The sequence below is a fragment of the Mustela erminea genome, chromosome 2, assembly GCF_009829155.1.
Source record: "Mustela erminea isolate mMusErm1 chromosome 2, mMusErm1.Pri, whole genome shotgun sequence".
In the NCBI taxonomy this organism is placed as follows: domain Eukaryota; kingdom Metazoa; phylum Chordata; class Mammalia; order Carnivora; family Mustelidae; genus Mustela; species Mustela erminea.
Window position 1 is genome coordinate 93,107,902 of NC_045615.1, and position 277,211 is coordinate 93,385,112.

The 277,211-nt window shown below is 40.0% G+C and overlaps 2 protein-coding genes and 1 long non-coding RNA gene across 15 annotated transcripts; 1 reads left to right on the forward strand and 2 right to left on the reverse strand.

Annotated features, from left to right (window-relative positions):
* Positions 1 to 104,740: 104,740 nt before the first annotated feature.
* NOCT (nocturnin) lies at positions 104,741 to 136,970 on the forward strand. 4 transcript variants are annotated; one of them, XM_032333430.1, is made up of 5 exons: positions 104,980 to 105,038; positions 127,525 to 127,662; positions 127,768 to 127,874; positions 128,983 to 129,252; positions 131,722 to 136,970. In XM_032333430.1, exons 4-5 carry the CDS (start codon positions 128,991 to 128,993, stop codon positions 132,555 to 132,557), a joined length of 1,098 nt encoding a protein of 365 aa, XP_032189321.1. In that variant the 5' UTR covers positions 104,980 to 105,038; positions 127,525 to 127,662; positions 127,768 to 127,874; positions 128,983 to 128,990; the 3' UTR covers positions 132,558 to 136,970. The 4 variants fall into 4 exon arrangements, with proteins under 4 accessions (XP_032189319.1, XP_032189320.1, XP_032189321.1 ...); XM_032333428.1 differs by lacking the exons at positions 127,525 to 127,662; positions 127,768 to 127,874 and adding an exon at positions 107,644 to 107,661 and having other exon boundaries at positions 104,741 to 105,038; XM_032333431.1 differs by lacking the exon at positions 127,768 to 127,874.
* Positions 136,971 to 141,834: 4,864 nt separating this feature from the next.
* On the reverse strand, positions 141,835 to 243,333 carry ELF2 (E74 like ETS transcription factor 2). 10 transcript variants are annotated; one of them, XM_032333433.1, is made up of 11 exons: positions 243,247 to 243,333; positions 214,741 to 214,828; positions 212,992 to 213,231; positions 195,633 to 195,798; positions 155,185 to 155,298; positions 153,353 to 153,490; positions 150,257 to 150,295; positions 149,806 to 149,892; positions 145,569 to 145,761; positions 144,371 to 144,718; positions 141,835 to 144,051 (listed from the first exon to the last, which is right to left on the reverse strand). In XM_032333433.1, exons 3-11 carry the CDS (start codon positions 213,061 to 213,063, stop codon positions 143,424 to 143,426), a joined length of 1,785 nt encoding a protein of 594 aa, XP_032189324.1. In that variant the 5' UTR covers positions 213,064 to 213,231; positions 214,741 to 214,828; positions 243,247 to 243,333; the 3' UTR covers positions 141,835 to 143,423. The 10 variants fall into 10 exon arrangements, with proteins under 10 accessions (XP_032189324.1, XP_032189323.1, XP_032189326.1 ...); XM_032333432.1 differs by having other exon boundaries at positions 153,353 to 153,526; XM_032333435.1 differs by lacking the exon at positions 150,257 to 150,295.
* A 31,323-nt stretch (positions 243,334 to 274,656) lies between these two features.
* LOC116584730 lies at positions 274,657 to 276,827 on the reverse strand. The gene is made up of 3 exons (XR_004283305.1): positions 276,690 to 276,827; positions 275,519 to 275,810; positions 274,657 to 274,841 (listed from the first exon to the last, which is right to left on the reverse strand). It is a non-coding gene; the product is annotated as an uncharacterized LOC116584730 (long non-coding RNA).
* Positions 276,828 to 277,211: the final 384 nt, after the last annotated feature.

Below are 277,211 nucleotides of genomic sequence, written 5' to 3' on the forward strand. Positions count from 1 at the left end.
TGAGTGCAGGAGCAGAGGGATGCGTTGTCATGAGAGAATTTTAATATGGTAATAAAACTGACTCAGTCACTCTACTTTTTATTATCACCCTGAGAAGGCAATCGGAAGCAATGTCTGTGCTAAAATGCTCTTTGTCAGCGCATTTTATTACACACACACACACACACACACATATACCCCTGTTTGCTTTGAGGACAGAGAGCCCTTAGTTGGCAGGAGGTCCATGGAAGAGCTTTCCAATGCACCCAATAATTACGAACGGTTAGGGCTACACTAACACTGAAACGTAACGCTGCGGAAAATGTGAGAGCAGTGGTGCTGTGGGCTGCAGGATGGCCGCAGAGACAGCAGGTCTTCGTGTGTGGAACCTGTCAATGTTACTTTCCTTGGCAAAAACCTTTGCAGATGTGATGAAGTTAAGGATCTTGGGGTAGAGAAATTATCCTGGATTATCTCAACGGGCCCTACATGCATCATAAGTGTCCTCATTAAACGAAGAGGCAAAGGGAGATTTGACACGGACAGAAAACAAGGCAATGTAGCTGCTCAATGAATCTAGAAGCTGTAAGTAACAGATTTCCCCCTAAGCCTCCAGAGGAAACACAGCCCTGCCCGACGCCTGGATTTCAGCCCAGGGAAACTGACCTCAGATTTTCAGCCTCCCAGAAAGGTGAGAGGATAAATTTCTGTTGTTTCAAACTACCAAGTTTGCAATTACTATGTTACAGTAGCCATGGGAAGCTAACTCAGGCAGGGAGGGGAAATCAACCAATGGAGAACATCTTCAAAGGGGAATTTTTGTCTCTAGGACTTTCTACACCTTCTCCCTGGGGCCCAACATTCCAGATCATCAGAAGAGGACATGATCTCCTGAGAGATGAAGGCTGGTGAACACAAAATTTTAAACCAGCTTGGACAGTTCCTATCCCCTCCCCCACCCCTCCCCGCCCCAGGTGACCTCTGGGAAACTCCGCCCCAAAGAAGGTGGTGGCCATCCACCACCATCAGTAGTGCCCTTGGGACATTAGTGTGACTCTGCCGCCAGTCCAGAGTTCCCGGTTCAGACACAGGGGCTGGCCAGGACAGTCATACTCAAGTGACATCCTGGACAGTTCCTGGGAAACCTTCCTCGGCTGGCTCAGCCTCTTGTTCTCCGTCAGGACTGCCCCTGTGGTAGACAGTCTTTGTGTGCCATTCAGATAGCAGATCACTTATCCATGGCAGGAAGCATTTCATCAGTGACCTACTTTCTCACTCCACACATTACAGAAACCCAAATCCCTGCCTAAAGTGAGAAGACAATGGAGCCAAGAAGCCCAAGAAATGAGTTGCATCTTAAGCCCCAGAGGGCAGAAGTAAAACAACCAGGCTCTCCTGGGCTTGACTCCCCACCCCGCCCACCCATAACAGAAGGAAACTTAAAAAGCAGCAAAATGCCCTGAGAAATAAGGACTAACGCTGGTTAATAAACGTACTGAAAATGTGAACTGCCTCTGTGGCTTATCCCAGGGGCGTCTCATGTCCTCAGTCCGTGTGCGGCTAGGAAAAGCCCTGTCCGTGCTGAATTCACGTGAATCAAAACAGAGCTTCAGAACACTGCACGAGAGTTGTTCACTAAAGAAATCTCCCTGTGAATTCTTTCATAATGTGAGGACTCTCTTTTTAATTTATTTTTGATGAAAATCTGGATTCTTTCCCTCGTATTTGTTTAAGGAGAGATGCAGATTTACAAGTACAAATTCAAGTGCGTTCTGCTTCACTGCCAAGGTTAATTGCTGTCCTTCTTTCAAGGAAAACTAGGCTTCTGAGCCTCAGCTGCACTGTTTTTGCAAGCATCAACCTGGCCGCCCTACAAGAATTCCCCCAGCTATGCCCACAACCCACTCCCAGACCGAGGAGCATTAGGGCCACGGAGTCAAGCAATCGTCGAGGTCCCACAGCAGTAAAAGGTACTGAACTGGAGGAGCAAATAACAGAAGGTTGAGCAAATAACGGAAAGGGATACTGATGTTTTTAAACAAGGGAATGAACTCAAAATACTCTAATTCTATTATATTATTAGGGGGGAAAGAGGGACGATAAGGACTGGGAGAGAAAGACAGAGGAGGAAGGGAGGAAAGAAGATCAAAATAAAAATAATAGATAAAGGAGGAAAATTCAATATTATGAAAACAAAATGCAGGCTATGCAGAGAAAGGTACAGTGGGTTCCAAAATTTGGAAAATCTCTTTAATCCCTGGGACTGGGACTTAAAAAGAGCCCTCTGGACTACTAATGCCTTACATTTGCACAGTGTTTTATAATTTTCAAACAACCTTCCTTTTGACCCTTAGGACAGCCTGAGGACATGCCCTTTTACACTCGAGTACACAGAGGCAGTTGGCATCCTGTCCAATACTCTACCCCGGGAGGGCAGCGCCTGACACTCGGGCCACATTCCCAACACAGTACCTTTCCCACTGGCCCCCTGAAACACCCTGGGGTGGACAGGAGCCCCAGAAGCCTTGCATGCTGCTTTCATCGTGTGGAAGCAAATGGGCAAACACCTCGAAGTCACCCCCATTTCATTTGTACTAAATTACGTTTACAACCTGAGTTTGCCGGGGCAGCTATAACCAATGACCATAGACTGGGTGGCTTAAACAACAGATAATTATTTCATGTACTCTGAAGGCTGAGGAGATCAAGCTCAAGGAGCCAACAGATGTGGTATCTGATGAGAGCTCACTCCCTAGCCTGTGGATGCCTCCTTCTCCAGGTGTGCTTGCCGGGTCTTCCTTCATGCATGCTTGTGGAGAGAGCTTTTGTGTCTCTCTCTCTCTATTAAGACACTAATCCCATTGTGGGGCTCCACCACCATGACCTAATTTAAACCTAATTCTCTCCCAAAGGCCTTACCTCCAAATACCAACATGTTGGGGATTAAGACTTCAACACATCACTTTTGGGGGACACAATCATTTAGTTCATGACACAACCTGAACCACAGAATCCAGGGTCTGTCAGAAGTTTCCAACAGTAGGTAATGGATCTAGGTATTGGTAAAGACCACTGACCAATGCTGACATGGGAAGCCAAGGGAGGGTGGAAAAAAGCAGAAGACAGGAGCTCCAGAAGGCCCCCTTCTACCTCGGTTTGCACCAGACAGAACTGCAAAGCATGGAGCATTTATCCAGGATCCTTCCAGCCCTCTCTCAGAAGCCTTCTATCCTTGGATAGCAACCCTCTCCGGGGAAGCCTGGGCTCTCCAGTAGCCTAGCTCACCTGCCTGCCCCCTGCTGGGAGTTTTTCTCCCTACTGTGGACCCACTGTTTGTGTCCTCCCAAAATTCATACTAATGAAGCCCTAATCCCCAATGTGATGGTATTTGGAGGTAGAGCCTTTGGGAGGTATAAGGTCATGAGGCTGGGGTCCTCATGGTGGGATCAGTGACCTTATAAGAAAAGACAGCAGAGTTCAAGATTGCTCTCTCTCTGCCCTACTCCCTACTTTCTCCCTCTTCTCTTCTCTCTCTCGCTGTCATCCCCACATGAGGAAAAGGAAGACATTCTCACCAGAACCCAACAATGCTGGCACCATGATCTCAGACTTCCCAGCCTCTAGAACCGTAACAAATAAATGTTTGCTGTTTAAGCCAATCTATGGTTTTCTTGAAATAGCAGCTGGAACTAAGATACTCCCCTAGCTTAACAATAAACATTTTTGTTTACCTAGTACACAAGGCCTTAAGCCACCACCACCCCAACCCCCAACTCATACACGCACATGTGCGTGCATGCGTGCACACACACACACACACACACATGTTGTGCTGGTAAGCGTTCATCAGCCTGTCTCTAAAAGACAAAATGCCCTGACTTGTAAGATTTGCCATTTCATTAGTGAGAATACTACCACCGTGGCTCATTTCAAATAACCAACGTGACATCCCTAAGTGGGGAGTCAGGAAGAGCTAACCCAGTTAGCTCGTCATACAGCATTTCTACCACACACGCAGCAGACACAGAGAGCTTTAAAGCATCAGTCATTGTAAAATAATCAGAAAACGATGAGTTTGTAGTATTTTTTACCTTTATTTCTAGTAGAATTTATTGAATTATAGTTCCTATCCTTGAATTCATAATAATGCTGGCTGTGTTTAAGAACCAGCCCACAGATTTGCAGAAACTGTTACCGTGAGCTCTATCCCACTCACAGGGGGAGCAAATAAAGGCAGCAAAAACTGCCCCACCCTGTCTCCATTCGGGCCTCATTTCCGGTCCGCCAAGGGGACTACTGATCGGTGACATTTATCCTGTGACTCCAACCACAAAGGTTGAACTTCTTGGCAGGTAACTTTGCAGGTCTAGGAAGCAGATGTTCCTTGGTGTCTTATCCAGCTAGAAGTGTTTTTCAGTAGATGCTCTACCACAGGACAGATACTAGCCTCGAGTCCTGTGCCCTCTGCTGGCTCCCTTCCCTGCACTTCCTGTCATCTGAAACACACCCAGGAACCAACGTGGCCCCCAAACACCGGAATAAAACATGACATTCCAGTCACACACGGGTTTGGGCTCAACAATGCCAAAATGTTGGAGCATATAAAGCGACCTCCCCTCTGACTTGACTTCCTGTGTTGATGTGTAAAGAAGGCCAGGCTGCCCCCAGCAACAACACACGGGGCACACCCAGGGGTGGGGGGGTGGTCTTTCTGAGAAAGTCTCACAGGGCCTTGAAACAGGGGTAGAAGCCAGCCGCCTGCTCTGCTCTGACGCCCTTGACTAGAGGTTGAACTTTCTCACTCACCTTCCCAAGCACATGATATTGGAAAAAAGGATGGCAGAGCCAGCAAATCCTCTCATCAAAGAGGCATTGACTTTTAATTTTACAAATGTGGCTCTTTTCCGTCAGGAACAGAGAGAATTCATTAGGAGTCGTACTCCAGAGACTTAGTCCACCACCATGTTTCTTTCTCCTGGCTAGCTTATAATTATACCCTAGATTTCTGATTACAGAAACTTCTCTCCTTAACCTTTGTACAGTTTGAGACTCTCCTTTGCCAGTGTGCCTTAAAAATGAGAGGATACAGGAAATTGACCAAGAAAGGGACCTTCCTTCCCAGCTCATGCTTCATCCACAGATAAAAGGAATGAGTGGGAACACCAAGCTAATGAGACCATCACCATCCCTAGAAAACAATTCCCACGTGTGTCCTTCTTGAGAGGGGGCAGAAGCAAACTCTGCCACTACCCTGTCCTACAAATAAAAGAGCCATTGAAAAGAAGCTCGTTTAAAGCATGCGACACTACACAGACCTGGTCAGTGCCACGTCTACCAGCCGGATAGATAAGTTCACGTGTCACAAGCTGTCCACGGCATTGTCTTACCATCTGTTGAACCACACAGAGGAGGAAATTACACAGATCAGCAGCCTTTACCACTCGCCTGCCCTGAATCCTCCTTCTGCTGCCGTGGAAGCAAGGCCATTTCCGAAGCCTCTGTAGGAGGAAGGGCCCCCGTAGGTGTGCACCTGCGAGCGGTTGTACAGCGAGAGGCACGGGTGGGAAAGGAGGAAAGAGGTGCTAATTTGAGAAGGAGGCAGCGATGGACGGGGCTCCTATCTGCCTGTGGCCAATGCATCGCTCTGCTAGTGTGGAGAACAACAGAACATCTGAGCAGTGGCGATGGCTCTCCCCGCCTCACACACTTATCATTTCTTCTTTTCAAAAAGAAAATTTCTCTCTAGCTTTGTGTTATTAGTCTCCAGTGATGAACAATAGGTTGGAAATTCTGAGAAAATAAACTGCTGAAATTATTATTCACTCCCTGCTCCAGATTGCTCTGTGAGCTACGGAATACATGTTCTGCATTCGGTGACTAAGGCCCCGTCCCATGTGTTTTCCCAGTTCAATCAACTGTGCTAAGAACTGTCACAATAGCCCTTGACGACAAGAAAATAAAATTTAGGGTAGAATGGAAAACCTGACTTGCATGGTAATTCTCGTTTGCACCTGTTCCCCCCCCTTACTCCCTTTCCCCCCACATTGGCAGGGTTTGCGAACCTCTCCATCCACCTTAATGACAAAGGAAAAGAAATGGGTTGTTTTTCCAGTTTGGATAATTGCTTCTGAAATGTTGTCACAATCTTGCAAATGACTATATTTCTTTCATGTCAGACCACTGTGATTTCTGCACAACACAGGTTACAGTTCTGTGAGGGTTCTGGTCTGCTGAGAGGCTTGAGTTTTGTTTCGGTTTGGGGGTTTTGTTTTTCGGGTTTTTTGTGGAGGTTTTTTGTTGTTTTTAAGAAAAAGACAAAGCAAAAACCAAATAAGTCACCGTGATAACTTATGACAGAAAAATCAACATCTGAATCGAATGATAATAGCAGGAGCCAGGCTGCAGGGAAAGGATGTGTCTTGTGCCAAGAAAAGAAAGGCACGGAAAGTTATTTAAAACTGATCGAACCCCACTAGGAGTCACAATCCCATCACGGTTTCCCTTTGGAAAAGCAGTTTTCAGAAGCCCCAATTAACCTTAATTGAATTCTGCCTTAGTAATATCTGGAATTTTAATTGACTGGGAAGGTGATCATAAATCTCCGTTCATAATGCGGCTTAGCCATTACTAAATCCCCGGATGGCACACAGCCTTGTCATGCAGGGGACTTACTATTCTGCGGGCGAGGCTGGTTTTTAGATCATAAAACAAACAGTCAAAAAAGAAAGCCCTTCACTGTCAGAGACAGCCTGAAAACGGCTCCAGTGCAGAAGTTCAGAGGAGAAATAAAGGATTCGGATGAACCAAAGGTTCACGTTTGTGCCGTAGGCTTCAATGCCTTCCCAAAATGTGACCTGAAGTGTCCATCCCGCTAAGCCTCCCCAAAAGAAATTATCCCCCAATCATTTAGGATAAGCATAGGATCGTTCGCGTTTTCTCTTTTAGAAAACCATCAGTTCACTCTTTTTTTTTTTTTTGATTAAAACTGCTGAGGACAGGGAACTATCTTAGGCCTTTCAAATTGCCTGAAAGTGGCTATTTAACTCAAAGACTCCCAATGAGGTACCTCTTCAAGAACCCCAACGGCATCCAAAACTGAGGGAAGCCTGAGCATGTGTGTTTTGAAGAAAAAAAGAAATCTTCCTAGTAGATTCAGATTTGGAATTCCCTACCACCCGCCCAAACACACCACCTCCGGTTGAAAAACCATGGCTTTAGCCAATGTGAGAGGTTCCCCCAATCAAAAAATCAGGTGGGTTGGTTCTTGTTTCACTAAATTGAATGTATGCTTAAAATCAAGTAACTTACTAGTTATTTTGAAATCATGTAGAAATAGTTCGGGGATGATTTGCCGTTGTAGGAGGCCCCACGTCTTAAGAGAAGTTACTCTCTTGTTTCTCCCATTTTCACCCACACATCTTGATCCCTCTACCATAGTCAAAGAAAAATCAGAGTATTTCCCCTATATAATGGTCTCCTTGCTTATGTTTCAGTCGAACGCTCACTACCACTGCCAGCAGAGACCAACAAAACCCTAAAAGATCACCAATGGGAGGGAAACAGTTCTGTATCCTAGCCAGGTGGGGGAAAGAGTGCAAAGGGGAATTTAAAAAGTCCTGGTTGGGCACAGGGGAAACCTGGCTCTCTTCTAAAGACTCCCAACTCTCTTCTCACTTCAACTGTCACCATTTTGCAGGAACCGTTGAGCTGTCCAGTGGAGAAATTGGTGGGAAAGGAACCATGCAAACTCAAACTGACACTATGTAAACTCAGAAAACAGGATCATTTTGTCAACTCTGCACAAGTTTTCCTGAAACTTGAAAACTTGAAAGGAAAGGAAATAACAGCTGTAAATAGCTCTAATAGTAATTAATAGTTTTATGCATTGTCTTTTTCTCACCTAATTCAGCTCGCTCTCTCTCCCTCTCTCCATTTCTCTCTCTCTGACCCACCATACACATTTTGAATACTTCTTATCTAAACCACACTTTTCAGGAATGACACTGAGAAAAAAGGACACAGAACTGTTAAGGAAATCTAGACACCAATTAATTTTGCCCCCTGCTTGCTATGTAACTTTTCAAGCCTCCTTCGTAAGTGGGAATAAGAATGTCAATGATGGATGAAAGTTAAAGAAGATGCCTGCAGAACAGGACCCTCATTATATTAATTCCCTCAATATACCTCATTTAGGATAAAAATATCAAAAGAGAACAGAGGGAATTACATGAGTAAATCTGGCATCTATACGGCGTAAGTATGGGAGATTGGCATTCTCAGCATACTGATATCTGTTTACCAGTTGGCCTGTTTCAGGAAATGTTTCCAATTACTTGTAATTAAGGGCAAATCACAGAGCAAGCCCAGAGAGGAGACATAGGCTATTTCAATCTTTAATATTCAGGCCGATATTTCCAAAGTGCGATCAGTGAGGTACCTGCATTATAAATATCCTGGGCCCGTCTCACCATTGCTGAGAATGGGGCCCAAGAAGACACACTCTACAAGCTATTCAGGTTAAATTCATGCTCATTAAAAACTAGAAATCACTGATGGAGGCAACAATGATTATACTTTATGAGAAATTTTCTTATCGAGATTAAGTCAAGGGATGTCTGGGTGGCTCAGTTGGTTAAGCATCTGCCTTTGGCTCGGGTCATGATCCTGGGGTCCTGGGATTGAGCCCTGCAAGCAGGGAGCCTGCCTCTCCCCCTACCCCTCCCTTGCTCAGGCGATCTCTCTCTCTCTCTCTCTCTCTCTCAAATAAATACATAAAAATCATAAAAAAAAAAAAAAAAAAAAAGGTTAAGTCCAGGTGATCTATTTGTTTAACAAACTCAGGTTTAACAAAATTTTCCCAGGTTTATCATTGAGTGGACAAACTAAGTCAGGTTTCTTATTTTGTTTTGCTTTTAAAATATAAAGAAATGAACATAAGCCCTCCAGGACTGGAAAATCCAGTACAGTGGGGTGACAGAATAACTCATGGAGACCTGTGGGTCTACAAAAGTCTGGGAAAGCTGCAAGTGCTGATATTGACCAGGAGTCCATCAAGTGACATAGTGAGTGTCGCGTTTGCTACATAATAAGCCACTGCAAAACATAGAGACTTGACATAACAATCACTTTTTTACTCAGGACTCCAAAGCTTGACTGAGTGGTGTTTTGATTTTGACCTGGCTCAGTTGGGGCCAGGTAAGTGAGGACGACCTCACTCACCTGTCTAGAGAGTCAGCTGGTGCTGACTTAGCTCTGCTCCCCAGGGTCCTCCTCGGTAGGCTCGCAGGGGCTTCCTTACACAGTGGCCACATTGAAGACAGCAAGTGGAATGTGCAGCCCATCTCACGGAGCAGGCTTAGAACTCACACAACATCATGTCAACACATTAATTATGGCCAAGGACAGACCAAATCCAAAGAATGGGGAAATAGACCGCACCTCTTTATGGAAGGAGGGGCAAAGCCATTGTGACCATGTGCATTTTTACTTCATAGTGTAGAGAGTCGGAGATTCTAGAAGACTCTGGAGCACATGTGGTGCTGAAAATCGGATCAAAGTGGACGCTGTGTCTGTGCCCCTCACCTAGCCTGCAACGTCCTGGCAGCATGGCCCCCTTTCATCTAGTAAGTCTCACTCCCTTCACATCCTGTTCAACCACTTGTCCCTCTCCCTTTTGTTTTCTACGCTCATTTTTCAAAAACAGCCAAGCCCGTATGAGACACTGACCTTATCAGGACTAGAAAACATAGTAATGGTTAACACTTTCCCGCAAGCTGTTGAGACTTGAGACTTTTTTTAAAATTATTATTATGTTTTTAATTAACATATAAAGTATTATTTGTTTCAGGGGTACAGGTCTGTGATTCATCAGTCTTACACAAAACCCAGTGCTCACCACAACATATACCCTCCCCAGTGTCCATCACCCACCCACCCCATCCACACCCCTACCCTCCACTCCGGAAACCCTCAGTTTGTTGCCTAAGATTAAGAGTCTCTTATGGTTTGTCTCCCTCTCTGGTTTCATATTGTTTCATTTTTTCCTCTCTTCCCCTATGATCCTCTGCCTTGTTTCTTAAATATCAGTGAGAGCATACGATAATTGTCTTTCTCTGACTGACTTATTTTGCATAGCATGATACCCTCTACTTCCATCCACATCGTTGCAAATGGCAAGATTTCAGTTTTTTGGATCAGCCTTGAGACTTCTGAATAACCTTTAGCTTGTCTCTCTCCTTGTCTGCTCCCAACTGGCCATTGTGGACACCATCTCTGCAATGCTGCCCTGACCCCAGAACACATCCCCTCCTGAGGACCCATGCCGCCATCACCTTCCTCAGCCTCTCAGTATTTCTCCAACATTTGCTAGCAGTAATGAGACCCTGGGCAACTCCCTTCAGGTTTCCATGCCTCTGTGTCCTCAGCTGTAGAATCAGAATGACAATGTACTTACTGATCAGAGCCGATATGAGGATGAAGTGGTCCAGTCCACATGGAGTATCTAGCCTAGCACAGCAGTACATGCTGACTGAACGTAACCTATTCTATTCCACCTATCGCAATTCATCCTTATTTCCCAGATTGTTTCTCCAGCTCAAAAAAAAACAGAAGGAGTCCCCTAAAGACTTTGAGAGCAAATACCTCAACTTGGCATGCAAGGCCCTTCACAATAGACCCTGTTGTATCTGCCATCTTTCTTGAGCTTCCCCTCAAAATTCCCTGCTCTTCCACTGAGAACCCTTACCCTTTTCTGCCTATCTAAGCCATATTCACCCCGCAAGACATGGGCCCACCAATGCTCTGTGACCACCTACCTGCCCAGGCACCAAAGCAGTGCCCTTAAATGCAGTCATAGTCCCCGTCCTGGGAAGCTCATTGCCCTCTTAAAAGACCTCCTTGATCGTACTCTTTCTCACTCTCTGTTATACAATTAGTCTCAAATGATCCTTTCTTCCTTGGGGCATCCAAAATAATGTATTTGTGCTTCCCTTATGGCACCTATTCTGTGCCTCGTATTGTAGTTCTGACTTGTCTCACATCCTGAACTTCAGTCTCTTAGAACCGTGTCATCATCTAACCTCCACAACTAGGCTTCATCGAGTGCTGTGCACGTAATAGACCCTCAGTAACCATTTTCTGAATTAAAAGAGAGAACTAAGCCCTGCTTTATCAGCACATTGGACCTTAGCAGGCTGCGATGTATTTTGAGCCATAATTTAGCTGAGCTGATATAATCATTCACCATAACATTACTATGTTCTGTTGTATCAACACACAAATGTGCACAATTCACTGCCTCAACCACTTCCTATATTATTATATATTTTTGAAAAATTTGTAGGAGCAAGAGGTTCTCAAAGCTCTCACTTACTCTTGATGTTTTTGCCTCTTTTCATAGGATCTCTGGGTGAACTATTATCTCTGGCTGACGGTATTTTAAATTTACCCAATGGTATTTAAATCTATCTGATGGCATTTTAAATTGATCTAATCTTTTTAATTTATTTAATCTAATTTAATTAAACTTCATTTCCACCTGATGTTATTTAAATTACCCAAATGATATTTTAAATTTATCACAGAGGTTAATCAGAATCAATAAAATTGGTTTAGGGCCGTGGTTCTCAAAGTGTAGTCCCCGGACCAGCAGCAGCATCAGCATCCCCAGAGGACTTGTTAGAAATGCAAATTCTCCGTCCCAACCCAAACCTACTGTATCAGAAATTCAAGGGTGGGGCCCAGCAGGCTCTGCGTTCACCAACTTCAGGTGACTCTGATGCTCCCCAACGTTCAAGAACCTGTAGCAAAGAGATGGAGTGAAGTCATTTCTGGGAAAATAAACTGCTAATGCAGAAACAAGATGGGAAACAAGGTTTTTAATGAAAATCAGCTACCCCTGGGTTACAGTTTGCATAGAATTGTGGAAGACCAGCAGAGATGGCAGATGAGCGCAGTGGCTGAGACCCAATTTCTGTGATTGGCCAAGGTACAAGATACGTATCTGTTGACTCTGGAACTAAGGGGATAAGGACTATGTTATAATGTGACACTGTCAGCACCCAGAATTCTTTTCAGAGCTGGATTTTTTTCCTTCACAAGTGCAAGGAAATGGTCCGAAAGATTCAGAATGCGCTCCGAAGAACACAGTGTACAGAATGTCTGAGAATTTGGGTTTTCTCTTCGCAGTGCGAGATTCGGAAACAAAAGGAAGGAGCAGAGCGATGGATTGCACGGTGGCTCGTGTCACAGCAGACCCCACCAGCCTCACCTGAAGGTACTCATGCATGCAAAGCAGTGGCTAAGTGGCCTAGGAGCCTTACCTGATCTCCCTGACAGCCGCTGGGGGCACACCCACTCTCACACCCGGGCAAGAACACCAGGATTCCCCTATTAACCTTTAGGACACCACAGGCCCCAGACTCAGAGCACATGTTGCTGTGTAACTACTTAACCTTCCTTAGATCTGGTGACAACCTTCCAACCAGCAGAAAAACAGGCCTTGCTCCGTTTGAGGTCTTACTGCTAGGCCAAGGGAAGCAAACTCCGTGACTTTTCTGAAAACTATAGAGTATGGGTATGTAAAAGTTTACAATTCACTCTCTGCAGATTGCTGTTGGCTAAGTTCCTTAATGGGAGGATTTTCAGTGATTTCTTAGAAAATCAAATTGGCAGCAGAGATTTAATGATCTATCGTAAAGATGTGCAGGGGATGTGAAAAGAAAAAGAATAAAGCATGACACAATGAAAGAAACTTCCATGGAGGTAAGAATCTGACACATAATTCCTAAGTTTTTAAAAATCAGGGGTGTCTGTGATGAAGGCTAACAGAATATGGCTGGAAGTCAAAGTGGAGCTCAAATCAGAAATGGCCACATAAAATTACGACAAGTTGTACAGGTAGCATGATCTCCTCTGGGAGATCACATAAAATTATGACTGTAAAGCAACAAGAAAATAAATTAAGATTCTGCATCCAACATAGGTTCCACCTGACTGTTTAATGGTACCCACCATTCACCATAGAAGGTGACATTCATTGACAAACAGCTTGACATGATTTTGGGTTTACTGAGATATAATCGACAGATAAAATTGTAATATGTTTAAAGTGTACCCCATGATAATTTTATATACGTGTACAGTCCCAGTAATTTCAGGAGCAATTGACTTTATAATGTCCCCTTCCCAGTCCCACCTCAATCAAAACCTAAGGACTTACTCACAAATACATTTGAAGAAAAAGAGGACTCTTCTTTCCTGGACAAAGCTGCAGAAGAACTCTGAGTACAGTTACGAACACTATGAAATTCTGCCACAGATTTGTTACCATCCTTTTTCTCACCTTTCAGATTCAACGTGATTTATTCAGTACACAAATATTCATTGAGCTCCTAATAAGTTCCAGATGCTGTGCTATAAACTGGGAATACATTCAAAGAATTTGCAATCAAATGCAGCAGACCGAAGTTTCATCAGTACCACCTGCGGTGCTTGTTAAAATACCGATTTCCAGGCCTTGCTCCAAACCTACATCAGGGTCTCTTGGAACGGAACCTTAGGTCTGTGGGCTTCAGAGACCACAGTATGAAAGCCCACTGGTACGTGTTAATGGGAAAAGTTTCTTCCCTCTTCTGCAGATTGTGGTTGGCTTTGTCCACACGCCAGTAACTGCTTCCTTAGAAGGAAGGCTGTGTACATGGCGGCCTACAGAAATGCTCCCTCCATTCTGGCCTCTCACAGACCCCAGATTCTGCCAAAGGCACATGAGCCGCTAGGGGAAGGTTTAGGCCATTTGGCCTTCAGCTAAGGCTCCCAGACGATGAGGGGGGTCTCAACGGAAGTGGTACAGGCTGCTACAACTTGACTTTGTTGTATTTGGCATATGTGCTGAGGCAAGGTAGGGGTTCCAGTGACTCAGCAGAATGAGAAAATGGAGGCAATGCTTTGGGGCCTTTTAACCTAAGAGTGTTTAACTGAAGGACAAAGGCAATTTTTTCTAATTTTATACCCTTTGGACTTTATAATATCTGGACTTGAAATTTCAAGGGCATTTAATTACTGAATCTTAATTTCTTCCTGGGAACTTGATAATGAGAAAGACCTTCTATCCAACTTTGAGGTATCTCTCTGTCGTTGGTATTTTATTCTTAGGCTACTTAATCTCCTTATGGATTCTCTTGATATGCAATGCTGAACAACAGGCCAGAGGAAAAAAGTGCTCTTTCTTGGGTTCTCTCTGTCCTCAACAGCCTTGGAATAATCAGTAGCTCTTAAAAGCAGAAATTTGCAGAGGGCCTGTCAGCTGCTTGTTCTGACTAGGTGCCCTGGAAATTAAATGTCTCTGCTTTAAATGATGCTACAAGACAGTGAGGGAGTGTGGAACTTGAAAATGTGGTGATACAGTGGTTCTGGGGAATCAGATAGACTCATACCTGAGTCCTACAAGGCCAGGCCCAAAAGCCCTCATAAGCGGCATTTGGGAAGTGAGGTATCAAAGGTTCTCAGACTCCTGTGGTCAGAGTAAGACCAAGAATGAAACAGGAACCCAGAGAGTCCATCAGTGGTTTTAAACTAGGGGTTCTCCAAACATGAGCCCAGAACAGCAACATCAGCACCACCTGGGAAGTTGTCAGTCATTTCAGTGTCTAGTCAAGTCATTCGTGGGATTCCAGAAAAACTCCTTCTATGCCAACGTGCTCAACACAGGGGTACAAGGCCAGAGGTCACATAGCACTGGGAATGTGTCTGAAGGCTAGGATGCTCACCTTTAAGTGAGCCAGCCTAAAGATCAGATTGTCAAATCAGTGGGCGCCTGGGTGGCTCAGTGGGTTAAGCCGCTGCCTTAGGCTCAGGTCATGATCTCAGGTTCCTGGGATCGAGTCCCGCATCGGGCTCTCTGCTCAGCAGGGAGCCTGCTTCCCTTCCTCTCTCTCTGCCTGCCTCTCCATCTACTTGTGATTTCTCTCTGTCAAATAAATAAATAAAATATTTAAAAAAAAAAAAAAAAAAAAGATTGTCAAATCAGACTCCCTCACATCAGAGACTTATCCCCAAATCAAGCTGTACGAGTAATTTTAAGGATATAAATAGATAGGAGACCTAGGCCAAACAGAGTGAGGTCTGCATGACTACCCAGGTCCTTCCCTCCCACATCTGATAAATGTCCTCTGGTCCAGGGTAATAATACATGGAGTCTCTGAATGAGGTTTCTGCCCTCCTCTCACAGCAGGGAGATTTTAGGTTATGAAATATCCCCACTTCATACCCAGATAGTCGTACAGGTAACATGACCTCCTCCAGGGATCAAACCTTATAAATGTATAACATTGAGGTTGATCGACCATAAGTAATCTTAAATCAGAAATATCCAGGTCATCGTGTGCCTGGGTGGCTCAGTTGTTTAAGCAACTGCCTTTGCTCAGGTCATGATCCCGGAATCCCGGGATCAGAGTCCTGCATCAGGCTCACAGCTCCATGGGGAGTCTGCTTCTCCGTCTGACCTTCTCCCCTCTCATGCTCTCTCTCACTGTCTCTCTCTCTCAAATAAATAAATAAAATCTTTTAAAAAAAGAAAAGAAGAAATACCCAAGTCAGAACATTTCATGGATAAAGACTCTCCTATCAAATGTCAGCGGTCTGTCAGGAGGTCCATTATCAGCATGTTTACAGGGACTTGGCACGGGGCCACCTCCTTCCTTTTTAAGGATTCCCCCAGAAATCACAGGAGAAATGGATCACAGGTGAGCTCCTTTGACTCCCTCCTCCTCCCACAGGACACTTCCAGGAGGGTACGGAAAGTCTCTATTAATAATTATGCCAAGACAACATCTGTGAACTGGTACTGGCCCAGAAAAACCAGCATCTCTGGTCACCCCATCTATGGCGTCCCACAGGGAGGTGGGTGCCTGCTGGAAGTTTGTAGGTAGTAGAAGAGAACCAAGATTTGAAATGCAGGGAACCAGAAGCCAGTATATGGAAAATTGTGTTAATCTTCAAACATGGAAAATTATAACTGGAGGATTCAATTCTCATAGAAGCCTAGTCAAAATAAAAGTTCTCTTCTGTCAGGAATGGACTCAATAATACATGAAATATATATACATGTATATATACATGTATATATATATATACATGAAATATATATATATTTACAATTATAAATGCACTCGGTATTTTTTCTTTTTTTATGAGAATCGTACAAAACAGAATTTACCATAACTCTTTTATCCCAGGCCAAAGTCCTACAGTTGTATTAAACAAGTTTATCTGTGTGTGACATCACAGGATTTATGTATTTCCACGCTAATAAAATAAAATTAAGAAGCTCCGATCAATCATGCCAAAGGAAGGGCTGAGTTATCTATGAGCACTATAGAAACTGAATATCACAAAATCATTGTCCTGTAAAGAGGCAACCAAACCGCACTGCCAAAACAAAAACAAAAACAAAAAACCATAAACATATCCTAGAGAATATATTAATAAAAATAGTATGCTATTTTCTGGATTTTGCGATGTCTGTTATATTTTTCAGCTTCTGGGGCAGCCACATGGTGCATAGGGAAAAAAGAGACTGGGGAGTCGGACAGAATTGGTTTGAATCCTGGTCCTCCCGTTCACGAATCACGTGACTTCGGATGCGTCTCGTTACCTCTGGCGCTTCTGTTTCATCTGTAAAATGGGGAGAATACAAATGGCCTACAGCATAGGAACATCGTGAAGATGAGATAGGCTGATAACTATAAAGCACCTAGAACATGATCTGGTACTGTGTTCCATTTGTGTTAACAATTAAGCGGGTCAGTTTTTTAACCTCTACTACAGTTCTACTCCTCCAAAATGAGGAAATAACACTCATTTTAAGAAACACAAGGAGTCAGGGTTACTAAAGTCACTCGTATTAACGGATATCAATACATGAGAATTACGGGTCTTCCAATAACAGGTGCTAGGGACCCACCAGTGCCTCCTCTCAGCTTCCTCGCGAAAGACTCCCATCCCTCGGGAGGAGGTGTGGGCGCTCCTGTCTGCACCCGCCCCGCCCCCGCCCCGCCCCCACCGCGGCCCACCCGCAGGTTGCCCCGCTCCTGCCCCGTCCCCTCCCCCCACTCCCCAACACACGCTCCTCCTCACCCTCTCAGATTCCCAGCTGCTCTAACAGCCCTCAGTTTCGACCTTCTCGACTGGATAACAGGGTTTCCTTATCCTTTGTTTTGAATAAATGCCCCCACATAGCCTTAAGGCAACAGAATTTCTGCCTTTTCCATTTTATTTCATGGTTTTTCTTTTTCCTCTCTTTTTCAAGTTTACAGTGTTTACTTTATTACACTCAGTATGAAAAAAAATGAGCTGTTAATTGGAATGCCTGGGTTCTCTCTATGCCTAGAAATTAAACAATACACTTGGGTCCCAAGAAGAAATGGGTATTGATTCCACTTTAACTGTCAGGGATGTTCTCTGACTTCTAACACTCCCTCTCTCCCCTTCCCCCTGCAGCTGGAAAACAGCCTATTTTAGGCCTATTTTAGGTAATGCAGCCTGACTTACCTCATGGAACGGTTTGAAGCCTTTATTTAAAAAGCAAAAACCCTAAACTAACACCTCAAATGAGGTCATTTCAATGTCGTACTTGGAGGAAACTATGAAAAACTGGGTACTTCACTGAACTTCAACCTCCGGGGTCAGTTTAATCCACTCATTGGTTTTTATTCATTTATAGACCAGTAAGGGCCAGCGTGTTACCTCTGATAGGCACTCCTCAGATGCAAGGCCAAAGAAGCCACAACTTGACTATTCGGTTTCTGAAGGCAAGAGCCTAGGTGCTGCAAAGACCAAGAAGGAACGTGGGAAGGGGCAACAGGGAACTGAGGCAGGGGAAGGAGGAAAGGACGTCAGCTCTGTGCTCTGTCCGCATCCACCTAGTGCCTGAAAAGAAAAATACTGCCAGCTCTGCACCCGTTTATAGGACTCCTGCCCAAGCCAAGTTTTGGGTTTTGGATTTTGTTTTGTTTTGTTTTTTAAGATTTTATTTCCTTACTTGTCAGAGAAAGAGATCACAAGCAGGGGGAGCAGCAGACGGAGGGAGAAGCAGGCTCCCCACCAAGCAAGGAGCCCGATGCGGGGTTCGATCCCAGGACCCTGGGAGCATGACCTGAGCCGAAGGCAGACATTTAACCGACTGAGCCACCCAGGAGCCCCAGTTTTGGGAGATTTTTTGTTTTTGTTTTTGTTTTTTAATGAGTTAGACCTAGATAGAACAACAGCTCTCGCACAGGAAGTATCACCAGTATTATCCCAGGTCATTCCAAGGCATCCTCCTGTTAAACTGTTTAATTACTGGGTTGCTCAGTCTGGGACTTGTCTCACTGTGGACCTGGATCTCAACTAGCCCATGAGGACGGGCGCTCAGGAGCCCCCAGCTCTAACACGTTCAAAAAGCAAACTCAAAAGCCTGCTATGCAAATAGTATTAGAGTTGAATGTCACATTCTTAAAAACACAGATACATTAGGGACTCCTGGGTGGCCCAGGAGGTTCAGCATCTGCCTTTGGTTCAGGTCATGATCTCAGGGTCCTGGGTTCGAGCCCTGCATCAGACTCCCTGCTCAGTGGGAAGCCTGCTTTTCCCTCTCCAGCTACCCCTGCTTGTGTTCCCTTGCTCTGTGTCAAGTAAATAAATTAAATCTTTAAAAAAAAAAAAATAGATACATTAAATGTGAGCGGTGTGTGTAAGTTTAAATACTAACTGAATCACGGTGTTTAGGCAATTCATATGTGCGTGTGTGGTATCCTGTTTCCTCCTTTTTTTCCTTATTTCTTTTTCTCATCTATTTTAGTCCCAAATCTCCAGGACTCCCTGTACTCTGAAAGAGTGATGTAAACTCCTGAACAGGATGGGCATCTGTCCCCATCGAAGCTCTCCCGGAATGGGAGGACATCTAGCTCTACAACAGTTCACAAAGCAGGACCTTTGATTCCAACCACAACCCAAGATTAATCGCAGATCTGCTGAAAATCCTGGCATAGAATCAGCAGATCCAAAAAGTCATGGCCAGAGACCCAATTACTAAGGATTCCCTGAGGAGGGTTAACTGCTAAAGAAAATGACAGTTATCCTTCATAAATGAATATAATGGAGTTGACCCATTGCTGTGGAGGAAAGTAGAGCCCTGGCATTAGAATCAGACTTGGGTTACAGTCTTGGCTCTGCCACTCAGCAGCTTGGTGACCTTAGGTTAAATAACCTCTGGGACTCTATTTTGTCACCTGTAAAATGGGAAGAAGTCCATCCAACCCATGAGGTTGTCACGAAGATTAACAAAAGGAGGTTGCAAAGCCATCTGGCCTGCGTAGTGCCACCAATGTAGGCTTTCAGGCGACCGTGCTAATCAATAGGAAAGGCTAGTGATAAGATATGGGCTCTGAGCTATTTTTACCATAAAGCACCACCCAAGCCATTAGCATCCCTCTTCCAAAGGTCGGCTTTCATCCTTAGGCATTAACAAAGCAAGGCTTCAGTTACACCCTGCCTGAGATCCAGGCTGGGAAATGCTCCCTCCTCCAGGGCTGGTCATCCCTCACCTCGGGGCTGCTCACTGTCTGGGACTCGAGACACAGTCTTTAGCTAGATGCCGCCACACCTCGAAGGGAGCCAGCAGAGAGAGGCGTGTGGAGGCAGCACCCTGCTTTCACTGTGCTGCCTAGTCTCTGCATCACACCACCTCAAGCCACACTGGGGTGTGTCATGGATTTCTGTAAAAGGCTGGGGGAATTAAAGGGAATGACAACATTGGAAGAGAACACAAAGTTCTTTTTTTTTTTTTTTTAAGATTTTATTTATTTATTTGACAAGGAGAAACACAGGGAGAGAGGGAACACAGCACGCAGAGCGGGAGAGGGAAAAGCAGGCTCCCCGGCAAACAGGGAGCCCGATGCGGGGTTTGATCCCAGGACCCTGGGATCATGACCTGAGCTGAAGGCAGACGCCCAACTGACTGTGCCACCCAGGTACCCAGAGAACACAAAGTTCAATGTTAAATGATGTTTTTCGTAGCCTGGGGGAAATGGATCCAGAAAACTAACCCCCCCTCCTGCACAAGCAGCCCACCCCACTTCCAAACACTGCTCTCCTATCTCGGATCTGCCCACCTCTCAAAATCATGCCTTTCCTTTATGCCCTGCACAGACAACGCTTAGGTGGTAGCACAGCTTGGCATTAGTTACCCATACAAATCCACCTAGACTAAGACTTCACTTACCACGCAAGACATCCATACCCTCAGCCTCTCCAGAATCTACCTCCTTCCTCTATCAAGTCTGAGCTAACCCTGCCAAATAATGCCCCGAAGAAAGAAATGAGACTTCAGCAGAGCGTTTAGTGATGACTTTGGCACTTTCAGTTCCAAAGAACAGTCCAGCGAGATAGTCTTGGACCAGGCAGGACTCACAGAGTAAAACGTCCGGAGCGGTCACACAGATCATGGCAATGCGTGAAGCAGGCCGGGTACAAAATCCCAGCAGGCTGAGTGAGGTGTGCCCTGTCTAAAGGAAACGGCTTCTACCAGTCTCCCCAACTCTTAGCATGCAGACCCTGGGTCAGTGTTGCCAGATCTTCCAGTGGCTTAAGATAGAAATCTGGGTTTCTATATAAAATCTCCGAAGTTTTATAATTGGCAGTCACTTGAAATTCAAAACAAACACTGCATGCCAGACAAAACTGAGCCATGATTTTGCTTCACCTCTTTCAAACCGGTAGGATTTCTTAACTCCCGCCCTATAGTTTGCAAGGTTGCCTCTCTCACAGTGAAGTTAATATCCTATAACTATGCAAAGCAATACCTTTCCTTCATCACCAATCCTCCCCCATCCTCAAATCCTCAAATTCAAATTGTACCTCTCTGGCTGGCGAGAGTCCAACCCATCGATAAGTACACATACACAGATTGACCGCAACCCTCTTAGTACACAAAGGCCTGCCCCAGGCTTTAAAAAATTACCATACACAAGGACTGCTTTAAATTCTTAGCCAAAGAGAGTCCTTTTTTCCAGAAAGAAGAAGGAGGAGGACCATTAGTGATTATGGTCTCACAATGACACACCTGTCTCATCCACATATCCCGGTGAGCAGCAACCTACAAGTGTGAAGTAACGGTCAGGAATTAGAACCATTGTGCGTGTGTGTGTGTGTGTGTGTGTGTGCCTGTACTACCGTTTTTCTGAGAACAAGGCTAGCTAGCCTTTAGAAGGATCAAATAGAATTTGAAAATCACCCTACTTTATATGGCAAGAGTTTTCAGAATATCAAATGTTTCTTACCAAAGAAGAGTATTTGCAAGCAAATGGGTCAGAAGATTTTTCCACGATTATCTCTTGCAGAACAGGGCAATCTGAAACCGGAGAAAATGGGTGTTGCTGTGGGGGAAGGGGCGGAGTGGAGGGGGGTGCTATTAAGGGTGTAAGGAAGCCAGTCCCTGAGAATCTCAGACCCAGAGATAGAATAACTTTCTCTTACTGGACATGTGAGCTTCAAGCACAAGAAAGGCTGCATTTCAAACCAAAAGCCCTTTTCAAAGCATAAATATTGGGAAAGTAGACCAAGACATCAGCACATTCTAAACACAGCTGTGTTTGTCCACACCTACTCCCTGCCAGGCTGTGTTTGATTTAACCGGGCAGCCCAGGGGTGAAAGGCTCTCGCATCCAATTATTCAATCTCCGAGACTCTGGTTCTCCCAGCATTATTATGGTTAATGTTGGATATAGTAAATTGACCTCTTTTTAAATGTTGCAGCCAACAGAGAAGTTTTAATAATCTTTGCAGGATGAAATGTGTGTTTAGAGGGCTGTGAATTGTATTCATTCTGGAAAGGAAAATGTCCAGCCACCTGTTCCGAGTATCGCGGGCTGCTCCCGCTGGGACAGGCATTACCGCCCGCCGCCCGCCCCGTCGTCATGCATCTGAGTCCCCGTCTCCAGGACAATGTATTTATTAGTATTGGGGGTGGGGGAGAAACGGACGTAAGATCTGCCAGTAGGCTGGTCTCAGCGAGTCAGAGGGTAGCAGACCGCCGTGAGAGCTCTGGGCCCCCTGAGAATGGAGAGACCGCAGAAGTTGTCCGGAAAGTACATAGCCCTCCGGTTGTCATCAGGATAATGAGCAGGCCCGGCTGTACGGCTATCTCCAGCCTGCATCACGAGGCAAAGGGAGTTTGCGAGGGAGCACTGATGGTGCAGTGTCAGCGTGTCCCTAGTTAGGGCCTGAGGGTACAAGCGACTGAGCATCAGCATCCAATAGATAACAACAAAAGCCATTATCTCTCTCCCGGCTGGGCTGCCAAGTGCAAGGGCCAGGATTGCCTGGTGTTTGCAGTTTCCATAGCAGCGCTGTTTTGTTCTAGCTGGCAAAGTACACAGAGAGGACCGCATAAACGATGCAGGAAATGACACGGCAACCCGGCGGTGCTGAGCCTGGGATCTCAGGGCACACTCTGCCCTCTGTGAGGCAGCCGTGGAGGTGAGGAAGGATGCTTTTCAAGAGTTGCCTGGAAACTAACAGCTCCTTCCAGCACGATGCCTGGCTGAGCACGGCTGTCCATCTGAGGCTAGAGCTCTGGGCCTCTCCCCTGCACTTCCCCCAGCGTGGGGAGAGCGTGCAGAGCCCTCAGAAGGCCACTAGCAGGCTGGCAGCCCCTGGGCAGGCAGAGGGAAGGTGGGAAGTGGGGTGCTCCCTTCTCTTACACCCACCACCTCTTAGAGCCTTTGCTCCTCTCCTACCTCAGTGCCACTCAGCCACCCACGGGGCTGCAAAGGGAGCACCGCAGAGGCCATGAATTCGGAGCCTCATCCCCCATGCCTGTGCATTCATGGCTGCAGGGGGAGCCAAACCCCCCAGCCCCTCACATTGGAGAACACTGGACTAATACACCGCTCGCGTCTATTATTTGGGGAAAGACAGCTACTGCTTGCTACAAAGGAAGGAAGGAAGGAAGGAAGGAGGAAAAATCCATTATGTATGAATCGTGCAGTATGTAATAGGTCCAAAATTTCCTTTTATTTCAGTTTTAATCTGCTGGCTAGAGACCGAACTAGCCGTCTCAGAAAAGGAAGCAGAGTTATCTCCGGCACTAAGGAAGTTCAGCGATTTCTTGGTATTACACATCAAAGCACCACGGCAGTATTTGGGGTGTTAAAGTCCTCTAATTTAGAAACCCTCCATTATTCTTGCGCCATCTTCTCCGTGTTATTACTATAGCCTCAACCTGACAGATGGGAGAGTCAGAAGTCCTGTCAAGTCCATGTTTGCAGAAGGTCCTAAGTGTCAGAGTAAGGGGGAGAGGTCAGGCGCTCTGAATCCTAGTCACAGACTCCTCTCACTAGTCTGGTGACACCTCCTCTTCCCGGCCCTGCACGCGCACACAGAGGGTTGAATGCAGCTACATTGAATGCCGTGTGCATCCTTCCTGCTCTAGGATGGAGCTGCTCGAATGTGACTTCTCCTCTGTGTGGATCCAGCTAAACATATCCCCGTGTAACCTAAACTTCCCCCGTATCTGAGTATCTGTGCATTTGGACCTTCAGGCTAATGGTCTTAAACGTTTCTCATTTAAGTAATCCAGAAAAGAGTATGGTCTCAGCGAACTCTAAAATGTCTACATTAAGGGATGCCTGGGTGGCTCAGTGGGTTGAGCCTCTCTCTGCCTTGAGCTCAGGTCATGATCCCAGGATCCTGGGATGGAGTCCCGAATCGGGCTCTTTGCTCAGCAGGGAGCCTGCTTCTCCCTCTCTCTCTGCCTGCCTCTCTGCCTACTTATGATCTCTCTGTGTGTCAAATAAATAAATAAAATCTTTTTTAAAAATGTCTACATTAAAAGGATAGGGAGATAGACCCAAGACGGAAGGACCTGGGGAAAATCCACATAATTCAAACTTCACAGTAAATAAAGGACACCTGTTGGAAGGATTGATTTTTACCTATGATCACAGACCAGATCTCATTTGTTTTTATTTCTCCAGATTCATAACCAGTTGCCAGGCCCATGCTAGGTGCTCCTAATTATTTGTTTAAAGTGATGATATTCCCCAGGTCCCAGCATCAGTGTGGGAAGAACGGTCTACAGAATGCTTACATGCACCCTGGGCTCACCCGCTGAGCCTCCCACCTGCTCCCCACTGGGAGCCAGCCCCCTGGGAGCTTCTGAGTTCACAGGAGTGGTCCTGTGGCGCTCCCCGTGATACCGGAAACCAGGGTGGGTCATGCCGCGAGGGGGAAAAGCAACAGCAGTGTCTGCCTTTGTGTTTCCACACTAGCGAAGAATTTATTCTTTTTAATTATGAATTTAAAATGAAAATACTTGTCTCAGTCCCTCAAGAAACAACAGCAAGCGTATCACCATTCACATCGTGTCATGTTCATGACCAGCCCTCTGAGTTTTGCACAAAACACTCTCAATTTGGAGAGATTTGGAAGGAGCAACTAACAAAATAAAAACACAAATCAAAAAGCCTCTGACGCGCGGAGCTTCCCATTTCATATTAGCCATCGTTTAGGGAGTGTTTATGAACTGCCCGCCCACTGCATTGAGTGTGATACTAACACCTGATTTCTTCCTCAAACACTTGGAAGTTGACATGCACCCCCCCTTCGTCCAAGCGACAAAACAGAGAGCAGAGAGACGGAGTAGTTTGCCTTGATCACACAGCTACTAAGCAATGGATACAAAACAGGAATCCAAGTTTGACCCCAAATTCCAGGCATGCTCTTTCCCACTATAAGCTGTCCCTCCTGCCTGCGGCAAGAGGCAGTAAACATGCTGTATAAATGATGAATGAGTCTACGGAAATGTCCCAACCACTGCTCCCCAGACAGGCGGGAGGAAAAAGCACTGGCAATGCTCAGAATTTTTTTTTTTTTTTCAAATTTTTTGAATAGGTAAAACAGTTACAGGTTTCAAAAATCAAACCATCTTCAGAGGTACAGAGTGAAACATCTTTATTCCCACCCCATCCCTGCTCAGCTCTCTAAATAGGTAACGCTTTATGGTATTCTGAGAATAGCCTTCAGAGTTCCTTCATGCAAATACAAGCACATATGAATACACATTCTTTTCCTCCTTGTTTTTCATAAAAGGTAATGCACTCTACGTCTTGTTCTGCACCTTGTTTTATTTTCCATTTAAGCAAGGACTTGTCAGTCCTTCCATGCCGGTACCCAGAGTCTTCCCTCTCCTTTTATACTGCAGCCTATTACTGCTTAGCATTCTGTTGTACTGACACATCACTGCTGATTTGGCCAGTTCCATAGTAATAGACAATTGAATGGTTTCCAACCTTTTGCCATTAAGAAAAATGCTACAGTGAATGATTTTGAACATACGCCATTTCATATGTGTGCCAGTATATCTATATGATAAATTCCCAAAAACGGATTGCTGGATCAAAGGACATATGTGTTTGCAATTTAGACAGGCCCTGGCACTGTGTCCAAAGGAGATACACTGGTAGTGCCGACAAGAGATGAGAGCACCCATTTTCCTGTTGGCCTTGACAAGAGCGGTATTGTCAAAGCTTTGAGCTCATCCAACCTGGGGGGTTAAAAACATAATATCTCCACGTAGCCATAATTTTATAAGGTTTAAGATCTTTTCATACATTTCAGGGACACCTATATTTTCTTTTCATATGCTTTGTCCATTTTTTAAAATTTCTATTGTTTTCTCCATTTTTTAAATAAGATTATTGAGATTTAGAGAAAATAAAACCTTGTTATAGGAAATAACACTATCATGAAGCGATAGGTCAGAATTTGAACCCAGGTCTGTCTGGCTCCAGATGCTGAAAGTTTAACTACCAACCATTCTGTCTTATGTTATTTTTCAAAGGAACTATTCATGGAGTTGTTTGTTCAGAAAAAGTGCAAAAATGAGATTTTGGTTATCTCTCGGTATCTTTTCATCAGTATGACATAAAAAAGCCAAGATGATCTTTGAGTTCCATCAGATCCATTTCCACAATGAAAATTCTTTTTTTTTTTTTAATTTATTTGACACAGAGAGAGAGAGACAGCAAGAGATGGAACACAAGCAGAGGGAGTGACAGAGGGAGAAGCAGACTCCCTGCCGAGCAGGGAACCAGATTTGGGACTCTATCCCAGGACCCTGGGATCATGATGCGAGCCGAAGGCAGACACCCAACAACCGAGCCACCCAGGCACCCCTGCACAATGAAAATTTCAAAGTGATAGTGGGAATAACTGATAGAAATGGATGAGGATGGTCTACAGTGCATCAATCCAACAATCAGCGTCCAATGGGGCAAGTCTTTGAGGAGTTCCGTGTAGTCCTTGTTTTCAACAGGCATATATACTCTAATTAGGAAGGTCTGCCAAGCACACATGAAATGTGGAAGAATCAAAATTGGAAACAAATATTCTAACTTTATTAGGGAATTAGGTAAGATAAGTAACAATACTAATCTGCCAAAAACATTAATTATTTGTTCATTCATTTAACATTCTTCTTAAATTTTACTTCCAAGGTTATAAGCAAGGACCGGCTAGAGTTGATAAAGGTTGGGTGGATCCTGGTTTTCTGTTTGGGAATTCCTGTGGCTCCAGGGAAGCTGACTTCCTCCCAGGAATAGAGCCTCATGCAGCGTCAGTGCCATCCAGCACTCAGCAACCCTGGGTCAAAATGGCGGGCTCTGAGGCAAGGACTGTCGACTAAGCATGTCCATCAGATTGATTATTAGTGCTTCGCTTGGAACTTTAGGATGAAAGTATTTTCTTTCCCTCTGAAAAGTGTGAAATAAAGTCATTTTTTGTTACCAAGAGGAGAGCCACAAGGAAACAGAACTCTGAAATTTATAAAAACAAGCAAACCCATAGCTAGTGTGCTGATTTCGTGATGATGATGATACCTTTGGTTAGCCTCACACAAAGCCTCGTTTGTGACATGAACCAATAACATTTCTTTATTACTTAAGAGAATGTGAGGGAGTTTCTGTAGTTTAAAATCAAGAATTTATGTGGAAGATTTCATGAGGGTATTAGCGTTTGACTGGGCCTGAAGGAACTGGGTAGTATATAGTACATGGCAAGATCACTCTGAGTGATCTGAGCCAAGGCAAGAATGCCTTTGTGGTACTTGACCCTGTTTTGTAGAATTGGCCTTTAAGGTGTGACAGTTAGTTCTCAGAGAGCCTCTGTGCTCCACTCCCAGTGACTAGGCTGACACTTAGTCATCTTGTTTTTACATTGTCTCAACTGACTGGAACCAACTACCATTTTTCTTTCTCTCCTCTATTGCTATGGATTCCCATCATTGGTATTCTTGCACCAGCAAATGATGGGCCACTGCATGTCCCTAGAGCATCAAGACTCTCGACTTTAAAAGATGTCCGTCACTTGACATAAAGTAGAGTCACAAAAAAGAGCCAAATGAAGGATGCCTGGATGGCGCAGTCGGCTGAGCATCTGACTCTTGGTGTCAGCTCAGGTTGTGATCTCAGGGTCATGATCTCAGAGTCATAAGATTGAGCCTTGCATCAGGCTCCATGCTTAGTGTGGAGTCTGCTTGAGATTCTCTCTCCCTCTCCCTCTGCCCTCCTGCTCATGCTCTCTCTCTCTCTCTCAAATAAATAAATCTTAAAAAAAAAGAAAAAAGAGCCAAATGCACTCAACCTGCATATTTCCCACTTTTGCCTGCTGTATGGGAACCTCTTGCTTTAACCAAAGTTATGTTTACACAATACTGTAGTCTTTTAAGTGTATAACAACATTATGTCTAAAAATATATACATACCCTAATTAAAATATATTTTTTAAATTTTGTGTTTATTTATTTATTTATAGTAGAGAGAAAGGGAGCACATATGCAAGTGGGGGGAGGGGGAAGTAGAGGGAAAGAGACAAACAGACTCTGTGCTGAGTGCAGAGCCCAACACCGGGCTTGATCCCACAACCCTGAGATCAGGACCTGAGCTGAGATCAGGACCTGAGCTGACATCAGGAGTAGGATGCTTAACTGACTGAGCTACCCAGGATCCCCTAATTAAAAATATTTTATTGCTTAAATATGCTAACCATCATCTGAACTTACCATGAATCATGAATCATAATCACTGATCACAGATCACTGTAACAGACACAACAGTAATGAACAAGCTTAAAATATTGCAGGAACTACCAACTGTGACACAGAAACATGAAGTGAGCAAATGCTGTTGCAAAAATAGCTCCAACAGACATGCTTGACACAGGGTTGCCACAAACCTTCAATTTGTTAAAAAAAAAAAAAACTCAATACCTGCAAAGTGCAACAAAGCAAAGTACAGTAAAGCAAGGTGTGCCTATATTGATTAAACAAGAAAATTCACTCAGCTCACTTCAGAAGTAGCTCAGTTTTTGACGGGCTGGTGGGACAGTGATGGGGTAAAAAGGGGCTATAGTTTTGAGTGTCATTATTATCGTGTAACAATGTTACCATCAATTTTATACAAAGTTAATAGATTTAAAAACACATATAGTTGTTATCTATATGATAACAACTGAGTCTGAGCACAGCTCTGCTGGGTCTTCTGCTTAGATCCTAGAAGGCCACAGTCAAGGTGCTGACTGGGCTGCAATCTCATCTGAGACTCAGCTGGGGACAGATCAGCTTTCAGTCTCACTCAGGTTGTTGACAAGATGCAGCTCCTGGTGATTGTAGGACTGTGGATATCAGTTTTTTGCTGAATATCAGCCAGAGGCAGCCCTCTGTCTCTATGGGCCAACTGCATTTCCTTGCCACATGAGGCTCCCCCTACATGGCTTCTTGCTTCTTTAAAGGGAGAGAGGGACACCTGGGTGGTACCATCCATTAAGCGGCAAGGCCACTTTAGCTCAGGCCATGATCTCAAGGTTGTGAGAGCCCATGAAGGGCTCTGTGCTCAGCACAGTCTACTTGAGATCCTCTCTCCCTCTCCCTCTGCCCCTCCTGCTCGCGAGAGAGAGTCCAGCAAGGTGGGAGCTATAATCCTATGTAACAGGATCCTATAATCATGTACACATAATCTCAAACATCTCATCATTTTTGCCATTATTCTGTTGGTCAGAAGCAAGTCACAGCTCCTTCCCTCACTCAAGGGAAGAGAGTCATAAGAGTGTGAACACCAGGAGGTGGGGAGGGGGGACGGGGACCTCCTTATCTTAAGTCAGTGTGCCACAAGGTGAGAAAAGACTTCATCTAAAATTGAAACAAAAAAGTCTCCTTTTAAATATCTTCATTTCTTTGTGGATTGAGACCTGCACTCTCTCACCAAGCTCCTGGTCGAAATCAAAGAAAACCAATGTTAGTTCAATGATGACCCACCTTCAGCAGATGCATCAATGTCTACCTCAGGTTGAGCCCAGCAACACTCTTTCACTTTGCCCGCCCTTTCCACATCCTAGGGCTTGCCCAGGGCAGTGGGAGAATAGGGGGTTTGTTCGTGGGCACATGGGAGATAATGGGTTCTTCCTGAGCGCCTACAGGGGTGTACATTTGTGTGTGTGTGTGTGGTACTGAGCTCCAAGGCCTTGTAGCAGAGATGATGGATCGCCACTGAAGAAAAATGACAGTCAGAATAAGAAGACGAAGCCAATTTGTCACTTAATGCAGAGCCTGATGGTGCTGTAACAGCAGCCCGGCACTGGGATTGATTACAAACAAGATGACACTTCCCCGTGGGCTGCCTCGCGCGTTATTATAAATAAATACCATTCGCTTTAGCATCTGCATTACTGCAGAGGACAGATTATACGTCAGCGCCTTGGGTATACAGTAAACATCCCGAGGAGTACAGTGGCCCTCCTCAACCTACAAGAGGAGTCTTGCCCCATGTGACACCGTTTCATAAATAACATAGGGCTACAGCACAGCCCCATGAGCACGGAGTTTCACTCATATTAGGGATTCATTTCCATGCAGGTCACACTTTAAAGCATGGTGGGTTTTCGTTGCAAATGGCCTAGGGCCCCCCCGGCAGCTGCGCGGTGTTTTTGACTGTTCACTGGCGGTGAAGCCCCTGGGAACCACCGGATTCCTGAGAGTATTTGCAGAAAATCAGAGTTCGGCTTTCAAGATGGAAATAAATATGTTGGATTTCTCAAATATCCCCTTGCCCTTGCCCTGACTGTTCCAAATCCGTCATTCTGTAGTTTTCAAATAAGTCATTTTAACCACGGAATAAAAAAAACAACTCTTTCCTATTTATTTGCTTATGCCTTGCTCCAGGACAGGGCTGGATTTGATCTACCTGTGGAAAATATCTTTTTTTTTTTTTCATTTCCATGCCCGTCCACTCGTTTTCTATCTTCCTCCGTGCCTCTTCTCGACATTTCCCGATCTCTTCCGTTCTCTTCTTCCTGAGTGCAGACCCGCGCGGGGAGGGGGCGGCCTCGCCTTTTCCTAGGTGTGACACGAGTGCCCTCTGCTGTCCAGAATGTGAACAGCTCTGCATCCCCGCGGGCTCCGAGCCGCCGAGCCGCTTGGAAGGAAGCGTGCCCACGTTCTCCCTTCTTTGGGCAAACGCTGGAAGTATTGTTAAAATGAATAATTTATTAAACCACAATTGTTTATTGACTGCCCTTTCATTATTTACTTTTCTGTTATTAAACACATTCGGCGGAGTGCCTGGGTGTCAGCCCGTAACCGACTTGCCGCTTCTTTCTGAGCCGATGATGCTCCCAGCCCCCTCGCTCCACTCCTCACGAGACATTTTCGATCTCTTTTGTCAGGTCAGGGTCAAACTACAGTTGTTCTGTGATGACTTTATCAATTCTCAGTTGATAGACTCTAAATGAAAAAATGCCTACTGCGACCTCGTCACTGCTTAAGAAGAAGAGTTATTTATGTAATGTTTTGTCAGTCCAGCAGGGTCTGTGACAGACGCAAGGAGCCAAGTGATACAAGGGGAAAGATGTTTTGAATGCCTTTTTTTAGTCTCCCTTCCTTACATCAAGGAGCAGATGATAGCCATTCTAGGCTGTCCTTCCAAACCCAAACAGGCATGGGAGGAAATGTCCGCCACCCCTCTCAGAAAGTAATAGCCAGACCTGTTTTAAGTAAGAATGCTAATTACTGCCCTTCCGCTTGAGGTGATTCAAAGTCAAGAACACTGGATAAACGTGGGAGGGGCCCCTTTCCTCAAGAAAATTCTCTTGACCCATATTTGAAGGGAAGCATCAGTCCACACCCAGAGTGGGTCTGGTTTTTAAAGAGCAAACATTTCCGTCACTCAGAATTACAGAAATATATGCTAGTACCCTTAAACAAATGAGTGAATGAATAAATAGGCTCAAAGCAAAGAAACAGAGACTTAGATTTTATTCTAAAATTCAATTTTTTAAAAAACTTGGTTGATACTGTACTTAATATGCTCGATACTATACTCAAGCACAAAAAGCTCTCATACCCCTCCCGGGCTTTCTCTGTCTCTATCCCCAGACATACCCTCTGTCCTCTAGAAACAAGGCAATTGTTTCATTTTCAAATAACTCATTAGGAATTTATGTTTTATGACTTTCCAGGAAGACCCACACCTTGATATTTTCTCTCCCAACACTAATATTTGTAGGCTCAGCATCCTGGGGGCTGGGGGCTGGGGGAGAGGTAGGGAACACAAAAAGATATGCCAGAGGGTAGTAGGAGGCAGATCGGGGAGGCACCCTACCAGCAGGTTTGCATAAACCAAAGAGTTGACACATGTAATAGTATCTGTAAGATACAGTCATTTTAATTTGACCTTCTGACCTGGGTTCCAGTGATGGTTTTGCAGGTAATCAGCTGTGTGACTTGAACATGTCTCATTAACTCACTAAGCTTCAATTTCCTTGTTTGTACAATGACACTGATGCCTCTTCCTTTGTGAAATTAAATATGAGCGTTCATACATGTCATGTATGCAAAGTACTTAGCACAACCAGGAGTTCAATAAATATGCAATATGTGTATGGGACCCTCACCTTTCTATTGCCATTCCCTTCTTTCCATCCCATACACCATAGTCAAGAAAAAGATTATCCTGGGGCTCCTGGGTGGCTCAGTCGTTAAGCGTCTGCCTGTGGCTCTGGTCATGATCCCAGGGTCTTTGGATCCAGGCCTGCCATGGGCTCCCTACTCAGAGGGGAGCCTGCTTCTCTCTTCCTCTTCCACTCCCCCCTGCTTGTGTTTCCTCTCTAGCTCTCTCTCTGTCAAATAAATAAATAAAATCTTAAAAAAAAAAAAAAAAAGGAAAAGGAAAAGAAAAGGATTATCCTCTTTTAAGCGCCTAGACAACTCTGCTTACCTTCATCTATTTAGACCAGCAAACGTTCTTCAAATCCCTACTATTCTAGGTACTATCCTAGGCTCTAGCTACTCAAATGCGAAAAACAGAATCCTCACCCTCTAGGAAGAGAACACATAAATTAATAATCTATATAATAAAATTAAATCTCTATTTGTCTCTTTGTTATTAGCACCAAAATAATTGGGGTCATACATGGCTATGTGGCATTGATGAAATCCACTTTGGGGAAGGGTATTTAGGAGTAGGAAGAAATAACAATTATTTCTCTGCATACAAAGTAATAACACACCATTTCATCCAGAGTAACACAGTACTCTAAAAGTTTAAATTTATAAATCTGCATATTTTGAATGTTGCTGTAATTTTACGGATGATAAAGAAGACTCAAAATATTTATGATATTTTTTTTGCAGTTGTCCATTCTAATATCTCTATTTTTTTCCCTGTGCATTTACATAAGAAATCATGCTAGGGAAAAACTGTCATCTTGAAGATAAATCTTAGCTCGCAAGGCCTATGAAAATACGAGAATTTTAAGAGTCCAAAACTCTAAAGCTTTTTCTCTATTGTATCCTCGATTTCTAGTTCAAAATATGGCATTAGGTAGGTGTTTAATGGATCTTTTATGACAGAAAGAGGTAACAACAGGAGGGCTGGTCAAGAGGGACAGGTTCTTCCAAGCAGTATCCCCTCTGGGCTACACAGGGGCCCCCACGGACAAGAGGCAAGAACCAGGTGCTCTCCTGAGCACCTGGAGATAGGCAGCAGCCTCCCAGACGCTGAAACCCTGAGCAAGGAGGATATCCAAGGGAGGAACCCAAGGGACACATCAGGAGACCACCTGAAGAGACATGCCACTCAGGCCACAGGGAGAAAACACAAATAGAATTTCAAACGAAGGAGCCCAAAATTGATTGTTCTGAATTTAATATTTGTTCAAGGTCTGAAATTCATCTCGATTGCCAAGCCCTAAAAATAGAAAGTCTAAAGGATTGGTTATTTCAATGATAAAGGCAGGACCTTATAGAATCTGGAACATTTAAAAAATAGCAAAAGAGCCACCACAGTACATTTTTTAAGGATGCAGACAAGAGAAATCAATAATTAGTCCCTGGACCCGTAATTCCCTCAGATCAGCCCCATTTGCTTCCCAGTGTCTGCAGTGAACAAGCGCATTCTCTCAAAACCACCAAGGCAGGCACTCAGATGTGCACTCGCTGATTTTTTATCAAACTGCATCCCACAAGCGGATCCCCCACCAATAATGATTTCTATGAGTTCCAACTAATAGAATAAAAAAAAAAAAGTGTAGTTTAAAAAAGCAGCTTTATTACTAAGCTGGAAATTATTATAACTCTGAATTGTTATAATTTTTTAAAATCGCTACAATTGAAATATTTATTTTTAGACTTCCCATTAAACTTTAACAATAATTGAACACTGTCCTCACAACACTAGGCAATACAGCTCAAAAAAGAAAAAGAAAAAAAGTTCAAAAAAGAAAAAAAGAAGTGGGGTTGCCTGGGTGGCTCGGTCAGTTAAGCGTCTGACTCTTTGATTTCTGCTCAGGTCAGGATCTCAGGGTCCTGAGACCGGAGCCCGGAGGAACTCAGCAGGGAGTCTGCCTGGGATTCTCTGTCTCCCTCTCCCTTAGCCCCTCCTCCTACTTTAAAAAAAAGAAAAGGAAGGAGTGCAATGACCAAGCTATGCACAGAGTTTCGTGCAAGCAGCAAAGAGCGTTCCTAACACAGCTGGAGAGGTGGAAGAGAAGAAGGGAACAGAGGCCAGCCTCCCGGGAGACTGGGAGACCACCTGTCTTTCCATTCGTATCTCAATACAAATACAAATCATCCTCAACTTAGGACCAACCCAATAAACCCATCATCAAGCTGAAAATGCATTCACTACGTCTAACCTACCAACCACCACTGCTTAGCCTTGCCTACCTTCAGTGTGCCCAAAACGCTTCCGTGAGCCTACAGCCGGCGAAATCCTCTAACACCAAGCCTATCTGATGATCAAGTGTGGAATACCTGGTATAACTGACTGAATACGGGGCTGAAAGTGAACACAGAACAGCCATGTGGGCGCACAGTCATCATAAGTGTACTGGTAATTCACTCTCGTGGGTAAATAACCCCACGGCTGCCGCTGCCGGGCATCATGAGAGTTTTGTAGGGCGTATCACCAGCCCAGAAGAGCATCAAAATTCGAAGTACAGTTTCCAACCAAATGCATATCACTTCCACACCATCATATAGTTGAAAGATCATCAGTCAATCCGTCAGAAGTCGGGGACCATCCGCATGCGTGGCCATAGTTGAAATGAATGACTAAACCTGGATACCGAGTATATCCAAACCCAAGCAAGGGAGTTCGTTATTGAAAACCTCCAAGCACTCTGAAGGCTACTCTATTGTCACATGGAAGCCAAGTGACTGACCTAATCCTCCATTTTCAAAATATCTTTATATTTTGAAATATCTCAAGATAGTTTCAAAGCAAAAGCAGAAAAGAGGAGGAAGAGAGGGAGGAAGGAGGAGGCTGAGTAAGTCCCCCAGCAGCAAAGAGCCGGAAATGTTCCTTTTGATGGAGAAACTTTCTTCCATAAATGTATCTGTCTACCCAGATCAGAATTTACAGAGAGCCTATCATCATAAACCCAAGCACTTTTCATTATATTTATTGGAGAGAGGGAGGACTCTTAACTCCGCGAAGTGCTTGGACATTTCCTGAGCGGTGATGCTAAGTGCAAGGAGGGGTTATATGTCCCCCGCCTTCGTCCCTGATCCATAAGACCCTCTCTTGGGAGCATCGTGGATGTTGGGATAGATTGGCACGCTGTGAGGTCAAGGAAAATGGTGATCGAATGTTGGCAAAGATATCTACAAATGACACCCATGTCATCGCTTCGAAAATACATTTCGCTCAAATGGCAGCAGAAGAATTTTTGATGAGCTTGGAGAGAGTGAAGTAATACCATTGTCTGACAATAGCCTGAGCTTTCCTGCACCGCCTCTACAGGGATCTATTAAAGACACAGGAAATGGAAAGAGAAGCTCTGTGTGTGATGAATGTCAGTTACTATTACTTTTTATGAAGCTCTTCTGGAAAGGCCCTGGGTATAGACTGGTAGGTAACAAGGTAAATACATAAATAAACAATCACCTGCCTTCTAGGGTTATTTGCCTCAGCCCTTTCTGTGAACTTGTTGAGACTTGAGGAGGTTACCAGAGAGATTTGAGACAGAGTGTAATTTGAATTTGTCACTGCAGCCATATGCTGAACAAAACAAAAAAGATTTGTGGCTTCCGTCTGGGAGATCTGATGGATTAGGGCATTAGATCCTTCACTTGTTGGTAGGGGGAAATAAAGAATACTCAAATCCCCCTCACCTCCGTGTGTGCCTCTTATCGCTTTATGGATGGTTTTGTTCTGATTCGGAAAGTCAGTGAGACTGAGACCCTCTACAGGCAAGTGATGGGAACATGAGAAACCACACATGGCCTTGCTTATAATAAGCCATGCTGATCTATATGTCACCAGGGGAGAATGTTCGGGAACAAAACAGACTTTCAAACAAGTGATAATAGTGCCTTATGCTTGCATGGTGTCTTTTTTTTTCTGAACGCTTTTTCCAGCGTTTTACAAACTTTTATAAAGCGTCCCTTGCCAGTCATCTGAATGCAGTCGTATCTAGGGTAGAATAAAGACAGCTGCTCTGCCAGAAGCAAGTATGGTTTCGGGAAGAAAGGTTATTTTATAAGTGCACTTACGAAATTCTCTAATTTTTCTTTATGTCAGGGCATTTCTGTATGAGAGTAGAGATGGGTATCGGGCTCAGGATGATTCCAATAGGACCAAGCTGGGGCATGTGATATGCTGCCCACACCCTTCACCCTCCCTACAGACATGGCTCGAATGAGCGAAAATGTGTGAAGTTAAGTGTCCCAGGAAGTGTGTGTGCATGTGGGGGTGGGGGGGCAGAGCTGAATGGCAGAGGGAGCCGTGTTCTTTGGCGATATGAGATTGTGTCATGGATTAATTCCAGCCATCTCGGGGCCTCTTTACCACCAGCTGGCAGATGAGAGTCCTTTTCTTCTCCCTAGCAGCCAGGGCCCAGCCAGCAGCAGGAATCACTATGGGGACCCCAAAAGGCCAGCTTTACGGGCAGCAACCTGTGCAATCACATGGGGCCCCCACTGGCAAGGACCCCACCCTTGATTTCATGCTCCCTTGCTGCCGTCTTAAAATTCCTAATAATTTTGTCTTTGAATCTGTGTCTTTTTTTTTTTTAAGATTATTTATCTATTTATGCAGAGGGGAAGCAAAGCAGGAAAGAGGAGTAGAGGGAGAGGGAGGAGCAGACTCCCCACTGAGCAGGGACCCGGACATGGGACTCAATTCCAGGACCTCAAGATCATGACCTGAGCCAAAGGCAGACACTTAACCAACTGAGCCTCCCAGACCCCTCTCAGTCTGTGTTTTAGAAGGGAAGTCCAATGGGACAATGGAGCACGAGTATGAGCAGAGGAGGGATGTGCGTTCACGTGGGGTCTCAGCATTCCTTACAACCCCGTCCCACATACCATTTGCAATGTTCACACACAGGATTCCAGCTTTCCCATGTTGCCTGGGAATCCAGCATGACTCTGTTACATCAGGACTGTGTGGTGCCCCCATAGCACCAGCCCCCATGAGAAGCCACATTTTCTCTTCAAACCAGAGAAAGAAATGTTCTTGGCCTACAAGGAGTCAACAGCACTGTTAGGAAGAAGGAGCAAGGAAGCCTGTCATATCCTTTTCCATTCGTGTTACCTCTGCATGACCAGCCACACTGCCAATGATGACGTCAGAGGAAAGGGAAAGACAGAACAGCCTATAGATCCTTTTCCCGTCTCGCTTTCCTTATTTAGAAAGCAGATGGGAGAGATTGGTAGAATGGGTCCTATCAAGTCAAAATTTTACATGGAGAGGGAAAAGCTGATTTGAGTTCCTGGTTACATCACAGTTTTTAAACCTTTGAATGATTTTTTCAGAGTGCCCAAAAACCTAAAGGCAGTTGGCAAACCAATTGAAAAATATTTACAACATACATGACAGAAAAATAACAAACTTCCTTAACATTTTAAAAAGCTCTTCCAAAACAGTAAGAGAAAGATGAACAAATCAAACATGGGATTGAACACATCACAAAACAACTTCATGGGACCAATGAGAAGCACCACAAAATGTTTAAAATTCACTAATAAATGAAATGCAAATAAACACAACAGTGATATATACATTTCCACCCAGGAAGTTAGAAAAGATAAAATGGGAACAGCAGCAGCTGGTATGGGCCTGAAGCAGAAGGTTACTGGAGGACACTTCAACTACATGATCAAAATACCAAACAAGGGTGGCTTTGATTCAGCTATAATGTTAGAAATCTACTAGAGAGATCATGGGACTTTTACAAAGACAAATACACGAGGTTGCTCACTATAGCATTGTTTAGAGTCTCTAACAATCATAATAACCCCAATAGCCACCTGTTGGGTACAGGCGTGATCAATTATAGTGAAAAAGAATTAGATAACTTTATACATAATAATCTGGAATATGTACACAGATTATTGTGAATTTTTTTTAAATTATAGAACACAAAATGACCCATTTGGGGGAAAAGGTGTCTATCAAAATTTATATGTTTTTATTTTTTATTTTTTAAGATTCTATTTATTTGAGAGAGACAGATAGTGACAGAGATAGTGAGAGAAAGTACAAAGGGGAGAGGAGAGGGAGAAGCAGGCTTTCCAATGTGCGGGGAGCCCGACATGGGGCTTGATCCCAGGACCCTGGGACCATGACCTGAGCCGAAGGCAGCTGCTTAGCCGACTAAGCCACCCAGGCGCCCTAAAAGTTTATATAGTCTTATAAATTTTTCAGGAGGAGATCGTATTTCAGGGTCACCTTTGGGAAGTGGAATTCATCGTAGCAGAGAGAAAATAAATAAATATAAATAAATAAACCCTTTATACATTTCTGCAATGTTCAGGAAAGAAAAAAAAGGACACATGACACAGCATGTATCTTTGCTATAAATTTTAAAAATTCAAATGTTGAGAGTGAATTAAAAATCATTTACTGCATATCTCTATAATAGAATATTAAGTAGCCATTAAAAATGAATTGTAGAGGCACCTGGGTGGCTCAGTGGGTTAAGCCTCTGCCTTCCGCTCAGGTCATGATCTCAGGGTCCTTGGATCAAGCCCCGCATCGGGCTCTCTGCTCAGCGGGGAGCCTGCTTCCCCCTCTCTCTCTGCCTGCCTCTCTGCCTGCTTGTAATCTCTGTCAAACAAATAAATAAAATCTTTTTAAAACAAATAAATAAAATATTTTTTTAAAAATGACACTGTACATCTATACATATTGACCCCAAAATATGGTCATGACATATATTTCTGTAAAAAGATAAGGAAGTCTGTGAAGTGTGTAAACCTGGAGATTCACAGACCTGTACCCCTGGGAATAAAAATACATGTTTATAAAAAATTAAAAATTTAAAAAAAATTTTTTTTAATTTTTTTGGCAATTATAAATAAAGCTGCTGCAAACATTAAAAAAAAAGATAAGGAAGTTATTGAGCAACACGTGTTGCACAATTACATTTGTATAAAATTTTGTGTCTTTTGAGAGAAGAGAGTCAACTCTCTGAAAAAATGTTCCCCAAATATTAACAGCAGTTACCTTTGAGTAGTGGTACTTTTAGTGATGTTTTCCTTTCTTCTTTATGTATTCTATGTTGTATAAGTATTTTTACAATGAGTGCATATCCATTTTATAAATCAGAAAAAACAAAAAGCTATTTCTCTTTTGAACGTTTTAACATGAGTAAGAAATTTCCACAGAATGAAGAAAAAGGAATGTCTTCCTGATTCCCAAGAGTATCCTTAAAAGCAGCACGAATAAAAATTAGAACCTCACTATTGTCTGACTTGAATATTTTTGCCACAGGTTTGCCAACTTTACCAAGAACAGTATGCCAACCCACACCCCCATGCAAACTCATCCCTGATCTATTTATCCAGCGATACATTTTCAAATGTAGCTGTTTGAACTAAAATGGTTTTATTTCCAAACTAACTTATTCTGAACTTCTCCATTTATCTCTTAATCACTTGGCTAAAGTTTAGATTTTTCTAAAAAAGTACTGACTTGAACTAATATTAGTGCTACATTAATGCGCAGGTATGTTTTCCCAATTTTGTCCTAATAGCAGTAATTATTTTAGAACCTTGCAAAGTCTCACTTTCTTATCAGTCTTCCCAATAATTCTCACTAGGAAAAATGGCAGTTTTATTCTTCTTTTCAACTGAAATTTAGAGGCCAAGAGCTAGAGTGAATTCTCACCTGATAAAAAGTTTATTGCTTTTTTCAAGACATACTGCACGACATTTATTAGTAGACTACGAGGTATTTATCACCAGTAATTAAAACTAAACTGTTTCTGTTGTAATAAATGCACAGAGTCAGAGATGCAATACCCTTACTTTTTATTGTTCATTTGCTCTCCCTTTAATCTAGCTAAAATTTCCTTTTTTAATGTGCTAGGGCGTTTATGTTAAGGTTGACATTAAACACACCTGTTTGGCTTTTACTAAGAAGTCACTATAAAAAGATTTCTAGAAGTACTTGTGTGGCTCAGTCGGTTAAGTGTCTGCCTTGGGCTCAGGTCATGATCTCAGCATCCTGGGACCAAGTCCAGCGTCAGACTCCCTGCTCAATGGGGAGTCTGCTTTTCCCTCAGCCCCTTCCCCTTGCTCATGTTCTCTCTTTCTCTCTCTCTCTCAAGTAAATAAATAAAATCTTTATTTAAAAAAAAAAAAAAAAGATGTCTGGACAACCCTCTCGGATCCCCTCCGTCTTTGGAAGTTTTGTACTATCACCTTACCATCACTCAATAAACCTTGCTTTGCTGCCCACCAAAAAAAAAAAAAAAAAAAAAAAAAAAAGTTTGGCAACAGCACAAAGATCCAGGAAAATTTGCATACTATTAATAGAAATAAATGTAAATCGACTTTTAAAAGATAAGGAGGTTATTTGCAACATGGAGAAGCCTTAAAAATATTCATGCCCGAGCGCCTGGGTGGCTCAGTGGGTTAAGGATTCTGCCTTCGGCTCAGGTCCTGGGATCAAGTCCCGCATCAGGCTCTCTGCTCAGCAGGGAGCCTGCTTCCTCCTCTCTCTCTCTGTGCCTGCCTCTATGCCTACTTATGATCTCTGTCAAATAAATAAATAAAATCTTTAAAAAAAAAAAAAAAAGAACAAAAAAAATATTCATGCCCTTGACCCAAAAACTTTCATTTATCCTAAAGAACTAATCACGAATATATTTGATGTGATTGGCTATGAGACTGTCCAACCATGTGGGATTGGTTTTTAAAATTGTCTAAATAACAGAACACTTTTATGCCTATAGAAATTATGGTATAGAAAAATAATTATAATGTAATCTATAGAGAGAAGTAGTTTATAAAACAGTATGCACAACATGATCATGTAGATAGATAGATGCAAAAGTGGAAATTTATCAACCAAATATTAGTAAATCACTAAGATATAAATATCAAAATCTCTGCATGGTAAAATTATGAATGGGGTGTATATTCTTCTGTGTGCCTACCTATATCTTCCAAATTCTTACAATGTACACGTACTACTTTTACAATGAGAAAAAGTTCTTTATTAAGAGATGGTAATTACTCTCTAAATACTTGAGGAATAAATGAATTCAGTTTATTTCTTTATATATTGCTTCTGCTTTGAAGATTTCCCACATATGTAAACTTGTCATTTGGGGAAGAAAACTGTACCTACGGTTTTCTAGTTCAAACCCAGTCTCATTGAAACCTGAACAAGAACACCAAAAATTATCTCAAAATATCATTGCACACAAACACGTACACTTGAAAATTGAGTGTGTCACATTCTAAGAACAGCCCAGCATGGAGTTTAGGAGTAATGGTTTGGAAATATCAGCCAGTGACCCAGCTTCCCCAAAGACTTCACCTATTTGAGAATTCTATTCAATTCAAAGCACATAAACATCTGAAATGTAATAGACCTGATTTTTTGTGAGACCTCACAATTTCTTGTGCATATGTGTGTACATATGCATGTATACAAAGCAGACCTCAAAGTTCTGGCAGAATGATGGCCCAGCAGTCAAACACGTGGCAGATCTTTGCCAGGTGAGTTCCAATTATAAGTTAATTGGCCACAGATTTCTAGAAAGTAGATAGCAAGTCAGTTCACACTTGAAATTTCAGGCTTATACTTTCAACTGTCACCTTTATTTTTACCACTTTTAGGATACTGTTGTTTGGGGAATGCTTGGGATGAGAGTCCCTTCAAACCAAAAATAGTTTCAGTTACTTAAAATGAAAAGCGGTCTGGGATCCATGGCCATTCGTATGCCTAGGATTGACCAAAGCCACGTGGACAAGTATGGACAGCAAACCCCCAAGATGCTCCCTATTTCCCTTGAAACTTTTGGAATTGTAAAGAAGTTTTGTAATTTAAGGGGCAACTGTGTTGTAAAGAATTTTACATGACGGAATTTAAACCAAGTAACGCCACACTAACTTGCCTGGCTCTTCAGTTCTAAGACAATCACGCTTTAGCCGGCCTTCTGAATAAAGGGGACTTGGCAATCGTGCCTGAAACACTGCTTATGTTTCAGCCTAAACGACCTGAAAGTAAAGAACTTCCTTTAGACAGCTCTATCACGGCATGGCCAATTCTTTAGGTTTCTCTCACCTCGGCAATCCAACAAAAAGGCTTACGCATATGAGTCATGACTGAAAATGCCAGGTAAATCAAGAATATGAAATTAAGTCAAGAATGCTTCCTGCGGGGGCACCTGGGAGGCTCAGTGGGTTAAAGCCTCTGCCTTCGGATCAGGTCATGATCCCGGGGTCCTGGGATCGAGCCCCGCATCGGGCTCTCTGCTGGACAGGGAGGATGCTTCCTTTCCTCTCTCTCTGCCTGCCTCTCTGCCTACTTGTGATCTCTGTCTGTCAATTAATTAATTAATTAATTAAAATTAAAAATTTTTTTAAAAAAGAACGCTTCCTTCCCACTCAGAGGGTCCTTTCTGAGGTGGTGTCGCGGGGAGGGGGAGCAGGAATCCCTGCATCCCTAGGAACAGAGTCAGTGCCGCTCTATAGCTCTGTCCTTGCTGAAGAGAGAATTTCAGACAAAAGCCGTATTTCACCCCAACTAATGCAGCTGTCTAACCTCCACAGGGTGGGAAGGGTAAAGACTGCCACTGACTTTACTCTTCTTCCCTTGAATGAGTTTTGAAGGGTTTCTTTTTACCAAAGAAATAATGAATGCCCCTTACAAACTGTGGGAGAAAAATGTCCTGTTTGGAAGTAATTGAAAATATGTTCTGCAGCCACTTAAAAACTCTTTTCCAAATCGCTTTCTTTCTAATTAACTTGCCCTAACACTTAGCTCTGGAATTCACTGGGCAGAGAGTGACATCTAGTGTGTAATAAAAGAACTTGGAAAAACAGAAATTTGGGCAAGGGCCTAAGATCCACGTTAATAACTATGACTTTTAAATACTTCCCTTTTAATATGATAATAATTGCCATATGGAAATTCAGGGCTGATATCGCAGAGCTTTCAAGATCTGAAATTATGAAAAAGGTTGTCTTCTCTTTAGGTAGGAAATTGGGGATGTTTTAAGGCACTTTTTATCTAAAGAAGCATGCTGATCCTAAAAGCAATTTGTATGGGGACAAGGTTGGGTCATAACACCTGAGAGATGAAATATGGCTTTTCCCTTAGGTCAGAAAAGTAATTTTCACTTAAAGTGAAAGGGATCGGTGATGACCAGCTGCCTCTGAACTCTAGGAGCTTGTCATCCCAGGAACGTTTCCAGGCTACCCCAGTAGAGTGCTCAAGCCTCCTGCAAGAGAAAAAGCCGTCACGGCCCCTCTCGCTGCTGGATGCAGACATTGACCACTCAGGTGTCTGTACCACAAAATCTGCAGGTGAAGCAACTTTGATTAAATGCCTTAATCGAAGAGTAAATACGGTGCTAATGTGGGGATACAAAAGAGGCCTACAAAGTGGGCGCCTGGGTGGCTCAGTTGGTTAAGCCCCTGCCTTCGGCTCAGGTCATAATCCTGGAGTTCCTGGATAGAGTCCCGCATTGGGCTCCCAGCTCAGCGGGGAGTCTGCTTCCCCCTCTGACCCTCTCCCTTCTCATGTTCTCTCTCTCCCTCTCTCTTTCTCAAATAAATAAATAAGATCTCTTTATTAAAAAAAAAAAAAAAGCGCTAGAAGGAACAGAAACCATTCAGTTGGGATGAATTATGAATAAAATTTGTGACATGTGAAAATGGGAAGAAGGGGCAGTCCTGGTCAAGGAAAGCCCCTGAGCAAAATCACAGACCATGAACGGTTCCAAGTGCCACTCTGCTTCTACTGAACAGCAGGTAGCACATTCTGACTCAGCGGTAGGGTAAATACGAGAGAGAAACAGAAGAGGACTTTGATCGGTACCATCTTGCACAGACTCTCCCTTGCCAATGGAGGGACATCTTCGTGCCTTGCACCACTGCTATTATCAGGGATGCGTGTCTGTGTTCTCTGATCCACAGAGCCCACAGAGGGAACGTGACGCACAGCAGAAAAGCCGGTGTACATACAGTCACCTATGATGATGAAGAGCGGCAAGGCCAGCTGCGTCCTGTCAAGGTCAGGGCAGAACCCAGGCACCCCCCATTAAAAGCCATTCCTGACAGTGAGCAATATTCCGTGAAGTTGTCCCCCCACCACGTCCACTTCCTGCGTCCAGATTTAAGAAAAAAGACATTCCATACTCCACAGGAGGAAGTTGAGCCCTTCTTCATGAAGGAGTAATTACCATCTTTGACCTTGTCTCTTCTGTCAGTGAGGCCAAGATGGTTACATTTCTTGGCTGTACTTCCCTTGCCTCTTCATATCATAAGATTTTATAAAATCACATTCTATAGAAAAAATAAAAAGATAATTCCACCCTTCCTCTGTTATGACTGAGCAAAATGTGTTTTTATTATTAATAGTTTAGAAAGGTTTCCTTTGGTTTCACAGTTCCACAATTCCTTATTGAAGCCATATAAAATGTTTAGAATTCTCAAATTTGAAAAGACCTCCAACAAGTTTCTTTTATAAGTGATATGTAAAACGTTAGGGCATTTCTGATTTTCTTGAACAGTAGCTAATCTTAAATGCTAATTGCCTGACATTTCATTAAATTAGTTTGTCATCAATATCCTCAACATAATGACATATTATCAATTTCATATTATCTTTATCAATACCAATATTTTATCAAGTAAGTCAAAAATGTAGATCTTTTCCTAATGTGTTTATATGATTCACTCCTCTTCATCAATTGTACTATCAAACAACCTAAGATCTTGTTCATTACTTCTATTCAAAATTCAGTTCTTCTCAATGGACTACCATCTGAGGCATGACCTGAAAAAAAATTTTATCATAATTCACTTTTTTTTTTAAAGATTTACTTACTTATTTTAGAGAGAGAGAGCGTAAGCAGGGGAAGGGGCAAAGGGAGAGAGAGAATCCTCAAACTCCCTGCTGAGCAGGGAACCCAACGCATGGCTCTATCTCAGGACCCTGAGGTCATGACCTGAGCCAAAATCAAGAGTCAGCTGCTCAACCAACTGAGCCACTCAGATGCCCCTATAATTTACTTTTTGATATAAAAAATTTTTCTATGGATTTGTCATTCTTCTTAATCATTTTTGTTTTATAGTCCATTTTTTTCTCTTGATTTTCTCCTTTATTAATAAAAATTTTAAAGGTGAGTAAAGACAATACCTTTCATGTAGATCCAAATCAAGTCTGTAATTTCTCAATAAGTATTAAAATGTTGTAAAATTTCTTTCCAAATTCACTTCTTACTAGACTGAACTTGGAGTAGACTTAGAACTCAAGAAAGAGTAAAAACATTAAAGCCCTAACTAGTTTTAGTGCACCAAACTATGCTGGCCAGGGTTCTAGCAAAGAAAGACAAAGATTTATTGCAAGGGCTTAGCGAAATCAATTGTGGGACTGGAGAGTTGGACTAAGCAAGTTGGAACGCCACAGAACAGGCCAGCTGACTGGAAACTAACTCCAGTCCTCATGGAAACTTCAGTTTTGTTCTTAAGGCCTTTCCTTTGAGGGGATCAGCTCCATCCTTTATAGTTAAATTATTATTTTTAATCATATCTACAAAATACCGTCACACCAACACCTAAACAATGTTTGATAGAATAACTGTTACCAATCAATAGCCTAGCCAAGCTAACACATAAAACTAACCATCACACATTTATTGACATCTACTAAATGTTGAAGACTGCACCAATAAGCAGGCTACAAAAATTAAAAACTATCTTTGATGGAAGCACAGAAGAGGAGATGAATTCTGCTGCCAGGGTAGGGTTATGATTGGGGAAACCATGGAACAGAGTGGTCAAAAGCTCAAGTCTGGACTCCATCTGCTTGGCTCAAATTCTGGCTCTGATACTCCCTTCCTTCTTGACGCCCTTCTTTCTTCAATCGTGAAATGAGGACAATGACAGTACCTCTCTCCTATCTGTTTGAAACTTAAAGATAAGCCATGTAAAGTGCTTAAAACAAGGCCAGGCAGATAACAAGTAGTAATTAATAGTTGTCATCATTATGATTACTTGTAACGAGCCTTGAAGGTTGAATAAGAGTAATCCAGGACAGGAAGGGCATTCCAGGCATATGAAACAGTAATAACAAAGGCACAGAGGTATGAAAAGGCCCTCACATCTGGAGGAGATAATTAATGCAATGCAGACAGCACGTGGAGGATGGTGAGGAAAGGTGTGAAGGGTTAGATGCAGTCAGCCCATGAGGAACCTTGAATATTACATAAAAGAGTTTGTACTTTATTTTGGCAGCAAGAAGAAATAATAAGGTTTTTTCTTATGCAAATTCATAAATAACATAATCAAGTCTATGAATACCTGAAATTCATAGATTGTAAATGAGGCCACATTTGAATAACTGCCCCAGGTCTTACTCTGAGTATTCACTGCTTGAGTAACAGGAAGTCCAATCTTTGCCCAGGGTTTCTCTTCCTGTATATTTCTAAAACTTCTCCAGGGTTGTTTACCTGAGTTTTCTGACCAGTCCTGGTGACAATGTACCGTCACCTTGCCTGGTGGTACAGGTCCCCTTGCATACCCCTCAAGGGAGCTCTCCACCACTATCAAGAGAGATCTGCTGTAACCACCACCATCACAATCCTGGATGATAGAACCAGGAGGTCCTTTTTGAAGAAAAAGAAAGCTCAATGCAAGGTTGTCCCATGATCAAAATTATCTGGATCTCAAAGCATCATAACCTTTTATATTCACATTGTCCCCCAAAATCCATTCTCTCCATCTGCTATAATAGAAGATTTATATCTGGGCACACAGCCACCTCGCTCAAGATTACATTGACCAACCCTCCTTGCAGGTAGAAGAGGTCATATGACTTCTCACAAACAGGACATGAGCACAAGTGGTATATGCCACTTCTAGTCCCAGGCTTCAGAATATTATACATGTATTCCTCCACATTACTTTCATCTGCCCTCAAACTAGAATATTGACTGATTGTGGTTCACTTCCAACCATGTAATTAGAACTCAGGATTTAAGAGATGGTAGAGAAAACTGGGTACCTAGATGACTTCATGGAGCAGAGTTCATATTGCAGTGTGACCAACAAAGAAATAAACTTCTATCTTCCATAAGCCACTCAATTATTGTGAGTTCTTTGTTACAATATTCTAGTTTTCCCCTACACTCAGCTCTCTCCCCCAAGATTCATACACATAGCCAAGTAAAGCTTTCAGGTAGAACCATCACCCCCATCAAAAGCTTAGACTTTGATCTCAGGTTGGCTCATCATGCCACAATTCCTATCATGAATTCTAAGTTAGTATGTGTGTGCGATCACTATCATCCCTCCTATAATCTGGTTTATGTCAGAACTTGACAAGGATGGACAGGGTCCAATCTGGCTTTTCTTGTGGGAATTTTTCCAGCTCTTGAGCAAAGCCAAGAATATAAACAAATACCTGGGGGGTAGGGAAAACATCAAATCCCTCTTAACAGAGGCCCCTATGTCCCTGCTCTGCTCAGTCACAACTCCCTAGACCCAGGGTTCTAAGCTGCCTGAGAGACCTCTGATCACTGCAAGGAGACTAGGCTGAAAAGGCAAGGACAAGGCCACATGCAAGGGGGGATGTTGCAATTACCTAGAAGAGAGACCAGCCAGAAAAATACCAGTGGGAACAGAAAGAATCAAACTCAAGAGCTATGTCAGAAATAAGAACAGTAAGACTTGATGACAGACGTTTACCACAGTAATCACATAGACACTTAAATACTTTGGGTGAGAATGTCACTACATGACAGGATAGTCATGCAGAATGACTTAAATCTGCTTGATTCCAGACTACATCATGGAAAACAGTTAACGGCAATAATAAAACATATACACAATGTTATGTAACAACTGCATCTTATAAAAGTTTCTTTTATGATTTAAAAAGGGAGGAAATGGGAGAAATTCAGGTCTAATAAGAGGTACGAGGTGAGAGAAAGAGAAAAATTTTGACCACCCTGGAAGTGAACATGTCAGTCATTGCAAAATATCCTATGTTTTTCTAGAAAGCTGATTCATACCTTTTTTTTTTTTTTTTTTTTTTTTAGAAAACCAGGTAGAATTTTCAAAAAATGACCTAGGATTCAGTTACTTTACATCTTAAAGTTACATCTTATCTTAAGTTCCTTTTCTGTTTATATTCTATATGGTTCAGAGTGCTCAGTTGCAAACAAGGATTTAAGCCATGCTATGGACCAAATGTTTGTGTCCCCACAAAATTCACATGTTGAAACTCCAACCCACCCCCCCCCCGGCAGTATGGCTGTATTTGGATATGGGACCTCTAAGGAATTAATTAAGGTTAAATGATGCCATCCGTGAGGAGCCCAGGTCCAACAGGGTTGGTGTCCTTGTAAAAAGAGACACCAGAGAGTGTTCAGGCTCTCTGTCTCGAGTCCTCTCTCCCACCCTCCCTTTCTCCCCCTTTGTGCACTCATTGAAGAAACACCATGGCCACGTGAGGGCACAGTGAAAAGGCAGCTGTCTGCAAGCTAGAAAGAAAACTCTCGCCAGAAACCAAAGCATCTGGAACCTTGATCTTGGACTTCCAGCCTCCAGAACTGAGAAAATAAACTTCTGTTGCTTAAGCCACCCAGTCTGTGGTATCTTGTGATGGCAGCCCAAGCTGACTAAGGCAGTAGTGAGGCGTTTATTCCTGTTTTCCATTAAAACTAAGATGCAGGGGCACCTGGGTAGCTCAGTGCATTAAGCGGCTGCCTTCGGCTCTGGTCACAATCCCAAGGTCTCAGTTAGAGCCCAGCATTGGGCTCCCTGCTCAGAGGAACGCCTGCTTTTCCCTCTCCTTTGCCCCTCCCCGCTGCTCATGTGTGCTCTTTCTCTCTCTCTCTCTACTCTCTCTGTCTCCCTTTCTCTCTGTCAAATAGATAAAAATCTACATAAATAAATCAAACTAAGATGGAACCATTTGTGAAGCACGTCATTATTTTATAAACAACTAAGAAAAACCTAACACTGCTCATTGAACTATAATATGTCATCGGCTGTAAGAAGCAGTCCAATTCTAAAGACCAAAAAAAAAAAAGAAAAAAAAAAGTGGGAATATGTGACTCTTAAAATTGAAGAAATAGATAATATATACTAGGAAACTTATAGACCTCCCCCCAGTAGACCAGGGTAATAGGTTGAGGTGCGATGCAGCCAGAAACAAAGCACCATGGGAAAATACCCAACCACCCCATGGGGCTAATCCAGCAGAAAGAGCAGTGCCCCCACTGAACAAACCAATAGCACCTCAGAAGCCACCACAGCTGCCCTAATGAAGTACTAATGCCTCCACCTGGGAATTGCCAAAACAGCCAACCATCATCACCACCAACTTTTAGTCCCAGAAAGTGACCCGGAGAGTGAAGGAGACAAAAACTCTAGAGAGTTTGTAGAAAAACTTATTCCAAAAAGGTGATCAAGTAAGTATTACAACAATTTTGTTGTAAGCAAAGAAAGAACCTCGGTGTAAAATAGAGACTGTTTGGGGCACCTCTGTTCTATGCTGTCTAGCACCCCAGCAGGAATGGGAAAGGTCTCATGAAGACAGCATTCCATCTGGGGAGTTCTCTCCCTTTATGCCCATCTGAGCTTCAGATCGTTGTTACTGAAACTTGCTCTGTCCAACTGCTTTGTATCTCAATACCTGAACGTCTCTTTTAAGTTGGAATTTTGTTAAGTTGACAAATAGATTTGTCTGTAATGAGGTGTAGTCAGTCAGGATGCTTGAATCCAATGGGTGGGAGATTCATTCTGCTTCTTCCTGTATCTTACTTTTCAGTATTTTAGATTGTCCTTGTCCCATACTTTTTGTCCTCTGTGAGATATCTAGTACTTACTCCAAAGCTCTTCTTCATGGATCACAGAGTTGAAGACTTCTGTCATGTAAATAAGTAATTATTTTGCAAATACTCTACCTCTTCATGTGATTTCTCTTCTTAAATTATACCTTCCAGAAGCCTCCAGTCCCAGGATACGTTACCGAGTCTTGGAGCTCCAGAGCAAGAGAGAAGAGTCTGGCCCCTAGCAAGACCCAGAACTTGGGAAACAAGTTTAAGCAATCCTGCTCAAGCTCTGAATGGGTCTCCATGGGCATTTCAAGCAGCACAGTTATTCTCCGTGGGGACCGTCAGGGGCATTTCCCCACCACGATACGTGCCAATAGCACACTGCACTTATAGTTTCAATAAAAAGAAATGCTCCCAATCTTTTCCAAATGCTCTTAGGGACATGGGGATTCTCCTAGTTCCCAAGGTTCCCCCTCACAAGGTTCACAAGGTTCCCCCTCAGTGTGTGTGGGATAAAAGCCGGGATACACAGACAGCTAGGCCTGGGGGACTACCTCATTCAGTTCCCCGGAGACTGCTCTGGGTTTAGCATAGAACCCCTCAGCCCCAGGCAAATGAGGAACGTTGATCCGCCTGACTCAGCCATGAGGCTGACCGGCCTGCTGAAGAGGATCGGACAAAAGAAATGCTTCTTCCAGTCAGGACGAGCTGTGGAGACAGGGAAGGGGGGCAGAGGGATGGATAGAAAAAAGTACTCCTAGGGGTCTCTCTATCCCTCCTACCCCAGGCACACACCAAACCTATCCTTGTGGCCTAGAAGGCCTCAGAAACATCAAGTTTGGTGTGAGGCACCCAAGGACAGAGGCTTCTTATCCTGTTTCCTCATGAGGAAGCAACACTCTCGCTGTGGGGAAATCACACCTGGTACTGTCACCTCATCTGTAAAATGCAGGAGGTGAAGATTTCCTCTTAGGGCACTATCTACACTCACACAGTAACTCCTTTAAAGTTCTATCCCATCATGATCCTAGCATTCTGGAATCAAGGCCCCCATGGAGCTCCTCGCTCAGTGGGGAGTCTGCTTCGCCCTCTGCCTGCAGCTCCCCCTGCTTGTGCTCTCTCTCTCTCTCTGACAAATGAATAAACAAAATCTTTAAAAATAAATAAATAAAGTCATGTCCCTTTAACTTTTCAGAACTTTTTTCTAATTCTGGGGAACTGACAACTCTTTGTGACAACAAAGAGTCACAGCCGCCAGAAAGGTTTTCAAGCCACCAAGGGTATGAAGTGTGTAAGGAGCAGAGCTGCTCCCCCACCTCCTCCGTGGCTCTCTGCAGGGGGTCAGAGGAACGCACTGTGTGTGTTCACTAGAGCTGCCATGACAAAGTCCCACAGACCGGAGGCTAGAATCCAAGATCAAGGGGCTGGTTTCTTCTGAGGGCCTCTCTCAGCTCGTAAATGGCGGATTCTCCCTGTGTCTTCACATGGTCTCCCCTCAGTACAAGTGTGTGTCTCAATGTCCTTTTCTTTCAGTCAGAGGGGTTTAGGGCCACCCCAGGGATCTTAACCACGTCTGTAATCGAAATCACCTGTCTCCTAGGTAGACTAAATGGGTGAAGGGGCTCAAAAGGGGCAAACTTCCAGTTATAAAATAAATAAGCCATGGGAAAGCACTGTACAGCACAGTGACTGTGGTTAGTAATACTGTACTGCATATTTGGAAGTTTCTAGGAGAGTATATTTTAAATGGGCTCAACACAAGAAAATAGATTTTGTAACGATGTATGGTGAGGGTGTCAACTAGATATACTTTGGTGATCCTTTCCTAACACATACCAACATCGAACCCTTATGTCGTACACCTGAAACTAATATAATTTTATATGTCAATCATACCTTACTTTAAAAAAAAAAAGAAAAATACTGCCAAACCAAAACCTTAAAAAAAAAAAGAAAGAAAGAAAGAAAAAGAAAGAGAAGAAATCACCTATCTCCCAACTAAAGTCACACTTTGGGGTACAAGGGGTGAGAACCCAACATGGGAATTTGGCAGAGACACAGTTCAGCCATAACACCTACCTGACTGGACTTGGCATTCGTTCCTCCACTCTGGGGTCCTTGAATCCATCTTCCCTGCAGATGACCGAGCCTGGAAGAGAGTCTTCGGGTAGAATCATTCACACACCATTCATGTGATGACTGTCTTCAGCGGCTGCGCTCAGCGGCTGGTGACCCTCAGTGTGGCTGAGGGAAACTCTCTTAAAGGAAAATGGCTCTCAAACTTTTGGGGAGAGGTAAGTAACATGGCAGTGTGATGAAAGTAATTTTGACATCATGGACTCTCCGAAAGGGCCTCAGAAAATCCTAGGTATCCCTGGACATACATTAAGAACAACTGCCTGAAAGGAGCGCTTGGGGGGCTCAGCAGGTAAGAGTCTGACTTTGGCTCACGTCATGATCTCAGGGTCCCGGGGTCCTGGGGTCCAGCCCCACATCCCTGCATCAGCTCATGTTGTACACCTGAACCTAATATAATGTTATATATCAATTATACCTCACTTTAAAGATTCTGTTTATTTATTTGACAGAAATCAAAAGTAGGCAGAGAAGCAGGCAGAGGGAGAGGGGGGAAGCGGGCTCCCCACTGAGCAGAGAGCCCGATGCGGGGCTCGATCCCAGGACCCTGAGATCATGACCTGAGCCGAAGGCAGAGGCTTTAACCCACTGAGCCACCCAGGCACCCCTATACCTCACTTTAAAAAAAGAAAAATACTGCTAAACCCAAACCGCTGAGCTGGGAGCCTGCTTTCCCTTTCCCTCTGCCCTGTCCCCCTTGCTCTGACACTTTCTTTCAAATAAATAAATAAATAATATTGTGGAAAAAAATAAAGAATGAAAAAGAACAACTATCTTAAAAAAACCCTCTGTGGGTGCCTTTATTCTTGACTGATACTGCTCCCTGGCACATACTGGTTTTCCTTGCGAGGCCAGAGGGACTTCTTGCCCCAGTGCACCCCAGAAACGCGGAGCAAGGCCCACCTTTTAAGAGGTATGCTTGCAGGTGGGTCCACAGGACCTAGGTCCCGGGAGACAGCACAAGGTAAGAATAGACATGAGTCAACATTGAACTAAGGTCAGAATGCCTCCTGGCTCGATCCTCCACAATGAGATCACTTAATCCTGGTTTTCCCACAGGTGTGTCAACAACTCCCCACATTAGGTAAATAATAGCAAACAAGCCCGTATTCATTAGGAGACATTTAGCTGAATATAAGAACCAAAATTTTTTTTTTTTTTGGCTTAAATATGACAGAAACATATGGCTCTTTCTTAGAAGAGAAATCTGGGGTAGGCAGCCAAGGCTGGTATGGTGGCCCCGTAAAATTGTCAGGAAACAGCACTTTTCAGCTCACAGTCAGCCTTCAGTGGCACTCACCCTCAAGGTCTAAGCTCGCTGCTGAACTCTGGCCACAGCAATCATATTCCACCCAGGAGAAATGAAAAAAGAATACTTCCCAGGAATTGTAGATTCTGCTCCTTGGCCAAAAATAAGTCACGTATTTACAAGGAAATTAGAAATGTTCTCTACTGGATCCACAACATCATGTCTAACCACTTTAGAAGGAGAGAATGTGTCCTGGGCGGTACTAAGCAGAGTTCACCACAAATTGTCACTTAGTTGCTCTCCCCCTATATAAAACAGCAAAGCCAAATTGAGATGGAACACTTGGCAGCCACTCTGTGACTCGTCAGCCCGTTGACTCACTCCTACCCACCAGCCTGTCAGCAAAACCGTGTTTCTACATGTCACCACCCTTCCAGATTGCTAAATATATTCAAAACTCTGAACGTTAAATCCTTGAATGCAAAGTCTACTATTTAGCATATTCTTTAGATTTTCAAATTGTTTATTTTATATAAAAGCTATTATCTATACCAACCATCGGAGGAACACATAGGTTAATATTAACCTGAAAGTTTGCAGGGATTATTTCTGAACAGTAGAATTACAAGACATGCTTCCTTTTTTATTATTATTATTTTCTATAGGTAAAAATGTTCCTCCAGCGCATATATATTGCTTCTATGGTTAGATAAAAGAGTCATTTCTTTTTAAGAACCCGGACTTCTAGCCTTGTCTTTCATTAGTTGAAGGATTTCTTCATCTACAACCCACGGTCGTGGAGATCAGAAGGTAATTAGGAAATCTGATTCTTATAGTACTTTACCTGTGATCCTCTCTATACCTCGTTTCATACCGTGCATCTTGGGTTAAATATAAAATTATATCATGACCTTTCTGATCATTTCAAAATAACAAATTTGCATCAACTCTGTCGTATGGTTTAAACAGACCCTGAAAATAAACGAAACCTGTGAACAACATTTCAGAAGAATAGTTCTGCTCGGCTGTTACAACGAAACATGAGTCAGAGGCAGGGGGAGTTCCACAGTTCAGACTTTGTAAGGAGAAAGAGATGCTTTTTCTCCCCCCCACCCCCCAAACTCTCCGGGAAGAATTCGCCATCTGCATTTTTAACGTTGTCATTTTCCAGGGAATTCTTTGCAACTGAAAACGAAGCCAGGAGATTGGAAACAGCTCAAGGTGCTGATCGGAGCCAACCATCTCCAGGCGGGGCTCCAGAAAGGACGGTGGCTGTAGCGGCAGCCCCCGAAGTTGCCCAGAACAAATCCCTGGCTCTCAGACAGAGCCTGTCCATGCCCCCACTCTCACGCCACGCGGCCTTCTTCTTCTCCCAAAAAGGTATTCACTGAAAAACTGAAAGGCAGTTCTTCCTGGTTTTTATGTTTGTACTTGTCCTTACCCCAGAGCCAAAAGACTGACAATCTACCAATTTAAACACACCGGCTTTGCTAGAAAGACACCCAAAGGCACATGTATAAAAGCATTAACTTGAAAAACACAAAGAATAGACCAGCTATATTTACTGAAGTCTTAGAACAGTCTGTGGGGATACGCAGATAAAACTGGTCTACACCGTACAAAAGGCTGAAACACTTCTTCCGGGAAAATGCAAAAATGAAGAGGAAGGGGATTCTAGTGTTGACTTGAATCTCATCCACGTCTAGCCACAGCCGGACAATCCACATTTGATGTACCGTAACCACTGTCCACCCCCCTCCCCACCCCAGCCCACAGCCACACCTCTCCTCTGTGCAAGCCACACGGGGAGGGGCAGCAGGATAAAGTGTAAAACTTCTGTGATCAGCAGAAACATTCTCCTCAAAGCTAAGGAAGGGTAGGCTTCAGGACCCCTCACTTAACACAATGCCTTCCCAGTCTCATTCTAAACAAATACTAGCTTTCTTATCTATTTTCTTTTGTGACTTTTTTCCATGAAAGAGTCTCCAAATTCTATAAGCCACAGACCATAAAACCTGGATTCTCGCCTCAGCAAGTAAAACAATGGGTCATGTGCTCTTATACTTTTTTATCTTTTTAATTGAGATTTAAAAAAGAAAAAACATATACCATCTTAACCATTTTTAAGCACACAGGTTAGTGGTAGTAAGTGCATTCATATTGGTTTTTATTTTAAAGATTTTATTTGTTTACATAATCTCTACACCCAACGTGGGGGCCCAAACTCGTAACCCCGAAATCAAGAGTTGCGTGCTCTACTGACTGAACCAGCCAGGCACCCCACTTTCATGCTGTGCAACCATCTCCACCATTTATCTCCAGAACTTTTCAATTTGTGAAAGAACACAGTACTCCCACTTTCCAGCACCCCCAGCCCCTGGCAGCCACCAGGTACTTTCTACCGCTATGGATTTGACTGCTCCTGGGTACCTCATGTAAGTGGAATCCTCTAGTATTTGTCTCCTCGTGACCGGCTTATTTCACTTAGCAGAGTGTCCTCAAGTTTCGTCCATGTTGTAACAGTGACAGGATTTCTTTCCTTTTTAAGGCTGACTAATATTTCACCGTCTGTATACACCATATTTTGTTTATCCATTCATCTGTCAGTCGACATTTGTACATGTTTTTTTTTTTTTAATTTTAAGATAAATGTGTGCAACCATTTGGAAAGCCATGCTCTTGCTTACAAAATCAGTTCCACTGAATGAGCAAAGCTGTCCCTTGTCAGTCACAGCGATGTGAGGATTCAGGGACTTTTCTCTTTCTGAGCTCCATGAGAAATCAGAAAGGGACAGTTTCCTTTTCCTTACAGCCTGTGACTAGCCCCCTAACAAACAACACAGTCTGCATTTCCTCACCTGGGCATTCCACGTTTCTTTCCATATCTCTTAACCTATTTTAGTGGGGTTTTTTAACCAACCAATACACATGTATTGAGAAAATAGTATTTCTTTTTTTTTTTCAACTATTATTTAGCACTTTCAATGTTCTGGGTGAAATACTCTACTGCAGAAAGCAAAATGAAAAAGAGAGAGAGAGAAAGAATAAAAATTACCCTGAATAAGTTCACATTCCAGAGGAGGGAATAGATTCACAGATTTTTATTAATGAATAAATTCATTAATAGAGGCATATAGAAGGTGCAAAGGGAGCACATTAAGGGAAGGATTTATTATTTTTAAGATTTTATTTATTTATTTGTCAGAGAGATAGAGAGCACACAAGCAAGGGAAGCGGCAGGCAGAGGGAGAAGCAGACTTCCTGCTGAGCAAGGAGCCCGATGCAGGCTCAACCCCAGAATTCTGGGATCGTGACCTGAGCCGAAGGCAGACGCTTAACTGACAGCCACTCGGGCATCCTGGGAAGGACTTTTTCAACATAAATGAGTCAAGCAAGATTACCCAGGAAAGATAACATTTAAACTGGGCAGTGAAAGGGATATTTGTTTGGTGAGGTAAGCTACAAAGAGTATTCCATGCAGAGGAAACAGAGTGAATAAAAGTCCTGAAGGTGTTTGGTCTGCTCAGGAAAAACCAAATCCTCTGGTGTCTAGAGGGCAGAAAGCATTCATAGGAGTAGCACGGGATGGGATGCAAAGGAGACTGGAGCTAAGCTGGGAAGGTTTTCTCAGGCTTGCTGAGGAATTAGGACTTCTGGTGGGCAACAGGAGCCACTGCAGATCTGAGTGGGATGAGGGAGCATCATGACGAAGTCTGTGTTCTGGAAACACCATCCTTTTTTTTTTTTTTTTTTTTTTTTTTTTTTATTTGACAGAGATCACAAGTAGGCAGAGAGGCGGGGGGGAGCGGGGGAGCAGGCTCCCTGCTGAGCAGAGAGCCCCATGGGGGGCTCCATCCCAGGACCCGAGATCAGGACCTGAGCTGAAGGCAGAGCCACGCAGACACCCCTGGAAACACCATCCTTTCACCAATCTAGCCACACACAGGATAGATTAATATGAAGAGACGCTGGCAGGGTAGGAGCCAGGGCAAGAGAAATGGACAAGAAGATCCCTGAATCTAAGTGAATATTTAGCCAGAAGACAATGTTTTTCCTCTCCAACAGCAGAAATGAGAGCTGACAAGCAGGTTGAATCCAATCATTTAAAAAAAATGGCGTTTCTGCCTCTTTGAATTTTAAATGGCTACACATGTGTATGTGTGTATATATGATGTTATAGAAGAAAATGCTAATGTCAGCTACCTCTGGGCAGGCAAATTAAGGAAGATTTTTATTTTCTTTCTCTATGCTCTCCTCTATTTCCCCATCTTCTATATGCAAATGTATTTTTCCTCTAGCAAAAGGAAAACGTTATTTTTAAAAGACCATTTTGTTTCTTGTCATCCTTAACAAGATAATGTGTTGGAAGATATCATTTGTGTGGTGAGTTGGGAAGGGGAGCAATAGTATTGGGGATCCTTCAAAACCCAGTCCACTCCTCCATTGCCCCCAAAATAAATGCATCTGAGTTGGGGAGAGGGAGAGAAAATATGCATACAACGACATGGGTGACACTTTTCTCTGCACCCTGGCAGTGTCTCTGTCATGAAAGAGAATGAGGCAGACAATGAGGAAGATGTGAGTTGGAGAGAGGAGCCCTTCAGGTAGTCGGCGCGCTCAGACAAGACGGTGGGATCTGTACTAGTTTATCTTGGAGGCAGAAGGAGTGAAGGCTGGGAGGATATATTTCTAGTCGGCAGAACAGTGGGAGTGACTAGGAATGCATACGAGGGTTTGAGGGAGACCAGGCAACTTGGAACAAAGGATTCACGTGGAATGTAAGGTTAGGAAGGTGGATTTGAGACCCAGAATCCGTTAGGTAGCGGGAAATCGATGTTCGTTCTGAGCAACAGTTCTGATGCAAGAAACACGGGACTTCAGGAAGATCGGTTGGAGGGTGGTAGGCAGGAGACATTGCCAGAAAGGAAATGGGGTTGAGGAAATGTGGCTTCCTGATTGCCACATGCACCTTAATGTCTGTTGCTAATGCTATATTTCTACAAGTTCCTTCTAAAAGTGCTGTTTCTTTCTCTAAAGATAAAAACAGCTTTGTTGGGGCGCCTGGGTGGCTCAGTGGGTTAAGCCTCTGCCTTCGGCTCAGGTCATGATCCCAGGGTCCTGGGATCGGACCCCGCATCGGGCTCTCTGCTCAGCAGGGAGCCTGCTTCCCCCTCCTCTCTCTCTCTCTCTGCCTGCCTCTCTGCCTACTTACGATCTCTCTGTCAAATAAATAAATAAAATCTTTAAAAAAAAAAAAAAAACAGCTTTGTTGAGATATAATTCATATACCATACAATTTACCCATTGAAAGTATAGAATTGTCTGGGGTATGTTCACTTGGTTGTACAAACATCTAATTTTAGAACATTTTTATAAAAGGAACCTCGTACCCATTAGCAGTCACTCCCCATCTTCCCCCAACTCCCCAGCCCTAAGCAACCACTAGCCCACTTTCTGTCTGTATGAATTTGCCTATTCTGGACATTTCATGTAAATGAAATCACACAATATGTGGCTTTCTGTGTCTGGCTTTTCTTTCACTTCCCATGCCTTCAAGTTTTGTCCACATTCATGTAGACTTCCTTCTCTTTTATTGTCAAATAGTATTCCATTACAAGGTGATACCACATTCTGTTTACCCATTCATCCATTGATGGTCATTTAGGTTATTTCCACTTCGAGGCTATCATAAACAATGTTCCTATGAATGTCCGCACACAAGTTTTTGCATAGACATAGGTTTTCATTTCCCATGGGTATCTCCCTAGAAGTGGAGCTTCTAGCTTATATGGTAACTGTGAAGCGGGAGAGCTAGGTTCTTGTCTCAACAGAGTCGAAGAATGAATCTCACAGACACAGAGTGAGTAAAGCAATAGGAACTTATTAAGATACAGAAAAAGCTCTCAAGAGCAAGAGGGGTCTGGACAATGTTGCCACTGAGGCCTTTAGGGTTGGGCTTTTATAGAAAGCTAACCAGGGAACTTAAACCCTTTTATCATCTCTACATATATCACCATTGAGCAAGGACTAGTGATAACACCTTCAATGACTTACTTCCTTTTTAAGGTCTAGTTATTCCATGTTGGTCACAGGTGATTATCATAAAAAAAAGAAAAAAACAACTACCCAACATGCCTAGGGTGGGGTGGTCTGGTTTGTTCCGTTAGCTTTGGTTTCCTTACACTTCAGCATTTGTGGGATTTCTGTGAGCATGATCACAGAACCCCCTATCTATCTCTCTCTCCCTACATAGCCCCCCCATACCTCACTCAACTACACTAGGTTTCTTTTTTTTCTTTTTTTTTTATGTTATGTTAGTCACCACAGAGTACTTCATTAGTTTTTGATGAAGTGTTCCATGATTCATTGTTTGTGCAGAACACCCGGTGCTCATTACAATCCATGCCCTCCTTAATACCCATGACCAGGCTCACCTACCCAACCCCCTTCCCTCTGAAACCCTCAGGTTGTTTCCTGGAATCCATAGTCTCTCATGGTTCATCTCCCCCTCTGTTTTCCCCCCCCTTATGTTTTCCCATCCTTCTCCTAATGACCTCCATATTATTCCTTATATTCCACATGTGAGGGAAACCATATAATTGTCTTTCTCTGCTTGACTTATTTTACTTAGCAGAATTCCCTCCAGTTCCATCCATGTTTATGCAACCTTTCTGATGACTAATATTTCACTGTGTATATGAACCACATCTTCTTTATCCATTTGTCTGTTGAGGGCATTTCGGCTCCTTCCACAGTTTGGCTATTGTGGACATTGCTGCTATGAACATTGGGGTGTATGTGCCCCTCCTTTTCACTACAACTGTATCTTTGGGGTAAATACTCAGTAGTGCATACACTCAGTTTCTGACTTATGCATGCTCTCTGATAAATCTTACTGTTTGTTTATCTGTCTGTGAAGCTGGCTTATGTCTCACCCAGTGCAACTCTGAATTCCACTAGTGGAGTGCCCACCCTAACTTAACTCAGCCTCACTTATAACTTTCAAAGCCAAGAAGGAAGTAGGTGGTGTGTCAGAGCCTTCTGCTGTGCTCAAGAAAGCAGATGTGATCACAGAGCAAGTCCGGACAGCCCACGTGTGGGCTGCCCTTGTGCCTCCTACACTTTCATGGTAAAGGAAACCAAACGTCAATCTCTCTCAGCCTCTCTCTCTCACTCTCTCTAAAGCCTGGGTAAATCAGAAGCATCCTCTATGGAAGCAGAGCTTTCAGTCAAGGACCTTCTGCTATAATTCTCTTCCCTGTTGCCTGAAACAAAGATTGCAGAAGGAGGGATCTCAAGATCTCGAACCTGGTAACAGTCAAAGCAAAAGTCAGAGCCCAGTGCTTTAGAAGTGTGTGTAAAATTAGAAATATCAAGAAGTGTTGGGGTTTTTAAGGTTTCAAGCAAGAACCCCTGAGAAATAAATGGTAATCAAAATGAAAGAAGAAAGAGCCACACTTTGGAGCTCTTGGCAAGGTCAGGGCATTGTCATTTGAAACAAAACAAACCAAAAAATACCGGCACAGGTGAGATAAGAGAGTTTTGAATAAACACCTTGTATCATCAGATTCCAGAACACCTTCTCTCCTAGGAGCCAATGCAGGTAACCAAAGTCCCATACAATAGCAAAAATGCTGGTTTGGATGAAACCAGCTAGCTGACCTATGGATCGATACAAAAAGCCATCGATGTGTGGTTAAGCAATAGCAAATGATTGACCTGTACTGAAGGCTTGACAATGGAGGGAGAAAGATTTATACTTCAATATTGTTCTAACAATATTTCAACATCCCTTCCAGCCCTGTGGGATTATAAATAGATTCTGGTAAGAGTAATACCCTTACTCTCAAAAATCCTGTATGTATAGGAAATAGGGTGCCAGGGGAACAGACATGCTGAGACAGAGGTGTTATAAAACTCAAGTTAGGGAAGGGATTAATGTTTCAGTGCTATAGAACAAAACATCCCCAGGAACACAAGATGATGGCCTGTCTCCCTGTTATTGGGAGCTTGTAACCTACAAAGAAACATAAGAAGTAACAAGGAACTTGACATTAGAAACAGTGAACTACCAGCCTTAAGAAAGTACAGATTTCACTCTCCGTGTACAAAAGTGTTGTACGAACTGGCTTGCTAATAATCAGGAAAGTGATCTGTTCAACGGGAAGAGACAGATATCCTCCTTCTCTGGTTTCTGAACTCTAATTCTGATTAGCCAGTAGCTCATCTGGAGAAAGAAGTCATAACGTCTCTTTTGAGATATTCTCAAAAAAGAATCTTCCTGGGGAATTACGTAAGCTTGGGAGTTCTGCCGCTCCTCTGCTTCCAGATATCATTTTGCTCAGCCTCCCACTGCCGTGTGTCAGCTCCATGTCACCTCCCCACTCTGAACCCTGGCATTCCGTCGGCTGGACACACCCCCCGCCCAACCGTGGCTGCTTTATTAGCTGGGCGCTTGCCCTGCCCCTAGTCCCAAATTCTTCCCTTCACCTCCTGTCTGGCTGCCTGGAGACTGACTGAGGTTATTAGAGTGCACCTAAGGGAATTCAAGGATATGTAGTACACTGTGAGATCAGCCTCTGACCTTGTACACGTGGATCTCATCACATAACTGCAGCTGACCTGCCCTCCATCTTTCCCTGCCTGCCCAAGACCAGAAGCACTGAAAAGAGATGGAGGAAGGAAGGGAGGGAGGAAGGGAGGCAGGAGAGGGTGGGGGAAGGGGAGGGTGGGCAGGAATCAACCTCTGGTGTTTTTAAAAATTCACAATAGCCCATCATATTCAACAAGAGACTTCAACTAGCAATACCTTTAAACGTTTTTCTCTCTAGATATTAACAACATAAGAAACCACCCCTCTTACACTGTCAGTGGGAATGCAAACTGGTGTAGCCCCTCTGGAAAACAGTATGGAGGTTCTTCAAAAAGTTAAAAATAGAGCTAAACCTATGACCCAGTGATTACTAGGTATTTACCCAAGGGATACAAAAACGGTGGTTCTAAGGGGCACATGTACCTGATGTTTATAGTAGTATTATCAACAATCGCCAAACTATGGGAAAAGTCCAAATGTCCATCAATTGGTGAACGGATAAAGAAGAAGTGGTATATATTTTCTATGGAGTATTACTCAACCATCAAAAAGAATGAAATCTTGCCATTTGCAACGATGTGGATAGAGCTAAAGAATTTTACACTAAGCAAAATAAGTCAGTCGGAGAAAGACAATTATATAATCTCTCATATGTGGAATTTAAGAAACAAAACAATGAACGTAGGAGAAGGAAAAAAAAAGAGGGAGGGAGACAAACCATAAAAGACTCTTTTAACTATCGAGTCTTAACTATTGACTCTTAACAAATTGCGGTTTGTTGGAAGGGAGGTGGGCAGGAGATGAGCAAGATGGGTGATGGGTATTAAGGAGGGCACTTGCTGTGATGAGTGCTGGGTATTGTGTATAAGTGATGAAATCACTAAATTCTACTCCTGAAACCAATATTATGCTATATGTCAATGAACTAGAGTTTAAATAAAAACTAAAAAAAAAAACTAATTAAAAAAACACATATTAACTAAATTGAATTTAAATAAAAGAAAAAATAAAAAATTAAATTTAGGGGCGCCTGGGTGGCTCAGTGGGTTAAGCCTCTGCTTTCGGCTCAGGTCATGATCCTAGGGTTCTGGGATCGAGCCCCGCATCGGGCTCTCTGTTCAGCAGGAGCCTGCTTTCCTTCCTCTCTCTCTGCCTGCCTCTCTGCCTACTTGTGAATCTCTGTCTGTCAAGTAAATTTAAATAAATAAATAAATAAATAAATAAATAAATAAATTTAAAAAACAAGCAAAGAATGTATAAATTAAAGTTTTTCTTTTACATTTTTTTCTTTTTCTTTTTCTTTTTTTTAAATTTTATTTATCTATCTGAGAGAGAGAGAATGCAAGCACCAGCAGGCGTTGGGAGGGTAGAAGGTGTGGGAGGGAGGGGCAGAGGGAAAGGGAGAAGCAGACTCCCGCCAAGCAAGGAGCCTAACTGGGAGCTCGATCCCGGGACCCTGAGATCATGACCTAAGCTGAAGGCTGATGCTTAACCCACTGAGCCACTCAGGCGCCCCTTTATGATTTTCTTTTAATACTAAATTCCCAGTAAGAAAAACCTTGCATCTAACTGAGCTCTGCTTATACTCAAATTTCCTCTTCAGCAGCCAGGTTGAAGGCTGAGCAGACACTTTTCCAAGGTGAGAAATAGCAAGTGATGGTAACTGACATTTAAAGAAAATAAAAATCCTCTGTCAAGGAGAAAAGAATTCCCCTGCCTATGATGAAAGCGATTTTTTTTAGAGTCCTACCGAATTTCATATACCTTGCTTGCATCCTAATATCTGCTTATGGAAAGCAACAACAACAATCTATACATTATATGCATTACATTTCTCTCTTTTTGTAATTAACCTTTTATACTACAAATATGCATTCGTGCTTAAAAATTCAAAAAATACAAAGGTGTACAGAGTAAAAAGAATCAAAATCTCTATTCATCTTTCCCTCAGCCCCATAGGGGTGCTATGTCATACATCCTACGTCATACATCCCCTGAGGTAGGGATGTTCAGCGTGTGTTCTTCCAGAATCTAGCTTAGGTGCATGGGTCTGTTAATACATACAGGTGCTGTGAATTTATTTTTTACACATAGTGGAGTGTACTACACATATTGTCCTGAAAGTTGCTTAATAACGAGTCAGAAGCAACTCCCATATCAGCGCATGTAACACAGCCTCACCCTCTTCAGCAAATGTAGTTGCCATTGTACCAGAAAGTATTCCACTGGTCCCCAGTTTGACTGCTTAATGCAAACAATGCCGCCGTAAATATACTCCACGCACAGGGACACGTATTGCTGAGTCAACCTCTAAGAGCATGACTGTTTCTTTAGGTGTTGCCAAATTGCTCTCCATAGAAGTTGACAACGACAAACACTTTTAAAAAATATTTCTGAGAGCAGGTGCAGCCATCTCTCCTTCATGGCTCTTAAGGCTTGACACTTCTTTGGAAGGCCATCTTCACCTCCAGGATAATTTTTTGGAAACAAAACACTATACTTTCTCCTAGTGCTTTCATGAAACTTTTTTTTTTTTTGAAGATTTTTATTTATTTATTTGACAGAGAGAGAGATCAGAAGTAGGCAGAGAGGGTGGGGGAAGCAGGCTCCCTGCTAAGAAGAGAGCCCGATGCGGAGCTCAATCAGAAGACCTGAGATCACAACCTAAGCCGAGGGCAGAGGCTTAATCCAGTAAGCCACCCAGGTGCCCCTATGAAATTTTTTTTATATTTGGATTTTTAATTCATTTAGAATGTGCTTCTGAGCATGGTGTGAAACAAAATCCAAAATAATATCATGGTGATGGTAGAATTTATATCCTATTCCCATCTTCAGTGGAAATCTGCTTATGTCTCATTATGATGATATTTGCAGTGGTGTATGACTTTATCAAAGCTTATTAATAGTTTCTTTTAAAATAAAGAATGCAGGGCTCCTGATCTTAGGGTCCTGGGATCAAGTCCTACATCAGGCTCTCTGCTCAGCAGGGAGCCTGCTTCCCCTCTCTCTCTGCCTATCTCTCAGCCTGCTTGTGATCTCTCTAATTCTGTCAAATAAATAAATAAAATATTTTAAAAAATAAATAAAATAAAATAAAGAATGCAGGGTGCCTGGGTGGCTCAGTCAGTTAAGAATCTGCCTTCAGCTCAGGTCATGATCCCAGGGTTCTGGGATCCAGCCCCATGTTGGGCTCCCTGCCCAGTGGGAAGCCTGCTTCTCCCCCTCCCTCTGCTGCTCCGCCTGCTTGTGCTCTCTCTGTCGAATAAGTAAATAAAATCTTTTTTAAAAAATAAGTAAATAAAATAAAGAATGCATATTGAATTTTGTCAGCTGTGTTTTTAGCATCTGATAAGAACATTATTTGATTATTCTTCTTTAACTGAGTAATAATTAATTAATTGCATTATTTGAACCCCTTATGCTGAAATTTCATTATTTTCCTGGGAGTTATATTTCTAAATTTTTCAATATGTTTCAAATTTCTGACACAAAAAGAAATGATATTTTTATCCCACATTATTTTAAAAGATTTGAAAATGAAAATCTAATTATTCTGCTTTTTCAATGTCCAAAGCCCTGTTAGTTACACAGAAGAATATATTTTTATTTTTGTTTCTTTCTAAAAAAGAATAAATGCTCAAGTTGCTATGGTAGCATGTGGTAGCATTCCACTTACTCTCCTGAGATTTTTTTTTTTTCTCAACACTTTCATTCACATTCAGTTGAAGGTCATCTTGTAATGCAGCAAGCATTTATTATGCAGCTTTCATGTGCCAGGTTCTGGGCTTGCTGTTATAAGGGATTCAAAATGCCTATGAACGAATCAGTCCTCAATCCACTGAAGCAACACCTAATTATCTGAGTCTCATCTCTTATCTATAAACTCAGAGGGAAACCAGGTTTATGCTACCTAATTCCTGAAAGGCACAATTTCAAAAAAATTTTCTAAGATTTTATTTATTTATTTGATGAGAGAGAGGCAGTGAGAGAGGGAACACAAGCAAGGGGAGTGGGAGAGGGAGAAGCAGGTTTCTCGCTGAGCAGGGAGCCTGATGAGGGGCTCTATTCCAGGACCCTAGGAACCTGACAGGAGCCAAAGGCAGACACGTAACTGACTGAGCCACCCAGGAGCCCCACAATATCAAATGTTAACAGCAGCCATGATCTCTGTTTATGTATGTGGACCTCTCTAAGTATAATCCATGTATACCATCATACTACAATTAGTTAGGTCACTTATAAATTCTTTTCAAATAAAGTTGATGATGATGAGAGTGTTAAAAAATAATAATAACTAGCAGCCACAAGAAGCATTATAGAAATCAATGTAGGACCATATACGTACAGAAAAGGTCATTTAAGCCATCTTTGTATTCTCACTACTGACGTATGAATGGTTTTGAAATATCTTTAGTGACCTCTTAACCTGAACTTAGTTCTTGTTTTTACTTGTCAGAATCTGTCAAGTATTCAAATAACATTAACTGATCTGTTTTGACCTGTCAATAATTGATGATGAAACTTCCTATACTTACTGAAAACAGATCTTATTAATTTATGTTAATACATAATTTACAAATCAAATATAATTTTTTCAGGTCCAATTATTTGTGAAAACTTTTGACATAGCCTTTCAATAAATATAAATCAAACAGGAATGGTCTCGCAGAAAGAACTTTTCTCTGAGTCAATAGGAAATTAAATGAACAATAACAAGAGAAAGATATTGAAAAAAAATAAGGAAATTAACATTTTTAAGTCATTTAATTTCCTAGGTACATCACTAACTTGCTAGTTTTTTTCAATAAGTATTTGTTAGAATGGTGAGAAGAGTGAAGTACAAGGATTTTCATCTTTTAAAACCTGTATGTACTGCTTTTTCAAAAGCAGACATTAAAAGTAACACATGATAAGGGTGCCTGGCTGGTTCAGTTGGTAGAGAGGAGACTCTTGATCTCTAGGTCATGAGTGCAAGGCCCACGTTGGGCCTAGAGCTTACTTTTTAAAAAAAAGAAAGAAAAGTGACACATGATATGTGATGCTGAGCTCTGCATTCTTTGAGAAGACGGAATTTATTGAACAGAACTGTAGGAAAAAAATAATTGAGGAACCATTACTACTATACCAAGGAGACTTGCAATCATTCTGCAGTTTTTACTGAGTATATACTTTCCAGAACTTTTTAAACTAAGGGTAATACTTGTCTAGAAAACTAAGAATATTTGCTTACAATGCAAAATCAGGTTTCAGCTGTAAAAGAAAGCCTATTAAAAAACATCAGCAAAAAAACAAAAACAAAAAACATCAGCAAACAACAAAAGCAAAAATCCCAAATATTTCTTCAGCAATTCTAATAGAAGAATATATTTATTTGTCAAAATTTTTTTAATTTTTTTCCAGTTCTTTTTTCTTTTTTTCTCTAAAAAGGATGACACTTAAAGAGACTCAGCTATATGAATGGACTGCTCTTTGGTTACAAAGAATTATAAACAGAGACAACAGTAAGAGCAATGAAGATTTTTGTATTTCTTATTTCAAGTTGTCTTTTCTCCACAACTATCTTTTCTAATTGGTAAATAAGTGATAGAAAGAAAATGGGTAAATTCAAATGTTAAATTCCTTTTGTTTCCAAATGATCACCTGCTTTTAAAATCAGTGTTTTTCTTTGTTTGTTTTGTTTTTAAGTAGGCTCTGCGCCCAAAGTGGGGCTCAGACTCATCACCTGAGACCAGAAGTCACGTGATTTACCCGCTCAGCCAGCCAGGTGTCCCTCTTTGTTTGTTTTGATTTGGCTTCATTAAAAATTAGGAAAAGTACATGCTTGTTGGGGAAAAAAAATTTTTTTAAGATTTATTTGTTTATTTTAGAGAGAGAGTGTGTGGAGTCAGGAGAAAGAGCAAAGGTAGAGGGAGATGGAGACAGAGAATCTCAAGCAGACTCTACGCAGAGTGTGAGCCAGATACGGGCTCCATCTCACGACCCTGATGTCATGACCTGAGCTGAAATCAAGAGTTAGATGCTTAACTGACTGAGTCACCCAGGTGCCCCCTGGAAAAAAATAAAAAATAAAAATTTGTCTTAAAGATTTTATTTATTTATTTGTCAGAGAGAGAGCGAGAGAGCGCACAAGCCAGGGGAACAGCAGTCAGAGAGAGAAGCAGGCTTCCAGCCAAGCATGGAGCCTGATGTGGGACTCGATCCAGGACCCTGGGATCATGACCTGAGCTGAAGGCAGATGCTTAACGGACTGAGCCACGCAGGCGACTCTGAAGAAAATATTTTTAATATAAATGTACACGTAGTAAAGTGTGAAGGTTCTGCTCTTCTAGCACCTCATTTCCATTCTCACTTCTCGAGGCTTTCCCTGCTTAATGGTTTTTATATTTATCTTTCCAGATTCTTTTCTGAGCAGATTAAAAAAAAAACCAGTTTTTCATATGAATAGAAATATAATCCATATATTCATATGAATAGAAATATATGCTTATTTTACATATTGTTCTATCACTTTTTTTTTAATATGCCAAGTTTACACAGCTGGAAAGGCTAGGGATTGAGACATGACTGTTGGTCTAACTCCAGAATTAACTTTCCAGTGCCCAGTTGCCAAGGACATGGCACCAATTTGGGAAGACTAGTCTAGCAGTATTGTAGAGTTATATGACATCAGTTGAACTCTTGATTCGATCAATTCAATCAAGACATTCTTTTTTTTTTTTTTTTTTTTAATTTAAGTAGGCTCCACACTGGGTGTGGGGTTTGAACTCACCACCTTGAGATCAAGACCTGAGCAGAGATGAAGAGTTGGATGCTTAATCGACTGACCCAGCCAGGTCCCTAAGACATTGTTAGAGACTTGTAAATATCCAACAAGCAGAGAATAAATTACGGTATATCAACTAGAGCACATATCAATTATGAAAAATATAAAAACTATGCACCAACATGGAAAAGTGATCGTCGTGAAATCTTAAAAGAAAAACCTTATCTTCTGGTGATTCTCAAATTCTCCCAAAACGGGAGAATTTTGCACCAAACCTAGGTCAATATCTTCACCTCCTATAACAAATCTGCCACTTAGATTTACTGGAAATTTCCCCCTTTACAAAAGTCCTGTCTCCCAGGGCAAATACAATAAAAGCCTTCTAGAAACTCTATAGTCATTAAACACTGATTATTACTTATCGTTTTCCTACAGATGCTGGGAACTCGGTATGGCTTGAATTGTGTCCTCTGAAACAGATGTTGATACTCTAATACTCTAATTCCTGATACCTGTGACCTAATTCAGAAAGAGGGTCTTTACAGATGTAATCCAGTTAAGATGAGGTTATTAAGATGGGCTCTAACTCTCTATGACTTACCTCCTAAAAGAGAGAAATCTGGGTGGGGTGCCTGAGTGAGACTCAGTTGTTCAGCGTCTGCCTTCGGCTCAGGTCATGATCCCAGGCTCCTGGGATCCAGCCCCACATGGGGCTCCTTCCCATCGAGGAGTCTGCCTCTCCCTCTGCCTCACTCCCTCTCTCTCTCTCTCAAATAAAACTTAAAAAAGAGAGAGAGAGAAATCTGGACACAGCCACACAGAAAGAGAACACAACGTGATGACACGAGCACGGAGGGAAGGCTGTGATGAGACACAGTCATGCTGCCGCAAGCCAAGGAACATGTGAGGTGAGCGGGAAGACAGGAAGGAGAAGGCTTCCGAGAGACCATGGCCTGGCCAACAACTTGATTTTGGACTTCTGGCCTCCAGAACTATAAAAATAAGTTTCTGCTGTTTTAAGCCACCGAATTTGTCATACTTTGTCATGGCAATCCTCGGAAACTGATACAGAAATCAATAAAGATTTTTAAGAGAGGGTGGAGGGCAAAAAACATTTACTGACAACCTATGATGTTGCCTCAGGCTCTGTGCTAGAGGTTTTACCTGTTCCTTTCATTCTAACAACTCTGAGACGAAGGCATTTTACAGATAAGGAAACGGAAGCTCAGAAGCTGATATGCTGAAGTCACCTCTGCTGGAAGGGGCTGAGGTTGAGCCCTTCCCTAAAGCCCCACAGTGTTTCCCACACACACCTGCCAAGGACACGGCATTGGTCTGAAAAGGCTGAATCAGCAAAATTGCGGACGCTGATGTGAAACATCAGTTCCAGTGCAACCTTTACCCAGCTGAACCAGACCTCCGTGTCTCCCTGGAAGATGGGTGAGTCAACAACCCCATCTGTTTGCTTATAGACCTTCTTACTAAATGGGAGAAGTAAAACACGGTATGTGTACAATAGCCTAGTATCTAGACAATATTCTAGTATCTCACTCCCTTTTTTGGTTTTAAAAGGATTTGCTTCAGCCTTCTCATTCTCCTAAGGCTTCAGTGATGGTAGCTGGTAAATGATAAAAGCTGGTTTCCAGGTACACTCTTAGTTCATAAAGTCCATCTGGTGTGTGGTTAAGAATTTAAATTCAAACTCTGGAGCCAGAGTGGCTGGGCTCTACTGTGCTGAGACACATGCTGAGTGGGTGGACGGGGGAGCCGGATTCAGACCCCACCCCACCCTTCAGCTGGCGTCCTTGTGCGGGACCCAGTCTGCCCAACCTTGCGTGGCAACCCTTCAGGTAAGTTTCCACCTCCCCTGACTATGGGTAGTAGTGTTCCCCACGTCCGTCACATTCTCCACCTGAAACATCACAGGATAAAAAGGAAGCAAAATCATCTGAGAGATCAAAGCCATTCAGTATAACTGACACTCGTGATATCACTAATGAAATCAGGCATCACCTCCATCCAAAAAAGGAAAGTAAAAACTAGGTATTACTCAGTCCCCATAGTTTTTGTCCTGTGGGATCACTTTGGTTTAGAAAAGAAAGAACCACAACGGCATGGTCCTGGGATCTAGTCAATGGAGCCCTTACACACTCATCTGATTCCGCTCAGCGAGCCTGATCAGAACGTGACACCCTGGATATGGTTCAGGATATGTGTCTCCAGGAGGACTAATTAGCAGCTCATAGAGAAGAAGCCATTCTCTGGTGCCCCATTAATCACAGTGCCTGGGGCAACGCAGCCGGGCCCACATGAATGCCTGTTACACAAAAAGGTCACATCCTGGTGTTGCTAGTCAGAGCTGTGCTAGATCTTATTGCTGTTCATGGTTATTTCCCTGATAATCACTCCCCAGAGGTTGGTCTGGCTACAACCTAGAATATTTGAGCATGGTAATTTGCAAGATTTATGGAAAACAATTTTTCAGAAATGTGCTCTCAATTTTCATTGGGCAAATTCCTCTTTCTCTGGTAAGTGCTGGAGCATATGGAGCAGGTAAATGTTTTAATGGACAGCATAAAAGTAACATTTTTCTTCTGAAGTTGATGATTTGCACTTAGGGCTTCCAGTCCCATTTTTTACTATAGCAAGTGTTCAGAGCAAATTAGAGGGCCAGGGGGAAAACCAATCTTTCAACCTTGCTATCTTCACAGCTCAGGAATGACTGCGCCGTTTCCCAGACTTGTGTTACCCCCTCTGGTGCTCTCATCCTTGGGGAGGAAACTTTTATTGAATTGCTCTCCCCCAGGTTTCTTCTACCTGCCTCTTGTGTTTTGTACATTGAACTCATTCCTTTCTAACACAGTTTAAACACAATAAGATGAAAATGGCCAGCGGCAGGTTCCTGGTCTCTGGGAGGAAAAATTCGTGGTAGAAACAATCACCTAATGAAAAGTGAGGGGAAAAAAATATAGCGCCGGTAAACATTACCCATGTGGACCTGCACAGCACCTGTACTCTTCCGAATCAGAACAATGGCAACCATTATTAATTTTTTCCTTTCCTTACATGAAAAAATAATAGGAGGTCTTAGAGTCAGCCCTCTAACCATGGAAGTTAAAATCACAGCGATACAAGTTATTTGTCTGTTCAGCCACGTCCACTCATTAAGAATCCACCTTTTTTGACATGCCCATTTTTTTATATCCCCAGTGTAACCACCTATATATTCTTACACGTACATTAGGTGGCCTTCCTCTAGTTTCCTTTAATGCCTTCTGTATATCTCTAGTAATGCATTTATCATTTAATATCGTAATTACCTAATAGTATGTTTGTCCTCCAAGTTGATAGCAGACAGCAGGGGTGGGGGGTAGCTGGCCGGGACAGTGACACATTCTATTCTCCTTTGAACACTTGGCACCTGCACCAGGTGTGAAGTAATGAATGACCACATGTGTTCAATAAAATAGCAAGACCTCACACGGCAGCAAAATAAGCTCTATTCTAAGGCCGACTTTGCGAGTCAATAGGGAAGACTGGACACCGCTGAGGAATTATGAAGTTAAAAGAATAAGTTCTTCCTCTAAAAGTTAAATGTCAAAGGGTTTTTAAAAAGCTGCTATTAGGTTTTGTGGGTTTTTTTTAACTCCCAGAAGGACTTGTAGAGATCACCCCATCTACTCCACTCCTTTTTCTCTGCCCTCCTCTATTTGTAGAAAAATAGAGGTTATAAAATCTGCTAAAACTCATACAACTTGTTGGCGATGAAGCATCTCTAGAGTGAGAGTTATTGGATTGTTGCCTCCCGCCCCCCTCCCCCACCGCCCTGTCTACGGGCCTTGAAAGGCAAAGCAGACCAAGTCATGATCTCAGGGTCCTGGGAGGGAAGGAGCCCTGTGTGGGTGCCCTCTGCCTCTACCCCCGCTCATGATCTCTATCAAATAATTAAATAAAATCTTCAGAAATAATGAAATAAATAAAATGCAGATCAGAAAAAAGAAAACAGCCCGTTAAGTCTTGTTCTGCTCCTCCTCTGGCCCTGTGTGATCTCCCTGACCTCTCACATCTGGGGCAGGATCTCCACACCCCTCCCCAGACGCGCATCCCTCGCCTTACTATTCTCTCATCCCCCAGGCCAATCAGATCCCCCTTCACACATCAGCAGGGCACCTTGTACTTCCCATTCATGGGACTTATCTCAGTGTGAGGTTACCTATTTGTGTGATTATTTAATTAACATCTGTGAGAGGTCTCCTCCAGATTAGATTCAGAGGTCCTAAATTACATCTCTGGGGATAAGAGGCATTCTAAAAGCATTTCCTAACCCACCTTTTCTTCAACATACCAACCTAGGAGTAGAAATGGGAACAATAGAGTAGTATCAAAACGATTTCTTTGAATCTACCTCACTTGCCAGTATGGAGCCTTCAGACTCAGTTCAAGGACACCTCCCCCACCCCGGCCAACCCACTCCAGGGCTCTAGGGTCCCGGGTGGTCTCCCGTGTGCTCACTCTGAAAGCTCCTCAGCTCTCCTTAGACATCCCCCTTCCTGTGGGGTGCTGGCTCTCTGCCGAATGTACCCTGAGACCTCCACCTTCTTCAGACCCACCTTTGTGCTGTCACTCATGACATGTGGGTCCCAATCAGAGAGATTTTAGTCAAACCATTCTCTCCATGTCTATTCCCAGCCCTTGCTCCCTAGGGCTCAAGACTGGAATCCTTTAGGGTTGGCACAAAAGACCAACATCTCTCCCTTCTAATCGGAAGCAAAGGTTCTAAACACAGACTCTAACCTTGGGACAAATTCTTTGCCAGAAGCCTCCTTCGTGGTTCATATACATAGTCCCCTGTACAACCTACCAGATGGGCCCTCCATTGACCCCAGACCTATGTGCATTTTAAGGGGAACAAAACTAAGTCTCAAGTTTGGACTCCTGCTAAATTAGAGGAAGCAGTAGGATGTCAGTGCCTGGGGTAGGAGAAGAGCAGGCAGAGACTTTGTCCTGGCTCAGAGGGGAAGAGCACCTCCCCCTGCAGCCAAGCATTGAGCAGCTGTCCTTGGGAGCAAGGCTTCCTGAAAATAACCGAGGCACAGGCACTGTGATTTCCAGCCAATGACACTTCCTGACTTGGAAATCTTTGCAGACTCGTGAGAAATATGGCCATGTGACCCCAAAGCTGAGGCAGGGAAGCCATCAGCTGAGGACTCAGACACCACTGGTTTGGGTCTTGGCTCTAAGCCTTGCCACCCTTGCTGGATGAGCTTGGGCAAGTTTCTTAGCCCCCATGAGCCAGCTTCCTCATTCATATACCGGGACAATCTCTATCTCTTGAGAATGTTCTGAAAATTAAACGAAACCAGGTTGGGAAATCACCCAGCAGAGGGCTTGGGATAAAATAGATACTGAGTAAATATTCCTTCCCTTTCCTGTGACTTTTTTATCTGGTTTGACTTTTATAGTCATTCCTCTCCATTGGCTTTGGCCTACATTTTTTCTGCAAAAATGTTAAAAATACATATTTCATTAAGTACTAGCTAAAATTCTACTGTGCTCCTAGAGTTTATTATCACATCATTAAACACACATGCACACAAAAAGTACACTTTGGGGGCACCTGGGTGGCGCAATGGGTTAAAGCCTCTGCCTTCGGCTCAGGTCATGGTCCCAGGGTCCTGGGATCAAGCCCCATGTCAGGCTCTCTGTTCAGCAATGAGCCTGTTTCTCCCTCTCCCTCTGCCTACTTGTGATCTCTGTCTATCAAATAAATAAATACAATCTTTAAAAAAATAAAATAAAATAAAAAATTTTTTAAATTATTTTAAAGTTACACTTTTATTAATTAGTTCTTAGATTCACTCCTTCTGATGGATGGGGGCAGGGGGCTGGACACCATGTTCCCCCGCTCTGAAAATGACTCCCAATTCAACAAGCTTATCTTTAGTGAAAGAATGAGAAACTAATATTTATTTATTACCCATTACATGCCAAGATGACAGTAAAGCTTGGCAGCTCATTGCTGAGGCTTTGGAAGCACAATGCCTGGGTTTAAATCCAGACTCTACCACTTAACTAGCTGTGTGATCTTGGGCAGGTAACATAAATTCTTAGTGCCCGAGTTTTTAATCCACAAAACGGTGGTGGTTGTACCTACCTCCCAGGATGTCTACCTACAATAACATGTAATAATTAGAACAATTTATGGCACATAATGAATGCTCAAGGAATATTAACTGCTGTTGCTTTTCTATTTTATATGTATCTTGACAGCAGCCTTTCGAAGGCTATGTTTTTCTCTCTAATCTCCCCTAAATGAGAAACTCTGACTGGGAAACACACCCCAGGGTCCACAGCTAGCACACAGCCCCCTAGCACTCTTGCCCAACATTTTATGGGCCCAAAGCTCTGAACTCCTTCTATAGTCTGCCACTTTCCAGGTGGTTGCAGCTGGTTCTCTTGAAGCACTAAAACAATAACCAACACATCACTTATGAGATGGATAGTGCATACGTACTGAAGCATGGTTGACATAAAACACATCCACCTATTTGGGGGGAGTTTTGGATTAAATTATGACCACAGTCATGGTGAATGAACCCTGCAGCCACCTGACAGCCGGGATAGAGCATGTCAAACCGAAAGCTACATAACTGTTTGAGTAAGCAAAAAGGGAAAAGGAACCCCCAGCAACTGAGGGCCACTATGTTGTGCTAAGCGTTTCTTTAATTCTCTCAACAAGGTAAGTACTCTTTTCCCTCGTTTTCTAGATGAGGTAATTAAAGCTCAGGAGGGTTATGTGACCTCTCCCAAGGTCAGAAAGCCGGGAAGTGTCAGAGGCAGCTTAATCACACAGGTCTGCCTGGGTCCAGTGCTACAGAACTAAGTCATCTCCTGGGTGGCTCAGTCGGTTAAGTGTCTGCTTCAGCTCAGGTCATGATCCTAGGGTCCTGGGATCAAGCCCCATGTCTGGCTCCCTGCTCGCGGGGAAGCCTGCCGTTCCCCCTGCTTATGCTCTCTCTCCTGCTCCCTCTCTCTGAAAGAAATAAGTAAAATCTTCTTTAAATTAAATAAATAATTAAATAAATCATCTCCGTAAGGACTGGTCATTTCTTTATGATCTCCTCGCAAACCCCTTGCTTAAATACGATACTATCTAAAGTTTATCAAGTGTCTGCTGCAGGCCAGGCTCTGTTCTAAGCACTTCCATGCAATATTTCGTCCAATTTTTACCACGGTCCTAGGAGGTGGGTACTGTTGTCATCACAGCTTACAGAAGAGGAAACAGACCTTAGGGTGTTAAGAGCTTGTTTCAGGTCCCATATCCTGGAGGTGGAGTCTGGTGATTTCCGAGTGTGTGATCTGAAGCACTAGCCTAGGCTTTCTCCCATACACAGAGGTTCTGAGCATGGAAGATAAACCGAGTATTCCTTCCATACCAACATACTAAACTAGAAAGAGCCCTGGTCTACAAACAGCTGATCTGAGCTCTGACTCTCACTGTGCAGAGCTGAGCACTCAGTTTCCTTCTCTGTAAATGAGAGAGGTCGCACCTCTGTTTCCTCTGGTGCTAGAATCTAGGATTTACAGCACAGCAGCATAAACACCAAAACAAATCGGTAGAGAAGATTTCAGTAGGCCAGAGATACTCCTCATCAAAGAGACCTCTTAAGACTTTACAGCAGTTTGGGGCGCTGGGTGGCTCAGTGGGTTAACCTGCTGCCTTCCACTCAGATCATGATCCCAGGGTCCTGGGATCGAGTCCTGCATCGGGCTCTCTGCTCAGCAGGGAGCCTGCTTCCCCCTCTCTCTCTGCCTGCCTCTCTGCCTACTGTGATCTCACGCTGTCAAATAAATAAATAAATAAAAGATTTTACAGCAGTTTGGTAACCTTTACCTGAGCTAGACACTTGCTTTAAAACTCTTATTTTGCCACCCTAGAGACTGCACTTAATACATTAATTTAGAATTAATATGCCACCCATGGGAAAGGGACAACAGGGGCGCCCGGGTGGCTTCAGTCAGTTGGGCGTCTGCCTTCGGCTCAGGTCATGATCTCGGGGCCCTGGGATACAGCCCCATGTCAGGCTTCCTGTTCTACAGCGAGTCTGCTTCTCCCTCTGCTGCTCTCGCGCTCTCCCTCACCCTCTTTTCCCCTAAACGAATAAATAAAATCTTAAAAAAAAAAAAAAACATTTATATATATTTTTTCATTTAAAAAAATTCATCTACTGATAGAAAAATAAGAAGAAGACAAGGACTACAAAGAAACAACCCATAAGTGAACTGAAAAGCTGGGTTTCTTAGAAATATCCATCTAAATTCAAATGTATACTCCAGTAAGGGCAGGGAAAGGGAAAGGGCAAAGAAGCCACAGTAAGGTTGCAAAATGCTGCAAATTCTTTTAGAGTTGTTTATTGACTTCTTCCCCACTGGCTTCCTCTCAAACTTTAGGGAACATAACAGAGAGCTCTAAACTCTTAATTTTTTTCTACATGGATTCTCCCATAGGAATTCATGTGGTAATCCACTAATGTCCCTGTTGCCAATTTTAACCACAGAAATCACAGAAATCTGCTAAGGAAATGTTTGTGCTACTTCCCCTACAAGCTGACAAACAGCGCTCCTCTCCGACATATTTGGAAGAGTCATCAGTAACACTTTCTGGTGAACTGACACAGTGCCCAGAGTAGGAAGACGATAAGAACAAGGCCTCCCTAATAGATCAAGGCAAATGCCAAGAAAGGGGGACCCAGAGAACAGAACAAGCTGATTTTTGTATTTTTTTTAATTAAGCTTTTTTGTTTTCTTTTTTTTTTTTTTTTTTTTTTTTTTGAGGAAACTGTAAATGTAAACAGACTTGTGGGAAATAATACAGAGAGATCTTAGGTAGCCTTTAGCCACTTTCCCCAGTGGAGACATCTTGCAAAACTATACTGCAACATCACAACCAGGACAGTGACCATAATGTGGTCAAGACAGAGCCCAGCTCGCCACCCCAAGCATCCTGCATGGTGGGTGGTACCAATCACATCCACCTGCCTCCCACCCTAACCCCTAGCAGCTGTTTATCTGTTATCTTCTAGAAGGCAAACAGAATGTGACATAAGTGGAATCACACAGTATATAATTATATATATTATAATATATTATAATCACAGTATATAATCTTTGGGGATTTAATGCTCCAGAGACTCATCCGGGTTGTTGTGACTCGATAGTTCTCGCTTGTTTGGCTAAATAGTATTCCATGGTGTGGGTATATCCCTGTGTGCTTAACCATTTACATGTTGGAGAACACCTGTGTTGTTTCCAGGTTTAGGCTATTACTAATAAAGCTGCTATAAACATTCATGGATCGATTTCCGTGCATAAGTCTTCCATAAGTCTTCAGTTCTCTAGAATAAATGCCAGGAGTACTACTGTTGGTTTGGATGGCCACTGCATGTTTAGTTTTAGAAAAAACTGTCAAACTCTTTTTCAGACTGGCTGTAATATTTGACATTCTCACCAATGATGTATGGGAGATCCAGTTTCTCCCCATCCTTGTCAACATTTGGTGTTGCCGCTTCTTATTTTAGCCATTCTTTTTTTTTTTTTAAGATTTTATTTATTTATTTGACAGAGAGAGATCACAAGTAGGCAGAGAGGCAGGCAGAGAGAGAAGGGGAAGCAGGCTCCCCGCTGAGCAGAGCCCGATGCAGGGCTCTATCCCAGGACTCTGGGATCATGACCTGAGCTGAAGGCAGAGGCTTTAACCCACTGAGCCACCCAGATTCCCCTCTTTCCATCCTGTTAACAGCATCTTTCATAGGGGCACCTGGGTGGCTCTGTCCGTTAAGTGCCTGCCTTTATTTAGCTCAGGTCATGACCTCAGGGTCCTGGGATTGAGCGCTGTATTGGGCTCCTTGCTCAGTGGGAAGCCTGCTTCTCCCTCTCTCACTCCCCCTGCTTGTGTTCCCTCCTTCACTGTGTCTCTTTCTGCTAAATAAATAAATAAAATCTTTTTAAAAAAATTAAAATGTTGTAATTGTATATTTTACACTTAAGCCTGTTATCTATTTTGATCTAATTTTTTTATAAGGTGTATGACAGGTTGAGGTTCCTTTTTTCCCTATGGATATCCAGATCCTCTAATATCATGTATTGAAAAAGCTACCTTGGGGGCACCTGGGTGGCTCAGTGGGTTAAGGCCCCTGCCTTCGGCTCAGGTTATGATCCCAGGGTCCTTGGATCGAGCCCCACATCAGGCTCTCTGCTCTGCAGGGAGCCTGCTTCCTCCTCTCTCTCTCTCTGCCTGCCTCTCTGCCTACTTGTGATCTCTGTCAAATAAATAAATAAAATCTTTAAAAAAAAAAAAAAAGAGTCTGTTTCTGAAAAAGCTACCTTGGGGTGCCTGAGTGGCTCCCTTTTTAAGTATCTGCTTTTGGCTCAGGACATGACTGCTGGGATCGAGCCCCACATCAGACTGCCCGCTCAGCCGGAAGCCTGCTTCACTCTCTCCCACTTGCCCTGTTTGTGTTCCCTCTCTCCCTGTCAAATAAATAAATAAAATCTTAAAAAAAAAAAAAAAAGAGAGAGAGAGAGAGTAAAGAAAAGCCTACCTTTCCTCTATTGACTTGCTTTGGCATCTTGTCAAAACTCCGTTGGCATATTTATGTGGATTTTATTCTGGGTTCCTTGTTTTGTTCCATTAATCAATTGTCTATATTTCTACCAGTACAGCACACTCTTGATTACTATAGCTACTTAATAAGTAGCCTGAAACTGGATAGACTGATTCCTCCCACTTTGTTTTTTTTTAAATGTTTCAGTTATTCTCATTTCTTTGCCTTTTCTCATAAATTATAATCTCATCTATATCTATAAAAGAAAATTTGAGATTTTGATAGGAATTGCATTAAACTTTTCTTTTGGTTTGGGGAGAATTGTCATCTTTGCTATGCTGAGTTCTCCAATCCGTGAACAGATGCCTCTCCATTTATTTTGGTTTGCTCTGATTTCTTTCATCAGCTTTGTGTAGTTTTCAGCATACAAACCCTGCACATGTTTTGTTAGAGTTACACTTGAGTACTACTTTTTTTTTTTTAAGCAACTCTAAGTGGTATTATATTTTTAACTTCAATGTCTGCATGTTCATTGCTAGCGTACAGAAACACAATTGATTTTTGATGTTTATACTGTATTACGTGAATGTGAGGAACTCATTATTAGTTCTAGAAGGTTTTTTTTTTTATAAATTTCTTAGGATTTCCTACCAAGAAAATCATGTTATCTGAAAATAGGGTCAATTTTATTTCTTCCTTTGCATCTGTATGCCTTTAATTCTTTTTCCTCTTGTATTGTTGTGGATGAAACTTCTAGCACTATAATTGAATAAGAATGCTGAATAAGATATCTTTGCCTTATCCCCAAAACTGGGGAGTATTATGGGCTGAAAATGTGCCCCCCACAATTCATATGCTAAAGTCTTAATCCAAGGAACCTCAGAATGTGACTTTATTTGGAGATAGGGTCTTTAAAATTGTGAATAAATTAAAAGGGGTCTTTAGGATGGGCCCTAATCCAATGACTGACATCCTTATGAGAAGAGATTAGGACTCAAACTCAGGACCCTCTTCCCCACAGAAGAGGGGCATCTGCAAGCCAAGGAGACAAGCCTTGTAAGAAACCACCCCTGTTCACACTTGGCTACAGCTTCTAGAATTTGAGAAAATAAGTTTCTATTGTTTAAGCCACTAAGCCATTACTTTGCTCTGGCAAACTAATACAGAGCTAAAGCATGCATGAACTTTTCCAGCACTAAGTGTAATGTTAGCTGTAGGTTTTTTGTAGATGCTCCTTACCAACTTGAGAAAGTTCCCATCTATTCCTATTTTTCAGAGAATTTTTATCATGAATGGGTGTTAAATTTTGTGAAATGCTCTTTCTGCATCAATTAATATAAATCATGTGATTTTCTTCTTTAGCCTGTTAACAGGGTGGATTATATTTGATTCGATTTCTCTCCGCATCCTAAAGACTGCTTATATTGCTGCAAATTTACTCCAGAGAAGGAAGTTATTTTATATTTAACTTCATTTATATATCAAAATTCTGGGGTGACAAGGCTTCTTAAGTTTCCTTTATGCTTCTTTTCTGGGTCAAAAGACTTAGAGGTCCTGTTCCTGCTCCTGGCTGATTGGGGTGGGGGGGGAGGGTAATTTCTTCTGGTATTTTGCTCATATTTCATTATTCACTGTCATTTTCATTATCATGAACTGATATTGCCCCAGTTCCTGTGACACAAGTCCTGTGGCCGGATCATTAAGTCATCACCCATGCAACTGGCACTTTCCATTAGTCCAGAGAACCATAGTCAAATTCTAGAAAAGTCTGGAAAGGGGGTTGAGAAAAGACCTCAAGACCTCTCCCAGCCCTTAGGGCCCTGAAGCGCAAGTCTCCCTGTCCCCTGTCTGCTCTCTTCACACACTCACAGGGCTTTTCCATAGTGCTGGGATCCAGGGAGAAAAAAATCCTGTGGTTAGGAAGAGGGGAATTGAAAGTAGGGAGCTTCCTGCTCCTGCTATTTGCATAGAACGCTGTCCTCAGCTCGTAAATCAGGGAGAGAGCAGAATCTATTCCTTGTTACTATGCCCCCTTTAAGCCCCTTCTCTACCCCACAGCCAAATGTTTTATGTTTTATATGCTACGTTTTAAATGTGTTTTCTTTTTAAGAGCATAAGTCAGATATTGTTTCTTTGTGGCTTAGCCTCCAATGGCTTTCCAGTGCTCTTAGAATAATATCCGAATTCTTCATAGGATGGTTGTGATCCAACTTCTATCACACTGGCTCCTTCTGTCCTTCCAAGTCATTAAAGGGATTTTCCCACCCCAAGGCCATTACCCTGGAAGTTCCTACCCCAGCTCATCCCACATGGGGGCTCATTCTCATCTTTCAGGCTCAATTCAAATGTTACTTTCTATCACTTCCCCTTAGCTTCTTCATAGCATTGACTACTCTGTATAATCGCTGGCTTATTATCTGTGTCTTTTCCCTGAACTAGAATGTGAACTCCATAAGGCACCGTTGTCTGTCTTGTTTACCGTTATACCACAGCACCTAGCACTGCCTGGACTAAGGTGGCTGCTCGATATAAGTGTTTGTGGATAAACCCTCTGCCCCAAATCATAGTAGCCACGAAACTGAGCTTCTCAATGCACACCACATTGCGGAACAAGTATCCCACAATCCAAAAATTGATAGTCTGAAGTTTGTTCTTAAAGAAAAAGGCAAATACTCAATGTGCTAAGAATTACTGTTAAGAAGATGTCTCTGTCCCACCCCCAAAACAGATAAAATTGGGGGAAAATTACCATTTGAAAAGAGAACACATAATGGCGAGAACCCACATCTTTCAGGTGTTGCTGAAAAGATGGCGTGCTTGCTAATCTCCATCTACCGTGTATCCTCAGGAAGACATGGCTGGAATACAGAGATGTTAGGAACCTTAAACTTCTTTCAGGTTATACACCAAGGGCCGTGGCTCAAATGGAGCCCAAGAAAAGGAGCTCCGGAAGGAGAAATCTGCCTATGTTTCTCAAACACTGTGTATTCTAGGGAAAAGCATATTTGTTTCTAAGTAGCCAGTCCTTCTTTAAACATAATTATCCCACCATAGTGAAAAACAATCCTTTCAAAGCTAGGAAGCTGAAGGAACAACGGAGAAAGAGACTCATTGCTCCAGTGCTATGTCCCTCAGGTACCTCCTCTCCCCTCTGCTCTACTGGCCCAGGCACTCCCAAGTGAGGTAAGAGTTACCTGGGAGGAAAGGAAGAGTCGGAAGTGAGGCTGTCCTTCTGTGGTTTGAATGATTAAATGTCTTAAAGTGAACCTGTTTTCATGTATTACTAATAATAAAAAGAGAAAATAATCTTACTTTAAAAACAAACCTCTAGGGACACCTAGGTGGCTCAGTCAGTGAAGCATCTGACTTGGGCTCAGGTCATGATCCCAAGGTCCTGGGATCAAGCACCGCCCTGGGCTCCCTGCTCGGTGGGGAGCCTGCTTCTCCCTTTCTCACTCCCCCAGTTTGTGTTCCCTCTCCAGCTGTCCCTCTCTCTGTCAAATAAATAAAATCTTAAAAACAAAGAAAAGAAAGGAACCAGAACTAAACCTGAAGCCATCAAGGAAATATAAAAGAGATTTTTAGATAAAATAGAAAGGCAAGGAAACCATTTAGGAGGTAATGAAATGTGCCACATATAAGCTAGTAAGTGCCTGAACTAGTGAAATGCAGTGAAGTAAGGGCAGTGGTGTGCTGCTAAATGTTTACCAAACAGCTGGAGTGGAGGTGGGGGAGCCCTCATTTTGTAGCATCTGCCCATTTCCCTGGTGCAAATATTCCCACCATGGCCATTTTCAAGCTACTAATGTGATGTTATTGAACAGGGTCTGAAGAGAAATGCTCTCAGTTGGCTCTCACCAACCAGTCCAAGCCAGCGCCAGCACACAACAGAGCAGAGGGCATTGTTAGATTTGAAGAAAACCAATTAAAATATGGGCATGAGCTAGGGTAAGGCAAACTGCACTAACAAACAGATTTTAAAATTTAGTCATTCAAAACCAAACTTCTTTCCTTTTCAAATAACATTCAGGGGCAGAGATTCCCAAGTTGGTGAGGGCTCTAGGTCACACAGTCATTCAGGGGCCTAGGCTGACTAAGTTTCCGCCATTTTTTTTTTTTTTAAAGATTTTATGTATTTATTTGTCAGAGAGTAAGAGAGAGCACACAAGCAGGGGGAGCGGCAGGCAGAGGGAGAAGCAGGCAGGGGGAGAAGCAGGCTCCCTGCCAAGCAAGGAGCCTGATGCGGACTCAATTGCAAGACCCCAAGATCATGACCTGAGCTGAAGGCAGACACCCCACCAACTAACGTTGGCCGGAGTTTCTGCCGTCTTTGATATGTTGCTTCCCAAGTCACTCTGGTCATCACTGGAAAGACCAATTCAGCTCCTGAGAGGAGGAGAGAAAGAATATGAAGGAAAACACATGGCAGGCTTAGAAATAGCACATATCTTGCCCTGCTTATATTCCTTTGGAAAACGTAGTCGCCTAGCTCTATCTAACTTCAAGGGAGGCTGAGGATTGTTGTAAAGCTGGGAAGCCAAATGGGAGATAGAGAGCTTTCTGAAGTTCAGACCGCAGTCGGTGTGCGCTCCTTTGGGAAATTCTGAGAAGTACGAGCTGTGTGATAAAATTAGAGGATGCCCAGTTAGATTTGCACTTCAGACCAAAGCCAATGAATAATTTTGTGGTATTGGTATTCCTAAATATTACACAGGACATACTTATACTAAAAAATTATTTTTAGGGGCGCCTGGGTGGCTCAGTGGGTTAAGCCTCTGCCTTCAGCTCAGATCATGATCTCAGGGTCCTGGGATCGAGCCCCAAACCGAGCTCTCTGCTCAGCAGGAAGCCTGCTTCCCCCTCTCTCTCTGCCTGCTTACCTGTGATGTCTGTCAAATAAATAAATAAATTATTTTTAAAATAAATAAGTAAATAATAAAAATAAATAAAAATAAAAATTTTTAGTTTATTCAAAATTCAGATTTAACTGAGCATTTGCATCTGATTTACTACATCCAGAAATGGTAAACATCAGGTTTCAGAATTGGAGGAAAGGCTAATTGGGAGTGCTATTATCTAGAGGAGAGCTGACAAGTTCAGGATAATCAAACACATGAGAGAGCCACTATAAGCCACATTGTCAGTCCACTAATTTAAAAATGGGACATGTATTTGTTAGTATCAACTAGTACTTGCCATTGGTACAGGTCATTCTGGGTATAGTCAAGAAACAATAATCATAGATGAAGAGAGTATGATGGGGAAAAAAAAGCATTAGAGTCAAGTACAACAAGATTTCCAAGATACATAAAGTAAAAAAGGCAAAGTGCAGAGTAACGTATACATACGTTTCTGCTTGCATACGTGTTTGTATGCACATGGCGTATCTGGAAAGAAATACTGAGAAACGTGATAGAGATGGTCTCTGTCAATGGACAGTGGAAGAAGAGAGGTTACTTTTTCCACTCTACCACCTTTGTAGGAGCCAGCAGCGGACCACTCTTAAGACAGAACACTTTGGCATCAAGAGTATTTTGAGTTAGGGGCACCTGGGTGGCTCAGTGGGTTAAGCCGCTGCCTTCAGCTCAGGTCATGATCTCAGGGTCCTGGGATCGAGTCCCGCATCGGGCTCTCTGCTCAGCAGGGAGCCTGCTTCCCTTCCTCTCTCTCTGCCTGCCTCTCCGTCTACTTGTGATTTCTCTCTGTCAAATAAATAAATAAAATCTTTAAAAAAAATAAAGAGTATTTTGAGTTAAAAAGCAATCAAAACCCATCAGATTCAGGAAAAGCTCTAGTTTCTCCACAAACTGCCTAAAGTAATTTAGATAGAGGACCTGCTCCAGGAAGAGAGCTATCACCATTGATAACTGTACTATCATATGAACTAGGTGTAGGGCCCAAGAACAAGCTAATAAGGCTTGTGTGATCAAAGTCCTCCCTTTGTTCCATTGTTTCTGTATGGTCCAGCAAACATTTATTTACCAAACATTTACCCTTTCTCATCTTCCTGAGGATTGCGTTCCTTTCCTTTGAAGTCCAAGATGTCTACCCCCTCTCCTTAGTTCAGGATGACATATATATATATATCTTCTTTTGCTTGACTATCTTTAGAATTTCCATGTCTGTATGGGTTCCCCATACATATACTATTATATTTTATTTTCTCCTGTTAATCTGCCTCACGTCAATTTGATTCTTAGTCCAGCTAGAAGAATCTTGAAGGGGACAGGACATTCGTGCTCCCTGACACCTTACATGCTTTGTTTGTTTGTTTGTTTGTTTGTTTTTTATCACATGAATATATTTGTCATTCAAAAAGTTAATCTTTTTTAAGGATTTTATTTATTTGTTTTAGAGAGAGAGGGGCAGAGAGTGAAGGAGAGAATCTAGAGAAGGCTCGGCTCCCCACTGAGCACAGAGCCTGACCCGGGCTCCATCCCAAGATCCCAGATCATGATCTGAGCCAAAATCAAGAGTCAGACACTTAACTGAATGAGCCACCCAGGCACCCTCCAAATATTAATCTTTTAAAAAGTAATAACACCACTTCCTACTGAAAAGAACCATGCCTCCTTAAAGAAGCGGAGGCTTTTGGCGTTGGGGCAGGGAACGTGCACAAGGAGCCTGCAACGTGTTGTTGTGCCAGAATATGAAGCTGAGCCCCCCAGATGGTAGGAATATGAGGAGGGAATCGCGAGCTAGCTTGAAGGGTCTGCTATGGGCAAAAGATGCTACCGTTTAATTATGAAAATAAATAAATACTTAAAATAATGACTTTTACCCTATTAGAGTAAACTGAGTATCCATGAGCTAATACTCACACATACGAACATGCATATTCACTTACATTCATACATTCCCTGGTGAGGGAAAAGGGAAAGCTCTTCTTTAAATTAGAATGCCAATTAATAAGTGTGGACCAAAAGATGGAGCCAAATTTCTTATTTTATAAAAATCACAGTCGTAGTTGACTTAGGACAAAATCGTCAACAGATGCTGCTTTGCAGAAGCTATTGAGTTCCAGATCTTGTGTGGATTAGATAATTTATCTCCTTTGACTAATACTATATATGTAATATACTAATATTATATGTTATATATGTATATGTGTACATATATATATATGGGGGGAGTTATCTGTTAGGATTAGGTTCAACTGAATATAAAGAACTTTCTCCCTCCTGTTGTATTTTTTGTTATTTGTTTTTGTGGTGGTGGTTTTTTGTTTTGCTTTGTTTTGTTTTGTTTTGTTTTGTTTTTTGAGAGAGAGACAGCATGAGCAGCGGGGTGAAGAGGCAAATGAGAGAGTACCTTAAGCAGACCCCACGCTCAGTGTGGAGCCTGATGTGTGGCTCGATCTCACGACCCTGAGATCATGACCCGAGCCGAAGTCAAAAGCTGGATGCTTAGTCAATTGAACCACACAGGTGCCCCCATATATTTTTTTAATAGCTCATTTTCTCTCATGTAAAACGTGACCTTATGTAAGCAGTTCTGAAGTAGTATGCCAGCTCCATAAAGTTGGTCCTTTTAGTGTCCTTTCAGTTTCTTTTCACTATTTGTCCAAGTGTTACCCTTGTCCTCATGGTTCAAAAGGACTTCCAGAGCTCCAGTCATCACACCTGCATTCCAGGAAATACATGGAGAATTTTCCACATAACCCGTCCTTCCACACCTTGTTAACCCATCTTCAGTCATATGGCCCTACCTTCATGCAAAGAAGGCTGGTAAATGTAGTCTTTGAGCCCGGGATATGGTCTCCTACTAAAACTCCAGGTGCTGTAACTCAAGGGGAAGGAGGAAATGAATAGCCATTCTAAGACAGACATCACTGAAACCATTTTATCGTTGAGGAAACTGAAGCTCAGACTGGTTAAATAACTTGCCCATGGTCACGTAGCTTGTAGGAGCTACTGCTGGAATTGCACCTCAGATCTCTCTCATTCCAAAGCCAGCAGCCTTCCCAACACCCACTCCTAGCCCGGCTCATCCTCAGCACAAGAGTTTGGAGCTGGGCACCATGCCAGCTCCTCTGAAGGTAATGAAGGAGAGTCAGAAGACAGGCAGGCAAGCAGGAACAAGGGGCCCCTGCCCTAAGAGGAAACCACCCTTAAAAGGCTTTTACACCAGCCTGGAAGAAGCCCGCCAGCCTGGAAGAAGCCCGCCAACCTTTCCCACATGACAGGTAGATGACAAAAACCTGATTGGGTGATAGGCACACAGAGATTTAATCAGATTAAAACAATCCACTAACAAGTCCATAAGCCCCCCACATCCCAACCCTTCCACTCCTGACTTAGAAATTCCAGTGGCAGCCCTCTTGGGTCCCTTCCATCTTCTGGAGCTTTATACTCTCCCTCAATAAACCTTGCTTTGCTGCCAGCACTCTGTTCTGCCTCTTCCTCCTTCAAAGCGTCATGACCAAGAACCACAGGCAGCAAAGGAAAAGAAATCCTGTAACAAAGCCATACAACGCAAGAAGCACACTCATGCGATACACAATTTACTGCAGGATTTAGGAATAAAATAAGTTTACTTGAAACAAACATAGACATGGTGTATGAGACCAAATTCATATCTATTTTTATGATGAAACAAGAGACTTGGAGAAATACTACAATGCATCAGTTGCTGTGGACTGCCCTGCACAGTTTCCACTATGCTCTCCTTCTTGTTACTACACGTCTAGTTAACAGCTTTCTGTTTTCTGACCTTATCAGCTGCAGAGTATACTCTGCATGGAACCTACAGCCTCTAGATCCCCGTAGTACTCACGTCTTATATAGTATTGATTTTTATGGGCTGCTGTTAAAAAGAAACCTACATACCCAAGATGGTGCCACATGGGCCAGGCTGAGGCACCAAACAGGCTTAATACCTACTTGCAGTTTCAACCTCTCCTAGAACTGTAAGTCTTAATGGATAATTTTCCCAGAAATACCAATAAGGTAATCTGCCCCTAGGGTATTCACCACCCCCCCCAACACACACACACACACACACACACACACAAAATGAGGTCTACTGAGGGAAGGTAGGTGATCTGGCCTGACACCAGCCTTTTCTTTTGCTAATATTCTTGCCCCACCCTCCTTCCTAGTAAAACCTTCAATTTTGTACAGCTCAGGAGCTGTCCTCTACTTGATAGATGGGATGCTGCCCAATTCATAAATCATTTGATAACGCCAATTAGCTCTTCAAATTAACTTGATTCAGTTTTGTTTTTTAACATGGCCAATTGATTTTTTTTAACTTAGATTTTTAATAGAAATGTTCTGATGCTTTTAAAAGTTGGAAAATGACCAGAGATCGCATTTGGAAACAATCCCTATATAATAATATTAGTATTGCTACAAAATATAAATTCCCAATCATTTCACATAGCCTTAAGAATATCTGCTGATTTGCAAGGAAGGGTCTCGATTCTGATAAATAATTCTATGTGACCCTGAAGGCATACAGTCTTAACTCATGATTACACTCACAGCCTAGCAGTTCCTTTGATGCTAAGTTTCCAGACAAAGTTTCCTGCAGATATATCTTTCATGGGTGGAACTTTTAATTGTAGAGCTTCATGTGGCCGATGAGATCCTATTATGATGTCTGCTTAAAGGCTGTGTTTCAATTTTAAATAAAGCCTTGGTAGAATACTACCAATTTTGGTGTTTGCTCCCTGCAATTATTATACAAGCTAATGAAAAGTTTAAGAATACAATTTGGAGGACTGCCAAATTGGTTCCAGACATCTGATGGAGAGGTATGCAAATGAGAAGATTGAGCTATACATAGAAAACATATTTTTTTAAAGCACAGATATGCAAGGGCTTATCAAAGTATACCAAAGTTTGATTATAATGAGATAAATGGATTATAATTTATATGGACAGCTCAGAGACTTTCCAATGTTAACAAAAATCAGCTTGGTCAGTTTGCCTTAGGACTAACACAGTTTTTCAAGGTGGTTGGGTAGGGAAAACGGAGAGGAGGGAACATGTAAAATATTAGACATGGGAAATTGCACTTTCTGATAGCTTGGGCTCTTATAAATAGATGATATTTAAGCCAAACAAAAAAGTAAGATTGGGGCCATTGCATTTGCTACACTGGAAGACAGAATATTTAGACACTGGGGAAAAAATGTCTAAGAACGTCCTGAAAGTCACGGAAGTTCTGTCTAAGAACGTCCTAAAAGTCACACCTCCAAGGAAGTGTGGAACCCACATGGTTATTAAACCAATTGGTATGTTATAGGGTTGATCCAAGATTCCAGATTCTAGGTTGACCCTGTCACTAACACAGTTTAGGTGCACTCAACCAGGATTTAGCATAAGGCAGGAAAACCATAAACTTGTAAGTCAGTATTAGGTGAACAAAACCAGATCTCAAAAAAGATCTAGGAAAAGGTTGGTTATAATTATATCTCTGATGAATGTAAATGCTGAATTTCATTGAACTTAAGAAATCATCTCAAAGTCTGAGGTATTGAAAGGTAAAGGGGAAAAAAAAAATCAAACCCATATCTTAGAATTGATGACACACAGTGTGGGAGACAAGGACTGGACTGAGGCACACATTTCCTTGACACACATTTCTTTGGGAAAGAAGCCAAAGAGAAATGTATGTAAAAACATAATGACAATTGTTTTAGGGAGCAGAAATGTTGTTGGGACAAGATTCAGAACTGGGTATGTGCTCAGAACAACTGTAGGCTAGGTTAATTAGGATCTTTGATAGGAGGACTATTATTATACTAGAATCCATTACAAAGAGGATCTGTGTCAGTCTGTAGGCCCTGGGAAGTCATTAATTTGTACAGAAATAGTCACACCTAGCTTTAAACCCACTGCATTAGTCTTAGAGATCCACAGAGAAACTTTTTCAACTGGTTTCTTATTTCCAAAAAACACCTCCAAGGAAGTGTGGAACCCACATGGTTATTAAACCAATTGGTATGTTATAGGGTTGATTTTTTGTTGTTTTTGTTTTTTGTTGTTACAGGTTACATTGTTCACTGATGGACACTGGGGATTTAAATAAGATTTGGTTGCCATGGTAGGCCTGGGATTCTCTCAGGTGGATACTGATAACTCTAGTCAAAAGGATTCTATCCTGGGGTGCCTGGGTGGCTCAGAGGGTTAAGCCTCTGCCTTCAGCTCAGGTCATGATCTCAGGGTCCTGGGATTGAGCCCCACATTGGGCTCTCTGCTCAGCGAGGAGCCTGTTTCCCCACTCTCTCTGCCTGCCTCTCTGCCTACTTGTGATCTCTGTCTGTCAAATAAATAAATAAAATCTTTTTAAAAAAAGGATTCTATCCTATCATGTTTATATTCATAATTACAGTGTAATATTTTCTCTGCTTATTTATATTTATATTTATCATATTTTGAATGACTGATTTGGACTATTGTTTTTAACATTCTAAATTTTCAATCTCATCAACTGTCTGTATAACTGAGACCTTCTCTATTTTGCTACTTTGCTATCAATAAAGAGGAGTTCTGCTTAATAATAGGGCCATGCAACCGGAAGCCTAGAAGATAGAATGCTCTTAATTGTCTAGCTGCCTGCTGCCTGCTGTCCGAACCTGGTTTGTTGGGCACATATCGTGGAGATGGAAGAACAGTTGTCTGTGGCAGAAAGCCCAAGATGGCATCCCAACTCTCTTTGCTTTCCTACACAGCATAATCTCTGGTCTAATTTCTCGAGAGAGAAAATTACCCTGACTATAATGCTGACAGGGTAGTGTGAGACTTGGGAAAGTTAAAGAAGTCTGGACTCTATAGAGAAAGTACAGGGCAAAACTGCAGGCTGCTCAACAGAATATAATATAATTGGAAACGCTATTGTAGGAATTGGTCTGGCTACCATTGTGCAGAAAATAGACAAGAGTAGACAGGGAACTTACAGTTTAAAAACGGGTCACACAAAAGCAAAACAATGACATCAATCAATCAGAAAGTACACCATGAGGGGAGCCTGGCTGGCTTAGTTGGTAGAACAGGGGATCCTTAATCTCAGGATTGTGGGTTCAAGCTCCATGTTGGTCAAGGAGACTGCTTTAAAAAAAGAAGGAAGGAAGGAAGGAAGAATTGAGATGTAATGCTGAGGAATTTCCCAATGAAATTAATATTGTTGAATATCTACTATGTGCTAGACTCTATTGCTGAGGATATTTTTCCTATCTCATCTAATCCTAACATTAACTGTGAAATAGGTATGGCTGCTCTCATTATTCAGATAAAGAATGTAGTTCCATGAAATTATGTAATTTTCCCAATGTCATTCGGTTTCTGGATGGTAAAACTGGGATCCAAATCCAGACAGACTGATTTCAAAGCTATTGCTCTTTCCACAAAACCAGATAATCCTTGTACTCTAAAAACTGCAATATATTGCTGAGAGAAATTAAAGGATACCTAAATAAATGGAAAGATATCCACATTCATGGATCAGAAGATTTAATATTGTTAAAATAGCAATACTACACAAATTGATATACAGATTTACACATTCCGTATCAAAATCCCAGCTAGCTTTTTTTGCAGAAATTGTTAAGTTGGTCCTAAAATACAGACAGAAATCCAAGGGACCAACAATAGTCAATACAATCTTGAAAAACAACAAAGCTTAAGGACTCATGCTTTCCAATTTCAAAACTTACCACAAAGTTACAGTAATCAAGACAGTCTGGGGGCAGTTGGTTGGCTCAGTTGGTTGAACCTCCAGCTGTTGATTTTAGCTTAGGTCATGCTCTTGGAGTCAGTAGACTGAACGCGGTATTGGGCCCCACACTGAGGGCAGGGCCAACTTAAGATTTTCTCTTTCCCTCTCTCTCTCTACTCCTCCCCTGCAAAAGTCCGGTACTGGCAAAAGGATAGAGATATATGAATCAATGGAATAGAACTGAAAATCCAGAAATAAACCCTTAGGTTCACGGCCAAATGATTTTTCAAGAAGAGTGCCAAAACAATTCGAAGTTGGACCCTTACCTAACACCATACACAAAAATGAACTAAAAATGGATCATAGAGAGGCACCTGGCTGGCTCAGTTGGAAGAGCATGTGACTCTTAATGCCAGGGTTGTGAGTGTTCAGGCTCTATGTTGAGTGTAGAGATTACTTAAAAACAAAACAAAACAAAACAAACAAACAAACAAAAAAGCTACAAAGCTCTTAGAAAAAATATAGGGGTAAGTCTATGTGACTTTGGATTAAGTAATGGTTTCTTAGATATTAAACCACTAGCATAAGTGATAAAACAAATACTTTCAAGTCCATCAAACTTTAAAAGTTTTGTGCTTTAAATAGTACCATCAAGAAACCAAAAAGCCCTAGAATAGAAAAATATATGTGAAAATTATATATCTGATAAAGGCCTTCTATAAGGAACATAAGAATAAAACTTACGACTTAGTAATGAAAAGACAAATCATCCAATTTTTTTCAGTTCAAAAATATGAAAAAACATACCCCCGATCACCACTAATCAAAAACAATAAAATATCAGTTCACACCCACTAGCTAAAGTGGTTATATACAAAAAACAGGAAGTAACAAGTCCTGCTAAGGACAGGGAAAACGGGAACTTTCCTACACTGCTGGTGGAATGTAAAATGGTACAGCTGCCTTGGAAAACAGTTTGACAGTCCCTCAAAAGGCTAAATATAGAGTTACCATATGGCTCAGCCATTCCATTCTTATGTATAAATACAAGAGAAAGGAAAACATATGTCCACACAAAAACTTGTGCACACTTGTTCACAACGGTATTATTCATAATAGCCAAAAAGCAGAAACAACTCAAATATAGCAACTGATGAATGGTAAACGACATGCAGTACAACTTTACAATAGAATATTTTTGGGGCATGACAAGGAATAAAGTACTTGAATCTTGAAAACATTATGCTAAGTGAAAGAAGCAGCCCCAAAAGACTACATATTGCATGGCTCTGCTTATATGAAATGTCTACAGTAGGGTAATCTATAGAGACAGAAAGCAGATTCATGGTTGCCTGGGAATGGGAGATTCATGGAGAAATGAAGAATAACTACTGTATCTATGGGATTTCTTTTTAGGGTTATCAAAATGCTTTAAAACTGATTGGCATGATGGTTGCACAGTTTTGCGAGTGTATTATACTTTAAATCGGTGAGCTGCATCGTATTTATCTCAATAAAGGTGTTAAAAAGAAAGCCCTAAATCGCCTCTTTGTTTACATTTTCAAGCAGAGGTCCAAATATTGAGTTGACAACTAGTCATTCCATTTCCCCTTACCATCAGTATTTTCAGATTATCTTTTCTTTTCTTTTTTAAATTATAGTCAGTACTGAGGAATTGAATCTTGAGGCTCTGGTTAGATTCTAAAGTTGGGGTTTTTTTTTTTTTTCCTTTCTTTTTTAAGATTTATTTATTTATTTTAGAGACAGAAAGCATGTGATTTGGGGATGGGGCAGAGGCAGAGGCAGAGAGAGAGAGAGAAAGAGAGAGAGAATAATCAAAGAGCCTCCCCACTGAGCGTGGAGCCCAATGGAGGGCTCAATTCCAGGACCCGGAGACCACGACCTGGGTGGAAATCAAGAGCTGGCCACTCAACTGACTGAGCCACCCCGGCAGTGGCTTGATTTTTTAGAAAGTCTGTAAACCTAACTCCCAATCCCTGTTGAGCTTTTATCAGCCTAACCCTATGGATCTCAGTTTTCTCATTTGTGAATAAAAAAGATTGTGCAGATGATCTCTGAAAGTTCTTCCTGTGACACTAGAAGAGCTTGGACTCTCTCAGTGGAAGTGCTGGTTTTCTTTTTCTCCTCAGAGCCAGTCAGGGACGCCTGGGTGATTCAGTCCCTTAAGCGTTCAGCTCAGGTCATGATCTCCAGGCCCTGGGATATAGCCCCGCGTGCCTCCGGCTCCCTACTCAGTGGGGAGTCTGCTTCTCCCTCTCCCTCCTGCTGCTACTCTCTCTCTCTTTCTCTCTCTCTCATAAATAAATAAAATCTTAAAAAAAAAAAAAAAAAGACCCAAACAGACAAAACCTGATATGATTTCAATTTACTTAGATGATTAGCAGGGTCAATTATGAAAAACCTCTAGCAGATGCATAACAATGTGAGTTTAACATTGTGGAGGTCAATTACCTAGGAGTCACACTAGAACAGTTCATCAAGTCTCCAGTAGTTGTATTCATTTCTTATTTCTACCCTGTTTATAAATGACCAATCAAGAAAATTAGAAAAACATATCCAAATAGGGGGAGGGGGAGCCCAACCTTCGAAGATAATCACTATTAATTTTTCCATGTGTTTTCTTCCAATAATTTTGCCCTGTAGTTTGTTGTTATTTTTTTTTCCACTTAACACTATAAGCATTTCTCCATGTCACTAAGTAGTTCTTATAAACATCATTTAATGCCAGTGGAGGTTTGTTTAACCATTGCCTTATCACTGGGCAGATAGAATGCTTCCAGTTTTCCCTATGTGGAGTAATGGTAAAAAGAGATTAATATCTTTACACAGAAAGCTTTTGGTATTTAGATTATTTCCTGGAATAGATTCTGGTTCCTAAGAATTAAAACTAATGAATCAAAGGACATGACCATTTCATAGCATTTTTCAAGAAGTTGTACCAATTCACATTTATCTTGAGACGTGATGTTATTAATGTAATTCATGTACCAGGACCCACAAACTGGAGCTTGTCCCAGGCCAAGTCACAAATCTAAACTTAAGTCAGCCTGCACAGGAACGCCTGTCAAGGAAACCCAGCATACACCAATCATAATCATCCAACTCAGCGTTAGCTAGCTTACCTTACCCTAGAAAACAGGACCTTCCAGCCTTATAAGGAAATCCCTGACATGGCTAATCATGCTGTCCGTCTATGGCTCTGAGAGACTCGCTCTTGTCCCAGATCCCTGAGGAAGAGCATTCTATCACTTGTGAAGCACTGCACTTCCCTAGACATACATAGATTGTTCTCCCTTGAATAAAGGACATCAAACTGATTACTAAATTATTGTAGTTTTGTCATTTGACAGGGATAATTAAGATAGATTTAGTGTGCTACAACGTATAATTTAAAACCTGAAATTTCTAAGTTAGGTTTTCATCATTGAAATATTTACTGGGGCATCTGTGTGGCTCCGTCAGTTAAGGATCTGACTCTTGATTTAGGCTCAGGTCAGGATCTCAGGTTGTGAAATCAGGCCCCGCATCGGGCTAACACTCAGCATGGAGTCACCTTGTCCCTCTCCTTCTGCTCCCCTTTCCACCTCTCCCGATGAGTACACATGTGCGCTCTCTCTCTCAAATAAATAAATAAAAAGCTTTAAAAAAGATAAATATTTACTTATTTATTGTTCATTGTCTATATATCCCCATTAGAATATAAGCTCTACAAGGGCAAGAATCTTGGTTTATCGATATATCTCAAACATCTAGAACAGTGCCTGACAGATGGAAGACATTTAAATATTTATTTCAAGAACAAATGAAATAAGGAAAAGTTTATTTTTTAATCATTATTATTATCAGTTCCAACACTCAAGCGGCAAGTTTCGATTGCTGGTTGTAATAGCACTGGAAAGTGAATACGTTCCTATATCCATCATTGTCTGGTATTATTTATCATACCACAATTGAAGTTTTAGTTGTTTATCACATGCTGACTTCAAATACAAAATTTGCATTCCTTAGTGCCCATATGTAGCAGAAGCTACTAGTTCCCAATCTAATTTCAGTTTCTCTTGCTTTTTTGAAGACAATGTGCTCAGCAAGAAGACCACATCTCGCTATGGACAGGTGTAGAAATGACTGGGGGGATATACATGGACATTTTTGGAAGTCCTTTTAGGAAAGCTCTTTAAAATGGGAACAAATAGCTGGTGTGATCCTTTATTTTTCTTCTGCTGCTTGCTGCCTACAATGTGTACATGATAGTTTCAACAGCCCTATTTTTTTTTTTTTTTAAGATTTTGTTTATTTGTCAGAGAGAGAGCACGCACACACAAGCAGGGGGAGCGGCAGGCAGAGGGAGAAGCAGGCTCCCTGCTGAACAGGGAGCCCGATGAGGGGCTCCATTCTAGAGTCCTGGGATCAAGCCCTGAGCCAAAGGCAGACGCTTAACTAACTGAGCCACCCAGGCGCCCCTCAACAGCCCTATCTTGTACAATGAGGTAAGCTGAAGGATGGAAATTCTGTTCAGTGGATGATAGGGCAGAAAAATATAAGGAATTTTTGCAGGATTCCTTTTTCTTCAGTGCCTGTGGTTCTTGTCACGCCACTTCAAGGATTGAAGGGGTAGACCAGACAGAGTGGTAGGTAGCAAAGCAAGGTTTAGAGAGTGATAATACAAAGCTCCTGAAGAGGAAGGGGACCCAAGAGTGCAGCCACTGATAGTTTCTAAGTCTAGCAGGTTATTATGGGCTTGTTAGTGGGTTGTTTTAATCTGATTAAACCTCTGCGTGCCTGTCACCCAATCAGGTCTTTGTCATCCACCTATGACGTAGGAAAGGGTGGAGGACTTCTTTCCAGGCTGGTGTAAAATCCTTTTAAGGGTGGTTTCCTTTTAGGGTAGGGGCCCCTTGTCCCTGCTTGCTTTCCTTCCGGTTATCCATCAGAATCAGAAGCTCTGGTGACATGGAGAGGTAAAAGGAGATTTCAAAACAGGTCGAGCAAGCCTACTAAGAGTTTCTTTTAATTCCGGTCAGGAGGCCATAAGGGAGGAATTTATGCACTTCCTCTTCAGAGAAACCATGAACTTTTTGCCAGCAGCAGGCCTTCTGCCTGGACTTAACTCCATTCTCACCAGGACACTTGAATTCTTCCTTTAGATTTCTCACTTCTAAAGGAGCCAGCACAATTTGGGGACCACTTACCATCTCTCTTTTGCATACTTACCCAATCAATCCCAGTTAACCTAGTTTGAATCCCCGTTTTGCTTCCAGATCCTAAATGAGAGCTGCATTCATGGCCTTTTATCTTAGTAACTCTGCCCCTTCCTAAAAGAAAATAAAAAAATAAAAAACTATATGTAGGGGCACCTGGGTGGCTCACTCTGTTAAGCAACTGCCTTCGGCTCAGGTCATGATCCCAGGGTCCTGGGATCAAGCCCTGCATCAGGCTTCCTCTACCTGCCATTCTGCCCACTTGTGCTCACTCTGTCAAGTAAATAAATTTTTTAAAATCTTAAAAATAAAAAAAAATTTTTTTAAGAAAAATAAATAAGGAGAGGGGGACCTGCATGGCTCAATTGGTTAAGTGTCTGCCTTCGGCTCAGGTCCTGATCTCTAAGTCCTGGGATCCAGCCCCAGGGCAGGTTCCCTACTCAGTGGAGTCTACTTCTCCCTCTGCCCCTTCCCCTGCTCCATTTCTTACTCACACTCTCTCTCTCTACCTAAAATCTTTTTTAAAATAAAAAATAAATAAAAATAAGGAGAAATTGACCACATCTCCGGCCACACCATTGTCTCTGTATTGCCTGCTTTTGACCTCATTCCTCTCCTTGGGTCGAAATGGACTCCAACCGCTCCTGCTCCATCCGGGCGCCTGCACAGGCAAAGGGGCAAATGTGCCCCCTGCAAACAGAGCTGCTGCCCCTGCTGCCCCGCAGGCTGTGCCAAGTGTGCTTCGGGCTGCCTCTGCCAAGGAGGCATCGGCAAGTACAGCTGCTGTGCCTGACGTGGTTGAGAACCCATTCCAGATGTAAACAGAGCAACATGTACAAACCTGCAGTTTTGAAACATTTTTCCATTTTACCCTGTTTGCTACATTCCTGTTTCTAAGAAACATGTGAATCATAATAAAAGTTGGTGAGCGAAAACAATAATAAAATCCTTTGCTTTATGTTCTTATCTTTTAAAGAATAAGATACGGGCTTCTTATTCCAAGCTCTTGCCATGTTTTAGTTTTAATCATAAGAAGGAATATTGGGTCCATAAATAGGAAGCAGGGAATACTAATAATTTCATACGGCATCAGTGGACCTTACTTCCACGAGTAAGACTATAAAATACCTCTGGATGTTGGAACACAAGAATAAAGAGCAAATCTGATGGTTCCTTGAGGCCAAACTGGGTAAGAGATTAAAATCTAATTTCTGGTCATGGACTACTGCAAGAGTTTGAGTGTCCATTACAGAGTCAAGGAAAAAAGGGAGGGTTTTTTGAAATTTGCTTTTTTATTTATAGCTGTGTAAGTCTGTCCTCCAAGAAGTAGAGGCCAAGAATAATTAACTGTGAAATCTAAACCAGCCACCCCCACAGTCTACAGTAACCTGATTTACTGTTCCATGTCTTTATTAGCATAACTTTACTATCTCAGGATACTCTTGCCCAGGCAAATGGCTTTACTGTTCATTCCAGAACTTGTTCGAAAGATCATCAACTCTGCGATAGAAAGCATCAACATTTTTCCTACCAACACTCTTCTGACTCCTGGTCTCCTAATCCTTCCCTTGCCATTTCCACCAATCCTAAATCACAGTCATATCACAATTTGTACCTAATAGCCTCGTTGACAGTCCTGCTTTAAACCAAACTTCAAGATCTCCCTAAAAACAGGGCTCGCCCTTCCCCCTTTGAGACACAACAAAGCTCTGTTGAGATGGTAATTCTTCTGCGTGAGACAGTGAACAATAAACTCAGTTTTATCTTTGGTGATATTTGGGAACAGGCCTTTAATACATGCAAAAGTTCTGTCAGGGCAAGTTCTGTGAAGGAAACCGGAAGGACCTGGAGGAGGCTGAGAGAGCTGCCATCCTGCAGAAGGTCTGCGGCAGCATACAGGTAACTTGGGAAGGGAGGAAAAGGAAAAAGGAACGTTAGATGGCAATGCAGTTCTGAGAATTTGCTAAGGCCAGTGTGGGGTTATCGAGCCAATTCAATTACTTCTCAAAGTAGTCCTACATTTTGCAGGAACCCGACTGCCTTGGTGACCCTGGCAAGCTCAGTACCCACCAGCTGCACTGTGGGAAGCAAGACCCCAGCACCACAGCAGTGATGGGGGTCAGAGCAATCACACCTTTGCAGTCATAGCATGTATAAGAAAACACATTCTCCTGACTGAGGATGCCTGATGAGTCCAGTCTCTGAAAAGACAACTTATAAAAATGTGACCTTCTGAGAAAAAACATATAACAAATGAAAAAACTCCAAAGGAGTCTAACATAGATTTTTGAGTGAATATATTAGCCATACAAAAAATCTAGTCAAAGCAACTGGGATTTTTCTGCATTTTTAAATATGCTCAAAACAATATCAGTTATTAAATTCAGTTTATTGGGGCATGTGGGTGGACTCGGTCATTTAAGTGTCTGAATCTTGATCTGGGCCAGGTCTTATCTCCGGGTTGTGAGTTCAAGCCTTGCATTGGGCTCCATGTTAAAATACTTAAAATAAATTAAAAATAAAAATAAAATAAAATACTTAAAAATAAATTTAGTTTACTAATTCAGTTATTAAAAACCAAAGAATAGGGTACCTGGGAGGCTCAGTGGGTTAAAGCCTCTGCCTTCTGCTCTGGTCATGATCCCTGCCTATTGGGATCGGGCCCCACCCCCGCTTTGGGCTCTCTGCTCAGTAGGGATCCTGCTTCCTCCTCTGTCTCTGCCTGCCTCTCTGCCTACTTGTGATCTCTGTCAAATAAATAAATAAAACCTTTAAAATTTAAAAAAAAAAAAACTAAAGAATAACTTACAGTAAGTAATAGAATCTGAGAGTTCTTACTACTTTGTTTCATTTTGTTTGACTACTCATCAATGGATATATTTCCAGTCCCTGACAGTGCTATGGGCTGAATTGTGTCCCCCAAAATTCATACACTGAAGCCATAACACCAACATCACTCTATTTGGAGATAAAGCCTTTAGGAAAGTAATTAAGGTTAAACTGATGAAGGACAGTTGGAAGGTGGCCCCCATCCTAAGAGGAATCCTCCCATAAAAGGATTTTACACCAGCCTGGAAGGAGGCCTCCACCCTTTTTCCCTATGATAGGTGACAAAAATTTGATTAAATGACAGGTACAGGGAAGGTTAATCAGATTAAAACAGTCAGCCAACAAGCCCATAAAAACCCCTAGACTTAGAAAATCTGGTGGCAAACGCCTCTCTCCTTGGGAACCTTGTACTACCACTTTGCTCTATCACTTTGCTATCATTCAATAAACCTGGCTTGGCTGGCTGCCCACCACTGTCTGGTCTATCTCTTCATTCTTTGAAGCAGCGTGACCAAGAACTGCGGGCACTGACGGAGAAAAAATCCTGTAACAAAATGAGGTCATAGGGACGCCTGGGTGGCTCAGTTGGTTAAGCAGCTGCCTTTAGCTCGGGTCATGGTCCCAGCGTCCTGGGATCGAGTCCCACGTCGGGCTCCTGCTCGGCGGGGAGCCTGCCTCTCCCTCTGCCTCTGCCTGCCATTCTGTCCGCCTGTGTTTGCTCTCTCTCCCTCTCTCTCTGACAAATAAATAAATAAAATCTTTAAAAAAAAAAAAAAATGAGGTCGTAAAGGTTGCACCCTAATCCAAAAAGACTGGTGGCCTTCCAAGAAGCAGAAGAGAGGACGCTTGGCCGGTTCAGTTGATGGAGCATGTGACACTTGATCTTGGGATTGTGAGTTTGAGGCCCACACTGGGCATACAGATTACTTAAAAAAAAAAAAAAAAAAGGAAGAAAGATTTCCCCTACCCTCCCCCTCCCAGCCTGCAAGTGTGCTCTTCTTATGTAGCTTTGCTTCAGACAGCTGATGTTAATAGAGATAACAGAACTGCTGGGCAAACAGGGCTAAGCAGAGAGTCTCAATAGTTTTTCAACTACAGTGTCTCCTGTGTTTACTGGGCACCTTCTCCTCCACTTCTATTTTGAGGCTGCTCCAATCTTAAGAGAAAAAGAAAACTCACATGGTGCTTTATCCCATTTTTTTTATAGGTGTCCTGCCTTCTGGTCCCATTAATCAGCCATCTGATTTCTTCCACCATGACCACGCCTACCTAACTGTAAAAGTCAATGGATTCAGTCCCCACCTTGATCTCTTGGGAGCATTCATCATGGCTACACCCGTCTAGAAACTTTCTGTCCTCTTACTTCTATGACACCGATCTCTCCTTGTTCTCTTCTGACCAAGTTTCAAGTCTTTCTCCCTTCTACCAATCTTTAAAGGTACTTGTCTCACAGGGATTTCTTTCTTTCTTTCTTTTAAGATTGTATTTATTTGTCAGAGAGTGCGCACAAGCAGGGGAACCTATAGGCTGAGGAAGAAACAGGCTCCCCGCTGAGCAAGAAGCCTGATGTGAGACTTGATCCCAGGACCCGGGTTGGGATCATGACCTAAGCCAAAGGCAGCTTGCTTCACTGACTGAGCCACGCAGGCTTCCTGCTTCACAGAGATTTCATCCTTAGGGCTTTTCTTATCTCACTCAAAAGTCTTTTCGTGAGTGACCTCACTATCCATGGCTTCAACTCTGGAGCTCTTGAAAGTGTTTGGCCCTGACCCTGTTATGGACTCCAAGTCCCTAGTTTTTATTTGTCTACAAAGTCACTCCACCTAGGTGTTCCATGAGCACACCACAATTAAATGTTCTGACCTTAACTCAGTGCTTAAAAGGAGCATTTCCACCAGTTTTCCTTATCTGGTACTGTTATCCACTACCTAAGTCACACCTAGACTCTGTCTTCTCCCTTGACCTTTAATCTGTCACTCAACCCTGTGGTTTCTCTTTCATACTTCTTAAACCCTTCTCTTTTCCACCATCACTGGCCCTAATCTATTTGCTGAAAGTGGAAGAGAGATGTCCATCAGGATCACCTGTGTAGTTCAAAAAAAAAAAAGATTAATAAATAAGCATGCTTGCACTCCCCCTCCTCCCGAGATTCCAAACCAGCATATGCTCTTTTTCACCTGCACTGTTCTGATTCTTCCCAGGTCTCCAGTCCACCTTCCACACTGTTGACAGGATGATCTTTCAAAAACGCAACCTTAATAGTGCAAACTATCTGCTTATTTTTTCAGCAGTTCTTCAGAACCCTCAGGATAAAGTCCTAACTCTTTTGAAAACCTTTCGCACTTTGGTTCTTGCCCACAGCCTTCCACCTCATCTCCTGCCACTCCCTTATGGGCACTCTGCACTCAAGCCTTATCAAAGTGTGGTACTTTCTGTTCCTGGAGCATCCCTCCTTTCTTTGGCTTGCTATTCTCAGTGGATATCATCCCTCATCCCTTCCAGCTTAGAAGTCACTGTGTTCCAAATGCCTCTTCTGTCTTTTCCAGGCAGTTAGGCATTTTCTGTGTTTCCACAGTATCTTGATCATATCATAATTCTATATTTATTATCGGATAATTATATTTGGTTTTACACAATGTCTCACCCACTAAACTGTGAACAGACTGTTCAGTTCATTATTGTGTGCCATAATGTAGAGCCTGCACCTAATACATACTCAACAAATGTTTACTGAATGAATTTTTGAAGCAAGTTTTATGTTTTTGATTGCTTAAATCAGAAACACATTACATTAAAACACATTACAGTGTTTAATGTGTCATAAAAATAATAGTACTAACCCATTCTCAGGATAGAATTGTCCTTTGAAATCCTTTTAATGATGACAGTTTATATTTGAACAGTATTTTTAACTTTTCAAAGCACTTTTCCCCTAACACGTTTATTATGAGTATTTCCAAACATAGGGGGAAATAACAGTGAACACCCACATACCCCTCACCTAAATTCTAATTTGACATTTTATTATACTTGCAAAACACTTTTTATGAGCTAATTTTATTATCACCCTTTATTTTATGCAATGACTAAAGTGTGATTCTATGTTTTGTAGATAAGGAAACTGAGACCAAGAGGGCTTAATGACGGGTGCCTGGGTGGCTCAATCGAAGCCATCTCTTCGGCTCAGATCATGATCTCAGGGTCCTGGGATCTGGCCCTGCTTTGGGCTCTCTGCTCAGTTAGGTAGCCTGCTTCCCCCTCTCTCTCTGCCTGTCTCTCTGCCTACTTGTGATCTCTGTCAAATAAATAAATAAAATAAAATAAAAAGAGGGCTTAATGACTTGATAAGGAGATTATCTCCTAGAGTAGTGATCAACTTGTGCCAGCTGACTCATCCATACTCTCTGAGTATTGGATATATAATCAGGGTCTGAAAAATATTTTTAATATTCTTGCTAATGAAAAGCTTCCAATGCCACAAGATAAGAGAATCAGCAAAATCATGGGAAAACCAACAAGAAAACATTTCTAACTCATAAGTCATCCAAAGAGGAATCCAGTCTTGGCCCACCCTCCCCCTCACTCTACTTCCATTCCTGGTTAGTCATTTCCTACCCGATGGGAGATGTTTCTTCCATCCATTCTTTTCCAGTACTAGATACAGATCTAGAATATCTTTCTTCTCAGCTGGTCTACTGTCTCCTGCCTTTTCATGTGCCAGAAACACATGATCTCCAATTAAAACATGACCCTAATCATATCTTTGTGTAGCCCACAAAACTTCAGTAAGTCACATTTCCTACCAAATTAAGTCTGGTATAATCTCTGCCATCCGAACCATAACCTATCTAAGTGTCTGTCTTCTTACTCCTTAGCTTCCATCCTACATAACTAAGAATTGTTTTTTCCCCAAACACACACACCCATGGCTTTCTAATTTCCTTTCTTCTTGTATAAATAACCAACACTCCCCTCCCAAATTCCAGGTGTGTTAAATTCTAGACTTCCTAGTCATGGCCCAACTCAAATGCCAATTCTAATAAACTTCTGAGAATCCTCAAGACTTTTTTTTTCTCTAAACAACTTTTTTTTTTTTTAATTTCCAATTTTATCTTTTTCTTTTTTCCTCAAGCCTGTTATGACTTCTAATGCCAAGCTTGTGGCTCTTGTGGCACTAATATTAATCTACCTCGTAGAGCTTTATCGTCTGATTTCTCTTGCTACCTTCTGCCCACTTTGCTGGAATATAACACCACTGAGGAAGGGGACACTGTCATAGTCATCATGGCCCTTGCACACAGTGAGTGCTTTATATGCTTTATTTAATTTCAGTTAACTCAACCTATGTTTCCGAAGGGATGGGGTGGATGCCTTTTTCTGTATTCACACTTACATACACACGCACACACTGATGCGGTCTTCCACCTGGACACACACGTGTCCCTAGGGCCACAGCCCTGAACGGTCTCGGGACTCTCAGCCTGTGGGCGCTTCCATTCCAGCCAGCGGAAGGGGAGGCTGCATTTCTATAAAACACTCTAACAGATACTTATTACTTTAGAACTCCTACAGCCTTCACCCTACAAAGAATTTAAGATCTTCTTCCTGTCGAAATGGTATTACCCTGAGTCCGGAAACCCCAGCCTGGTCGCGCCAGGGTCCGACCCCACGATCCCCCCTCCCGGTCTCGCTTGGTCGCACCCGCTTTGTCAGCGCGCGGCGCTCGCCGGTTACCCTCTAGCTCTCGCCAGCCCGCAGCAGACGGCGCCGCTGCTGCCCGAGCTGCTGTTGCTCGTCCATCTCGGGCTCGCCTGCCCAAGACTGCCCCTAGGCCCGGGCCGGGCGACGGGGACCGGGAGAGCAAACGCTCGGACGGCTCCCGAGAGTCTGTTGGGTTCGCCGGCCTCGACCTCGGCCAGGCTCCGCTCCTCCCGCGCGTGAGGGGCCTCGGCGGCGGCGGCGGCGGCGGCGGCGCCCGGCATGTATCAGAGCCCGCGGCGGCTCTGCTCCGCCCTGCTGCAGAGAGACGCGTCCGGCCTGCGCCGCCTGCCCACTCCCGGACTGCGCCGCCAGTCGCCTCCGCCGGCGGCCGCCCCCCGGCCCGCGTCCCCCCGGCTCCTGCTGGCGGCCTCCGCGGCCTCGGGCGCCGCGAGGTCGTGTTCGCGAACAGGTGAGTGCACGCTCCTGCGCGGAGAACGCCGCGGCTCCGAGCGCGGCCGCCGCCTGGAGACGGCGCGGAATGAATGGGAAGTCCCGGGCTGCTGGGGTGTGGGTCAGGCCGAGAAGCGGGTCCTCCCCTCCTCCCTTTTCCGCTTTCTCCTCGCCCTACCTATCCTGGGGCTTGCACGTCCTGGAAGAACTGGAACACTGTTCGGGGACCCGCGTGATCCTTGGATGCGGTGCCTTCGGCATTCCGCGTTCCTGACTTCCTGCTAAACCTGCCCCTTCCAAGGCCGCAAATTAACTTGTGTCTGTTTTGTCCGTTTTACTTCTTATTGCGCTAGATTTTGTGTGAAAAAGTCACCTCAGGTGATTTTTTAAATCATGTAACTTGTATGATTTAGATGTTACGAATTTTTTATTAAGTCATGTTAATCGTATAGTAACACACATTTACTTGTTTTACATTTATTTGGATTTTTTTCCTGAGCCTTCCACTCTTACTACCTAGTCTATGTCCTGTATACCCGGGTTAAGATCTTGTAAAGCCGATGCCTTCCGCTTGTCAAGAGCCAATTTTATACATCACCTACCCTGGACTTTCCCTTTTGTGCTACCTCCGTTTCTGCCGGTGGACACCTTACCGTGTCTACAAATTTCATACAAATTAATGATACTTTTAAAAATGAAAAATGAAGGTTCTCTTTCAAAACTGGCAATTCATCACCCTATACAGTGCATTTTGGCAGTGCTCAAGTTAGGTTATTGCTGTTCAAGACATTCGTCAAACCATCCTGCATTATAAATAACTGCATTTTGCTCAGAAAGTTTTGGATTAATTTAATTAGGGCAAATTGAGCAGTAGAAAGAATATGTTTAATGTGGTTTTCTTTTATTAATGAAATTGATCATCTAAAATCTAAAAGTGATTGAGTTGGAACTAAGACTTTAAACTCTTCCCAGATTATGATTGGTGAGTGGTTTGGCTGAGACATACTTTTAAAATTAGGATGGTTGGGACGCCTGGGTGGCTCAGTTGGTTGGACGACTGCCTTCGGCTCAGGTCATGATCCTGGAGTCCCGGGATCGAGTCCCGCATCGGGCTCCCAGCTCCATGGGGAGTCTGCTTCTCTCTCTGACCTTCTCCTCGTTCATGCTCTCTCTCACTGTCTCTCTCTCAAGTAGATAAATAAAATCTTTAAAAAATAAATAAAAATTAAAAAAAATAAAATTAGGATGGTTCACCAGGTTACTGTAGACTCCAAACTCCATAGTCTTTAGAAAGGGTGGACTTGACAGTCCTATTCAGGTTTTTGGCTTTTTGGTTTTTATAGCGCGATGAATACATTCATTACATGAAATTACACTGTTCCTATTTTCAGGGTTTCTTTTCTCCCCCCCCCCTTCCCACCCCCGAGCTTTACAGGAATTTGGCATGTTGTGAAATAGCTGTTAGAATGGGTGCCACCTAATAACTGTTAGTGTTCTTTCTTGCTGGAAATTTTCAACAGGTCGTTGTTAGGTTGGAGGTGGGAGAAGGAATAAAAGAAAACCAGTTGATCTCTTCTGTACCAACTCATATCTCAAGAGTCCCTCAGGCCAAGTTAGTCAGTAGTGGTACATGGGAATATAGATAGCTCGTGTGACACAGATACGGCTAACTGTGCTGATGAAAAAAGGTCAGGTTGGAGAGAGCATTTGGAATGTTAGGCTTTTAACATAGAAAGGTGTTTAATGAACTTTTTAAAAGTCTCTGAAAACCCTAGTTTTAAAATAAAGAACTTGAAAGACCTTTTATGGTACTAAAGTACCATAACTTTAGTAACTTAGACAGTTACTACAAAATCTAGACAATTATCCTTTTTCCTACAGTTTTAACTTTAGCTACTTGTTAGAAGAAACATGGGAACACATTCACTTATTCACTTATTGCTTGATCTCTTTCATTTAAGAAGTCTTTGCAGAATGCCTCACACATACTGTAGGTGCTTTATTATAAGAGGTAAAAGCATGTGAGCCTTAGTCTGCCTTTGCAGAGTTTACTCCCTAACAAGAGAAGAGTTTGCACACAAAAAAATAACTATTTAATGAAATGAAACACCTTTTCTTCTCTTAAAGTTTGCACATGACATGGGTGCTGGAGATTGGGAAGTCCCTTTCAGCAAAGATGACCATTTTAGCCTTCAAAACATGATTGATATTTGAGCTCAGTCTTGAAACATGGTTGGGATTGAAAGAAATTAAAATATTTTATTTGGGAAAAGGCAGGAGCAAAAAGGGAAAGGCATGAAGCATGGATGCAGCAGGGTGAAAGAAGAGACTGTAAAATGTTTTCCAAAGAGCCTCAGAACCAGCATTAGGTGCTTTTAAAAATGCAGATTAATGGATCCTACTGTAGACCTATTAATAGACTTCTTATTGGTGGGCCCCAGATTCCAGATTATTCTTGTATGTCCCAAAGTTTAGGCATCTGGCAAGAGAAGTCTTCAGGTAGTTGAAAGCTACTCTTCCCTCCAAGAGAGTCTGTTGTTGAGGGACTGGGGAGGTAGGTAATGAGTCCCAATCCTTGACTCCATTTGGTAATCATTTTCTTCCTAACTTGTGCCCCTTGGCAGTCAGAGGTCACTGGAAAGGTGAGTACAATCATCAAATCCTAGATGTTACAAGAATTTAAAGGGGAACTTGGAGATAATCTCAGTGTTTTGCTGTCTTTCTCACACAAGGACAGCACCCCCATAAAGAAGCAGCAATTGCAACAGTTACTGTACTAGATGAAATGCAGTCAGGAGTCATCTGTGGGTTTTTAAATGCAGTCTTCCAGATCCCTCCTCCTCAGATAATTAAGAGTTGGCTGAATTAACTGTTCACAACCACTGGAACATGTTGCTTTTTTTCTTGGTACAATTTTTAAAGCAAATACCAGCTCATTTCAGGAGGCGGCTCTATTTAGTATGTCCCTTAGCTCTGTGAGTAAGCTGTTTATGAGAGAGAAGAAATGAGAAAGCTTGTAATTACCAAGTTTCTACAGAATAAATTGCTTTCCTTGTGGGAGAACTAAGGTATCATTTTCCTGTAGCATTCAATGCTAAGAGTTTAAATAATGAGCTGTTGGAGGCATTTGACTTAATAATCATGTCTTCAGAATCATATTCAGCACACTTACATACGAACATTTGCAAGTCATTTAATCTTGCTTGCTGTCTCAACACTGGACTTACCTAGAAAAGATTCATTCAATCCAGAAATTTTATTGAATACAGTACACTTAAAAGGTCCATATTGTATCACATGACTACATTCAGCAGGAATTGAGGAGACAGAAATCAGTGTGGCTGGTAGGTTCACTGGGAAAAAACTGCTTTAAATAGTGAAAAGGAGGGTACATCTGTGGAAGGGAGCATGGTGGATGATGGGGAGAGAAGAGGACGTGAGAAGGTGGCAGGTATGCAAGCCATGATGAACACCATCAGAAAAAGAGGTACTTCAAGAATCTGGGGTGCTTGTTAAAATATAGATTTCTTATATTTGACCTACGTACTTCAGTCAGTTGCTTTCGGGAGAAGCCTGGTTAAGTTGTATATTTAACAAGTTCCCCAGGTGATTCTTTCTGGAAATCTTGGGGAATATTCTATAAGCTCCACTCCTCTTTCCAAAGGTATGTATTTCTGGAAAGTTCGAGAAACCTGGGAGAGGATTCTGGAAGAGTGTTAGAGTCTGTGAGCTTGGGCCCCCAGGCATTTTGGAAGCCTCTGAGCAAGAACATTTACCAGAACAAAAGCAGGCTTTATGAAAGGGGAAGAGTTGGTGTATTTATGAAAGTTCAGTGAAGGAAACTTGAGTCTGACGTTGTACTGGAAGTGGATCAGTGTAGTTGTACAACTTTGGGAGTGGGTAGGTGGGTAAGTATAAAACCATGTAGGTTTCAATGATGTCTGTTAAGGAGAAGTGAGGCAATTTCTGATTTCTTAGAGGGAGGAGGAAGAAGTGAGGAAGCATCTGTATTTGCTTAAATTCTAATCAGGATTTATAGACGTGAATAAATACTGAGAAATTTAAGATGATGTGCACGGATGTTTGGCTTCATACTAAACTCACTTGTATTTTCATAAAAAGCAGCTAAAGTATTTTGGATTTATTGTTGGAATAGGCAAAAACCAGGGCACCTGGGTGGCTCAGTCTGTTACATGTCTGACTCTTGGCTTCAGCTCAGGTCATGATCTCAGGGAGGTATGATGGAGCCCCACTTTGCACTCCTCACTCAGCATGGAGTCTGCTTGAGATTCTCTGCCTCTCCCTCTCTCCCTCCCTCCCACATGCTCACTTGTGCACACTCTTTTCTCTCTTTCTCTAAAATAAATAAATCTTTAAAAAAAAAAAAAAAGGCAAAACCAGCCTTCCCACAGGAAGGAGTAAGACCTCAAGTGGATAATTTTAGTTGTCCTCTAGTCTCCACATGGTGTCAAAGCAACACTTAACATACTGTTACCATGAATTCTTTGACAGGGGAGTGGGCAGGAGTGCTCAGGGGGAAAGAAGGATAAAGAAAATTATTAGTCATATTTGAATGCCCCCCCCCAAGAAATACTCTTTTCTCTTTCTAGTATCAACAAATGCTTGCGCACACTTTGATCTTCTGAATTTTAACATGAGGCTTGAGCATCTGGTGATTCTGATGTACAGCCCAGACTGACAGCCACTTACTGACCACACACACAGGTGGACACCCATCCAGTGAAGAGGTGTGTTTTACTAAATGCACAGAAGCCTGCTAGAAGTTTCTTACCAACACATTGATTCCCATGCCTCCAAAAGTTAGATTCTGCTATTGAATTATGAGGGATTGTGCAGAAAGGAAAAATTTATATATATATATGTATATATGTATAGTATATGTGTATATATGTATGTATAATACAGATATGTTTGTATGTTTTATATATATATATATGTTTATAAATGTACAAGTGTATATTCTCGGCTGTGGGGGTAGAGCTTGGGAAGGGAGGGCAGAAGAAGAGAGAGAATCTTAAGCAGGCTCCACACCCAGCTCAGAGCCCAGGGCTCAATCTCAGAACCCTGACATCATGACCTGAGCCAAAATCAAGAGGCATGCTTAACCAATTGAGCCACCCAGACACCCCAAAAGGAAAATTTTAAAGCCAGTTTTATTCCATTTTCAGAATTGGAGTAGTATGAAAAGTCCACGAAAATAAAAGTTAACAATGCAGACAAAATTACAGTAAAGAACTGATGCAGTAGAATGTCCAGGGAGTCCCTTAATCTTGTTGTGCCTGCTCCCACTGACTTCCTTTCCCCCAGCTCTTTGAGCTTCTGAAAGTCCTTGAGCCAGGTCCATTGCCCGTCTCCAGATAAACTTGTGCCAGTGTACAAAGTAAATTAGTTTGCAGATTCTAAAGATACATAAATACAATGGTTTTATATTTCCTTTTTATGTTTTGCTGTCATGAATGTCAGCCATTATTGAGGGACTGTGGAAAGAACTTTGTCTTTCAGATCTTCTAGGTCAAATAGATTTGCTGAGACCTATTCTGGAATTAGTTTCTCTTTCACATGGTTCATTCTGAATTTTATTTGGTAAAAAGCCATGATGATTTTTAAATTGAGTGTTTAGAAAATTACAGGAGTAACATGCCCATTAATAAAAATCTTTTTTCCTCAAAACTTTAAATGTCTTTATGAGTATTGATTATTTCTAGAAGCTTACAGGATTTTTCTTATCCTTTGTGTTCCAAAATTCCATGAGGAAAAATGTCTCAGCATTGGGCAAACCCATTTAATCTAAAGGCATACCTTTATTTCTTTCTTTTTAAGATTTTATTTATTTACAGAGAGCAAGCATAGCACGGGGAGGAGCAGGCTCCCCGAGGAAGGAGATGCGGGACTCCATCCCAGGACTCTGGGATCATGACCTGAACTGAAGACAGATAACATAATGACTGAGCCACCAGATTCTAGGTGCCCCTAGAATCTCCTTTCTTTAGCACAAGGAAAAGTGTCTTATTTTTTGGATCATTTAATCAACTCTGTCATCTCTTACTCTCATGTTCTTAAACTCCTGTTAGATTGGTGGCCATGTAGATCTATCCTGTGTATCTCTTCTCTCGTTTTTTATTTTTAACTTTTTAATTTTTTTTTTTAAGATTTATTTATTCGACAGAGAGAGACACAGTGAGTGAGGAACACAAGTAGGGGGAGTGGGAGAGGGAGAAGAGGCTTCCTGCTGAGCAGAGAGAAGATGCAAGCCTCCATCCCAGGACCTCAGGATCACAACCTGAGCCAAAGGCAGATGCCTAACGACTGAGCCACCCACGTGCCCTTTTCCCTCATTTTTTAATGTCTTTATCGCTTCTCCATTTGTGAGTTTTTCTGAGTATTTATATTTTGCAGTCATTTATTTTTTTTAAATTTTTTTAAGGTTTTATTTATATGTCAGAGAGCCGGCACAAGCAGGGGGAACAGCAGGCTGAGGGAGAAGGAGGCTCCCTGTTAAGCAAGGAGCCTGATAATGCGGGGCTTAATGCCAGGACCCCAGGATCATGACCTGAGTCAAAGGCAGCCGCTTAACCGACTGAGCACCCAGGTGTCTCTCTGGGTCATTTAAAATTTCTAGACATTTTCCCTTTTTTGATAGAATCCTATTCTTGTTTCACGTCCATAATACTGTCTTGTAGCTTGTTTACTTGCCTTATTTATTTATTTTTCAGGAGAGAGAGAGAGAGTGCACAGGCAAAGGGAGAAGCAGGCTCCCTACTGAGCAGGAAAGCCTTTGATACGGGGTTTGGTGGCTGGCAGGGCTCAATCCCAGGACCCAGGAATCAAGACCTGAGCCGAAGGCAGACACTTAGCCCCTGGGTGGATGCCTGAGCCACCCAGGCGACCTCTCCTGTAGCTTTTTTTTTTTTTTTTTTTTTTTTTTTTTTATTTGACAGAGAGAGATCACGAGTAGGCAGAGAGGCAGGCAGAGAGAGAGAGAGGAGGAAGCAGGCTCCTGCTGAGCAGAGAGCCCGATGCGGGACTCGATCCCAGGACCCCTGAGATCATGACCTGAGCCGAAGGCAGCGGCTTAACCCACTGAGCCACCCAGGCGCCCTCCTGTAGCTTTAAATGTAGATACGTATTCCTGTTTCTCCCTCAGGCCTCTTCTAAAGGGGAGAGCAGTTTATGTGTTCTGTAAGTGGGAGGGTTATGTGGTAGGTGCACAGGTCTGCTCCCCTACGAGGGAGCAGGCTGGACTTAACTCCTCTTTAAATATTCTTGAGGTCAGAGTTAGACCTTGATCTTGTCTGCTTGCTTGCTTGCTTTCTTAATTTTTATTTATTTATTAGTAATCTCTACACCCAGCGTAAGGCTCCAACTCACTGCCCAAGTTCAAGAGTCTCATGCTCTTCTGACTGAGCCAGCCAGGCTCCCCCGGTCTGCTTTTCCTTTAGATCTGTCACCCTTGGTAGCCCTTCGGAGGCATATATCCCACTTTTCTTTGAAGCATTCTCTGGTTTTGTCCCACAGACAGAAGCCACCCTTACTGGCTTCTGTCTAAGAGGGAAGCAGGGCAACTAGCTCATCTGTTTTCAGAAGTCATAGTTGAGAGAATTACCCTAACAATTGCCCCTCAGCTTCTCCTGCCCTTTGTCTTTCTTGACTCAGCTTTGAGTTTCTTCAGAGCTCTCTTGGAAGAACCGTGTTTAATGGGCCTGTGGTAACTTGTACTGTATTTTCCTTTACTCTGGTTTTCTCTGCTAATGCATATCTGTCTGTTTCTACCTTTTGGTATTTTTCCAAATTTTTGGCTCATTGATGGCATCCTTTCTTGTCTTCCCATACTGTTGTTTCATTCTTTATAAAAATTTGAATACAACTACTTTATTCCTGAAAGTTCTTGAGAAGGAGAGAGTGAATATATGTTCTGCTTCATACCTGGTGACCTATTGAGTATAACATTTCAACTCCCATTTTCTTTTTTTTTTAATTTATTTGTTTCAATCCCCATTTTAAAAATGAGTGGTGGGAATAGAGATTTTAAAGCTGTTAACATTTTCACTTCAGATTATGAAAGATCATTCTTTTTCTTCATGTCCCTTAATTATTCAAGGCAGGCCATGGAAATTTGTATGTGAAAATCGTTTTCCCTTATTTCAGGTGACTGAAAATCCTTTATTGGTTTTGTGAAATACATACAGAGTGGCTATAAAATCTCATTTCAGTATAATCTAGAACAGAGGTCTGCAAACTCTTGCTGAAAAGTAGGCAATATTTTAAACTTTGTGGGCCTTAATGTCTGTGTCACAGCTACTTAGCTCTGCTATTGTATTATGGAAGCAGCCCTAGATAGGACGTAAGCTTCCAGCCCTGAAATTTGAATCTCATACAGTTTTCCCATGTCATGAAATACTATTATTGTGATTTTTTTTTTCAAACATTAAAAAATGTGCAAGATCACCAGCAGTACAGAACAGGGGTGCCGACTAGATGCAGCTCATGGGTTATAGTTGGTGGACTCCTGATCACAAAGGAAAAGGTCTGTATTAATCAGTAGATTTTTCCTTTTAGCTTTCATTTTTCCATTCACAACTAAAAACAGACCATTTTCTTAGGCATCATGTAGTAATACAAACTTAATGTCTTAGTGGGGAGCAGTTATCCCACCAGGTTCTGTCAGTTTCTACCTTTTCATATTTCACTTCAGAGCCATTATGCTAGAAAAACCCAGTTTGTACAAATGGTTGGTCAGCCAACAGTTGAGCACCAGTTAAAACATTTAAGCTAAGCTTTGATTGTGGATGGATTTCTTTTTCCTCAGTGATAATTTCTTTTCTTTTTTTAAAAGATTTTATTTATTTGACAGAGATCGCAAGTAGGCAGAGAGGCAAGCAGAGAGAGGGGGAAGCAGGCTCCCTGCTGAGCAGAGAGCCCTATGTAAGGCTCGATCCCAGGACCTCGAGATCATGACTTGAGCCCAAGGCAGTGGCCCAACCCACTGAGCCACCCAGGCGCCCCTTCTTAGTGATATTTTCTAGATGAATCTGGCATGACTGAAGGTATGGCTTAGCCTGGAAAACATTTTCGCATTTTTGTTTAGTCTGTGACTGCTGCGTAGTGAAGAAAGGTCGTTTGGATTGTCACACTGTGTCTAGGTGTTTGTATTTTTAGACATGTTAGAGTCATGACCTTCACTTGGTATCTCTAGTAATGCCACGCAGGTTGAGGTTGTTAACACTGCTCTGTACACTCTGTGCCATGCCAGTGCGTGTGCTGTGGTGGCAGTGACGTCGGCAGACGGAGAAGGTGGAATTCGACCTCTGTTTATTCCTGTGTGTGCCCTGGCAAGGCACCATTGCAGTTGTCCTGTCAGTCCTGTCGGAGATGCTGATGAGCAACAGTCCAAGGTGCGGATAACTTTCTCCAAGGCCAGACGCCTCAGGAGTTGTGCAGTCTTGAAAAACTGTGTCGTGATGTCTCAGCCTCACTATCTGTTTCTATCATACAGTGAATGCAGGACCTACTTTGGTGGATTGTTGGAAAGAGTAATGAAAATACTTGGAAGGAGTATGGCATGTGGGCTCTTAGATGTTAAGAGCCAGCCTTCTCTTTAAACCCAGGAAGTGAACTTTGCTAAATAGAACAGAATAGTGAACATTTAACTGACCACTTCGGGTTACTAGGTGTATCTAGTTTAACTCAATCCTCCCAGTAACCCAGTGAAGTAAATTAGAGTGAACCTCAGATGAAGAAACTGAGGCCCCCAAAATGTAACTTGTTCAGGATCTCATTAGTAAAAGGAGGAGCTGGGGTTTGATGCAAGCCAGCCTAACTTGAGTTCCTGTGTTTAAGACTGTTTTTGCTTCTGCTGAACTGTATAGCCTGATGGTACTGAGAATAGTTGAGGCTTTGGCCATAGTACTTTAACGTACTAAGTGCTCTGTGCATGCCTGTCACATTTAATCCAGGATGCTGAATAACAGATTTGAAGACTGGACACTGACTAAAATATTTAATCCTCACCAGAAAATAGTATATTCCTAAATTGGCACTTAGCATCCAGTTCCTAGGATCCAGGAATTAATGTCCTTCACGTCCACATTCACACACAAAATTTGAAGGTGCTTATGTGCAGTTACCAGTGGACCTGTGTACTAACACAGAGAGAGGGCCCCAACTACAGTCTCACCAAACTCTAGTTAAGTTTCATAGTGACTTGGGACAAGTCACTTAAACTTCTGAACCTCAGTGTCCTTACCTGTGAAGAGCCAAGGACTTTGACAGGGTTCCTTGGCACTTCGCTCTCTCTTGGCTTTGTGTGTGTGTTTATTTGTTAGTCCAGTTTAGTTGGCATATACATATATAAAATATACACATATACAGTGTTATAGTAGTTTCAGCATCTTCTGTCAACAGTTTTAAACGCCCTGGGCGAGGTGTTTGAGGAAGTCGTAAACAAAGTAGACACAGTCCCTGCCCTTTTGGAATTTACAGTCTAATAAGTAAAGGACAGGGTTTGTAGTTCAAATGTCAAGGACAGCTTCAGAGAAGCAGGCCATGTGGAAGGAAGAGGGAGGCACTAGGGCTTTTGAGTCATAAAGCTGTATAGGCAGGGAAGCTGGAAATCTTTATTTACTGATTTTTTTTCAATAAATATTAAATATATCTCATACCCAACAATCCAAGCTGGTTATGTTGCTTATCTTTGCCTGTCACCACTAATTTATCTTGAAAGTGGCTGCATTTATTCAGGAACTCTAAGAAGGCTAATTGAAAATTTGCTTGCTACTGAAGGAATGATGTGAACTTTCCGAGGTAGTTCAGCACGTGGCCAGTAGATGGTAGCAAAGGATTGCTGTTTCCATGATGCCTTCCTGTGATGTAGGTAGCTTAACAATTTTTGTGTACTCGGCTCTTTGAGGTTTCCTTGGGCCCAGGTTGGTCAGTTCCAGCAGCCTCCCAGGTGTGTATGCAGATTATCCTGGTCTTTTTTAGTTTTTGGTGTTTAATCAGCAGTTTTTGCCAAGCCACAGTTTCAGGAGACTAAGCTCAAACTAATTTTGAGAGAAATTCACAGGCTGAATTGTTTGGGCAAACTCCAGTGTATGCAACTGCTGAGTAACATGTGAACAGATGTCTCTCTGGTGTAATTTCTAAATGCTCTTAGGACTGGTTGAATGGGTAGGCCCAGCCAGTTTGGGTCTCAACCATTATGATTCTCGTCCAGCATTCTGATCATTGGTGTGAAAGTGTTTCATTTAACCCTGATCATTTCCCTCTGATGGTTGGCACTCTTAGGCACTGATACTGTGGTCTGCCTGTTCCTTCAGCAGTGATATAAAGAATAAACATACTTTCTGTATTTTTGTGATTAGCCTACTTCTGCTTTGTTTTCTGGGAAAGAAAGGACTAAACGGGGGATGTTTACATACTACTACTATATTTCAGGAATCTAAATCTCAATTCTCTGGCAGATCTTTAAAGGCTCTCATGAGGGAGGTGAGAGTTATTTGTTCCTATAAAGTAAATATCTGTGAGGTATTAATGTAAGGAATGAAGGCGTCCAGTTCTAAATGGAAATGGAAATAGGGTTATAGAAAGAAGAAAAGGCAGGGGATTGAAGTGTTATTGTTAAATCATAGCTAGGATAAGAAATGAAGCTATTTTGATCTGCCTATTGCCTGTACAATTTATATAATGTGTACCACACTCAGGATGACAGCTGATACTTTTCCTAGTAAAATGCCTGGGGAAAGAAATGAACTTTGGGGGGAAAAAATACAATATGGGGTCAAATCAAGAATACCCATCCCCAGGGACGCCTGGGTGGCTCAGTGGGTTAAAGCCTCTGCCTTCGGCTCAGGTCCTGATCCTGGGATCGAGCCCCGCATCGGGCTCTCTGCTCAGCAGGGAGCCTGCTTCCTCCTCTCTCTCTGCCTGCCTCTCTGCCTACTTGTGATCTCTGTCTGTCAAATAAATAAATAAAATCTTTAAAAAAAAAAAAAAAAAGAATACCCATCCCCAAATACATATAATAAAGTTTACCTGAAAGCCAGTATAACTGCCAGATAAAGTTTAACAGGTTTTGTTGAAATTTTATACTTTCAGTATCTTAATCACCACAGGGATGAATTATTTGTCCTGTCTTGCCTGAGAAAATTGGCTTTGGATGTTGAGCTATTCTGAAGCTTGGACGGTTTTTTTCAAAGCTCCATATAATAACCCCTTTAATGGCATAAAGCTTAAGTAGGATGGCTTGAAATCTGGGAATCGGACATGGTTTTATGTGTAGGAAGATTTTTTTTTTTTTTTTTTTGACAGACAGAGATCACAAGTAGAGAGTCAGGCAGAGAGAGAGGGGGAAGCGCGGGGGCTCGATCCCAGGACCCTGAGATCATGACCTGAGCTGAAGGCAGAGGCCCAACCCACTGAGCCACCCAGGTGCCCCATGGAAAGAATTTTTTTAAATCGGTTCATACTCTAAAAGAAAAAAATGAATGTTACTTAAAAAAAAACAACAACCAGGTGAGAAACAATGAAAATAAGTTATTTCCTCATTGTAAAAAGGGCATAATAAGAGTAGCTGCCTCCTAGGATTTGTAAAAGGTTTAATTGAAAATGCAGTCAAAGCAGGCAGAATTTGTAAGTGGTGCATGTTAAGTATTAAGTAATCCTTAGCTGCCACTGGCATCATTGTTTTTTGTTTGTTTTTTTTATTTTAGGGTGAGTAGGGGAGGGAAGAAAGGTGCCCCATAATTTTTGCTTTCTTTTGTTTTCAAATTTACATTGCCTTACTACCCTGCAGTCCTTATGTGGGTCTGAGTCTTGGTTGGCTTCACAAAAATAATACGAGAAGTCTTTGGTGTTTTACTTATTAATTCCTAGCTTGGGATTTTGTGCTTGCTTTGACATGATGTCTGTATATTACCAGAACGTTTTGGAAAATACAGCCTTTAGAAATAACTAAGTAAGTTCATACATTTTTGGGACTAGAAGAAGAAAAGAAAATGCATTGGGACTTCCCCAAATCCTTTCTGATTTTTTCTCTGGTTTCATGACTTTATGAAAATAATTTTTTTGTACAATTTTATGTATTTATTTGACAGAGAGAGAGATCACAAGTAGGCAGAGCAGCAGGCAGAGAGAGACCTGGTGGGCGGGGTGGAGGGTGTAGGCTCCCCACTGAGCAGAGAGCAGACGCAGGGCTGGATCCCAGAACCCCAAGACCATGACCTGAGCCGAAGGTAAAGGTTCAACCCACTGAGCCACCCAGGTGCCCCTGAAAAGAATGTTTTTGAAGTACAGAAAAATCTAGTTTGGATAGCAGAAATAAAAGAGGGAGGTAAGGAAAGAGTATCCATGATTTGTGGGTGTTTGTACTCTCTGGAGCAGCAAGGAAATGGCTTTACAGCAGTGACCTCCCAGCTTCTGTGATTTTATCTTCTGCCAGTTTAAAACAAATTTAGATACGTGCTCTGTGTTATATCAATTACATACATGTCTGCTTTCAATCTATTGTTTTTTGGTTTGGTTTTGTTTTGTTTTGTTTTGTTTTGTTTTGTTTTTTTGAGATAAAAAAAGTTCTCATTTTCTTCCCAGGGGATTGCCTTATTTTATTTTATGTCCCTCAGAACAGGATGTCCATACTTAAAAGATGGTTGATCGGGGCACCCGGGTGGCTTCGTTCTTAAGTGTCTGCCTTCAGCTCAGGTCATGATCCCAGGGTCCTGGGGTCAAACCCCCTGTCTGGCTCCCTGCTCAGTGGGAAGCCTGCTTCTCCCTCTCCCACTCCCCCTGCTTCTGTTTCCTCTCTCGCCGTTCTCTCTCTGTCAAAAAAATAAATAAAATCTTTAAAAAAAGTAAAAGATGGTTCATCTAGAATAGAAATTCTCACTTTTTACTCTCTGGATCCTTTTATAGTCTCCCCCCCCCCCTTTTTTTAAGTAAGATTTTTATTTGACAGAGAAAGACGGGAAGAGAGGGGAATACAAGCAGGGCAGTGGGAGAGGAAGAGAGCAAGGAGCCCGATATGGGACTCAGTCCCAGAGCGCTGGGGTCATGACCTGAGCCGAAGGCAGACGCTTAACAGCTGAGCCACCCAGGTCCCCAGATCCTTTTACATTCTTAAAAAAATTTTGAGGACCCACTGAACTTTTGTTTATGTGGGTTATATATTCATATGCATATCGATAAATATGATAGAAAATAGAACAAGAGAAAATATAAACATGTTTATAAAGTCATTTAATATAATAAAATCAATATTAACATAAATGACATTTTTATGGAAAAGTAGCTATATTTTCCAAAACAAATTAGTTAAAAGAGTGGCCTTGTTTTACATTTTTTGAAATCTCTTGAAGTCTGGCTTATTAGGAAACTGCTAGAATTCTCATATCTGCTTCTACATTCAATATGTTGTGATATGTTGTTTTGGTTAAAGTCTTTGAAGACATTCCCGTCTCACAGATAATGTAGTTGAAAAAAATTACTTTAACGTCATTTTTAGATCATTATGGATATATTTTGTGGTAGAGTGTATGTTAGTAGTTATTTACAGCTTGAAATCTGGTGCCCTATGAGTGAGCTTTTTGTGTTCTGTGACATTAAAATCAACTGATTTTTCTGGTATTTTGAACAGATTTTTTAGCCATGAATGATTTTGTATCAGTCATTTGGAAAATGTTGGTTAACTCAGCTATGCAGATCTTTCAAATACTGTACGATACCAAGAAATAGCATTAGTTAATATAATCCCCGTCTTGTCAGAAGTCTTTAAGTTTTGGCAACCCGTCGTGCTCCTGATGGCAGATAAAATTTTTCCAAAGTTTTCCCTTGAAAATTTTTATCATTGACACAAATATGGTCTTTTGTTTTCCTTAAAGTGACAGGGTTGCTTACACATATTAGTGAAAATGCCTGATATCCTTACTTGATTAACTATAATTTGTTAGGTTTACCATTGGGCAAAATTGGTGTTCCATGAAAAAAAAGGGACTATTCATTTTGCAACCCAAGTTCTTTTCTGTAAGCTGTTGTATTTTGGTATGGAGCAAAAGTGCTTTATTGTGTATTTTCCATTGTCACATATTAAAAAGACATGTCATTAATGTTCCAGGTTTAACAAAAATACTACTGCCTCACTAAGGACATTTTTAAGTAAAACTGACTTTTTTAAAACTGAAGAGTGTGTAGTGGTGAAGAATACTATGGCTACTTAGTGGAGTCCGATGCCAGGACCTCATTCATGCTGAGGTAGCAGCAGTTTTAACACGTTTGTGGGTAAAACAAACGAACACGGTGAAAAAGGAAAATGGTGTCTTAGTATTATGAAAGTAGTTTTGGCCATGCATACCTCTGAAAGGGTCTCAGGCATCCCAAAGGGTCTGTAGACTACTCTCAGGGAACTGCTACTAGAACAGTTTTGTTAGTTGTTTGTAAACTCAATTTCGTTGGGTCAAACCAGCATTTTTAAAAAAATGAAAGGGAATATACTAGGAAATAGCACACATTTATTGTAGAAAAAACAATCATTTTGTGAAACTCATTAGACATTAATATATGCTATGGGTGTGTACTGAGTTGGGAATGTAGGCTTTATTTGTCACATCAGTTTTCACATTGACTGGCTTAAAACATGTACCTTAAAAGTTACACATATGAGTATATAAATACTTGCATTATATATGTTCACACAGCAACATGTGAAATGACTTTTTTTCTAGTGACATTTTGAACTTAAAATGTTCATCACCACAGAGAGGCAGTGCCTTCTGAGGAGTGAATAGACAAGGCATCAGGACCACCTCGGGCCAAAAATAAATACATAAACCCAAGCAAAATTCCTTAAGTATAATGGTTTTATAAAAAATGTCTGCCTTCGGCTCAGGTCATGATGTCGGGATCCTCGGATCAAGTCCCACATCGGGCTCTGCTCAGCAGAGAGTCTGCTTATCCCTCTGCCTACTATTCCTCCTGCTTGTGCTCTGTCTGTGGCAAATAAAATACTTAAAAAATGTTTTAGACTTATGTCTTTGTTCTTATCTTCACAATAATCCTGGACATAAAAAGCTGTGAAATATGTTTGTGGCAGGGGGGAAAAGCAGGTAGATGGCAGAGATAGCTAAATGGTCACATAATGGCAGACACCAAATGGGAAACCAGAGTCCTATAATACACATATCTTAAGTTTTTTCTGTACCTATATATCTGTGTGTATAGTAAGTGAAACATGAACTCATCCTGATATCTCTGACCCTAGCTTAGTACCACATGATTCATTCTAGCCTTTTTTCCTTGCCTGTCTGTTCATTCTCTGTCATTGAGAGCTATGGCTCCCATCTTCCACTGTCCCTTTACTTGTTCAACCCCAGTATGGACGTGAAGCAGTTTTGGAATTGTTAACACATACTACCCCTATGAGAAACTTTACTAACTACAGTTTCTTTAGTCTTGAGCTGGATAGTTTCCCATTAAAATGCTTTTTTCCAAAATTACTCAGATCACAGGTCCTTTTTTACTGAACCCCGTTTGTGAGATTGCCATACATCTGTAATACAGTTAGATGCATTTGTCAAAATCTGCACTCCGTTTTGAGATCATTGCATCTTCCACTTGATACTTAAAGTTTGTACACATTAAAGTTTATTCTTCCTGGTGGACGGTTGTATGGCTTTTGACAAATGCACTGGGTTGTGTATCTACCACCCTAGTACTGTACAGAGCGGCTCCATCACCCTCAGAATTCCCCAGGTCAGCTCTCCCATACCCCGCTGCTTCCCTTGCTCCCTCTCCCTGCCACCCCCGTCCACTGGCAGCTACCAATCCCTATAGTTTTACTTTTCTAGAGTGTCACGTGAACAAAACTATGTAATATGTAAGTTTTAAGGTCTGACTTCTTTCACTTAGAAAATGCATTTGAGATTTATCCATGTTTTATGGGTGTATCTTGCAAATCAGCAGCTTGTTCCTTTTCATTTTTGGATACTGTTTCATTATAAGGATTTACTATAGTTTATCCATTTGCAAGGTGAAGGGCACCTTGATTAATTCCAGTTTGGGGTGATTATTAATAAAACTGCTTCTTAACATTTGTGTACATTTTGCCCCAGAGCTCAGTACTTGGACTTCTTTTCTCAACTCTCTTTATTTTTTTTTTTTATTTTTTTTTCTCAACTCACTTTAGTCTCAAGTGCCCACCGACTTCTCCCAAACATTTATTTCCAGTTTGCTCCTCTCTCCTAAGCCTCAATCATATCGAATCACCAAACTAGTCTATTTTCTGCCATCCCCATCGAATCATCCTAGACGGTACTGGCAACTTCATATTTCTGATTGCTCTCCTGGCAACTGTTGGGGCCTCTTTGGTCATTCTTTCACTCCCAGACCACAGGCAGGTTATCATTAAAACTTACTGGCTCCAACTCGAGTTTTTCCGAATCCACACTTTAAGTGCTGTCACTAGTCTAAGCTACCACTGTCTTTTGCCTGCGTAATTGTAATTGTCCTCTAATGGGTTTTCTCTGTCTGCCCTTGTTTCCCTACAGTGTAGTATGGGGTTTTTTCCCTTTTTTAAGATTTTATTTATCTGACAGAGAGCACGGGGAGCAGCAGAAGGAGAGAGATAAACCAGCTCTCTGCTGAGCAGGGAGCCGGATGCAGGACTTGATCCAGGACCCTGGTGGGATCATGACCCGAGTGAAGGCAGACACTTAACCGAATGAGCCACCCAGGTGTCCCCAGTGAGTTGTTTTTTGTTGTTGTTGTTGTTTTTAATGTAAATCAGATTCTCTTATTCCTGCTTAACGTTCTCCAGTGGCTTCTCATATCAGATAAAGGTTCACATCCTTAGAGTGGACTACAGTGTGCTATATATAATCCATCCCCCACCCCCGTCTTCACTGACCGCATCTTTTTATTCATTCTTTAAATCTTTTCAGTGCGTTGCTGTTTCATCAGCCTTGCCAAGCATGTTCCTGTCTTCAGGGCTTTTGCATTTGCTGTTCCTCTGCCCAGAATGTTCTTCCATTGTATGCCCATTAAGACTTCCAGATTTATTTCCTTACCACTTTCAGGTCTCCGTTCAAATACCATCTTTTAGTGAGACCTCCTTGGGCATCCCACGTAATTCAGCAACTCCCCAGCCGCTAGCATTCCCTGTATCCTCTTCCTCCTTTATTCTTCATCATTGCACTTTTCACCATATGACCATTGTCTTGTATTTCCCCACTGCAGCATAAGCTCCAAGAGGGCAGAGATCCTACTCTGTCTGTTCACTGATCCAGAGGACTAGAGTACTAGACTGGCATCCAGGGCGTGTATGTGTGTTTGGGAGAGTGAGGCAAGAAATTAAATTATGGTGACTACCTGTCTGTGATGGACCAAGTAAGTGGTTTAGTCAGAAATTAAAGCTCCATATTTTACAGTCTTCTTCTGATTATTGTTACCTATCCTGATGGTTTTAACCCTCACTATATATACCCTAGCCCATTCCACAAAGTAAGTACTTGCTTTTTCTCTCATTAGTTCATGTGTATTAATCTTTCGCCAAATACTTGGTAACTTCTCAAGATGAAGTGCCCTTTTCAAAACTCCGAGAATAGGGAATTATGAATGTAAAATCAACGTCCTGTGGTAAAGTATGCCTCAGGCCTGAGAGATTGGATTAGATTATGAAGAATAGAGTTCTACGCCAGACCACACCCAAGGGAGTGGAAGTCTGTAGAGGTGATTCAGTTGCAGAGTGTGTTGTGAGGACAGCCTGACACATGGGGGGCCTTCAGGTATGCAGGGGAAGGGTGGACTGGTAGAGACATCTTTGAGAATCATCTGGCTCTCTCCTAACTCAGACTCCGTATAGGACAGGTTGCTTTGCTGCCAGGTACTTTAGTATTAGAAGGCATGTGCTGTGTCACTTTGTTACTACATAACTTGATATTCATATTTGCATCAGTCCACGTTAAGGACCATCCTTGAGTTCCTGTAAGATCTAAGGAGCAAAGACAGGACTCTAATAAATACTCCCTAACAGTAACTCTCTACCTAGTCTCTTATTCGAAATTGAGTCTAATGACATCTTTCTCAGGTAGATGAATCTACAGTAAAAGGTCAATGCTAGTAAAACTTTTCTAAAGGCTATTTTCAGTGCATTCCATACCCAAGTACAGTTGACTCTTGAACAACGTAAGGAGGGTGGGGGAACCAGACCCCTACACAATCAAAAATTTGCATGTGACTTTTGACTCCCTCAAAACTTTACTAGTAGCCTACTGTTGACTGGAAGCCTTACTGGTAACATACAGTTGATTAGCACTTATTTTGTATGTACTTGTATCATATACTGTATTCATAAAATAAAGCAAGCTAGAGAAGAGAAGGTGCTTTTAAAAAATTGTAAGGAAGAGAAAATACACTTAGAGTACTGTACTATAAAAAAATCCACATATAATTGGATCATATGTTTAAACTGGTGTTCAGAGTCAGCCGTACTGTTAACACATGAAATTGTTCATTCTGGATGAACAATTATGCGATTTTTTTTTTTTATCTTTTTATTTGTCAGCGTACGAGAGCAAATGCATGAAGGGAAGGGCAGAGGGAGGAGTGGGCTCTGTGCTAAGCAAAGATCCCATTGTGGGACTTGATCCTAGGACCCTGGGATCATGACCTGAGCCAAAAGCAGACCCTTAACTGACTGAGCCACCCAGGTGTCCCTAAATGCAAGTTTTTTTTAATAGAAATATATATTTCCCTAATATAAATAATAGATGTTATTTTGAAGTTGCCACCTGTTCTAACCTATATGCATTTTCCAAAAATTCTTGAGGAAATTAGGATCTTTTACCAAGCCCTGATTTGATAGGACTGTAAGCAGGTCTAGAGAGTTGTACACAGTGGTAGAACAGGATTGGAATTGGTCTGTGACTGTCTGTCCCATTCAAGGCCTTATTACTTAGCTATGCTACGGTGTGTTCTTCATCTTTTTTGCTGCAAAGTTTGTCTTTTGAGGGTAGATTCAATTTTTGAAAAACACCGTAATACTTTGAGAGGCCCTCTTACAAATAAGATAGATAATCAAACTTAATAATCTGCTGGTGGTCCAAAATGAGTTGGCTTTGGCAAGGTGTTTTCCTTGATTGTGTGGCTAATAGCTTATAAATGGATTTTCAAAACTAAACCAAAAAAAAAAAAAAAGAACAGAGAATAAAGGAATTAGAATATCCATTTGGTTCATTTCACATCCTCACAACATTGTCAAAATAACTGACCAAATACTACCACTACTAATTATGACCACTAAAAACAGTTTACAATATTTTATTTTTCAATTTTTTGTAACCTCTACACCCAATGTGGGGCTTGAACTCACAACCCTGAGATCAAGAATTGCATGTTCTTCCAACTGAGCCAACCAGATGCCCCCATTTTGAAGTTTTTTAGTTGAATATATTTTCCTCATTCTGGTTGGTCCCTGTCCCTCACTCCCCTTTGAGTTGTTACTAAGTCTTCATAAGTTTGTTGTGGAATCACATAGCCATTATATATTGCATTGTACTCTCAACCTCATTTAGACTTGATTTTCTAAGTAGCTGTATGTTTAATGCTTACCATCCATCTTATATCAAAGTCTTGCTGATCATTTTGGTCAGAAGTTTGTGCTTTAGTTGTAGAGATGGCAAAAATTTTTCTGCCAAGAACTGGATAGTAAACATTTAGGCTAAACATTTAGGCCAAAAGTGATCCTATTCCATATTTTGTATATGTCGGTGTTTGTGTGTTGTTCTTGTTTTAAATATTTTATTTATTTGAGAGAGAGAGAGCACCAGAAACGGGAGGGTCAGAGGGAGAAGCAGATTCCCGCTGAGCAGGGAACCCAACGCAGGATCCTGGATCCTGCTCCAGGATCATGTTTGTATATTTAACAACCCTTAAACCATTCTTAGCTCGAGGATTGTACAAAAATACCTCTGGGTACAGTTTGTCAGCCCTGCTCTAAAGTTTCCTCATGGAGTCAGTATTCCAGTGTTGCTGAATATAAAATTCCTTGCTCACATACAGATGAGCCAAATAATATAAAGTTTGAGTTATATATTTAAAATATGTAACTTCATTTTCTCTTGGCATAAAACATTGCAGTTGCAGTCTGATGATAGCCTGCTTTTATTTTCCTTACAAGTTACTTGTTGTTTTTGCCCAGATGCCCAAGGGATTTTTTTTTTTCCTTCTTTACAGTCCAGTTGGTGTTGGTCATTCTGGGTTGATATTCTCAGGTATGTGATGTGTTTTTCAATATGTAGTTCTGAGTCTTTTTTTTTTTTTCCACTTTTTCCCCTTTTTTTTAGAATAAAAAGTTAAGGCAGAACTTTATGTATCTGATGTTTAAATATATCCATGATGTCTTTTTTTAACCTTACATAATTTATTCTTTTAAATGATTTTATTTTTTTCCAGCTTGGTTGAGATAATAATTAAAAGATAAGGTAGTATGTATTTAAGGTATACCACGTGTTTTGGTATACATATACCTTGTGAAATTATTGCCTCAACCAAGCTAATTAACACATCTGTCACCTCATTTACTTTGTGTGTGTTGACATCACTTAAGTTCTACTCTCTTAAGAGATTTCCAGATTTTAATACAGTATTAACTATAGTTACCATGCTGAAATTATACCTCCAGAATATAATTCAACCCTTAATGATTGAAATTTTGTACTCTCAATAAAAGTCTTCTTGATTTACATGCAGTTTTTAGTATTTGTTTCATTTCCTTGCATTGGTTTTCCTGCTACAAGAATTCCTGTTGCCCATATATTGGATCTTTGCTTAAATTAAATATAGTATTTATTACTATCTCCCCAATGCTCTGTCTCTTCATTTTTTAAAAAAACTAATTCTCTTTGTTGCCTTGTTTCTGAGTTTCCTAATTCTGATTTAGGCTCTTCTATCATTTTCTTAATGGCTTTTAGCTCATTTTTAATAAGATAGTTTTGATTTGCTTTCTGGGTATGTCTTTCTGGTATGCTTTCATTGTCTGAAATGGATGTTTTTCTGTTCCTTTTACTCTTTTATGTGAAGGTTTTCCTAACTTTTTTTTAGAAGGAAGTGCAGTTCAAGATGGTTTTTCTGACTTCACGTAACTCGCCAAATACACAGACTCCTGTTGGACACTATTACTCTTTTTTTCATGATCATTTTTACATATTTGCTTTTTTATCACAATAACCACCCCAAACTCAGCTTGACAAAGATATATCAAAGGGATGTGGAGGAGTCCTGTTGAAACTGAAGGACATCCGGCTAGTGGTATGCTTAAAGGCTGACTTAGGTCAAACATTGCCATGTGTTTCACATGTGAAATGCTCCATGGTGCCCCGTGAGTTTGCTATACCGCCTGTGTGACATTTGGGCTCACAGCCGGTCTGGTGCTACTTTTCTGGAGGGACTACACTTGAGAAATCAACCAGTAAGACCTTTAATTTCTCCTTCTTAAAAACTAGAAGTATAGAAGAAAGATTTTCAAAGTTATACTACCAGCCAAGAAGAAAATGTCTTCCTTTGGACCCATGTACTCAGATAGGCAAGCAGATTGATTAAAAAGAATTTTAATATATTTGAATCAAACACTTTGGAAACAGGTGTGTGCATGCATTTGCATGTGTGTGTGTGTGGGGGGGAGAACAAACAGGCTTGCTTCCAGATGCATGTGCACTTAAATGTCTGATGTGTTTGCCTTAATCTAGTCATCTTACCTGGGGGGAAAAAAGACAACTACGTTGAGTTGATGAGAAGGAACAATAGAGCGCACGCTTGCGTGCTTATTGACCTTGGTGTTTAAGGACATTCGTTGGTAAATATTTGGACTTGCTTTTCTGACCTGCCACAGTGAATATGCTTGATTGCTGGTTTCAGATGCAGTCAGTGAGCCAGCCAGATAATGTATTTTATAAGAAAACTGTGTGTCTTTATCAAGAGAAGGCAAGGATATGGATGTGGTAGGGAAATCTGGATTCCTTCATGCGACGATTCATCCTAACACAGAATCTTGGAGGTTGTTCCAAGTAAAACTTGACCATAATTTATGCTGTACTGAACAGTAGAAAAGAAAAATAACCTGCTTACAGGTAGAACTTCCCTCAGGCTGATTAGTGGGAGATTGTGCTCTCCCCTCCTAAGTGCATTATAATCTATCAGGATAAAAAGAGAATCACTTAGAAAATGCACTGAGCAGGCTTCCCTTGGGATCCCAGCGAGGGGTTGGTGGGTAACCTTCTCTTACCCCTTCTACCTCCATCCCTTTTTCTGGATTCTTAAGAAATCTAGCAATTGATATTATAGACTGTATTCCTCAGTGACATTCAGAGTCCTCCAGAAAGCCAGAGCCCTATTGGATAGTTAACAGCTAAGAAATGGATATGGATTTAACCCAGCTGTTACTTTCCATAACAGAGGAATCTGTCTAGATGAGGTGGCCAGAGCAGCAGCCTGCTATCACCTAATCTTTTCTTCAGGATTATCATGGGCTTTCTAACATTTGGCTCTTTACAAACTGGCCTTCAAGTTTTTATTAAAATATTTAGAAAAAGGAACGTGGATTTTGTCTAGCTATGCTTTCATAATAAGACTGGGTTTATAAATTATTAAAACAAATCCTAAATTAGAAGGGACCATAAAGATCAAGGTATTTCTCTCTTAAAAGAATATCTTAGTTAATCAGAGACCAGTTTTAACATTGGTATTTCAATTAATCTGTCCTATAGAAAGTTAGAGCCTGGAAACTCCTTTAAACCACCTCTGCAGAAATGGCTTCATACATGAACCTGGTGGCAACATTGCCGTCAGTCAAGTTCTTGGCTTCTGTGGACAATAAAGGTTTTATCTTCTATTTGAGCTGAGTGAAAATGGAAGAAAGGCCAAAAAAGGAGCTGCATGTATAATTGTACTTTCCTCTTCTGTAGTGTGTTCCATGGGAAACGGAACGAGCAGACTCTACAGTGCTCTCGCCAAGACACTGAACAGCAGCGCTGCCTCCCAGCACCCAGAATATTTGGTGTCACCTGACCCAGAACATCTGGAGCCCATTGATCCTAAAGAACTCCTTGAGGAATGCAGGGCTGTCCTGCACACTCGACCTCCGAGGTTCCAGAGGGATTTTGTGGATCTGAGGACAGATTGCCCCAGTAGCCATCCACCTATTCGGGTCATGCAGTGGAACATCCTCGCCCAAGGTATGCCTAATGCTTTTGTACCTGAGCAGTTAGGTTTGCTGTGACTGCCTTTCTGTTTCTGCACACATCTTAGAGCACCGGAGGGAAGAGGTGTGGGCAGATAGAGGTGTAGAAGGATGGGGTGACTGGGACAGCACCAGGAGCTCCCAGAAGGGGAAGGTAAGAAAGAAGGCCATCCGGTTTTCACAAATAAATCCAGCACTCTAGATTTATTCCTCACCTTCCGTGTTTAAAGGACCCTCTCTTTTATCAGCCTCAAACTTTCTGTTGCCTCCAACTCTCGGTCCACAGTGCTAAGATAACATTTCTTTTTGTTTTTGTTGTTGTTGTTTTAAAGATTTTATTTATTTATTTGATAGAGATCACAAGTAGGCAGAGAGACAGGCAGAGAGAGAGGGGGAAGCAGGCTCTCCAATGAGCAGAGAGCCCGATGCGGGGCTCAATCCCAGGATCCTGAGCTGAAGGCAGAGGCTTAACCCACTGAGCCACCCAGGTGCCCCCTAAGATAACATTTGTAAGGGAGAAACAGAATCTGCTGAATGAGTGGCAGGTAGAACTTCCTGCAGGGAATGGAGATGCATTGTGGGTGGTGTTGAGTCTGGGTATTCTTGAGGCCAGATTCTCACCCATATGTGTCTGTAGAACTGAGATCAAAGGGATATTGCTTTAGTTCTCTGTTCATTAAGTTACTACTTTGTGGGGCACCTGGGTGTCTCCGTGGTTTAAGCCTCTGCCTTCGGCTCAGGTCATGGTCTCAGGGTCCTGGGATCGAGCCCCACATCGGGCTCTCTGCTCAGCAGGGAGCCTGCTTCCCCCTCCCCCTCTCTGCCTGCCTCTCTGCCTACTTGTGATCTCTTTCTCCGTCAAGTAAATAAATAAAATCTTTAAAAAAAAAATAAAGATAACTACTTTGTTAGGGTAGAAAGGACATCTTTCCTAGGTCTGCTGAATTAAAGATACCTTTAAAGTATTGCCTTTCCTAGCAGTTGAAATTTTAAGAAAAAGAAACAAAGGTAGCTTTTTAAAGAAGGGCATATACTCTGACTTTTCAATCTTAGATTTGGTTTTTTTTTTTTCTCCTAGGCGTTCGTCCATAAATAGGAAAAGCTGCCTCTTTAAGATAGGTTCCATATCACTTCATACAGCTCATAGAGTTAGGTGTTAAAATGAGTGTATAGATGGGGCACCTGGCTGGCTTAGTCAAGTAGAGCATGTGACTCTTGATCTTGGGGCTGTGAGTTCAAGCTCCATGTTTGGTGTAGAGATTACTTAAAAGTAAAATTTTTTTTTACAGAATTTTTATTTATTTGACAGAGACAGTGAGAAAGGGAGCACAAGCAAGGGGAGTAGGAGAAGGAGAAGCAAGCTTCCCACTGAACAGAAAGCCCTACGTGGGACTTGATCCCAGGACTCTGGAATCATGACCTGAGCCGAAAGCAGATGCTTAACAACTGAGCCACCCAGACGTCCCAACAGTGAATTTTCTTTTTTTTTTTTAAGCTAGCATATGAGTGCCTGGATGACTTAGGCGGTTAAGGGTCTGCCTTCAGCTCAGGTCATGATCCCAGGGTCCTGGGATCCAGCCCTGCATCAGTCTACTTGCTCAGTGGAGACCGTTTCTCCTTCTCCCTCTGTTTCCCCTGCTTGTGCGTGCACTCTCTTAGATAAATAAAATCTTAAAAAAAAAAATTAGCACATAAAGTTAAATGTATTACTTCATCTGACGTAGTTTCAGTCCCTGGGATTGTAAAGAACACTGTTGAAGGGGCACCTGGGTGGCTCAGTGGGTTAAAGCCTCTGCCTTCGGCTCAGGTCATGATCCCAGAGTCCTGGGATCGAGCCCGACATCGGGCTCTCTGCCCAGCCAGGAGCCTCCTTCTTCTCTTTCTGCCTGCTTCTCTGCCTACTTGTAATCCCTGTCAAATAAATAAATAAAATCTTAAGGAAAAAAAAAAAAAAAACACTGTTGAAGGCTCAAACTTAAGGTTTTTCATCTTAGAATATAGTTTTATGAAACAGTTTTAATATGTAGGAAAATAAATTGTTTGCCTTCTCTGGGTATTAAGAGTTTATTTAGTTTAGTAGGTTTTGTTTGTTCTGGGGCTTTTTAGAGAGAGAGCGGGCACATGTACATGCACACACATGAGCAGGGGAGGGGTAGAGGGAGAGAGAATCTGAAGCAGGCTCCACCTTCAGAGCAGAGCCCAATGCGGGGCTCTGTCTCATGACCCTGAGATCATGATCTCAGCCAAAATCAAGAGTCGGACACTTAACCGACTGAGCCACCTTGGCGCCCCAGTTTGGTTGGTTAATACAGTTCAGACAACAAAGAATCACCCAAAGCATCTGAAATAGAGAAAGCATTCTGAGGGTCTTGAGTAGTGTCAAACTGAAGGAGACTTCTGGTACTTAGCTATAGCACTATGATTTCTATGTACCTGTGACAGCTGACTGGCGTTTTTATTTCAGCTCTCGGAGAAGGAAAAGACAACTTTGTACAATGCCCCGTGGAAGCACTCAAGTGGGAAGAAAGGAAATGTCTCATCCTTGAAGAAATCCTAGCCTACCAGCCTGATATATTGTGCCTCCAAGAGGTGGACCACTATTTTGACACCTTCCAACCACTCCTCAGTAGATTGGGCTATCAAGGCACATTTTTCCCAAAGCCCTGGTCACCTTGTCTAGATGTAGAACATAACAATGGGCCAGATGGCTGTGCCTTGTTTTTCCTCCAGAACCGATTCAAGCTAGTCAACAGTGCCAATATTAGGCTGACGGCCATGACACTGAAAACCAATCAGGTGGCCATTGCACAAACTCTAGAGTGCAAGGAGTCCAGCCGACAGTTCTGCATTGCTGTCACCCACTTAAAAGCACGTACTGGCTGGGAACGATTTCGCTCCGCTCAAGGTTGTGACCTCCTCCAGAACCTGCAGAACATCACCCAAGGAGCCAAGATTCCACTTATCGTGTGTGGGGACTTCAATGCAGAGCCAACAGAGGAGGTCTACAAACACTTTGCTTCCTCCAGCCTCAACCTGAACAGTGCCTACAAGCTGTTGAGTGCTGATGGGCAGTCAGAACCTCCGTATACTACCTGGAAGATCCGGACCTCAGGGGAGTGCCGGCATACCCTGGATTATATCTGGTATTCTAAACACGCCCTCAGTGTGAGGTCAGCTCTTGATCTGCTCACTGAAGAACAGATTGGACCCAACCGGCTACCATCTTTTAATTACCCTTCAGACCACCTGTCTCTAGTGTGTGACTTCAGCTTTAATGAGGAACCTGATGGACTTTTATAAATGCTTGTCTTTTTAATCACAAGAGTCTTAACCAGGGATGTTTCAGGAAACTGAAATAGGATAAGAAATTGCCTGAGGAAGGATTCTCAGTTTCTCTAACGTCATTTTCCATGTTTCCAGCATGCCCTTGGGAAGGAATCCCATTAGTCCGCAAACCTTTTCCATTAAAACCTACAGCAAAAAAGGTGTTTGCACTCCAGTTTTGGCTTGTATTATTTTTTCCCTTAGCATTACATTTTGATCATTGACAGGCATTAAAAATTAGGCTTCTTTTATAGCTTTTTCAGTTGAAGGATGCTATATAAAAATAGACTTGCTTGAGCCCTCTATAATTAACAAAAAGTATACAGGAGCAATTTCTCTAGATAGCATTTCAAGTTATTTATTTGTGGGGTTTTAAAATGTCAGCAAGATATGCATGGCAATATTTATTTTTTTATATTTTCATGTATGATTAAGAGCATTGTGAATGTTTTAAAACCATGCAAAACATAAGTAATAGAGTATTTTATAGTGATTTTCTTAAATCTCTAAGATCTTTTTATTTGGGGTCTAACAATAGTAGTATACAAAGGGACTGTTTAGCCTGATGGGTTTTTTTTGTTGTTGTTTATTTAAGTGGGAATATCAGGTCTCCTTGATAACTTTCTTCATAAGTAATCCTCACTATGCCTCCATGTTCCCATTATTGTGTTTCTTAAAAGAGATTCCATGACCAGTCAGTTTTCATTATTGAATCACTGTTTCGCATTTATAGCTTTCCATTGGAATGCTGTGGTATTCATTTGTGGTCACACTTGGACTGTGCTCTTACATTAGGTTACTTAGGAGCTGTTACATGGCAGTAGCTAAGAAAGTGAGTGGGGCCTTCTTTTCAGAGGTGGGAAACTAGAAAGTCTATTAACGAGGCTATCCTTGAAACCTCCTTGATAGCCAGGTGGCTAGTTCAAAATGTCTAGAAAGGAAGAATGTAAAAAGTTAGAAAGATAACCTGGAATTCTCTTTCATAAGAAATAAAAATGGTGCAAGATAACAGGTGAAGCCCCTTTCAAGCAAAATCCCAACAAATAACCTGTTGGTAATAAATTGATAAATATTTTAACCCATGAGTTGTAAATATTTAAGAATAATAAATGGTCTTTTAAAGCTAGTGATTTTAATATCTTGTCTTTTTAGTCCAAAAAGAATCTGGGAGGAGATTTGGTCTTCTAATACTGTTAACATGGTGACCCACAGTATCCATTTACACACAGACCTTCATTTTTTAAGTGGATCTGTAGCTGCACATTGAAGTCATCTATGCTATGCTTATGTAATATCTCTAGGCATCACTGTTGGAGTTCCCCAAAATGGTTCACCCAAGTATTCTGCATTAGAGCTACTTTTGAAACCAGCGAGGTGTTCAGTACATTGTATACACATCTTGGGACTTCCTGGAAGGAGCAGCAAGCAGGAAGAACATCTGTACCAACTGTCATTTGGTTCAGATCTTAGCGTGATAATGGTAGTCATATCAGCTATTGAGAAACCCAATACTGATTCCTACAGGCATTAAATATTGTTCGCATGCCCCAGAGTACACCAACCTGAAGAGAAACGATGACAGCAGCCGTAAGAGAGCAAATACGGATGAGAATGAAAGCCAAAATAATGTTTGCGTTTCAGATGTTGTCCACCAGTATATGAATTAACAGGCTGGAGGGTTAGACTAGGGTTGAGGGTTAGACTAGGGATGGCTGGGAATACTAATGAGGAAAAAAGCTGGAAATACTGTGCAATTGTAATGTGCCTATAAATTAAGGAAATAGGGCGGAAATTTTAATGGAACTCGTCTTATGAGTAATCCTTTGGAGTTACAGCAGTATACTTCTGTTTGTTGGTTTTATATTTTGTCTTTATTTAAAATGGAATTATGTGAGCATTTTATGTAAACGGGTTTTAGTAGTATATTAAATCTTGGATTGTACTTCATATTTTATTTTTCCTTTTAAGTCTTTGTAGACACCTTTTCCTTATGGACTGTCAGAGTAACCAGAAGCAGAATGGTAAGTAACAAATCTGTATTCTCAATTTTTAGGCATGTTCCATTTAATGAATTTATCTTATTCTGTCCCCCGTGTACCTTTTGTTTCAGCTTTTCCTTTTATATCACATAATACTTTAATTGTGGTCATAATAAGCGTCTTAAAAGAGAAGCAAACTGCATATTTGGAGAGAGAATGAAAGTGGCAGTGGATTTTTTCTTCCTCCATGCCATATTTCAGTAGATTCCCTTCTACAAGGTAAAAGGAATAGGAATGACCATTTCATTCATTTGAGCAAAGGATAATGGTGTATATACATAAGAAAAAACTAATATTTGAGTTCCTTACCTTTGGCTCTAAGAGCTTTCAATACGATCTTTTCAACTACTCTGAATTAATTTTTCTACAACTACTCTTAATTTAAAATAGGGTGTAAAACATCAGATCATTTGACCAGAGTGATAGCTAGCCATAGGAGAGCCAATATTCAGGCCTATGTCTGTCTTGGTCTAGAATGCTTGCTTCTGTCCCCACCAACATGCCCCCTTGGCCTTGAGTGAGGACAAGAGAGACAAAACGGTATGTGCGGGAGGAAGAGATCTGTTCAATGAAAAATGGTCAAACACATAGGGCAGATACTTTGTAGTACTTATGCAATACTGAATAGAAGCAAGATATGGAAGCCAGATGGTGGCTGGAAGAACAGATCTCAGTTACTCTGCTACAGTAGAGTAGTTGAAAAGTAGAATATCCGTTACTGTTTGCATACTTCTCTTTAGAAGGAAGCAGTAAGAACAGTTACTCTAGTAGTGTTTCAAACTAGAAAACGAGATTGGTGCAAATATTCTATATTGGAGCCATTTTTTAAAACAGCCAAGATTTTATAATAGTGACAGAAATGTTGCATATAATTAGATAATGTGTTTTAGGCTTCAGGAAGTTTATATCCAAGATATAAATTCTAAAAAGAGATAAAAACACATGCTCATAATCCTAATTGATTTCAATTTTAGAAAAGGAAAGGCATCCAAAAAAATGAATGTACTTGCAGAAAGAGCTTTTTTTAAGGACATGTATAAAAATACGGCACAGCAAGCTTTCATCTAGAGGGGCTACATACCAGAGTGGGAGAGCACTGGAGTTTGGGCTTCTAAAACAAGGGAGGGGAAAACAAGTAACGTCAAATAAAGGGGCCTGGGCTCTAGTGAAGACAACACCGACCAGCATGGCCCTGAAGGAGTTGCCCCATCTCTGGGGCCTCTGTTCTCTCATCCACAGAGGATTGCTTGGCACTTGCTCTGTGAACCCCATAGATTTGTGAGATGTTTGTAAAATAATATCATCAACTATTATATAAAATTTACACAGAAGTCACTGGAACTTGCTTCAAAATTTCAAAGCAAGAAAAGGGAAGGGTATTGTACCTGGTATCTTGAAATATTCGTGGATGTTTTAACAACGGACTATCGCTATTCCAAGAATAATCATCTTTCAATTTGAAAATGCAGAACAAATCGGGTTAGTAGAAACTTGAGCCCCAAATAGGTGAGGGGCTCATAGAATGGCAAGATTTTTTTTTTCCTAATTGTTCTTCCAAGCATATATGAGGTTGTAGGTGATCTGGTTCTTAATTTCATGAGGGGATGTCAACCCTACTTTGGTAAAAGTGTGATAAAACAAAATATTCATAATTCCAGGCCCTTGTTCTCTAGATTTTTGTGGAAAGCTCACCTCTAAGAAAACATTCACCTAAGATTAGACATGTGGACCCAGCCCTTCCTCTTGACAGAATGCTAGGAAAAGTTTTGTTGCTTCCAAGCAGCTGGTAAACTGGATCATATGGATCTCATTACTGATCAACTTACCTTTTTTGCTTTGCCTCCAAGACATTCAAAACCGGACCTTATAGCTGAATTTTAATTACTGGATGACGCTTCACATTGTTATAGTAGTATGTGCTCTGTATGCTTTAATCTTTTGCCATCTTCTCTTTTCTTTGTCTAATTTTCTTTTACCTTTTTTTTTTTTACTTTCACTAATTCTTAGATTATGTAAATTGTAAATCTGAAATTGTTCTGGTAATAAAGCAGAGTATAAATTATCTTGCTACAAGAAAGAGATTCAGACACCTAGATGGAGACAGTTTTTGTAGAAGAATGTCAAAATAGGATTACAGATCTATTATCTGTAATGTTACCTATAATACAGAGAAACACCAATCAAGAAAAATAATGGAAGACTGGGCACAGCGAATAAATATATGCCCAACATCTCATTTTGGTTTCCATAGACTGGTGAACCTGAAGAGGACACACAACAAAATTCTGCAACATTTTAAGATTTAATTTGTAAGAAAATGAGGATCAGGGGTGCCTGGGTGGCTCAGTGGGTTGAAGCCTCTGCCTTCAACTCAGGTCATGATCCCAGGGTCCTGGGATTGAGCCCCACATGGGGCTCTCTGCTCGACGTGGAGCCTGCTTCCTCCTCTCTCTCTCTGCCTGCCTCTCTGCCTACTTGTGATTTCTGTCTGTCAAATGAATAAATAAAATCTTTAAAAAAAAAGGATCATTACATGTTAGACTAGCCTTACTCCTAAACTAACCTCCATTCCCCACCTGCCCTTTTTTTTTTTTTTTTTTGGATGGGAGGGAATACAGGTTGAGGCTAAAACAAAATGAGGAGGCAGAGGAGGAGTTCTCTTTTTAGATCTGCCTCTGGCCAGCTGAACTGAGAGTGAGGAGCCCATCTTTTCCCAAACCTTAGTTTCTTTATTTGTAATACAGGCAATAGACCAGAAAATCTCTAAGGTTTCCTAAAAACATTAAACTGAGGCACTTCAACACGATTTGAGTTTCTGCTGCCACAGCCCAAATATTTTTGCAAATTTTTGCAACTGCTTCCATATCCAATTTTATGAAAGTCTCAAAATCAGTGCGAATTTAATAGCCACATCTCATTTTGAACCAAATATGGCATTACCTAGCTTGATTCACATCAGTTTATTAACCTCAAATGACTTGGCTATTTCTAAAACCAGAATCTTCCTCAGCAAAAAACTTGCCTGTTGTGTTTTAAATTTTAGGCATTGCTCCAGGAAGCAATTCAAAAGTATTTTGAACAATGGTTACATTGTTGGCATTGGTATATAGCTTCCCAAAATAATTTCTTAAAGGGACAAAGCATATGAACATGCTGTACTGTTTTGTAGGACTCTTTCATCCTAGTTAAGGAGATGTTAAATATGAGGACAAGACTTTAGAATTGATGTAACCTGGGCGCCTGGGTGGCTCAGTGGGTTAAGCCGCTGCCTTCGGCTCAGGTCACGATCTCGGGGTCCTGGGATCGAGTCCCACATCGGGCTCTCTGCTCAGCAGAGAGCCTGCTTCCTCCTCTCTCTCTGCCTACTTGTGATCTCTCTCTGTCAAATAAATAAAATCTTAAAAAAAAAAAAAGAATTGATGTAACCTATAGTATGAAGGCTTTTCAGAAGCCCATTTTAACATCTTGAACTGCCATTTTCCACTGAACATTTTAGAAAAGCCTATGTTATGATGCAGCTTCGTGGACATAAAGCTCTCCTTGACTGTATCTATATGGCAGCGTGGTTCCCAAACTTGATGGCACCAATGAAATCTCCCAGAGGGATTTTTTTAAAAATACCAATGCCTGGCTCCCGTTCCCATTGTGATCTGATTCTAGTGGACAGGAAAATTACCGTTGTGTTACAGGGAATGAATGTCCTACCACTCAAAATGTATTTTGCCTGTTAATGACAGTGATGGTATCACTTCATCAAAGTTCTAAAATAGACATTTTCTCAGAGTTAGACATAGTACTACAACGGGATGGGAAGAAGCAATTATCTTGGGAGAAGACAACTGTTGATTTATAGCCTATTTACAGTTGTCTTGTTTTTGATGTGGAATTTTGTTTTTTTTTTTGTTTGGTTGGGTTTTTTTTTTTTTTTTGAGATACACTTATTTGAGAGCGCACAAGGAGGGTCAGAAAGAGAGGGAGAGAGAATCACAACCAGACTCCACGCCAAGCATGGAGCTTCCCACAACCCGAGATCATGACCTGAGCCGAAACCGAGTTGGATGGTTAACTGAGCCACCCAGGAGCCCCTGGAGTATTTTGCATTAAACGGTTGTTCTGTTTATAAGTTCTCGCTTTAGAAGTTGTAGCATACTGTGTTTAAGTCCTGAACTCAGCCTTACTGCTGAGTTGCAGTGTTCAAAAATAGTTATGGTCCCTTAAAAAGTGAACTAGACAAAAATCAAATCCATCTCCCTGCTGCACTTAGGTTTTCAAAGCTCTAGAGGGGTGGTGCAGAAGGGCAAATCACGCTTGCAAGGGGCGGATAGTAACCTCATTCTCATTAGGATGGCCATCACTGTGTACTGACTTCCTACCCGCTACTACTGGTTTTAATTACAGGGGACATGATTGTAAGAGAGGCTGAAGCACAGGTAAATCAAACCACATGGTGCTTGTATTGTGAAAGGGGATAAGCTAATACAGGGAGAAGTTGCAGTGATGGCTGTGGAATTCAAGTAGGGTTATTACTCTTGCCTCCCCAAAACAATGTGCTGTGTAGCGCCTTGGAGAAGGCCAGGTGATTTCAAATAAAAGGAGCAAAGGATACTTTGAAAATAACCCCAAAGCCAAAATGTTCTTTGTGTAGAAGTTTAGCTGTTATATACAGTGATCAGAGATAAAATGCACCAGGTGTTCCATCCCTTACATTCTGCCTTCAGGGCTACCCCTCTGCTAGAATTGTCCTTTATTTTCCCTGTATCAACAAACTTTGGCCTTTTCTTTATTTGCTTAGTCCTTCCTGCTACACTTGATAGCACTGCCCACCAGATCTGGAAATGTTACCTCATTTGTCCTGTTAATTCTCTGTGAACAGTCCTTCATTTCCACTGCTGGTTCTTTTTTCTTCTCCCATAACCCGTGTCTTCACATACTTGGTACTTTTCAGTCTTTAGACTTGGGATTCAAAGTGGACCACTCTGTTTTCAAGCCTATTTCAGAAGTTATTTTTGTCACTTCTAACTCAGTAAAGTGAACTCATATCTAGATGAAAGCAAAGTGGTCCAGAGAGTAGCTATCTGCTGGAATGGCCCAGTGAGGTATGAGTGCCTGGAATGTCCGTAGCCCAGAGATGACTAAGTAGCAAGGGAGGGCAGCTTAGGAAGGTAGGCAGAGTCCAGATCAATGGACTTAAATGTTATACTCTGAACTTTTATGTTTTTAGTAAGAGATGCCATTGGAGAATTTATTTTGAAAAAATTTTATTTATTTGAGAGAGCACAAGCAAGGAGAGAAGGCAGAGGGAGAGAAAAAAGGAGCATTGCCTGAGCAGGGAGCCCGATGCGGGACTCAGTCCCAGGCCCCTAGGATCATGACCTGGCAGAAGGCAGATGCTTAATCGACTGAGCCACCCAGGCACCCTACCACTGAAGTATTTAAAGCAATTCCAAGGGAGTGATGAAATCTACATTTTACAATGCTCTCACCTTACAGCATGAGAAATAAAGAGCAGAGAGAGGCTTGGTGAAGACAAGCAGAAGTAAAGGTTGGGAAAATGGTAAAGGAAGCTACTTAAAAGGTCACATCAATAGGATTTGGTGAATGACTGGAGGTAGGAAGTAAGGTGTCTAGAATGATTTCTTCTGGCATGAGTATTGGACTGCTGGTAATGTCATTTACTGAGCTAAGAAGAACAGATCTTAGAACAGAGTTTAACTGGACATAAAAGAGGAAATCAGGAATTTATATGCAATTAGATAAACCCATCTGAGTATTAAAACTCCAGGCATTTGGTAGTAAAAACCAAAGGCATGGATGAAATTATGTATCCATTAAAAGTTGAAGTGAAATCCTGATGGTAAACACTTAACAGAGTGCCAGGCACTGATTCTAAATCCTTAACATATTAATTCGTCAGAGACCCATAGACAGAAACTTGCTAAGTATTAACATTAAATGGGAAGCTGAAGGAGAGCAAAGCAGACTAAGACTGGTCAGGCAGGAAGTAAACCAGAAGAAGGATGTCATGGGAAACCAAAGAATCTTTAAGTAGGCTGAGGCACAAGATCACATGAAAAAATGAAGTGTCTGATTTTACTACTGGACTGTTGGACCTCAATGAGAACTGTTTCTTTTAAGCCAGAATTCAGCTACCAAAGAGAGCAACAGACTGTAAAACTTGTTGGAACAAGGAGAACAAGCAGGTATGAAAAGAAGGCAGAGTACAGGAGGAAGACACACCCGCCTCCTTCCTGAAACAGATGGGTAAGGATGGATGCCAGAGTAAGTAGATGCTCTTAAAGCAAAGGGTCCAGAAATGGAGAGAGTACGGCTCTGGACCTCCATGTTCTCTATAAAAGAGGTTTACTGGTCATTTGGTTAAGCAGGGTAGTACGGCTGGAATTGTTGCTGGAAGAAGACCTAAAGAATAAATGGACAGACTGCTAATTATTGTTCAAAAGCCCTAGTAAGGCTGGACTACATAGGGGCATCAAGCCATTGTTAGAAGGTTCTTCTCCTATATACTGTACACAGAAAAAGTTATAGTGGTTTACAGATTTAAAGGATTGAGATTAAAAAGCCATACCACTGATAATTTTAATCAGCAAAACACTGATCTGGTATATACTGTGTACATGTTTCCAAATCTAGACCTTAGGTATAGTTATTCTGAAAGAGACAGAAATGTCTATGTAGAGTGGTGGAGCAAGCTAGGAAGGTCTGACTTAACCCAGTTAGAACCAACTAATAATATAGTGGCGGGGTGGGGGGATTATTTACTCAAAATTTAAGTCGCTTTAGCTGTCCTCCATAGGACATGACTTAGATTCTTACCAAGTATGTTACCAAAACCAACACATGTCTGAGTGTCCAGTAAGTTCAGCATTTGGGGAAAGGTGTAGGTATGGAATAAGCTGTATATTCTTTGCTCTCCAAAAATACCATGGAATTAGACTAAAGAAAGGAAACTATAGTGCAAAAAAAAAAATACAATTCAGTGCCAAAGAAAACTGAAATATTTAGGAAATGTCTTAAGAGTAGTAGAATTTGAGCTTAACTCCCAAATGGGGTAAGAAGCAAGTGAGTCTTCTTCGAGCTTTTATTAAAAAGTACCATCAGGTTATGTTTATGGAAAAGATAAACAATTACCAAGGGTGCTGTTCTAAAAAGCTGTCAACCTAAGTAGTATCTGATTGAATGCACAACTGAAGGCCACAAAACATTAAGTATCAGTTTATTTAAATTTCTAAAAGATGTAAAAATAGACAACTTTTCTTTGTAGTCGAAAGAGCATTAAGATGTGGGGTCACAGGACCTAATTTGGTGTGAAATTAGGAAATTTCTTGTAATCCCTCTGGTACCTCCATTTCCTAATTTGTAAAAGGGCTAGAGTATTACTTGATCTTCTTAACCCTTAAAAGGTCTGTTTGAGAAATAATTGGTTTGATTTGAAATATAGATACAAGTGTGGCCAAAATTAAAATAATAAACTCATGGTAAGTAGAACATTATAGTTCATGATAGTAATTAGAAAATAAGTGGCAACATGCAGATATCTGCCAAATATTAATGTAATGGAACAAACAGAAGGAAAAGTTCTTCACACAGTATTGGGAAGGAGAAATAAGACTTCTATACTTAACTAAAACTGTGTCTCTATACTAGCTTTTGAATATTGTTATAAATATCACCAGAGACCAAAACACAACATAAATTTCATTTCTATATTTCAGAAAACCTACTTGAATACACTTTGAAACAAGAGTACAACAAAATAGAATATACTTCAAATGTTGAATATACAAACTATTATAGTTCAAATCTGAACACTGGTACTTTCCCTCTTAAACTTCAAATAAAAAAAAAAAAAAAAAAAAAAGGAAGGAAGAAAACAAACAAACAAAAACACCAGGTATTAGAGCTACCTGACAAAAATTCATGCTGAGCCTGAACTTCGAAGTGACAGTAGAACTGAAACTGCTATGTCTGCACAGACGCCAGGGCTAAGTGAGTGACACAGGCAGGATACAGCAGAAGGCCAGAGCCAACTGTTAATTTGTCCACAATTAAGAAACTGACAGACTTAAACTACCATATAAAATGTTACATGTAAATTCTATAACAATACTGTGCTAGGTACAAGATTTTTAAAATTTTTTTTTAATAAAAAAGCTTTACACAAACAAGCCATTAGCTTATTTCAATAAAGAAAACTGAAAATTAGTCTAAGGCCTTTGTTTTAAATCAGCTTAAGCTATATGATATAAAAAAAAATCGCACTAGATCTTTTTTGCTATCCTCTTTCTGAAAAGCTTTTGGATCCATTTTCAATTCACATTCTAAAATACCTATATTAGCAGTCTTCACATAGCACCAGTTAAGTGAGTTCTGTGTGAACACAGTAATAATTGCTGGTATGCATATAAAATGCATCGAAAATTGCTATATGTAACAATGAGATCACCCATCCCAACCCCTCCCCACTGAAAACTATATAACCTCTTACAGAATGTTAGTGTTCCAAGTCTTAGTGTAACTTGATATTGTAGTGAGTTGCTTGGTCCCTTTCAATCCTTTTCCTTACTGACGGGTTCAGTTGTTTCCTACTGTAAGAGGCAGTTTTCTGTCAGCATCTCCGTACGTAGTTCGTTTCCCACTGAAACATGGGATAGGTAATTTATTTCCAGTAAGTCTGATTGTTTTCTTATATGCATTAAAAAGGTTTTAAAGTCTTTTGACTTTGCTTGATGACCTCCCTTGCAAATATTTATGTTAGTACTATCACTAACATGGTAGAGCTGCTGTCTTATTTCTCACATGTCACTAGTCCTTCCGTTTTCATAGTTACAGGAAGGGCAATAGCTGAAGGCGCGCTGACAACCACTACGTGGGTCACTGTCTTATTTCCATCTGCTGGCTTTTCTTCTTGTACCAGCTGCAAAGTTTTCACGTCGTGTTCCTGCTTTTTTGCCACTGCTTCTGATTTTACCTCTGGCCCTTTTATGACCGCACTGATAACTCGCGGAGGAGTCTGGCCAGACGCCTGCTGAGTAGGCACTGATAGTCTCATTACAGGTGTACCGTGGGCTATAGAAACGGGGGTAAGTGCTCTCACAGCCAGCGGGGTTCCAACAATGTTAATGCTTCCCGATCCAGTCAGATTGGACTTTGTCTGCAGTTGACACTGTGCAAGTTGTGTAGCTGGGATGGTAATAATTTTGGCAGGCTGCATGGTGATTTTGTCTCCATTTTCAGAAGAGGCTGGCATCACAGTAGGGATTGTCTGAATGACTACCTTTGGAGAGGTTGCCGTTGTTGGACTAGTGCTGGTTATTAACGGTGCACCTGCATTAACTGACTGAACTGCCACAGTCGAGATTTTCTGACCCAACGATGTCATTACAACAGGTACTTGCATTGCCACACGAACTGTCCTAGTAGATTAAAAAAAAAATTGATTGAATGTTAAGTTAGACAATAGGTTTCTTAGGCAAAAGGATGAATGCAAACCTATAATGTACAAAACTAATGCTCCCAAATTTTACAGGTGTATGAAATGCCACGAAATATATTTTTAAAACATGCCCACATTAAGTTCCATCTATAAAACCATAAGAAAACAATTCAGGTTAGTTGAGACCTCTACTTTAACAATAAAATAGACTTAAAAGATCAAGCACTTTTCGGAGTCTTGAGGACGGTGGATTCTTAGGCTGCTAACGTTAAAAAAGGGACATGGTTTCCTTCACTGACCTTGGTGCTGCTGTTGCTGACACAGATGTGGTAGTAGTAGGAGACCTGGATGGAGTATCATGACCAGGGGAGGTGATGTTCACAACTCTAGCTACACCCTTCTCTGTCCTGGAGCAGTTCAGAGATGAGGTTTTTCCACCACGAACAGAGGTTGCTGCTTTCAGGAGACTCTCTGCAGACAGTGACACTCGTTCTAATGACTTTTCATCAGTAGCTGCTGCTAAATCTTCATTACAAGTTTCACTTTTGTCGTCATCTATGACTACTATGTTTTTGGGCATATACTTGAACTGATATACAAGCCTCTGTCCTTCAACCTTTGCAAGAATACCCCTTTGGTAATAGTATCTGTAATGGAAACAGTACTAAATGAATCAATTATATTACATTTTTTTGCCCCCCAAAAACACTATGTTGAATGGATACTAACAGAAACATTCACTTATTCCTGTTAGAGAGGAGAAGGAGGTCTTACTGGCTGGAGACTGTTTAAAAGGCTAAGAATTTGGATAAGAATGAAATTGGAATCTGGTGTCACAGGTCCTTTAACCTTTGGGTTTCTAAAATAGCTACAAGTTCTCTTTCTGAAAGGAAGTAATTCAACCTAATACCAAATATTTTACTGTATCTTAAGGCATCAGTAAAAATGCAACTGTGATTTACACAGGTTATAAAAACAATCTGACGGTATGTGGAAAAATTACTTAAACGGTGCTTAGTAGAGAGAAATCTGTAGGACACGTGAATACTGTCATAAAAACTACGTGTCCATTTACGAACACCGCTAATTAGAAAAAGCCATGTACACTGCAAAGTTTTGTAGGTAAAGAGAAAACTTCATATTAAGATAAATCCATTATAACAAATTCATAGGAACTAAAAACCTGTATTAGAAACCGTATTTCATTTGGGTTTAATTTCCTTAAAGGTCTTCAACTTATTAAGGAATAGTCCTAAGTGCAAAAGCACATTTTTCTGCAAAAATGGGTTTCCAGTGATGACCTTGGAGCTGCTGAAATTTCAGACATCGAGACCAAAATCTTTCTTCATCTACCTCCAAACCTAAGAAACTCCTCTAGAATATCCCACCAAATTAAAACTTATAAAAGGGGGGGTTTAGAGATTCTCTTTAAACAAGTAATAAACAATACAGAGGTATACAGGTTTTATTCAATAATTCATTCTCTTGTGTTCCTACCTCAGAGCTCGTCCCATAGTTTCATAGTTCATATCTGGCTTGTTCTTATGCTTTCCCCAAAGTTTAGAGACAGCCTTTGAATCCACAAGCTTGAATATGCCTTTTTCTCTCTGAGTCCACTTAATATACCGAGGACAAGTATTTTTATCTTGAAGTAGATCTAAAAGAAACTCCCACAAGTAGGTTGTGTTTCCTTTGAAAAAAATAATAAGACATCGATTAAAAATTCATTGATATAATTAAATACATAATTAAAAGCAAATATTTAGGGGCACTTCAGTGGCTCAGCCAATTAAGTGTCCAACTCTTGTTTTCTGCTCAAGGTCATAAGATCGAGCCCAACGTAAGGCATGGAGCCTGCTTAAGATTCTCTCTCTTTCCCTCTCCCTCTCTGCCTCTGTCTTCACTCACACCCTTGATCAAAAAAGGCAAATACTTATTTATCCTGGACAAAAATTCAGTAACTACTGTAAAATGTCCTAAAAGTCTGTCACTAAGTACTTGACTATATGAGTAATCATTTATACACTGTCAAACTGTGTTGCCTAGTAAGTTATAGATACACTGCATTTCATTATAACATTATCCTTAACATACCTGTTTGGTTTTCAAAAATAATATCCTATTTATGTTTACTGTTATGATACTAATAAAGGTCCTGGATTTTAGACTATTATACATCACCCTATCCTAAATTTTGAGTTCAGTAGAGGCAAGGCAAAGGCATAATGCATAGTACTAAGTGAATCTGAATTAAACAGAATCCAGTTTATTAATTACATAGATCTAAACCATGAATAAATTTATTTGCACCAGTATGTTTATAATATGATAAGCCCCAATTCTATGATCAAAATTCATCAAGAGGCACTTAATTGTTGAAAAGGCAAGCAATACAGAGTAAAATGTGCAAAATTTTTAAGATTTTATCTTTCTACGTAAACTCCACACCCAACACAGGGCTGGAACCCACAACCCTGAGATCAAGAGTTGTATGCGCCACTGAATGAGACAGCCAGGCACCCCGAAACATATTTTTCTTTGATTTATTTCCTTTGATTCACCTTTATGCAGGAACTCTGAAGTACATGTCTTATAAAGTACAAATTACCCATGACCCTTTAAACATTATCTCTTCCTTATCTTCTGGACGTCTACTCGTCAGTTTGGATTTGATGATCAATGAGACCTACTTTCCTCTAAAAACAGGTTTTGTTTTGTTTTTTTAAATTCCTAATCTCCTTCTGACCATACCCAATATTGTGAAGATAAGCTATGTATTGGGATTTCATTATATATGAACAGTTGAGTAAATACATTTGTGCTTCAGTCTTAAAATACCAACTCCTTACATAGAAACACTAAAAAGTAACATGGGAATTCCTTTAACTAGTCCAGTATTCATCAAATGCTAACTATATATAACATATATGATGACATGACTAGCAGAATTTGAAAATGAGCTATTTCTGCAGAATAACACAGTTATTCATCATACACTACTGCTCCTTAAGTGTTGTAAAGGATACAGAAGAGCATTTAAAACTTGGTACCTGCTTCAAGGAATTTACAATTTAGTTGGGAAGGGAAAAGAAAAGTTAATGACAAGTTAACAATACAAAAAAGAAGTAATAGTTTGTGAAATGACGTATCACAAGGTAATGCATAATTATATTCCAAATGAATGACAGAAAATGGGATTTCAGGAATAAAAACAATGGATTGCTAAAACGGGAAAACTTGGAAGATGACTAAGATTTACATAGAGGAAAAGAGCAAATCTGGGATTCAGATAAGGAACTTCATCCCAAAAAGAGAAAGCATGACTCTTTTCATTCCCTTCGGAGAGTGGAAGATGGGCAAGTAGTGGACAGTGGTTATGGGGAGATCAGGCTGAAATTTTCAGAATGCTGTTTTTCTTTTATTCCCTTTGTATAAAGCCTCTAGGGCCAGAGATTCTTAAACTGATGAAAGAAGAGAAAAGAACCCTGAGAAGGAGAAAATTAGAATATATACACCACCACTGAGTCACCAGGTCATCTCTAGGCTCCTGCTCACTATCTCTTTACTATCATCAAATCTAGATCCAAATTACAGGCTTTGTGAGAAGGACCTCTAAGAGTAGGAAGCTTCCGAACTAAGCTACTGCTACTGAGTCTAAATGCTGAAGCTCTTCCTCAGGCATTTCATTTTCATTCTGAATTCTCTGAAAATTCAACAAATTTACTAAGCCATAGTTGAGACCAGTGTGCATCTCTTGACCTAAGAAGATGAACCTTCAACTTTACAATGTTCTGTCTGCATCTCTGAAATCCCACTGCATCAGCATCAATATTTTGTAAAAACTCTTTATGTAACTTTCAACTACATTAAGATGTTTAATTGGGACATTACTGTGATCAAAAGATTATCAAGCCCTATGGGTGGACACAGTAAAAGTGAGCTTATTCTGGAAGAAACTTCTGAGTAACAAAAACAGTGCCTTAAACATACATAATAGGGATTTGAAAGCATCCGTGTTTGTGGAATGAGACTCAACATTCCTCAGGTTGTCTTTGGGTGTTCACTCCACCCCAGTTTCCATCCTCAAGTTAAAACTGAAAGTTCTATATCTCACTTTAAGCAAAACATTCAGAAAGGGAAGCCTTCTTTACTAGATAAGGTAGTTCACTAAGCATATAATAGACATCAGCATTTAGATTGCCATTTTATAGAAGAAACACTGCATTTCTTTTTTTTAAGATTTTAAAGTACTTCCTACATCCAATGTGGGACTTGAACTTATAGCCTCATGATCAAGAATCAGAGGCTCTATACCGACTAAGGCAGTCAGATGCTCTCAACTGGATTTTTAATCTTCACAATTCAACATGTTGCCTCAAGTTTGACAATAAAAGACTGAAACTTTAATAAAAGGTGATTTTGACTGGCAAAAACAGTCATCACAAAGTTTTTCCTCCACTGTTAAGTATCAGATCTTTGAGTACAAGAGACCACTGATGATGGGAATTATTTAAAAAAACAGTAATAATTGTATATTTATGGTTTAGCTTTTTAATATTTACTATTATGTAAGTTTTAAAGTTTTTTTTAATTTTTTTTAAAGATTTCATTTATTTATTAAAGATAGCAAGAGAGAGCACAAGTGGGGGAGGGAGCAACAGAGGGAGAGGGAACAGCAGATTCCCTGCTGAGCAGGGAACCCGATGTGGGACTCGATCCCAGAACCCTGAGATCACAACTTGAGCTAAACGCTTAACCAACTGTGCCACCCAGGCGCCCCGGTTTTAAAGTTTTCAACATAAAAGACAAAACCTAAGATGTTAGAAATGTAAAATGACCAAAGACAAAGATGAGAAGTATCCTAATCTGTCCCAAATTCAATTTCTCAGTTTCTGAGTAAGTAACAATTCAATGTTACTGAATTTTTTGTTCTAAATTTGTTGGTAGCCTTATTGGAGAAAAATATTCTTTTTTTACTAAAGGTTTCATTTTTGCTTTATTTAAAATTAGATGTTAAGACCACCTGTTGAAGTTTTGAATATATTATTCCAAAATGGATCCAACTATTAAATATTGGTCTGAAAACATTCATGAAAGTGATAAAATTCTGGTTACAGATTATCAGAACACACCTAAAACCATAACTAAAATATTACCTGAAATCATCCAACCAGAGTGCAGAATGTAGGAGGCTTATCATTAATTTTTGTTTTTAAGGAAAGTATACAAATTCTAAAGCAAAACTGTGTTTTTGTTCTAATTCCTGACATGACTGGAATTGGTTGATTAGGAAATAAAATTCAGCTTGCCTTAAGAGTTCTTGCATTCTATCAGTTAAGAAATTATGTATCAGAAGTAAGTCTTAGTTATAAACCCAACCCCTTCAATTCTGAGCGGCTCTAGGATGAGTGCTCTTACACATACATACCTCGCCTACGAACAATGGCTCTTAAGAAGGCTGTGCATCAGAAAGCACTTTAGATGACCTTTCCAAACACAAATGCCTACTGCCTTTTACACCCCTATAGAGTATCTATGGCTACAGAATCTCAGTGGGTAGGAACTAGGAAAAAGCTCCCCAAGCAACGCTCAGATATCCCTGATTGAGGCCTATTACCAAAGACAGTACTTCCATCTATTCGAGTACTAGAAATCATTTTCTTACAAATGCAAAAATGTCCACGAGGGGGCGGGGGGAGTCATCTCACCTCCCAAACAGCCCTCCCCAAATTACCTTTTCCTTCTCTGGGCTTCTTCTTTATACCTAACTCAGGAGACCCATTGGAAATTGGTGATTGCTGGGTCTTTGGTTTACGGCCAACTGAAAAAAAAAAGATTGAAACCATACATTGAAAACGGGAAAAAAATACCAGAAGCATGACTAGCAGACTCTTTGATAACACATTTATTCATGAAACTGAACACTAATTTGTGGATTAATACACTCAGTGTATACAGAAAGTTGCACTGAAAAGGAGCATTAAAAGCACTTCTGCAATTTTAAATTACAGCAGTTAGTTGGCAGCAATTTCAGTGTATACAGCAAGTCAGGTACTATCCAACCTATTATTTACTTGGTGAGAGCCGCAATTTGCTAACCTCTTCCAACAATGCAGCAATGGAAACAAATTCTAGTACAAACTTTTTTTCTGTTCTACAAGATTGTTAGAAAAAACTTTACCTACCTATTGCAGAGGATCTGATTATCTGCGAAGCCCTTTGAGCTCAAATGAGGAAAAGTAAGAGATATTATTTTAAACACTCTACTGCTCTGAGCCAATCCATTCACCAGAACTTAAGCATAAGTGTTCAAATTCCCCCACTTCAACGTGCAGGTACATTATAAGAATAAAAGAAAATCTTTCAATTAATTAACTATTTTATATGTCTAAAAAGTGTGCCCTTCCTTTTGCTTCTCTTCACTTCTACCAAAAGGGCTCTCCCAGAAAGACTTAGCATCCACAATGAACAGAAAAGCAATACTTATACTAAAGAAGGTATAAGGCTGAAATGCGTTGTTTTCAATCCTCAGCACTGATAAAAGAATGCTGGCAGATGAGGTGAAGCCTCCAGAAAGGCTAGGAATAGTCAAGTATATTATAATTTGCAGATTAAATACATTATTACTGGGCGCCTGGGTGGTTCAGTGGGTTAAGCCGCTGCCTTCGGCTCAGGTCATGATCTCAGGGTCCTGGGATAGAGTCCCACATCGGGCTCTCTGCTCAGCAGGGAGCCTGCTTCCTCCTCCCTCTCTCTGCCTGCCTCTCTGCCTACCTCTCTGCCTACTTGTGATCTCTGTCAAATAAATAAATAAAATCTTTTTAAAAATAAATAAATAAATAAATAAATAAATACATTATTACTTATCTGGTGACTGTCATACATCTGGGTTTCTAATGTCACTCTGGTCTTCATTAGCAAGGATTATTTAGAGCTAAATAAAGACCTAAAAATCAAAGCGTTTTATTTCAAAATACACAGCCATTATATTCCAGGATTTCATTATGGTAACTAATCAAGAAGATGTGTGCTCTGGCAAAAATTAAAAGGGAAAGTTCGCTGGTTTCCTTATTAGAACAGAGATTAATTTCTCAATTTAAGTAATACTAAGAATACAAATGAAAAAAACAAAAACAAAAAACTTCATAGAAATGTTAGTCCAAAAAGGCTTGTTTTTATATAAAGCAGTACTTCCCAAATTGTACTTAAGAAATAGTTTATTTATAAGTAGTAAACAACGTTCTACAGTCAAGGTTACTTTTAGAACACTGCATGTTACCTTCTCTTGCAGATTCACAACAACCACTAGTATGTTAGAAGCTCTGGAAATAAAAAGAAGGCTCTGCTATTCAAAAATAACCTACCTAACTTTGTTTGTCCCAAATGAACTTAAGCATATATATTTACATATACATTATATGTAATTTTTAAATGGTCGTTAAGATAATCTATTCTCAAATATATAAAATATAGAAAAAACTTTACCTACCTATTATATATATTATCAAATATATAAAATTAATATTAAATTGGCAATCTTCTGGTTTCTATCATACCAACATCCCATAGGCAGATGAACCTATTCATCTGCTTTTCATGGTTTTTTCCCTCTTCTTTCAGATCTAAAAATTTCTTGGGGCACATCGATGGGTCATTTGGTTAAGTGTCTGACTCCTGATTTCGGCCAGGGTCTTGATCTTAGGATCATGAGACTGAGCCCTGCATCGGGCACAGAGTCTGCTTATGATTCTCTTTCTGGGGCACCTGGGTGACTCAGTGGGTTAAAGCCCCTGCCTTCGGCTTGGGTGATGATCTCAGGATCCTGGGATCGAGCCCCATGTCGGGCTCTCTGCTCCACAGGGAGCCTGCTTTCACCCCTCTCTCTGCCTGCCTCTCTGTCTACTTGTGATCTGTCAAATAAATAAATAAAATCTTTAAAAAAAAAAAAAGATTCTCTCTTTCTGGGGTGTCCGGGTGGCTCAGTGGGTTAAGCCTCTGCCTTCCCATGATCTCAGGGTCCTGGGATCAAGCCCCACATTGGGCTCTCTGCTCAAGACGGAGCCTGCTTCACCCTATTTCTCTCTCTGCCTGCCTCTCTGCCTACTTGTGATCTCTGTCAAATAAATAAATAAAATCTTAAAAAAAAAAAAAAAGATTCTTTCTCCCTCTCCCTCTGCCCCCACCCCCTGCTCGTGTGCACATGTGCACGTGTGTGTGCTCTCCCTCTTCCTTAAAAAATAAATCTAAAAAATTTGTGTTTTGTAATAGCTCCTATCAAATAAATCCAGTCAAAGGTTACAGTGGGGAAGTGGGTAATCAGGGCTACTTATATGTATGCCTTTTGTCTTTAAACATTTAAACAGCAGGAAGTAATTCTTCCTTCTATTCTTTCAATCATACCTCTGGCAAGATACATGTAATCTATTACATGAGGAAGGAACTCAATCTCATTCTTCACTGTGTCCCTCACAGTAATAAGCACAGACACACCAACATCACAGCAATCTGAAATACCTCTAATAAATGAAAGAAAATACCATTATTTCTAACACAAGTTTTCTTATTTTTGCTTTTCCTACTATAAAATGTGAAGAAAAAAATACAGAAGAAAGTGGAATTAGATGAGTACCATTTATAAAGAATTTAATTTCTTTCAAGTTTTACCCCTGATTCAAACAGGAAAAGGACCCACTTCCTGCCCCTCTTCTAGGGATGTCAGAGGTATGTGGGGCCTCACCCATCAGGAGTGAGAAGTTTCAGCAGGAGTCAAATAACTAGTAAGTGGAAATGCTCTTTACCCACTAGTGAGTTTATTCCACTTAAAAGTCCCTATTGGCAATACTGGTGTTTTAAGACAGAAGATATAAGAAGAAAATAATATTGGGCTTTTGATTTTAATGCCCATAAAAGAGTGGGAAGATAAGATTAAAAATAGAGAAAATAAAAAAATAAAGGTTTTTAAAAAAATAACCAAGTACCTAAAAAGATCCGAAAGCAGACAGACAAGCAGTGAATCTCTGACCTTCCTTCTGCTTGTCCAACATTTATTTTAATTCCATTTCCAGGCAACTTTCTTTAGAGCGCAAACACTAGCTACAGTATGAACATGTTAACACAAAACTAAAATCTCAGTTTGTTGATTCTTTGAGAATACCTAGGTAAAGATAACATCAATCATAAATCTATAGCATGTATTTTCCTATGTCCCTTGACGGGGAAAAAAAAAAAATAACCAGAAAAAAATTCACCCACTTTTCCATAAATTTATAAATATATTCTACCTTTTTTCTTTTTCATTGGTTCATGGCTATCTGGTGATGTTGGAATAGGAGAGGTATCCATTGGTTCCGATTCTTCAGTTGACACCTCCACTACAGTTTCTGTAATGACATCTGGCCTCATAGCAGCATGGATAAATTCTGGAGTTGATACACAAGGAGGGACAAACACTTCCACTATAAAAAAAAGTCAAAAAATTAAAATTTCCCACCCCCATCAATACTTCTTCATGCGGACAATTCAATATTTAGTAGAGGTGAGGTTTCTTAACAATTTATCAGAGCAGGGTAAGAGCCTAAGTTAATTTGCTGAATATGCAATACAATCTAAAGTATGTAATGAAATAAATGCAAAGAAAATCAGCTTGAAGGAAGTTAATCCTGTAATCCATGTGGGGATTATGAGGAATCACCTCCCTTCTTCATATTTTTAAGTACTTTCAAGCTCACTATAGAAGACTTTGAATTATTTTGACAATTGGGAAAACATTTGAAAATAAGATATCAGAGTCATAGTGAGTTCTTTAGTAATTACTTTCCTTCCTGATACCCAGCATTATTCTCTAACTAGGTAATATATCCACATGTTATAAAATTTAAAACATTTAACACATTAACACAATAAAAATCACATTTAATAAATGTGTGTGTCTTCAGTGAAAAGAAAGCACCTATAGATCATTTCAAAATATGTAGAAAAGGAAAACCTGCTCATTAAAGCCCACTGAATCTCATCTTCCAATATTTAAAATTTTACTTAATGTAACAGTCCTGATGTTTTGGGTGTCGAAAGCAGTATACAGAAACTGCCATTTGGTATTCTATTACATACAATAATGGTGCTCCAGCTTCCTTCCAATATGCATGAATAATCAGAATATGACATATTTCTATTTCAATTAAGAGACAGGCTAATAATACTGTTGTAGATTAATACATTGACCAATATGCCCTAATTTTCTTCTCACATCCCTGAATAATACGTGGGATTCCTATTCTAATTAAAAAGTACAGTTGCGGGGCACCTGGGTGGCTCAGTGGGTTAAAGCCTCTGCCTTCGGCTCAGGTCATGATCCCAGAGTCCTGGGATCGAGCCCAGGCTCTCTGCTCAGCCGGGAGCCTGCTTCCTCCTCTCTCTCTCTGCCTGCCTCTCAGCCTACTTGTAATCTCTGCCTGTCAAATAAATAAATAAAATCTTAAAAAAAAAAAAAAAAAAGGACAGTTGCAAAACAAAAAGTATAGTTGCTCTTGGTATTTATAAATCCCTATAATAAGAAGGGCCAATATTATTAAGTCAAATTAACACTTGGACATTAATTAGAGGACAATGACTGTCAAAGGCAGCCTTAATGAGGGGAAAAAAGGGGGGGGGGGACAAAAGAAAAGGAAACTCCCAGCCTGAAGGAGTATGAGGAAATGGTAGAAGCTATCTCCTCTCTCCGCCATGGAAGGTTCTCTGGAGCTACTGCCTATTTATCACTAAATAAAGGCCAGAAAGTAGTCATGGGAGGCAAATCCCTCCACCCCATCTGCCATTCCCTTTAGGTTCCTTAAGTCCCTTAAGGACTACAAAGGTTTATAATTTACCCACAGTTAAGGAAATAAGACATAACAATATAAACAGCAATTTAACAAACATTTATCTGTCTATAGTGGGTATTTTCTGTATCATTTATTATAAAAAAGTATGTAAGACTAGGGAACTAAGTACTACTGTCACTGGTATTCATGCATAATAAACCCTGAGAACAATAATTCCCATGTATTTAAGAAGAAACCCATTTTAGATATGTGAAGTGATGTGACATGCTTATTATAAAGAACAATTCACATACCGGGACTTCTTGAATCCCTTAAGCAGGTAGGAGATTCCATATGAAGCAGGGCTTCAGCAGCTTCAATTGTCTTATCTGTACAGTGTGCATTACTGCTATGAACTGATGCCTCCACTGGGGGGAAAATAAGTTTACTCAATTAAAAATGCACAGAATACATTACTAAATAAATAAACTCGTGAATAACTCTAGTATTCGTCCATAAAATTTATTTACAGAAATAGTTTAAAAAATGATCTAGTATCTACTCTTTGCAAAACGAATGTTGATTATAAAGCAACTGAGAATGATCAGAAATTACTGAGAAATTTCTTAATCTTATCCAAAGGAAAACAAAGACCCTTGAAATTTGAACCCTGTATCAATTTTAGAACTAAACGAACTTGGAGGTGGGGTGGGGGGAGGATGGTTGTAGATTAACAGTCCTAGGAGGTCCATTATGTATTGTGATATAAAGCTACTGATATCAATACCTTGCAGAATCACAGTCAGAAACACGTATTACCAAGTTAGTTTAATGAATTAGTTTGATTCTTACACTCTCCTAGGTGAGTGCATAGCACCAGACACTTGGGAACTCTCTTCCCAATAAACTTGTCTCTTCAAGATTTCAAGAAACTTTTCTGCATTTTAGCAAGAAATTTGTTTTTAAAGTTCCTATGTTTGTTTTTTCATGAAGCCTCTTCTAATTCTGCCGCCTTCTGTAACTCTTTTAGCACTTACTTTATGATTTGTTGCTTGAATTACTTGTGAAACAATAAAATATACAGCAATCGTTTGGCTTTTCAAGTCCAACAGCTTGGGTCCTAGTCTCTGCTACTTATAATGTTACCCTAGACCAGCAATTTAATTTCTCTGTGAGGAAACTGATTTCCTCTTGCACAAAACAGGTGTATTACTTACCTCCTATAGTTGTGAGAATTAAGTGAGGAGATACCCATAAAAAAAAATGTACAAAGCCTGGCATATAGATAAGAATTCTAAATCATGGTAATTTCTTATCACCCCTGTAAGATTATACGTTCCCTGAGGTCAGGGGGAACTATCTTTAATTCATCTTCATATCTGCTATAATTCGTAATACAGATTTTTAATACAAGAGGTATGCAAGTATTTCTTTTATATACTAAAGCTGAGAACAACCCACAGACCTTACAGGGAAATTGGCCAATTAAGTACAAACATATTAATGATATATTAACTTCACACCCTGACTTAAAAAATATTGAACATTCTACTTAGTTCTGAAACATGAATATGTAAGTTTCTAATTGGATAGATTTTTCTCAAAATGTCCTCTAAAAAAGATTAAAAGGAAGGAAGTATTTGTATAAATTCCGTAAGCTATATTACAAACTCACAAGTTCTACACACTAAAGATACGAATCTTTTAAAACCGTTTCCAGGAAACTTTTAAATGAAAAAAAAAAATCACTTAATCTCAAAATTTACCAAATGCTAAAGCCTTAGCCTTTTGGAGAGCAATTTAAAAAAAAAAAAAAAAAATCCAGAGACTGTTTTACCACCTGTTGCACATCATCCACACTCTCAACCAAGGTACTGGGTCTCTCCAGTTGCTCTTTCCATTTATGGAAATCTGCTCAAAGCTAAACAGTTCCAGAGAGGCAGCCAAACCTCTAAGTAAATCTATCTTTAGGTGACCCTGCTTACTCTTATCTGCAGCTTCACTGAAGCAAAGGATTCAATCAGTCCTTCTAGCTCAACTTTAAGAAACTTAGTAAGTATAAAATAAATTACCATTCTCAAGTAATTTTTCAAAATGCTTCCCCACAATACTCACATATACTAAAGAACCTTGGAAAGCAAATTCTCGGGTTTTTAAAACTTATTCTAGGAACTTCATTCTTTTAAAGTCTGCTTGTGTTGCAATTTAGGTGTTGTCTTAGGTGCTATAAATAAACTACCCTCAGTAAACTAATTCCTTATGTAATTGTATTAAGACATACCCTAAAAACCTTACCATATTAAAATCAGAGCTTCAAACACTTCATACAGCAACAGAATTTTACCCAATTTTTTTTAATGTTTTCAGTTATAAACAAAATGAAATGTGCCTAACAATTACAAATGCTGCTGCCCTGGGTTTTTATGTAGCTTGAGGCACATTTATAAAACCCTGATTTCATGTTAATTATGTCAGTGGAAATTATTTCTTAAAAGTGTATTTTCTTGCTCATATTTCTGACCTCAAACTCTCCTTTCTCCCAAATTCAACATATTATTTCCCAGGACAGTTTTACACTTACAGAGCAAAACAAAACACAAAAAGAATAACATTTATTAGTTCATATTTTAAACTTAGGATGAGAATACCAAAATGCATACGTTCTCTGGGAATTATCAATCAGAAGATCTTATGTTCTATGGACAGTCAACTTTTGGTTGTTGGGCATTGACCGTATATCAGACCCTGTGTTAGAAATCTGAGAGACAAATGTGAATAGATCTCTAGCTTTGTGAAGCTTATACTAATAGTTTAGAAACATAAATGGTAGTATCGAAAACAAACAGAAGTAAAATATTTCAAAACTAACGAAAGCTATAAAAGAATTTAAACTTATTCTGTAAGCTAACAGCTTAAGTGGAGCACTGATTTTTTTTTTTTTGGATGCTTACTGATTTTACTTTTATCATTTTTATTAACTATAACCCCAAGCACATGCAAACGAACACCTAAGAGCGCACACTTAGATCAATTATTACAACAGTGTACCTATCAGTTTCCAAGAATACTTTGCCATTTTGAAAAAGAAAACCCTCATCTTTTTCTTGTTGATATAAGTAGTTTTTGATAAAAGAAATTTATCAAAATTTTATCAAATTTATCTCTTATTTAAGTTTCTGTAATTTTTTTTTTAAGATTTTTTATTTATTTATTTGACAGAGAGAAATCACAAGTAGATGGAGAGGCAGGCAGAGAGAGAGAGAGAGGGAAGCAGGCTCTCTGCCGAGCAGAGAGCCCGATGCGGGACTCGATCCCAGGACTCTGAGATCATGACCTGAGCCGAAGGCAGCGGCTTAACCCACTGAGCCACCCAGGCGCCCCAAGTTTCTGTAATTTTTGAAAACTTTTCTGTAATTTTTGAAAACTTTTCAATTCACTTGGTTCAGCTCAGTAATTCAAACACAATTTAAACTAGAATTATGCACAATTCTTAAGGACAAACATGAGTTTAACAGTGTTGTACAACTAGAGTAAGCAAATAATAGAATCAAGGGCTGAAAACTCCTTATCTCTTACTTAAAACTTGGTTTACTAGTATGAAATTAATGGCACAATAAAAAAAAAAAGCAACGTTTTAAAAATAGAAACAATGAAGTGAAAAGTAATCTGACAGGTATTATTTTCTACTTAAGATTATTTCTTGGTGTTGGGCTCAATCCCTTTTGAAGAAATAAATGTATCAAACAAATTTCAAAACAATTTTAACTTTACTCATAGTGCCAAAACTCAAATTTGCTTATGCCCTCCTTTCCTACTGGTTAAGTGTCTTCTTGTTCCATTTCCAGCTTTCTAATCAACTGGTGTTTGTATGGTAGACTATTCCAGACTCACTCAACAGCTGTTACAAAATACCAAACTTGGTAATTAAGTCTGACAAGAGACATACCTCTCAGCTTTGCAGAAGAGAATGCTGGCAATGGATCTAGCTCATAACAAAGTTCTTAAAGTCAAAAATAAAAATTAATAGCAATTTAATTTGAAAGCAATGGAAAAAAATTAGAAAACACTTCCTTAAATGACAGTAGTATGTCCCTACAAGGAAGACCATAAACTAATAATACAAGATCATCACTCAACCAGGCACCTGACTTAATACAGCTTATCTTCTAAAGCCCCAAGGCATAATAGGTAAGTGAAAAATACAAATGAATACAATAAAAAGGGGGAAAGGTAAAATTTTGGGATACTCCATCTTGTCTTATTCCTCTTTGACTTTCTAATCAATAGTTACAATTTAAAAGTTTAGAAGGGAAAAGCACTAAGCTGCCTGATGAAAATATAACATCAGCCATGTTATAATTTTTAAATTTCCAACAGCCAAATTTTAAAAAGTAAGCGGAAACTGAAATTACTGTCTTTCATTTAACCCAGTATATTAAAAAATATTGTCATTTCAACAGATAATCAATATAAAAGTTTTCCACAGCTTCAGTTTTTAGGTTTAATTAAAATTCTAAAAAATTAAAAATTCAGTTTCTCAGCCACTCAACAGCCACATTAGCCACAGCTAATGCCTATGGTACTGAAAAATATACAGCTACTCTCAAACTTTTCTGGTCAACAGCAACTTTCATACTCAAATTATTTGAGGACAACAAAGAGATTTTGTTTATCTAAGTCCTATTTTTAGATTTTATTCTATTTCAAACTGAAATTAAGAAAAAGTTAAAATATTTATCAATTCATTTCAAATAATAAATCCAATAACTTCCAAGTAATATTTTAATGAAAAATAGCTTTTCTGTAACAAAAAAATGAGTAGCTTTGTTTTACATTTTGGTAAATCTTTTTAATACATGCTAGAAAGTGATTAGATTCAGATTTGCTTCTTCATTAAATTGTTGTAGTATCAAGACATGTAGCCTCTAGAAAATTCTGATCACTTGTGAAACTGAAAAGCAAATAATGTCTTAGAATTGTCATGAAAACAATTCTGACTTCACAGACTCTCTGAAAGAGGCTCAGGACTCCACAGATCCTCAGCTCAGAGATATTAGTTTTTAAGGACTGCAACTATAATTTATTACCAAACAGAATAAAAACACCCAAATTCTATCCTGTTTCTCTAAGTTTTAGCGTCTAAACAGGGAGAGATGAAAAATTATGACTCCCTTTTCCAAGTACAACAGTATTCTGTCCACTTACACATAAAAGATTTTAGAAGTTTTTCATAAACACTTCTTTGCATCCCTTTGAACACTTAAGCTATAGATAACACAAGGAGTTTAAATAATTATCAGGAACATGTTCCTGCCCACCCTTTTCTCTGTTTTATGTTGAACTATCCTGCTTGAATGTTAAAATACTGATGTTACAATTTAACTCATTTTGCTTTTAATTTTAGTCCTAATGCTGCAGTGAATTCTGAAGAGTAATTTCTTAAATGTATATTCAAATAAGTTTGTGTTTTTTTTTTTAATGGGGTCTGGGTGGTATAGTCAGGTAAGCCTCCAACTCTTGGTTTCTACTCAGGTTGTGATCCCAGGGGTCGTGAGATCCGCCCCTCCCTGGACTCCAATGGGCTCTGAGCTCAGCAGAGTCTGCTTAAATTTCCTTCCCTCTCCCTCTGCCCCTCCTCACTGCACTCGCTCTCTAAAATAAACACATCTTTAAAAACAAAAAATGAATGCCATTATTCCAGTTTTATTTCAACACACGCTTCATTTTCTCACATCCTAAATTTTCATATTGATCTTTTCAAGACTGATAACCAGATACTTCAATTTACAGTAAACTGGAAATAAGATTTTCAAGTTCAAATTTCACAATGAACTTTGACAAACCAGACAGATTTGTTTTATCAGTGAAAATACTTAAACTACATTTCCAGAAAACTCCCTCCCTCCCATTTAATAACGGCATTAAAGTAGAAAAAAGTTCTGGTGACCATATCTCTCAACCCAAATTCTCCAATTTCTCAATTCTCAGTTTCTCAAAAAAGGAAGAAACAAGTCAAGGAAAGTATACTTGAGAAGAAGGCAGAATATTTTAAATTGAAAACCTTCAAGAAAATCTAGATCACAATTAAGAAAGTAACATTCACTGTTCCTACAAACTAGACATTTGTTTTTCCTACAATTCACTATATATGTAAGATTAGTGTTTTATATATATATATATATATATATATATATATATATATATACACACACACACACACACACAGACGTATATATATGTATCTTCATATATGAAGATGATCCTAAACTATTTCATAATGTCATTCAACATACAGACCTGGCCTCAAATTCCATTTTGGCACAAACATTGGCTAGCACATACTAACCTCCCAATTCAAATATTTATTTACACATTGCATTGTTTAAAAAAAAAAAAAACCCAAGAAGAAAAAAAAGCCTTCACTTTCCATTAACTATTTGAACTAGTTATAATCTTAGTTATTAGAGATCACCTAGTCAATCCTGTCCTCTTACAAAAAAAATGAAACCTTAAAGAAGTAAAGTCACTAGGACAGAGCTAGTTTAGTGACAGCGAGATGCAGATCCTCATCTCCAGACTTCAGGGTTATTTCTCATAAATAGCATTATAAGTGAAAGTTTTACAACATATGTCAAGTCTTCACAAAAACACTTTGTGTGTTGAAATAAGTGATTTTTAATAAACAAGCTTATTTATTTCATTTCATTCTTAAGACTCCTCTGACAGCAAAAATGCTAACTAAAGCTGAAGCTGATAGCTGAAGTTGGTTAACTACAATTGATAGTTAAGCTTCAAAAGGGAGAAAATAAAAGCAAAAGTATATCACCTAGTACCTTAACATATAACAATATAGTAGTGTACTATTAAGTGCTTTAAAATCACTTAGAAACACTTATGCTGACAATATTTGACTAAAAGCTGATCTCCTCTAGAAGTTTTCATTAATATCAGTCATTATACACTAGTCATCAACCCATTATAGCAATCACTGTAGTTACATTAACATTTATATATTAAGTATATTTACATCTGTCTCAATTAGACTGTAAAATCTTTGTGAGGAAGAATTATGTCTAACATATAATTCTCTCAGAGGAATAAAAAGGTATTCTATTTTACAAATAAAAACTTCACACACATTACTCTTCCAACATCACTGGAAATTGGCAGCAATCTAAGTTTTTATTAACTTGGATCCATGATTCCTCATCTTGTGGGCCACCTTTCCTTCCCAACTTCTCACTGAGTAATCTTTGGGTAAATCAGCAAACCTGTCTCAAGTTTCCTTCTAAAATAGGACTTGTAAGAGAGCTTCAAATTACATGAAAATTATTGAGGAAGTAATTTGGAGACAATTACAGGTAAAATATATTCTTTACATAACATTATAATCATAAAGGAAACTTCAATTGTTAAGATTTGTAAATACTAAAGAAATGCATTAGGACCAGAAAACAACATTTAATTTAAAAAAAAAAAAAAAACTTTTATCAAAGGGAGCTAAAACTTGTATTTTCAAACTGTAGACTCTCCACAGGTTTCCATTCCAAGCAAAATACCTATATGGCACATTCAGCCTCGCTAATTCTAAAAGTTTATGAAAAAAATACCTCCAATTGGCAAATTAGCCCTCTAAACTTTACAATATTTTGCAAAATTCTGACTGCGGGGACTATGCTAAGGTTCTCTTGGTATGTTCCAATCACTGTAAACTCTTCAAAATGTTCAACACTCACAAAAATATCATCGACCCACACAATTACAGGTATTGTTAGCACCAATAACAAAAGACCAAAAATTCCGTTCCTTAATTCATACTGTCTTATTAATGGACTGAACATACACAAAAGGAACCAAGTTCTTATTTACTAATACTTAACTTCTTGCTCTTATCAGAAAATAACTGTCAAATGTGTTTCAGTCACCATGCAGTAAACTATGATTTTTCTTTGGGACTTTTGAAACGTGTAACATTACATTTTACAGAAAAAAAAGTCTGGTCATTCATGTATCAGACAACACATACTTATATTATTCAAGACTTTATTTCAACTAAAAGTCCTGTTAAATTTAGCGATACGCATTATGTTCATGATTCTCCCCAATCAACCGAATCAGAGTTCCACCAATCAAACTACTTTTAGATCTTTTACAGCATTACCCTTCGGTATTTCCTACCTCCCAGTTCCCACAGTTGGCAGTATGAAACAGAACCCAGGGAAAGGGAACATGTATGCTTATTACTGCTATAAGTAAATAATATTCTAGCACTGCTACAGCGACTAAGAGTCCTCATTGCGCTGTCTGTTTAAAGTAAAGCTGCTTTTTCTATGTAACTTAAGTCCGTGCCCTTCCGCTGCAGCAGTGGCGCTGCACATCCCCCACCCCCGCGGCCACTTCCGTGTTTACACTCCTCTTCCCTCCAATTCCATGCGTACATTGTCAGCTTCACTCCCGCCCAATCTTCATTGGCTCAGCGCTGGCCCAGAGTCCCGCCCCCAGAAATCAACGTTCTTATTTGGAACATCTCAGAGAGCAGATTGGAACTAGGGGCCTGTCAATCCCGACCGTTCTGTCCTCTCCGAGGCGCTTCCGCTATGGTGGGAGGTTTGGGGGGGAGGGGAAAAGGGGGCAATTCCGTGCTGAGACTTCCCTAGGGCCAAGATTCCCTGTCGCCCACCCCACTCCTTCACATTCACCCACTGTTTACGAAAATAAACGTTCTTCTCTGATACCCCCAGGCTCCAGGTCAGGGGTACCAAATATATACCGTGTCCTTCCCATTCTTCCCCTAAAAAAACAACCCACGAGGGAAGGGGCATTAAACCTACTTCTTCACAGCCACCCATTAAATGAGGAAAGGGAGGCGGGCCCCCGAGAGATACATCCTCCCGGGCCATTCCACATTATTGAGTGACCCCTTCCAGAACCGTTACTCCTGAGCCTGCACAAGGTGGGGACGTGAAGAGGAGGGGCAGAGCATTTTTTTGGCGGGTATCGGTCTACCGGACATGGCCCGGGGCTGCCTCGTCCACGCGGAAGTCGTGGATCTGTGAACCAAGTCTGAAAGGAGAGCCGAGCGGGGGTGGCGAGCGTTCACCGGAGAAGCCCGCCGCCCCCGACCGCGGGCAGCAGCGGCCTCTCCGGCCAGACAGCGTGGCAGGCGCAGCCGAGAGACAACAGCCTCACTCACTTCCTGGTTCCTCAGCAACTGGGGTGAAGCGCACAACTCGTCCGCCCCCGAGTCCCCAACTTAACTGCGGCTCGGCTCTCCAGCACCGGCTGCCAGCGCTCCGCCCGGCAGCTGCCGCCGCCGCTCGCCGAACACACCCTGAAGCGACAGCGCCAGATTCGAGGCAGGTTACTCTCCAAGGTGATCACTTCCTGATTCGTCGCCTCCATTACTTCATTCACTACCCCCCTTTCCCCCGGCCGCCCCAGTGACTGAGGTGGACACTGAACCCCCTGCACTGACCGCCACCGGGGAGACACCCCGCCTTCTGTGCACCCCCTCTCCTGCTGCACCGATGCACAGGAGAAAAGTTCCCCCGTCCTTACCAGCCCGGATGAGCAGATCCAGCTGGTTCGTGGGTCCCTCATGCAGAGACGTCGCCATGTTTATCCCGGGGCTGGAGCTGCTGCTTCACATTGACTTACACCGTGAGCAGCGGCGGCAGGGGAGGAGGCGGAACCCGCGGCCGGAGATACACGCCGTGCGACCGACACACACTCACGCACTCGCACACACTCAGACGCCCGGATCCTTGCGCGTCCTCCGACAGGAAGCCGAGGCCGGCCCGCCTCCCGCCGCGGGGCTGAGAAACCCCACCACCTAACGGCAGGGGCGGCGGCGGCGGCGGCGGTGGTGGCGGCCGCCTCGGCTGGCAACGCGATCCTTCCGCCCCGCGCCCAGACAGGAAGTCCCGGACGCCCGCCCCGGAGAGCGGCCGCGGCCCACGGCGGGGGAGACACCTGAGGCTGGAAACCGCCCCGGGAGCCGCGGCTAGGACAAGGGCCCTCGGCAGGAAGAGGCACATTTCACGCTCTGCGGAAGAAAAGTCTGCAATTGTCCCCACTTTGGAAAAGAGCCATTAATCAAATTTTCTTCCTGGAAGAGATCTAATACCTAGTCCCACAGCTGTAAATAAAGGTGGCTATTTAACTTGTTTTGGCCGTTTCGAAGCTTATGCAACATGTAACCCGTCCACTTGAAAAGCTGCACTTTAAAACAGGAATACCAATAACAACAAAAAAAGAGGCATGCCTACAAAATATGCTAAAAGCTTTACTTGGAAAGTAAGGAGTTTCCAACTACTTTCAGAGGCCGACTTCGTCTTTTTCCCCACTACAGAACTGTTAAAGAGCACACTAAACAGGTATTTATTAGTAAACAACATGCCAGCCTCTGGTAGATTATCCTTCCCCCATTTGCTAGTCATGAAACTCATGTACCCTTTCATTCCTATTTTGTTCGTTTGGAAACAAACATTCATTTATGTCATCTCCCTTTTAAAATCTTTTTCACAGAAACTAATCCTATTATAAATACGTACATGTTAAAATACAATCGAGGAGGGAAAGGGGGGGATAAATTGCCATTTAGTGACTATAAATTTATTGACACAGAAAATCAAACCAATAAAATGACTCGGATGAATCTTCTAAAACAAACAAACAAAAAAAAATGCTTCCCTGGTCCAAAAGAGGTTTGAAATAAAACGTTGCCCTAAAGTTCTTTCGACACATAATTTACATAAAACAGTGCTTTCTACAGAGTAAGTGCTCAATAAGTATTTGCTAAATAAACACCAGAAAAGATTCGGCAGTTACAAATTTAAGGTATAATACTTATGATCTGAATGGAATGAACTGTGCTGATAATCTTGAAGTGAAAAAAGTTTCCAGTGGTAATACTAATGTACAATTTTACAAGTTTGCCCAGTGTGTCAGTGCAGTTTCAGAATACATATATACAGCCCATGACTTTTTTTTTTTTTTTCCTTTCTTCTAAATACTCATTTATTCTCCTGGTGCTTTGTCCTAGCCCTGCCACCATGATCTCCACCCTCCCCAAAAGAACTTATATGCCATTTCCAAAATACAACTCCTCTTGAAATCAATAAGGATCTTTCTTCCATTAGGTGAACTTTCACCTACTAGACAGAACTATATGATTGGTAGCTTTTTAAATCTATGGTCAATTTTTAAAAAGGGTCATCCATTGATAGGCAGCATCTTAACCTGAGACAGTTTACAGGTGGGATGTGATACAGAATACAGCAGTTACTCCTGGCTTTAGGCAGATCACCGAAATTGATAATAAACCTGAGTTTCTACTCCTATCAATCAGTAGATTTTCCTGTATTTAAAATGGAAAAGCAGCTTATTTTTTTCTGGAGGCAACAGGTTAACTTGGCTCAAGAAGGCATTCTCAATATGCAAGTCTTTTGCAGCCTGATCTGATGTGTAACTTTTACCTTATAATTTGCTTCTTGAGATATATCTTAAGTCAACAGTATGTATTTTATTATTTGTACATCTTAATTATATGTATTTACCTCAGCCTTAAAATTTAATTTCCAAGAAAAGAGAAACTGTATCTATTCCTACCTAATACTTCATTGTGTGTGTGTGTGTGTGTGTGTGTGTGTACAAATCAATTCAGAAAGATTGGAAAATATTCCTATATATTTAAAGTTCTCGTAAAAACACAATTCCCTGGCTTTAATGCAATTTTGCCTTGCCACTGAAACTATGATTTCAGCCACCAATACTTCTTAGAAACCAAAAGAAGTATATTGGAAGTGGCAAGTAAGGATAAGCTGCTGCTGGAAATATAAGTTGGTACAAACTTTCAGGAAAGCAGTGTGGCATTATATATCAAGAGTCTAAAAGAGGTTCATACATTCTGACCCAGGAGTTTCATTTCCTGGGCCTAGCCTGAGGAAATAAAACATTCAGTGGATTGTTCCATTAAAAATGCTTTCGAAAAAATTTTAACAACACAGTAAAATAGTAAAAATATAAATGTGCTAAGATTTAAATATCTATTTCTTCCCCCAATATGACTCAAGCCCTGTAGTACATATGAATGTATGTATATGACATACACTATATACATGTGTATACACACACATTTCACACATACTCATCTGCACTTCTCAAGTCTTCAAGATTAAGCAGGTATTAGTAAATAGAATAAAAAACAGTAAGAATAGATAGGGTAGAAGGTAGACAAATCATATTACAGCATATAAGAGTAAATTCATATTCTGCTAGTAACATTACAGAAAGATATCTCCTACATCAAAGTTATTGCTATATCGTAGCAGGGGGAAAAAGATAAATAGGTAACTCTTACTGAAATAACAGCTCCTATGCTAACTGCTTTATGTTCACTTTTTTTCACATATTCCTCTCTGTGTTCCTATGAATTATATATTATTACTGCGCTCATTTTATAGATGTAGAATCTAAGTTTCCTTGACCAAGGTCATAAAGTTAATGAGAGGCACGTCCAGGATTTGAACCCAAGCACTGACTCCAGAGTCATTACCTCCACCACTAGCCAAGCACCAAAGTAACAAGGCCTTTTTATCTCCATTCTCCATTTAAATCCATTTATTCTCCATTTCCATCCATTTTCTTGTCTGAAAATCCTTTTTTTTTTTTTAAGAGAGTGCACATGAGCAGGGAGAGGGCAGAGGGAGAGGGGGAGAGAGAAACTGAGGAAGGCTCTACACTCAGCGCACAGACCAATACCAGGGTCCATCTCACATCCCTGAGATCATGACCTGAGTCGAAATCGAGATTCAGATGCTTAACTGACTGAGCCACCCAGGTACCCCTGAAAATTCTTTTATATTCCTCCCTTCAAGACATGGAACCCAAGACCCTTCTCCCTAGTGTGGGCTGGACTTAAAAGACTTAACAAGAGTGAAGGTGCAAGAATTCAGAAACTGTCTGCTTGATCTCTTCCTTTTGGGTCACTCTCTGAGGAAGCCAACTGCCATGTCATGAGTACACTCAAGTAACTGTGGAGAGGGCCTTAGGCAAGAAACAATGGCATCTTGCCAACAGTCTTGTGTCTGTCCAGTAGAAGACAGATCCTCCAGCCCTAATCAAGCCTTCAGAGGGCTACAGCCTCACAAAAGACCTTGAGCTAGAACCAGCAAGTAAGCTACTCTCCAATCCTTAACTATAAAAACTACAGTATGAGAAATGGTTGCTGTTGTAAGCTGCTAAATCTGGGGCAATCTGTTAATCAGCAAAAGAAAGAAGGAACACAGAAGGCATTTAAACTCTCAACTTGTCACATTTCAGAGCTCAGATTTTTAAAAAGGGTAAAGTTTATAAAGAACTTTAACTTTTAACTATAGTATCCTGATACTACAGTATCCAGTACAGTATCCTGACTATAAAATTCTTTATAGTCTGGGCATCAACTCTTTCATCCTCCAAGCTCTCCTTTTTGAAAATGAGTCTATAATATAATCATTATCATTAAAGTCTAATACAACAAAAAATAGATACCCTTGGCTTTTTTAATAATTTTATGGTTCCACAGTAACCAAAATGGAAAACATTCTTGAGAGATATTGTTTCCAATACCATATAAGTTGCAAATGTTTTTATTTTTAGATTACCCAGATGATTTCATTTATGCTTTCCATTTATCTCGTATATTATATGAGATTATAAAATATTATATAATTATATAATAATTATAAAATATATTATACTAATTATAAAATATTACAGATTGGAAAGGAACCTAGAGACCACATCACCTGGAGTTTTTCAAAAAATAAAGAACCTAAAAAAAAAAAAAAGAACCTGAATATCATGATCTCTCTTCCTGGCTACCATAAATTAGATATATTACATTTTAAAAACCAAGTATATAATTGTGTGTTCTATTAGATGCTAATAAAAACAAAAGACACGGTCTTTAAAGTTTTTAAAAAATTGGGCTGGAATCTAAGGAAGTAGACATTCCATGCATTAATGTTATCTTCCTACAATTCAGGAGAAGGATGCCAGTTTCCTATTTTAGTAAGAACAGCTCTCTCTACCAATGTGCAAGTTACTTGAGAATCACCAGTTTAGTCCAGTGCCCTCACATTATACACATGAGGAAACCAAGGCCCCAAGAAATTAAATAATTTGGTCATACAGTATCTTAAGATTTCAAGGTAAAAAATTCTATAAAATAAACTTCTATAAAACTTAGAAATTATAAAACAGATGAAAAGTTAAATCCATTTTACCACTACTGTATTTATAAACTGTAAGTTGCAAAATGATTGCTTTTTTTATGTCAAAAGCTAAAGCAATGGTTAATGTCTTTCTGACAAATTAAGGAAAAAAAATGAAAAAAAAATTTGAGCAGTGAATGGTGGGAGAACAATAAGAGAAGGCCAAATGATCTAAACTTTTCTGATACAATTGAACTAGTAACAAAATTCAGAGCTGGGTTGTGATGTGTTGGACATGCTTAGGAGAAAAAAAGTCAAGAAAATTAAGCTATAAGAAAAATAGGCCTAAGAAAGAAAGAAAGGAAGAGGGGAAGAGAGGAAAGAAGGAAGGAAGAAGAGGGGGAGGAAGGAAGGAAGGAAGGAACAAAAAGCATGCCTATCAAGGACAAACTGGAAATCAAGTGACTTAGGACCATTAAGTAAATCTTCGTTCATCAGCCTTGGAAGATAGACAATAGAGGTAGAAGTAGAAGCTACAGATTCACAGAGAAAAGATGAATTATTTCACATGTTTTCTGCTACTATTTTATTATCTATTTACAATTTTTTATACTACTGACTTGTTTTATTTAATAGTCAGGTTTTATAAACTATTATTAGAATGAAGATGTTTGGGAGTGCCTGGGTGGCTCAGTCATTAAGCGTCTACCTTCGGCTCAGGTCATGATCCCAGAGCCCTGGGATAGAGCCCCACATCAGGTCCCCCGTTCAGCAGGAAGCCTGCTTTTCCCTCCCCCACTCCGCCTGCTTGTGTTCCCTCTCTCTCTCTGTATCGCTAACAAATAAATAAAGTCTTAAATAAAATAAAATAATAAAATGAAGGTGTTTGAACCCCCAGTCACATATTCATTCATTTATTCAACAAATAATAATCTAGCACTTAATTTGAGCAAGTTTCTGTCATAGCCATCTATTTTTATACCTGGTAGCACTAAGTTATGTAACAAAAGAAAAAAAATTAAGCCTTCCTAATGCACACAGAACTCCCACTAAGGGTGAAATTCTTAGAGACAGTATGATGCATAAAATTGATTATACATGAAATTAGGGAATAGTGGCTATATAATATGTTTTTGGACTACCACCCAGGAAAGTTAAAATTACTTATATGCATAAAAGCCTTAATACATCATAGATTTTTAATGAGGGGTTTACAAAGGCAAAATTTTGTTAGTACTCTGCATTTTTCTAAAGAGAAGGACCATGGCTTATTTTAGATTCTCAAAGAGATCCATGACTCTTAAAAGTTATTTTATCATGAGTTACCCTGCCATATGCATTTATCGACTACAAAAACTCTACAGTGAGTAAGGACTCAGTATGTACGATTTTTAAGACTGGCAGTTTGGGGGCGCCTGGGCAGGTCAGTCGGTTAAACATCCAACTCCTGGTTTTGGGCCAGGTCATGATCTCCCAGTAATGAGATCAAGCCCCAAGTCGAGGGGACCCCAAGTCAAGCTCTTCACTCTGCACAGCTTCAGATTCTCTCTCCCTTCCCCCCATCCCCTCATACTCTTCCTCTTTCTCTTTCTAAAAGATAAATAAATAAATAAAATCTTTAAAAAAAAAAAAACTGATGGTATGGTTTACATTCGTGTTTTCTGCATTTTACTTATTAAGTTATTCCTGGGCCAGACTCTCCTTGAGCTTGTTGACTCTTCACTCTGGTTTACACTAGGTGACACATTGCTTCTGATTCTTAGCAGCCATTCCTAGAAGACTGTCAACTGATACTGTAGCTAGTCTTTTCTTATGGGTATTACACAAACAACTCTTTCCAAACAGCATTTATTAAGCACCCATATGTACATGATATCCAGCAAAATGAGTTTAAATATTAGTTAACGTTATCTATATTTTAGATAACATTTATGACAAGTGATTTCAAGGGCTTTGGTTCTTTATTCTCATTAGAGAATATATAGTATCTTGACTACTCTGGAAATTTTTTTTCAATTCTTGTGAACCTTTACAAGAGCTAATATATGATTCACATTTAGCATGTTTATGAAAAATTTACAGTGGTGGAGTTCTCAACTATGTTACCACTTTAAGTCAAATTCTATTTTGATTGATCCCTAAAGGAATATTCAGATTAACTAATTTCTTCCCCTCTTATAGTATAGCTTCTGCACTCTTCTCACCAAAAAGTTCCTCAGAGGTCAACATTAATTGAGCATTTAATTGCCAAACCCATCTGTCTCCTCTTAGTCTTCACTTGACTCCACTTCTCTTAACAAATGACATTATTAACCAGCCCTTACTGAAATATTTCCCTTCATTTGATTTTCATGAGAATAAACTGTCTGGCTTTGGGTTTTTTTCCTATTTGTTTCTCTTCAGTTGATGTCATCCACTTCCACACAACCCTTAAATGTGGTGTTCTCCCATAGTATGATCTTTAACCACCTTCTCTCTTCATTCTTCACTCTCTCAAGAATAGAATTTACTATCCATTCACTACCCGGGTTTCTGTACTGATTCAAAAATCAGTACCTCCAGGCTTGACTTATTATTTTTTTAGATCTAGGTTCTAATTTCCAATTATATTACAAACATCTTGGCTAACCCACTGGTACCTAAAGGTCTTTTATCTACAAAAATCTCCTTTGTTTTCTCTACCAAGAGCATTACCATCATCCCAGGCTACAAATCTGAGTCACCTATGATCCTAGTTTAAGAACTCACTTATTATACAATTTTTTTAAAGATTTTTATCCATCCATTTGAGAGAGAGAGAGAGAGAGCGCAAGAGAGAGCATTGGGCGGGGGACAGAGGGTTATAGAGGGAGAAGCAGGCTTCCCACTGAGCAGAGAGCCCAATGCAGGGACTTGATCCCAGAATATGACCTGAGCCAGAGGCTCAACTGACTGACCATCCTATTATACAATTTATTATATTACATATTATTATATATAATATATTATATTATTTATATTACATATAATATATACAATTTTTGAGGGGGATTTAAAACATACATGAAACTATAAAAAATAATGTAAAAAATAGTCACCTTCCCACACCCAGAACCAACAACTGTTAACATTTTGTTATTGATGCCTAAAGGTGTTTTTTCCGCCCTAAGAAATAACACATTACAGGGGAAGATAACATCTTACTAGCCCCAGTCTCACGTACCATTCCATCTCTCCAAAGAAACCACTATCTTAGGTTTTATGCATATTCTTTCAATTTTTTACATTTTTATGTTTTTGTGTATGCATATATTTATAGGTGTGTGTGTGTATGTGTGTATCCCAGAATAATATATATACTATTATTTTTGCATGCTTTGGGTACATAAATGACATTATTCTATATATGCCTTCCTAAAATTTTCTTTTTTTCATCCAAAATTTACATGCTATCCATATTGGTATAAATAAACATAGATATGCTTTTTAGATGATACACATTATTCCAGTGCATCAATTTACCTCATTTTATTCATAAAATTACCTACTGATTGACAAATAAATGTATTTCCACTTTTCACTTTCATGAACAATGCTGCAAAAAAATTCCTCTCCATGTTTTCTTAAACCTGTATGCTAGAGTGTTTCCACAGTATAGAAATTTTACTATAATAGAAATTACTATTATAGAAATAGTAATAGAAATTTTGACATACAAATAGAATTTTTATATAATAAAAATTATATAAGTGCATTTTTAATTTAAATGTTACTCTCTCCAAAGTAGCTATGCAAGTCCAAAATTCCACCAGTGATATGTTAAGAGTACCCACTTTTCTCAAATTCTTGTCAGTACAAGATATAATGAGACTTTAAAATTTCTGCCGTCTGTTGGGTGACAAGAAAACTATCATTCTTGAATTAATTTGCATATACTTAATAAGTACTTAGGATACTTTTTCATATACTTACTGGCTATTAATATTTCCCTTATAAATTAGTCATATCCTCTGTCATTTTTCTATGATACTTTTTGTCTTATTCATATGTCAAATGTTAACATACTCTAGATAATAATTCAGACATGTGTTGCAAATATCTTCTGCTAGCCTGCTGTTTGACTTTTAATTTGGTCTATAGTATCATTTGTCTTACAAAAATTTTAGGTATTGATGTAGTCAAATTAATATGTGTTTCACCTTACAGTGTATGTTAAATAGTCCCTGGAATAAAAAGGAAATCATAAAGGAATTAAATATTTAAAAATGAATTACAATTAAAATATAATATATCAGATAAGTATGACACAGCTAAAACAGAACTTAGAGGTCAGGAGATGGAAAAGTTTCAAAATTAACAAGCTAAGCATTCAATCATAAAGATGGACAAATCAACAGAACAAAACCAAAGAAATAGAAGGAAAGAAATAATAAAGAATAGGAAAAATGAGTCTACGGCCATACCACCCTGAACGAGCCCGATCTCGTCTGATCTCGGAAGCTAAGCAGGGTCGGGCCTGGTTAGTACTTGGATGGGAGAATAGGAAAAATGACATAGAGAACAATAATTTGTTTTTAAAGAGAGAGCAGGAGAGGGGCAGTGGTGGTGGTGGTGGTAGGGAGAGAGAGAATCTTAAGCAGGCTCCACACCCAGCACAGAGGCCAAGGCAGGGCTTGATCTCACAACTCTGAGATCATCAAGAATTGGATGCTTAACCAACCGAGCCACCCAGGTGCCCTGAGAAGAATAATTTTAAAAAATAGTTCAGATTTACAAAACCAAAAGATGATTTTGAAAAGATTGATAAAATAGACTTGACAAGAGTTATCAAGAAAATAAAGTACAAATATGAAACAAAAGTGGAGAAATAACCACAGACACAATAGATACAAAAACAGTAAATCAGTATTATCAACAATTATATCTTAATTAAGTTTAAATGTGGATGAAATGCATAAAGAAGTTGTGTAAATTATAGAAGAAAAAATAAGTAATAACTAGTAAAGAAATTAAATGTAATCCAAAGCCTCCTCTCCGTATTTCTTATTAAAGTTCCTAAACTTAAAGGAAAACAAAGCAAAATGATGAGCAACAGGTATTTTTAAATGCAAGGATAGTTCAACATCTGAGAATCCATCAATTAACTGGCCGTATTAACAGACTAAAGAAGAAAACTTATGACCTACCAAAAATGCAGAAAAAGCACCTAATAAGACTCCATTCTTAAGTAGAACTTAACACAAAAATAAAACCAAAGGCAGAGATGGGACGTTTTTATATACTAAAACCTACAGTAAACGTTAAACTTGAAGTTGAAACTTAAGATACTTCCCTTCGAGATTAGGAACAAAATAGGGATGCCAATTAGTATTACTACTCTTAATCATACTGGAGTTCTTGACCAACATTATAAGAAAAGAAAAAGATGTAAGATAACCGGAAAGGAGAGGAAGGTTGAGTTATATCAGATGAGGTCCTCCAAGATGAGTAAGCTCCCAGTTGATCCACAGATGACCACAAATAGGGAAGTAAGCCCAGCCCATCTCAGCAGAACCACATAACTAATCCATAGTCTCAGGAAAACCAGTAATTAGTTCTTGTTTCAAGCCAGTAAATTTGGGGGGATTGTTATGCATCAATAGCTGACACAAGTAATGAGTGATGGGTATCCATTACTGGGCAAGTATAAAGGTAAAATGTGATGGATATCTATCACGGAGCATTGTGCAGCAATTCGTAGCAGCATATTACATATATACAAAGCACATGCGTGGCTATTAAGAGCAGTACTTAATAAAATAATAGAAACAGTAAGATACATAATACCATTTATATGAATCTCAAATATATAGAATAGCATATACACAATATGTAAAAAATATGCATATCAAATTAAAGTTGATGCTTATGAGCAAGGGAGATGTGACTGTTTATAAATAGGATAGAAAGGGATAAATTGATTGAAAAAATATGTAAGAGGGTGTGAAATAGGGATCTAAGCCTTTCTCTGTATAAAAAACCAACTATCTTAATACAATTTATTAAATAATCTGTCCTTTCCCACTGACTTATAAATCTATGTCTATTATTAACCAGGTATAAATACATGCTTACTCTGTCCCTGAGGTCTCTATTCTACCCTAATAAACTGTCTGTGGGTCAGTAACACATTTAAAATTTTTCTAGGGCCACAGAATTGTTCCTTATAAGTAGGAGGGCAAACACCGTATACTTTGTTCTTTTGCAAAATTGTCTAGACTATTTTTGGATCTTTAAGAGTTTATCAAATTCCTCCAGAAACAAGTCCTCTTGACCTTTTGACTGAAATTGTACTGAATTTATAGATTAATTGGAGAAGAATTAACAGCTTTACCTTGTCCATCTTTCCATGTTCTTTGTGGGTTAAAGATTAAAGGAATCAAATGGTTTGGGTCTATTTCCTCTTCAGTAAGTTTCATATCCCTTCACGTATTTATGCCCCTCAACAAAGTTAAATTATTATTTTCATAAAGGTATTGCATATTATTGTTAGACTTTTTCCTAAATACCTATTTATGTATTTTTTTTACTATTATGAATGGGATCTTTTTTGTCTCATTGTTATTTTTTATTTTAAAATTTTTATTACTGAAGTATTGCTGACACACAATGTTATATTAGTCTTCGGTGTAAAACATAGTAACTCAACAATTCTGTATGTTGCTCAGTGCTCACCAGGATAAGTGTTGTTATCATTTGTCACCAGATAATATTTTTACAATATTATTGACTGTATTCCCTGTGCTGTACTTATTATCCTCATGAATTCTTTTGTTTTATAACTGGAAAATTCTACCTTTTGGTCTTCTTCACCTACTTTGCCCATCCCCCAAAGCTCTCTCCTCTGGCAACCAACACTTTGTTCTCTGTATTTATAGATCTGTTTCTGGTTTTTGTTTATTTGTTTTGTTTTGGTTTTTTTTAGATTCCACATATAAAAGTGAATCCATATATTTGTCTTTCTTTGTTTAATTTCACTTAGCATATTATGCCCTCTGGGTCCATCCATGTTGTCACAAATAGCAAGAATTCATTCTGTTTTTATGGCTGAGTAATATTCCATTGTGTGTGTGCACGCGAACACACACCCTTTTTTTTTTAAGATTTTATTTATTTGACAGGGATCACAAGTAGGCAGAGAGGCAGGCAGGGGTTGGGGAGAGGAAACAGGCCCCTGTTGAGCAGAGAGTCCAACATGGGGCTCGAACCCATGACACTGGGATCATGACCTGAGCCAAAGGCAGAGGCTTTAACCCACTGAGCCACCCGGGTGCCCCAAACACACGCCTTTTTTATGACTCTCTGATTATCATTCTTATATAGAGCAACTGTGATGGAACCCTCTAAGCAGGTTTAAAATCTATATAAATTCTTAAAACTTACGTGTTAATTAAACCATTTGTAAATGCCAATTTGGTTTCTTCCATTCTGATCTTCATGCCTTTTATTTCTTTTTCTTACTTGCATTTGCTAGAACCCCCAGAAATAATGCTTGTTAGTAAAGATGACAGCTGGCATCCTATTTCCCTATTAATCACGACAGTTGCCATAAATTTTTAACATAGACATCTTATCAAGTCCCAATCCAGATTAAAAGTCTCAGAGGATAGTGAATTTTAACAAATGTTTTTTTGATCTACTGGGATGATTATACAGGTTTTCTCTTTTAATCTATTCATAGATTAAAATTCATAAATTTGCCATTCATATGGCAAATTTTATTAAAGATTTTCTAATAGCCCTCTTTGCCTTCCTAGTATGTATTTAGTCATTATGTATTTTTTAATCAGTGCTAGATTTACTATTATTTATTTAGAATATTTGTAGCTATGATCATACATAAATTCTGCAAGAAACTTATTTTTTTAATGCTGGGTCCATTTTATAGTTAAGGTTTACTACCTTCATAAAATGAGGTGGAAAGCTTTCCCTTTTCACTGTTTCCATTATAGTTTGTACATAATGGGGCTTATGAATGTATCCCTTGAAATTTTATTAATAAGCCTGGGTCTGATGGATTTTACTTGAATGAGGGAATGCATATGTAAATTTAAAGAACTCAAAAGTTGACTTGAACGTTTCTATTTCTATTTTGAGTCAACTGTACATATACTTACATATACATATATATAATTTTAATTGTTCATAGGTTTTCAAATTCCTTGCCAACAGATTGTTCATAGTATTTTCTTATGATTTTCAAACTCTAATCTATTGGCCTTATTTTTGTTCTTCACAGGGCTCATTTTCTTTGATCCACCTTTACATCCATTTTTTAGATTTTAAGATTTTTATTATCTATTTTCTTTTCTATTTCATTAATATTTACTTTTTTATCTTTATAATTTCTTCTACTGAGTTTGGATTTATTCTGTTGGTCCTTTATTACCATCTAGATGAACGTGTGTTCATTATATTTTTCATATTTACCAATAAATGCATTTAGAGCTACTAAATTTTCCAGTGGGTTCTACTTAAATCAAATCTCAAATTTTTATATGCAATGCTTTCATAGTTACTTAGTTGCAAATATTTTTAATTTTCATTTTCTCTTCTATCCATCGGTGAGCCAATATAAAGTATTTTGATTTTTACCTCATTGCTGATTTCTAGTTTTATTGTATTATGATGAAAGGATACATTTTGATTGATACATATTTTCTGAACATTGTTGAGATTCCTCTATGACCTAGCACACAGTTAAAAGCTGACCTATATGCAACTGAAAAAATTTGTACAGGGTTGTATTTTATTAGGTTAGGCACAACTCTATAAATCTCTAGTTTATGAAGTGTGTCAGTCCTGAGGTTCAATTCTTTGATCCCATTTTAAATTTTGTCTCTATTTCATTTTTAAATTTTGGGAGAAGTGTGTTAAAGTCTCATTGTTTTGTAGGCATGTCCACTACTCTTTGTAATTTTAAAAGTTTTAAGTGATATTTCAAGGCTATGTTGTTAGATGCATATAAGTTTATGATGATTATGTTTTCTGGGTTGTTACTTTTAGCAGTTTAAAGAGTCCCTGTCCCAGTTAAAAATTTTTACCCTAAATTCTATGTTATTACCCCAGCTTCCTTTGGTCAGTATTTTTCAGATGAATATATTGCTCTACACCCTTTTTATACCATTTTGTTTCATGTATCTGTTAAAAATAACACAAACTCATGTTAAGATCACAACAGATTATTTTAATATAATTTCTGGTGTTTTGGACTTATTTCTACTATCTTGATTTATGATTTGTATTTCCATTTTTTCTCCTTTGTTGCTTTCTGTTGGATTGTCAAGTTTAGTTTATTCCCTACCACCAACTTAGTATTTTGGAAGCTATTCCTTCTATTTCTATTATTTTAGTATGTTCTAGTTGCTTAAAATAAATGTCCTTTTCACTTTTCATCTTCTCCAATCACATTTCACACAGTTCCTAACTATTTTACCACAATCTGGTTCCACCCTTTATAGCCTTACCGCCTCTCTCTACCATATGCCTCTACAAGGCCTAATCTCTAGTTAAACTATATTGCTTGTTAATCTCTAAATGAAATACAAAATTCCTGGCATTATCTCCTGGCTCATGACATCTTCTCATTCACTCACTCATTCAATCAACAAATAATTTATGGAAAACTTATTTGGTGCCTAGCTCTGACCAATACCAGTAAGTACAAAGGATAAAGTCTCTGGTTTTATGAAGCATCATAATGTGGAAACATTTAATAAATATAAATAGAATAGAACAGAACATCATGAATGCATTAAGTTAACTGGGGATACTTGGTTCCCATCTTCCACTCCATCCTCAAACCACCGTCCCTGGAATACACAACTACCCACCAGGTGGCACCAAACCACACCCAGACCTTAGACTGACTGAGATGTCTTAGTCTGAATCCTGGAACGCACATTTTCCTCCATACACATTGTCTCAGGTCATTTTATTAAACTCACAATAATGCCCTATTTTATGTGATCTGAGGTTCTAGGAATTATTTACCACCTCACCGTGGGAGTTTACTATATCACAAGTTGTGTCCTACCCAAAAAAGAAAAATGGGGGGCTATGACAAAAATAACAGAACAATCCTAACTGAGATTGACGAGTATCAGCTAAAGGCAATCTCTCTCTGAGAAAGTGACATTTAAACTGCGATCTAAAGGATGACCAGAAGTAAGAAACTGAAACACTGGAAAGCAAACAGTACATTGTGAGCACCCTGTGAAGGTAAATGCAGTTCATGGAAATTTTGCATTTCATTTCATGGAAATGCAAAAAGACAACTGTGTGTGTGTGTGTGTGTGTGTGTGTGTGTGTGTGTGTGCGCGCGCGCGCGCACGCGCGCGCGCGTGCATACTGAGGTGAGAGGGGTGGTATATAATTCATCAGAGTAAAATGCTTCAGAGTTTGGACTCTGGAACCCTACTTACCATCTGAATTTATTTTATTTTCTTTTTTAAAGAATTTATTTATTTATTTGACAGGTAGGGATCACAAGTAGTTAGAGAGGCAGGCAGAGAGATGGGGGAAGCTGGCTCCCACCGAGCAGAGAGCCCGATGCGGGGCTCGATCCCATGAGATCGACCTGAGACCATGACCTGAGCTGAAGGCAGAGGCTTTAACCCACTGAGCCACCCAGGCACCCCTACCATCTAAATTTAAATCCTTGCTCCACCACTTAAATAGCTGTCTAGTCTTGGAAAAGTTATTCAGCCTAGGGTTGTTAAAAATATTAAATATATTAATATGTGAAGCCCTAAGAACTATTCCTGGCAATATAGTAAAGAAAATTGAAATGTTAGGGTTTTGTTTTTGTTGCTATTGTTATTATTTCTCGATGAGTAAGAGGAGCCAAATTATTTAGTGTTTTAAAGGCCATGTTAAAAATTCTGAATATTATCCTAAGTTTAATTAGAACCCACTGAAAGCGTTTAGGGAAAGGAATGTAATGATTAAATTTATAAAAATATTTTTTAAAAATCACTTTGGTTACTATCTAAAGCATAGATTTCTTAGAGTGAAAGGGAAAAAGGCCAAGAATGAAAACAAGAAGTTAGAAGGCCATGATAGAAGTTAGAAGGCCATGATAATGACTCAAAAATAAAAAATAGCTACAGATTGATCTAGGCTAGTAACAATGAAGGAAGAAAGAAATTGGTAGAGTCAAGATATATTTTGGAGGCAAAACTGACATGATTTGGTATTGGACTAGAAGTTGAGGGAGAAAAAGGTATAAATGATGACTTCTCAACCAGAAAATCCTTTGCTACTGGACAAAGATTCTTTGTCTACCAAACTTTAGTCAGGCTTCTAAACCATCTCATAGGTCCATCTGTGTATTTCCTTGTAAAATCCTATTTTAGCAAGAACTCTGCTAAGTCCGTTTAGCATCCCCCATCCTCTGTATCTGATCACTCTCGATATTTGATAGTGTTCCTCATCCTCCCCCTCCCCCAGGTGATGTGTGAACACCCTGGCTTATCTTCAGCAAGAATCTGTTTAGGCCAAAACCTCCACTCCTCCATTCCTGATATTTCCTCTTAGTAATTTTCCATCCACTGACCCCCATCCTGCTGTTTAACTATAAATTCCCACTTGGCTTATGCTATATTCTGAGCTGAGCCCACTCTCTATCCCTCACTGCAAAATCCCTCACAATGGTCTCTATCCCTATCACAATAGTTCCCCTTTGAATGAAGTCTTCCTTACCATGCTTTAACAAGTGTCATTGAATTTTTTGTTCTGTAACACTTTTCAAATGAAATTTTATTCTCCCAGGTTCAGCGAAATTATGAAATTTCCATTACAACAGCTAGTAGCTCTCTCCCCCTCATTCTCATAATACTGATTTTTTTTTTAACCTTGGGTTATAAAAAGTTGTTTTCTTACATATTTTACCTAATAAAGGGCAAGCTCCTTTACAGTTACGGTCTTAACTAGTTTCTTGTTCTAGCCCCCCGAGAGACACACAAAGCACAGGCTCTGTCTCTGCATAGCATAGCACAGGCAGTCTCCGGTAACTCCGCAAGGGGTCTCAAAGCCAGGGTGGCTCCTCATGCTCTTTTACTTCCTTCCTTTACAAGCTACAAGATTTCAGACTGCTTTCTTCTTTTTTCAGCTATTCATTCTATCTTTTGGAATTCTGTTTCTCCTAAGACTAGCTGCAGAATTAAACTCATCTCTCATTAACCCCCCATTTCTTGGGGCCCCCCAAAACAAGTATACAGGGAGTCTTTCTATTAAAGTGCTTGCTATTAATTACTATTGAAAAACAGAAGGTGACAAAATTAAAGTAGGGTTTTGTGACCTTTATGGTTTCAAGTCTATAGTTTCTGACTCCCTTGGTGAGATGCAAGCTGAATGCACTGGCTTCTACCCTTGACTTTTATTCCCAAGGATAAGTTTCCCAAAAGTCTTTCTCTTTTTTTGTGGAGGCTTCTCCTCCCAGAATAGAGGACTGCAGATGAAACCCAGACAAAATAATTGGTGTCTTCTTGTCTCAAGTAGATAACTGGCACTTCTGAGAGCCTCCTAAACAGACATGTAGTGGTAGCAAGAAATTTAAAACAAATGTGATTCTGCTCACCTCATTTTTTTTTTCAAACTAAATAGCTAAAACTTCATACTGTAAGTCCAAACAGATGTTAACTGTAGAAAAATGTCTCTAGAGAAGAAGGGGGAAAAAAAGGATTTTCAAGTTTGTTCAAGAAAGCAAATGTCAAAAAGAAATCAGCACCTTTTTTTTTTTCAAATTAATTTATTTATTTGACAGACAGAGATCACAAGTAGCCAGAGAGGCAGGCAGAGAGAGAGCGGGAAGCAGGCAAGCAGAGAGCCCGATGCGGGGCTCGATCCCAGGATTCTGGGATCATGACCGGAGCCGAAGGCAGAGGCTTTAACCCACTTAGCCATTCAGGCGCCCCAAGAAATCAGCAACTTTCGATTTCTTTTTCCTCTTGGACAAAATCTTTGATTTCTGTTTGAAAAGAATTTTTTCATTCTAACTTAGTATTCTAAATATTTATTTTCTGAGAATTAAGTAGCATAAAAAAGGTGTTGTATTAGAAAAAGGATTTAGATTTTCCTAAAAGTCTTGTCAAATGTCATGTACAATAAGAAGTACCTTTTTGCTAACAAGTTAGAGACATAACTCCTTTCTTTTTGATGTAAAACTTTCTAGACTGATCTTTTGCAAGGTCATCTAGTAATAAGAAAATGTCTCCCAAGTTCTGGCTAACAAAGAATTCATTTTGTTCAAATATATTCTTAAAAATAGGTAATAATAATAATAAAATAATAAATAAGTTATTCTGGAGAATAACTACTTATTATTACCACCCTCTAATATAAAATATATGAAAAATATTTTCTGTTAAAATTTTAAAATTGTTCAGTCAAGGAGCATAGTATCTTGGCTAATTTACAAAGTGAAAAGAGGGGCACTGGGTTACTCAGTTGATTAGGCAACTGAGTCTCGGTTTCAGCTCAGGTCATGATTTCATGGGTAGGGAGATCGAACCCTGCATGTGGTTCCTCACTCATCAGGAAGTCTGCTTAAAAGATTCACTCCCTCTGCCTCCCGCCGCCAATCGCTCCAGCTCTCCCTCTCTCTCACTTCCAAATAAATAAATAAATAAACCTACCTTTAAAAAACAAAGTGAAAAGAAATCAAACATCCAATTACAATCAAACACTAACCTTAAAGTAGGAGAATAAGGGTTATCTGTTATAAAAACGTCATTCTATCTTAATAATGCCTACATGAAAGAGTTGAAATGGGTTGTATTCCTTCTTCCCTAATGTATATACTCAATGAAAAAAAAATTACAGAAACATAAAAAATTTTAAAAATAACAATTATCCTATCTCATTTCCTAATCCCACCCCCCAAGGGGTAATTAAGTGCTGTAAATAGGTTGCGTTTTTTGCACTGTCCCGACTTTTTTTGTGAATGGGAAAAAGAAGTCCTCATGAGTAGTTTCCAGTACATAAAAAAATTAAAATGATGACATTTAGAAATGCTTAATTCCATTTGACTTGCTCCTCTGCCCCTAAACCCAGAGGCCTTAACTGTCAACTATGCCCTTATGATGAAATTTAAAATGACCCACCACATAGCAATAATACAATCCGGAACTTTAAATTAGCTACTACACTTGGCGATTCTTTGTCTTTCCTCACCTTTCCCCAACCCTCTCTACTCCATAGTATTATATCCTTGAATGCTTGTTTTTCTCAATTTAGTTGGTAAGCTTCTTTGAGGCCAAGCCCCATGTTTTATTCAACTTTGAATCACTTATTCCTAGGAGCCATGACACTGTTTGTATATAACAAGTACTTTGTACATGATAAATGTTACGCTTACCAGTGTCTCAAGTGTACGTAATAACTGTCATATGAAGGAGGAAGGGGGAGAATTTATCTGCTGCTTCAAATGTTTGAAAAGAAATGGTCTTAGCTTAACAGCAAATATTAACTTTATCTAAAGAACAATTTCAGGAGGTGTTAATTTATGTGATCTGATTTGTGACAGAGCAATTTTACAACATGGCAAGTTTATATGCTTAATTTATGTGATCTGATTTGTGACAGAGCAATTTTACAACATGGCAAGTTTATATGCTTCCTCTGCTATATTCGAAGCACCATGAATGCACGTACGTTGCCTGTCTCTTCTACCCCTCTAGCCCACGCCTAAAATACTGCTTGGCATATAATAGATGCTCAATGAATATTTATTGATGAATTAATTAATAGTAATTTGGTACATCATCTAATATAAACCCAAAAAAATTTTAGTATCTTTTCACCCCCAATAACAATATTCTGTGATGGGTATAACTCAGTATCACAAGAAGCTACTGTATTAACTGGGTTTTCATGATGGCAGAAGCTCTCTTTCAGTGCTGTCATTCCTAATAGTCTAGACAATGGTTCTCAAAGTGATCCTTGTGCCAATAGCATCACCTGGGGACTTGTTAAAAATGTAAATTTTCAAGTCCCATCCCAGATCCATTGGGTCAGAAGTTCTGGAGGTGCGGCTAGCAACCTGTATTTTAACAAGTGCTCCAGAAAATTCTGATGTATGTTCAAGTTTGAGAACCACTGGCCACAGAAATCTTTGTCATGGAAATAGAGGGATCTCAAAACACAAACAGGTCATTAAATATTAAATGAGGCTTTAAAGAAATATACTAAATGTTCAAATATCAAAGTGTCTCAGGATAAAGGAAATTAGGTCAATCAATTAAGGGACATAAAAAATTACCACTACATAGTCGAGGGCCTTTTTTTTTCCTTAGCAGGGATCATGAAAGTGTATTCAATTAGCAACATTTAAAATGGCTTTTAGGGGGCGCCCTGTGGCTCAGTGGGTTAAAGCCTCTGCCTTCAGCTCCAGTAGAGATCCCAGGACTCTGGGATAGAGCCCCACATCAGGCTCTTGGCTCAGCAGGGAGCCTGCTTCCTCCTCTTTGTCTGCTCCCTGCTTACTTATGATCTCTGTCTGTTAAATAAATAAAATCTTTTAAAAAAAATAAATTATTTAAATAAAATGGCTTTCAGATGCCTTCAATGAGTTATTAGGAAAAAAAGAATAGCAATAGGGAAGAATATAGAGTAGGGAAGTATGAGAAAAAGGTGGATGACACCTAAAATAATATATGGATGAGACCTAGAAAAACTGTTTTTTAGATTCTAATTGAAGTTAAGCACTTTAATTTTAAATAAAGGCAGAAATCACAGTAGTTTCAGCAACATCTATGATATCATAACCAGGAGAAACATCAATATGTTCATATTATAGTTGCTACAGATACCTCAAAATATAATTTATGGTCATCACTACTATGAAATTATAGGCATAAGTTAAATCTGCCACTAGCTCTCATTGTTTAATGCATTATTAAAGAAGCATATGCATTAATACATCACAATTAAAAATAGTCTAAAAGCTATGTTTCAATGTATTGGGTTCCTCTATAATCCTAAATATTGTATTTTCTATATTTAAAAAAAATTGTTGTGAGAAGACCCACAGGCTGAATTCACCATATGATCAAAGAGGCCCATGACACAAAAAGATGGAAAAACTCTACAAAAGTTAATAGCTGTGTTGAAAATGTTCTTGACCTCATTTAAATGATGCCCTTTCATGAACCTAAGAAAACTCATAGGCCTCTTTCCCAGTTTGCAAGTAGGCATTGACGATACGTAAGGGACAATGACTTCTTCTGAAACAGAATTATACCAAGGCACCCAGCTTTGAATTCTGAAAAGAAAGGCCAGCCATGCAACTAACTTAATCTCTATAATTTTTAGCTTAGTTTGGGCAATGAGCATACCTATAACTCAGACCTACACAAGCAGACAATTTAGTGGAAGGTGAATAAGAACAGTTAACTAGCTCTGAATGAGAAGCTAAGGAGTTCAGACTTTATTTTAGGTAACGCTTTGCTTGTTTTAGTTTTCATTTACAATACTATTTGGGAAACAACTAAATTTGTGTAAGAAACAGACTTCATTAAAAACTCTTAAAGGCTTCCCATTGCCCTTTAGATAAGGCCAAACACGTACAAACCTTATAAAGTCCTCAGCAATTAGACTTTACCTCTTTAACTTCATTTTAATCCCCTTTCCTTTTCATAATCCATATTCCAGCCATACTGAATTCCCTTCTACAACTCAAATAGGCCATGTTCTCCTTCCTCCAGACTTCCTACCATGCCATACTCTGCTTGACTAATTACTTCAAACCCTTCAAATCTGTTCAAATGCTACTTCCTCAGGCAGGCATTCTCTGCCCTCCTAGGCATTCCCCAGCTGTATACTCCCTAAACTTTTCATTAATCCTATCATAACGCTCATCACATTTGATTATAATAACATGTTTAATTGTTCATTTCTCCACATAGCTGAAAGCCTGGTGAGAGGAAAGAGAGGGTCTTGTTTACCCTAAGACACTCGGCTCTGAGCCTGACATGCTGCAGCCCTTGGTTAAGAGCTGGCAGAGGATGAATGGATGGATAATTTACCTAGAAATGTGTTTTAAAGCATTCCTACATTTAAGAACCTTCAGCAAGAGCTGCGTGGGTGGCTCAGTTGGTTAAGCCTCTGCCTTTGGCTCAGGTCATGATCCCAGTGTCCTGGGATGGAGTCCCACTTTGGGCTCTCTGCTCAGCAGGGAGCCTGCTTCTCCCTCTCCCTCTGCAGGCCTCTCCTCCTGCTTGCTCTCTCTCTCTCTGTGTCAAATAAATAAAATCTTTTTAAAAAATGAATAAAAATTACATAGACACATTGTTATTAGTGAAATTAGAAGTTAACTAGTGTTTTAAAAACTAAAAAGTCTGGGGCAACTGGGCGGCTCAGTCTGTTGATTTTGGCTCAAGTTGTGATTTCAGGGTCATGAGATTGAGATTTTCTTTCTCCCTTTCCCTTTGCCCTTCCTCCTGCTAGAGGGCGAGTGCTTCCTCTCTCTCTCTCTCTCTCTCTCTCTTAAATAAATAAATAAAATCCTTTAAAAAACAAATAAAAATAAAAACAAAGTCTGAGCACAAAGGAATGAGTGCTACTAGTTTCCAAGAGCAAACACCCTTAGTTGATCTGTTCTCTAGATATACTTATCTTCCCTAATATATAAAACATGATTCTTATAGCATACAAATACCATTTAAAATTATTCCTTTTCGTTTCTGTTTTATTAACTGACAAGGTAGTTTTTTACTTTTGGCCACTATTTTTTTCCTTCACATGACAATCTGTAAAACATATATTCAAGTGCACTAAAAATCAATGGCTATTTTAAAGAGTCCTTAAAGGATCCTGTTTTAAAATTATAGTTTAGAAAGCAGAAGCTTCATTTCATTTTCTTCTTGGATCACAAAATCTGATTAAAAAGTAACAATTATGATAAAACTCTATTGATTGAAGAAGTAATGTGTCATATTAAAACACTTTTTCATCTTCTATACTCTTCATAATTTAACACCTTATAATTACTTTGTATACTTTTAAACAATACAGTTAAATGATTTTTCACTTAAACACCCTCTGTTAAAAGACAGTAAAGAGTTTAGAGACCTTACTTAGCATATATATGGACTTCTACAACCACAACTCACCTCCATTTTTATAAACCTGATATTTTAATGTGCAATTCCCAGTAAATAGGAATTTCAGGAAGACTCATAATTGCATGATACCATATTTCATTAATTCTAAGATGTACTTTTTTCACATTTTAACATCTCTGAAATCAGGATGTACCTTACAATTAATGGTATCCTAAAATTTGTAATTGGCAGCACTTATTTCTTCTAGTGGTCTAAAAATGTTTCTTACAACAGATGGTATCTTAGGCTAAATGAAATATAGTTATGAAAATATTAAAAACTTTTCTCTAATAATGCTTTCTAACTCATCTAAATCACAATACAATTATAATTCAAACAGTTCTAGAATCAATACTAAATGAACTTAAGATTCACATTTTACCTTTTTAGAAAACTAGTGACTAGGATAAGCTCAAAAAAAATGGATAATTAAAAGAAAACACTTCTTTAAAAAATGTAGGAAAAACTCTAGATTTAAGAAGAAGAAATAACAGAAATGGGAAAAAAAAAAAAAAAACTTGAAGATGTTCAGTCAGTAGTAGCTACCATGGAAGTGGAGGCATGAAATAGCCCTAGAGCTTAATCTATAAAAAGAAACAAATATTAGGAACATGGCAGGGGTTAACAGAGATAACAAACTGTCTAGGAGGAAAGATACTGTTGTATTATTTCTCCCTCCTAAGGGAGGAATCATTGTCACCCTTTAAGCAAAAATATGGAATAGGTAATTGAAATAATTGTAATTAAATGTAAAATTGTAAACATTCTTAGTAAATTAAAAACCAACCTACCAGCATTGTCTTCCTTCTGGCTCAATCTGTTTCACCTTCAGGTAATCCTAGGATAGGGGCTCCTTTTCAGATCCCCAGTTTTTCATGTCGATCTTCTACCTCCCTGTGGCAACAATATTTTCTAATTAAAAGAGTCCTTTTGTGCCACAGGGAGGATTTCTGATGGTATAACAAATACAAAAGTTACCACAGCTCATCATGAAGTCAACTTAGTCTTGAGATTTTTCAAGAAAGAAATCTGGCTCCTGAACTTATTTTTCAAGACAGAAATCTGGTTTTATTTTTTTTTTAATTGCATTTCAAAAAGCTACTTTCATTTACTTAAAAAAAAAAAAAGGCAGTGCTTTCTTGTTGAATTAGGTAAAAATTCTTATCATTTGTCTTTTCAACTAATCTCTAAACACAATTTTGTTGATCACAAAAAGAAGGTAAGTTTTCTTGATCATTTCTTTAACTATTAACACCAAATTTTTATATTTTGATACCTGGTTAAGAACCAAAGTCCTACTCCTAATCAGAAGAGAGAAGTAGGAAGCTACCAGACTGCTTTCAGCCAATGTCTATTAGTAAAGCTTAGCAAATCTACTTGTATTATATAACATAATGTTAATTTTGCTTAAAATGTACATTTAAAAAAGGCCAGCAAGAAATATCAAAAGCAATACTTGCTGTTCCCTTGCTGGTAAGTGACTTTCACTGTTTGTTTTCCTTTGTAATACTTCCCAATTTCTCCAATGAGCATGTGTTGATTTTCTTAGAAGAAAAAAATCAAATTTAGCTGTAAGTATAAATGATTAAAACCTACTATGACTTTAAGATGAAGTTAATCTAATATCACAACATTATGGCTCTGATATATTTTGGATGGCCATACTGATGTTTTTGGATGACTACCTTTTTATATTTTAAATAACCCTAAGGTATTCAATGTTCAGCATATTAACAAAAAAGAAAATATATTTAGATCTTACATAGATGATTCTTGATTATGCTGCCATACTGAGCCAAAACTCAAATCTATTTCAATCTGTATTTCCTAACAATTATGTGTTAAACACTATATTATATACTATGTTCAACAAAATTAAGAAGTATGGTCCCTGTCTTTGAGAGACTCATACATCCACTCTGAAAACAAAAGGAGTTCGCATACACACAAGAGCAGTATGAGAAAGTACACGGTCAAGAGCCTTAGTCCAGATGGTCTCACAGAGGATCAGGAATGGGAGAGTTTAATGTAGGCAGTTTAATCACTGTGGAGAGTTTTGTGCAGTGGGGCCTTAAAAAAATGGATAAAACCTAATCACAGTCTTGACAGCAAACTGTATTTGAGCAAAAGCTCAGAAGCATAAATAGCACAGTTCATGCAAGAGGCAATAAGGAAAGCAGCTAGAATACAGTGTTTCAATAGGTAAGAAGACCAGATTGAAAGGATCTACTTCTGGATGATTCCGTGAGTCACGGAATTTAGCAGAGGAGTGGCTTTTGACATCTGATAAACAAAGAGCTTCAGGAGAAGGCTAAAGGTAGGTGCCAAAGCACAGTAAGTCAAGGAAAATGAACAGACTGAAGGTATAGAGCTTTTTTTTTTTTTTTAAGTGGAAGTGAGAGGAAAGAGAAAAATACAACAGAAAAGCAAACAAATGTTCTGTTTTAACCTTCTCCATATTTGAAGGCATAAGGAAAGGTTCTAATGAAGTTAAGGGGATACTTACGGAGCACTTACTACATCAAAAGCACTGTGCTTTATATCTTTATTTTATGTAGTCCTCACGACCTTGAGTCACTAGTTTATGACAACGAAAGAGACTCTGAAAACGTTAAATACTGATAGGTAAGTAGTAAAGTCACAACTAAGTAACCATCACAACTGAAGTCACAACTAAGTAACCATCAATATTCTTCCCTTTGCACTGGGTCAGTGGAAAGCGTTGGTAGGGGATTAGAGGGAAGAAGGAGAAGAAAATCAGAGTCCTTATTCCCTGGCTCCTCTCTGTGGCATCATCCTCAAGCCAGCTGCATCCTTTGCTCAAAGGTCCCAGATTCTCCCAAGGTAACCCTCTTTCCAGGGCTCTCTTCTTCTGGGTTCCAGCAACAATTCTCTCCCTTTGGGCCTCCGGCCAAAGGACAGAAACAGCGCTGCTGCCGCCGCCTCTGGACTACTGTTCTATTTCTTATGCTCTCCCCACACTTGACCATATATTTATAACGAGTCATTCTGACATTTTTTAAATTATCCTAATTTGAGTATGACATTTCCTTTGTGATGGGATCCTGGCTATATATTTGTGCATCTTTAAATGCTTAAATATTTCTCCTTAGATGTTCTGCTTCAACTCAAAATCAACACACCTACTACCAAACTTACCTGCTTCCCAAAACAGTCTTGCCTTCCTCAAATCACTATATGATACTATGACCATCACTTAAGGTAAAAAAAAAAACTGAGTGGTATCTTAGCTAACTATGCCTCTCCCCCTAATTTGTCATGTCAAAGATTGTTAGAGCATATATAGTAGTATTGCTTATATCAGCCCCTTCTGTTCCTATCATTTCTACCTTGTTTTGCTCAAGTCATGTCTTAACTCATACAACAACAGCTAGTCTTGCCTCATCCCCTCCCCTACAATCATCCACTATCTCCTGAGAAACTAATTACATCGTAGTTTCTACTCAAAACCTTCCAAACCATTTTGCTTCTTACATACCTAATCACTAAATCTTGGTTTAAATCACAGTGTAGTCACAACTCCTAATGGAACCCCCTGTCACGGTTTCATTTACTCAGTATCTTCTAAACGTGCCTTGAACTGGAATATTCCCATTACTAATTATATTTCCCTCAGCCTACAATACCTTTCACTTACCTCCTATCTGCCCATCCAAACCTTACCATCTGTCCCCCTTCCTTTCTTCAAACCTTCCCTAATCCTGTAAACTGAGCTTTCTTCTTCTGAAAATGTCTTTGAATTTATAAGTAACACCCTATTGGTCCTATACTGCTTTATATTTTCTTTTTTTTTTTAAGATTTTATTTATCTATTTGTCACAGAGAGATCACAAGCAGGCAGAGAGGCAGGCAGAGAGAGGAGGAAGCAGGCTCCCTGCTGAGCAGAGAGCCCAATGTGGGGCTCGATCCCGGGACCCTGAGATCATGACCTGAGCCAAAGGCAGAGGCTTAACCAACTGAGCCACCCAGTTGCCCCCATACTGCTTTATATTTTCAATATGATTTATATTACATATAAGTACATTATTAACCCCTTGAAGGAAGGAAACATGCTGAAAACGGTACCCTTGCACATAAGAAATGCAAACTATTTACTGGTGTGTTATCATAAATTAAAGTCAAAGTTTAAGAGGATAAGTACAGCAAGTTAAGGTGCAAGATGTAGAAGCAGATCCTAAACAGCTCAATCTTCTCAGCTAAGCCTTAGGATTTCTATCAAAACTTGTCTACTATGGATTGCATTGGTATAAACTTACTACTTTTTATTTTTACTTTTTTAAACTTACTCCTTTTTAAAAGGTAACCTATAATAGCCTTTTAAAATTTGTATGTACTTTATACATATGTACATATATATGGTTTTTTAAGAGTGAACGTAAAGACTGCATTTTCAACTCTTAGTAGGGAATCCCAGAGACTCCCTTCCAGCCCCAACTCAGCACCTCTTGTCTTTCTAGCAGGTCTCCAGAGCTGCTGGGCTCTGCAGCCACTGGCAAAGGTATTTCCAGCCTGCCAGTCAAGACCACCCTTCATTCATACTTCACTGCTATTCCTCAAAGACTCTTTATGATTTCTGACATCCAATTATCATCAAAAAGCATCTATTGTTTTAAAAAGGCAACTTATAACTTTAGATGAATACACTTAAAGTCTCAAACATATTTGGTTCTTCCTATAAAATTTGAGAGGATTACTATTACTCATAAACTCTGAGGAAAATGTAGATTTTCTCTGTCTATAAAAGACATTTACGACTAACAAGATGAGAAATTATTTTATACATAAAATAAGATGGCTGAATATACACCACTATGTAATTTTAATACTCCTGCCTGGATTTCATCATGAACATTGTCTCTTGTATAGACATATACATATGGGTATACAGGAATAAAAGTAGAAAAATTTCTATGTAAACATGCAGAGAACTGATATAACAGGTCACTAAATATAATTATGAACATTTTTTAGGCTAATATAATCTAAGTTATAATGTAGAAGTATTCCAGGAAGCATTTCCTAGATGTACAAAAGGAAATTCTGTTCTATACGGATCTCTTGTCCACCAATTCACCAAATAAAAACCACTGTAGACATCTTATAAATATTTCTTTCCTTTTCTTCCCAGTCAGCTTCTTCTCTAAAGCCTATATATATATGGAATTTAAGTTAAAAATTTATAGCACCACAAGAATGAACCTGATCCTAATTCACTACCTAAAAGGAAATACATCAGGATAAGTCATAACAACATTTATTTATCTGTATATATTCTAGATGTCAGAAGAATGAAAATTTATTCAGATTTTAACTTTTTAAAAATGTGTTTTATTCTTTACGAGATGCCTGACTGGCTTAGTCGGTAGAGCATGGGACTCTTGACCTTGGAGTTGTAAATTCAAGCCCCATGTTGGGTGTAGAGATTACTTAAAAATAATACCTTTTTTAAAACTTATTTTATTCTTTAAATAAAAACAAAATTAAGTTTGGGACGCCTGGGTGGCTCAGTTGGTTAAGCCACTGCCTTCGGCTTAGGTCATGATCCCAGCATCCTGGGATCGAGTCCTACATTGGGCCCCTTGCTCAGCAGGGAGCCTGCTTCTCCCTCTGCCTCTGCCTGTCATTCTGTCTGCCTGTGCTCACTCTCTCTGACAAATAAATAAATAAAATCTTTAAAAAAACAAAACAAAACTAAGTTCAGATTAACTGATTCTAAACTAATGTATATATATTAACAATCCTTATAAACTTGCATTAAAAACCTATGAGCCGGGCGCCTGGGTGGCTCAGTGGGTTAAGCCGCTGCCTTCGGCTCAGGTCATGATCTCAGGGTTCTGGGATCGAGTCCCACATCAGGCTCTCTGCTCAGCAGGGAGCCTGCTTCCCTCTCTCTCTCTCTCTCTCTCTCTGCCTGCCTCTCTACCTACCTATGATCTCTCTCTGTCAAATAAATAAATAAAATCTTTAAAAAAAAAAAAAAAACCTATGAGCCATAATATTTTCAAATAACTCAGTATATTGTAGTCTCAAGTTCCACATGTCTTATGATAAGTAAATGGGAGTGTTTTAAATTGTTCTGATTATACTTGTATTAGATGTATGAGCCAGTAGACTTCAGTCTGAATTTGGTATTGCCTTTAAAAGAATTATAAATGAATTCTAAGTTTTACAGTGTTATTCTGTAAAGAGAGACAAGAATAGCTATACTATACTATTCTTCATTTTTTGAGGTAGTAAAGCAAACATAGATTTTTAAAAATGAGCCAGAATGAAATTTAAAATGTTTAAATGAACTTCTCAGTTTCTTCTAGACTATTTTAGAATAATGTAAGTTATTTACTAACATTTCCTTTTAGTGCTAAAGAAAACCAATCTAAAAAATATTATCAACTAGTCAGAAACCATTTTCAAAATATGACAAAAGTAGGAACGCCTGGGTGGCTCAGTCAGTTAAGCCGCTGCCTTCCGGTCGGGTCATGATCCCAGAGTTCTCGGATCGAGTCCCACACTGGGCTCCTTGCTTGTCAGGGAGCCTGCTTCTCTCTCTACCTCTGCCTGCTACTCTGCCTGCTTGTGCATGTTCTCTCTCTCTCTGACAAATAAATAAATAAAATCTTTTTTAAAAATCACAAAAGTAACTATTCTTTAACCAGACTATGTATATCCTCTTTTTCAATATTACAATCATTCTTATCTCTCCCCTGCAAATGATTATCCCCATCCTCAGAGTTCAAGATAACTAAGAAAATAAAATCCCTTGAATAGATTATATTTGCTTCCTATTTTGGAATTGTTTTTACATGAGTAATTTAATTAATGAAGCACTGATCATCAATTATACAACCCATAAGATTTGGCTGACCTGTACTGGTATTTTAATGTGATAAATATGTATAATTTTCTACTAATGGGAATTTGGTACTATAACTTTCATACTTTACAAAGTTTCCAGTTTGCTACCAAAATCAGAGTCTTATTTTTTTGATCAAAACATTTTCCAGAAATTTCAAACAGGTTCTCTTTTTTTTATTCAACTGAAGCTATCATACTTTTTTTTCTTGTGCTATTAGTTTTGTTTAGTTACACCCTAGTTACACTCCTATAATAAAATCAGTTACAATACCTACTTCAAAATATCATCCTGCATAATACTTTTAACTATACTTCCTATTCTTTTCCTCAAGAAGAAAATTTATGTCTGCCATGATGCTTCTAGCTTCAGACTGGAAAACTCTCCAAAACTCTCAAAAAAACACACATGTGTCTTCCTACCACTTGCATTATCTACTGTAAATCAAGTACCACTCCAGGCCAGTCACAGAGCCTATATAAAGTGTTTCGCTACCTAATCTGAGAAAATGAAGTGACTATCACTTCACCTGGGGTTTGCTGGCACTATTGTCATCATTGCTCTGCAGAGCCAGGTAACTTTTAATCCCGCAGCTCAATAAAAAATACAACTGTAGGAAAAAAGGAAAATCAAAATAAAACTGAAGAAGAACAACAGTAAGCTAGAAGAAGCTAGTAGTCTTAGGGAATGCTACTGGCATCAAATATTCAAAATTTTAGTCACAGGACTTCAGTACATTTATAGAAACTTATCTAAATACTTAAGAATGATGGGGCATCAGGGTGGCTCAGTCAGTTAAGCATCCAACTCAACCTCAGCTCAGGTCTTGATCTCACAGTCGTGAGTTCAAGCCCCATGTTGGGCTCCATGGTGGCCATACATACATACATACATAAATATTTAAGAGTGTTTATTAGAATTGTAAACCAAGTATAAGGATTCTTTTTCTCCATTAAGAGCTGAAGGTAAATTTTAATGTTTATTATTACAAAATAGTCACTATAATCTTTCTGGTAAAATACTCTATTTTCTTTATGGCCAGTGGCAAAAATGAAAATCTTTCTAAGAATTATATATATTAATCTCCAACTAAACATATAATTATCTCACCATAAAAAGACTGAAATATCAAAATTTCTCAGAAGACAAAAAGGGAAGGAGACTCTGATACACTGCTACAAAGATGCTTCTGATCTAAGAAAAAAGGAATCATACTTCTCCACCAATATCAATTCAAAGAAACACTTAATCTGTCATAGAATGAGACTACTGTCTTTATTTTTGAATTAAAAAGTTACTCTCATATACTAGCCTATGGACTTCACACTCTCAGGGGAAAAAATGATAATTTTATTATTATGGGCCTGTAATCTTGTTCTGAGGGTCCATGATATGAGACCTGTTACACTAAAAAGAATTGTAATGTAGAACTGTATGTCAGTTCCCTTAAATAAGAGATATTTCACTGGTTTCCAAGCAAAAAGAGGTTCTTTGGTATAGTACTCATCACAATAGTAATAGTGACACAAAATAAGGAGTTACAAATAATGAACATTTTATGAGATGTCTACCTGTTTCCACATTCTCGGTCTCAACTTCTTGTTCTTCTGCCACATCTTGCATCATGTAAGTCTCATCATCATAGACCAGAACCTGGGCTGCATAGCCCTGCTCTAATCTGGCACTTGGAACTGGCTCCACAATCACTGCTGGATAGTCAGAAACCTTTTCACTTTCCTACAAGAGCAAATTGAGAAAATAATCAACCTTTTTATTCACAAATTCTCAATTTACTTATAAATACTTGAGTTCCCATAGTCTCAAGCAGGCTACACAATGAGTGTCATATACTATAATTACGAATGTAAAAACCAAAACAGATGAAAAGGGAACTTTAATAATCAAGTCTCAGGAGGTGACATTTTAAATAAGCAGGGCTTTAGGATTAAGATGACAAATTAAAAACATGCATATCATTGCACTATCTCATGAAACCCACAAAAACAAGTAAATGACTTCTCAACACAAACCCGTAAGGAGAAGACCTAAGAGCAACAGAATCTTGGGAGATTGAAAGTGGATGGTAAGTGTATTGAAATGGTTTAGCAAACCCAAGAAAGCCAAACACAGCCTGGCAGCAAAAAGAAGCTGAGAGACAACACACTTTACACTGGAGAGCCCACAGAAAGCAATTCCCATCACTCCTGGAAATGGAGCAGCAGGTGTAGAGAAAGAGGAGGGGTTCAAACAGGAAGATTCCATTAAAGCTGTCTGGAAAGCATTTTGATTCCTAGATGATTCCCTCGCATGATGCTAGGCAACTGGCCCTCACCTCAGGAGAAGACTGGAGAATTAACTTTCTGGTGATGGAAAAACAAAAGCATCTTTGAGGAATATTAGGCATATTTGCTTGTATCGGTATTGCACCAAAAACAGAGTTTTCAATCAGCTTTTTAGACCTCCACTCTTAATGATGAGCAGGCAGCCAAGTATTACTAGTCATCTAAGGAAGAGCCTCTACCACCGAAATTATACTTATACGTACACACCCACACACATATGGGGCATATTCTTCATAGAAATAAGGTATTATAGCCATAAAACAAGAACGGAATACAATTTAATCAAGATTTAAAAAGAAAGAGTTCAGAAGTTAAAAACATGACAGTTGAAATAAAAAAGACAGAGGCTTGGAAGACAAAACTGAAGCAGTCTTCCAGAAACCAGAGAAATAAGATGAATTTTTGAAAAACAGGAGTGAAAAGAGAATGGTATCAGAGGAAAAGTCCAAGAGGTTCAATATCTGAATAACAGAGTTCCAGAAAAAGAAAATGGGATGGGAGAAGGGGGAGGTTGGAAAGAAATTAAAAGACTTCTAGAAAATGTTTAGAGCTGACACATATGAGCTGCCCATTTGAAAGTACCTACCAGATATTTAATATAAAAAATTAAAGAAGACCTACAATGAGGCACACCACTGTAAAATACCACAACACTGGGGAAAAAAAGAAAGATTCTACAAGTTTCTAGAGAGAAAATGCAAGTCACATACAAAGAATATGGACTCAGACTTCAGTCTTCTCAATAATCATATTAAAAGAAAAATGACATTGAAACCATTTCTTCAGATTAGAAAGGAACACTATTTCTTTTTTTAAAGATTTATTTATTTGACAGAGACAGAGAGAGGGAACACAAGCAGGGGGAGTGGGAGAGGGAGAAGAAGGCTTCCTCCGAGCAGGGAGCCCGATGTGGGGCTCGATCCCAGGACCCTAGGATCATGATCTGAGCTGAAGACAGACGTTGAAAGACTGAGCCATCTAAGCACCCCTAGAAAGAAACACTATTTCTAACCTGGAATTCTTCAGCCAGTCAAATCATCTTGTGAAAATTAGGTACTTTCTCAAATTTGCAAGATCTCAAAACATTTACCTTCCATACATCCTTTCTCAAGAAGCAAGTAGAGAATGTATTTCATCAAAACAAAAGTAAAATTTTATTAAGACAACTTAAGATAGAGAATATGGGAGATTCAAAATGGGAGAGAAACACTAGTAATCTTGATGAGGACTGTGAAGAGTAAGCCCAGAATGCCAGCAATGCACTGGATTTATAAGGCAAACAGTCTGGATTGCAGGAACATGTTTCCTGAGACAGAAGAGAAACTGTCATCACCGAGACAACCACCAGCACTGTTCCTAAGGACACAGTGTCCAGATAAGCCTATTCCCCATTTTTATCCATATTTGGCTTACTTTGATGTATCTACCTTGCATTGCTAACTACATCGGTGAAGAACACTCATTTCACCTCCTAGATGTGTCCTACTTTGATCTACTTACTCTTAAGTGTTAGAAGAAGGCAACAAAGAGCTTGGGAAACAAACAAGCAAAAAGCAGAACAGCTTTCCCTGTGATGGCATATACACCTGCTGAACAAACCTGCATCACCAGGTCATACCATTGCCTGAAACCTGACCAAGATGATCCTATGTTTCCAAGAACTAAGTCACGACATTCCTTACTCACTTGCTGAGGAGAACCTCCTGAAACTCTGTGACCGGATGCCAGACTAGACTTCCTTTTCCTGGAAGCTTTAATCTAACTGTGATGATGCTATCATTTCCTAACGCAGTTAGCTTGGGACATTATTCATTTTTTCAAAGTACAACAACATGTTTAGGAGTATCTCCAAAGACAATAAAGCTATAAAGAAAAGTAAAGGAATGGTACCACATAGGTCAGGATAATGGCACCTCTGCGAATATTAAGAGAGGCATACTTCATATTCTAAAATACTACTAAATGCTATTTTATTAACCTGATTGATAAGTAATATTTATTCTTTTTATTCTCAAACTAAACATATATATTTTATACACCTTTCATTTTGTATCAAACATTTCACAAAAAATTTAAATAAATTAAAAATAAAGGTACAATAAATTAAAAATAAACAAGCCCATATGCTGAATATTAACATTGAATTTCCTACTCTGTATGAGGCATAAAAAAGTTTATATTAAAAAAGAAAATCCTGGGGGCGCCTGGGTGGCTCAGTGGGTTAAGCCTCTGCCTTCGGCTCAGGTCATGATCCCAGGGGCCTGGGATCGAGTCCCGCATTGGGCTCTCTGCTCAGCAGGGAGCCTGCTTCTCCTCATCTCTCTCTCTGTCTGTCTCTCTGCCTATTTGTGATCTTTCTCTCTGTCAAATAAATAAATAAAATCTTTAAAAAAAAAAAAAAAAAAGAAAGAAAAAAAAGAAAATCCTGGGGCGCCTGGGTGGCTTGGTCAGTTGAGCAACGGACTCTTGGTTTCACCTCAGGGCATTATCTCAGGGTCCTGGGACTGACCCCCATTTCAGGCTCTGCATTCAGGGGGGAGTCTGCTTCCCCTCTCCCTCTCCTGCCCCCTCTGCCCTATCCCCTGCTCAAGCACTCTCCCTCTCAAATAAATAAATCTTTTTTAAAAATCCCTTCCCACAAATTGGATATACTAACAGTTGAATCTCCATGCTTCTTTCTCAGCTTTATAACTACAACCTACAGGCAACATCACCTAGCTCTAACAGTTGAGGAGCATGGCACAGGTAAAAACTAACAAGATCTCCACTCATCAGAAACTCAGAATGCAACAAGAGAAGTGGCATTTGAGCTAGTACTGACCCAAGCAGTAAATAAAACTCAAGATATTTATAACTTCTTTAATTCCTCTGAAATCTGATAGTATTACTATTAGTAACATTAACCTGAATTATTTTATATTGTGAACTCTCCACCTCCACCTTACCAGTAGGAAATAAATCAAGTTGTCTAAACTATGCAATACTTGAGTCCAGAATTCTGTATAACGTCAACTTGCCCATTTATACTATTTTCCCCACCAACTAGGATTCTAGACCCACTCTTCTCTCTCATATACGTTAGTTGGGTTTTAACATTTCAATGGTTCCATCTTTATTAGAAAAATTCAACTTTTCTTTCTTTTAACCAAACTCCAGATCTTTGCTTCTTATACCTGTATACACTCTCAAAAGATAGTCTCTTTGGCTAGTTATCTACACATACATTGTCATCTGGATTCCACCACCTCAATGAAACTATTCTCTTAAATGTCAATAAGGACTAAATTCTTTTCCTCATCTTCCTTTCCCTTTCTGCAGACTCTTACACACTTATACACTCTTACCTCATTTTAAAAACTATTTCTTCCATCTTTTTCACTCTCTACCACTCTACTTTTAAACATCTCCTCTGATTCTTCCTCCATCTGCAGCGACTGAAATATAGCCAATTAACTAAGGTTCTGTCCTCAGCATTTCCTTTTTTTTTTTCCTTTTTATTTATTTATTTATTTATTTATTTATTTATTTTTTTATTTCCAGCATAACAGTATTCATTATTTCCTTTTTAGTCTATTCTACCTTCTCTGGCAAGGCCACTCATTCTTAGGGTTTATTTTAAAATAGCACCCCTATACTGATGATTACTAAATATTTTTCTTCTTCTCTGACTCATCTCCTGAAGTCCAGAACAAAGTTTTAAACTACCAACTTAACATCAGTACAAGAATAATCAGCTAAGACTCCAAGCTTAACATGTTTAAATGGAACAAACAACAATATCTTTCCCTGTTCTCCCACCCTGTGTTCTTCTCTAAATCTGTTTCTTCATATTAAAAAGAGAGAGAGAAAGAGAAAAAGGTTACCATATTCATACCTCTCAAAGTCCCTTGAAAATTAAATATCCACAAAGTACATATGCTTAGCACAGGGTTTAGAACAGAGTAAATACTCAATTAATGATAGCTAATTGTCATATTATAACACTAGTAACAGTATTCAAACCTACTATTTGCCCTCAACTGTGAAGGGCATCTTTTCACATTACAATCAGAATTGTATTACTTCTTTGTACAAAACGCTTCCATGACTCCCCACTTGTCTAAAAAGAAAACTGAACATATAAAACAATGTTTTTAACACTCTTTGAAGTATAACCCTCAACCCACATTAGGTGTTGAATTGATTCAAATTGGGGGATTATAGAAGACTTCCTAGAACAGGGTCCTGGATGGATTAAAAGGATTTTGATAGATGTGGAAGGCAATTGTAGGCTCATGAGCAAAAGTCATGGAAGCTTTCCCATTTGGGAATTAAGGACGAAGCAAGTAATCAGAGAACTGTGAGAAGTAATGCAGAAAATAAGGCTGTAAATGGGATATATTAATTTTTGGAGCTATTGTAACAAATTAGCATAAACAGGGCTGTAATGCTGCTATTAATATCCCTGCTCTTCCCCTCCCTTCTGTTCTGCTGTATTCTGTATCACCTATGAGTCAGTTTACCAGATCATACAGTAACTGTGCACTTCATTTTAAAAGAACTGTAAAATGGGACGCCTGGGTAACTCAGTTGGTTAAGCAGCTGCCTTCGGCTCAGGTCATGATCCCAGGGTCCTGGGATCGAGTCCCACATCGGGCTCCTTGCTCGGCAGGGAGCCTGCTTCTCCCTCTGCCTCTGCCTGCCATTCTGTCTGCCTGTGCTTGCTCTCTCCCCCTCTCTCTCTGATAAATAAATAAAATCTTTAAAAAAAAAAAGAACTGTAAAATTATATTTCCACTATAAATGTATGAGTTCCAGTGCTCTACATCCTTTCAACACATGGTATCCCTGTTTGTTTGTTTGTTTGTTTATCCAATTAGAGAGAGAAAGAGCACAAGCTGGGGGAGAAGCAGAGGGAGAGGGAGAACCAGGCTCCCCACTAAGCAAGGAGCAGAATGTAGGACTTGATTCCAGGACCCCTGGATCATGACCTGAGCTGAAGGCAAACGCTTAACCAACCCAGCTACCACAACCCTCCAACATATGGTATCCCTGTTATTTTTATCATTGTGTGTAAGTATGTAGTAGTAGCTCCCTGTGGTTTTGTTTCCCTGATATATTAATACTGAATTTCCTACTCTGTATGAGGCAAAAAAAAAGGGTGTTTTTATGTGCACTTATTGGCCATTCATACTATTAACCATTCAAATCTTTTCCCCATTTTAATGGATTATCTCCAACTTATTTTTTTTAAGATTTTATTTGAGAGAGAATAAGAGAGAGAGCATGAGAGGAGGAGGGTCAGAGAGAGAAGCAGCCCCCCACTGAGGCTCCATCCCAGGATCCAGGGATCACAACCCAAGAGAAAGGCAGACACTTAGAGGACTGAACCACCCAGGCAGGTGCCCATCATACTTATTATTTTATACATTCTGAATATAAATCCTTTGTCAGTATATATATATTGTAAATATTTTTTCCAATCTTTGCTTCACCTTTTCATTTTCTTAATGGAATTTTTTAAAAAGTTTAAAGACATTATTTATTTGAGAGAAAGAGAGCACAAGCAGGTGGAGGGGCAGAGAAAGAGGTAGAAGCAGGCTCCTCACCGAGTAGGGAGCCTGATGCAGGGCTGATCCCAGGACTCTGGGATCAGGACCTGAGCCAAAGGCAGCCACCTAAATGACTGAGCTGCCCAGGTGCCCTTTAATGGAATTTTTTTTAAGAACAGAGGTTTTAAATGTAAATGAAATTCATCATTTTTTCTTTTAAAGCTTTTTTCATGATTTTGTGTTCAATCTAAGAAAGCATTGCCTAATTCAAGATTGAAAAAATTTTGTCCTATGTTTTCTTCCAGAAGTTTTTATAGTTTAAACATTTAACTCTATGATCAATTTCGAGTTATTCATTGTCTATGATGTGAGAACGGACTGAGTTTATTTGCATATGGATATCCAGTAGTTCCACCATTATTTGTTTAAAAGACTATCCTTTCTGCACCAAATTACATTACCACCATTACTGAAAATTAATCAGTGTTATATGGATCTATATTATATTCCACTGATCTACATGTCTGTTGCCATATCAAACCACATTGTCTCAATTATTGGGACTTCATAGTAAGTCTTTAAATCAGGTGGATAAGCCCTCCAACTTTGTTTTAACATATGTCTTCCAGTCCATAAACATGGTGTAACTCTTCATTTATTTAGGTCTTTAATTTCTCTCAACATGTTGAGGTTGTCTGCATACAGTTCTTTTATTTACTTATTAAGCCTAACTCTGTATTATTTTGATGCTGCTAAACAGTACCTCTTCTTAAATTTCATTTTCCAGTTGTATTTTGCTTATATGAACATAATTGATTTTTATATATTCATCTGTTCTGAATTTATTAATTCTAACCGTTGTGTAGATTTCTTAAGACTTTCTATATACATGATTGTATCATTTAGAAATAAAGACAGTTTTACTTCTTCTTTTCCAATCCATAGGTCTTTTATTTTTCTTGCCCTGCAGCAATGTTGGCACTCCAATGTTGAACAGAAGTGCTTAGAGCAGATATCTTTGCTTTACTATCAACCTTAAAAGAAAAACATACCCCTTTTCACCTTTGAGTGATACTGGCTGTGGGTTTTTCACAGATGCACTTAACAGGTTGAAGAAGTTGCCCTCATTACTAGTTTAGGGAATCTGTATAATAAACAGGTGTTGAATTTTGGCAAATGGGTTTTCTGTGGCTACTGATATGATCACATGATTCTCCCTTTTTACTTTGTTAATGTGATGCATTACACTGATTGATTAAACCTACCTTGCTGGGATAAACGCCATTTGGGACATATGAACCCTATGCTTGCATTTTGTCAAGAATGTTTTTGTCTATGCCCATGAAAAATATTGTTTGTAGTTTTCTTCTCCTATGTATCTCTGGTCTTGGTATCAGAATAATGATGGCCTTCAAAATGAGTTAGGAAATGCTATGTTGTCTATTTTCTAAAAGAATTATGTAAGATTATTATTTCTTGCATATATACTTGTTAAATCAACAATAAAACCATGGCACCTGGGTTGCTCAATCAGCTGTCTGACTCTTAATCTCAGCTCAGGTCCTTATCTCAGGGCTGTATCTCAGAATTGTGAGTTCATGCCTTGCCTTGGGCTCCATACTGGGCCGCCTGGAGTCAACTTAAAAAAAAAAAAAAAAAAAAAAAAATGCAGGCCTAGACAATCAATAAAGCCAAATTGCTCTGGAAATTTCTTTGTGGAAAAGATTTTGTCTAGGAATTCAATTTATTTTAAGATAGAGGGCTATTCAGAATGTCTATTTCATTTGGAATGACTTTCAAGGATTTTGTCCATTTCATCTCAGTTGCCAAGCTTATTGGCATGAAGTTGTTCATAATATTAAGTGCCAATACTAAGGACTCTTTCATTCCCTATATTAGTAATTTTTTTTAAAGATTTTATTTATTTGAGAGAGTGAACATGCACAAATGGGGGGTAGGGGCAGAGGAAGCAGACTACTCACTGAGCAGGGAGCCCAACATGGGACTTGGTCCCACGACCCTGGGATCACAAGTGGAACCGAAAACAGAAGCTTAGCTGACTGAGCCACCCTGGCGCCCTCTATTAGTAATTTTTGCCTCATGGTTTTGGGTTTTTTTTTTTTTCTTCTGTAGTCTACTTAAGAGATTTATCAATTTTGTTAATTTTTTCAAAAAACCAGCAGGTAGTTAATTTCTCTGATGTTTGTCCATTTTCTACCTTACTGACCTGTTCTTATTTTTATTTCCTTCCTTCTACTTTCGATTTAATTTGATCCTCATATTCTAGCTTATGTGGACGAAAGCTTAAATGATTTTAGACTATACTCCTTTTCTAATTAATATAAGTTTTTAAAGGTATAAATTTCCCTCTAAGCACTGCTTTAACTACATTCCTCAAATTTTGATATATTGCGTTCTCATTTTCATTTAATTAGGATATTCTCTAAATTCTCTTGTGATTTCTTTCTAATCCATGAGTTATATAAAAGTGAGCTGTTTAACAACCAAATATTTGAGGATTTTTCAAAAGTTATTTGTCGTTAATTTCTAACATAACTGCTTTGGTCAAAAACTTTCTCTGTATGATTTCAATCCTTGAAAGTAGATATGGGATAACTGGGTGGTTCAGTCAGTTAAGCATCTGACTTTTTTTTTAACATAGACTAACATTTTATTTTATTTGGATAAAGGGACCATTTTTAATGTGAACTCAATTAATTAATATACAGTGTATTATTAGTTTCAGAGGTAGAGTTCAGTGATTCATCAGTTCGTTATAACACCCAGTGCTCATTATATCATGTTGCCTCCTTAATGCCCATCACCCAATTACACCATCCTCCCTACCTGCTACCCTCCAGCAACCCTGTTTGTTTCCTATGATTAAGAGTTTCTTATGGTTTGTCTCCCCCTTTGATTCTGTCTTTTCTTTTTCCATCCTTTCCCTTATGTGCCTCTGTTTTGTTTCTTAAATTCCACATGACTGAAATCATATAATTGTCTTTCTCTGCTTATTTCACTTAGCATAATACACTTTAGTTCCATCCATGCCCTTGCAAATGGCAAGATTTCATTTATTTTCATAGCTGAGTAATATTCCATTGAACACATACACCACATCTTCTTTATCCATTCATCTCCTGATGGACCCCTGCACTCTTTCCATGGTTTGGCTATTGCAGACATTGCTGCTATAAACATTGGGGTGCAGGTGCCTTCAGGTCACTACATTTTGTATCTTGGGGTAAATACCTAGTAGTTGCAGTAGCTCTATTTTTAACTCTGAGAAACCTATTATACCATTTTCCAGAGTGGCTGTACCAGCTTGCATTCTCACCAGCAATGTGAGAACTTTCTTCTTTCTCTGCATCCTCACCAACATTTGTTGTTTCCAGACTTGTTAGTTTTAGCTCTCCTAACTGGTCTAAAGTGGTAGCTCATTGTGGTTTTGATTTGTATTTCCCTGATACTGAGAGATACTGGGCATATTTTTAGGTGTCAGTTGGCCATTTGGATGTCTTCTTTGGAGAAATGTCTGTTCATGTCTTCTGTCCATTTCTTGACTGGATTATTTGTTCTTTGGTTGTTGAGTTTGAGAAGTTCTTTATAGATTTTGGACACTTTATCCAAAGTAATAAGGCATTTGCAAATAAGTCATTTGCAAATATCTTCTCCCATTCTGTCAGTTGTCTTTTGGTTTTGTCAACTGTTTCCTTTACTGTGTTGAAGTTTTTTATCTTGATGAAGTCCCAGTAGTTCATTTCTGCTTTTGTTTCCCTTGCCTTGGGAGACGTGTCTAGCAAGAAATTGCTGTGGCAGAGGTCAAAGAAGTTGCTACCTGCATTCTCCTTAAGGATTTTGGTTGATTCCTATCTCACGTTTAAGTCTTTCATCCATTTTGAGTTTATGTTTGTGGTATAAGAAAATGGCCCAGTTTCATTCTTCTGCATGTGGCTGTGCAATTTCCCAACACCATTAGTTGAAGAGACTGTCTTTTTTCCATTTATTCTTTCCTGCTTTGTCAAAAATTAGTTGACTATAGAGTTGAAGGCTCTCTATTCTGTTCCACTGATCTATGGGTCTGTTTTTGTGCCAGTACCATACTGTCTTGATGATGACAGCTTTGTAATTGAGCTTGAAGTCAGGCATTGAGATGCCACAAGCTTTGGTTCTCTTTTTCAACAATCCTTTGGCTATTTGGGGTCTTTTCTAGTTCCACACAAATTTTAGGATTATTTGTTCCAATTCTGTGAAAAGTGTTGATGGTATTTTGATAGGGATTGAGTTGAATGTATAGATTGCTCTAGATAGCATAAATATCCTAACAATATTTGTTCTTCCAATCCATGAGCATGGAACATTTTCCCATTTCTTTGTGTCTTCCTCAATTTCTTTCATGAGTACTTTATGGTTTTCTGAGTACAGATCCTTTGCCTCTTTGCTTAGGTTTATTCCTAGGTATCTTATGATTTTGGGTGCAATTATAAATGGGATCAACTCCTTACATTTCTCTTTCTTCTGTCTCAGTGTTAATGTATAGAAATGCAACTGATTTCTGTGCATTGATTTTATATCCTGCCACTTTGCTGAATCCGTGTATGAGTTCTAGGAATTTTGGGGTGGGGCTTTTTCAGTTTTCCATATAGAGTATCATGTCATTTGCAAAGAGTGAAAGTTTGAGTTCATCTTTGCTAATCTGGATACCTTTTATTTCTTTTTTTGTCTGATTGCTGAGGCTAGGACTTCTAGTACTATGTTGAACAACAGTGGTGAGAGTGGACATGCCTGCATGTTCCTGACCTTAGGGGGAAAGCTCTCAGTTTTTTCCCATTGAGAATGATATTCACTGTGGGCTTTTATATATGGCTTTTATGATACTGAGGTATGTTCCCTCTATCCCTACACTGTGGAGAGTTTTAATGAAGAAACAAAAGCATCCAACCTTGACTTCAGCTCGGGTTGTGATCTCAGGCTCATGGGATAGAGCCCCAAGTCAGGCCCCTCAATGAATGGAAAATCTGATTGTTTCCCCTGCCCCTCGCTCTACCCTTTCCCTGCTCACGTGCTCTCTCTCTAAAATAAATAAATCCTTTTTTTAAAAAAAGTATTGAAACGTGTAGATACACCTGCCTACCCAAGTTGGTGGAGCATGTGACTCTGGATCTCAGGGTTGTGAGTTCAGAGTGTAGAGATTACTTAAAAATTTAAAAAAAAAAAAACCTTAAAAAAAGTATTCAAGATATATAGCCCAGCTTATGACCTATCTCGGTTCACTGTCCATGCACACTCAAAATGAATGTGTACTATTAGGTAGAGAGTCCCATAAATGTCCATTAGGTGAGGCTGGTTGATAATGTTGTTGAAGCCTTCTATATCCTCACGGATTTTCTAAATTGTCCTGTCAGCTTCTGAGAGGAATGGAGCAATCTCCAACTAATATTGTGGACTTATCTATGTTTCCTTTGTTATCTATGTTTCTTTCTTTTCTGTCACTTTTTGCCTTGTGTATTTTGAAGCTCTAATATTGAGTGCATATGCATTTCTTGATAAATGGTCCTTTTATCATTTATGAAATGTCTATCTTTACTCCTGGTAACATATTTTTTTTAAGATTTTTATTTATTTGACAGAGAGACACAGTGAGAGAGAGAACACAAGCAGGGGTAGTGAGAGAGGGAGAAGCAGGTTTCCCACGGAGCGGGGAGCCTGACACAGGACTTATCCCAGGGACTGGGATCATGATCTGAGCCAAAGGCAGCCACTTAACAACTGAACCACCCAGAAGCCCTACACCTAATCTATTTTTAATCTTATCCAGTGAAATTTTTACAAATAGTATGTATTTCATTTCTGGAAGTTTTGTTTGGGTTTTTTCTTTATTTTTTTATGTCTTTTATGGCTCTCCTCTGAGGTTCATGTTTTAACTTCTTGAGCATATTTATAATGGCTGTTTTGAAGTCTTATCTGCTAATTTCATCATCTGTATCATTTGTTTTTCTGTCTTGATAGTTTTTTTTTCCTTCAAGTTATCGGTTATATTGTACCTCCTTCTTTGCATTTAACATGACTGGGTGTTAAGATGTGTAAATTTTACACTGTTGGGTGCAATTTACATACAGTTGTAGTATTTTAATAATGTTTGCTATGCAGTTTAAGTTCCTTATAGGTCAAGTGGCACCTGGCTGGCTCAGTCTGAAAAGGATGCAACTCTTGATAGCACTGTGAGTTCAAGCTCCATGTTGAGTGTAGAGATTACTTAAAAATAAAATCTTAAAAAAAAAAAAAAAAAAGGTTGCTTATGGGTCTTTTTCAAGGCCAGTTTTTTTTAAGTTTTTAGGGCAAGTTTGAACTACCCTTTATTTTAGGACTACTTTAGCCCGACTGGAAGGCATAACTCTAGCAATGCCTTGAGCATTTAACAAGGACTCTCTCTCCTAACTACTAAGGATTCTAATATCTCCCAGCCCTGAGTGAACTCAGGCTTCAGTATTGAGTTTATACTTTTCTGGTCATTCTTTGCCTGGTTTCGAGTTTATTATATCTGGGAAGCTTATTCAGCTAAAACCCAGAGTGCCTGAGGCTGCGTTTTGGTATTCTCTCTCTGGGTAGCTTCTTCCTCTCAGATACTCTGCACTTCAAATTAGTGTTTGTCTCTCCAAATTCCAAATTTTAGGCAACCCTCTTGGATACCCTTCCTCCATGGGAGCTTTGTACTATCACTTTGTTATCGCTCAATAAATTGCTCAATAAATCTTGCTTTGCTGCCCCAAAACAAAACAAAAACAAACAAACAAAATAAACCCCACCAAATTCAAAATTCTATTTCCTCAGTTCAGTGACACTGTCACTCTTTGTTTGGGTTCCTTCTCCCTACACTGTGATCCAGAAAGTGGCTCCAAGCAATGAGTCAGTACAATCAGAGATCACCTGCTCTTCTCTCCGGAAGCACAGCCCTGTGCCTCCTGATGTCCAACTGTCTTAGTCCATTCAGGCTGCTGCAACAAAATACCACTATGTGGCTTATAAACAGTAGAAATTTATTGTTCACAGTTGTGGGAGCAATTAAGTCCAAAATCAGGGTGCCAGCACGACTGGATGAGGGTCTTTTTCTAGGTCAAAGCCTCCTTAATGCATCCTTGCATGGCAGAAGGAGCAAGCGATCTCCCTGGAGCCTTCTATAAGAGCACTAATCCCATGCATAAAGTCCCTCCCTCATGACCTAATTTAATTACCTCCCAAAGGCCCTACCTCCCAATACATCATGTTTGAGGGTTAGGATTCAACATATGAATTTTGGGGGGTCACGAACATTCAGACCATAGCACCAACGTTTCAAAACTGTGCTTTCACATGTTTTCATTTTCCTCCTTGTTAATGGTTGGAATAAAAATATGGTCTGTTATTCCAACACAATCTGAATGGAAGAACTCCCAATTCTGTCAGAAAGCAGATGTTCTCTAAAATTGTATTTGCTATGTTTTTAAGTCCTCTTTTTTTTTCTGCATTAACTCCCATTTCTATGAGACTTACCTGCTATATATTTCCTTTTCAAAAACTGCTGATTATTCCTACATATATACTCTTCCATACAATCTTTAGGTCCTTATAATCAATTTCCCCCAAACTTGCTCTAACATTTGATAAAGATGGAATAAAATATGTAGACTAACTGGAGGAAATTGACATCCTCCATAATATTGACTCTTTCCATCTCTCCTATCCAAGTACAAAGTACATCTCTTTGTTTGCTGAAGTCTTCTTTCATGTACCTCAGTACCATTAATTCATTGTCTTGAAAGAAGTCCCATTATCTTTTACATTTATTCCTCAATATTTTGTATTTTTTTGTTAATTTTCTGAAAGGAAGCTTATTTTCCATGATCTTTTCTAATTAGCCCCTTACAAAAGGAAGCTAGATATTTTTAATGTTAATTTGCACCCACCAAACTAGAAGCACTCTTACTCGTTCTAATTGGTTTTCACGGACTTCCTCAGGTTTTCTTAAGTAGAGAATCATATTATCTAAAGATGGTAATTTGGTCTTCTTTCCAGTGTTTATATATTTTTTCATTATCTTGTCTGATTATAGGAGAATATTAAATAATAGTTACGATAGTGCCCGTACTTATCTTCTTTCCAATTTTATTTTTTTTCTTTCCAATTTTAAAGGAAATACTCCAGCACTTCACCATTAAACAGGATTCTGGCTATTGATTTGTATCAGTTATTTTTTATAATGTTACAGAAATATGTATCTGTATTTATATTATCAGGACTTTTAATCAGGAATGGATATTCAATTTCATAAAATCTCATTTCATCTGGTATTTTATCCTTATTAATACATCATAGGTCATGCATCTTATTAGTAGGGGTATATACATTAATTGTTACCCTTGTGTATCTAAAACATATTTAGTACTGAATTTAATATATGACTGCATTTTATATATTTATTATTATTCCATTTTTTATTTTTGCATCTATACTCATTAGTAAGACTGTAGTTGGCATCTTTGGTTTTTGGTCTCTTTGCCAGAAATATACTTATTCTAATTGTATCAAATGCATTACTTTTATAATCAGAAATAAAGTTAAAAAAAATAAAGCCTAAAAATCATCAATAACTCTCCAAATGCCCACAATTTTTAAACATTTATTTTTTCTTCAGATTCTGGAACTAGGATTATAAAATTTTGACAGGTCATTTTTTCACCCCACCCTATATTCTAGAGTATAGATATTAAATCTATCTATAACATACACTATCCTCAAAATTCCCTTTGTAATATTAGGTGACATTTCAGATACTAATTACTTTCCAGTTTCTTCCTGGAGTTCTCTTTTCCCAGATGTCTCTATTTCTACAGCTCAATCCCTTACTTTATTTATTTACATCTAAACTAAAATGCACCTCCTCAAGGACACCTGGGTGGCTCAGTCAGTTAAGTGTCTGCCTTCAACTCAGGTCACGATCCCAGGGTCCTGGGATCAAGCCTCATGTCAGGCTCCTTGAGCAGGGAGCTTGATTCTCGTTCTCCCTCTGCTGCTCCTCCTGCTTGTGCTCTCACTCCCTCTCAAATAAATAAACAAAATCTTAATAAATTAAAAAATAAATAAAATGCTACCTCTTCAGAAAAAGCTTCTCTGACCACCCTAACTAAAATATCCCCTACCAACTCTCCATCTAACTCTAGCCCTGATTTATTCTTCATAGCCATTCTGAAATATTTCATTCCCAGTGCCTTGAAAAGTACTTGACGCACAGTAAGTAAACAATTAATATTTACTGAAGGAATAAATAAATGAAAGTAAGTGTGTATCTACATAGTATAATTTGAAGAAAGAGTTCCCCAAGAATAATTTCCCCCATTCTAGGGCCATACCACCTAAAATGCCTGTGACTACCCATAGGCTACCTACTACATAAATCATTAATCAATAATGCTTTGGTAAAATGACTTCATTTATCAGATTCTTTCTTCCATAATAATTAGTCCTCCAGGCCATGAATACCTGGGTTCCATGTAAAGGAAGAAAAATACAGTGTCTTCCAGAAAGAAACTGTTGCACTCTTTTTCCCATAATAATAATACCAAACGAGCACAAGGTAAATAGACACTGCCTATTACTCTTGGTGATTCCCTTCTGAGGGTTAAATACAACAAAGTAAAATTATATATCAAAGAGAAAGCACTGGAAAAAGAAGTAATAATTGGTCTGGGTGATGTGAAGGGGATGGAAGTCCCCAGAATCTCTGATCTCTTTGGGGAGTCATATCTAGAAGTGATCATATAGAAAGTGAATCTTCAAGGAACAAACAGAAACTGATTATGAGAATTATTGAATTTGAGAATTAAGTACAGTCTCTAGCTGTGGCTTCTCTTAACGGACCTTAAATCAGTTTTAGATTCAAACACAGTAAGAACATTCTGGTTACCAAGTCCACTGAGAACAAAGAAAAAGTAGTACCTTCATTTTATCCCCTTCCCACTGAATTTAACTATAGTTACCTTGGAAGACTGAACAGACAAAAACAAGCAAGAAAAAGAAGCAGATTCCAGAATACACAGCCTAATATTCTAACATTTCTTGGTTCTGTTACTGTTCTACTATGCTGGTACTAAGGACCAGTAACAAGAGTATCTTCCACAGAATAGAGAGAATACAGATTTTTAAAATACAGCCAGCTTTCCATTTGCCCATCTCTTCTCTGATCAAATATTTGTCCATTGTTATGACAGCACTAATATATTTTAATTTAGATCCTTCCCAATACTCAGTCTTTACTGAATGGAGGGAACAGAAGCCAGGCCTTGGAAGTCCTTATGTTTCTGGTACTGTTATTTTTCTACTCCTATCTCCTATTCTTCAATGTTATCAGTAATAAGAAAATAACCAAATATGCTAATGATGCCGAGTTCTACATGTAAAACATTTCAAAACCTTTCTTTCTGATTTTAAAATCACCCAAATTCTTAAGTGTACGTGTGTGTGTGTGTGTATATATATATATATACACATACATATATATATACATATATATATGGGATTAAAATATGATAGTTCTCCATGCTGAATTAGGTATAATAAAATAACCAAAAAGCACAGATGACAACTAAAGGAAATACAAAATTCTAATTTAAGATGAATCTAATTTATGTCTTTAGGTACAGTATTTACCTACAGATTCTGTAATCCAAAACAATGGATTTTTATCAGGAATTAAAACCTATCTCAAAACTTTCTGTGTTCTTTCTTTCAGTTTATTCCTCCCAGTTTATTCCAATATATGCATGTTTCAAAAACTCAGATGAGCCTGGCAATACCTACCTCAACCTTCTACTACCTAAATTATGTGAGGGCACATAATATGTACATGTACAATTTCATGCATTGTACATTTCTACTAAAATATACAAGTTTAAATATATATATGTGTGTGTGTATATATATATAAATGTGTGTGTGTGTGTGTATTTCCCATTAGTTTCAAAATGAGTTCATATACTGATTTCTGTGAACAAAACAGTAATGTAATACATGGGATGCCTAACCTCTTGATTTTCTACTCCATTGCTGGAAAGCTCCAAAACAGAACCTCCATTGTCAACCACTGCTGATGTCATTGTTATTCCCTGAGGAAGCTTCGAATGCTATTAATCAATGTAATTTAAAGATTCATAGATGACTGCAGTGTTACAAGTTTGCATTATCATGTTCTAAAAGTCAACAGACTTTTAGAGTGAAGGAGATATCCAGAAATCCAGTCTTCTAAAGATGATTAACCAGAGGGCCTAAAAAGAGGAAGAATTTGAGAAGTTATTAAAAACATACAGGAAGGATATAAAAAACACAGTCTATTTTACAATCTAATCTTTGACACTTCTGTAAACTAAGAAAAGGGAGCTCAGACTTACAAAGCCCAGTGTCAAAAGAGGGCAGTAATGAGCATTCTCCTCCTTAGAGCTGTCAACTTCATGAACAAGTTATTGCAATCAAGTGATTGCACATAGATGACCTTATGATACTTACATTCTAACGGATAAAATGTAAAATGTTATAACTTTCTCTTTTTATGAAGATGTACTTTTATTCCTGAAATATTTTCATAGAAATTTAAAAAATCTTTTATACATTGATAATAAAATATGCTAAATCAAGACAACTTCTAAAATTATTTGCCTATTTACCAAATTAAAAGATTTATTGGTTTGTAACTATTTCATTCTTCCTTGGCTCCTTTGGTTTCTTTATTTGACTAATATAATTAGAAATGTCATTTGGTTATGGTAGCAATCTCATTTTGTGTTCATATTCTGAATACTCTACAAGGACTATAAAATGGATTAATTTGAGTTATATATTTAAGCTTTCAAATAGAGTAGTTTAAAAATAAAATAGCAAAATCACATGGAATGCCTTTAATATTACTTTATCATTCTTTCCTCAGTAGTTTTTGGGGGTTTTTTGCTATTGGTTAAAAATTCATTATAGCAGCGATCCCTGAGTGGCTCAGTGGGTTAAGCATCTGACTCTTCAGTTTTGGCTCAGGTCATGATCCCAGGATTGCGAGATCAAGCCCCATGTGGGGTTCCACTCTCAACAAGGAGTCTGCTTAAGATTCTCTCTCCCTGCTCTTCTCTGCCCCTCCCCACCACTTGTGTTCACGCTCCCTCTAAAATAAATAAAATATATATTTTTTAAATTTCAATATAGGAAATCACTTTAAATAAACATAATTCAAGCCTTTTTCCTAGTAGTGGTGAATGTTGATATATACATATAATCTAGATTTATGCATTAGATTATTCCTATAAAGTTATATTTTATTTGATTTTATGTAGGTTAAATTTTTCATAAAAGAATTAAAGATTTATTTGTTACATATTTTCATATAAAATTAAATAATGCATAAAAATTAAGTATATTTAAATAGAAATGAATATATATTTCTAGTAAATCATTCCATTAATATCATGGCCTATGTTAAAATTTGACCCCTGGCACTATACAGATATGAAAATAAAATAAAGAATTTCCATAAATTTATACAATAAAAGAAATACCTGGAAAAAAAGCAGAAATTTCACACCTTCTAAAATTCATTCAGGACTGTTAGTATTGTTTTTTATCTTATCACAGACAATGGGATAGGATGTATTTGTATTTTAACAAAAAAAACTAGTAAAAATCCACAGTTCATATCACACTAAAGCTCACTACTATCATAAAAGGTAACAGCTATTTTCAATATCTGTTTTCTTAACACTTAGGTAATAATAGCAGAAATAAAGTTTACTTACAATTTGAATGTTAAGTAGTGTAATCATCCTTCACTATTTTCACAAGTTGGCAAGAGCTAAAATATAAACCAGCAGTTCTTTGGAACTACTATGTGGGGGAAAAAAGACAGTATTAATATAATTCCATTTGAAAATATTTTACCCAAAATAGGTATGATTCAGATAATATGTACTTCTTACAATAAGCCATCTCCAAATCCTGATAACACACATTATATAATGGACGTAATAAAGAAACTATTTCTAGGCTATTGAGGAATCAGAAATCTTTATCAAACTTAAAATTTTAAGTCACCACTAAATTGTCAAATTATTGAATACAGACAGACCCAACATGCTATGGCCTAGGCCTCATACCATGGGCTATATTTCAAGTAACCAAGAGGATTTTAACATCTGGCTGCAAGCATAAACCCTGATGCCCAGGATTATAAAATCAGGCTTAAAAACCCTAACCCAAAAACTATTGTAACACAAAATCAATGTTATGCAGCCTATTAAGTCACATTCCTGCTCTCTCACCCTCCGGACCTAGCTTCCATACACATCCAAACATCCCGAGTCTTCTCAAACAGCCCCCTCCCTTCAGAGGCTGATCGAACGACCTACGTACTGGATGTTAGGTCTTGCTCCATCAATTACTCCCTCCTTTTCCTTAACCTTCTCTTACAACATCGGGTCCTTCCCCTCAAAATGGCAGGATGTGTAATACCCTTTCATCTTAAACACAGGAAAGTCATCCTCCATAACCCTGCAAAGCCCTCCAGCTCCCGTTCTAGTTTGCTCCTTTCTCAGAGATGAATCTAGGGGGAAATCTCCTCTAACTTCTGTTTCCACTTCCTATTCCTTTAGGCAGTTTCTCCTTTTATGGGTTTTCTCATAAAAGAAAGGTGTTTCTCCTTTTATGGGAGTTTGGCATCTATCACCACCAAATGAAATTTTTACTAAATTCCGATTGTCAGTCAAATTCAATGGATGTATCTGTTTTCACAGGACTTGATGTCTCTTAAGTATTGGACACTACTGATCATTCCCTCCTTGAAACTCTATCTTGAATTTCTCTTCTCCCTCTTTAACTACTCTTTTTCAATTCCCTCCTGTAGGCCAAGCCCTAATTTTGGGGGGCTTGGAGCAAGAGTACAAATGGAAGCCTACATTCTACATGTCTAAATATTTTAAAGTTATAAATCAAGCTAACAAGATGTTAAATTATTATATTCTATCCTCCCGTATAGAGGGAGGATAGAATATAACAATCTAAAAGGCTAAGTTCTGATTTGGAATTCTCAAACTCCCTCAAGTTCTATAGTGGCATGGGAGTCACTCAAATTCTTTGGGAGCCTTCCCCCTTTCTCTCCTCCCACCTTTAGTTCCACTCCATTCATAAGGAGCCTCATATGTATACATGTCGACATCCCATCCCACAAGTCCAAGTTCTGGCCACATGCCTGCACACAGCAGTTGCTTGGTCATCACTTAAGCCCAGAGAAGCCAATACATGTGTTCAGTCAAGAGAGGAGAGAATCAGAGAAGAGGCTTTTGAAGCGCTACATGGACAGGGAATTCTGGGGTTCAAATACTCAGATCTTAATGTAGAAATGGATATCAAATGAACGAGTTTCCTTGTGCACCTCGCACCCCCACCCACCCATATCCTCATTCTATCAGTAGGGGTAAAACTCAACAAAGGCCCAATGAGGAACTCTGAAGCACAAGGCCTAGGTTCCTGCTTAGCAAAGTCAAAGAACAGTGCTTACATGGAGGTGTTTCCAGAATCCCATCCCTAATCCTCTTCTGACTCTTTATACTTTCTCTAAGCTATCTCATGTACTGCCACGACTTCATGCAAATCTTTCTTCCACTCTAAACCATTTTAATGGGTTCCGGTTTGTCTATTAGACAGTTTCTTTCTTTCCTTCTTTTTTTAAAGATTTTATCTATTTATTTGAGAGAGAGAAAGAGAGGACACAAGCGAGGGGAGGGGCAGAGGGAGAGGGAAAAGCAGGTTCCCCTGCTGAGCAGGGAGCTCAATGCAGGGCTCAATCTCAGGACCCCAGGATCATGACCTGAACTGAAGGCAGAAACCTAACTGATTGAGCCACCCAGGCACCCCTGTCTACTAGACACTTTCTTGCCTCTACTTCTTTGTGAAATTAAATAGGGTATAAATAAATAGCAAGCATCTATTCCAAGATATCCCAGGCACTCCATTAATTAATTTAGTCATTCAGCAAATATTGAGCACCTATTATATGCTAACAGTTCTCAGTGCTAGAGGTACAACAGTGAATAAAGTAAAAATCCTCATTCTTATGGATCTTAAATTCCAGTGGGAAGAGATGAAAATAAAATATGTAGGGTATACATGTAGATGGTGACAAAGGCTAAGGAGACAAATGAATCAAAGGGAAAGAACATTCAGCAGGGAAGAGAACTATAATTTCAAACTGGGTTGTCAGAGAAGGATTCACTAAAAAAGTGACATATGAGTAAAGACCCGAAAGTAGGGAGTGAGCTGCGCCAGTGACTGGGGGAAGAGCCCTCTAGTCAAAGGAAAGGGAAATATAGTAACTTCAGGATAGAGTACACCAGACTAGTTCAAGGATCAGCAAGAAGGGCACTGTGGCTGGAGTGAAGTGAGCAAAAGGCAAAAGGAAGAAAGAAGAAAATGGGAGAGAAAGGGGAGGGGGACATGTAGGCCCTCCTTGAGGTCTGTGACTTTTACTCCAGGAAAGAAGAGTTTTATGCACAGAGACGGATGACTTGATTATTATAGGAATCATTCAGAAGCTGGGTTGAAAACAGATAAGGGGACAGGGCATAAACAAGAAGATCAGTTAGGAAGCTACTATAATAATTAGGTGAGAAATGATAGTGGTTAGGTTCTGGAGAGGGTGAAAAGTGATCAACTGTTGGATATATTTCAAAAGTAAATGGACAAGATTTTATAGCAATGTGAATATGGATATGAGATAAAAAGAAGAATCAAAAATGAATCCAAAGATAGCAGTCGGAGCACAATGGAATAGCCATTAAATGGGCTAGGGAAAAGTGTGGGAAGAGAAGTTCAATGTGTCTCAAACTAAACTCACTTTTTCCTCTGCTCAGAAAACGTATTACCTCTCCTATTGTGCTTAGCTCAGAAAGCTACCCTAACACCCACACAAGTTACCTAAAAAGTAAAGTTCTAAAGTTCAGAGTTCCTGAAAAACCATCATACTCTCTCATTCTTGACCCAATCTCTATAATCTCATATCCTCTGACCTAGCCAAGGTCTTTTTTTTTTTTTTTAAGCTTATTTATTTATTTGACAGAGAAAGAGAGAGCACAAGCAAAGGGAGCAGCAGGCAGAGGGAGAGAAGAAGCAGCCTCCCCACTGAGCAGACCCTGGGGTCATGACCTGAGCCGAAGGCATATGCTTAACCAACTGAGCCACCCAGGTGCCCCTCAATATCACTTTCTATCACTCTCTTCCCTATCCACACAGGTACCTCCCTCATAAAAACATCAGTGAAATAACAGCTTCCAGCAGATCCTTCACTTGGTACCTCTTACCAATCTTAAAGCACAACACCTATGCCTTTCTTTCAAGGTCCTCTAAAATCCTGCTCCTCTTTACCTTCCTAATCTTACTTCCGACTACTCTCCCAAAGCATCAAATTTTTTTTAAAGATTTTATTTATTTGACAGAGAGAGAGAGATCACAAGTAGGCAGAGAGGCAGGCAGAGAGGGGAGGAAGTAGGCTCCCTGCAGAGCAGAGCGCCCAACGCAGGGCTCGATCCCAGGACCCTGGGATCATGATCTGAGCCGAAGGTAGAGGCTTTAACCCACTGAGCCACCCAGGCGCCCCACCAAAGTACCAAATTTTAAAAATCTGTGTTTTGTATCACCTAAACCAGTGCCTTTCATAAAGCAAATACAAAGTAAAGATATGACGAATACAAGTATAAACAAACATGTTCCCATCAGAAAAGTATCTTCACTGTTCACTACACATACCATGCTCATCCCCATCCCATCCCTTTGCTAGTCCTCTTCTCTCACCCTTTTCCTTGATTATTCAAATTCCACCTGATCCTCAAGGACAAATTTTTCCCTACAATGACATTACCTCTTTCCTTTCTCTTACTATACCAGTTCTTTCAATAATATTTATTGAGCACTTACTAAATACCAAATACAGAACTATGCCAGAAACACAAAAATAGTCAGGACTCAGCCTTCAAACAGCTTACAGTCTGGTAAGGAGAAACAACATAGAAACAATTACAATCATGTAAATGTCATTAAAGAAACTACAAAGTACAATGGGAATATAAAAAAAGGAACATCTAAGTCGACCTCGGGGAGTTCTACAGAGACTTCAGAAAGAAACCATCATTTACTCTGGGACTATTAGACAGGATAGAAATTGACATAGCAATAAAAAGAGAAAGAACTCTGAATAATAAATGTTATTCTCAGGACTGAAAAAAACCTGCAAAATGATAAAAACTGAAGTATCACTCAGAAGTAAATTCTGCTCAGACTGTTAGCTGCTTGGAGTACAAATCACACTCTCATCAGAAACAGTTTATATGTATGACTTTATTTATATAAACTACAAAAAAACAAGGAAAACCTAAACTATGATACAAGAAATAGGATACTAGGGGCAACTTCCTGGATAGCTCAGTCCATAGAGCAGGACACTCTTAGAAATAGGATACTATGTTACAAAGGGTGAATATCACTAATATATAAAGAACACTTAAAATAGAGGAATAAAAGACCAAAAAACCCAAGGGAAAAATAGAGAAAACAAGTAAACATACAATTCACTAAAGCAGATATAAAAATGGCCCTTAAACATACGAAAAGATGTTCAAATTCACTCATTGGGAAATATAAGTTTTTTATAAACCTTTTTAAATAAGAGAACTTTTCTCTCAAGTTGGTGAGAATTAAAATGTATGACTTACATTCTTTTGATAAAGCTGTGCACTTACTGCTGGTAGGAATGTAAACTGATATAATTTGGTAATATCTAAACAAGATGTATACACACTTTTTTTAAAGAGCTTTTTTTTTTTTTTTTAAGATTTTATTCATTTGACAGGAAGAGAGAGAGAGAGAAAGCACAAGTAGGGCGGAACAGCAGAGGGAGACGGAGAATCAGGCTCCCGGGTGAGCAAGGAGCCTGAGGCAGGGTGATCCCAGGACCCTGAGATCATGACCTGAGTTGAAGGCAGATGCTTAACCGAATGAGTCACCCAGGTGCCCCTAAAGAGCTTTTTTTTTTTTTTTTTTTTTTTTTGTTTATTTAATTTGTGAGGGGGGCAGAAGGAAAGAATCTTAAAGCAGACTCTGCTGAGCATGGATCTCAATCTCACAACCCTGAGATCATGAGTTGGGTGACTAACCCACTGAGCCACCCAGGCGCCCCTTATAGAGCTTTACTGAGATATAACTGACATTTCATTTGGTTTGACCATTTAAAGTATATAACTCGATGATTATTAGTGTATTAAGAAGTACAATCATCAACAGAATCTAATTTTAGAACACTTCCAGCACCAATACCCCCCCAAAAAAGGCCCATGTGCATTAGCAGTCACTCCCCAATCTTTCCCAACCCCTAGTGTCCCTGACAACCATTAACCTACTTTCCTTTTTTTTTTTTTTTTTTTTAAGATTTTATTTATTTGACATAGGGAAAGATCACAAATAGGTAAAGAAGCAGGCGGGGGGGTGTGGAAGCAGACTCCTCGCTGAGCAGAGAGCCCAAGGACCCTGAGATCGTGACCTGAGCCAAAGACAGTTGCTCAACCAACTGAGCCACACATGTGCCCCCATTAACCTACTTTCTATCTCTAGAGATTTGCTTGTACTGGCCATTTCCTATAAATAGCTTTATATAACATATGGACTTTTGTGACTGGTTCCTTTCACTAGGTATAATATTTTCAGTATTCATCTATGTGTAACGTGTGTTAGTGGAGCAACATAGGGATTAGGAATGTTACCCCTTCATGCGGTCAAAAATCCAGATATAAATTTTTACTTGACTACCAAGAGCCTACTGTTGACTGAAAGCCTTACCAATTACATAAACAGTCAATTAACGCATATTTTGTATGCTATATGTATTACATACTTGATTCTCAGAAGAAGTTAGAGAAAATAAAATGTTAAGAAAATCATAAGGAAGAGAAAATACATTTACAGACGTGTGTTTATTGAAAAAAAATCGTGTGCAAGTAGATCCATGCAGCTCAAACTGGTGTTACTCAAAGGTCAACTACATTTCTTTTTGTTGCTGAATAATACTCTATTGAATAGATACATCATATTTTATTTATCCATTCATCAGTTGGTGCAAATTTGGGTTGTATTCTACTTTCTCACTACAGTAAATAATGCTGCTATGAAAATTCATGTACAAATTTTTATGTGGACATATGCTTTCATCTCTCTTGGGGATATACCCAGGCATGGAATTGCTGAAACATAACTCTATATTAACATTTTGAAAAACTTTTTTCCAAAGTAGCTACCATTTTACATTCTCATTAGCACTCTATAAAGATTCTAATTTCTCAACATCTCCATCAACACATGTTGTAGGTAATCTGTTATGCAGCAATAGATAATACATCATCCTGGTAGATACAACAACGATCATTTGATAAAACTTTATAATTAAAGGGGCACCTGGGTGGTTCAGTCAGTTAAGACCTTGCCTTCAGCTCAGGTCATGATCCTAGGGTCCAGGAATTCAGTCCTAAGTTGGGTTCCCTGCTAAGCAGGGAGCCTACTTCTCCTTCTGCCTGCCACTCCACCTGCTTATGTGCTCATGCTCTTTATTGCTCTCTCTGAAAAAAAACAAAAAAACAGCAACAACAACAACAAAAAAAAAAAACCAGGAAGCCTGAGTGGCTCAGTCGGTTAAGCATCTGCCTTTGGCTCAGGTCATGATCCCAGGGTCCTGGGATCGAGTCTCACATCGGGTTCCCTGCTCAATGGGGAGCCTGCTTCTCCTTTTGCATGCTTGTGTGCTCTCTGACAAATAAATCAAATCTTTAAAAAATAGTTTAAAAAAATTTAAAAACCTTCAGTGACTCCCTTTCCAGTTTGGACTAAAATCTAAGTTCATTAACATGAGATACACTTTTAAAAAAAAAGAAAAGAAAAAGAAATAAACTTTATAATTAAAAACAATGCAGCCAAAACTCAATGACAAAATATTTAAACTTTCCCCTGAAACTGGGACCAGAAAAACTGTATCTACAATTACTACATCAATTTGATTTTCACAAGCAATCTTGACCTGTAAAGTTTGATAAGAAAAAATTAAAAGGTATAAGAAATGGAAAGGAAGATAGGAAGCTATCATTGTTTGCAGATGATAAGACTATCTACACAGAAAATCCAAAAGAATCTTCAGATATCAGAGAGTTTGCAAAGTATGTGGATGTAGATCAATACATAAAAATCAACTGTTTTTCTAAACAGAAGCGACAAACAGAAAATGTAATTTTTAAGAAGGATAAACAAGTAACAAACAGAAAATGTAATCTTTAAAAAGGACAGCAGGCACCTGGGTGGCTGAGACGGTTAAGCATCAGCTCTTGATTTCAGCTCAGGTCATGATCTCAGGGTTGTGAGATCCAGCTTCATGTCAGGCTCCACACTGAGAGGGGAGCCTGCTTAATTAAGAGTCTCTCCCCACCGGGGGGCGGCGCCTGGGTGGTTCAGTGGGTTAAAGCCTGTGCCTTTGGCTCAGGTCATGATCTCAGGGTCCTGGGGATGGAGCCCTGCATTGGGCTCTCTGCTCTGCAGGGAGCCTGCTTCCCTCCTCTTTCTCTCTGCCTGCCTCTTTGCCTACTTGTGATCTCTGTCTATCAAATAAATAAATAAAATCGTTTAAAAAATTTAAAAAAAAGATTCTCTCAGCCCTGTTCCCTCTCTCACTCTCAAAACAATAATGATAATAATCTTACAAATAACTAAATAGGGTAACATAATCACAAAAAAGTACAAGATACCTAAGATTCAATCTAACAAAAAATATACAAAGACCTCTATGGAGAAAATCATATAATGTATTGAAAGGAATTTAAAAAGTCTTATGTATTTGTAGAGAAAACCATGCTCACAGAAAGAAAGGCTCAATATTTTAAAGATGTCAATTCTCACCAAATTCATCTAACAAATTCAATATATTTCCAGCCAAAAATCCCAAAAGGGCTTTATCTTTTTTTAAAGATTTTATTTATTTATTTGACAGATAGAATACAAGTAGGCAGAGAGCCAGGCAGAGGGAGAGAGAAAGAGGCTCACTGCTGAGCAGACAGCCCCATGTGGGGCTTGATCCCAGGACTCTGGGATCATGACCTGAGCCAAAGGCAGCTGCTTAACTGGCTGAGCTACCCAGGCGCCCCTCAAAGGGGTTTTATTAAAAAAAAAAAAAAAAAAAAAAAAAAAAAAACTTAACAATAGTGGGGAAAAAAAGTATGTAAAAGAGTAAAGGGCAAAGTTAGCCAAGAACCTCCTGAAGAATTACCCTACCTAATCTATAAAGTTAAGCAATAAGTAAAGTAAGTAATGGTGTATATACAGTCAAATATCCTAATGGAACATAATCTAAAGGCCAGAAAAAGACTCCTGCATATTGGAAACAATATATGACAGAGGCAGTGTTAAAATCAGTGAAAAAAAAATTTAATAAATGGCATGAAAACAAGTAATTATCCATACAAGATACGAAATTAAATCATTACCTCACACCATTCACAAAACAAATTACAGGTATATGCTAAAGACCAAAATATACAAAATACTTTGCAAAATTAGAAGAAAATACAGACTATCTTCACAAACTCAATTAAGGGGAAATTACTAGATAAGACATGGAAAGCAAAAAAAAAAAAATTAATGAACTTCACTACACCAACTTTCTTTTTTTTTAATGCATAAAAACAGAAACTAAAAACAAAACTGAAAGACAAGAGACTGGGTAAATTTATTTCCCTCCTTCCAAAAAAGAAAACGGTGGGGCGGGGGAAGGAACTCCTACTAATTAATTATATATAATCAAAATTCTATTAAAGATTTTTAAAAAGATTTTATTTATTTATTTATTTGACAAAGAGAGAAATCACAAGTAGGCAGAGAGGCAGGCAGAGAGGCAGGCAGAGAGGGTGGGGGAAGCTCTCTCTGAGCAGAGAGCCTGATGTGAGGGCTTGATCCCAAGACCCTGAGATCATGACCTGAGCCAAAGGCAGAGGCTTAACCCACTGAGCCACCCAGGCACCCCTCTATTAAAGATTTTTATATAATTTGTATTAAGATACACATTGGTAAAAGTCAAGTGAATTCTTGACAAGGTTCTATTTGTCATGGTGTATTGAATGATGTGTGTTTATTAGATTATTAAAAATAAACAAATAGCCATGCTTGTATTCAAGTGTGTCATAAATTAAGGATTATGATTCATCTAATTTTGTATAACTGGGGTCCAAGGAAGGGGGTTCAAAACCATATTGACTTTATTAGTTTCCCACCTAAAGTGTGAAAACCTGAATTGTTTCTTTTTAAATATGTCATGTAAACTGAAAAATATTTACTAATCCCTTGACAAAGTCTCTTTTTTACAATTTAACAGGCTAGATTAATTATTTCTCATCTAATTGCTTCTTTTTTTTTCATCTATTTGCTTCTTAATGCAATTCCTAATTTGTAAGAAAGCTATATCAGCACAAGGGTTAATTATCTTGTTTGCTATTGCAGCAATTATAGCTAAACAACAGCAGGAAGAAGGGCAATTCCATTTAAATGACTTTCAAGAAAAGGTAGAACTATAGGAGCAGAAAAATCAATGGGAAGAAGCTGATCTCCAAGGGCACAAATGGGAAGAAGCTGATCTCCAAGGGCACAAAGAAATTTCTGGGGTGATAGAAATGTTCTTTTATTTTTTCAAAGATTTCTTTATTTCTTTATTTGAGAGACAGAGGGAAAGAGCACAAGCAGGTGAGAGAGAATCTCAAGCAAACTCTGTGCTGAGTAAGAAGCCCGACTCAGGGCTCCATCCCACCACCATGAAGTCAGGACCTGAGCAGAAACCAGGAGCCAGATGCTCAACAGACTGCACCACCCAGCTCTGTGCCTTGGGGTGATAGAAATGTTCTATATCTTGATTGTGATAATGATTGCAATGCTATGAATCTGTCAAACACATAGAAATGTAACGATGAATTCCACTATATGTAAATTAAGCTTCAATAAACGACTTTAAAAGGGGAAGGAGTTTTTAAAATTAGAATTTAATTTATTAAAGAGACACTCTTATTCAATATTAACAATATTATGATATTAAGAACTGTCGCTTATAATCCAAATCCATAAGCAGTTTTTTTTAATAGTTCCTTTTTTTTTTTAACAATTTTATTTATTTTTGTGAGAGAGAGAGAGAGCATTGAATGTGTAAGCAGGGAATGGGAGTTGGAGGGAGAAGCAGACTCCCTGCTGAGCAGGGAGCCCAATGTAGGACTCGATTCAGAACTTGATACCAGGCCCCTGGGATCATGACCTGAGCCAAAGACAGATGCTTGACCAACTGAGCCACAGGCACCCATCCACATACAGTTTAATTCACAACTGACTCCTGCCCATAGAATCAGTGAATTCTCACCCCCCCCAATCCTTATTATTCTTAGCCATTTTACTGGTAAAATCAAATGTTTTTAAAACAGATTTCAATTCCTGAAATACTTCAGATTCATATAGTTTCACCATGTATTTTTCTAATTACTGAACCACAAAATTTTATGCATCATCTATTCATCCTCAGGCTCTATGAAATAGGTATAATTATCTCCCTTATTACATGAAGACTATTCTTGACAGTATCTTTTATATTTAAGAGCTAGTATGATATAACAGTTAAGAGTCTGTTGGCTACTGCATCCCCAGAATATAGTAGGTGCTCAGCAAATATTTGTTGAGTTTTGGCTTTACCTCTATGTTATCTTGGACAATTATTTATCTCTTTAAACTTCAATGTCCTCATCCATAATAAGAGAGTAAAACAATTCTGGAAAGTAGGTGTGTTTAGTTCTTTTCATTCCTTACATAAAGTCTCTGGCACACTATGAACACTGAATGTCATTGAACTTATTATCATCTCCTTGATAGAATATTGGAACTATATAATATTGCTAAAGCTTCATGTAAGAATAGAACAGAAGCAGAACAGATGATAATACCTAAAACACAATTGTTCTTCATATAGAATTGAGACATTCATTCTTATAATTTGTTCATTCTCATAATTTGTTAAAACAAAAATTAGCACAACTTTTACATATATATATATGTATATATATACATATATATATATATATGACATTTTAAAGGTTTAAAAAGCAGGGGCACCTGATTGGCTCAGTCAGAAGACAATGTGAATCTTGATCTCAGGGTGAGTTGTGAGTTTGAGTTGAGTCCCATGTTAGGTATAAGAGATTATTTAAAAATAAATAAATAAACTTTTTTAAAAGTTTTATTTGACAGAGAGAAACATAGCGAGAGAGGAAACACAAGCAGGGGGAGTGGGAGAGGGAGAAGCAGGCTTCTCACTGAGCAGGGAGCCCGACGGGGGACTCCATCCCAGGACTCGAAGATCATGACCTGAGCTGAAGGTAGCCACTTAACGACTAAGCCACCCAGGCGCCCCAATAAATAAACGTCTAAAAATAAGTAAGGGGCATCTGGGTGGCTCAGCCAGTTAAGTGTTCGATTCCTGATTTCAGCTCAAGTCATGATCTCAGGGTCCTGGGATCAAGTCCCACATTAGGCTCCATGCTTTTGGAGTCTCCTTGAGATTCTCCTTCCCTCTCCTCTGCCCCTTCCCCCTTGCATTTTCTCTCTCTCTCTCTAAATAAAACGAAATCTTAAAAAAAAAAAAAAAAACTTTTAAATAAATAAAAGGATAAACAGTAAGATAATGAATCTTTTAAAAAAAGATTCCTTTGAAATGGGAATGAGATCATGTTGAGGAACTATGTCTAAGAAGTATACTCTAGAAATAGTTGGGCCCATAAGTAAGGGCTGGAAAAATTTTGGCAGCAAGAGTTTATGTCATGGGACCTACTTTTTAGGCCAAGGTGATTGATCTAGATATTTAAAATTGGATGCTAGAATATTACAGGAGAAGAGAAATTTACAGGATTAATGCAATTGCAGAAATTGCATAGGATAAAAGAAAATTATTTTAATCTGGAAGAGACCTTACAGCTCGCAGAAAATTGCGTGAAACAGCTTGCCAACCATAAAAAAAGTTTTGCATTTCAAGAGTCCCACACCATGAATAACAATAACTTAATATTCTCATTTACTCATGGCCCTGACATTGTTACTCAGTTAAGATACATGTTCTTAATCTTATATATTCATATGTGAAATATGTATGAATGATATATGGATAGGGTGAACTTAGATAATCCATGATTTCATCTAAATTGTTTAAAATATTTTTTAAAAGATTTTATTTATTATTTATTTTGTCAGAGAGAGAGAGAGAGCGCGCACGCACAAACAGGGGGAGTGGCAGGCAGAGGGAGAAGCAGGCTCCTGGCTGAGTAGGGAGCCCAATGTGGGACTTGATCCCAGGACTGTGGGATCATGACCTGAGCCGAAGGCAGACATTTAACCAACTGAGCCACTCAGGCATCCCTGTTTAAAATATTTTGATGCTTTCCTTGAAAACATTCTTTGGTTGGTTTCTTCAACCAAAGAACTACAATGGCCAGGTTCCCAGGTGTAACCTAATCAATGTTGACTTGTTCAAACTATTTTATGATGATTAAAATCTAATAGAGAAGTATCATCTAAAAATACTCTTGGGTCATGTGGGTGGCTCAGTTGGTTAAGCAACCAACTTGATTTTGGCTCTGGTCATGATCTCAGGATTTTAAGACTGAGTCTGTGCTGGGTGTGGAGCCTGTTTAAGACTCTCTCCCTCTCCCCCATCCATCCCCCCACTTGGACATGCGCACACATGCACTTGCTCTCTCTTTAAAAAAAAAAAAAAGGAATTTAAAAATACTTTGAATAATCAAACTTTACAATTATTTAAAGAACTGATGAGCAAACAGACAGCAAGACAAAATCAACCTGACTTGGCTGCTATCGTCACCACTGGAGCTAAAAAATGATACTGCTGCCTAGTTACACTCCTTTAATATCACTATTCTCCTCATCTCTGTTACCATTTCACATAATGGTCAAATTCTAGGGCAGCAAGAATAAGGGTCAGAATAAGTATGAAAAAGCAACCACAACAAGTACATTTCAGAATCCAACCCATCTCAGGATGCCTGGATGGCACAGCTGGGTAAGCCCCCTGCTCAGGTCATGATATTAGAGTCCTGGGATTCAGCATTACATCAGGTTCTGTGCTCAGCACCAGTCTGCTTGGGTTTCTCTCTCCCCCTCCCTTTATACCGCCCCCACAAAATAAATAAATCTTTTTAAAAAATTATAGAATCCAACCTATCTTAAGGCTAAAGATAAGCAACAAAGTTCTGATTATTTATCAATAACCCCAAATTTATGTGACTATTCATACTCAGACTTCATGAACTATTCCTAAGAAATACTAAATTGTGGGAATAAATATGTTTAGCCATGTATATTCTGCAAATAAGCAAACTTCCAAATCGATAAAGAACCAGACAAAAGGACTTGTACTACAAGGTTTAGTTAGGGAAAAAGTAATAATCAAAGTCAAGGCTTATGCCCTGACTGTTGCTCAGATGTTTTGAAAAGTCTAAAGTTTGGCCATCATAGCCTCTTGTTTATCCAAAAAGAGATACATAAAAAGCTTAGAAGACTTGTTTCAACTGGCTTATGGAAATCAAGCAACTCCTTTACAAGAGGCTAGGGCTAGAGGTGGTTGGGATATATGGCAGATTCCCAGTCATTAAGAAAGCCTAAAATCTAGTTAAGTTCTATTCCAGAAAGCAAACTGGGGGAATTTTTCTTTTTAAAGGAGAGATAAATTGCTAGTTTAGCAAGTGCCATCCTAAAGACCTTAGTATATTTATTTCTAAAATCTTAGCCAACTTCCTCACTTTCATGATTTAAAAAGGAAGCATAACTGCCTTATAGAAGAATCTTTTTTTAATATTCTGATTTGATAGGATATGAATCCATTAAACTCAGTTTATCCTGGAGGAACGTCGATAACTAGCCTAGTTTAGAATATTTTGCATTCTTTTTCCAAACAATAAAGGGATAATAATAGGTAACATTCATATAGCACTGCTCTGTACCAGGCATTGTTTTAAATTCATTATGTGTGTTAATCTATTTAATCTACACAATCCTAGAAAACAGGTATTATCCATTTCCATCTTATATTTGGGAAAACTGAAGGTATGGGGAGATTCAAATAATTTACCCAAGGTCAAGCAACAGGCAAGTGACAGAGTCACAATTTAACGTAAGCAGTCTGGCTCCAGAGACTATCTATGCTCTTAATCTTTAAGATTTTCTGCCTCATGATTGCATAAAAGTGTTCTTGTTTTTGTTTTATTAAAACTATGAAAGAATCACATAAACCCTCTCCCACCCTACCCTGGGAGATTTTTCTACCTAATTTCTTACTGGCTCATAACATGGACAATTAGAAGCCTTAAAGGTAAGTGGAAATTACATACATCTTATCTACATTACGTATACAGACTTTTCTTTCTCTTTTCAAGAAAAGGGGGGGGCAGAGGGGGGGGATGAATTCTTTAACTCACAAATTGTCTCATGTTCTGCAGGCCTTAGGGAGAAAGTGACAGCATTAGAAATTCTTTCTACTGCTCTCTTCAAGGTTGAGTTTGTTTTTTAGAAAGAAATTTTGGCCTGGAATTCTATACTAGCAACAAGCAAAGATTCTCAGATATAAGCCTTATATCCTAATTCAAGTTTACCCATATTCCAAATAAAAAGAACTACCTGAAACCAAAATATAAACATTTTCATAGTGCTAAATATAGCTGTCTCAGTTGATGCAACATGCGACTCTTAATCTCAGTGTTGTGAGTTTGAGCCCCAGATCGGGCAAAGAGATTACCTAAAAATAAAAATCTTTAAAAGTAGACAGATAAGATAGATAGAAAGACAGATCCCCTGCAGAAGCAACTAGGGGAAAAAGTACATCTACTCTCCCACTTTGAGACCTGAAATATTTACAAGGTAGTAAAAGTTCTCAAAGTTTACAGATCCCTCCTCAGGGCCTGGAACATGGGCACATATAGGCCCACAGAATTATAATGGGGGCAACTGGTTTGGTCATTATGATCCCAGGGTCCTGGGATCCAGCCTCGCATGGGACTCCCTGCTCGGTAAGGAGCCTGCTTCTCCCTCTTCCACTTCCCCTACTTGTGTTCCCTCTCTCACGGTCTCTGTGTCAAAAAAATAAATAAAACTTTTTTTTTTAAAGATTTTATTTATTTATTTATTTGACAGAGAGAGAGAGATCACAAGTAGACAGAGAGGCAGGCAGAGAGAGAGAGAGAGGGAAGCAGGCTCCCCGCTAAGCATAGAGCCCGATGCAGGACTCGATCCCAGGACTCTGAGATCACGACCTGAGCGGAAGGCAGCGGCTTAACCCACTGAGCCACCCAGGCACCCAAATAAAACCTTTTTAAAAAGTTAAAAATTAAAATATAAAAATAAAATAGAATAAAATACAAGAATCCATTAGCAAGCTTCCTCATACTCTTTCCTTCCCATGAGAGGAAGGCATGCAGAACTTACACTTCCCCCATTAACAAAAATGCACCAACATATGTGCAGCGTTTCTGCCCACGGAAGCCCATCAGAGATGCGGCACCCAAAGTTTTATGGAGGCCTGCTCACAAGGGTACCCTTTGCCTTGTGTATACCAAAATTCCAGACCCGCAAAAGGAAAGCAGGTGTTCAACATAAACCATATTGTTTGCAAACAGTCTAGGCACAGTGAATCATCCTTTAAAAAAAAGATTTAAGGACGCCTGGGTGGCTTAGTCCTTAAGAGTCTGCATTTGGCTCAGGTCATGTTCCCAGGGTCCTGGGGTCCAGCCCCATATAGGGCTCCCTGCTCGGCAGAAGCCTGCTTCTCCCTCTCCCACTCCTCCTGCTTGTGATCCTTCTCTCATTGTCAAATAAATAAATAAAATCTTAAAATTAAAAAAAGAAAAGATTTGATTTGAGAGAGAGAGAATGCACACGGGCCTGCACAAGGAGAGGTAAGGGCAGAGGGAGAGAGAGAAGCAGACCCCACGATGACAGGATCCCCCTGAGGTGGGATCCAGTCGCAGGACCCTGAGATCAGAACCTGAGCTAAAGTCAAATGCTTAACCAAATGAGACGCCCAGGCGCCCCACAGTGAATCATCCTTATCAGTTACTGGAAACACCCTGAGAGCCAAGTTACCAGATGCTAGCTATGGGCCAACCTTGCAAACAGGTCTTTCCAAAGAGAGCAGTGTCAAACCTAATATGTTAACTCTTTTCTGTGCAGAAAATTATTTAACTTTGTGAAGTCTGAGACTCATCTGTCAAAAGCAAAAAATAATAGAAACTACTTTATAGCTACAATGATTATTATAACTATCATGGTATTGTTATGCAGTATAATGGCAAAACTTCATAAAGATTTTAAAAAAAAGAAGAAGAAGAGGGGTTCCTGGGTGGTCAGTGTGTTAAAGCCTCTGCCTTCGGTTAGGGTCATGATCCCCGGTCCTGGGATCAAGCCCCTGCATCAAGCTCTCTGCTCAGCAGGGAGCCTGCTTCCCACCCCCCTGCCTGCCTCTCTGCCTATTTGTGATCTGTGTCTGTCAAATAAATAAATAAAATCTTAAAAAAAAAAAAAAAAGACCTCAGAAAGATCACTTTGTGATAATGATGATGAGGACTACAGAAAGTTAGAGATAATGTAAAACTTCAACTTAAAACTTAGTCTTCAACCCAGCAGCAACTTTTAGAGGAGGATAATGATCTGAAATGAAGAGACATCGACCTTATCTTTGTGCTGTAAAAGATATGCCAGGATTAAAATGCTTTATCATTGCAGAGTGCAGATATTGTGATTGAGTTTAAGTGCTTAGCTATGACATAGTAGAAGAGCATCTCCACTTCCAAAAATTAAGTAAAAATTCATGAAGGCAGTCTTCCTGGAACATTCTCAACCCATCCAGATCACAAAATAAAACATAAAACATGAGTTTGTCCTGGAAGTTTATTTAAGCACACTATTAGAGAACAAAAAAGAGGAAACAATTTACTGATCCTTTTACAAATGAATATATACTTTCTAGTTCTTACTAATTATAATCTAAAATTAAGATAACCATTAAATTTCAATTTAGAATGGCACATGTTTAACACAGAACTGAGATTTGTAAGAACTTAATTTTTTACTTATGTACCTAAATGATACCCACTGCAAAGTTATAAACAAAATTACTCAAATTGGACAGCTGACTCATGAAAACATTGAAACTTTGGCCTTCAAGTATAGATAGAAACCAAAGGATTCTGAGATTAAATATCTATTCTGAAATCACCATATTATTTGTTTGTTTTATCCTCAATTCCTGAATTTAACTTTTCTTACATTATTTATAAAGCTTAACCTTATAATCAATCTACCACAACGTCCCACTAAGTTTCCTCATTATCACTGATTATGGCTGAGTAGAAATCTATAGAACACATAAATTACCACAGAAATTTTTTGGTTTTTGTTCTTTAGCCAAATTTATAACCCAATAATGCAAATTAACGTATGCTAGTTTGGAAACCAAAAGAAATTAGCTTTATTCTATCTTTAATGAATCATCTCAAGGATACTAAAGATATTAGGGAAAAGATAGAATATTTTTTAATTGTCTGGATTTTATCCTGTCCCAAATCATCTTCTTGGCATTCCTCTGTAATGAAGTAAAAAGTGAAGAGTGTTTTTTACATGCTTAATGAAAATCTTTCTACCACCCCACCAACACAAACTAGAATATAAACTCCACTGGAACTAAGCCATAGCTATTTTAATCATCATTGTATATACACCTCTCAGAAGAGTGTCTGGCACATAACACACCACAATTTTAACTCCTAACTCAAGTTTTCTTTTTCTTACTTCCTTCTTCTATTCTACTATCACTAATATATATACATATGTGTCCTTTGTTAAGCCACTTTAAGTCATTTTGGGGAAAAATAAGTACCTTTCAACAACTATATCTATAATACTGAATACAGTCGGATTAAATGGTTAGTGAATAAAAGGGCAAAGAAATATATTAGATACACACTGTAAATCAGTATTAACGCAGAGAGTAATTTATTTATTTATTTATTTATTTATTTTTAAAGATTTTATTTATTTATTTGACAGAGAGAGATCATAAGTAGGCAGAGAGGCAGGCAGAGAGAGAGGGATAAGCAGGCTCCCTTGCCAAGCAGAGAGCCCAATGCGGGGCTTGATCCCAGGACCCTGAGATCATGACCCTGGCCGAAGGCAGAGGCTTAACACACTGAGCCACCCAGGCGCCCCAACACAGAGAGTAATTTAAAAATACCTTCCAAATTATGATATGAGTTGACTTGATATAGCTAGTTTATTTGAAATATATCTTCAATATACTTAAATACTAAAAAACTTTATCTTTTTAAATTAACACATAATTTAAAAAGCATATATTAAATATTATAGAAAAGTACATTTAATTTTACTTATTTTTATTTATTTATGTGTGAGATAGAGAGAGCACACGAGGCGAGCGGGAGCAGAAGGAGTGGGAGAAGCAAACTCCCTGCCGAGCAGGGAGCCCAACACAGGGCTCAATCTCAGGACCCCAGAATCAAGACCTGACCTAAAGGCAGCCACTTAACTAACTGAGCCACCCAAGTGCCCCTAGAAAAGTATATTTAAATTTTTTTGTTGTTCTTTATTTATTTGAGAGAGAGCACAAGCGGGGTAAGGAGCAGAAGCAGAAGCAGACTAGACCAGAGTCAGGGACAGAGAGAGAAGCAGACTCTCCTCTGAGCAGGGATCCTGATGTGGGGCTCAATCCAGGGACTCGGGGACTATGACCTGAGCTGAAGGCAGACGTCCAACTGACTGAGCCCCCAAGGCACCCCAGGAAAGTACATTTTAAATATTAAAAAAAAAAATACGCTACATTATAAAGAGAAATATTGGAGGTTACTACTCACTTTATAGAAACCATAGCTTACTTTTTTAAAATAAACAATAGAGGTACTTTGAAAAGGTACTTTACAGGGGCACCTAGGTGGCTCAGTGGGTTGAAGCCTCTGTTTTTGGCTCAGGTCATGATCTCAGGGTCCTGGGATCAAGCCCCACATTGGGCTCTTTGCTCAGCAGGGAGCCTGCTTCCTCCTTTCTCTCTGCCTGCCTCTCTGCCTACTTGTGATCGCTCTCTGTGTCAAATAAGTAAAAATAAAATCTTTAAAAAAGAAACCGTACTTTACTGAAAAAATTTTATTCACACAAAGCTTTAGTGGACTATATTCCACACTGTCTAATCTGAAGTAATTTGAATGTCTAATTATTATTTTATGTTAATATTTGTTAGCCAAACAAAAATAACTGACTGGTGCCTGGGTGCGTCAGTAGGTTAAGCGTCTTACTTTGGCTCAGGTCATCAATCTCAGGGTAGTGGGATGAAGCCCTGCTCAGGTGAGAGTCTGCCTGTCTCTCTGTCCCTCCCTAGCTCCTGGATTCTCCTGGGTTCTCTCTGTCTCTCAAGTAAAAAAATAAAATCTTTTAAAAAAATAATAACTGACTGCTTTTGCTAGTGAAATAGAGGGGTAAGAAGTTACATTTAGAAAGTCAGTCATCACACAACTAACTACATCATGTTATCTGTACCTTTTAGCCCGTAATTATGAACAGTTGAAAAACGAACATGATAACATGAAATACTAACATGAATTGGTTAAAATTGTTATCATAGGAATATCTACCATTGCTATAACCATACTACAAATTTAAAGTTTTCTAGATATTTGTATTTTATTTTATTTTTATGTAGCTAAATTTCAAGGAAGAAACATCAGGGAAGTTATTTTCCCTGCTGTTCTTTATAAACCTAAAATCATTTATAGAAAATCCTATATATATTTACTCACATTCAAAAACTGTGAGAGAATAAACTACAAATTGAGCTGTAAATTAACTCTTTAGTCAAGAATGAAGGTCACTACAGTATTTTCCAATTTTTGTAAATTGTACATTTACAACAAGCTTATTCTGTACTTTCTATTCTCTAGGCTACATGCTCTTCCAGGTCATCCACAGACTGAATCCTCCCCACCTACAATTACCTCCTCAAGTACCACCCCCTCAGAGAAGCATTTCTATCATGGCTCCCCAGTTCCAATTATATTCCATTGCCATGTAGCTCCCCAATCAGTCTCTATTTGACATCACATTACCCTATTTTTTTTCTTCATTATAATTATCATGAGAATTATCTTACTCATTTATGTTTAATATATGTCTCCTTCACCAGAATATAAATTCCATAAGAACAAGTACTGCATTTATCTTATTTACTACAATCTCTCAAGGAGCTAAAATAAATTAATACTATACAATTAAATGTACAGGCTGAGATGAAGAGTTTGATATTTTGTAACAATTCTCACACATATTTGCTCTCTTAGGCTCTTCCATTTTTTTTTCTACCCATTAACACTTACAATGAAAGAATTGGTTTACTACAAGAAATATGGATAAACGAGTAGATGTTATACTGTATAAGACCCCAAGTTTGAAAATTAATGGTATATCTTTCAAATTGTATATTGATCCTACATATCAGTAAACATTAGTAATTATAAGTAAATTGTTAATTATGTTTAAATTAAAACTATCAGATGAAATTTGGCATTTATGAGTAATACCCATTCATGTATATTATGAAATGCAGATGAAAATTATTGAACATAATTTATAAATACAACAAGCATCATTTCAGAATTTAACACATAGTTTAAATATCTTCTACCTAAGATGTAATTTTATCTGAAATTAAAGAAATCATCTTTAAAGAACTAAAGGACAGTATAACTAAAAAAATAGACAATTTTAATAAAGATATAAATATTATATTAAAAAAGAAGAAAAAATGGAAATTCTGGAGATGAAAAATGTAATTCAAGTTGAAAGGTTGAAAAGTAAAATAATTGGTTAACTTAAGAATTCACTAGCAGAGCTCAATAGCAGATTTGAGATGATGGAAGAGTCAGTGAACTTGCAGAAGATCAACAGAAATTACCAATTCTGAAGAACAGAAAAAAATAATTTTAAAAAATGAAGAGAGCCTCAGAGATGGGATACCACCAAGCACCCAACAAACATGTAATGCAAGTTCCAGAAGGAAGAGGGAGAAAAGAACAGAAAAAATATTTGAAGAAATTATGATCAAAACTTGCCTAACTGTTGAAAAATATTAATCTATAGATTCAAGTTTAATGAATCCAAAGTAGGATAAACACAAAGAGATCCACACCCAGACATATCATTATTGAAAGACAAAGACAAAGAAATTCTTAAAACTAGAAAGAGAAAAACAACTCATCAGAAACAATGGAGGCCAGAAAGTGGAGACAACATGGTCAAGACACTGAAAGAAAATTTGTAACAAAGAATCCATATCTAGCAAAAATTATTCTTCAAAAATAAAGGCAAAATAAAACAATCCCAAAAACAAAAATTGAAATAATTCATTAATAACAGCACTGCCTTACAAGAAATCCTAAAGGAAGTCCTTCAGACTGAAAGAAAATTACCAGCCCATAACTCAAATGCACAAAAAGAAATAAAGAGCAACATAAAAGGTAAACATATGTATAAATATAAAAGACTGCTTAATATTTTTTCTTCTCAGGGTGCCTGGGTAGCTTAGTCTGTTAAGTGTCATGAGCCCGGGGGCCTGAGATCAAGTCCCACATAGGGTTCCTTGCTCAGTGGAGAACCTGTTTCTTCCTCTCCCTCTGCCTGCTGCTCCCCTTGCTTGTGCATGTGCTCTCTCTCTCTCTCTGTCAAATAAATAAAATCTTTGAAAATATTTTTTTTCTTCTCTTAGTTGTTTTAAAAGACATACAATTGCATAAAAAATACAGAACAGTGCTGTCAGGCTACTAACACATGAAAACTTAATATGTATGACAATACTAACAGATATAATGGGAAGGAAATGGACGGAAGTTTCTACATTTTACCATAATTAGTCAATCTGAAGTAGACTGTGACAAAGACACATATTTTAATCCCTAGAGCAACCTAAGAAAATAATCCAACAGATCAAGTGAAAACACTAACAAAGGAATTCAAATGATACTTTGGAAAATATCTATTAACTCCAGAGGACAAGCAAAGAAATAAAAAAGAAATGAGACAGGGCACCTGGGTAGCTCAGTTGGTTGAGTGTATGCATTCTCCTTGAATCATGATGCTGGGGCTGGGATCCTGGCATTGAGTCCCCCACCAGGCTCCCCACTCAGCAAGGAGTCTGCTTCTCCCTCTCCCTCTGCCCCTCTCTCATGTGTGCTCTCTCTCTCAAATAAAAAAAAATTAGATATATCATTGCAGATATAAATCTATCAGTGATTACATTAAATGTAAACAGATTAAATCCTCCAAACAAAAAGCAGAAATGGTCCCATTTTTTAAAAAAGCAAAGCAAATATAAGACACATTGTAGTCTCAAAAAACAAACAGACTGAAAGTAGAAACATGGGAGGTGCCTGGGTGGCTCAGTTGTTAAGCATCTGCCTTTGGCTCAGGTCATGATCCCTGAGTCCTGGGATCAAGCCCCTCCATAGGGCTCCCTGCTCCTCTGGAAGCCTGCTTCTCCCTCTCCCACTCCCCCTGCTTGTGTTCCCTTTCTCGCTGTGTCTGCCTCTGTCAAATAAATAAAATCTTTAAAAAATAAAAAAGAAAATAGAAAGATGGAAAAATATTTGCAATACAAACAATAAGCATAAGAGAGCTGGAGTGACTATACCAACACCAGACAAAATATAACTAGAGACAAAGAGGAATCTTTCTAATGATAAAGGTCAGCTATCAGTAAAACAATTATGTATGTAAAGTGTAACTAACAATGCCCCCAAAGCATGAAGCAAAAACTGACAGAACTAAAAGGAAAAATAGACATTCCAATAGTAATAGGGATTTTAATCTGTCTGGCTAATAGTATGGCTAAACAGAAAATCATAGAAGGCCTGTAAACTATCACTCAACTTGACATGACACCTACAAAACATTCCACCCAACAACAGCATATTCTTATCTAGGACATACATATTCTTATCTGGTCCACAGGGAACATTCTTCAGAAAAGATTACATACTATGCCATAAAATTGTCTCAATAAATTTAAAATGAGAAAATCATACAAACTATGTTCTCCTACTACAGGGGAATTAAATTAAAAAATCAACAACAATGAAATGTAGGGAATCCCCAAATAATTGGGGATTATCATTAGTATTATTTTTTTTATTATGCTGTACATTTCTAAATAACACACAGTCAAAGAAGACATCAAAAAGGAAATTTTAAAATATTTAGAAGTGAATAAAAATTTTAAAAAGCAAAACACAGGGGCCCCGGGGTGGCTTAGTTGGTTAAGCAACCAACTCTTGATTTCAGCTCATGTCATAATCTCAGGATCATGAGATTGAGCCCCTTAGGGGGCTCCATGCTCAGCACGGAATAGGCTTGAGATTCTCGATCTCTCTCTCTCCGTCCTTCACCCCACTGGCACACACACTCTCTCTCTCTCAGATAAGTAAATAAATAAAAGCTAAGACTATATATTGTATGGTTCCATTGCTATAAACTACTCAGAAAAGGCAAATCCATACAGACAAAACACAAATTAGTTGCCTGGGACTGGCTTGAAGCGGGTGGGGTAAGGGTTAACTGCAAACAGATGAGAGGTAGTTTTTGGAGGGCACAGAAATGTTCTAAAAATGACTTATAAGCTTAAACCAGTCCTGCTGGCAGTCTGTGGGAGTCAGGTATTGTGCAACTCACTGAGTCTCTGCTGTCTACCCCCATGTTGAAGAGGAGCTCTGCCTCTCCATCCCAAGCTAGAGTACCTGGAGCTGGCCTCTTGGCCTTCTGTTGGCCCAGTTGTGTAGAGTTCAACAACTTTATGCAGATAAGCTCTGCCCCTGCCCAGGACAGGACCTGTCAGTCTGAAGAGATCCTGGGCTTTCCCCCTAGCCAGCTAGGCCACCAGCACAGAACTTCCTTTGCTGAATTAAAGTTTGTAAATGCTTTTAAAGATAAACAAACAAGGAAACAAACCTGGTTTGTAATGATATCTCAATCTCACATCTTTATCAATTCATGTATTATTGATGGGACACTCAGGTTGCTTCCATATCTTGCCTATACTAAGTTATGATGCAATGAACACAGAGGCGCATTATCTTTTAAAATTAGTGTTTTCATCTTCTTCAGATAAACAGCCAGAAGTGGGTTTGCTGGATTATAGTTCTATTTTTAGTTTGCAGACGCTCCATACTGTTTCCATAGTACCTGCCCTATTTTGCATTCCCACCAACAGTGCACAAGAGTTTCATTTCTCCATATCCTTGCCAACACTTGTAATTTCTTCTCTTTCTGATAATAGCCATTCTAAGAGGTGTGAAGTGATATCTCATTGTGGTTTTGACCAGCATTTCCTTGATTAGTAGTGATGTTGAGCATCTTTTCATGTGTCTATTGGCATCTGTCTTTTTGGGGAAATGTCTATTGGAGTCCTCTGCCTATCTTTTAATTGGATTTTGCTTAATATATTGAGTTGTAAATTCTTTATATATTTTGGATTATTGACACCCCCCCTTATCAGTTACATTATTTACAAATATCTTCTCCCATTCAGCAGGTCCCCTTTTCATTTTGCTTATGGTCTCCTTCACTGAGCAAAAAGCTTTCTAGTTTGATGTAGTTCTACTTATTTTTGTTTTGCTGTCCTTGCCTGAGAAGACAGATCCAGAAACGTATTGTTCAGACAAATGTCCAAAAGCTTACTGCCTATGTTTGCTTCTAGAACTTTGATGGTTTCTGGTTTTCATTTGAGTCTTTAATCCATTTTGAGTTTATTTTCCTATATGGTGTAAGAAAGTGGTCCAGAAGCACCTGCTGGCTCAGTTGGTGGAGTATTTGGCTCTTGATCTCAGGGTCAAGAATTCAGGCCCTAGGTTGGGCATAGAGATTACTTTTAAGATAAATAAATAAATAAACCCAAGAAATTGGTCCAGTTTTATTCTTTTGCCATGTAGCTGTCCAGTTTTCCCAGCACCATTTAATGAAGAGACTATCTTTTCCCTGTTGTAACTTCTTGCCTCCTCTGTCAAACATTAACTGACCTTATAAGAATGGGTTTATTTCTGGACTCTATTCTGTTCTATTGATCTGTGCCTGTTTTTGAGCAAGTACCATACTGCTTTGACAACCACTATAGCTTTGTAATATAGACTGAAATCAGGAAGCTTGATATCTTCAGCTTCCTTCTTCTTTCTCAAGATTGTTTTGGCTATACAGGGTCTTTGTATACAAATAAAACTCTATACAAATTTAAGGATTATTTGTTCTAGTTCTGTGAAAAATGCCATTAGAATTTTAATAGGGATTGCAATGAATCTGTAGATTGCTTCAGACAATATGAACATTTTAACAATATTAACTTTTCTAATCCATGAGTATGGTTTATCTTTCCATTTATTTGTATCATCTTCAATTTCTTTCATCAGTGTTTTATAGTTTTCAGAGTAAGGTCTTTTAACTCCTTGGTTACATTTATTCCTCAGTATTTTATTCACTTTGATGCAATTTTGAGTGGGATTGTTCTCTTAACATCTCTTTCTGATAGTCTATTATTAGCGTACAGAAATGCAATATTTATGCATATTAATTTTATGTGCTGTGTATATACCCAAGAGAAATGAAAACACAACTACAAACAGTGTACAAAAATGTTCACAGTAGCACTGTTCATAATAACTAGAAAGTGGAAACTCAAATATCCACAAATTCACAAATAACGTATATAACCATACAACAGAATATTACTTAGCAATAAAAATGACATAGGCTACAACATGAATGAACTCTGAAAACATTAAGCTAAGTAAAAGAAACCAGTCGTGAAAAATCACATATTGTAGGGTTCTACTTTTTTTTTTTTTTTTTAAGTGAGAACAAGTGCCTGCTCAAGGAAGGAGGGTGGGGGAAGAGAATCTTAAGCAGGCACCACCCCCAGCTCAATTTCAGGACCCTAAGATCATGATCTGAGCCAAAATCAAGAGTTGGATGCTCAGCCGACTGAGCCATCCAGGCACCCCTGTATGACTGTCCTCATAAAAAATGTCCAGAATAGATAAATCTATAGAGACAGAAAAATCAGTGGTTGCCTAGAGCCGGGGATCTTGAGGGAAAAACGAGAGTAACCACTATAGGATTACTTTTTGGAATGATGAAAGTGTCCTAAAATTAATTACGATGATAGTTGCACAACTCTGAATATATTAAAAACCACTAAGTTGTACACTTTAAATTGGTGAATTGAATGGTGTATGAATATATCTCAATAAAACTGTTACCCAAAAACAAAAACAAAAAAACCATGGGAGTACAAAGCCATCCATCAATAATGGTAGGCCTGCCACATCCCAAGTTACCAACCTATTATTTAGGACGCAAAAATCTCGAAGTTATAAATATCTTCCAATCATACTCTCATAAGTTTGTAAGTGTGTGTGTGTGTGTGTGTGTATTAGAAACTAGAAGCAATGATTAATCAAAGTAATTAAATCACTAACCTTAAAAAACAGGTTGACATTAAATATTCAAATTTCAAATGCCCGAAGTATTTCTATTTTCTACTTCATGTGTTTGCGAGGAGATAGCTCAATGATATTCATATAAACGCATAAACTGTATGGCCCCACCTATTAACGTTAATCATTCCTGAATCCTTCAAACGTAATTCAATAATTTCCAGGCTTATATAAAGTCATTTTTACTTTTTAAAGAAAAAGAAACTCCAAAACGCAAATATCCAATCCTGCCTTAGTGAAGTGTACATTGTTCCGTGATTTGGGCACTATTCTGTGATTATGGCACTAAAGAAAGTGCATAATTTGCCTCTTTATAGTGACTCATAGGTAAAAAGAAAAGCAAATCTGATTACCAAACACAAGATTGCTGTTGTATCATCACCGGATTAAAATTAAATACACAACTGAAGTAAATATTCGTGAAGGGGGGAAATTTTACAGTTTTCGAATGAAGTGCTCCCCCCTCACTCATTTAAACTAGTACCAATAACTTAAAGAAAGGCTGTTCTGCAGCGAATCTAGGTCCTAGAAAGAGAGCCCAGGATGCTGGCACATAAGAAACACCAGAAACAGGGCAATCTGGATTACTCTTGGCCTTATGGAATATTTTCTGTCTTTTATCGACACGGAATAAAAACGCCCGACTGGAGCGGGGGGTGGCGGGGTCGGGGTTCGGCTACTCTACTCGCAAAGCTGCTCCGGCCGTCAGCACCAGCCCTAGCAGAGCCCTCACTGTTCCTTTCCCGCGCCCCCAAAACATCCAGTAGCACGGTCCCAAGGGGACAGCTTTTCCAAGAGAGGATCCAGAAGGCGGTCACCGGACGCGCGTTACAGAGCCCGTTTTTGTTTTGTTTAAAAAACAGATTCCTATCACAGCCAAGCCTCCCTAACCCGGGGGGAACTGGGGGAAGTGGCAGCAGGGGGCCGGCATGGAAAGCGAGAATAAAAGAATAACCGAGTACAACCTGCCATGCAAGCGAGCCGCGGAGAGAAGGAAAGGTAAGAGGCGGCGGTAAGGCCCGACGGGGAAGGAAACTGGTCTCCAGCCCTCCACGCCACCCCGCGCGGCCGGAGCCTCCCAGGTCCCGCCCCGAGCTCGCTGCCCTGCCCCGGCGCCGGCCGCAGCCTCCCGCCCTACCAGACCCTCCCAGGACGCGCTTCCTCCGGAGCCGGACCCCCGCCCTGGCCTCCCCGCGGGATAAGGCGGGTCAGTTCTGTCCGCTCCGCGGCAGAGGTGACTCGCGCGGCGATGTAAACACAGCGAGACCAGCTGCGCTCAGCCCATCCCCCCCACCCCGCCGGGGTCCGTAACCTCTTCCCTCAGCCCTGCCCCGCGCCCCGCGCTCCCCTCGGGCAGGCGAGCAGCGCGCCTTCCCCTTTCTCCAAGTCCCGCTTCCCGACCGTTGCCCGGGGGCACTCAGCCCCCTTCCCCAGCTCCCAGCCGTTGTCACCGCCACAGCCTCCGGAAAACCCTCGGCAAACCCCGGAGCAAACAACACAGGCGCGGGGCGGGGGTGCGGAGGGAGGAGGCGGCACTCGGGACAGCGAGGCTTTATCACCGCGCCCTCCGCGCTCCCTCCCACCAGCCTCGGCTGCTCGCGCTCTTACCTGCTCTCCGCGTCGCCAGGGAAGACCACGGCGTCGCTTTCCCTCCCGGCAGGGCCGCGGACTAGCACCGCCGCCGCCGTTGGCCGGGCGTCCCGAGGGAGCCGGGGCCTCCCCGGCAGCCAGAGCCGCTCCACTGGGAGAGGAGGAAACAAAACAGCGGCGAGCCGCCCCGCGCAGCGCCCCCCGCCCGCGCCGCCCCACCGATCCCCAACCGCCGAGGCGACGGCGGCGACACAGAGCCCGGCGCGGGGAGCAATGGTGGCCCCCGCCCTCGCCCCGCTCCCGGCCCCCTCCCTCCACCCCCCACCTCAGCTCCTCCCCCTCGGCCTCCTGCCGCCGCCACCAGGACACTCGAGTCCGCCTCCCCCACCCCGCCCGCTCGGAGCGCTCCTCCCCTCCCCACGCGGCGAGGGGGGGCGGCACCGCCAGTCACCGCAGCGTCTGTCAAACCGGGGCCGGCTATTTATACCCCGCGGGGCCTCACCGCCGCCGGCCCCCACCGGCCCGCCGACCTGCCTCAGTGGCTCTCTCGACTCTCACCCGCCCCTTATCCCCCAACTTCTCCCAAACCCGCCTTCTCAGGTAAAGACTCTGGCCACTTGTCCCGCTCCCTGCTCGGGGCTCCCCCATCCCACTCTCGGCTCCAACCCCAGACTGGTGCAGGGGCCCCAAGGCGCGGGCAGGCGCGTGGGGGCAGCGGGGCCGCGCGTGCACCTGCAGCGCCCGCCCGCCCCCTTCTCCCAGCTGGCCGGGACCGCACGCACACACCCTCGCCACTCTGCGAAGCCTCCCGCGGGCCCCGGCTGTCACTCCATCCCCAGCTCTGGACTGCCTCCCTTCTCCAGGGACAGCTCCGCGCTCGGGCAGTCTGACAGATAGTGGGGGCCGAGGGTTGGATAAACTCCTAGTCCCGGTCCCTCCAGTCTCCACTCCACAGCCGTGAAAGGTGGGGGCGCGGGCGGGCCGGAGCGCGCCGCCGGCCCCGCCCCGGCCCCTCCCCGGTCGGTGACGCTCGTGGCGCACCGCCCCTCCAGCCTCGCGCCCTCGGCGCCGCCCGCTCCTCCTCCCCGCTCGCAGACGCCCGGCCTTGTACACCCGCGACCCCGCCCCATTCCCAGAAATTACCACCCGCCCAACGGCCGGGCCGCGCGGCGGTTGGTGCCCGCGTTTGCTGACGGTCGGGTGGCGGGGCTCAGCGCGCAGCTGCGGAGCGCGGCGGGCGGCCCCTTGGCGCTGCCCCCCGAACTGCGGGCGCCCGCACCGAGCCATTGTCGCTCTTCGCTCGGTTAGCGACGGATAAGTAACTCAAGTCCGAGTATTGTTGTTGCGAGAATGCGGGAGTGTACTGGTGCGGGAGTCTTTCGGTCCAAGTGCCTAACGAATTCGAAAATGAAAACCCAGCAGTAGCTGCACGCTTCTGGCTTCCCCACTTTCACACAAAGGGGAACCTTTGAGCAGGGCACTCACGCGCCTTCCAATGCACAAAAGCCAATGACACGGTGCCCTCGACTGTCCGGCGTTTGGAGCGCCTCGCGAATGATCTTTCTTGCGCACAGTTATGCATACAGACGCAAAGTTGTGCCTCGATCTAGTCCCCCACCACCACACTTCCCCGCCGCCGCTTTTCTTGTATTTGTTTCTTTAACAAAGAGCGATGACTGTCCCGGTGCGCGGAGGGACTAATGCTAGTCCCTCTCGGGCTCCTGTAGCCCCACTCTGATAGACCTGACGCGGTATCCACCAGGTTCATCGCTGGGCTCCAGCCTTAGTCTTTTTGCAGCTCCATAATCAGTCATGAGAGAAGGAAAAAACCGTGAAGAATTTAAGTGGTAGCTGTTCTTTAAAGTAACGTGGGAACTATGGAAATAACCTTAGAGTAGGGCTTAAATGTCAGAGGGCTGTCAGCCCCACTGATGTGTTCCTGAAGAACGGAACAATTTAATGATCTCTTTCTTTCTTTTTGAAAACTGTTAATGTCTTTTTATTTACCGGAGGAGGGGATACGGGGTGGAAATGGTACTCTTTCTTTTCCTATCTGGAAAAGCAACTCTGGTGACTCCTTAAGAGATTTTTTACTTTTAAACCTAGGGGAAACCTGGATGGCAAATAGGGTTAATCAAAGAGATCCTCTTAACTCTGATGAAGTTTTATGGATCCCTTGGTTCTAAAACATGGCGACTCTTGACATTCTTTTGAACTAAAGAATTCAAATCTTTAATACACAAACAGGGTACTACAAACATAGCAACAGTTCTAGGGCAGTATTTCTAATCTCACATTTCCTGCAAAATAGGGGAATCCTTGTCCGCTCAATAGATGGAATGAATTAATAATACTACTGAATCTTGGTGACAATAACATGTCATATTAAGGAGCGTGCAAGGACAAAGCCTGATTCCTGTAGTTAGGAACAGATCTCACCGCCTGGGTCAAATCATTCCTGGTTTCAGCTACCATGAGAAGAACTGTGTCTCTCCTGCTGCCAGTTGGAAGTAAACTGGAAAGTCCCAGGTGGTTAACAATGGTAAATTACGCTGTTCTCAATTCTTCAGTGCCCCTTCCATGCATGTTCTTTGAAATGTGGCTTTGCAGTTCTTCTAATTAGATGCAGAAAGTTTCTCCACCCTACTGATGTTGGACTTAGGTTATTCCACTTGGTTTTGGCCAAGAGTATGGGCAGAAGTAACAGTGTAACAGTTCTGAGCCTGTCCTTAGGTGATTTTTCATGTTTCCGCTTGCCTTTCTCCCACACCTGCCTTTCACAATGTGAAGAACATGCCTGGGTAGTCTGCTGGTAAAACAAGAATGAGAGACATGAAGCTGGTCTAGAACCATCCCCAGCTTGGAGCCTGTGACCTGCAGAAAAAAAGGAATTGTTGTTTTAAGCACTGAGTTTGGGAGTGGTTTGCTACCCAAAACTAGTGTTCCAATAGCTGTCTGGTAGAATAGGAGATGGAACGATCTGTTTCCTTGGCATTGGCCTTAAAGGTGGCAGCCTGATGTCTCTAGGGCAGCTCTTCCATAGTGGGTCTTGGAAGGGCACATCCTTTGTCGAAGCCAAGTAAAAAACCCAGAAAGTGTGTAGCATGGCATTCTAAAAACCTCAGGTTCAGTAGGAAAGGGATGATGTGGTCAGTGGTCCTAGCTAATGAACATAAACTTCAGGATCTCCAGGTTGTAATTAAATGGCTCTTGCTTCTGGGGTGCCTGGGTGGCTCAGTCAATTAAGTGACCAACTCTTGATTTCTGTTCAGATCATGATCTCAGGGTCATGAGATCCAGCGAAGGGCTCCGTGCTCTTTAGGGAGTCTGCCTATCCCTCTGCTCCTCCCCATCCTCATTCTCTCTCTCTCTCTCTCTCTCTCTCTCTCTCAAATGAATAAATCTTCCAGTACCTGGTTGAGGTGTCTACCTTCAGCTCAGATCATGATCCCAGGGTCCTGGGATCAACCCCCACATTGAGTTCCCTTCTCAGTGGGGAGTCTGCTTCTCCCTCTGCCCCTTACCCCATGCTCTCTCTCTCTCTCACTTTCTCAAATAAATAAAATCTTTAAAATAAATAAATAAAATAAAATAAATGTTTTTTTAAAGTTGCTCTTCTTTTTTTGTATTGTACAATTTATTTTGTAATTATACAAGTACTTCACTAATGCAGTCTCATCATCAATTTTCAAATAATACAAAATGGACTCTTTTTTTTAAAGATTTTATTTATTTACTTGTCAGAGAGAGAGAGAGAGCACAGGCAGACAGAATGGCAGGCAGAGGCAGAGGGAGAAGCAGTCTCCCTGCCGAGTAAGAAGCCCAATGTAGGACTCAATTCCAGGACGCTGGGATCATGACCTGAGCCAAAGGCGCTTCTCAACCAACTGAGCCACCCAGGCATCCCTAAAATGGACTTTTTAAAAAGTCAAGTCTCTGGCTTTCCTTCTCTACTTCTCTTTCCACTCCTCACCCTGCATACATAACCAGTCTTTCCACATCTCTACCTTTCCACAAGTAACCATGAATGATAAATTAACATTTCAGTTTCCTGAAGTTTTTCTGTGCATTTATATACATAACACATGTAATTAAGTAGACTAACTATAAATGAAATGGTATAATATGTGTATTAGATAGACTGCTTCTGCACTTCTTTTCTTGGTTTATTTACACTTTGTTCTCTCTTACTACCTAAGAAAGTCTTTTTTAAAATTTCACCGTCTTTAGTATAATGGATTAGCCAAGAGAAGATGTTTTCCCACTTTTATATCAGAATGTTAAATGGTAAAATGAACTTTTAGGGCCAGTTTAGGAATGGGAGTGATAATCAACATGAGGAACACAGAAGACTAACTTCTACTACTGGAAGCTGGCTACCACAAGGGCATTTCGCACTTAGTGGACTCTGAATTCCTGACGGTCCTTAAACCTGTTGGGAGTCCCTCATTGCATATAGGCAAATCGCTACGTTACCATCAACTGTGTAGACTCTACAAGAACAGCCAGAAAAATCTCCACTTTTTGCTTCTCTTTAAGGAGTAAGTGGTTATGGGGTACCTGGGTAGCTCAGTCAGTTAAGTGCCTGCCTTTGGTGGGTCAAGATCCTCAGATTGGATTAAGTCCCACATCAGTCTCTCTGCTTCTCCCTGTCTCTTCTCCCTCCCTCTGCCTCCTCCTCCCCCTCAGCCAGGAGTTGGCTTCTCCCTCTTCACACTTTCTCTCTCAAATAAATAAAGTCTTTTAAAAAAAAGAAGAGAGTAAATGGTTCTGAGTGCTATTGTCCAGTTATATCCTGGTATTAACCTACCTTATTTAAAAGCCACTATATCCATCCCTTCCACTGCCCCTTTCTGGGCTTCTACAAAGGTGATTATTCATAACTCTCCCATACTCTGCTTCTGCAAAGGAACCCAGGCTCCAGACTCACACCTATTTTAGGTACCATTTTGCCTTATATGCATCAGAATCTCTAAAGCATTTTATTTTATTTTATTTTAAAGATTTTATTTATTTATTTGACAGAGATAGAAATCACAAGTAGGCAGAGAGGCAGGCAGAGAGAGAGGGAGAAGGAGGCTCCCCACTGAGCAGAGAGCCCAATGGACCCTGAGATCATGACCTGAGCTGAAGGCAGAGGCTTAACCCACTGAGCCACCCAGGTGCCCCTCTAAAACATTTTATATGAAACAAGTTATAAGAGGCTTTCCCCAGAAAATGTTCAAAACCTCGGGGTGGGGGGTGTTAATTTGAAACAATCCCTAAGAATGAAATTTGTACCATCAAAAGCAATCAGATAAAATAAGCAGAAAGTACAAAGTTTGAATGTAGAACAGAAGTTAAGTCCTCGTAGAAGGGAAGTTAAATCCTCATGAGTCACACATGTAATTTTACCTTGTACTGTTTTCTAGTAAAACAAGTACTTGAAATCATTTCATATTTTGAGTTCTTGATATATTTTTAAAGCAGCTTTCTCTTTAAGAGAGTGCTTTACATTTTATTAGTTCTCTCAACAAATAAATTACTTTTAGCATACATTTTATTGCTTTGTTAAAATATTTGAAGTGTTGGGGCGCCTGAGTGGCTCAGTGGGTTAAAGCCTCTGCCTTCGGCTCAGGTCATGATCCCAGGGTCCTGGGATCAAGCCCCACATCGCGCTCTCTGCTCAGCGGGGAGCCTGCTTCCTCCTCTCTCTCTGCCTGCCTCTCTGTCTACTTGTGAACTCTGAGTGTCAAATAAATAAATAAAATCTTTAAAAAAAAATTTGAAGTGTTAAGATGGATTATATTTTATTCTAGTTAGAATTTCTAATATTTTTCAATGATAAAACCAATTTTTGTAAGCAGATTTGCCTCCTTGTCTTTATTATAAAAATTAAAAATCCAAATGAAATGTACATGAAAACAATTTTATTGGTGATTTAAGATCATATTAATCTTTAGAGTTTCTGAATAAAATAGGTTTCCTATTAAAAGCCAAGATAAATGCCATAGTAGTTAGTTAAAATGCAAAGATAAATATATTCCAGGGGGAAAGTTCTGAAATAAATTTCCATATTTGTGAGCTGACTAATTTTCAAGGGCATTTAACTCTGTTTCTTCCATGCTACTAAGTTAAAATGAATTAATAAAAAAACTTTCTTTCCATTTATTTCCTGGATCACTCTAAAGATTAGAAATGCAAACCAAAAACTTTGTTTTTTCCACTATTTGTTTTCTTTCTTCTCTGCAGTTTTTTCCTATTGGCCAACTAATTAGAGTGGGGGGCATTATTTTAGTAATAGTAAATAATAATGAAATAATAACAATAATATTGACCACTATTAGTATACTACTAGGTACTTTTTCTTAATCTTATGAGTTTTTACGAGTATCTCCATCTTACAGTTCACATCCAAGGTAAGAAAGGTTAAGCTACTCATTCAAAGTTACACAGTTAACAATAGAGTTTGATATTCAATCCTTCTCCAGAGCCCATGCTTTTAACCACAAGCACTTCTTAAAGTACAGGTGTGTTTTAACTGTTCATGATCAAACATCAAGGACAAAAATTATTGCCCTCTCCTTCAGCTTTGACACTGGCCTCATGTCCTATTCTCCCAAATTCGCTGGGCTTGGATGCCACCTTGCAGGTCTACTCACCTCTGCTTGGGTCCTGCTCTGCCTAACATAGCAGATGGTTGAGTGTTTCTGGCCATCTTCCTCATCTCCTCTCTCCAGACACTCCTTCCTCCACCAATTGCCAACATGTTCCCTCTCTTCCTGTTCCTATTTCCTGTTCTTCCTGTCTGCTTCACTGTCTGACTAGACCTCCCACATCTGCTGATGACCCCAACCACTAAGCAAAAAAAGAGAGAGAGATTAGGGTCCGGATAAGAAGCCAATCGATATGGAGGATGAAAGGGTCACTATAATTAGGAAGAAGAGTAATTAAAATGTGAATACCAGGCAGGAAAAAAAAATGGAATAAATGGGAAGATGGGCTGAGTGTTTTAACAAACTATGAATCTAGGGGCATCTGGGTGGCTCAGTTGGTTAGATGTCCAGCTCTTGATTTCCACTCAGGTCATGATCTCAGGGTCCTAACATCCAGCCCTGCCATGGGCTCTGTGCTCAGCAGGATTCTGCTTGAGAATCTCTCCCTCTCCCTGTGCACGTCCCCTGTTCTTGCGTGCCCGCTCTCTCTCTCCCTCTCTCTTTCCAAAATAAATAAATAAATAACAAATAAATAAATCTATCTTTAAAATACTGTGAATCTATATAAGTGAATGGAAACTCCTATAATGTGAAGAAGAGAGGGAAATAGTAATAGTTCTACAGTTAAAGTTAATATTCAAGAGGTATAGTAATTGATAATAACTGTAATTATATGTGATCAGAGTCCTAAATACTCAAAAAATACTTTTGAAATTTAGCATCATCTTAGTAGTGTTGATTGAATGTGTACTTATTTTTTACCTTTTATTTTAATCCCCATAACAACCCAGGAAATACTGTTATCATTTGCAAACTATGACATCGAGGTGACGGAAGAGTAAAGCAACTTTCTCGAGACCACCAGCAAGTGAGCAGGGGAGCCAGGCAGGAGACCCCGAGCAGGCTGGCTCCAGACTCCACGTTCCTCCCTTCCGTTCCTGCTCTGCTTCCTCCTCCTCTGTGTTGTCCTCTCCAGGATTGAAGGAGAGACCAGGCCAGCTTCTCCCTATCCTGTGCGCTCTTATGAATAAACTAATACCTCTGATCTGTGATTTGAAGTGAAAGGGCCTTATTCACAATTCAACCAGCCTAAAAGTAGAGAATTTCTACTCTCTACTAGAAGAGAATTTTCAGAGCCCAGCTACTAAGTCTGCATTTTTATTTGGTTACCTGGGTGGAGAAAGAAAACTAATTTTTTAAAAAGATCTTATTTATTTATTTGACAGAGAGACAGAACACATGAGCAGGGGCAGCCGCAGCAGAGGGAAAGGGAGAAACAATCTCCGTGGAGCAGGGAGCCCACCAACGTGGGGCTCAATCCCAGGACCCTGAGACTTTGACCCCAGCTGAAGGCAGACGCTTAAACAACCGAGCCACTGAGGTGCCCCAAGAAGTAAGCTTTGACAGATGGAAAGGGCAAGGTTGGAGTCCCCAGCCTCCAGTTTTTAGTCTTCTAGATCTGTCAGGAATATTATGTATTTACTCTGACCCAATTGTTCTACCGTTAAGAACACTGAGGCCTAAAAATAAGTGACTTGCTTTTGTTAATGCAGGACAGAGTTGGAATTTGAATCCCGCTTTTCTTATTTTCACAAGTTCCCTTTTGAGGTCACTGAGGTGAAAGTTGGGAAAGAGGAAGGTCTTTGGAAATGCTGACACCCCTTGAGCCTAACGGGGAAGTTTAGCAATAACAGCCTCCCTCTCACTGACTAGGTGGGGCAGGGCAGGAAAGGGAGGGACAGAGTAAGATGGGGGGCGGGGCAAGAAGCCTAGGGTAGAAGGAGGGAGACAAGCTTGGATCTGGTGAGGCAGAGAGAGAGAGGTGGGAAATTAAGGAGCCAAGCCAAATCTCAGGAAAGAGCTAAAATTGGTTAGGCAAACTGTGAACTCAAATGTAGGCAGTTATCTACTTTACGATTGTGTCTAAAGCTAGCCAAATCCATATGTTCAAAATTATTTTGCTTTTCAGTTTGTCCTTAGGATGTCCTGTATATTTTTATAAGGTGGTTTACATGTATTATAAGCCAATTTTGGTGTTTTTCCAACACTTCTATGATGGAAAATTTAATCATTTTTATATTGCTCTAACGAAATTTCAGTCTTTAATATTTTTTATTTACCATTAATCCAAAGAGCCCCTTAATCACTAACATGGTATTTGCTGAATTAGGCAGGAACTAGATACATTGAACTTCCAAATGACAAGGCTGAGTAGAGCAAGGGGCAAATTTGTATTGAAGTAAGATGCATATCTGGTTATCCGACCAAATGAGAAGCACTGTCTCTTTTTGATTGTAAAATTTTAAAATGGCAACAGCAGGTGCTTCTGTAAGTGGTCTAGATAACTTGAAAGCAGATTAATGAGTAGTTCCCAGGACCATGGTGCGTGTGATTGACTTTGTGAAACCCTCACCCCACAAAATTAAATAACTGGGATCCTGTTTTCCAGTAGCAGATTTTTGGAGTGAGATAAGTGAATGAGGTAAAGGAATGAAAAAGTAAGATAAAAGTGTCTTTTGTGTACTCCAGGTATACTCATTGTTTCTATTCTTAGAGCAAAACATTTCAAAGAGATCTTTGAAATGCAAGTAGAGCATTTAAGTTTGACCCTCAGGTTGGGTGTAGAGATTACATAAAAATAAAATCTTATACAAAAAAAAAAAATACAAGAAAAAAGAGAAAGCAAAATATGGTAAATTCAGGGCCTAAGGTCATTCAGTATGCTTGGTAACAAACACTTCACATTTGGGGTACCTGGCTTGCTCAGTCAATAGAGCATTTGATTCTTGATCTTGGGGTTGTGAGTACAAGCCCCATGTTGAGTGTAGAGATTACTTAAATAAATAATCTTTTGGAAAAAAAAGGACTTCATGTTTTTTAAATGTTAGAAATTATGAAATTCACATCAATTTGAAATGAATAGTATGACAGTAGTATAAGAAAAATCTTGATGAGCCAAGAAGAGATGAAATTTTTAAAAAAATATTAAAAATGAGCACCTGGATGGCTCAGTGGGTTAAGCCTCTGCATTCAGCTCAGGTCATGATCTCAGGGTCTCTGCTCAGCATGGAGCCTGCTTCCTCTTTTCTGTCTGCCTGCCTCTCTGCCTACTTGTGATCACCGTCTGTCAAATAAATAAATAAATAAAATCTTTTAAAAAAAAAAACAAAAATATCCTAACGGTCAAGCTTCGAAATGTTATAAAGAAATATGGCCTCGCTTAATCAAATATAATTAGAAGCCTCCAAGAATTAGCCTAAGAAAGTGAATTTCCATGTTGGGAGGGGCAACAGATTTACCCACTACCACTCTGAGAATTTAATCTTCCCTGTGACACTAACTCTGATGATCACTTCCAGTCCTATACTGAGCCATTAAGTATGTGCCTCCCAATTAACATTTTCTTGTACTCCTTACTCTTGTCTCATTAGTTGTGAAGCTCTTTAGCTTTTCTATCGGTTCTCCTAAATTTCATTCTTACAGATTTTTCATTCTGGCAGGTTTTTAAAAGCTGATCAATATCTCAAATATTATAAAATTCAGAAAAATAAAATATACGGTACTATTTTTATTAATCAGCTGCCTGACATGCCTCTAAAGTAATTTTATTACATTCACTGGCTACATAGGCTTTCATTGCTTCTCCATGTGATGAGTTTGCAAATATTATTTTCTATAGAAAGAATATAAAGATAACTAAATTTTTGTCTAGCTTAGAATATTAAAATTTGTCTTTTTAAAAAATTTTTGGGGGCACATGCACCCGAATGTTTATAGCAGCTATGTCCACAATAGCCAAACTATGGAAAGAACCTAGATGTCCATCAACAGATGAATGGATAAAGAAGATGTGGTATATATACACAATGGAATACTATGCAGCCATTAAAAGAAATGAAATCTTGCCATTTGCCACAACGTGGATGGAACTAGAGCATATCATGCTTAGCGAAATAAGTCAAGCAGAGAAAGACAACTATCATATGATCTCCCTGATATGAGGAAGTGGTGAGGCAACATGGGGGCTTAAGGGGGTAGGAGAAGAATAAATGAAACAAGATGGGATTGGGAGGGAGACAAACCATAAGTGACTCTTTATCTCACAAAACAAACTGAGGGTTGCTGGGGGGAGGGGGGTTGGGAGAAGGGGGTTATGGACATTGGGGAGGGTATGTGCTTTGGTGAGTGCTGTAAAGTGTGTAAACCTGGCGATTCACAGACCTGTACCCCTGGGGATAAAAATATATTATATGTTTATAAAAAATTAAAAATTTTAAATTTAAAAAAAAAATTTTTTTGAAGATTTTATTTATTTGAGGGATGCCAGGGTGGCTCAGTTGGTTAGGTATCTGCCTTCAGCTCAGGTCATGATCCCAGGGTGCAGGGATCCAGCCCCACATCAGGCTACTTGTTCAGTTGGGAAGGCTGCTTCTCCCTCTCCCACTCCCCCTGCTTGTGTTCCCTCTCTCACACTCTCTCTCTGTCAAATAAATAAATAAATAAATAAAATCTTTTTTAAAAGAAGAATTTATTTATTTGAGAGAGAGCAGAGTGGGAGAGTGAGTGAGAGCTGGTGAGCAACAGCAGGGGGTGGGGCAGAAGGAGAAGTAGACTCCCCGCTGAGTGGGGACCCCCCCCCACCCTGGGGCTCTATCCCAGGACCTGAGCTGAGGGCAGCCCCTTAATCCACTGAGCTACCCAGGCACCCCAGCAGGTGTGTTTAAATGCTGTAACTAAAGATTAGAAATAGTTCATCTAAACCATGAACCTCAAACAAACAAACAAACAAAAAAACATGTAACTGTTGTGAAATACTGAACTAGTCCACAAGTTCAGGCACTGTGGAGGCAGCTGTCGCCAGTTTCAACCCTCTCCCAACAGGAAAAATAGCCAGTTGTGGCCGGTACAGACTCCAGAAATAAGTGAATGGAGAGAAGTGATCTGAACCAACTGTGGTTAGAATGTCTCACTTTTATAAAACCACTGTGAGTATATCGGTGGGGTCCATCCTGGGTTCTCCACAGCAGTCAGTTTAAGTAAGAAGCCCTAAACTTAAAGCTTATAAACCTGAGGCCCACCTGCCCACCTGCCCCAAGTTTTTCTGAATCATCTCAGTTCCCTTATATAATACTCCCCTTTTGGCTTAAGCTACATTAAGTTGGCACCCATTTTTTGCAAATCAAAATGTCTCATACAAGGCTCTGTTATACGATTATGCTGTCCCCAGATTTACTACATTAGACCTGTAACTAGCATGCTTGGGACTCAAACTCATGACCCCAAAATCAAGAGTCCCATTTTCCACCAACTAAGCCAGCCATGTGCCCCTCTAATTAGTATACTTGATGCTGTTTCCAATTCCAATTGGTTTCATACATCCCTGCCAGATTAATCTTCTTAAAGCATAACTCTGACGTCATCACTACTCAAAATCTCTGAATACAGACTCCCCAACTTGGCAATGGAAGTGATGGGGTTCAGGACATACTGCCCCAAAATTTGGCATGTTGGCATATTAAATATTTTTTTGGCATGTTAAATATTTTAAGCTGAAGCAGTTTGATAAAATGGCAGAAGCAGGAAGGTCACTCTGACCTCCTATCCCCATCCCTAAAACCCTCTGTAAGAAGCGCCCTCTCTATACACAGAGGAAAGAAACATGCTTATCTCCGAAGACAAAGGAACACCCAGAAAAATCCTGACAAACAGGCCTTGCTAAGTTTCCCCAGTTTATTACAAGTATCTCATACTCCTTAACCTATCATATATTTCTATTACTGTCCTCTCTTCATCAAAGCTAGCATAAAAGAACATAGGTCTGTTTCTTTGGATCTTCATTTCTGTGTGAAGATTCCCAGGCCATGTAAAACTTATATTAAACATGTTAATACATACTATACAAATAATATATATTATATAATATTATATTTTATATAACACATAATGTATTTTATTATATTAATATAATGTAATATGATTAATATAATATAGATAAATATATTTATTTATATTTCTATTTATAATATATAAATATAAATTAATATGATAAAATATAGTTAATATAATATTTATATTATATTTTTATATGGTATGTATTTTTGAATAATATAATAATCCTGTTAATCAGTCTTTGTCCATTTACTTTTCAGACCAGCAGCCAGGAGCCCTAGGAGGATAAAGGAAAATCTTTTCCTTCCCTACAAAGGCCTCTGTAAAATGGTCCACTGCCCATCTTACCAAGTTTACTTTCCAACATTTTCCTTGATGGAGTCTTGGCAACAGCCACAGCAGCTCTCACTCGTCATGCCCTGAGCTCTTCCACCCACGTGCCTTTGCTCAGGATCCCCCTCCCACATACAACTCCCTCTCTTACTCTGGGTATCAGAGCTATGTGTCCTTAGAGTCTATCTCAAATATCCTCTCCTTCATAAACTTTTCCCTAATTTCCCAACAAACTTCTCATCCCCCACCCTAAATGTGATTTCTCCCTTCCCTTGACTCATGGGATCTTTTGTTTCCTACTTTACCAATGACACTCTATTTTTGCCTTAGTTTATAATCATTGTATACAGGAGCTCCAAAGTCAGCAAGCAAGGGGGAAAAAAGGGTTATAGTCCAGAAAATTCCTGGAAATTCCTCACAAGGTGCCAATTAGAGAGCAACCTACTGTTCTCTCTGGGTCAGCTGCACTCTCCTTCAGCATGGAAAGACATCACTGCTGCACCCCAGAGGAAAGGAATTGACCTGCATGGAGAGACCCTCCTATATAAGTACTACCAAATCTTCAAAGCTAAAATCCCCCTCAATTTGGCGATATACCTGTCCTCTGAGCATCACAGGAACGGTCCAGGACTGTTGTTCATTTTCCCTTAGCACACTCTCTCCAGAGCGCATACCCACTGAGGAGAGAGTGAGGAGGAACTGCCTCCCCATTTCATTTTTCTCGCATTCTCTCAGTGTAGATGGTTAAATTCATGTAAATTAAATGCACATAGAATGGGATTTTATAGTAGAGAAAGTACTTAAGAGGGGTTAAGGTGCAGACTCTGGCACTAGACGAAGTGAGTTTGATTCCTGGTTCCACCACTTATCAGACGTGGAACTTGGCCAAGGTATATGATGACTTTTTCTCTTATACCCCAATTTACATCTGCAGAAAGAAACAATAAAGGGGCCTAGTTAATAAGCTTGTTGTAAGGATTAGATTAATTGATCTCTAAAGTAATACTATGTGCCATTTGGGCCTTACATGAAAATTAAATGAGCTAATATAGATAAAGCACTTAGAACAGCGTCTCAGCATGTATTAGTACTCAATATTACTTATGAGTATTACTTGTCTTTCTATCTCACTTCCCTCATATGCTTTTTTTTTTTTTTAAAGATTTTATTTATTTATTTGTCAGAGAGAGAGAGAGAGAGCGAGTGAGAGCAAGCACAGACAGACAGAGTGGAAGGCAGAGGCAGAGGGAGAAGCAGGCTCCCTGCAGAGCAAGGAGCCCGATGTGGGACTCGATCCCAGGACGCTGGGATCATGACCTGAGCCGAAGGCAGCTGCTTAACCAACTGAGCCACCCAGGCGTCCCCCCTCATATGCTTTTAACCCACTGAGCCACCCAGGCGCCCCCCTCATATGCTTTTAAAGGATTAAATGAGAGGGGACACCTGGGAGACTCAGTTGGTCAGTCTGCCTTTGGCTCAGGTCATGGTCCCAGGGTCCTGAGTTTGAGCCCCGCATCAGGCTCCCTACTCAGTGGGGAGTCTCCTTTCCCTCTTGCCTGCCACTCCCCCTGCTTGTGCGCTCTCTCTCTCTCTGTCAAATAAATGAATTTTTTTTTTTAAGTATTAAATGAGAAGCATTTAGAATAGCACCTACCACAGAGTAAGTACTCTGAAAAGGTTAGCTATTACTATTATGCCACTATTGTGTCCTCCCTATGCAAGTTTCCTGAGGACAAGGACATCATCTTACACCATTTTACATTCTTGCAAAGACCAGTAGTGTCTGCTACACGTGAGTCACTCAAAAAACAGTTGAAAATCAGATAATGTTTTCCTCCCCCAAAATATTGAATCACATTGACTTTATTTTTTAAAAAAGAAATCATTTGGGACGCCTGGGTGGCTCAGTTGGTTAAGCAGCTGCCTTCGGCTCAGGTCATGATCCCGGCGTCCTGGGATCAAGTCCCGCATCGGGCTCCTTGCTCGGCAGGGAGCCTGCTTCTCCCTCTGCCTCTCCCTGCCATTCTGTCTGCCTGTGCTCATTCTCTCTCCCTCTCTCTCTCTCTGATAAATAAATAAAAATCTTTAAAAAATAAAAAATAAAAAAATAAAAAAGAAATCATTTTAAAACATCAGGGCACTGAAATCATTTTATTTATTTTATTTTTAAATGTAATCTCAGGCATCTGGGTGGCTCAGTTGGTTAAGGGACTGCCTTGGGCTCAGGTCGTGATCCTGGAGTCCTGAGATAGAGTCCCACATCTGGCTCCCTGCTCAGCAGGGAGTCTGCTTCTCCCTCTGACCCTCCCCTCTCTCATGCTCTCTCTCTCTCTCTCATTCTCTCTCTCACAAATAAATAAATAAATAAAATCTTAAAAAAATAAAAGTAATCTCAGTGCCCAAGGTAGGGCTCAAACTTACAACCCTGAGATCAAGAGTCCCATGCTTTACCAACTGAGCCAGTCAGGCATCCTGAATTACATTGGTTTTAATTTTTACAAGCCTTTTATAAAGAAACCAAACAAACATATATTCATGAGTACCTAAGTGACTTTCCTATACTCTTAAGCTGTCTTTAGTGTCTTGCAAGGAATTTTTCCTTGCAAGAAGTCTCCCAGGTGGTACTGAATAGCTTCCAGAGTAAGAAGTTATTCAGGTACCAGAGTCAGACTGTAAATTACTTGGGGATAAATGTTGACTTCAGTTTCTCTGTGTTTTATTTTTACTAAGGACATTTGTGCTTATCTTTTTTTTTTCTTAAAGATTTTATTTATTTATTTGACAGACGTATATCACAAGTAGGCAGAGAAACAGTCTAAGAGAGAGAGGCGAAAGCAGGCTCCCTGCTGAGCAGAGAGCCTGATACCAGCTCGGCTCCATCCCAGGACCCTGGGATCATGACCTGAACTGACGGCAGAGACTTTAACCCACTGAGCCACCCAGGTGCCCCTAGCAACTGATCTTAAAGTTAATTCATGTTAATTCATTATCTGTGGTTTTAAAATACCTTGGAAATGATTCTAGGACATAAAGAAATATATCATCTTCAATTTGTAACTGATTACCAATCTTTTGGTATCCTATGTGTTTTTGTACTTTTTTGTTTTTTTAAGTAATCTCTACGTCCGGTGTGGGGTCAAACTCATGACCCTGAGATCAAGAGTCTCATGCTTTCCCGACTGGGCTAGCAGGAGCCCCCTTTTTGTATCTTTTAAATAAAAGTAGTAATACCAACTGATCTCCCCCCAAATTTGATGACAAATAGGGAAATAAACAAAATGCTTAGAAAGTTAATAGGACTACAGTCTATTAGTGAAAAGACTCCATTGTCAGAGATGACATTTTTCTCCTCTTTCACAGTTCACATCTTTCAAAGGGACCACATGGAGAGATAGAGAAAGGGAGACTCTCAAACAGCTTCATCACTGAAACAATCTTTCCAATCAATGGGATCATAGAGGTGTCAGCCAGATAGAGCTTTGTTAACCCAAGTAGGTGTCAAATGCTCCTCTTTCTTACTTTAACAAATGGGAAATCTTATTCTTCTAGCAACTAGTGTGATCATTTCTCTTAGGAATGAGACCTACCTGTTGGGAAAGTTCTATGTTTAGCCAGCAGAGAAGCTAAGATTTAAGTGTGAAGAGCTATTCATCAAAAGGAGAATTAGGGGAGGAATTTGTTGATTGCACAAAAAAGATAGGGGGTAGAGTTGGAGCCACAGAGATGATAGACAGTTGGCTCTGCCCCGTGAGATGCATTCATTCAACGCAGCAAATCCTTGGCAGAACTGTTAACCTCAGAAAGTGCTTGGCGGTATGGAATTCCAGTGCAAAACAATGAAGAGCATGCTTCCAACATCCATCTTAGCCTAAGGTCAAGGGAGCCCCAGGGAAGCAATCTTTAAGGAATTCACAGAAATCTAAAAGCAGATTTGGGGCTCTCACAGTCCATAAAATAAGTGAGTGCTGGGACCAAGTTTTCCTAAATCTCTGAAGGGTAGGAGGCCCCAATCCTATCTGCTTCACATTATTAGTAGTATTAGGATGAAGGTAGCTTATTTTCAAAATTATGAATAATTAAACAAAATGGGAGAGATGAGAGATAAACATTTTAAGTAATTTTAACACAAACAATAGAACATTTTGCCTACAAAACCAAGCAGATCACTTTCAGTATTAGAGCAGAAATAAATAAGAAGGAAACTTCCTTGTTATATTAACAATTTTGAGTGGAATGTGCGAAAATACTTAAAATAGAGATTGCTCTACTTTATTGTAGCCACCTATCCTTATCCTGCCTAGAAACTATAAGCCCTCAGACAGAAATAAAAATTTTATCCTTTCTTATCTGAAGATTTAATTTTTGAGATTAAAGTTGGCCTTGGGGTGCTGGGTGACGCAGTTGGTTGAGCGTCAGACTCTAGGTTTCAAGGTGGTGAGATGCAGCTCTGTTGGCTCAGGGCTCAGCACTGAGTCTGCTTGAGAACTTCTCACCCTTTCCCTCTGCCCCTCCATCCTGTACTCCTGTACACACACACACACACACACTCTCTCTCTCTCTCTCTTTCAAATAAATAAATCTTTTTAAAAAACAATAATAATAAAAATGAAGTTAGCCTTTTTTCTTATTGTAAAAGCAGAGTATGGCCATTTTGGAAAAGTTTTTAAATTTGAGAGAGTAAATCCATGCCTTTTAATTTAATTTTATTTATTTATTTGTCAGAGAAAGAGAGAGAGTGAGAGAAAGCACAAGCAGGGAGACCAGCAGGCAGAGGGAGAAGCCAAGTCCCTGCTGAGCAGGGAGCCTGATTCGGAAATCGATCCCAAGATCCTGGAACCATAACCTGAGCTGAAGACAGATATTAAACCTACTGAGCCACCCAGGCGTCCCGATCCATGCATTTTTTTTAAAAAGTATTTATTTGGGGGTGCCTGGGTGGCTCAGTCGTTTAAGTGTTTGCCTGCATCTCAGGTCACGATGTCAGGGTCCTAGCATCAAGACCCAAATCAGGCTTTCTGTTCAGCAGGGAGTCTGCTTCTCCCTCTCACTCTCCCTCTGTGCTCTTTCTCTCGCAAGTAAATAAATAAAATCTTTTTAAAAATGAATGCAATAAAATATATTCATTTTATTTTTAGATTAATCTCTACACTCAGACAGACTTGACCTTGCATGTGGATACTTTTTGGCTCTCCTCCCTCACCACCACAGCTCAGCCACTGAGAAGCCATTACACTTTGAACTCCCAGTTTACTCCAGTGGACCTCTAGTTTATAACAGTCTTCCCAACTTACTCCTTTTCTCCATTAGAAAGAGCATACCTCTCCTTTGTTCTCCAGACTTAACTACGGTTCTACCAGCAGCTTTTTTGCCCTGGATTGCAATTCTCCTTTATTCCTGAATAAACCCATTTTTGCTGGTAAAATAATTGGTAGCTTTTATTTTTACGATTAACAACAAAAAACTGACTTGAGCCACCTAAGCCAAATACAGCAATGAATTTATTGGCTCACTTATCCAACCCATGGACAGACAAGGAGGATTGTAACAAAGCCACTCATTTTCAGGTTGCTCACTCCATCTTTCTCCTCTGCTTCTTTTAATAGTTTGGATTTATTTTGCAAGCCAGCTTGCTACATTGAGATAGTGTAGCCTTCAGGCTCATATTCTCAGTGTCCCTGGGCATCATGGACGAATTCTTACCCAACACAGGAGTCCTATTTCCATAAGAAAAGAAAAATGTTGGGAGAAAACATTTTCAATATTCTTCATTCTTTGGCTGCTGTCTTCTCCACCACATACGCTCGTACACCTAACTTCTTCCCCTACATATAATTCCAGAAGTGTCCTTGCCTAGCCACTATGCAGCCTTGTCCCAGCTCCAGGAGCTTTATGTCAGGTCAGTTCATGATCAGAGGGATGCCTAGGAGGCTCAGTTGGTTAAGCGTCTGCCTTGAGCTCAGGTCATGAACTCAGGATCCTTGGATTGAGCCTCTAGTCAAGGTTCCTGCTCAGCAGGAAGCCTGCTTCTCCCTCTGCCTGCCACTCCCCTGCTTGTGCTCTCTCTCTCTGTCTCTGACAAATAAATAAATAAAATATTTTTTTAAAAAATCATGATCAGGATGTTGAAGCATCTCGTTGCCTTACAACTTACACGTAAACAATAAATCTGAATATCTTTGCTACCCCTTAATAAAAAATAAGATAAACATTCTTTTCAAAGCAATGTTCAAAAGAGGGCAAGTGGAAAAAGCCATACACAGAGTATAGGCCACGACTTCCTGGAAAGAGATAGCAAGTCAAGTCTTTTGTGGACTCAGAGCATTCAATCTCGGAGAAAGCTCTATAGAGGGGCCACTACCAAGGCTATCTATGTCTACATGTCTTAGCTGAATGGGTAGAACTATAAATTTATAGATAGCGTGCAACTGATGCAGTTTTCATGTGATGAGCCCAAAATATTTTAGAAGCTGCTTAGGCATAACTGAACCCAGTGGCATTTAAATTAAATGGCAATTAGAAGAAGAAAGAAAGATGCCATGCATACAGATGTCAAACCATTACCCTGACTACCCTGTACACTTCACTAATGTGGCTTTCTTTTCCTTTTTCAAAGTAAGTTCTACACCCAGTGTGGGGCTTGATCTCACAACCCTGAGATCAAGAGTGGTATGCACCACCGATGGAGCCTGCCAGGTATAGCTCAATAAGAGTGGGCAAAATGAAATAAAAAATAAAGTTAAAAAGAAAAAAGAAAGGAAAGAAGGAAAGACCCAAACAAGGGAACATGTACTTGGTATCTTCCACAATAGACATTTACGCCTTATCGTTGTATTGTGTTCAGGAATTTAGGCAGATTTCAGTTGAAGGTAAAGAAATTCCTAAGGATAGGAGCTCCTGGGTGGCTCAGTGGGTTAAGCCGCTGCCTTCGGCTCAGGTCATGATCTCAGGGTCCTGGGATCGAGTCCCGCATCGGGCTCTGTGCTCAGCAGGGAGCCTGCTTCCTCCTCTCTCTCTCTCTGCCTGCCTCTCTGCCTACTTGTGATCTCTCTCTGTCGAATAAATAAATAAAATCTTAAAAAAAAAAAAAAAAGAAAAGAAATTCCTAAGGATATCCTTCTCTTTATTGAGAAGAACATTTAGAATATTATAAGAAATATTATAGGGGCACCTGGGTGGCTCAGTGGGTTAAAGCCTCTGCCTTCGGCTCAGGTCATGATCCTGGGGTCCTGGGTTCGAGCCCCGCATCGGGCTCTCTGCTCAGTGAGGAGCCTGCTTCCCTCTCTCACTCTCTGCCTGCCTCTCTGCCTACTTGTGATCTCTGTCAAATAAATAAATAAATAAAATCTTTAAAAAATATATTGTAATGTCCTTATTTTTGTGAAGTAACAAATATATTAGTAAGTATGAATATTGATGAAAGCCAATCCATGAAATGGGCAGTATCTAAAGAATATCTTGAAAAAAAAAAAAAAGACATGTGAACATGGAATCAAAGACAAGCAAATGAGCAGGACAGTAAGTTATTTGATTCTAGACTGACCCCTTTAGTGGGTCCATCTGGAGCAGGTTGAGGTAGTGCTGACCATATTTAACCCAGATATCCCTGCTGTGGGGCAACTGTGGGAGAAGAGTCTGATACTGAGCCTGACTTTTAGGTGTACCCAAATTGAAGCACTGGGGAGGAGAGGGTCAGGGGTTGGGGACCAACTACCAAAGCATCCTCAGTGAACAAGCATGCTAAGTAATTCCATATTTTACTTCAGAGTTCCAGGTCCAATGGATTCATAAAAATGTAGTCATCTGCATAGCATGTCTCAAAGTCCAAAACTTACTGTAGATGTTTCAAAAAGATAAAAGTTTTATGACTCTTCAGTTCATACAACTAAGAAAATACAAAAGTTAAGTTTTTCAAATAAGAGTTAATACCACATTATTCACATGCAATTCTGTCAATTTTGAATGTAAACTGTTGTTTAAATAAAAGATAGAATGGTATTTACAAAGATATGATTATTTGAGGGGCACCTGGGTGGCTCAGTCAGTTAAGCATCTGCCTTCTGCTCAGGTCATGATCCTGGAGATCTGGGATCAGCCCGATGTCAGGCTCCCTGCTCAGCGGGGAGTCTACCTCCCTCCCCGCCCTGCCTTGGGTTCTCTCTCTCTCTCTCTCTTTAAAAGAAAAAAAAATTAATAAAAGTTAAGGTCAACTGTATATTTAAAAATGGTTAAGATGGTAAATTTTACATTATATGTATTTTACTGCAATAAAAACAATTTCTAAAAAGGTAAAATTAGACATAGATGGCAGTGTATCTTAGGTACATCATTAAGTTTGCTACCTAACTGATTAATTGCATATTTTCTCATGACTAAAAGTTAGTATGTTCCAGACCTGCACTGTCTGCTGATATGGTAGTTACTGGCCACATGTGGATTTTGAGCACTTTTGTTGTGGTTTGTTCAAATTGATATGTGGTGTAAGTATAAAATACTCCAGATTTCAAAGACCTAGTTAATAACCCCCCCAAAAGATAAAATAGCTCAGTAATAATTTTTTATTGGTAACATGGTGATGATAATACTTTAGATATATTGAGTTAAATAAACTATGTCAAAATTAATGTCACCTTTTAAATTTTTTTAAATGTCAATATTAAAATATTGAAATTTATACACATAGCTGGCACTCTATTTTCGGTGAACAGTGCTGCTCTGCACAGACTTTCTGACAGCAGGAAGAGCTTAGCCCTTGTCTGCACATCCTGGGGAAAGGGAGGTGAGGAACAGTGTGGGCAGTTCTCCCAGAAAATGAATCCCTCAAATCTAAAAATCAGGCCATTATTCTTACAATGGGATACTGAAATATTTGTTTTGAACTATATGAGCCTAAAATCTGTTCAGAGTTATCATTTAAGAAGTTTTATTTTGCAGGTTTAAACAGAAAAGCTAAATTCCCTGGCAATCTACCCACAATATTCGAAAAGGAATTTCCCAATGTGGATAAAAACAGTGAACTGTAGTATTTTTCCTTCTAGAATAGAATTTTACAGAATCTACTGCAAGATGTCCATGTTAAAAAACAAAACAAAACAAAACAAAAGGAACAACCAAAAAAACCACAAAATTGAAATAGAACTAGGTGGCAGTAAGACCAAAACAATTTGTTTCATTGTAGTCTAGTCTTTGTCCATATATTTAGAAAATGAACACACAGACAGTATCTTTTCAGTTACTCCTTTTCTTTGTGCACATGTAGCACTAAGGTTCAGTGTGTAGGCTCCCTCCGTCAGTCCTTTAAAGTCCACCTCTTCAGAGCAACACTCACAAAATCTCAAACCCGATGCCTTAGGCCAAATCCCAGCTCTTTCTAGCATGAAAGAGAACTCACATGAATATTCACTTTCCGACTTGCAGTTGTGGAGTTTGATTATGAGCCCCTATTAGTTAGGTATCCCTCCATCCTTCTGCTTTCCCTCCTTTCTTGTGCCCACCCCGCCCCCACCTTCCCTGGAGAGCATGGTGTTGGAAGCTCTCAGATTTGGTGCCCTCTTCTGTTTAAAACTTCCAGTGCGCATCCAGGCAATTGGCCTTGCTCTCAAGCAGCCTGAAAAAGCCTGAAATTGTTGGGAACAAGCCTAGAAGGTTCCTATGCAGGTTGAAAATTGTGTAAATGGAAGCATCTAAGAAATGTGGAAACAACCAAAGGGATTCAAAAGGACTTCGTTTTCATTATCTTAAGAACAGTATGTCTGAAAATTAGACTTGTCTCACTTTCTGTTTCCAAAACTATGCCAAATATTTTTGGATTCGCAATATTTCTGATTTAGTGAATATCAACACACTTTTTTTTTTTTTTAAAGAAACTGAGTATTAATTTCCTATGGCTCATTTTGTTTTTTTAAGATTATTTATTTATTTATTTGACACAGAGAGAGAGAGAGAGATCACAAGTAGGCAGAGAGACAGGCAGAGAGAGAGGAGGAAGCAGGCCCCCTACTGAGCAGAAAGCCCACCGTGGGGCTCAATCCCAGGACCCCAGGATCACGACCTGAGCCGAAGGCAGAGGCTTTAACCCACTGAGCCACCTAGGCGCCCCTCAACACACTTTTACAAATCAACGAAACCAAGTTTTCTTGCTTTCTTGTTAGACAGGTATATTACCTATTTCATTACACCAAAGCGAAATTTTTTTAAAGATTTTATTTATTTGTCAGAAAGAGAAAGAGGAAGAGAAAGAAAGAAAGAAAAAGAGAGAGAGAGAGAAAGAGAGAGCACAAGCAGTGGGGAGGGGCAGAGGGAAAAGCAGAGTCCCAGCTTAGCAAGGAGCCGTATACACGTCTTGATCCTAGGACCCTGGGATCATGACCAGCTAAAGGCAGACACTTAACCAACTGAGCCACCCAGCATCCCTGTTAAAATGTTTTTAAATTGTTCTGACAAAAGACAGTGTTTAAATTTGTACTACATCCTTGACCACAGTTCCACTGCTTGCTTTACCTGCTGGAGAGGTGGGGGAGGGGGGCTGTAGAACAGAGGATAACATTCTCCAGTCTAATCAGATTGTAACTGTTGGGAAGAGAAAAATACCACTTTAGGAGCATTTGGGACAGAGATAGTGATAGAATATAAAATAGTACCGTGAAGGGCACACTGTTGATGGCCACTCAGGATTCTTTCCCCTTCATGACCCTTGACTTCGCTCCTGTCCCCAGTGACCCTGACTCCCAGAAGAGCATGCTCTGCATGACCAGAAGTGAAAATAAACTAGCCATCACTTTAGGAATATCTGAGTTTGAAAAGTGTCCTTGACCTTGACCACAATTAAATTATGTTGCCACAAAAGGAACCAGATGTCTTGGTTATATCTCATGGTCCAAAAAGTTGATGATTCTCACTGATATGATTTTCATAGTTAAGAGATAAATTTGTTTCCTCATGAAATTGTGATTTTACAAAAATATAAACTTTAAGGTTGCTAAAATGAATGTTGACCTGTATGTACTAAATTACTTATATACTGTATGTACTATATAATTATGTTACATTACTTTCTCAGTGGCAGAGATCTCTACTGGGAGTTAAGGGAGTTTTTGGGAGTTAAGGGAGTTTTCTCAGTTTCAGTACTCATACTTGCTGCTAAATGGGTATGTGCCTCATGAACAGTCACGTAGTAAATCCTCTCTAAACTTTAGTTTCCTCATCTGTGTACTTATGAGCTAACATGCAAAAATGTTTTTTAACCTATAAAACCAAAGGTGTTGCTACCCAAATATAAAATTAAATAATTCCCTTTGGATTTGAAAATGAAGCCATTTGGGGACCCAATTTGATGATTTGCTTAGTAAAAGGGTTCTATTTGTTATAAAAGCTTAGCAGCAACGTACCTGCCCTCAAGGGCTTAGCGAGACCTTTAAACCATCATGACTGAGATGCACAGGGAGAAAAGTTTCAGCCGAGGTGAATCACGTGGTCCCCGATCTGAATGGTCTACATAAGATTTTTCTTATATAATTTTTTAAATTGTATGAATAAACAAGTAATATAAAATCCGCCATCGTAACTGTTTTTCAGAGTACAGTTCAGTAGGGTTAAGCTCACATTCTTAAGCACGAGAGTTTCCAGAAGATTTTCAGCTTGCAAAAATGAAACTCTATGCACATTAAACGACTCCCTGTTTCCTCCCGGCCCCTGACACGCTCCATTCTACTCTCTGTTTCGGGATTTGGCAACTTTAGATACTTCAAATAAGTGAAATCGTACGGTGTTGGTCTTTTTGTGACCAGCTTATTTCACTCAGCGTTGTATCCTTAAGTCTCATCTGTGCTGTATCATGTGGATGAGGTTTCTTCCCTTTTAAAAAATTTTTTAATTTATTTGACAGACAGAGATCACAAGTAGGCAGAGAGGCAGGCAGGGGCGGGGGGGAGAAGCAGGCTCCCTCTTGAGCAGAAAGCCCGATGCAGGGCTCGATCCCAGGACCCTAAGACCATGACCTGAGCCGAAGGCAGAAGCTTTAACCCACTGAGCAACCCAGGCGCCCCTCCTCCCTTTTTAAGGCTGAATAATATTCTACTGTGTGTCTAGACCACATTCTGTTTATCCATTTGTCGGTTGATATACATTTGGGTTGCTTTCACCTGGTCTATATAATATTTTTGTCATAATGATATTATGCTCTGAATCAGTTAGCTTGTTTAAGATCAAAGGAATACACACACATCACCTTCAATGATAAGATGGGTAGGAACCTAGGGTTCCCAGAGAGAAAGTTCACTCTAAAAATTGCCTCATGGGGGGACCTGGGTGGTGCAGTCAGTTAAGCGGCTGCCTTCAGCTCCGGTTATGATCCCACCAGCCCTGCACCGAGCCCCACATCCCTGCTCAGCGGAGAGCCTGCTTCTCCCACTCTCTGCCTGCCGCTCTGCCTACTTGTCCTCTCTATCTCTCTGTCAAATAAATAAATACAATCTTCAAAAAAGCAAAAATTGCTTCATCCGGCTGTTCGTACTTCAGGAGTTTGTGTAAAACAAACTATAGGAACCAGGACGTTTACTCACAGCAGTGATCTTAGCTAAGATGACTTCCCTTCGTTTTGGTATATCTAGCATTTATACGTCTTCCCAAAACAGACATTTCATTTGAGTCAGTGTATCACCATTTACTGAGGAGTCTTATCTTGGAGCAAAATGCCAGCCAGACATCCTTAGAGGCAGCAAGCCCACCTCTTGCCTTATGTTGTTGCCTTCAGCTTGTGCTCTAGTCCTCAAGCCAGTTTGCTGTGAGGACGGGGCAACAGGCTTAGTTTCACCTCAGTGCACACCCTAAAGCAGACTAGCTCAGATAGGAAGCAAGCATTCAGTTTCTTACTTTAGGACAGAGCTTCTAGTGTGTAAGTCTATGCCTAATAGAATATATACTGATATATATAGATATATAAACCTGAGTTACGTGTCTCCTCCATTCTTTCCCTTAGCACATTCATTTATTCATTTATTCACCTATTTATCTGTATTGTCACTCAACAAAAATATGTCAAGTCCTCTGGTGTCCAGTGCCTTCATTGGCCCCTCCCACCCACCCTCTCGAAGGCCCTCAGGGTAGCCTGTGCCGGCAGTATTCATGCTCCAGACCTATTCAAGCTGCTTTCTTTTCTTTTCCTTCTTCCTTTTTTAAAAAAATATTTTACTTATTTATTTGACAGAGAGAGTGAGAGTACAAGCAGGGGGAGGGGCAGAGGAAGAGGGTTCAGAGCAGGCTCCCCACTGAGCACAAAGCCCCCTGATGGGAGCTTCATCCCAGGACAGTGGGATCATGACCAGAGCAAGGCCGATAGATGCTCAACCAACTGAGCCTCCCAGGCGCCCTCATGCTGCTTCTTCACATCAAAAATTAGAGGGTCACAGGTGCCCAGGTGATTCAGTGGGTTAAGCCTCTACCTTCGGCTCAGGTCATAATCTCAGAGTCCTGGGACTGAGCCCTGCATTGGGCTCTCTGCTCAGCAGGGGACCTGCTTCCCCCTCTCTCTGCCTGCTTCTCTGCCTGTTTGTGATCTCTCTCTGTCAAATAAATAAATAAAACCTTTTTAAAAAAATTTAGAGGGCCAGTATTTCAATCCTTCAGAGATCTGCTGTTTTTAATGAGTTAACTAACACATTAATTAATGTGAAAAAGTAGTGTTAACTGGTGTTAATATGATAAGTCTTTTGAGTAAATTATTTGCTCATAAAATAAGGCCCTTCGGAACACAATGCTCTCACCAAAAGGAGCAGGACCACATAACTTGCTATGCAATTTGTGGGGCCCAGTGCAAAATGAAAATGCAGGGCTTCTTGTTCAAAAATTATTAAGAATTTAAGAATTTCAACACAACATCAGCAGAACATTAAACCTAGCCCAGGACCCTTCTAAGTGTGAGGACCTCTGTATCTGCCCGGGTTGCATACCCACAAAGCCAGCTCTACGAAGCCATGATGTCAACTTGGAATTTGAAACAACATAGCAGGCCATTAGGGAAGATGATCTAGATGGACAGTCCTTCCAGTAATACCATGAAGGCAAGCTTGTTGAAACAACTTATAAAACTATACTTACTGGGGTAGAGAAATGAGTAAATCTCTTTGGAGGTCACTAGGATATAGGAAGAAAGAGCAGTCAAACAATAGTAGAATAAGAGGTTAAATAATGTGTCCGAGGTCACATATTCACTAGGGTTTGAGTCAAGACTGAAAAATTCATGTTCACCCACGTCTACCCCTCTGCCTGTCTCTGGCTCTATAGCATCCACGAGGCTTGGAAACACAAATAAAATAGCGTATTTAATTAGTTCAGATTGGCATTTGGACCCATTGCTTTAAATATAACTAAAGGTTGAAAACAACATATTTGGCATATTTTTTTCATGAAAATATAACTCACATACTGTTTAAAAATAAATTTATCTTGGGACGCCTGGGTGGCTCAGTTGATTAATCATCTGCCTTTGGCTTGGGTCATGATCCCAGGACAGGTCATGATCCCAGGGCCCTGGGATCAAGTCACTCATGGAGCTCCTTGCTCAACAGGAGTCTGCTTCTCCCTCTCCCCCTGCCACTCTGCCTACTTGTGTGCACTCTGTCTCTCTCTCTGATAAATAAATAGAGATCTTTAAAAGAAATTAATTTATCTTAGTGGGCACAGTTGAACAATATTGTGAATATACATCATGCCAATAAACTGTACACATAAAAATGGTTAAAAGGTAAATTTTGTTATGTATGTTTTAGCACAATAAACTTCCTTAAAGTTTTGGTACCTGTATTAGTCTGTTTGTGCCACCATAACAAAATACTACAAATGGAGTGGCTTAAACAACAGAACATTCTGGAAGTTTGAAGTCCATAGTCAAAGTGCCAGAAAATTTGGTTTCTGATGAGAGCTCTCTTCCCAACTTGTAAATAGCCATCTTTTTCTCCCTGTGTTCTCACATGGCCTTTCTTTTGTGCACATGTGGAGAGAGAGAGAGAGAGAGGGAGGGAGGGAGAGGGAGAGAGCACAAAAGAGCTGTGGTGCCTCTTCCTCTTATGCCGAACCAGCCTTACGAGACACATTAGGGCCCAATCCTTGTGATCTTATTTAACCTTAGTTACTTCCCTAGCAGTCCTATCTCCAAGTATATTCACACTAGGGTTAAGGCATCAAAACATAAATTTGGGGGGACACAATTCAGTCTATTGCAATACCTTTTGTCAATATGTCTTTCAGATAGGTTGCCCAAATGTATAGTGCTGCTCTCTGTGTTTGCCAAGACCCTCCCTGGCTTCCACATTTACAAACGCAGACTGTTTTGAAAATGGATTTTTGGACCTTCAGGGTGGGACAAATGTTCATTATTGCACAAACAGCAGGTTCGACTAAGCGACTTAGGTCAGGATATACATTTTATTATTAAATGCTTCAGATTCGGGGTTCCTTAGTGGCTCAGTCGTTAAGCGTCTGCCTTTGGCTCAGGTCATGATCCCAGGGTGCCGGGATTGAGCCCTTCTTCAGGCTCCCTGCTCAGTGGGAAGCCTGCTTCTCCCTCTCCCACTCCCCCCCGATTGTGTTCCTTCTCTTGCTGTTCTCTCTCTGTCAAATAAATAAAATATATTTTTTTAAATGCTTCAGACTCTCAGATCTATTTTCTTGCTGTGAGCTCCATATCACGTACAAACTTTGATGGGTCCTTGGGTCCAGGAGGCACCACAGCCCATAACGCAGACGAAGCTTACAAGCACACTTACATACTTTGCTAAAACCCTGAGGGAAGCAGTGCCTAGGTACAAGGCTTAGAGAAGATGGGAAAGAATTGATGAGAAGGAACTAAAAAGTATTCTGCTAGCTGAATTAGGTGAAATATTGAAAGAATGTGAAGGGAGGGGTCATCCTGAGCAACGGGATTGAGAAGAATTCTTTGATATTGAGTTCCACAGCCTGAGGGGACGCATTTGATCACAGCTGCTCTTCTAATCCCCAGTGGCAGCTGAGCCTTCAAGAGTCCTTTTTTCATTCAAACTGATCAGGGAAAGATGACCCTTTCCCTGTGTGGATTTCCTTGTCAGACAGGAGTACGCTGTCTAGTCCTACGTTCCAGATGAGGATGTAGAGACCTTTCTACGTATTCTGAAGTCCAGTTACAGACCGTGGGATCCCAGCTGCTTTCAAGAGAGGAGAAAAGGCAGCTGCACTCTAGTTCTTTCTAGTTCATTTCTCCTCAGACTTCTTTCCGAATGGGCAGAGCCCCCCTGGAAATGGAAGATCAAAAGTACTTGGCATTTATTTTATTGTTTACATTTAAGAACAGCTTTACTGCCTTTTCTTTTTTAAGATTTTATTTATTTATTTGAGAGAGGGAGCATGAGCGGGGGGAGGGGCAGAGGAAGAGGCTGACTTCACCCTGAGCAAGGAGCCCAACATGGGGCTTCGTCCCAGGACCCTGGGATCAATACTTAAATTGAAAGGCAGACCTTTGGGACACCTGGGTGGCTCAGTGGGTTAAAGCCTCTGCCTTCGGCTCAGGTCACGATCCCAGGGTCCTGGGATTGAGCCTCGCATCTGGGCTCTCTGCTCAGCAGGGAACCTGCTTCCTCCTCTCTCTCTGCCTGCCTCTCTGCCTACTTGTGACCTCTGTCAAATAAATAAATAAATCTTTAAAAAAAAAAAAAAAAAGGCAGACCTTTAACCCACTGAGCCACCTAGACACTCTGCTTTTATTTATTTATTTATTTAAATAATACATGCCCATTTTAACACATTCAAACACAGGAAAGTGTAAAGTAAAAAGTAAAAAGTCATCTAGATTTTTTTTTAAAGATTTCCTTTAAAAAATATTTTATTTATTTATTTGACACAGAGAGAGAGAGAGAGGGCACAAGCAGAGGCAGCAGCTGGCAGAGGGAGACGCAGGCTTCCTACTGAGCAGGGAGCCTGATGTAGGACTCCATCCCAGGACTCTGGGATCATAACCTGAGCTGAAAAGTATCTGCGTAACCAACTGAGCCACCCAAGCATCCCTGATTTTTTTTTTTTTTAAGTGATCTCTACACCCAACATGGGGCTCAAACCCACAATCCTGCGACCAATAGTCACAGGCTTTACTGACTGAGCCATCCAGGCGCCCCTTACCTAGAGACTTATTATGAACACAACCAATGTCATAATTACAGATGTATAAATAATTTTATGTAAATAAGCCCATACATGTATTCTGTGACCTGTTTTATTCAACCATAAGCATGAAATCTTTTCGAGTCAGTAAATGTGAAATAACATCATTATTCATGATTGCATAGTTTGCATTATTCATGATTGCATAGATTGCATAGATGCATTATTTTACATATATATATGGGATGGTTCACTTAGCCATTTATCAACTAGGTTGTTCCCCATATGTGAAACTGCTAGAACAAAAACAAAGCCTGATACTTTGTTTCTAACAAAGAAAAAGAAACACTGGTAAAATCAATGTCCTTGTACATATCTTTCACTATCTTTAGAGATATTTAAATGAGCATATCTGATGTCTTTGAGGTAGACAACATATTATGAATTATGAAGGCATGGTTAGGAGAAATTGAAAATATGCACAGCCTATTCTCTGTTTACATCCATAGAAGGTAGTTATCTCTACCTTCCTGTAGAGTACAAGGAGCTCAAGTGCTTTCATTCTGATCACCCTCTCATCCTCTTTCTTGTCTCATGTGATATTGTCTTCAGGATTTAGGCTCTATTATGTCATTTATGTTATAGCTTTACTTGAAATTCTTTTTAAGATTTTATTTTTTTATTTGTGAGAGAGAGAGAGAGAGGGCATGCACAAGCAGGGGGAACAGCAGTGGGAGAGGGAGAAGCAGTCTCCCCACTGAGCAGAGAGTCCTACATGGGGCTCAATCCCAGGACCCTGGGGTCATGACCTGAGCCAAAGGTAGTCGCTTAACCAACTGAGCCACCCAGGCACCCCTAATTTTTTTAACTTGAAAATTTTCAAGCACACAAAAAAGTGAGAAAAAAATAGTTCAAAAAACACAAGCACCTCGCCTGTCTTTATCGATTGTTAACATCTCTCTCCCCCTTCCGTTTCTCCCTCTCCCTCTTTCTCTTAGAGATATTTCTTACTCTTATGCAAGCTCAGCCATGCATTTAAAAGAATATTTATTATATCTTATCCCACATTTCTAGATATTCTATGGCAAGAAGTTTTTCAAGTTATCTGGTCAACTGTACTTCCAGAAATGGAAGTCCTAAATTTATCAATCTGTATTCTGTTTTTCAGAGAGCATCACACAACTCTTTCTTTCCACAAGAATAATTGGCTGTAAATTTATTACTTATAGTCATCTGTAAAATAATTAAAAATAATACATTATTTCTTCAAAAGTAATAATTGCATTCAACTTCTATCTGTGACTTGTGTGGTAACATCCTTCTTCAGTCTCTTACATGTCTACTCATACTCCCTATATATATTTAATTTTATTTTCATAAAAACTTTGCCCTTATTTTGCTCAATTAAAAAAAAAAAAAAAGACATTTGGAGCATGCTGGATATGGAAGAAAATCAGCAAACACCAAACTGCATCATGCTGTATTTCTGATGTGGAAAAGATGGTGGGCAGCACCCCGGGCAGAGGGACTTGCATATACAACAGCCTTGTGAAAGAAAGAGGTAGGGCACATTTCCTAGGAATAGAAAGAAGGACGTGTACTAGAGCACAGTAAACGAAAGGAATGCGATTAGACCGAAGAGGTAGTTGGGGTGACCCTCAGGACGTTGAAGATAGTGTTGTTGAAGTTGCTAAGCTACTAGTTTAATCAAACTTGGGTTTGAAAAGATCACTCTGACTGCATTGGGAAGAACAGCCTAGAAGGCACAGGAATAAGTATGGAGAGACCAGTAGAGACTATTGTAAGAGCCTTAGTAAGAACTAATGGCTAGGATTGGGGAGCTGGAAAAAGCTAAAGAGACAGTAGTCAGGTCATGATCTTGCTAAAGTGATGAGCAAAACGTTTTCAAGGGTTCACTTGATCCTCTACCAGGATGGAAAATCGGCTGACAATGAGAAAGCCTCCTGCTGTGGGAGCCATGGGGGCTCCATGCTTGGATCTCCTTTCAAGGAAGAACTTGCCCTTCAGTGCAAGGAATTATTCACCTCAGCCACTCTCTTCCTGGGCAGCCCCAGCCAATTAGCGTACATGGCAGGGTTACCGGGACTGATCATTTCTGCCCAAAGGTGGGCTCCTCTCATGGACCGGTGGCTCTGTGTTGATTGGCTGAGACCTTATCAGATCTGCTTAGCCCTGAGGCCCCCCTAGCTAACCTGCATCCTCCCCCTTTATCTTTCACAGGCTTTATTCACAGATAGATCTCAGTCTCATTATCTGCTTTCCACAGGACTCTACTAATCCATCTGCTAAATAATGAGGTTACAGATAGCTGATGAAGGACATCTGACCATCTATGACGTTATCACCATAAAGGCCAGAGCTAGGCCACAGCTGACTGTCTGCTAAATTTTCTCAGAATATTAGGCAACCAGATTCTCCCATGCGTCCAAGGAGTCCTGCATGTAGTTTTGAAGTGGATACTCAGAGATACAGAATGCAGAAGAGACAGTCGGGCCTTATCTTCTCTTCAGGCAGAAGGCCAGGCTATGAAAAAACAACAACAACAACAACAATCACACAGTTCACTGTGAACTGTGTGATTGGTTTCCCACCCATAATATCATTTAACACCATATAACCCAGACTTGTGAAAATGTACTTTTGAGCCTCGTTGTGAAAACCAAAGGTGAGAATTCACACCTATACTCGGGATGAATTTTTCTCTGAAAGAAAATTATGTTCCTACTGTCACTAAGCCTGGGGAAAAAATAGGTTCAGGGACAGAAAGCCGCTGAGGATTTAGAGAAGGGGGCTAAGGCTCAAAGGAGAGAAGGTCTTCCTCTTCTCTTTGGGAATTAGCAGGGTCTGGGAATTGTTGGTTCTGGATTCTGAGGCAGAGCTACGGAGATTAGAGTGGTGTAAGCAGGTTTGGTGGGGACAAAGCAAGCTGTCCCAGATTAATTACAATAGCGTGGGAACCAAACAGGGGTTAATGTAGCCAGCCAGAGGCTCTAGGCAGATCTGGGATTGAGCTGTAGTTATAAGTTATTTTCGGGGTTGCACTCCCTCCTTGAGCCTCCAGTAAAACCATGGCTTAAGTTGTGCTATGCAGAGTTAGTTAAAAGTTTGTGCCTACATTTGGGCAAAGGCTATGAAAGGAGAACCATTCCCAGACCGTATGCCCACGTGAACCTCACGCACAAGGCAGGTCAGAATTTAGAGGGCCCAATGAATGATATTCCCGTCTCCCGCCCACACTTGGACCCAGCTGAGAGAGAGATGGAAGAGTAATGCAGAAGGAGAGGAAAAACATATCCCCTTTACTGCCACTAAAAGCCGCTGAAGGATGTGGACTAGGTGTGTCAGCCAAGGGGTGACCTACTACGCCCCGCCGCCCCCCCCCCCCGCATTGAATTTACCTACCTCATCATCTGCGGTGCTAGACAGATACACGGAAGAGCAGAGCGGATTGCGTGTTCTCTGCAGGCAGAGAAAACTCAAAGAGAAAAAGAAGGAAGAACTCCTCCCCTACTCTCCATTCAAACACCTCAGTCCTCCTGTAGGGGTCCGGAAGTAAAAGAGGGCGGAGAAAGGTTAGGAGTGTTAGGGAACCAGAGCAAGAGCAACCAGTCCCCACGTAGTATGCAACAGTGAGTGTGAAGGCTAATAATTTTTGCCCAGGGTGTATAAAAACATTTGTTTCCCAAGCAGAGCCAGCCTTGTCTGTCTTCTACATCCTGTACTCCGGTTGTTCCCTCGAGTCCTTTTACGTCTCTTTCCCGTTCCACCTCTTCAGTGCTCATTGCTTTCTGTCTACCCTTACATCTCCAGTGTTGCACCCAGAAGTAGGTCCGCTTCCCTTAGGCAAAATTCAGGCCATTAACTTTATTTATGTATTTCTGTATTTATTTATTTTTAAAAAACAATTAAAAAAAATTTTTTATT

What these genes read in the sequence shown, in the direction of transcription:
- NOCT (XM_032333428.1), top strand. Translation starts at nt 104,849, where the DNA reads ATGTATCAGAGCCCGCGGCGGCTCTGCTCCGCCCTGCTGCAGAGAGAC. An exon ending in GTGGAACATCCTCGCCCAAG is followed by an intron (nt 129,253 to 131,721) that starts GTATGCCTAATG and finishes TTTTTATTTCAG; the next exon opens with CTCTCGGAGAAGGAAAAGAC.
- ELF2 (XM_032333432.1), bottom strand. Translation starts at nt 213,063, where the DNA reads ATGACATCAGCAGTGGTTGACAATGGAGGTTCTGTTTTGGAGCTTTCC. An exon ending in GACCGAGAATGTGGAAACAG is followed by an intron (nt 155,299 to 195,632) that starts GTAGACATCTCA and finishes TTTTCCCCCCAG; the next exon opens with TGGAGGCATCAGTTCATAGC. An exon ending in ACCAATGAAAAAGAAAAAAG is followed by an intron (nt 150,296 to 153,352) that starts GTAGAATATATT and finishes TCCTCATTTGAG; the next exon opens with CTCAAAGGGCTTCGCAGATA.